Genomic DNA, 243793 nt, shown 5'->3' on the forward strand with positions numbered 1-243793 from the left:
CTCATCTCAGCATTTTCTTGCTGCCAAGGAGGAGTGGCAGCATTGGTGACAGCTAGTTCAGTGTCTCTTGTGCTAATGAACCCAGCATTAGCAGCCGCCCTCGTCCAAAATGGTATTTCAGCAAAGAGGGGTGAGGAGTGGACAGCCTGAGACAAAGGTGCCTTCTCCAGCACACCCCTGGTTGCTCCCACAGTCCTCTGCAACCCTCCACAGCCTTTCCTGGAATGCTTGCGTCTCTGTTCTTCACCACTCCTGACACCAGAACACCAGAAAACTGTTTTCATTTCAGAGTTTTGTAGCTCAGCTTGAAGTTGGGAAGAAATGAAAGACTTAGCTTTCTATTTATTTGTATTTGCAGAACCACAGAGAGCCAAGGTGATAATTAGAAATATATTTTAGAAAACCATATTTTCTATTGAATTTTATTTTTCCAGTACAGTGACAAGTTCTCATAAGTTTTCAATGGCTAAACATGTCAGAGTTTCCATGTTTTGAGCAAAAGGCCACTGATGTGAGTTTCCTTTGTTCTAGCTCTTTACAGGTAATCATGGGATAGGACAATGTCACGAGAATGAACACCGTCTTCTATGCTTTTTTCTATATTTAATTAGTAAATTATCTTCCTTATGTCGTAAGTGCATTTTATTTTGAGAGCATGATTGCAGACATAATACATGGCACTTCAAAGAGGGATAACCCCATAGTAATACTTCGACCAAAAGTAGATAGTCTACTAAAAGGCTATCATTGGTAGTTTCAATCAGGTAAAAGTGACCCTTGATAAATGTTGCTGAAAATATTCCAGCTTTGGACTTACCAGGTCATTAACTGAAGGGCAGGGGCTGCGACACAGGCCATCATTCCACAAATGTTAGTGGATAGTGGCTGCTCTGAAATTTTGTATAAAAAAGCTAAACAGCTTGCTGATATAAATTAGCATTTACTTTGGCAAATGGCATTTATTGTTTCACTATATTTATTTCTATTAGGTCTTTAATTTTCACATTTTTAGAACAATATTAGATTTTCCTTAGAGATGAGTTTTAGAAAGCTCTTCTTAAACCATAGAGGTAATCCTTGGAGGGAATGGTAAATCGATGTCGTATATTGAGACGATTACAAATCAGAGCTTTGTATTAAGTGAAAATTTTAATTCTAGATTTTGATTTTCAGTTTTCTAAATCTACATAATTTTCTTGCTAAATAGAATCGTGTTTGTCTAAGTACACAAAATAAGAAAATCAACCATTTCAGATGATACCAAAGCTCTTCCCAGTTTTAAAAGTGATGGAATTAAAGTCATGTGTATGCCATTCTGGTTTCCACAGGCACTAACTCCAGACGTTGTTTCTCAGAACTCAGCAAGCTGGCTTTCAAAATGCACTCAACATAGGCTTCTGATGACTTTCTGAAACCAGTAAAGAATGGCTCAGTATGTTAGAGCATGCTTATGTAAATTAATGTCCAAAAGTGATGGGTCTTAGTTTCTCATTTTTATTCTCATTTTAAAACCAATTTTCTTTGCTTTAGCATTTAATATTAAGCAATGTTCACCCAAATCTTGGAGAGATTTTTGTTTTGCCACATTTGCAGGCTACACGTGATTTTTTTTTTTTTTTTAAATAAAGAAAGCCATTATTTTACCACTGAAATTCTATTACTTTCTCCAGGAAATGATGATTTATATTATAACAGTTTAGAATACGGAGTTTTGTATCTTCAGCTCTTGGAATTCAATTAAACCATTTTCTGGCCTTTGCTTCCTCTTTAATACTCCTCCTCCTTCCTCCTCCTCGTCCACCTCCCTGACTGTCTCACATCCTTCCCCAGCCACACACAATCTCATCATTCTTCATTCTCTACAGCTTTCTCTCTCCCCAAGGTGGACCCTCCACTTTTGGTGATCCTGCCACATCAGCAGAGCCAGTCCTGAGCCTTAGACCTCCCCTGCCCCACCCCGCCCCACTCAGCAGCAGAAGATGCTCTCTCTTCCTCTCTCCCTTGCTGATGCCAAAGACGACTCCCCAAGTGGCTTGCCAGATAAACCCAGCTTCAGCAAAGAAAAGTGCTCACAGGGCAACGGGAGGAAGAGGGAGGTCTAATCAAGACTCACATTAACGTTAAAAACAAAGAAAAGAGTTGACATGCAGCTTTGAGTGTGTGCAGGACGCCTCCAGTTGTCTTTCTAAAGTCCTGCCTGCTACTCCCCCAACGCCCAAGGCACTCCCACGTAATTTGCTGTTACCAGCCAGGGAAAGATTTTCCTAATCCCAATTCAAACTCTGCCTCAAACAGGTGACTTTTAGTGCAATACACGTGTAACAATTATTCTGTTGCTTTGAAAAGGTGACGAAGGGCATACGGGACTATTGGGCCAGGCCATCCCTGGGTAATCTGCCATGTGCTTCTGTGTGGATGTGACCCTCCCTTTGTTTGAGGTCCACACATGATGCCTGCAGGTGACTGACAAGGGCAGACTTATAACAACATCATTTCAGCAGGATAATAACCAGCCATCATAAATTCCTTTTTCAATAGTTTATTGCAGGCTGTAGGCTATTGACAATGACTTTATTTTACAGCATGAGGGAACATAGTTCCTCGCTGCTGATCTCTAAAACCACTTTAAGACTTTCTAGTACCCTCAGAGAAAACCTAGCCTTTCATGACACGCATCAGAAACAGTTGAGTTAAGAAAACCACTGTTAAATAGGAAGACAGAGGAAGAGAAGAGAAAAAGAAATATCTGTCTGAAATACAAAAGAGATGCTCTGGGAGCCGCTTCCATGCAAATAAAATTTTCACCTAACTTTCGTAGCTGTTTCTCTATGTCTTATTTTCCTGGGTGATAAACGAAATTGAACAAAAATATGTAAAAGCCTTAACCATAACTGTGTAGAGAAATGAAAATGAGTTAGGAAGTAGCTCATTCTGAGATCTGAATGAAGAACTCGAGGTTTCAGACCATTTCTTGTTCTGTTGGGGGCACATCACTTTTAATTCCTTGCAGTGAAAAAGAGATGTTACAACTTTCATCAACAATCTCATATTTTGTTAGGATTTCTACATCTTGACTTCAAATTATGCTGCAAGAGATCTTTACCACTGTCAGTTCTCATAGTTTCAGACCACACACCAGAACCTATGCCGTTAATGGCCATCACGAAATAGAAAATAATTTTATGGATATTTACTTAGAAGAAAGAGTTTATAAGAACATGTGCCTATCTATTTTTCTGATCCTTTAACAATGTATTACCTTTTATTGGAAAAAAATATATAAGCCCTAAAATATCTTTTTAAAAAACCCAATTCTTATAAAACACACACAGAGTTAAAACCACGCAAGTCAGGTACATATGTGACTGATCATATTTTTGATATATCTCTCTGCCTAATCATTAACTTTAAATGCCATATAAGAATTTGTAATCCACAGTAAATTATTTCATAGAAATAATTTAAGAGGGCTGCTGACTAATGTGAAACATTCTAGTTTCCACCAGCAGTTGGCTGCCAAACATTGTAAAAAAAAAAAAGTCCCAGATATAAGTTGACATAAATTATAGTGAATATAAATCTCTAATGACCAAGTGGCGGTTGGAGATTATTCCTTTAGAAGATAGGGAAAAAACATATTAAACACCATGAAGTCTTTCCAGGTTCCATATTAGGGAACTGGAGCTTTAAAATCCCCACAAAACCTTTAACTTCTTTGTTTAATGCCTTGGACTCAATGTCTTGCATTTCCAAATATATTGTAATAGTTAGAGTTTATTGAGCACAGAATATAGAAGGGAAATCACAATTTAATTACCAGAGAGACTGCCGAGCCTCTATTTTTAAATGTAAGTTAGAAAATTTAGCTTGTAAACTAAAACTTTTAACTTTTCTCAAATGTTCTTCTCAGAGTATCCTTTTTGCAGCAAAAATCAGAATAACCCAAAGTGATAATTATTCAAATAATAGTTATGAGGGGTTCCCTCCCCCCTTTCAAATTCTTAGGTTTTCTGCAAAGCTGGAAACATTTGAGTGGAAATAATGTTCAGATTATAAAAAGCAGCAGCACATGAGCGAAATCAGGCAGAATTGGCCTCACAGGGAGTCAGAAACCAGCAACAGTGACATGGAGCCGCGCAAATGGCAGCATTATTCAGGTAGAAATCCATAATTAACTGAATTTGTTTGAATTTAAAGGATTACTATAAAGTGCAGGGAGAAAATAGTAAGTCTGGTTGAGAAAATTAATTCCCTTTCCAGATCTTCGTCCTTTCCTTCAAGATGTGACTCTAAAGAAAGACAATTATGTCAAAGAAGGTTAGGGGCCTAATTCTGAACACCGCCTTTTAAGCACATTCTGGAAGCCTATTAGACATCATGTAAACTGTAGACAGCAGCGTTTCTACCACCCCACTACTAAACATCTGCACACCAGCTTCTCGGGAGCAGAAATGCAGACATATGCATTTTAACATATTCCAAGAATATAGTCACAGGGGAAAATCACCTTTCACCATATATGGCCATTGTGAGACCCTATTCAAGAACTCAAGGCAGATATTTATGTGATCCCTGCCCGCCCCCCAGCTGGCAGAGGTTTACAGGACTACTTTGGGGAGGCCCCTGCAAAGCTAGTCTTCTGAGACATGAATGGTGCTAATGCAAAAGCCGGAATGCTTCTTTGAGCATGCGCTGGACGATCACCATGTGGGGTATGTCAGAGAACTTTCTGTCAGTCTTTCCAAAAATATCTATCCATATAAAAACTGGTAGTTATTATCTATGCTAAACATTTTATTTGTGCCAGAGGCTTTTGGGTAAGTCATGATCTGGACCCATTTCCTGGGGGGAGTATCTCAGTATGCACTCGGATGCTCGTGATGGAAAAGATCCGCAATACTGGGCAATAATTTATAAGTGAATTTAAGGGACTTTGGGAAATTGTCCAAAGGGGCTAGATTAACACCTTGCTGATTATTAAGGAGGAGAAATACCACTAATGGGCAGAAGTGCAATAATGGTATTCCAAAGGAGACATAGTGTTAAAAATGACACAAAATTTTTTCATGAATATAATTTGTATAATTAAACCAGTGTAAAATTAGCACGCTTGAGTGCAGTGGCCATTTAAAGAACATATAGCTGGCATGATAATGTAGTCCAATAAGAAACTGTGATGTTTAATTACAGAACTTGAATGGTATATGGTGGGGGCATCAGGAGGCCTAATTCCACTCTGCTCTTCCTGGCTTTCTGACTGTGGCTAAGTGTCCTCATCAGAAAGAAATGGAGATGATGATATTTGTCCCTCTTACCTCACATTTATCATGACGATCAAATAAAAGAACAAATATAAACTTGCTCTGAAAACTGTCAAATACTCCAGAAGCACCAGATACTATTATCATCATATTTTCAACCACCCTGCAGTAATCGATGCCACTTTCCTGTCAGCGTTAATGTAGGGCTCCCACTGGGAAGAGAACAACCAAAAGAAAGCCACGGCCTCCACTCCGTCTCTCTGGACGGAGCCCCCTGAGCATTGAGGAAGGGCCCTAACATCCCCACTGCTGCTGATGGTCCCCTGCAGCCAGAGTGCATGCCAGGAGGAGGCTGGCCCGCTCCTGCTCACAGAGAGGGTAGGGCTCGTGAATCGGCCCTCCACCTGCTGGTCTCCCACGCATGTGGATAAGAACAGCTCTTCTCAACCCTCCAGGATCAGAATACACCTTTGGAGAACAGAGAAGCTTCAAATCGCCAATGCTGCCTGGGCCGTTCCCTCTTAAGGCGACGGTAGTGCATTGACTGCTCTTCTACTCAGCTCACCCTTCCTACAAAATATATTATATGTAAAATATGTTCAATAAATTGCCACCTAGGAGTGATTTTAGCCCCAAGGCTGGAAAAAGGTCTTAAAAATGTTAATTATCTGGAGCATAGAGCTTAACATTCTGGACTCCAAGGTGGTATTTAAGCCTATTTAGATTTTCTCCAAATTCTTTAAGGCTAATGCAACTTCTGAATGTATCTAGTAATATCTGATTATTTGTGGAAATGGTCTATGTGGGAAGACCAGATTAAAGCCACAGTTAATCCCCAAATCTCATTTCAGCCAGCGGCGCACTCCTTTCCCACCAAGCCCAGCACTGGAAGGACCACTGAGAGGAGCAGGCCTGGCTGGAGCTGCAGGCTCCCTGGCCTCCTGTCCACACTTCGGTGGAGACGTCAACGGATCCGCCAAACTGCCAGAAAAAAAGCAGCAGAAAGGAAAGTGGAAAATCAGGGGACTGGGCCCCGCCACACCAGAAAGGCAGACGCTGAGGAGCTGGAAGGCAGCAGAGTCCCAGCACTAAGGAGCAACCCACCTGCCCACACCTCGCGAGTCCTGGGCTGCAGCGTCCAGAAGGAGCAGCCGGCCTGTCTGCCATGCAGCCTCACTCGGAGCACCGCACTCTGCTCACCGTGAGCAGCCCTGTTCATCAGGGTGAACAGGACCAGCAGCCTCCTCTCCTGGGCTCACAGCAGGAGGCTCACAGCAGGCTGATCCAGGCGCTCTCCTCCACTGAACACAGTTTACTCACCTGCGGAGGATGGGAAGACAGAGACTCTGTCTTCAGGACTCCTTTGTAAATCCCACTGGCCTTTACCTCAAGGTTTTTCCTCTTCCTGCTTTTCATGTTTTCTAACTTGACAGTTTGTTAATGTCACCACAGCAATGCATCACAATCCTTTTAAACCCAGGTCTAGTTTTACTGAACATAAAATTTTTACATCGTCTGTAAGGTTATTTGAAATTTCCAAATAAATATCATCAGTGAAACAAACCAACGCAAATCATTTTAGAATAAAGTTTTTCAAAAGACAAGAATAGGGCCGGCCCCGTGGCTTAGCAGTTGAGTGCATGTGCTCTGATGGTGGTGGCCCGGGGTTCAGATCCCAGGTGCACACCAACGCACTGCTTCTCCGGCCATGCTGAGGCCGCGTCCCTCATACAGCAACTAGAAGAATGTGCAGCTGTGGCATACAACTATCTACTGGAGCTTTGGGGGAAAATAAATAAATAAATAAAATTTAAAAAAAAAAAGACGAGAATATTTTATTAAACACTTGAATGTCTATTCTTGCTAAAAAAAACCCACGGAGATGCAATTTGATTCTTGAGGGGCTTCTTTCTCCCGTCCTCCTTCTCCTGGGCCGTATCCGTTTGCGCTGGAGCTCTCTGCCCTAGAACGGAGGGCTAGTGTTGGTTCAAGTGTGTCAGGAATTAAATTTGGAAGTGGGAAGAAAAAAGAGAAATGGAGACGATCTGAGGAAGGGAAGAGAAGCGGGTAACGTGACTTCTTGGTGGAATGATGGAGACGCGTGGAAGTCTGCGTGAGGAGATACGAGAGCTGGCGTGGAGGCCAAGGCCCGGGAACACAGGAAAATGATCGGGTCCCTCCAATCCCATGGGAAGCTGGCTCCTGGGATCCAGCTTTCTGAACCGTAGAGCTCAGGGGCAGCATAACAGACTGATGGTCTAAGCTCTGTCCTCAGGCTCAACACCTCCAGGCCCCGGGATGCGCAAAACGGGGGTAAAACCCGGCGCCAGACGTGGGAGGGTGGGTTCGGACTCCGGACAGAAGGGACGCAGGGAGCCGCGGGCCACCGTTCTTCGTCTCCGCGGCCCCGCGATTGTCCCCGCCCCGGGCCTTCGGCGGCACACCCCCCGCTCCGAGCGCCCCCGGACGTGCGGCCACTGCAGGGCTCCCTCCCGACTCGCCGCGGGGTCGCAGCCGGTGCCAGGGGCCGCCCGAGGGCTGTCCCCGCCCCCGGGACACCTGCCTCCGGGACCCCCGCCCCCGGGACGCCTGTTCCCCGGGACCCCCCGCCCCGGGCACCCCCGCCCCGGGGGCCCCTCCGCGCGGCCGGGGTCCTTGGGCCCGCTCTCCTGCCCCCCTGCGGCCGTCGCGGGAACACCCCGGGCCGCCGTCGCCGCCCCCGCGTGGGCCCCTGGGTCGCGCCTGGGCAGCGCAGGAAAGGCTGCTCTCCGAGGGGGTCGGCGGTGATCCCTGCGGACAGAGACCCCTGGGATCTTCGAGAAGGTTGGGGCAACTGCGCCCCCATCCGCCCATCCAAGGCCGTTTACCCAGAGCAGTGAGGACAAGCAGGGAAACCCTCTCCCGGCAGCTTGGTGGACAGTCACCTGATACCCATTGAGGGGCAATGGGTCTGAGCGTGGAGGCAGGAGATGGGGGTCGCAGCCTGGGGTGTAGGCAACATGAGTAATTACCGTCGCCCCCAGCCTTGCAGATCCGGGCTTAGGTGTTTCTTTCACCCCAAGTCCCCATTTCGCTGCTCTACTGGCCCAGAGGGAGGGAGAAATGACTTCCACATCCAGTAGTACGTGGGTGCGTGGCCTTTCCCTCAGCCAGCCCAGCCCGCGAGGTTTGGCTGCCAGAAAATGTGTTTCCCATCCAACATCTTTCGCACAGGACAAAATATAATGTGTCTAAACATGGTGGACTTCCTGTCTGCGCTTCCCTCACCCACCCTGTTCCCCGCGAGGAATAAGACCCCAGTAACAAGGATGAGTTGGAAACCTGTCTTCCTTTGTATATCCCAGATTTCTGCTGGTTCAGTGTCCTGTGTCAGGTGAAATTATTCATGAGGCTCTGAACGGAGTTGATAAGTCTTCCTCCTTCCCCCTCGAAATTCCGAGTGGATTTAAATCACTCCCCTGTTGCTGCAGAGGGCCTGTGTTTTATGGGAGTTCTCTGGTGTGCTTTGAAGTATTTGCTTACCAAATCTGTTTCTCGGCTTCCAGCTCCTGAATAAATTACACCCCCTGCCCCTGCTGCCACTCCCACGCCCCCTCGGGTGTCAACAGTGGAGACTTCTCTGGACAATAGCTGCAAAGCAGCGCTCTGGACCCATCAGTCAGTTGCCAGTCCTGGGACACCCATTTGCTGCAAGCTAGACTGAAAGATTTCGAATGTCTAATGGAATAGGCAGGGAATTGGGGCCCTTAGACCTTATTCTGTGTAGAGATTTATCCCTTGCTCACAGGATGACTTAACTAGCGTCGCCATTTACTATCTTGAGTCTGGTTGCCTTGTCAGGAAAACGGCCATTAGAATACTCACGTAGAGAACACATTAAAATCCTCGCGTTGAAAACATCTTGGAGCTTCTTCGAGGATTGCCACTTGCCAGAGGTTAGTGTTAATTGATGTCAGGCAGGTCTGTTTCGAAGACTGCAGACTTCTATTTATTTTGTTGTTTGTGTAAGGGCTAGAGCGGGTAAGGGAAATGGGCAACAAAGGCGCTATGGTGAACCAGGAGGCATTTTGCCTTATCTGCCAAGCTGCTTAAAAAAGCAGTGTCGTCCAGCCTCCTGGGTGATTGGGATGGTGCGTGGCTAAGTTTCCACGCCTGCTCTTCCTGTCCCCATGCCTAACGTGCCACTAAAGTCACCATTTCCTTCTTTCGTGCAGTGTTGAAGAGGTGATTGAAGACCCCTGGGAGATTCCAGAGCAGCCAGTTCAGGGGTTCAGATTGGTCACATTTCTGTGATTCACCTCTCCAGGGGCCTCAGCTGCACAAGGATTCCCGGATTCTCCGGCTGGGCCTCCCTAGGCAAAGACAAGGACTCTTTTCTTATTTAGAGTTTTACTAAAACAACATCATCAACGACAACAGAAAGTAAAACAAACAAGAAATCAAAATATACAAAAGCATTGACATCTGGCATGTTTACAAAGCACAGATTTCTTACCCTAAAATAATTAAAGCCTGTCAGACTTGGCTGATCCTGCGTCTGGCTGGGCTCTTGGCTTCAGATTCCTTGTCGCCCACATCACTACTGCTTCATCAGAGGAAGGAGTTCCTGCCACTCTTCTCCCTGCTCTTCCCCTTCAGGGGGCCTCAGGCTCAGCCAGACTACCACTTTTTTTTTCCTGTGAGGAAGATCAGCCCTGAGCTAACATCCATGCCATTCCTCCTCTTTTTGCTGAGGAAGACTGGCCCTGGGCTAACATCCGTGCCCATCTTCCTCCACTTTATATGGGATGCCGCCACAGCATGACCTGACAAGTGGTGCATCGGTGCACGCCGGGGATCTGAACCTGGGCGGCCAGCAGTGGAGCACGCGCACTTAACCACTGCGCCACCGGGCCAGCCCCCAGACTCCGACTTTTGTGCACCTCCAGCCCATGGCCTCTGAGCCTGAGAAAAGTATTTCCCAGGCCAGTGTCGAGGTTCCTCCCTGAGGCCCTTCGCCGTCCCAGGATTTCCCTGAGTGGCCTGCAGGGAGATTCAGAGCCCTCACCTGTCGCACTCTACTCAGACAGTCTGCCCAGGCTTCGGGCGCCGGCCCCACCCTTCCAGAAGCCTGCCTACTTTGTCTTCACCCCTCCCCTCCCCACCTCTCCCCTATCCAGCCAGCACCTGTTTTGTGTTTTGAAAGCCTGGAAGCACCCCCATCCTCCACCCTCGCAGACCTCCCACTGAGTTCCAGTTTCCTGTCCAAACTCCAGACTTGAGTTCTGGACTCATTTGAAGCACATGAGAGCTCACTGCATGTTCAAGCCTTTCCTTCCCGGCTCAGGTTGCCAGTGGTCCCCCACTCAGGGGAGGAGTGGTCTTGTGGCAGCCCCCATGGGTGGTCCTCAGACTTGTCAGAGGTCAGAGTGCCTGCCAAGTCATGGTCATCTCTGCAGGGCACCATGTCACTGCTTAGTCCCCTCAGTTACTCCGCTAGGAACAATTTTACAAGCAAAAACTATGACCCTGCTGTGGCACGTACTATGAAATCACAACCACCAGTAAACAGGTACACACACACACACACACACACACACACACGCAAAGAAACTCTTAAGGTCCCTGATTGGCAGTTTCTGTATGTTCTGGCAATGCTAATTTGTTCAATAATTTTTTTAGCCTTCTGCTAGTATTTGCTACCAGGTAAGTGGGAGCAGGTGCCAAAGGTTGGAGAACAACTTTTGGAAGATAAAACGTTTAAAATTGACCACGCTTTCCCCATGTAGTAGGCAGAATGATGGTCTTCCGAAAAGGTCCTCTTCCTAATCCTTGGAACCTGTGACTGTGTTACCTTATGTAGCAAAATGGACTTTGCCCATGTGGTTAAGTAAAGGTCCTGAGATGGGGAGATTGTTCTGGATCGTCCAGGTGGGCCCAAACTCATCACAAGGGTCCTCATAAGTGAAAGAGGGAGGCAGGACAGTCAGAGGCAGAGAAAGATTTGAAGATGCTAAACTGCTGACTTTGAAGATGGAGGAAGAGACCAAGAGCCACAGAGTGCTGGCAGCCTCCAGAAGATGGAAAAGGCAAGGGAATGGATCCTTCCCCAGAGCTTCCAGAGGAATCACAGCCCCGCCAACATCTTGATTTCAGTCCAGTGAACCCCATTTAAGACTTCTGACTTCCAGAACTGGAAGGTAATAAATTTGAATCATTTTAAGCCACTAAATTTGTGGTAATTTGTTACAATGGCAACAGGACATCAATAGTCTCCATTAACTTAATTGTTTATGTGACTTGAGCAAAGAATACCTTCTTTGGATTTGATGGGAACCGTCTGGTACGACACCAAGGATAAAGAAGCGTCCCCATTCATTTTTTCCAATAGCTGTCGTTTGTCATTTCCTCTCCACCAACACTAAGCCAGGGCTCACATCAGTCACAGATGTACTAGCACGAGCCTTTGCGGCAGGTGTTGTTATGCACTTTTACAGAGGGGAAACTGAGGCTCAGCATAGTTAAGTGACTTCCCCAGGGCCACACGTCTGCAGCTGACAGGTGGAGAGAGAAGGTGCAAATGCTCCTCAGCCAATTCCAACCCTTCTTTATGCCCCTTCTTGGAGAGGAGCTTGTGAGCCACTGTTCTGCCACCTGCCCTCCTCTGTCTACAGGAGTCTCACTCACACAGGCGGCGAACTGCCTTTTTCTGCCGTTGTGGGTGGCAAGCCACAGTCAAAACTGCTGCTTGGAAAGCTCCTTTCGGTTGCAAATAAGGTTTGTGTTGACTCTGGCTAGTGGTGTAATTGGGACTTCTTTATGTGAAACTGGACTTGGGGTCAGTTAATGTGCAGGTCCATGTGGCGGTGGATAGGAGAACATGTCCATTTCGAGTCCAGCAGGGAAATGCAGCGCTCCCCTCTCCTGACACGACCTCAGCCCCGCGCCACCGCCGTGGGGCCCACGCACCCTTGTGAGGGTTGAGGAAGGCCCCGGGGATGACCTGGCTTATGTCCCCTTTGCCCGGACTCAGTGGTTCTCCATCCTGGCTGCACATTCAAACCACCTCAGAAGCTACAGAAACGCCCCTCCAGTTAACCCACACTGTGGGTGGGGCCTGGGCCTCAGGGCGCAGGCCAGAGTCTCCCAGTGAGGCTAACGTGTGGTCAAGACCAGCAGGTCCCGAACCAGCTGGGTTATATCCTTCACCTGCGGTGTATAGAGGCTGCTGCCACTGTGAGGACTGGTCCAGATGTGTCAGCTCCGCCCAGTCAGTGACCACAGGGACCCTCTTGTAGAATCTCCTTTAAGGACGCTGCGTGGCTGAGGAAGAACATCGGGCCTCTCACTGAGCAGGTACATTTTAGGGTGACCAGCCATCCCAGTTCACCCAGGACTTGGGGGAGAGGGGTGTTCTCAGGCATGAGATTTTAAGGGCTAAAATCAGGAAAGTCTCAGACATTTTTCACAGGGAGCTAGAAGTCTGAAGCCCACAGGAGGAAACTCTCATGGTTGGGTGGTAGCACTCTGCATCAGAGGAGGGGTGTGTCTGTGTGGGAGTGTGAGAGAGTTGTGCATTAGTGTATGGGAGTGTGTGAAAGTGTGTGAGAGAATGTGTGTGCATGTGGATGAGAGTGTGTGTGGGGGTAGGTGTGTGTGTGTGAGAGTGTGGGCATTCTGGGGACAGTAGGCCTCACCAGCCCAGAATGGCCCCACTGCAGTGGCTTCTAAAACATCTGCAGGCTTGTGCCAACCGAGCTGGCCCTGCATCCTGCCAGAGAGCAGCCCGAGGAAAGCATGCCCTGTGTGGTTCAGTGAGCTCAGGGGTAGAAATTGTACATTTATTTTTCTCTGTGACAGTATAATTAGCTTTTCCTCTTGTGAGGAATGAAAGGGCAGTGTGCTTTCCGACAGCTGTGGGAGCTGCCTTCCTGCCTGGATAAATCTCATCTCCCCCGATATTGTTACACCTGTTTAAACAAGGAACAAAATAGGTATTTATTTGAAGTTCAAGAGGCCATATGAGCCATGGCCTAAATATAGGCCTGGATATAATTATAAAGATACTTAATTCTTTGTTCTGAAGGATTTTTGCAGCCCACTGTTCCCTCAGAGGCTCGGCAGTTCCTTAAACATGTGTACATCCCAGAATGAGTAAAGGCAGCAGTGAGCAGGCCTCACAGAGCAGAGTGTGTAAGGCTGGGGACCAGGGAAGAGAAACGACTCCCACACTTTGCTCATCATCAGAAGCCCCAGGGAGGAGGCTGGATAAAGATGCCCATCTCCAGGTCCTTGCTGGCCTTGGAACAGAGGACAGGCTCCTGTCCTTTTAAAGCTCCCCAGGTGATCCTGACGATGCCTCAAGCTCAAGGACCCCTGACCTAAGGCGTGGGGTGGGGGACTCCTTCCTGCGAGGCATTTCTGGGACTAGGTCACTTCAGGGATACTGATAATGGCCGTTTCCTGAGCACCCCTCACATGCAGGCACCTGCCATTATTCCCATTTTGCAGAAGAGGCAGCTGAGTTCTTTCATTCGTTTCTGTGCTGTGTACCAGAGCACATCAGGGCAATTCATCATGATCAAGGCTATGAACCCTCTCACCAGAAAACTGCACCTGCACAGAAGATTTTGCACAATTTTGGAGAGTTCATGGAGCCCTCTGAAACCCATCCAAGGACCTCTAGTTAAGAATGCCCATCCTAATAGTGACGTCAGCATCATGGTGGAGTGAACTGTTTCCTTAGTCTCTACCCCCTAAGATACAACCAAAAGGACATTCATTAACCAACAGAGGACACCCACACAGCACGAGAGGAAATCTGAGAGATCCACGCAGCCATATGTCTGAAGGTGGGGTACTGGATCCCCGGGAAGCAGTGGAAGGAGGTATGCAGATCTCCTCCTCCTCCCCAGGGGCAGCGATCTAGGGCACGAGACCTCACACAGTGGCTGATGTACAACTCTAAGAGGAGACGGGGAAACAGGCAGGCCTCCGTGCACGTGTTTTTGCTTTCGGAGTTGCATCCCAGCTCGCAGGAATGCTTCACGTTGGCCCCCACCAAGCCCAGCAGCCCAGGTGAACCGCCAGTGAGTGCAGAGTGAGCTCATGTGTGTGAAAGAAAGCAGCCCTCCCCTACTCTCCACCTGATGCACCAGCTTGGCTGGTCGGCCAGGGCAGTAGGGGTGTCTGTGCCTACATGTGGGACCCCCCAAGCAGTGGTGGACAGCAGGCAAATGCAGATGAGCCCTATCAGCACAACTTCCAGCAGACGTGGTGGGTTCAGAAAACACAGCTCCTGCCCCCCCTCAGTGGTGGCAGGTGGAATTTGTGACCACATACTGCCACTAGGCACTGGCAAAGGTCCACTCTATCAAACACCATGAAGAACTACATTAACACTCCAGGTCAGAAGGAAAATGACAAGACAGAAACCAATCCTGAAGTCATAGAAATTTACAATCTAATTACCGAGAATTCAAAATAGTTGTCATAAAGAAACTCAAGGAGCTACGAGAAAACCCAGAAAGACAGTTCAATGAACTCAGGAATAAAATTAATGAGCAGAAGGAATTCTTCACAAAAGAGATTGAAACTCTAAAAAAAACAAACAAACAGAAATGCTGGAGATGAAGAACACAATGAATGAGATAAAAAGCAATGTAGAAACATTAAAAAACAGAGCTGACATTATGGAGGACGGAATAGTAATTTAGACGACAGAAATATAGAAATGCTTCAGGTGGAGGAGGAGAGAGAACTAAGACTAAAAAAAATGAAGAAATTCTCTGAGAAATATCCGACTCAATTAGGAAATGCAACATAAGGATTATAGGTACTCCAGAGGGAGAAGGGAGGGAGAAAGGAGCAGAGAGCTTGTTCAAAGAAATAATAGCTGAGAACTTCCCAAACCTGGGGAAGGAACTGGAATTAGAAGTAAATGAAGCCAATAGAACTCCTAATTCCATCAATGCAAAAAGACCTGCTCCAAGGCATATACTAGTAAAACTGGCAAAAGTCAATGACAAAGAAAAAATATTAAGGGCAGTAAGGCAGAAGAGAATAATCTACAAAGGAGCCCCTATCAGGCTTTTAGTAGACTTCTCAGCAGATACCTTACAGGGTAGGAGAGAGTGGAATGATATATTCGAAATACTGAAAGATAAAAACTTTCAGCCAAAAATACTCTATCCAGCAAAACTATCCTTCAGATATGATGGAGAAATAAAAATTTTCCCAGATAAACAAAAGCTGAGGGAGTTCTTGCCACAAGACCTCCCCACAAGAAATGATCAAGAAAGCCCTTATATCTGAAACAAAAAGGAAAAGGTTTATAAAGCCTTGAACAAGGAGGTAAATAGACAGACAAAATCAGAAAATTGCATCTGTCTATCAGAACAGGTTAGCAAACACTTAATTACAACATTAAAGATAAAAGGAAGGAAAGCATAAAAAATAACTATAAACATTTCATTTTAATCACAAACTCACAACACAAAACAGAATAATTTATGACAACAATAACTTAGGTGGGGAAGAGGAAAGAGATGGAATCTGCTTAGGCTAATGGAGATAAGAGGCTATCAGAAAATGGACTATCACATCTATGAGATCTTTATACAAACCACATGGTAACCACTAAAAAAAAAAATCAGAACAGAGACACAAATGATAAATAAAGAGAAAACTGAGAAGACCATCATAGGAAACCAGCAAACTGAAATGGCAGCCAGAAATACATGGGAAGAGAAACAAGGGAAATATAGAACAACCAGAAAACAAGAGATAAAGTGGCAGTATTAAGCCCTCATATATCAATAATCACTCTAAATGTAAATGGATTGAATTCTCCAATGAAAATTGGAGAATATTCATTGTGGTGGGATCGATTAAAAAGCAAGACCCAACAATATGCTGCCTCCAGGAGACACATCTCAGCTCTAAAGACAAACACAGGCTCAGAGTGAAGGGATGGAAGGCAATACTCCAAGCAAACAGCAAACAAAAGAAAGCAGGTATTGTCATACTTATATCAGACAAAGCAGACTTCAAGATAAAAAAGACAATGAGAGACAAAGAGGGGCAGTATAAAATGATAAAAGGAACATTCCACCAAGAGGACATAACACTTATGAATATATATGCATCTAACACAGGAGCACCAAAGTACGTAAAGCAACTGTTAACAGAACTAAAGGGAGAAATTAACAGCAACATAATAATAGTAGGGGACCTCAACACCCCACTTACATCAATGGATAGATCATCCATACAGCAAGTCAACAATGAAATAATGGAATTAAACAGAAAACTAGACCAGATGGATTTAATAGATACACATAGAACATTCCATCCAAAAACAGCAGAATACACATTCTTCTCAAGTGCACATGGAACATTCTCAAAGATAGACCATATGTTGGGAAACATGGCAAGCCTCAATAAGTTTAAAAAGATTGAAATCATATCAAGCATCTTTTCCGACCATAATGCTATCAAACTAGAAATCAACTAAAAGAAAAAAGCTGGGAAAGTCACAAATATGTGGTGACTAAACAACATGCTATTGAACAACCATTGGATCAATGAAGAAATCAAAGGAGAAATCAAAAAATATCTGGAGACAAATGAAAATGAAAATATATCTTACCAACTCTTATGGGATGCAGCAAAAGTGGTTCTAAGAGGAAAATTCATAGCAATACATGCCCATCTCAACAAACAAGAAAAATCTCAAATAAGTAATCTTAAATTATACCTAACAGAACTAGAAAAAGAAGAACAAACATAGCCCAAAGTCAGAAGAAGAAGGGAAATAAAAATTAGAGCAGAAATAAATGAAATAGAAACCAAAATAACAGGAGAAAGGATTGATGAAACTAAGAGCTGTTTCTTTGAGAAGATAAACAAAATTGACAAATCCTTAACTAGATTCACTAAGAGAAAAAGAGAGAAGACTGAAATAAATAAAATTAGAAATGAAAGAGGAGAAATTATAACAGATACCACAGAAATACAAAGGATTATCAGAGAATACAATGAAAAACTATATGCCCACAAACTGGATAACCCAGAAGAAATGGATAAATTCTTAGACTCATACAACCTCCCAAAACTGAATCAACAAGAAATAGAGAATCTGGATAGACAAATCACAAGTAAAGAGATTGAAACAGTAATAAAAAACCTCCCAAAAAACAAAAGTCCAGGACCAGGTGGCTTCTCTGGAGAATTCTACCGAACATTCAAAGAAGATTTAATACCTATCCTTCTCAAACTATTCCAAAAAATTGAAGAAGATGGAACACTTCCTAATTCATTCTATGAGGCCAACATCACCGTGATAACAAAACTAGACAAAGGCAACACAAAAAAGGAAAATTAGAGGCCAATATCACTGATGAACCTAGATGCAAAAATCCTCAAGAAAATATTGGCAAACTGAATACAGCATACATTAAAAGCATCATACACCATGATCAAGTGGGATTTATACCAGGGACACAGGGATGGGTCAGCATCCGCCAATCAATCAATGTGATACACCACATTAATAAAATGAGGAATAAAAACCACATGATCATCTCAATAGATGCAGAGAAGGAATTTGACAAGATCCAACATCCATTTATGATAATAACTCTTAATAAAATGGGTATAGAAGGAAAGTACCTCAACATAATAAAGACCATATATGACAAATCCACAGCCAACATCATACTCGTCGGTGAAAAACTGAAAGCCATCCCTCTGAGAACAGGAACACAACAAGGGTGCCCACTCTTGCCACTCTTATTCAACACAGTACAGAGCCTTGGGCCAGAGCAATTAGGCAAGAAAAAGAAACAAAAGATGTCCAAACCAGAAAGGAAGAAGTGAAACTCTCACTGTTTGCAGATGACATGATTCTATATGTAGAAAACCCTAAAGAATCCATTGAAAACTATTAGAAATAATCAACAAATACAGCCAAGTGGCAGCGTACAAAATCAACTTACAAAAATCAGTTGCATGTCTATACTCTAATAACAAACTAACAGAAAGAGAACTCAAGAATACAGTCCCATTTATAATTGCAACAAAAAGAATAAAATATATAGGAATAAATTTAACCAAGGAAGTGAAAAACCTATACACTGAAAACTATAAGACATTATTGAAAGAAATTGAAGATGACATAAAGAAATGGACAGATATTCCATGCTCATGGATTGGAAGAATAAACATAGTTAAAATGTTCATATTACCTAAAGCAATCTACAGATTCAATGCAATCCCAATCAGAACCCCAAAGCCATTCTTCACAGAAGTAGAACAAAGAATCCTAAAACTTATATGGAATGACAAAAGACCCCAAATAGGAAAGGCAATCCTGAGAAAAAAGAACAAAGCCGGAGTCATCATAATCCCTGACTTCAAAATACACTGCAAAGCTATAGTAACCCAAACAGCATGGTACTGGTACAAAAACAGACACGCAGGTCAATGGAAGAGAATTGAAAGCCCAGAAATAAAACCACACTTCTGTGGACAGCTAACCTTCGACAAAGGAGCTAAGAACATACAATGGAGACAGGAAAGTCTCTTCAATAAATGATGTGGGGAAAACTGGACAGCCATATGTGAAAGAATGAAAGTAGACCATTATCTTTCACCACACACAAAAATTAACTCAAAATGGATTAAACACTTAAAGGTAAGACCTGAAACCATAAACCTCCTAGAAGAAAATATAGGCAGTACACTCTGACATTGGTCTTAGCAGCATCTTTTCCAATACCATGTCTACTCAGGCATGGGAAACAAAAGAAAAAATAAACAAATGGGACTATATCAGACTAAAAATCTTCTGCAAGGCAAAGGAAACCATGAACAAAATGAAAAGACAACCCACCAACTGGGAGAAAATATTTGCAAATCATATATCCGACAAGGCGTTAATCTCCAAAATATACAAAGAACTCATACAACTCAAAAACAAAAAGACAAATGAAACTTGATCGAAAAATGGGCAGAGGATATGAACAGACGTTTTTCCAAAGAAGATATACAGATGGCCAGCAGGCACATGAATAGATATTCAGCATCACAAATCATTAGGGAAATGCAAATCAAAACTACAATGAGATATCACCTTACACCCGTTAGAATGGCTATAATCACTAAGACAAAAACAGACAAATGTTGGAGAGGATGTGGAGAAAGGGGAACCCTCATACACTGCTGGTGGGAATGCAAACTGGTGGAGCCACTACCGAAAACAGTATGGAGATTCCTCAAAAAATTAAAAATAGAAATACTTTATGATCCAGCTATCCCACTACTGGGTATTTATCCAAAGAACTTGAAATCAACAATTCAGAGACTTGTGCACCCCTATGTTCATTGCAGCGTTACTCACAATAGCTAAGACATGGAAGCAACCCAAGTGCTCACCAACAGATGAATGGATAAAGAAGATGTGGTGTATATATACAATGGAATACTACTCAGCCATAAAAAATGACAATATCGTCCCATTTGCAACAACATGGATGGACCTGGAGGGTATTATGTTAAGTGAAATAAGCCAGACAGAGAAAAACAAACAGTGCATGATTTCACTCATACGTGGAAGACAAACACACGGACAAAGAGAACAGATTAGTGGTTACTAGAGGGGAAGAGGGTTGGGGGGTGGGCAAAAGAGGTGAAGGGGCACATATATATGTTGACAGATAAAAATTAGACTATTGGTGGTGAGCATGATGCAGTCTATACAGAATACTGACAAATAATAATGTACACCTGAAATTGCACAATATTATAAACCGTTACGACCTCAACAAAATAAAAAATAAATAAAAGTGCTAGAAAATAAAAAAGAACGCCTATCCTAAAGGACATTCCCTGTGGGAGGCCACAAACGGCCAGGGGCCGGATGCTCAGCAGCCTGAGGAATGGCTATGGGCACTTGCTGTGGGGTTTCTGAGAGTTCAGGGCGCGTTGAGGAAGCTGTGGACATGGGAAGTGAGGGCAGGACACAGTCCCTGCTTCCAGTGTAGTTGGAAAGACACAACTGCACAGGAAGAAAGATAATATGAGGTTCAATATCGGCCCGAGCCCACGTAAGGGCTGACACCTCGTGCTGAGGCTCAGTGAGGCACGTGGGCTGGGGGAGGGCAAGGGGTGGGCAGGTGAGGGCCCAGCCGTGGAGGAGCCTGGGCTGAGCTCGGCAGGAAGGAGAGAATTCAGGTAGGGCCGGGGCTTGTCTGATGCTTTTGGGGAGGAGGGGAGAAAGCCACACCCAGGGCAGTGATAAGGAGAGTCAGGCCATTAAAAAAGCAAAAGGATCCTGCATGCCAAGAAATGAATCCCGGTGGCTTAGCGGTTGAGTGCCCGCGCTCCGCTACTGGCGGCCCGGGTTCAGATCCCAGGCGCGCACCGACGCACCGCTTCTCCGGGCATGCTGAGGCCGCGTCCCACATACAGCAGCTAGAAGGATGTACAACCATGACATACAACTATCTACTGGGGCTTTGGGGAAGGAAAAAAAAAGGAGGAGGATTGGCAATAGATGTTAGCCCAGGGCCGGTCTTCCTCAGCAAAAAGAGGAGGATTGGCACAGATGTTAGCTCAGGGCTGATCTCCCTCACAAAAAAAAAAAAAAGAAAGAAATGAATCCACTCTGCTTGAAAAAAAAGGAAGGAAGAAAGAAGAGAATAAGAGAAAGAAATGCTCAAGAGAGTGATAACTTTTGCGGTCACTTTAAAATATGTTTACATTGAATGATTAAATTATTTTAACACAAAACATAATGCTAGATAATTGTGCTTTACAATTTCAGAAAAAATTACAATTACAATAATACAGAATTTTGAAAAAATATATTCATTTATAATTCCCCGGAGACAATGTGGTTCAGTAGCAGGACCTAAGATAAAGTTGCATGGGGGTATTTGTCAGTTTATCTCTGAGACTCTATGCATAACCTCATTTGCAGATTATGTATCTACATTTGAGGGGCCCGCGTGGTGCTGTAGTGGTTAAGTTCCTGTGCTCCACTTTGGCCGCCCAGAGTTCACAGGTTCGGATCCTGGGAGTGGACTTACACCACTGGTCAACCACGCTGTGGCAGGCGTCCCACATATAAAGTAGAGGACGATGGGCACGGATGTTAGCCCAGGGCCAGTCTTCCTCAGCAAAAAGAGGAGGATTAGCATGGATGTTAGCTCAGGGCTGATCTTCCTCACAAAAAAGAAAGAAAGACAGAAGAGAGGAAGAGAGAGAGAGAGAGGGAGGGAGGGAGGGAGGGAGGGAGAGAGGGAGAGAGGGAGGGAGAGAGAGAGGGGGAGGAGGAGAGAGAGAGAGGGAGAGAGAGGGAGAAAGAAAGAAAGAAAGAAAGGAAGGAAGGAAGGAAGGAAGGAAGGAAGGAAGGAAGGAAGGAAGAGAAAGGGAGGGAAGGGAGGGAAGGGAGGGAAGGGAGGAAGGAAAGAAAGATGACAAGAAAGAAAGAGAGAGAAAGAGAGGAAGGAAGGAAGGGAGGAAAGGAGGAAGGGAGAAAGAGAGAGAGAGAGAAAGAAAGAAAGAAGGAAGGAAGGAAGGAAGGAAGGAAGGAAGGAAGGAAGGAAGGAAGGAAGGAAGGAAGGAAAGAAAAGAAGGAAAGAAAGAGAAAGAAATCTACATTTGAGGTGGGGAAATGCGTAGGTGTGTGGGTTTGGATCCGATTGGAGAAGGCTCTGGGTGCCCTGAGCTTCCTCCTGTGACCTTTAGGGGGAGCCGTTGCAGTGTGGAGGGAAGCACTGAGTCCCAGCGGAGGAGGGCAGGGGACTGGGTGTGGGGGAACCTGGAGGCTGGGAGACTGGCCAAGAAACAATTGCAGAATGGCAGATGCTGGGAGGAGAGCCTGGACAAGCGCCAGCCAAGGGCAGACGCCAGGAAGGGACGGTTATCCAGCCCTAGGCCTGGAGAGGGGGACGAGGCAGAGAGGGACTCGGCGGGGCAATGGTTGCTCCACAGAGAGAACCAGAATTCCTGGGATCTGAAGGGTGAGGATGACCAGCTCAGTGTTGGCCAGTTGGTCTTCTGGCAGGAGGTAAGGAGGCTCACCTCACCTCTGCTTCCTCCCAGTAAAGGTGTCCTGATAGGTCCTTAAAAGACAGACGCCCTCTGCTCGCCTGGCACCGTGTTCCCTGGAGGGTGTTCAGATTCTGGGGGGCACTGCTTTCTCCAGCTGGAGAGGTCCCCTTGTTTGCTCTGTCCAGAACGTGGCACAGTAATGTAAGACCTGGGTTCTTTAAATAGACAAGGATTTCAGCAACTCCGGGTCAAGATACCTTGCAGATATACACAGAATGTTTTAATAGCAATTAAACATATGAAAATTAATCCGAAAAAACAAAGCCAAGAGTGAATCTGTACGGTGAGGCGGAGGCAGAGACAGGGAAATGTGCGGGCCAGGGTGCACTTTACTCCTTGGGAACAGCAGGAAGTTCACCGGAATGAGCTCAAGGGAGGGAGAGGGATGTGTGGAGTCAGACACCTATTTCCCACAGCTGCCAGCTCCCTGGGAGTTTCAGAAACGCACACTGCCACTGTCTGGCTCAGTGAGATGATTTCTTAGGCAAATAAAGTCATTTCCTGCTTCTGAATGTAACTTCTTTGCACAACAATGAACTTACTAAACAGACCCAGAAATTATTACGAGATCCTTTAACCCATCTTTAAAAATGATTGAAAACATGCTGTGAATCTGATTTTCCCATGGTTAGACAAAGCTGCACATGAACACTTTTAAAGAATAAGAGCACCATAAAGAAACATTTAGCTCTATTCTCATTGAAAAGGACTCCTTGCAGGAACATGTGACTAGTTCTGGCCAATCAAATGTGAAATGTCTGCTCTCATCAGATACCACATCTGCCAGCACCATGATCTGGGACTTCCCGGCCTCCAGACTGGGAGAAATAAATGTCTGTTGTTTAAGCCGCCCAGTTTAAGGTGTTTCTGTGATAGCAGCCCGAAGGGACCAGGACAGTGGACATTTGCATTGTCTCCAGTTTCTCACTCTCTTTACAATCGCATATCTCTTTGTGCTCATGCATGCGAGTTCTTCCAAGGACTTTAACAGGAAGTAGAATTGTTGAGTCCCAGGGAATATGGACTTTCAGTTCTGCTTGACATTTGCCCGATGGCTCTGGGAGGGGCTGGACCAGGTCGTACTGAGGGTGGCTATTTTTAGAGCTTACATTTTACACTCACATCATTGCCCTCTGTCCTAAAACAAGCAATATTATGCATTTCACCTTTAGAAAATCTAAACTAACCACGCTTACTCTAGATGGTAGTGTTATACAACATTTTTAAGCTTTACATTTTTTTAAAAAGATCTGTTCACTGTAAAAAAAATTGCAGCATTTCATAAAAGTACAAAGAGTAAGGTAACAATCACCTGAAACCCCGCCATCCAGAGAACACCGCCGTCAACACCTTGGTGAATGTCCTTCCAAACATTCCTGCTGGAAATGGGTGTGTGTGCAATGGTACATAATGGAACAGGCGACGCTAGTTTATCGCCTGCTTTTTCACTCAACAGTCTGTTATGAACACCTTGAGATAGTTTTTCAAATCTACAAAATGCCTCTGATTTCTTTTGGCTTAGAGTCGCTTCGAGGTTAGAAGATGACAGGAAGGGGAGGGAGAAGAGAGAGCTAACAGTGTTGAAGGACCCGGTATATTCTCCATCTGACTTCCTCATCAACTATTCTGGGAGGTGGGTGCTGCTGCCCATTGCACAGATGGGAAGTCAAGGTCACAGCAACAGAGGGCAATGGAGTCGGAATTCAGTGAGGTCTCTCATTTACTCCGCTTTGTTTACTCCACCTCCTCACCCACTGCCCATCTTCAGCGGGGCTCCCCCCAGTCCCCTGTGGGTGCAAAGGGTGAAGGGGATTTGAAGACCCAGAAGGTGTGAGGCCCAGGTCTCACCACAACCTTGGTGAAGCCAACGGGGTGAGAATCTCGAAAATCTACCCTGCTGAGGTAGGCCTCTGCTTTCCCTTCTTCCACCTCTGGAAAGAGGAAGCAGCAGTGTCTTCCTGAGGGGGGTTAATCTGGAAACTTCTTCGAGGGAGGTGAAGGGACATGCCTTGAGTGGGTAGAAGCAGCCCGATCCTGAGAGGGTTCTGACTCTCTCCATCTTGGAGAGGGGAAGGGAGGGTCAGGAACCTGGGGAGGCAGAGATTTGCTGGGTAGTGGCTGCCCAGTCTGTGGTCAGTGGAGAGGAGGGCTGTGAGGGCCTCTCTGAGCCCCCGGGGGTGCCCAAAAGACAAACGGTGGGGAAGGGGGTTAGCTGTGGCTTCGTGTAGCCGAAGGAACAAGGGTAAAGAGGGAGACCACCAGGGCCCAAGGAATGTGAGCAGCACAGAGGTCCGGGTTTCTTGTAGGGTCTAAGGATTGGGGGAGGGAGCACCCTAACTTTTTGGAGGCTAAATGGTATTTTGGAGAAATGAAGGAAAGTGACGTTCCTTGAACTTGATATTGTGGCCCCAAATGCAAGGCTGACTCCATGGGCATGAGACCGTGCATCACCCAGAGCCTGACACTTAGAAGAGCCCACACTGGTTTAATGCTCTGCTGTCGCCATCCTGAAACTCTCAATAATTTTTGAACAAGGAGCCGCGCATTTTCATTTTTCACTTATGTGCAAATTATGTAGCCAGTCCTGCAAAAATGCACGCCTGCTGCATCCCCCGGTGGCAGAAGTTTCAAGAGTCTTATGTCTTGAGGAGAGTCCTCCCTGAGAGAGCTGGAGCAGTTCACGAGGGCGCTAGCTCACTGCCAATCACTACCCCACTGCCTACATCGTGACCACCTCACGTCTGTTGACGCTGCTGTGTCTCTGTAATGCTCGTTCCCCAAAGGGGTCAGTTACATACGTCTTTTCCATGAAAATAGAGCTGAATATAAATTTAATATGTATTATTATGAAACTAAAAATGAAAACCATGGTGGTGCATAGAAGGAGTTATCAGGGATGAAAGCGAAGGTGCTCGGGGGCCGTTTTTGGGTGGATTTCAGTGGAGAGGGCTCCCAGGTGCCAGGGCACCCTGAGTGGGAACACGTGTGCTCCGGGTCCAGCCCGCTCCCAGTGGGGGCCCGGAGTGCTAGCAGTGGCAGCTTTTCTCCCAGCAGAGGCCCCTCTCTTCCCTGGCCTCTGGTTCACACAGATTTTCAGAAGTTATACAGCAATCTGGAGGCTTGTATATATTTGGAACTGAATAATCCGCTTTTGAAGCCGTCAGATGCTGACATTTATGATGTCTCTACAGTTGGCTCCCATGTTCTTGGGGCTTAAAATGACTCCTGTGTGGAGTGAGGACACTTTTTTTCAAGGTTCTGAAGTTCACACTGCTCCAGTCTGAGGCTTCCAGAAGCATCCTGTGGGTGTCTGAGTATATGTGGGCGCTGGGCGGAAATGCACCAGGGATGCGGGGTTTGGTGTGATGGGTGTGACCAGGAGCTAGGACACCGGGGCACAGCCTCCCTCTGTCATGGACTCGTCTATGCCCCGCCACGTTGCCCTCCCTCACTGCGGTCTTCTCTCTATAATGAACCCAGAAACCACTGCCTGTTTTCCTACAGGGCAGCCTCTGCAGGAGGAAAGTACCGTCACCTGAAAGAAAGACCAGGCCCAGTGCAAGACCTGCTGCACCGAAGCTTGAGGGAAACCGCGAGGAGAGCCTGCTCTGCTTTATGCCCTGGTGATGGAGTGTAAGGCCGTGGGAAGAGTCTGTCCTCCAGGGAATCGGAACAGCCATCAGAGCTAAACAGGGGAGGGGTCACATCCGATGCAGGAGAGCAAGTATTAGGGGGAACCTCATGAAACTGCCGGCGATGTAGCTCAAAAAACAGGAGGATATTGGCAATCTCATTTGCTCATTCCGATGCAACCCGCCAGCAGCAGAGCGTCGGCGTGGCCGGAGAGGGTAGGTTCACGCAGTGGTCAGGTAAGTGCGGGGAGCAGGAGACGCCACGCTGGGTCAGGGCAGAGGAGAGCTGGGGCACACGTGCATGAGGCCCCCAGAGAGCCCTTGACCCCGGAGGAAGTGACTTGCTGTGGCCGCAGCATTTCCCTGGGCAGGAGCTGGAGGCCGAGGCCAGTGTCCTGTGAATATTGTTCGGACCCTGTTCTGAGCTGGCGTGGCCCTGGAATGAGGGTTACACTGACACACAGGCAGAGGTGGCCAGGCTAGCAGTGTCAGCTGAGTGTCACAGGCCCCCTCGGGCTGCGTGATCAGGGCAGGCTTCTTGGAGGGGGTGGACTCTGAGCTAAGCCTTCAAGGATGGGTGGAAGTTAAAACAGGTGCAGAGAAGAGGAAAAGGGGAGGGCTGGAGAAATCTAAAATTCTATAGGTATTTTAAGGCAGAAAAAGTCACAAAATAGTATGGACACCATGTTTCCTTTTTTGTTAAAGACATGTATGAATATATACATATGCATACAGATACTTATATATATTCATAGAATGATTATGGAAGAATACTTATTAAAATGTTAACTACGTTGTCATGATAGAGTGGTTTGTACTTCTTTTTGCTTATCTGTATGTTCTAATTGTTTTACAGTAAGCGTGTGTTACTCGTGTAACAGTTTTTAAAGGTTGAGGAACAAAGGCAGCCCTGTGTCTTATCAATGTGTAAATGCTCCATGGACGAAGCTACTACCTGACCCTAAATTAGAATTCTTCCTAAGTTTTACTGAAATGGCGAACTCCACTAGACTTCCACAGTTCCTGGCATAAATAACGGAATGGTTTATGAGTGTGCACTCTGTAGGTTTGCTTCCATCTCCACAACTTGCCAGCTAGTAAAATGGAATAATGATAGCGCCCACCTCCTAGGCTCTTTATGAGCACTCAAAAAATGTTAGCTGTTATCATTGGCTCCTGTCTCTCTCTCTCACACACACACACACACCTCTGAGAATCTTATCTGAATACCGCTCTCAACCACCCACATGACGGTGGTGTGGACCTACAGGGGCCTCTCACACTTTAATACGCGTACGAACGGCCTGGGGATCTTGTTGAAATGCAGGTTCTGACTCAGGAGGTCTGGGCTGGAGCCTGAGAGTCTGCATCTCTAACAAGCGCCAGGTCATGTCCCACTGCTGGTTCGTGGACCCCACTCTGAGACATGAGGCTGAGGATGTCCTCTTAGGACTTCCAGGAACAAAATGCCCTTAAACGTATTCAGATAGTACCTGTCATATAGATTTCCTTCTCTCTTGGGCAGTATTACGTCAGCCTGTTCATCAGTATACATAAACACCTACTTCTATGCATGAGACCCCATGCTGGATTCTGGGAACTCGAGGTATCTGTTATCAGATGGGGCCCCGGCCCTTAAGGTGCTCCTATTCAACACCTAAACATAAAAATGTAGGCAGCCACAGAAAGAACCTTTCCTGGATGCAAGGAGGGCTACAGACGGTAGAGGAGAGCAGGACTCCAGGGTCTATTATGATTTGGTAGAGAACTCAAGTCCAAGTCCTTACTTTGAAGTGCCAAGGATGAACACGTGCTCCAGATGCCGAGATTGCACCAATAAGTCTCAATTTTTAATGTGCGAGTCATGTCTGTGTGGATACATGCTCCCATAGGACTTGTGAGGCTGTGTGTATTGTTTTCCTAGTTGCAAGTCCTCCTCGCTCCTGGTTAGTGGAGGAACCATGCTTTGGGATATGGAAGTCATCTGGAACACAAACAGGCCTGTGGCCACACCGCACCACTGTGTCCATTGTGTAAGGAACATGTTTGTCTCATTTGGCTGCATTTTGTAGGGCTTTCAGCTCCTGCTTTGTTCCATTTGAAGATTATTATTTGCTATGGAAACAGTGATGTCAAATTGATGTGGGTGGGGCTCAGGGCCACGCATAAACACAGAGTGGTTTACTGCACAGGGTGTAAGTCATTGTTAGATTCAGGAGTTGCCAGTCGGTGCAGGTCACCCCTCCCAAGCCCTGTGTCTTGGAGGGAGCGGTCTGGCACTTTGGGGAGAAAGCATCCATTTTAAATAGCACGAGTATCTTAGAACAGATGCGTCAGCCCTGCTGAAATAGGACGTGCCTGCCCACAGGAGCAAGGGGGAGAAGGGAGGGCTGACTTGATGGGCACACTGAGATAAGGGACCAAGTGTGGGACTGTTTCCTTGAGGGATTGTTGCTCTAGGAAGCAAAAACTCTTTTGGAGATAAGGAATTTCTATCAGGCGGGGACACTTTGGAATGAAAACTCCTGGAAAATGGGGCTGTCTGAGGGTCCTGGGAGTTGAGCAGACCTGAAGTTGGCAGAAGCTGCCAGGGGGAGCCCGGGGGCCAAGAGAGCCTTTAGGCCTGGCTCCTGGAGGGGGATACAAACAGGACTGCCCAATAATATCAGCTCCTTTTTATCAGGTGCTGGTTACATTCCAGGCTTTATATCCTTTGATTCTCCCAATAAATCTTACGGTAGGAATGATAATGTCACTTCCATCTCACAGATGTCAAAATGGAGACTTAGGGAGGACACCAACCTGCCAAAGATCAAAACAGAATGATGGACCAAGATGAGCCCATTCTGACTCCAGAAGCTACTTTCTTAAACACCATTTATGTCTTTAAGGAAAAAAATTGAACGAGAACCTTAGAGTTCAAATGTATTCTGCTAAAAGTGTTTGTTATCACCAGATTGGTGAAACACACATCATGGCCTGGTTACAGAGGGCCCATCAGATCGGGCCAGGGGAACCGGAGCGGGATCAGGCTCCCTCTGCCGGTTTTCACTGGTGGAGGCCGTGAGATTGGGCACCAGAGCCTGTGCAAGAACACCACTGCCACCGTCTACAGAACAGAGCCCTCCCAGGGCTCCAGGCCTGTGCGAAGAACCGAGCCTCACGGCAACGTGCAGAGGCCCAGACTCTGCCACCTGACACATACAGGAGACAGGGGCATAACAGTTTTCAGGGCCCTACTTAAGTCACTCAGCAGGTAAGGGGCCGAGTCCTTTGGCTACAGAAGTCGGCTCTTGCCTGCTGTGCTGTGCTGCATGCGGGCCAGAGATGGTGCCTGCAAGTGAGCGTGAGGCCCCTGAGGACCAGGACAGCAAGCTGGGCCTGCACGCTGGCTCACCAGGACTGTGGGGGAGGCCTGTTTGACTGTCACCTTTGACAAGGCTGAGAGCAGACTGAGGCCAGAAGGACCCTCAACCAAATTTACAACTATTTAAGCATAGCATGTTCCATCCTTCTCCAGGGCCACAGTCTCCCTCTCAGCACCCAGAACCTTCTCCTACCCTGTGGCCTCCCAGCGGGGTGTGCCCTGGCATCACACCCCTGTGCTCACGGTCCACTACATATCACTGTTTCCCTGGTGCCACACACTGGGCCTCTGTGGGGGAGAGGGGTGCGGGGAGGGGGGTCACAGGGTCATTTGACGTGGGGCCCCAGCTGGAGGGTGAAGTTTGGCCAGGATGAGGCTACACCCTAAACACTGATTTTACCCTTAAACTCCATTCTCCAAGTCTTTCCAGCGGAATTGGAAACTCAAAGAAGAGAACAAAAAGGAAAAAATTCCCAGCAAACACCGTGAATGGGAAACCTGTATGTAGAAGCTCCTGGAAAACCAATCCTCGGTTCTAATGGCATCAGGGTCTGAGAGGGAAAGAGGTTAGGACCCCACAGCCTGAGGTGGAGTCATTCTGAGTTGTGCAACCTGGTGAGTACGATGGGTGTGGAAAGTGCGGGCTGCTGTTTTAGTTACATAAAATACATGTCTTAGAAAACATCCAGGAAATGGAGCTCAGGAACTGGGGCAGATTAAAAGTGAAAGTTGGGATCATGTAAGCCTTTCAGGAACCCCAAATCATGCAGTGCCTTAATTCTTCACGCTGGTCACAGGCTGCTGGTTTGAAGCCCGATTTCCAGATTTCCTTTTGAGTTATTTTCTTTCTGGAAGGCACACTGTCCTCTGCCACCTCGTTGCTTCTCCGCTCCCCCAGGGCTGCGACACATGTCTGTGCACATAGTCCCCAGCACAGCTGCGGGGGCACTATTCACAGCAGAGTCTGCGTGAGTCAGACTGTTGGTTCCTAGACTTGGCTGCACGTAGGAATTAGTCGGGGGACTTGAAACATTATTGACGTCTTGGTGCCTCCTCCAGAGAGTCTGATTCAGTTGGTTTGAGGTGCAGCCTGGGCACTGGGATTTTTCAAGCTGCCCAGGTGATTCTAATATGCAGCCATGTTTGAGAACCACTGAGTTAGGCTCTGCTGCGAGTGGTGTCCACTGGGCATATGTGGGCATATACGACCTGCTAGCCCTTCAGATTGGCCCTGCTCCCCCAACACATGCTCTTCACAGAGCTGACTCGCTGGTAGGAGAGGACACAGACTAAATACGTACTTCTCTGCCTTCTGCGTCCTGTTTTCCCTGGGGCTGGGGCTGAGGTTGAGGAGAGTATGGGTACCGAGCCCTGAGCCTTTGAAGGCTCTCTTACACTTCCTGCATCCTTCTGAGGGGTGAGGGGGAGGAGGAGTCTAATCCTGCTGAAAATTGGGAATTTTTCAAGCCTGGTTTTTGGTGCTCTGCCCAAGGTGAGCATGCTGTTTTGATCGCCTGGCTGAGAGAGTGATTTAGGCCCTCAGAAGAATCTGGCTCATTTGCCCTGGTGCCTAGGTCATTCCCTGCTTATAAATCAGCTGCCGTTAGCAGCTGCATTTGACTCTCTCAAGCCGCTAGGGAACTGTGCAGTTTTTACTGAATTAGCAACTTAATTGCACTAAATATAGCTCTAATGCCCCCAAGAAGTTATGGCAGCTCCCAAAGGTGTCTGGCTTCCCACACTCTCCCCCACCCCCGCCCCAAACTCAGGGAGCAAGTTAAACTCTAAGCAATTGGAGCTGATTAAATCACAGCTTCTGGCATAAACTTACTTTGTTTCGCATATGTCAATATCATTACATCCTGCCATGTGAATTTAATGTCACCACTTCCATAACAACTAGTGTCCTTCAACTGGGAAGATGGAGGAGATCAAAAATCCCACAGAAACCCAGAGAAATGAGACAAATACGTGACACAAGCAAGTCCTTCATGTCGCTGTTCCGTCAGGAGCCGGCCTGCTTTACGGCTTGGATGCTCCGTAACTCATCGATGCTTCCCTGCTGATGAGTGCATCTGTCACGCTAAAATCACGAGACAAGCTTCTCTGGCTGAAACCTTGCATCTGGCATGTGTATTTATACTTGGCATTTCACAGTTAATATTTTTGGTTCCTTAGAGGGATTCAAAACAAACATTTTCCAAAAAGTTCCAAATTCTTGAGCAGATATTTGAATCTAGACTGGAGTAAGAGAGAGAACCAAGTATAGAAGAGGCTGCTAGTTGCTTACTCAATATCTCTTCTACGCTTTTCCCTTCAGAATAGAGCAACAGTAACGAAACACAACTACATTTCCCAGGCTCCTTTGCAGCTTGGTATGGCCACAGAACCAAATTCTGGTGGATAAGCTGGCAGTGGAAGTATAACATGGACCTTCCAGGAAGGCTTTCTTTAAAAGAGTTGAATCAGGGGTGAAGTGTGCCCTTTTTTATTTTCTTGTTCTCCTTCCTTCTACTTTTTAGGATGTAGTCACAGTGCTGGAGCTCCAGCAGCCGTCTTGGACCATGAGATGACTTTGAAGAGGAAAGCCAGGTGCTGAGTGAAGATGGCAGAGATATAGAAGTCTGGGTCACTGAAGGCAGAGGGATCAGCCCTGTGCTACCTGCCTCTGGACTTTTAAATGTGAGAGAGAAATAAACTTATCTTGTTTAAGTTGAAGTTATTTGGGGTTTTTAGTTGTATGAAAACAAATCTAATCCTAAATGACAGATTATGGTAGGGTAAAATTAATAGAAAAGTCATTTCTCAAACTATGTCAGCATATTTTTGGCTGTGTTAGTCCATGTGCTAGAAGGAGCAGCTTTATTTGAAGAAATGTGCATAACTATTTCTTGTGCTCAGCAAGGTTAAGCAACTTGCCTAAAGTCACCCAGCTAACAAGTGGCAGAGCCAGTGTTGTAATTCAGCCTACGCTTTTGCTTGGCTCTGCTTTCCCTGTCAGGAGAGCACGAGTTAATAACGACAGCTCTGCAGAGTTTGCAGTTCTTACGACAATCTTATCACATTTAATCCTCGGCAGGCTGTGCAGTGGTCAGGTCTGGCCTGAATCCATCCCAAATCCAAGGAGCCTGGGAGAGATATACTTACCCCGAAGACGCTGCCCCTTCTGGAGTCTGCCAGCCTTTGTGCAGCTCTCCTTCATCCAGCCCCCACCTATGGTGCCCCCAGTGAATGGTAATAGACTCTGTGTAATAGGAGGGAAGAGACTGCTGGCGTTCCCACAGAAAGTGACCGTGGCTGAGAGGATTTTAGTTACAGGTAGTTCCACGGTCAGGGTTTGTGGGTCTCCTTCAACTGTACTTTCGAATCCAGCCAGTTACTACATCGATAATGTAGCAGCAGAGAGCACGCAACAGCAGACACGCCTAAACGGGGAAATGAGGTATGTTAACGCATCAAAGCTACAAAGAGGGGAGAGGGAAGCCTCTTCGTTTATTTGGGCCATTCTGGTTCAATGAGCGTGGGTGACAATGAAATTTACTCAAGGGAATTTTAAGTCCTGCCCCAGAAATACCAATTAAGTGACGAGCCGTCTGCTTCTGTCCCCGTACTGAAAATAGTCTGTTATGCTAGGGTGGGGCCCACAGCAGAGCTGGGAAGGCAAGACTGGCCCTGGAGGGAGGCGAGTCCCTCCATGGACCACAAGGGCTCTGAAGGCACGTACACCCAGTGCCTGGCTCGCTGCCTGCCAATAGGATGGGCGTGCCTGTAAGGCCAGCCCTGAAGAAAAATGTTTTTCAATGTCACACATTAAGACAGTGGTTGACATGAGAATAAAACCCAATCTTAGAAATACGTATGAAATAATCATATAATCCACATGAAGCTGCATCTTTTGAGGCTGGTCTTGGCACGTTGTCACACTTAAAGGAAACAGAATTAGGTTCCACGACATAGTACAGAAAAATATCAATAAAATTGTGGCTTAAACAAGATTTAAAAGTTTATTTCTCTTTCATTTGGAAAAAATCTGGGGTAGACAGGCAGCATCCCAGTCACTGGGGACCCAGCCTTTTTCTTTCTTTCTGCTCCAACTTTGTGACAAGTAGCCTGCATCTTCACGGTCTCCTCATGGTCCAAGGCAGCTTCTGTGGCTTCTGCAATCACATACAAGTTGGACTCCTCAAGAATGAGGAACAGCAGAAAGTCAACCAAGGAAATCCCCCAGCTACCTGTTCTTCAGATAGTCTTTCAGAAAGCCCCTTCCAAAAACCTCTGCTTACATCCAATTAGCCAGAGCTTAATCACATGGCCAAACTTAGCTGTAAAAGAGTTGGGAAATGTAGAATTTTAACTGGGCACATTGCTTCCCACCCCCAATAATATAGGCCAGCACTTCTAACCTTTTGGGTCTTGGAAACCCTTTATACCCTTAAAATTTATTGAGGAAAAAAAGGGCTTTTGTTTATGTGAGTAATATCTATTAGTATTTGCCATATTAGTATTAAAACCAAAAAAAGATAACATATTAATTTTTTAAAATTACAGTATGTATATCAGACCATCATGTTGTACACTTTAAATATCTTACAATTTTTTTTGTCAATTACACCTCAATAAAGCTGGAAAAAATAAAACAGCTCCAAGACCTTCAAAAAATTTTTCTTTTTTTCTCTTTATTGTGAAATTTTTGTTATACATTATTGTTTGTCAGCCACCATATAAATGCATCTCTTCACCCCGCCCACCCCTCAACTCCCTTGCCCCTGGTAACCACCAAACAGTTCTATCTGTCCATGTGTTAGTTTATCTTCCACTTATGAGTGAAATCATGCACTGTCTGTCTTTCTCTTTCTGGCTTATTTCGCTTAACATAATACCCTCCAGGTCCATCCATGTTGTTGCAAATGGGACGATTTTGTCTCTTTTTATGGCTGAGGAGTATTCCATTGTATATATATACCACATCTTCTTTATCCATTCATCAGTTGAGGGACACTTGGGTTGCTTCCATGTCTTGGCTATTGTGAATAATGCTGCAATGAATATAGGGGTGCATAGGCCTCTTTGGATTGTTGATTTCAGGTTCGTTGGGTAGGTATCCAGTAGTGGGATAGGTGGATCATAAGGTATTTCTAATTTTTTGAGGAATCGCCACACTGTTTTCCATGGTGGCTGCACCAGTTTGCATTCCCACCAGCAGTGAATGAGGGTTCTCGTTTCTCCACAGCCTCTCCAGCATTTGTTGTTTTTCGTCTTGGTGATTATAGCCATTCTAATGGGTGTAAGGTGATATCTTAGTGTGGTTTTGATTTGCATTTCCCTGATGATTAGTGATGTTGAGCATCTTTTCATGTGCCTATCAGCCATCTGTATATCTTCTTTGAGAAGTGTCTGTTCATTTCCTTTGCCCACTTTTTGATCAGATTGTATTTTTTTTGTGGTTCAGTTGTGTGAGTTCTTTATACATTACGGAGATTAATCCCTTGTCAGATGTATGGTTCACAAATATTTTTTCCCAGCTGGTGGATTGCCTATTCATTTTGATCCTAGTTTCATTTGCCTTGTAGAAGCTCTTTAATCTGATCAAGTCCCACTTGTTTATTTTTTCTTTTGTTTCCCTTGTCTGAGTAGACACAGAATTCGAAAAGATCCCTTTATGACCAATGACAAATAGTGTACCGCCTATATTTTCTTCCAGGAGTTTTATAATTTCAGGTCTCACCTTCAGGTCTTTTATCCATTTTGAGTTAATTTTTGTGTATGGCAAAAGATAATGGTCTACTTTCATTCTTTTGCTTGTGGCTGTCCAGTTTTCCCACCACCATTTATTGAAGAGACTTTCCTTTCTCCATTGTATGTTATTAGTTCCTTTGTCAAAGATTAGCTGCCCGTACATATGAGGTTTTATTTCTGGGCTTTCAATTCTGTTCCATTGATCTGTGTGTCTGTTTTTGTACCGGTACCATGCCGTTTTGATTACTATCACTTTGTAGTATGTTTTGAAGTCAGGGATTGTGATGCCTCCAGCTTTGTTCTTTTTTCTCAGGATTGCTTTAGCTATTTAGGGTCTTTTGTTGCCGCATATGATTTTTAGTATTCTTTGTTCTATTTCTGTGAAGAATGTCCTTGGGATTCTGATTGGGATTGCATTGAATCTGTAGATTCTGTAGATTGCTTTAGGTGGTATGGACATTGTAACTAAGTTTATTCTTCCAATCCAAGTGCATGGAATATTTTTCCATTTCTTTATGTTATCATTGATTTCACTCAGTAACGTCTTATAGTTTTCATTGTATAGGTCTTTTACTTCCTTGGTTAAATTTATTCCTAGATATTTTATTCTTTTTGTTGCAATTGTAAATGGGATTGTCTTCTTGAGTTCTCTTTCTGTTAGTTTGTTTTTGGCATATAGAAATGCAACAGATTTCTGTAAGTTGATTTTGTACCCTGCAACTTTGCTGTAGTTGTTGATTATTTCTAATAGTTTTCCAATGGATTCTTTAGGGGTTCTATATATAAGATCATGTCATCTGCAAACAGCGAGAGTTTCACTTCTTCGTTGCCTATTTGGATTCCTTTTATTCCTTTTTCTTGCCTAATTGCTCTGGCCAGAACCTCCAGTACTACGTTGAATAAGAGTGATAAGAGTGGGCACCCTTGTCTTGTTCCTGTTCTCAGAGGCATGGCTTTCAGTTTTTCCCTGTTGGGTACGATGTTAGCTGTGGGCTTGTCATATATGGCCTGTATTATGTATTGTGTTTCCTTCTATACCCATTTTATTGAGAGTTTTTGTCATAAATGGATGTTGGATCTGTCAAATGCTTTCTCTGCATCTATTGAGATAATCGTATGGTTTTTATTTCTTGTTTTGTTAATGTGGTGTATCACATTGATTGATTTGCAGATGTTGAAGCATCCCTGTGTCCCTGGTATAAATCCCACTTGATCATGGTGTATGATCTTTTTAATGTATTGCTGTATTCGGTTTGCCAATATTTTGTTGAGGATTTTTGCATCTATGTTCATCAGGGATATTGGTCTGTAGTTTTCCTTCTTAGTATTTTCCTTGTCTGGCTTTGGTATCAGGGTGATGCTGGCCTTATAGAATGTGTTGGGAAGTGTTCCATCTTCCTCTATTTTCGGGGATAGTTTGAGAAGGATAGGTATTAAATCTTCTTTGAATGTTTGGTAAAATTCTCCAAAGAAGCCATCTGGTCCTGAACTTTTATCTTTGGGGAGGTTTTTGATTACTGTTTCAATCTCTTTACTTGTGATTGGTCTATTCAGGTTCTCTATTTCTTCTTGATTCAGTTTTGGGAGGTTGTATGAGTCTAAGAATTTATTTGTTTCTTCTAGATTGTCCAATTTGTTGGCATATAGTTTTTTATAGTATTCTCTTATAATCCTTTGCATTTCTGTGGTATCCATTGTAATTTCTCCTTTTTCAATTCTAATATTATTTATTTCAGTCTTCTCTCTTTTTTTCTTGGTGAGTCTGGCTAAGAGTTTGTCAGTTTTGTTTGCTCAAAGAACCGGCTCTTTGTTTCATCGATCTTTTGTACAGTTTTTTGTTTGTTTGTTTCCATTTCATGTATTTCTCATCTGATTTTTATTGTTTCCCTCCTTCTGCTGACTTTGGATTTTGTGTGTTCTTCTTTTTCTAATTCTGTTAGGTGTAGTTTGAGGTTGCTTATTTGAGCTTTTTCTTGTTTGTTAAGGTGGGCCTGTATTTCTATGAATTTCCCTTTCAGGATCACTTTTGCTGCATCCCATATGAGTTGGTATGGTGTATTTTCATTTTTATTTATCTCCAGATATTTTTTGATTTCTCCTTTAATTTCATCAATGACTCATTGGTTGTTCAGTAGCGTGTTGTTTAGTCTCCACATATTTGTGACTTTCCTAGCTTTTTTCTTGTAGTTGCTTTCTAGCTTCATGGCATTATGGTCAGAAAAGATGCTTGTTATGATTTCAATCTTCTTAAATTTATAGAGGCATGCCTTGTTTCCCAACATATGGTCTATTCTTGAGAATGTTCCATGCACGTTTGAGAAGAATGTGTAATCTGCTGTGTTTGGATGGAGTGCTCCATATATATGTATTAAGTCCATCTTGTCAAGGTTTTCGTTTAAGTCCATTATTTCCTTATTGACTTTCTGCCTGGATGATCTATCCATTGATGTAATTGAGGTGTTAAGATCCCCTACTATTATTGTGTTGTTGTTAATATCTCCTTTTAGCTTTGTTAATAGTTGCTTTATGTACTTTGGTACTTCTGTGTTGGGTGCATATATATTTATAAGTGTTATGTCTTCTTGGTGGAGTGTCCCTTTTATCATTATATATTGTCCCTGTTTGTGTCTCATTACCTGTTTTATCTTGAACTTTGCTTTGTCTGGTGTAAGTATGGAAACACCTGCTTTCTTTCGCTTGCCATTATCTTGGAGTATTGTCTTCCATCCTTTCACTCTGAGCCTGTGTTTGTCTTTAGAGCCGAGATGTGTTTCCTGGAAGCAGCATATTGTTGGGTCTTGTTTTTTAATCCATCCCACCACTCTGTGTCTTTTGATTGGAGAGTTCAGTCCATTTACATTTAGGGTAATTATTGATCTATGAGGGCTTAATGTTGCTATTTTATTGCTCATTTTCTGGTTCTTTTGTATTTCTTTTGTTTCTCGCCCTGTGTGTTTTGGACTACCAATTCAGTTTGGTAGTTCTGTATGGTGGTTCTCTTAGTTTTCTCTTTATTTATCATGTGTGACTCTGTTCTGATTATTTGGTTAGTGGTTACCATAAGGTTTGTATAAAAAATCTCATGGATGTGATAGTCGATTTTTAAAGGCCTCTTATTCCCTTAGACTAAGTCGATTCGATCCCTTTACTCTTCCCCTTCTAAGTTATTGTTGTCACAACTTATTCCATCCTGTGTTGTGAGTTTGTGTTTAAAGTTATGAGGTTATGTTTATTTTTAGTGTTTTCCTTCCCTTGATCTTTGGTTTTATAATTAAGTGTTTGCTAATCTATTCTTATAGAGAGCTGCGATTTTTCTGGTTTTGTCAACCTATTTTCCCACTTGTTCAAAACTTTGTATCCCCTTTCTCTTTTTATCCTCAGGCATGAGGGCCTTCTTGAGCACTTCTTGTAGTGGAGGTCTTGTGGCAATGAACTCCCTTAGCTTTTGCTTATCAGGGATAGTTATTATTTCTCCATCATATCTGAAGGATATTTTTGCTGGATAGAGTATTCTTGGCTGAAGTTTTTGTCTTTCAGAATTTTGAATACGTCATTCCACTCTCTCCTAGCCTGTAAAGTTTCTGTTGAGAAATTGGCTGACAGCCTGATAGGAATTCCTTTGTACGCTATTTTTTTTTTTTTTTTTTTTTTTGTCCAGCTGCCCTTAATATTTTTTCTTTGTTGTTGACTTTTGCCAGCTTTACTACTATATGCCTTGGAGAGGATTTTTTTCATGTTGATATATTTAGGAGATCTATTGGTTTCATTCACTAGTATTTCCAGCTCCTTCCCCAGGTTTAGGAAGTTCTCAGCTATTATTTCTTTGAACAAGTTATCTCCTCCTTTTTCCCTCTCTTCTCCCTCTGGAATACCTATAATCCTTATGTTGGATTTCCTAATTGAGTTGCATATTTCTCGGAGAGTTTCTTCATTTCTTTTTAGTCTTAGTTCTCTTTCCTCCTCCATCTGGAGCATTTCTGCATGGCTGTCCTCAATATTGCTAATTCTTTCCTCCGTATTATCAGCTCTGATGCTTAAGGCTTCCAGATTTGTCTCTATCTCCTCTATTGTGTTTTTTATCTCTAAAATTTCTGATTGGTTTTTCTTTATAGTTTCAATCTCTTTTGTGAAGAAATTCCTGATTTCATTGAACTGTCCATCTGTGTTTTCTTGTATTTTGTTGAGCTTTTTATGATAGCTATTTTGAATTCTCTGTCATTAAGGTTATACAGTCCTGTGCTTTCAGGGTTGACTTCTGGGTGCTTGTCATTTTCCTTTTGGTCTGGAGATTTAATATATTTGTGCATAGTGCCCATTGGTGTTGGCTTATTTTTCCTCTTAGTGAAAATATCTGATCACAGTTTCCTCTTGCCGCCCCTGGGTGGGGATCAAGAGCTGTGTATTCTGTGCCCACCTTGATCCACAGGTGCTCTGGTCGGCCCACAGCTGAGCTGAAGCACAGCTGAGTGGAGGCTGCTGGGGCTGGAGTGTGGGAACAGCTGAGACTGGCATATGGCTATGCCAAAGCAGCTGGGGCTCGGGTGCAGGTGGGCCGAAGAAGCTGGAGCTGGAATGCAGCCAAGCTTCAGTGTGGCTGAGCAGAAGCAGCTGGAGCTGGAGCATGGCTGGGTCAACGCAGCTGGAGCTGGAGTGCGGCTGGGTTGAAGTAGCTGGTGCCAAGTCAGCTGGAGCATGAGTGTGGCCAAGCCGGGGCGTGATGGAACTGAAGGAGCTATGGGCAGGGCGTGGTCAAGCCGATGCAGCTAGCGCCACGTGTGGTCAAGCCAGAGCAGCTGGGGTCAGGGCGTGACTGGGCCTGAGCCATTAGGGCTGGAGCACAGGCATGCTGCCACCATTAGTGCCGGGGCTCTGGGGAGCTGCCGCTGCTGGGGCTGGGGCCAGAGTGGAGCTGAAGTGTTGATGAACTGAGGCTGCAGGGCCGCTGTGCTACAGCCCCAGGTGGGCAGGTGGGGGGTGGGGGGGGCGCTTGTTTTTGCCTCCCTGAGCCCAGAGGTTTCTCACTTCACTGTCACTCTCTGCTCTCCTGAAGGGCTAGCTTGTCAAAAGTACCCTTGAAACAGTTCTGCTCCCTATGTAGGGGGACGCCCCCACAGTGGGTTGTGAGGGATCTGGGAGAGTGCCAGTTTTCCCACGGAGAGCCGCCCCTCCCCGCCCCCCACCAAGAGCCGCGAGGTCTCAGTCTCTGAGTCGCAGTCCTTGGGGAAGGAAGGGAGTACCTCTTACCTCCTTCCACTTACTCTGGGTATTCCAGCACCTCAGTCCTCGGGTATACAGCTGTGTGGTTGCCTCAGATGTCCTCTGTGTTGTGTGAATACCTTCTGTTGGAATATGAATGTCCTTTTTGTTGTGTCTTAGAGGGGAGAGTTCAATGCGAGAAGCTGCCTCTGCCATGATGCTGATGTCACTCCAAAAAATTGTAAAATAAAAATAAAAATTACAATTATAAACCCTTTACATGTTAAATAACATGTATTTTTCCAAAGCAAACAAAAAAAATGAGAAGAGTTGTATTGTTTTCCATTTGCAATTTCTTTAATATCCTGCTTAATAGAAGACAGCCAGATTCTCATATCTGCTTCTGCATTTAATCTGTTGCTTTGGTTGAATTATATGAACAGAATCTGGCCTCACACAGATATGTAGTTGGAAAATATAACGGTATTTTAAAAGCTTTTCAGATATTATTATATTATTCAGATATTACTCTTTGATACTACACCAACACTCACGCAGTAGTTTCTTAAAGGCTGGTTGCAATGTGGAATCTGAAATTGTATCAGTGAATATTTTGTACCAATGACATTAAAGTCCATTGGTCTATCTTTCACATTGAATGCATGATTTTGTAATATCATATAGTGGTCATGTGGGAAAGATTTGTTCCCTGAGTTACGCAGACCTTTCAAATGTTGACACATTTCATTATATAATATTTTAAAAACCACATTTTAAAAATTTAGATACAGTTGACATATAACATTACATTAGTTTCAGGTATATAAAAATCACATTTTTAATATCACTTCTGATCTCAAAAGTCCACTTTTGGAGAAATTGTCAAACTCACAATGACAAATACGAATTTTCACTTGAAAGGTTTTCAAAAATTCGAATTTTCACTTGAAAGGTTGAATATTATCATTGGTAACAGAGACTGTCAGTTATTTTCCTTGAAGTGACAAGCTTGCTTTATCCAGTTTTGAGAAAATGTCTGCCAAGTACCCAAGTCTGAATAACCCTGGTACCTCCCGCTACCGGCCTTCAGGACCACAGAGGGAGCTGGGAAGTCAGTCTACTGTCACTTGAGCACAGGGATCAGAAAGGTGGCCTGAAGGGCAGCCCTGTGGCCTCCGAGAGGCTCTGACGGGGCGCAGACACACTCAGTCTACACCTGATGGAGCTTTTCATTTCCCCTTCGCCATCTATTTGCCTTCTGGAAAATTCCAAGCATGTTTTTGCTTCTTCTGTGCAGACTGCTGAGGGATCAGAGTGTCCTCCCTGGCAGAAGTGGGATCCGACAGCCCCGAGGCCCAGGAGGAGGAGCCACAGCCGACAGCGGGTGGACTAGGAGGGAAAGGGGCAGGGGCTGATTCCGTCCCACACCCACCTGGAGTGAGAACCACACAGAGTCAATCCTGGAGCTCCTTCTGAGGAGGAGTCAGGTTACTTGGGTTACTCTCAGCTTCACCTCTGAAGGTAGAAAGTGGTGGCTCTTCAGTAAGTGAAGCTTTTCCAGGTGTGGAGGTGGAGGCTGGGTTGAGAAAACTATCCAAAAAAGAACCATGTGGGATCTGACTCGTAACTGTGCAGCTGTGACCTGGACATTGGTCAGTGTTTACCTAGCGTCGCACATTAGCCAGCAGAGGACTTGAGCAACAACATATATTGTATGTGAAAAATCTTTCACACACACGATGAAAGCTCCGTCCCCTGGAGACCTTGCATGTGTGTGTCTGTGTAAAAGTGTCACTCATATTACAGTGTATTTGCATCCACAGAGATGTCCATATACGTACATTTGTATCTATGTATCGTGTGTGTTTATCTGTTACATATACAAGCAGCAGCGACAATGAAAATCATTTACTCTAGGACTCAAGAAGATGATGTTAACAGTAAAAGTACAGAGAGAGAGACCATTTCCTTCTCTTCTTCCTCTATTCTAAAGATAACTTTATGAACAGGTAATATATGAACATGGTAAAAAAAAATTCATTAATTAGCATGGAGTAAAGTAAAGAAAAAGACTCCCATCCTCTGCCCTAGAAATGATTATTACCAATTCTTATGTATTCTTCAAGAGGTATTCTGCAAGAGGTATTCTTTTTATGTATTTTTTAAAAAGAGCACACACACAGATGTATCCCCTTTTTAAAAAATTTATTCTTTTAAACTAATAGATGGGAAAGTTTAAACAGGAAAAGCTCTATCTTCTTACATACACTTCGTTTTCAGCCCCTAGTGTGTAAGCACAGCTTCCAGCACACGGATTTACGTCTATGATTTACACACGTGTAGGTTTGGTGCCAGAGGACAACTTTTTTGTTATAAGAAAACTCCTGGAACCTAGAAAGCTGATTTCCTTCTCAGTTTATCTGGTTATTAATCTTCTTAAAAGCTCAAGACAAATACAGTTCCCCTATCTGAGACCTTCGTGGTGCCCCAGAGGCGGGGAGAAGCACTCCCATGGAGTTGTCCTCTCTCTCTGATTTGTCATCAATTCTTAAGAGCAGTCCAGCAAAGGTTTATTTAGTACAGCCCTCTGTTGATTTTATAACCGACTGCTGACTGCTGGGGATATAAAACTTTCAATGATTTACAAGTAGTAAGTGGGCAAGAAATCCGTAAATCACGTTCCATAATAAGAGAGTGTAGGTGAACACACGTGCGTGTGCACACACACACGTACACATCCACTTTTAAAAAGGAAGAATTGTAGGCATGTCCAGAAAATATATTCGTTTTTAATTTGAGGAGAATTGAGAACTCTCTGGTAAGAGGCCCACATCCATAACCTCTGAGGGATAAAGTGCACCAGGTCATATTTTGATGTAGAGCAAGACTTTGCCCCTTGTTTCTCAAAGAGGAGGCCCTGGTTCCCACTTCTGAAAAGTTCAAAGGAGTTTTTATGTTCTCTGAAGGAAAGAGCATTTTTTTCTAAAAAGTTTTGCTGACCAAGCCAAAAATGGTAAATGTTGTCAGTTTTCTGATACTCTTGAATCTATTCTGCAACAGAGATTTCTCAACTAAACACTCACTTAAAGATCTCTTTTTCCTTTCATGTATATTTTTTTCCTAGGCCTGTGTCTAGAAAATCTCTAATAATATGCTAAAAGTAGAAAAAATAAGTTTCTAATTCCAGGGGAGTACTAGAGTTTCAGGGAACTGACAGAGAAGGAGATATGAAGTGAAAAATCTTGAAAAACATTTTTGCTTGGAAAGTGAAATTTAATAAATACGAATCTGCTACCATGAAGAGTTTGCCAACTGTCTGCCAACCGAATATAGTTTAGCTAGAAATTTAGGATGCATTTAGCAAAAAGCTAATCTCATTTGGACCTTGATTCAAACAAAACAAAGAGGTAAAATAAATAGAGAAAATTGGGGAAACTTGAACACTGACGAAATATTTGATGACATTAAGGAAGTATTGTAAAATTTTTAGGTGTAATAATGGTGTTGTATTTTTTTAATCTTTATCTTTTAAAGATACACAATGAAATATTTTAGGATAAAATGATTTGATGGTTTGCATTTGCTTTTAAAAAATTCAGTTGAGTTATACAAATATCGAATCATTATGTTGTACACCTGAAACTAATATAATGTTGTATGTCAGTTATACTTGAGTACAAAAAAAACCTTTAAAAAATAAAAAGGTGAAAAACTCTGAAAAAATAACAAAAATCCAGTGGAGGGATTGTCGGTGGGAGTGTAAATGAAACAAGATAGGCTGTAAGATGCAGCTGGGTGATGGCTACGTGGGGTTTCATATACTATTCTCTCTACTCTTGTATTTGTTTGAAATTTTCATAACATAGAAAACAACAAAACAGCTCAGTTGAGCTAGAGTGGTCATTTGCTATCTGTTTGAGGAGTATTCATTTCACACTTGTTATTCAATGGGAACCGAGTGTGGGTCGTGCCGTGCAGAGGGCTCTGGATGGGGCCTGTGGGGATGCGGAGTGGTGGGGGCTGCCATCTCCGCAAACAGGCCCCGGCTGTGACAGGGGGACACTGCTGAGGACCAGGCCGTGCCGCTCTGTAGGATGTGCGGGAAGTCTCTTCGCTTGGCTGGTAAGAAGGCGTCTACCCCGTGATTACCGTGAGGAGCCTGTGTTTGGGGGAGAAACACCAGCCGTCCAGGGGTGTGGGTTCATCACGACCCTTCCCCAGAGATCCAACAGTGAACGAGGTGGATGATGAGCCCCAGAGGTCGAAGCTGGAAACAGACACCCACAGGGAGCTCTTCACAAACAAGAGGCTTTATTTTTATACTGTACCCCGCCCCCCAAAAGAGTGGGGAGGGCATCTAAAGGGCTGGTTTTGGAGCAGAGAGCCGCTTGGTGCATTTGAAACTTAGACCGGAGTCTGGCTCTGTGGAGCCAAAGGGAAAACGGTGCCATCTCTGGGCAGCGCTCCACCTCTCGGGAGCCTCCCGGGGGGAGTTCTGTGGAAGGGGGTAACGCAGAGCCACGGTGCAGAGAGCTCGGCCGCTCCGTCCACTCGAGGGGAGAAAGAAGTCATAAGAGCTTTGTGAAAGCTTCTTCCCCTTGGTGGCTGGGCCTCATTTCCCAAGCCTGGATGATTCCATTCCTGCCCCATCAGATCATCTTTGTCATCAGTCTCTCCAGTCAAGAGGCCCAGGCCGTATCAGCTCCGGGGAGATGTTTCCAGGTAACGTTAAGTTCTTAAGAAACCTGTCTCCTTTGATTAACAAGACCTTTTAGCCTTATTTTGAATTCTATCTAGCTGGCCAGAGCACACCCACCCACAGTGCCCCACCAAAGGCTGAGGGCGGAAGAGAGGGCTGTCTCCCAGTGTCCTGGTCACTTAGACCTGAGCTTTGCCAGCAAGGTCAATATTACACCTTGTGTAACTCTGGGTCTGGTCCTGCAGATAAGTATTCAGAATCAGATCGCAGCTGTCTCCTCATTAAAACTGTTCAGTGGCTTCCCAATTGCTCCGCAGATACAGACCAAAGTGTTTGCCGAGGCTGACAAGGCCCCTCGGGTTCCAGCCCAGACAGGGGATCTTTGAGCATGTGCCCAAAGCTAGGACCGCTTCTCACAGCGCTAATCTCAGGGTGGAGCGTGTGGCTGGGCCCGACTTCAGTGCACTATCCCCAGGTCACAGTCCTCCATTCACCCTGATAAGATACTGCAGAGAGGATGATGAAAGGCAAACAGCCACATGGCGACCAGCAACTTTGCTGGGAATGTGTCCTTGCTGGTCAAAGGGACCAAGCAAAGACCTGGTGTCAGAGTCCGAGAACCACTCAGGGGCTTCCCGCCATGCTGGGCCCTGCACCCCCCAAATAAAGAGAAATAGAGAGCATTGTGAGGTTGTCCCGAAGCGGGAGAGCAGGGGGTGTAATTTCTCGGGTGTGGAAGGCGGCTCTGTTTGAGGGCTGGAGCAGCAGTGATATAAGGTCTACACAGCCTGCGAGGTGCCTCCTGACACCACCTCCCACTCGGGGGGTTTGCCAGGCATCCCCTTCCTCCTCTTTATCTAGGTATCGGCTACTGTTCCTTCAGCTCCCAGGACAGTCCTCAGAGGTCCAGAGATGCCGGGCGCCTGGCCATCCATGTGAACAGTGCTCCCTGGGGTTACGCAGGCAAATGGCCCGGGGGACCCTCCTGACTCGTCCAAATCCCAGGTCCCTCATTGGTGTCAGAGAATAACTGATCAGGATCTGTCTCCCCCACTAGACTGAAGCTCCGAGAGGGCAGAGCCACACCCACTCTTCTGCTGGTTCGGTTTCTCACTGTTATATCCCCACCTATTGGCCAGGGTCCTCACACAGTAGGTGTTCAATATATGAAAGTTAATGAATGACCAAATTGCCATCTTGGGACCCCCCCGACTTGCAGGCCAGCCTCCCACCTTGAGCCGCTAGCTCTGATGCGTTGTCTTCAGAAGCATCAATTACCTCCATGTTAGCACTTTTTCTCTGTCTTGGAACAGGGGCCGTGGGCGCTGAAGGACTCTGCTGCCTGGAGCTGAGAACTGCCCACGGCCCCTCCCTGCCGACGGACTCCTGGCATCACCGGGACAAATCGGCTGTCCTACCCGCCCAGCTTCCACACACCCTGTCCTAACATCTCTTTCCAATTCGAGCGACGCCCGATGCTCGTGTAACCCCAGTCCAGGAGTGTAGGGCTGTGGGGTGGGTGAGGATGAGGAGGGGAGGGGCGAGGGAGGCAGGCATGCAGGCTCAGTGTCATTGCCTGTAGGCACGCTCAGCTGTGCCTGTCACAAAACTTCCTCCCCAGAACCCATGGTCCTCAGCTAGGAATCCAGTGTTTCCTGAATAAAGTTGAGTATAAAGCTAGTTTCTGAAAACTGAATCATATTTTTCCATCACCTTCTATCATCAAACATGAAAAAGAATTCTCATTTTAAAAGATTTTGTCCCTAAGATATAACACAAATCACAACAATAATATACCAAGTTTATTTAAATCATGTTCTTGGAAAACTAGATACTCTGATAAAAATTAGCAAAAATCACTCCATATGTAGACATGGTACCAAAACGTGGAAGACTGGCTCCATCCTGTCTCCCTTTGGAATGAGCCTCTCTTACCTTGAGCCACCTTACCTTTGTAGCCTAAGGAAAATATTTTCTTTTAAAACCCGATGGTTTTACCTGTCTCTCCTAAAGTCTGTGAGTCTGTTCTGGTTGTTTCTGACACAGTCCAGAAGCAGGCAGATTAAGGGCACCGAGATTTTTTTATAAAGAAGGTAAGCTTGTCTTGGCCACAAAGATTGTTTCCATGAGTCCTGATCTTCCAGGTGTCGACACGGCAGCTCTGTTTTGTCTAATTCAGCAGAACTCCTCCCCAGGTGGTAGGGAAAGCCTGTGTTGTGTCGGCTGCTGGGCCGGGTAGTTCACACCCAGCTCAGATCCCAGCCTGGGCCAGACACATCGAGCGTCAGCCTTGCCAAAGAGAACCTCAGCAGCCCAGAGCCGCTGTGATCCAGGGATAACTTAGGATTTATTGACATCCTTGTCCTGTTATTGTTTATTTTATGTAGTTTAGCCAGGTATCTAATACTATTCTAACAGGAGACATTCTTTATTTCATTTCTTTTTTTTTTTTTTGCAGCCTGTAGGATACCCAGAGTCCTCAGGGGACACAGGATGGCAACCAGGCTGTTTGGGACATGCCAATCCCCTCTGGGGGCTGAGAACATCTCCAGTTGAGGCTGTTTTCTCTTCCCTCCTTCCTTCCCACCCCCCACTCCCACTAGATGGAAACTCCCAAAGTCACAGCAGTGGTGATTCCTCCCTTGGCTGCGAGAGTTAAAACTGAGACACGAGTGCCTTCCGGTGGGGAAGGGGTGGATGGTGGGTAAACAGGTGAAATGCCTCCTCCCAGACCTTATGCAGGGGATTTCTAGCTGTACTGGAAGGGAATTTCTTCACCCCAGCCTAACTTTTACTAATCTGAGACATTTTACCTCCCCTTCCTCCTTCCCCCACCCCTTGAATGGTATCTGTCAGGCTGTCTGGGCTGCTCGGCTGTCTAACTTCTGAAGGTCAGAGCATAGCACACTTCAGTCTTCAGCAACAATGACTTCAGTGCCTTTCCCTGGGCATCATAGTCTCTGGCGAGAGAGGGAGTATATTTCCTCATAGGAGGGAGGAGAGAAGGTGGCAGAGTCCCCATCTCCCAGCTGTGTCTCTTCCAGCTGCTCAGCATCGGGGCTGGACCTGAAATGTGAGCAGAAGGCACAGATGCATTACAGCCCACAGCCCACTCTCAGAACCGATGCCGCCATCCTGGCAACAGGTGCACAGAGATTTACATTCTTCCCCCACCTTCCTTACAGAACAAACACAGCCATAGACCATCACTGTGACAGCTGGAAGGGGAGTGTCCCCACTACACACACCATACCTGTCATGTCCACCATCCACGAAGGAAGCGTAGTCCTGGTCGTCCACAAAGGCAGCGTTCTCTGGAGGGTAGATGGTGTAGTACTGAGGAGGGCTTGGCGTGGCGGCCACCACTCCTCCGGATGGTATGAGGCCACACGGGTTCACCACCGGCTGCAGGTAGGTGGTGTTCATCCCAACGGGATCTTGAGAGCTATAGGGAGGAGGGATATATTGCACCACAGTGGCCCCGTGGAAGGTGATGGGTTGGTTGATACCAGTGAAAACAAACGACTGTCCTCCAGCCATCTGCTCTGAGTCCAGGACCCTTTCCTCACTTTCTTTGCACAACTGGCAGGAGATCATTTTGAACTTGCACACGGCAATCAGGATGAATGTCACCCCAACTGACAGCAGGATGGGCCCAAGGAGCTGGGTCCATTCAAAGTGGGAGACGCCTTGGTATTTGATCCAGCCCATGACGGTGAACGTGATTCCCACCAGTCCCAGGAAGATGCCCGAGAAGAGTAGGGTGGCCCCTGCCTTGTCATCATCAGACACTTGGATGTCAGCGGTGCTGGGTGTGTAAGGAGTGACCGAAAACACGTTGAGAGGGAAGTCCTCCAAGCGTCTGCTTCCCTGCTCCATCATTCCTCACGCAATCGCCCGCTTCTTAGAGGGGAAAGGGAGTGAGAGCGCTCCTTGGAGCAGAGCAAAGGAATCAGCTTCAGATTAGTTATGGAAGAACTTTGGGCTGCTGTGGTTAACAGAGTATAACAGGCAAAGGGCTGAACTTTGTTTAGAAGAATAAAGGTCTAAGAAATGAGGCCTGAAGTTTTCTCATATATTGTCAATAATTGAAGGTCTCTGTTTTGAAATTCAGTGACAAGCTGTCTTCCTCACTCACGTTCATTCATTTACTCATTCAAAAAGGATTTACTGAACCCATCTTATGTGCTAGGAGGCAATTTTCTAGATACTCAAGGCCCTGTCTGCCTCCTACCAAAACCAAGATTGTAGAAATGGCAGAGTGACCTCCAGGGCCTCGAGCAGTGCAGGGGGCCTTGGTGTATCCACCACATGCTCAGGAACCTAACCCAGTGTTCCTACTGGATCAGCTCATTAGCAATAGGCAGACACCTATTTCATACTGTCTGTGTATTCCTTCCCACTTCAGGAATCGCTAGTTGCGATGCCACTTAAACTTTCATAACTCTCACAAAGCTCTGAGGTCCTGCTCTTTTCTGGCCAGCCCCAGGTTCCTCTTGCTGTCAGTATTTGGGGAATAATTCCAGCTGCAGGAGAGGAAAGACAGCAGAGGAAACCTTTCCATGCACCGCATCGTTGGCAGAGGTTGAATGAGGTTCAGTTATGACCTGACGTCCCTGGACCAGGCACTTCAGACCCTCCCTCCGTGGTGGCAGCACAGTCCCTGGTTTCCAAGGTGAAGTTAACAGCTGCATTTTCAAGCCTGCTGTGTTTTGCAACCAAGCCCAAGCTGATTTACAGAAGAACGCTTGATCCTCAATGACATTATCTATCACTCATAACTACAGAACTTCAACACAGCCCCACGGATGTCCTCCTCCACAGAATAGTAACTATAGCCTCTTCCTTTCCTAGACAGATCTTATCCAAACAGATTTGTCTCCCTTCAGTGGTTAAATATTATATCAGCGTCCTTTTGCAGCATTGAGCAGAAGGTCCAGGAAAGTAGTTGTCCTCCTTCCCTGGGCAGGGCTTCCCAAACTTCCCTGATGATAAAAATCACCTGGTCACTTTTTTAAAAGGCAAAATCTGAGTTCCCAACTCAACCAACAGAACCAAAATTTCCAAGGGAGATTAAATGCCAAGGTGGCTCTTATGCCAAGTTAACCCCAAGTGCTCCCAGGAGACCAGGGGACTTCTTTCCCCACCAAAATGCCTCTCCCTGCTACAGGAGAAGGCTTTTACTCTCCAACTTCACTGCCAAACAGATGCAGAAGCAAGCAGGTATCTTCCCGGGTGCGTTCTCGAGCAGCAAGGATGCAGTGCAGGTGCAATAGGAGTGGTCTGTCCTTTTCCCACTGAGCTAGACCAGTGGATCCAGTAGAGCCAGCCTTTCTCTTTCACCACAAAAATTCTGGTCAGCTGGCCTGACATTCTTTTCAGGCTCTTATCCCCTGAGTTAACAGTCAAAACCAGCCCTACCACTTAGAAAAAGCTAGGCTCTCAAAATTGTTCTAAATCACTCAGTTTACATTTCCCATTTGTCTCTAGCTACATCCACTTGCAATTAAGAGAATAACGGGGCACACTGAAAGACCAGGGGAGAGAGAGCAGTTTCCTGTAAACAGCCCATGAATGTAAAACTGGGATGGCTTTCAGAGCGGACAGGCCAGGAAATTCTCCAGTTATACTTTTAAGGTCACCTTGACTCAATCTCTCCCTCAGAAAACTTGACTCTATCTATATGGTAAACAGCAATTAAAAATAAAAGCTGACAAGGCAAATTCAACAGCATATTAAAAGAATTGTACATCGTGACCAAGTGGGATTCATTCCTAGAATGCAAGGATGGTTCAACATACAAAAATCCATCAATGTAATAAGCCACATTAACAGAATGAAGGAAAAAAACTCCACATGGCTCATCTCAATTATGTCAGAAAAAAGAGTTAAGATTTATTGAACACTTTCTAGGGACCAAGTACAATTCTAGATATTTAATATACATGGTATCATTTCATCCTTTTAACAACCAGTCAGAAAAACTTGAAAAATGCTGCTTATTAAGCTATTGTGACTCAGCTCCAAATCCACCCTTGACATTCCGCTTTGGCTGAGACTCTGCCAAGTACATTTGTCCTTTGCCAGGCGGCTCCATGTTAGGCTCTGCCAGTAGGGGGCACTAGAGGGAGCCTGCAAGGTGAGAGGAAGGAGAAAGCAATGACTATTTCCTGTTCTGCTTGCTGTTACTGTCAGTGTCACTCCAGCAGCAGTTCATCCTGGCAGAAACAGTTCCAATTTCCAGGTTTCCCACACACACACACCCAGAACCAGCCTGACTATGCCCATGGGGTCCCTTCTCCAAGCTTCTACATTCTAATATAACTCCTTCCCTTTGTCCCCCAACCTGCATTTACTATCTCTGAGTTACCTGTTTGTTCCCTTTTTGCCTTTTCAGTCCTCCAGTACCTGTTTAACTAATTTCCCATATTAAATCCTCTCTATTAAAACAACTGGGATGGTTTGTTTCCCTAATTGCGTCCTGACTGATATGTAGTATTAACAGTGGGGTTAGAAAACAGACCTTCAAAGATGGGATTCTGCGGTTGGTTTGGCCATATTCTTGGCCTCAAGAACAGTGCTGAGCTCCTTGTCAATTAAAAAAATGGGGTATTTTAACCCATGACACCCAGTAACATCAAAATTAATCAAAATGCCACCTGTGATAGGCTGTGGGGAAGTGCCCAGTGAAGCAAGTGCCCTGGGGACCAAGTGGCTGCTACATTTAACCAATATGATAGTAATGATGGACTATGAGGATCGTGGGGTGGGGATGAATACTTACAAAAAGAAAAATAACCAGCTCAAGTCTTTAAACTCTCAGCTCAAATGATGGTCAGAAAACCAAAGAGCTTCTATGGTGGCCCTAAAAGAATCTCTTCTAGTATCGGCAGGGCTCACCTCACTAAAAACCAAACACAAAATTTAAATATGCAGTTTAGATAATTACACCAAAAGCTTAATTCACAGCCTCATGAAGTATCTAATGTGAAAGTCAGGGGGTTGATTGTGAAGGATTGGGATCCTGAGACTTGGAATGGGGACACCCACGTAGACTCAGATGTAGTTGAGAATCTTGAGTCCCCAAGTCATTCGGAGCCATTCTTGTTAGCAGAAGCAACTCTCCCCACTTATTTTGCTTGAAGATACTATAATAACCTCACTTAAAGCAGCAAGAGATGCCTATTCTCAAAATTCATGCCAACCCCCGCTTGTTGCCTTTAGACATAATGAGTCAGATTTCAGCATACTCTAGGGAAATAATGCAAGGTTCTGACTCAGGAGAAAATAGCTTATTTTCCAAAAGAAATATAAGATTCTAAAAATTTGTATCAACAGAAACCTGGGGAATATGTGTAGAAATTAATCCTAAGGATGTTAGACCAAGGAGAATGGAATATAACATTGGATCAGCGAATTTTGATATAGGTGCACTTAACCAGATATTCTGGATTTAATGTGTTGATTTGTATAGCTGGAAGTGACCTTAATAGTGTACTTGATTGGCTGGTTGAAACTTGGGTTCTACAGTGGCCTCTATTCGATGAGGGTGAGATGCCAGACTTTCTCTGGTATAATGCAGAGGAATTCAAAGGCTTTGGGAGATAGAGATGTTGGAGTGGATTTTTCATGACTAACTTGCACCCCTATTTCCCACCCCTTGATCCCTTCACTAAGGCATTGAGAAACACACTAGTGCACAGAGCATCAGTATCCTTGAAAAGCTTTCTGATGGCTATCTTCTACAGGCCAGGTATGATATCAAGAGATTTTGTCAGTGAGGTGGGCTCCCTGATTTTAGTGGGGATGATGCAGGAATTTCAGACTCACAAGGCCAAGTGAAAGCACTTACTAGCCAGAGACAGGATGAGTGCATTTATCATAACGGGCAACAGGGATGAAGGATGGTAATCAGAATGTTTTGACCCACAAGAATCTTTGGTTGTGGCTAATTGATCATAGTGTCACTAGGAATGAAATAGATGAGCAGCCTACAAAAAATTTTACTTGATTTAAATAACAGGAAAAACTCCAGATCTAGTGACCAAAAACCTGACTGTGTTATCACAATGGAGAGTCAAGGCTTCTTATCAAGTTTTCAGACTTAAGCTGTTCACAGATCTGGAGCTCCTTGATTGAAGAGGAGGTTGGTTCTCCTTGAGAAAGAATCCTGCAACACTTCTACAAGAATATACTTTAAATCTTCCTCCAAGTAGTCCTCGAAGGACATACAGCCATTTGCCCAAACCTTTTGGGGATTGATATACATTGACTCTGAATTGACACTCATTTCTGGGGACCCAAAATGCCTCCGTGGTCTATAAGTCAAAGTGGGGGACTTATGGTGGTCAGGTGATAAACGGAATTTTGTCTTGTTTGAATGACAGCGGGGCCAGTAGGTCTATGAACCCACCCTGTATTTATTTCCCGAGGTCCGGAATGTTAAATCAGAATAGACATACTTGGCAACTGGCAGATGCCCACATTGGCTCTCTAACCTGTGGAGTGAGAGCTTCTATGGTAGGAAGAGCCAAGTAGAAGTCCTTCTTTATCAAGATAGAAAAACAAAAGCAATGCCACTTTCCTGGGGGAATTGCAGAGATTAGAGTCATCATCAAAGACTTGAAAGATACAGGGTGGTGATACCTGTCTCATCCCTAGTTAACTCACCTATTTGGCCTGTAAAGAAGGTAGATAAATCTCAAAGAAGACTGTTTATTATCATAAATTTATCAGCTGGTGATTTCAATTGTAGCTGATGTTCCAGATGTAGATCTTAACTGGAGCAAATCATCATGGCCCCGGCACCTGGCGTGTAGTGACTGATCTGACGAAGGATTTTTTTCTACATCAATTTATAAGAACCGATTCTTTCTCTACTCTCTTTTTGAAATTTTTATCAGTATAAATAAACTGTTCAAATGCCTTATACTCTCTGTAATCAAGTCTCTTCCTTCAATTTTCAAATTTCATTTGTATTATGGTGACATCATGTACAATAAAAACATCCAGTTTTCCCTGCATTTGTTGGTCAAGAAATTTCAGCATTGAAACTTGAACAGTATTTGTTAGCTAGGCCAACCTTGTGAACACTTTGTCATCAAGGTGAGCAATTCATTCATTCATGTTATCCAGACTTGGACCCTTTGTACTGGGGGGATATTTCTTCTTCAACGAATAAAAAAATAATTCAACTTTGAGTTCAGAAAGTCTGACTGTTAAGTTTTCACAGTTATTGGCCATTCACTTTAAATTTGTTGAAACCATGTATATTCAATACATTATGTCCTTTTTTGACAAAACTTACTTCTATTTAATTTCTGTAGATAAGAAAATGCAGAGACAAAAATTCTTTGAGGAGGTATTCTCAATGAATGCAGTGGCTGCTGGAGATTTCTCAGGACCCCACCCTATTGAAAATTTCTGTACCGGTTTTTATCCAATGAACTAGGCGTGTCCTCACAGACAACGTTATAATGGGGAGCTGTCTCCATTCAGGCTCTGTTCACTCAACCCATCCGTCTCCAGTTGTAGCAGATACTACAGGAACTAACAATCAGAGACAAATGACTTTCCTTAAGACGCAGTTACAACAACAAATGAAAGCTAGCTAACTAAAACTAAATACTTAAAGGAAACAACTAGGTTTGGTGAATTGGTCATTTAGGAAATTAGTTATTCAGCAAATCAACCTAGATCTATATAGATCCTAGATACTACATAGAACAAAGACCTGTTAAATCATTGATGGCCATGCTTTTATCAAAATGTAAAAAGGTAATCTCAGTCTCTCACTAGTTGTTCAAATATGGTTTTTTAGCACATTAAAATATATCTTTTGATAAGAACACCATTTCTATTTGGCTGCCTCTTTCAACCTAAATTTGTTTCAGCCGTGTCTAGAGAGCAGCGCTACCTCCTTCCTAAGCAATTGTGACGCTGACCCTGCAGGAAATTTCACTCAGTGTTTTATTTGCTGGTTTGATTGTGGTTTATAATCAAGATGGACTTCACTGCTTACTATTTTTGTATACATACTTCCAGACTTCTGTTTTTTTCTTAAAACATGCTTACACATTTCATAGAAACAGAATCACATTAAACTTTTTTATTCTTCAACTCTCTTTTTACCTAATAGATCGTGTCATCCTTCTCAAATGCATACAACTTATTTTTAATACTCTGACAAAAATGATTGTGTGATGTAATTATAGCTGGGAGTTTCTCAACCAAGATATACCAAGATATCAAATAGATATCAAGGGTTAAGCTCATTTTTTGCCACAATAATAAAATCCATAATCTGAATAAGAACCCAGGGTAAACAATTTTTTTAACTTTGGTAACACATTTTTGTAGCAAGAGTGTAGGAAAACAGACACCTTTAAATCTGATTGGTGAGAGTATAACTTGGCACGACTTGTTTTTCTGTTGGGGAGCAATGTGGCGATATCTATTAAAATTTAAAATGCACATACAACTGAATTGAAGAAAATACAAATATCTTCTTTTTTTTGTGTGTGTGAGGAAGATCAGCCCTGAGCTAACATCTGTTGCCAATCCTCCTCCTTTTTTTCTCTTTTTCTCCCCAAAGCCCCAGTAGATAGTTGTATGTCATAGTTGCACATCCTTCTAGTTGCTGTATGTGGGACGCAGCCTCAGCATGGCTGGAGAAGCGGTGCCTCGGTGCGCGCCTGGGATCCGAACCCAGGCCGCCAGTAGCAGAGCGCACGCACTTAACCGCTAAGCCACTGAGCCGGACCCCACAAATGTCTTCTTCTAGGAATGTAACCTACATTTTTACTTTAGACACATGCACAAAAGAGTATTTTAGCAGAATAGACAATAAATCACTGTCTATAGTAACAAAAAAACCCTAAACGTCCATCAGTAGTGGACTGGATAATAAGCTATGGTGATAAACGATGGAGTACTCTACCCCTGTTAAAGAGCAAGGCAGGTCTATACAGACAGGTGTGGGATAATCTCTAAGATGTGTGGTTGACTGAAAAAAAAAAACAGCATGAATAGCATGTTTACTCTGCTACCATTTGCAAGGGGAGAGAGCTATACTTGTCGTTGAATCTATGTGCATAAATATCAGAGAAAGGATACACAATAAATTGGGAAAGAGGTCTGGGAAGTGTTTCAGTTATCTTTTGCTGTATAACAAACCACCCCAAAACTTTGTGGCTTAAAACACAATTCTGTAGGTTGACTGAGTTTTGCCTGGCCGCCAGCTAGGGTTGCAGTCACCTGTAAGCCCAACTCCGCTGGACGTCTGAGATGCGTCGCTCACACGGCTGAGAGCAGTGCTGGCTGTTGCTGGGAGCCCGGCAGGGGGCGTCCACCAGAGCTCCTACCTGTGGTCTTCCCATGTGATGTCTCCCAGTGTGGCAATGAAACCGAGCAAGAAAAGGTTAAAAAACCTTCCCCGGGCTAGAAGAGAGAAAAAATTTGGATATAAGCTCTGCTAGCTGCAGCTGTGCATATTCAGCATAATCAACTGTTGTTTAAAACTAACCAGGTCTTTCTGTCCCTCCTCAGTAGATGAGTGAGCTGTCTTTCCCGGGAAGTCAAGGTCCAGACATCAAGATTCAGCCTCAGAAGGCCAAACGCAGGCTGAAGATGAAAACTAACCAAAAAAGTCCAGACAGTCAAGGGAAAGAATTCAGTCTTCAAGGCCAAATGCAGGCTGGTGGAAAGGTGCCAACCAGCACAGCCACATGCTCCCCTCCCCTACCTAAAACCCCAGCACGTGCTCTCCCTCACAACTTTTTTATATTATTATTGATGTTTTAATAGTTTATAACATTGTGAAATTTTTAGGTTGTACATTTTTGTTTGTCCATCACCATATACATGTCTCCCTTCACCCCTTGTGCCCACCCCCTACCCCCATTGCCCCTGGTAACCACACTACAGTTTTCTCTGTCCATGCGTTGGTTTATATTCCACATATGAGATCATATGGTGTTTGTCTTTCTCTTTCTGGCTTACTTCACTTAACATAATACCCTCCAGGTCCATCCATGTTGTTGCAAATGGGACGATTTTGTCTTTTTTTATGGCTGAGTAGTATTCCATTGTATATATACACCACATCTTCTTGATCCAGTCATCAGTCGAGGGACACTTAGGTTGCTTCCATGTCTTGGCTATAGTGAATAATGCTGCGATGAACATAGGGGTGCATAAGCCTCTTTGGATTGTTGATTTCATGTTCGTTGGATAGATTCCCAGTAGTGGGATGGCTGGATCATAGGGCATCTCTATTTTTAATTTTTTGAGGAATCTCCATACCGTTTTCCATAGAGGCTGCACCAGTTTGCATTCCCACCAGCTGTGTATGAGGGTTCCCGTTTCTCTACATCCTCTCCAACATTTGTTGTTTTTTGTCTTGGTGAGTCTAGCCATTCTAATGGGCACGAGGTGATATCTTAGTGTTGTTTTGATTTGCATTTCCCTGATGATTAGTGATGTTGAACATCTTTTCATGTGCCTATTGGCCATCTGTATATTTTCTTTGGAGAAGTGTCTGTTCATTTCCTCTGCCCATTTTTTGACCGGGTTGTTTGTTTTTTTGTTGTTCAGTTGTATGAGTTCTTAATATATTATGGAGATTAACCCCTTGTCAGATATATGTTTTGCAAATATTTCCCTCACAACTTTTAAAAGCCCTTGCCTCCCATCTTTCGGGGAGATGGGACAAATTCGAGAGCTCTCGTCTCCTGGCTGACGTCACCCGAAATAAAAACTCTTTCCTTGCCATAAGCCTGGCGTTCCAGTTATATTTGGCCCCTCTTGTGTGGCAGGTAAAGAACCTGGATGTGTGTCTGGTAACAGCAACTGGGCTTTGAGAGGGAGTGTCCTAAGAGCGAGTGACCCAAGAGGTGGCAGCTGCGCGTCACCCCATGACCAAGCTCTGGAAGTCTCAGCGTGTCGTTTCCATTTCGTTCTCTTGCTCAAGCAAGTCACTAAGCCAACCCAGAAGCAAAAGGGAGGGAATTAGACTCTTCTTCTCCATGGGAAGAATGCCACGGTCACAGTGCAGAAGAACATGTGGAATAGGAGACATTACTGCCACTCTCTGGAAAACACAATCTTCCACGGAGGGATGCTCACTTTTCCCGTTTAGCCTGTGACGCTGCTTGAATTTTTGTCCATGTGGACATCCAAGTGTGTCCCAAGATTGTAGATCAACCATGTTTGCATACTCATTCACTTATAGCTGGTTAGTAACCTCATCCTTATATACTGGCAAGTCCTTGATGGGCCCCACAGGGGACAACACTCTGTCACAGTCATCAATAATGTCGTCATGAATTTTCCTGAGTTTCTTGCATATTTTTACTGTTTTTCAGACTAACACATCAAACTTCCTGTTTTTAACCACCAACCCACATTCTTAGTTAAAAATTGTAATTTTGAAATGATTATAGTTCAAAGAGATAAATGAAAAGTGACACTAAAACCACAAAAATAGAGTTTTCAGAACTTATCAGGGAACTCTTGTGGGAAGTGCAACTAAGCACCATCACGTATTTGTTAGCAAAACATCTGATTGAACACATTGTGAGGGGAAGTCAATCTCTTTGTGGAAGCCATGTGTGCGTGTGTGTGTGTGTGTGTGTGGGATGTATGCAATCAAATGCCTTTTTAAAAAAGTTTGCTAAAGTGACAAATTCATCTTTCAAAAATCCAGTTGCTCAGGCCGTGATTCTGCCGCATAATCTGTTTTCACAGCAACGTGGGCCATATTCACTTTGATTTGACCACAGACAAAATACCACCAGGTTCTCTGATAGCAAAAAAGTACCAAATATTTCAGCCACTCACAGCACATAAAAAGCAAAATAAAACAAAACAAAGCCATGAGCTTGGACAACACGGAACAACAGGAATCTGCTAGTTTTGCTTTCAAATACGTGTCTCAAAACCCTTCAAGATTTCCAAAATTCAAAAAGAATTTCTTCCTAAACACTCGGGTAGAAATGACACTGTGTGGCCTTGCCTACCCCTAGAACTTTGTGGGAGGTGGGGGGTCAGGAGAGGGGGCTGGGGGAGAGAAAAGAGAGCAGCAGGAAGAGGTCTGGACCCTCTGCTCTGCGCAGTAGGACTCTGTCTGTGGCCACCATCACCCCACAATCAGGAGAAGGTCAACAAAATCAGAAAAGGTCTGGAGGGCATGATTGGGTTCTCAAGAAAACTATCCATGGGCTCAACTCTGCATCCAGTCTCTGTGAGAGGAAGACAGGGTCAGAACGCACAGCTCCTGACCCTGCTCAGAAATCCGGGAGCTAGACTGGTCCTGCCGTCCCACACAAGGCAGGCACTTCCTCCAAGTCGTGCCTGGTCGTTAGCGCTGGAGCAGCGAGAGCAGCCAGCTCTCATGGAGAGGGGCGGCTAGGATTCCAAAGCCAGGCCCTGTCGGCTCTGTGCCCTCGGAGGGCCAAGGTTGCAGACCTCCAGGGAACCCAGGGAACATGAGCAAGGCCACGTATGCTACTGGGCCGCACCCCACAAAGACTTGTGGCAAGAGGATCAGTGTATAGGAAGGGCCCAGGACGGAACAGGCGTGGAACCTCAAGCCTGAGAGATGAATCTGCACCTAGAGGAATGTCGGGGGTCTGTAAGGCAGTTGGGGGTGGAGATTTGAGGGAAATCTCCACCGAAGGAATTATCTACTGCAAACGTGCTTTACTGACTTGAATTGTGTCTGACTGTGGCGGCAGATAGTTGTATGCTCCTTTTACAACAAATAGAAGACAGGGTGGTTGAATCATAGCTACACTATCACAGCTGTTGATAATCAAAACGGGGCCCCACATGTTTTACTTTGTTACAAGAATCACAAGAATATTTCGGGCGGGGATCCTTGCTGTACGGATTCCGTGCAGTTTTCCATCCTCTTGCTTGCGCTTCCTAACGTCCTGGTGAGGGACGGTGCCTGGGTTTTAGAGATGGTTAATCTCAGAAACGGGTAAGCATGCTATCAGACCAAGTAGCAGCAAAACATTCTGTTTTCCTGAACTGTTTTTAAACCACTCTTCCATGAAGGGCACACGCTCGCTGACCAGTGACCTGCCCGTGTTCTCCAGCCCGCTGTGTGCCAGGGGTTGCCAGGGCGGCGGTTCTCAGGGTGTTCTCTCGGACAACCTTTAGAGTTCTTTTTTTCCAACAGAACTGAATGTTACTGTAATGGGGCTAGAATTTAGGTCACAGCCACCAGCATTTTCCGCAAACAATAAGGTGAGCCTCCCGGGGGCCCAGCTCGGGGTCTGAGGATCTGCTGGAGGGGTAGGTCTGCCGTGGGCAGCAGCTCCTGCACTCAGGAATTCCTGGACTTGTGTGTTCTCTTGCAGCACAGCCACAAACTTGGAGGCTGACAACCACACTCACGCGGTAGCTCACGGTTCTGCAAGTCAGACGTGCCTCTCATTCGGAGGCTCTGGGGAAGAATCTGTCCCCAGGCTCGCTCAGGCTGTGGGCAGAACTCAGCCTGCACGGGTGCAGGACTGAGTCCGTCTCCTTGCAGCCATTACCTGCTGCCTCTAGCAGCGCCTGTGTTCCTTCTTACACCTTTCTCTTCTGCTGCGACAGCCATAAAAAGTTCTCTGCTTTTAAGGACCCGTGTGATTAAATTATACTCACCCAGACAGTCCCTCTGTTAGGTCAACTGTGCCGTGTAACATAACACCGTCACAGGAATGATATCTTATCACAGATTCCAGGGGTGGATAAGGGAGGTGGGGGTAGCGCATTTTTTAGGGGGTAGGGCATTTTTAGAATTCTGCCTACCACATTCTGGTTCTCTTGCTGGGAGCCAAAGAGAGTTATTTAAGAACAAGTGACTCAGATAAGAACGACCCTACTGGGGATGTGTCTGTCCGGGCTTCAGCGACATTGCTGAGAAAGCTTAAGTACCACACTGCAGTGGGTCTTATGGGTCTTCACCGTCCGGTTTCCTCCCGTGCGGTGGTTCTCAGTGTGGTCGCAGGGCCCGCAGCAGCAGCAGCACGTGAGACCTCGTCAGAACTGCGGATCTGGGGCCCAGCCCAGACCTGCTGCAGTGGACGCTCTGGGGTGGGGTCCAGGGACCTGTGTTTTAACCAGGGGGTTCTGATGCTGCTCAGTTGGGAAATGTTTCTCTAAGCCAAGTCCGCAGTTTCCATTTTTGTGGAAATCAAAAGCAGGGGAGGGTCAGATAGGTCACCTCTAAGGTGACGTCCACTGCCAACAACCTCTGATTCTGTGACTATTTTAAAAATGATGACACTGTATAAGCCGAAGGGTACACGTGTCCACCATCTGCCTGTGTGTGCACGTATGTGAGCTCATGCACACCTAGTGGCTAAGAGCTTCTCTGAGATCAAATCCTGGCTCCACCAACTACCAGCGGTGTGACTGGGTCAGCTGCTCAGACTCTCTGAGGCTCAGTTTCCTCATTTATAAAGAGGCTAATAATAGTACCCACTTCTAGGGGGAGGAGGATCAAGTGAGGCGGCACAGAGGGGCGTAGCAAGCTCAGCGGCCATCAGCTATGATGGCCTTATCTGGCTGCACTTCTTTGCATTTCCCCAGAGGGACTTGAGGGGCTGGGTCCCTGGTGGGGCTGGAGCGCCAGGCCCTCCTCAGGAGGCCCTGCAGGCGTTGCCGGCTTCCGGGTTAGTGCTACTAGTCCTGAAGGCCAGGTGAACCTTCGCTAATTGTTAGGGTCAGCTTCAGTCCCATCACTGCAAGGAAGCCATTTAGGGGAAGCTGTGCCTGACCCTCTGACCGCATCTGCCTCCTCCTCCAGGAAGCTCCAAAAACACAAGGTGGGAACCACATATCTTAATGCAGAATCAGCCAAGATGGAGAACGTGGGGCTGGAAAGAGTAGGCCATTGCTCCGTGTGTGTGTGTGTGTGTGTGTGTGTGTGTGTGTGTTCATTTGTTTATTTTTGTTTTTTGCCTTTCATTGTTGTTTTTGTTTATTTTGCATCTTCAAAGGGACAGAAATCATTAGGGCCTGGAAGACAGTCAAGATTTGCCTCTGTGTAAAGCTTAGGTGAGAAAGTATGTCACTCAGGGGAACATAAAGCCCCCCTCCACTGCATGCCCACCCTGACTTTGCAGGCCTCACCAGTCAGGCTGCGAGAGGGCCTGCCAGAGCTCCCCGAGAGACTGAATGGAGATTAGGTCTTGCTGAGCCAGAAACCTGGGAGAGAAGAGAGGTGCTTCAGCAGGGCCCACCTCCTCTAAGGGGAGCTATGCTTTTCCCAACCTCTGGGCAGTTCTCGGTGCACGCTGACGTGGGAGGGAAGGCGGAGGCCACCCAGCGAGAATCTCTGCTGCCTGAAATGGAACCCACGCTCCCAGGCGCGGGCAGGCAGTGACATGAGGGCTGATCCCCACAGCTGCTCCCCATCCGCAGCCTGTTCCCAGGCACCACATGGCTCCTTTGGCCTCAATGCCATCAAGACAGCATCTCAGCCTGCGAGACACTGCTCTGCTAATGATCGCTAATAACCACAGGATCTCCGGGCGGCATGCTGGTGGGTCCTCTTCTACCAGGGAGGGAGTTAGAGCTTGCAGATATATGCACCATTTGAGGCCGCTCTCTGGCTCAGGTCTGAAGCAGCTGCCACACTTTCCCCGTGCCTGGTGAAATATGAGCCACAGTCCAGGAACCCTCCTTCCCGCCTCCCCTGGAAAATGGCCCCCAGCTTCATGCGGGAGGTGAGCTCCTCCAGGGAGCGCTCACGGACTGCAGTCCTGGTGGGTATTTGGAAAGCCTCACCATTCAGAGTTAGAGGCCCAAAGATGCACTCGCAGCCACTCTAACCACCCAACACTTCATTTATTCCCCATTACTGTGCTTGACATATTAATTCATTTGGTTGTAGAACTTTGGGCTGATTAAAGATACTTTCTTCTCCCCTCTGTCACTCTAGAAAGCCTACCAATAATTCGATTCCAGTTAACTAGAACTCTGGATGACAGAGCATTCAATACTAAACAATGTTCTAAAAATGCCACTATGGATGGAGCCGTAGAGACCAACACCAGCACCATGGAGATATTTTTTAAATGGTACTGAGAAAAAAAAGTTAGGAATAAAATGAAGTCTATAGCACAATATAACATATGTAAATTAAAAATACACACACCAGGGGCCAGCCCGGTGGTGCAAGTGGTTAAGTGCGCGCGCTCCGCTGTGGCAGCCCAGGGTTCGCCGGTTCAGATCCTGAGGGCACACTGACGCACTGCTTGGCAAGCCATGCTGTGGTGGCATCCCATATAAAGTGGAGGAAGATGGGCACGGATGTTAGCCCAGGGCCAGTCTTCCTCAGCAAAAAAAAAAAAAAAAAAAAAAGAGGAGGATTAGCGGATAGCACAGGGCTGATCTTCCTCACACACACACACAAAATACACACACCAAACAATACTGTCATCTTATAAAGCTACATGCTTACTCAAGGATAAATGTCTTTCACATTGATGTGGTAGCCTATTGGAGGAAAAGGGGTTAATTAGTGCTGGGAAAGGAGGAAGCAGGAAGGGAGGAAGCGAGAGGAGGGGAGGAGAGAAACTTGCTCTAATGATGATGATAGCAGACCACGTCTTGAGGAGTGCAAGTAACTCTACCCTCTAGAATGAAGTTCCAGAACAAAAGTAATAAAAAGAAGCAAGCCCTAGTCTAATCTTTTCATTTTAAAGACGGAGAAACTGAGGCTCAGAAAGATGACTTCTCTGGATCTGGGGTTTTGGTGCCACTCAATGGCAGAAGCCAGGTACGCCGGCTCTGACCTCACTGCTCCTTCTGCAACCAGCTGCTGCAAGGTACTTACAGCGCCCGAGTCCTTCCCTCTAATGAGTAGTTTGTCCGGTTACAGCTTTGACTAGAGAGGCTAATCATTGCTGGCCCGACTCATACGCCTCCTCAGAGAAGCCACCCCACCATGCCGGAAGACAGCGGCCCTGCTGGACCCAGGTGACCCGGCCCTCCTCCTCTTGAGGGGGGCATCTGATCCAAGGGCAGCCCTTCCACAGATAGGGCGAAGGGCTGACAACCATCATGGTTCGCTTGGTCCTGAGGGGGTTCTCGGGACATAGGACTCTCAGTGCTAAAACTGGAAAATTCCTGAGCCAATTAGGACAAGTTGGTCACCCTAGCTGGAAGTCACTTATGACCTGTGCGGCCAGGTTCTAAACTATAGCACGGGCAATCAGATTCTCAGTTGGGAACTAAAAGACTAAGGCCATTGGCTGAAACAGAAGTGCCATGATATAGATAGAGGGCAAGGAGAGTTGAGGAACCGTGATATTGGTCACATGAAACAAAACCTAAGAGCAGAAACTGGATACGTAGAGGACACCAATTATATTTTAGGAAAACTGACTTTCAGTAGCTTCTTCCCTAAAAACCACCATAGCCAATTTCAGATCTTTGCAGAGAGTCTTTCCAGATGCTTTTGTTGGCTGCCTCTGCTTTCATTGCCAAGGAGAGGGCTACAGCAGATGGCTTTTCCCTTCTGTGTTAAAGCTATTTCTCTCCAGACAATGCTGCTTGTCTCCCAAATTAAAAAGAAATAGGCAAAATCCAGCACACTTAGAAATTTCAAGTTGGCAAACACAAGAGTAGCTTCCTGATTCCCGCCTCATATCTTCTGGAGCTCATGAAGCTCTTAATCAGCCAAAGCTGGTGGAGTAGATTGTTTTTCCCGAAGAAAGCTGCCATAACATTTCCCAATTCTCATTTTCTTCTTGCATTGTAACTGTAACACTACTCTCCTTAAGAGGTGGGGTCTGTGTCCCCTGTCCTTGAAACGGGTGGGCTTTAGTGACTGTCTCATAGGGTATGGTGGACACAGCACTCACTATGTGACCTCCAAGGCGGAGTTGTCAAACACAGCCCCCACATTGTTCACTGGAGTACTTGCTGTTCCGTGTGAGCTGTCTGACGGCCCAGGACAGCCATGCTGCGAGGAAGCCCAGGCTGTTCCACACAGAGAAACCACATGGAGATGTCCTGAGACCACAGGAAGAGAGAGACCAATGCCTGGCCAGCCCTTAGCTGCTTCAGCCCTCCTCTTGAAACCCAGCACAAAGAAGTTAAAAAAATCTTGCCTAGAGCAAAAAAACCTTTGAGATAAGATTTGCTAACTGCTGCTGTGCGTATTCAGCATAATCAACTGTTGTTCAAAACTAACGAGGTCTTTCTGTCCCTCCTCAGTACATGAGTGAGCTGTCTTTCCCCGGAAGTTGAGGTCCAGACATCAAGATTCTGCCTCACAAGGCCAAACGCAGGCTGAAGACGAAAACTAGCCAGAAAAGTCTAGACAGTCAAGGGAAAGACATTCAGTCTTCAAGGACAAATGCAGGTTAGTGGGAGGGTGCCAACTAGCACGGCCACACGGTCCCCCTCCCCTACCTAAGACCCCAGCACATGCTCTCCCTCCCCTGCCTAAGACCCCAGCACATGCTCTCCCTCCCCTGCCTAAAACCCCATCACGTGCTCCCCCTCCCCCACCTAAAACCCCAGCACATGTTCCCTCCCCTACCTAAGACCCCTAAGATAAAAACCCCTACCTTTTTCCCTTTGAGGAGGTGGATCTGAGTTCTAACTCCCATCTCCTTGTCTGGCTGCCTTTCAATAACACTAACCTCTTTCCTTGCCACAAGCCTGGTGTTTCCACTTTTTCTCTATTAGCCCTACTATGTGGCAGGTAAATGACCCTGTGTTTGGGCTCGATAGGCTCTCTCCCAGCTCCACTCAGCATTGATTAAAACTGCACAAGCTACCCTGAGCTGGCCGTGACCAGCCAAGCCCTTCCTTAGTTCCTGACCCGTAGAAAGCAGCCCCACACCAAGCCAGGAACACGACTCCATATTTACATGAAAGACAGATTAAGGAGTGGCCAATCACTTAAAAATAATTATTTGTTTTTACCAAATGAATCACAAAACTATTCTTTTATATGTGCAAGTATTTCAAATAAGTTAAAGAAAGTTATTTTTACTTACAAGAATTGATCTAGACCCAACCTCGAAGGAACACATCAGCACGTGCTAAGGTCTCACCCACGGCCCACCACCAGCAATTTAAAGCAACTGCATTCTGCGTCTTCTCGGCACCAGAACCCCCGGCAGCCAGCGCTGATCCTGCAGACACATAAAAACCGTACAACCGTAGGCCAAACACAAGACTGTACGAACAGGCAACGGAGAAGAGCCTCTGAGAGGATGGAAGGCAGAGTGGGGCTAGTAGGGCTGCACGTTTTTCCTTTAACGTAGGATGTTTTCGATTTCAGCTGGGCATGTAATTGTCTGGGTAGAGAATACATTTAATCCCAATCTCCCTTCCAGCTAGGTGTGGCCGTGAGACTAATTTCTGCCTATCAGGAGGTGAGTGGAAGTGATACACGCCACTTCTGGATCATGCCCATAAAAGAGATGAGCAAAGCTCTGTGCTTGGATGGAGGTGATGGTGGCACTACAGTGTGAATGGACTTAATGCCACGGAACCGTACACTTAAAAATGGTTAAGTTTTATGTTATGTGGATTTTACTACAATATGAATGAATGAATGAATGAACGAACGAACAAATAAATTATACAAATGGCCCCTCTGGCCCTTTCCCCCTCCCCTGGCTGCAGTGCAGACATGCTGGCGAGAGCTGGGCAACCGTTGCAGACTGTGTAATAAAGTTGCAGATCGACGTCGGCAACACAACAATACAGCCTGGCTCTCTCGTTCCTGGTCCCTGGTGCCTGGACAACCTCATGGAGCAGAGCCACCTCTCCAGCCCTCAGCTGCCTGCCTCCAGGCCGTTTTGTGAGAGAAAAGTACACATCTGTCTTGCTCAATGACCACAGTGGAGTCTGTTATAACAATACACAACAAGTGTGCGCTATGGATGGAAATCCATGTGTGACTTTTTGCGATTGGTACTGGTGAGAGTGCGTTCTCTCTAGTAACGAGGTCTACTGGTACCAGCTTCCGGACCTTTCAGTGCACAGGGAAGGGCTTGTCCCGCATTCACTCGTTCACTCAGCCTTTCATCTCACATTTATTGACCACACGTGGTACGCAGAGAGTGTAGACTAAGACCTGGTTCCTGCGGTCAAGGAGTTTATACTGGAGTAGGGAGGACTCACGTGTCACCGCAAACTCGACTCCAAGACAGAATCGAATACGAACGACAACAAAGTTAAACACACTTTTAGAGCATAGAGAAAGGAGGGGTTGATTTTGACCGAGAGGATCAGGAAGGAAAGAGACACAGGGAGGTAGCATTTGGCAGCTAGAGGATGCAGGGAAGGGCATTCCAGCAGAGGGAACAACGTGTGAAAGGCACACACTCCTGGGGATGCGAGTTATGTTCTCCGGCACAGCTAGGAACCATCCTGTCTCCTTCGGTAAATTTGCTTATGTCTGCTCCATCCAATATGTGTTGGGTTCACTTTTTTTCAGCTTAACTCCCAGAAGGCAATATTATTACCCTTATTTGTGTATTTCTGGAAGGAGGTCCTGTCACAGCCCCAAATATTGAGAACAAAACCAGTAAGTGTGGCCTGCGGCAGCCATCACAGGGACCTGCTAATGGGGAATGGCTGCAGGCATGACCAGAGCCCTCGCCCACCTCTTTAGCCTTAGGTTGGCACCATCTTCAGGCAGGAGAAGCCCAGCCCAGTGTCTACTCTGAAGCACCTCCCTCCAGGTAATCCAATCTGAGCCCCAAGCCACGCAGCTTGGACAGCCGCCTTTGAGCCGCCAGCCACCCACTCCCCAGAGCAGGCTCCCTGCTGCGCCCACCGTGCAACCTGCGCCCCCACAGTTCTACCTCAGGACACAGCCTCTTCTATTCATTTTTATGTGTATGGGCACTAAGACGATGCTTTGCACACAGGAGGTGATAAAACAAAGTCTGATCTACCTGCTTTGCCAGTCTCTTCCCAACGAGAAGGGATATAAGTCAGGGTAAGGCAGACTTACAGGACTGAGGTATGTGGGTTGGCTGTAGGGCTACAGGCCATGTGGCTTTTCCCTACAGATGCAAGAAGGCAGCAGCAATAAACTAAAAAGACCCTAAAGTGGGGGTTGGCCTATGAAAGTCAATGATTCACCCAGGGGGACCCTCCGAGTCTGCTTTCCCACGGAGGGGTCAGCGTGCGTGACCTAACTGTCCATCTCCTGGTGGGTTTTTATGTGATTTCCTCTTTGTATCTTGCTCTGCTTTGCCACCTTTTCCATGCCTTTCAACCGCTCCATGGCTTGACTTTCCTCATCGTCTCAGACTCCCCGCACATCTGTCCGTTTCTTTATCCCCTCTCCCTTCTCACTTTCTTCCTGAATTAACTATGATTAGAAGTAGGCCTAGATCTACTTCTACACATAAAAGGAGGTTTATGTTTTCTGTTCTTATTTTTTTCTTTTTCTATTGAAGTATAATTGACATAGAACATCATATTAGTTTCGGGCATACAACGTAATGATTCGACATTTGTATATATTACAAAATGATCACCACAATAAGTCAACATCCATCACCACACATAGTTACAATTTTTTTTTCTTGTGATGAGAACTTTTAAGATCTACTTTCTTAGCAACTTTCAAATGTGCAGCACAGTATTACCAACCGCAGTCGTTCATTTCTAGAGATGTGAAAGTGGAATGGGTAGTGGATGGACGAGCTGGTGGTGCTGGCATCTTACCCAGGACTTCAAAACACCGCCGTTATCTCTACCCCTTCCGTCCTTCCCTCCATCTCAGAGAAGTCTCTTCTTGCTAACCCACTCCCCACGAGGGTTATGATCTTCCCGCCTCCTCTTTGCTCTCTGAACTATCCAGTCTCCTCCGCCCTAGCCTCTGGGCTCAGTCTCCGGCACACTCAGGTCTCCAGACACTAGAACCCTCCCCTCCTTTCCCTCCGTCACGCCCTCTTTCACAGCCACTACAGTATTGAACCAAACTTCTTAAAAACTCATTTGCACCCTGTGCCTCCATTTCCTCCTGTCCTGTAACCCCTAAGCCCTCCCATCTCCCCAGGAAATTGCTCTGGCCCTGATCCCCCAGTCCACCGAGCAGCCTGAACCCGTGAACCTTTCTCAGCCCCTAACCTCGGGACGCTTCTGTACTTGACCACCCTTCACTGCATCTCTCTCCTCCTCCCTCAGACTTCACATCTCCTTCCTTCATGGGCTCTGCCCCTACTCGCTAAAGGTGCACCTTCCTCAGGAAGCTCTTCCAGATTTCTGACCCTTCCCTCGTCATCTCCAAGACCTCATTGCTCAAGTTCTGGGCAGTGTCTTGAGATATCAGTGAGTTTGAGCTCTGAGAGGAGACCTTTTTATGCAAAAATGAAGCCTTTTGTAAGGTGTGTGTAACCTTGTGTGGGGTGCCCCATGGAAGCCTAGTTTTCCCGTTTAGCAAACAGGGCAGCCTGGGCCTTGTTTTTCCTGGCCCTTTGCTGTACGACTTTTAGCTTGGCTGGCAGAATTCAGCCAGGGAGCACCCTGTGCAGGCTCAGAGAGCGGTCAACAGGCAGGGGTGGGTAACTAGTTAACCATTCACCTCCCTCCCACCGGGGGCAGCAAAGAAGTGGCCCTGGTGTTCCTGACACAACATGTTTTGAGACCCTCCCTGCCCCAGCGAGCAGCCAAGGAAGCCTGACAGCCGGCGAGCTGCAGCCAGGAATGGGCGATGCTCTCCGTCCTGGGATTCTGTAAAAAGCCAAGCATGTAGGAGAGTTTGGAGAAAATTATGACTTTAGCCATGTCTTTATAAGTGTCCTCTTCTGAGGAAGAATTTGTAGCCTTTGGGGTAGGCCATAACACGTCAACATTAACTTTTCTTCCCTCAGTTAGTATCATTATTAATATGGAAATTTGGTGGGAAATGTTGAAAAGACAGAAAAGTTGAAAGTACGATGAAAGTCGACATACCTTCCATCTTCTTCAACAATTGTTACTATCTGCCAGATTTGTTTCAGCTCTCTCTCTGTGTATTTGTGTACCTATTTTTGTTCTTATTGAACCACTGAAAGTAAGTTGCAGACATTTCAATCCTAAATGTTCCAGCCTGCGTCTCCTAAGAATAGGGACCTGCTTCTACCCAACCACAGGTACATTATCACACAGAAGAGGCTTAGCAGTCATTCTATAATATTATGAAAATTTCCCAGTCATCCTAGGAATATCTTTTATAGCTTTGTTTTCACCAAATCAGGATCTAATTGGGACTCACACATTGCATTTGGTTATTATTTCTCTTTAGAGTATTAAAAAAAATTTTTTTTTACTGAAGCAAAACTAACATTCAATTTTTAATGCGTCTACTTTTAGTGTACAGTTTGGTTAGTTTTAAAAAACATATATACCCTTACAACATACACTCCAGTCAAAATACAGAATATGTTCCTTATGCCGTCTTTGCAAGCAATCGTGTCTCCACTCTCTGCCCCAGGCAAACACTGGTCTGGTTTTTACCACTGTAGATAGCTTTGCCTGGTCAAGAACTTCATAAATCCAGTAATATAGTTCATATTCTTTTGTGTCTGGCTTCTTTTGCTCAACATAATATTTTTGAGATTCATCCATGTTCTTGCATATATGAGTAGCTTGTTCCTTTTTATTGCTGAGTAATATTCCATTGTATGAATGTGCCAGTTTGTTTATCCATTCACCCCTTGAAGAACATCTGGATTGTTTCTAGTTTTAAGCTATTATGATTAAACCTACTACGAACATTCATGTACAACTCATTCTGTGGACATGTGTTTTCACTTCTCTTGGGTAAAAATCTGGAAGTAGAATTGCTGGGTCATACAGTAAGTGTATGTTTCACTTTATAAGAAACTGCCAAACTGTTTTCTAAAGTGTTTATAACATTTTACACACTTACCAGTGTGTAAAATATGAGAGTTCTAGTTTCTCCATCCTCACCAATGCTTAATATTATCAGTCTTTTTACTTTTTACCATTTTATGGGGTGTGTAGTGGTATCTCGTGTGGTTTTAATTTGCATGTCCCTGATAACTAGACATAACATGAAAGATAAATTTTCATGTGCTTATTGCTCTTATATACGTGCATATATTCTTTTTATGATGTGTCTGTTCAAATATTTGCCCTTTTAAAAATTGGGTTGTCTTTTAGGGGCCGGCCCGATGGCGTAAGCGGCTAAGTGCGCACGCTCTGCTGTGGCGGCCCAGGGTTCGCTGGTTCGGATCCCAGGCACGCACCGACACACAACTTGTGAAGCCATGCTGTGGCGGCGTCCCATATAAAGTGGAGGAAGATGGGCATGGATGTTAGCCGAGGGCCAGTCTTCCTCAGCAAAAAAAAAAGAGGAGGATTGGCACCAAAAAAAAAAAGTTATTAAAAAAAATTGGATTGTCTTTTTATTATTGACTTGTACATATGAGTCCTTTGCCAGGTTTATGTATCACAAATATTTTCTTCCAGTCAGTGACTTGACTTTTCATTTTCTTAATGAAGAGCAGAAGTTTTACATTTGATGAAGTCCAATTTATCAATATTTTCTTTTAAGATGGATGCTCTTTTGTATTCTGTCTAAGAAATCTTTTCCTACCCCAAGGTTAAAAAGATTTTCTTCTATGTTTTATTCTAGAAGTTTCATAGTTTTAGCTTTTACATGTAGGCCTATAATCCATTTAGAGTTAATTTTTATGTATAGCATGAGATAGGAGTTAAGGTTTTTTTTCATACATATATCCAGTTGTACCAGGACTGTTTGTTGAAAAGACTATTTTTGACATTGAATTACCTTGGCACCTTTGTAAAAAAAAAAGTCAGTTGACCATCTGTGTGGATCTTCTTCTGGCCCCTGTGCTAGTCCATCATCTATCCTGTGTCAATGGCACACTGTCACTACAGTTTTATAGTGGGTCTTGCCACCAGTATGCAGGTGCTCCAGATCTGTTCTTCCTTTCCAAAGCTATTTAGAGTCTTCTGATCCTTTACATTTTCGTATACATTTTATCATAAGCTTCCTATTTTCTATTTGTAAAAATGCCTGTTGAAATTTCGATTGGGATCTATAAATCTGTTGGGGAGAACTGACATTTTAACAACATTGATTCTTCCAATTCAGGAACGTGGTAAACCTGTCGGCTCATCTGGAGCTTCTTTAGTTTCTTTCAACAACGTTTTGTAGATTTGAACACACAGTTCATATATACATATTGACATATATATATAAATTTACCTGAAAACATCAATTTTTTGATATAGGAAATAGTGTTTAATTTTCCATTTGTTTGTGCTGAATATAGACGTACGATTGATTTCTGTATACTGATCTTCTGTTCTGCATCCTTGATAGATTCATGTTTTGGTTTTAGTAGCTGTTTTGTAGAACCCTTAGGATTTTCTATGGTCACAACCATGTTTTCTTCCTTTCCAACACGTACGGGTTTTTTTTCCTCGCCCCTGTTCACTGGCTAGGACCACAGCAAAATGTTGAATAGAAATGGTGAAAGAAAACTTCCTTCCTTGTCTCTGATCTTAAGGGGAAATATTCAGTCTTTTAGTAAAAAGTGTGGTGCTAGTTAACATCAATAGATGTAGAAAAGCATTTTACAAAATTCAAATTCCATTCAAGAAAAAAACTGGCAGTAGACTTGGCATCCAAAGTCAAAGGCGTCCACGTTGTCTTCCTCTAAAGATGATTGAGTTTTGCTGTCACAGGCAGTTCATTTATCATGGAGCAACTCGATTCTTTCAAGACTCACTTTCAAGCTTTGTTGAGGCAGATCCAGCGTCCTGGGTTGGTCCTGACGCTGAGGCGAGGACCTCCAGAGGCCATTTAAAGCCCTGGGTGTTCAGTGAGGCCCATCCACTCTGGCTGGTCTAACTCAAGCATCTCCCAGCTCCGCGTGAGCCCCGGAGTCATTTGGTTCAGCTCTCTGGCGACCTTTCTTTCCCAGAGAGTTGTTTTTTGACCAAACTTGTGGTATCTCCCCTACACACTCGCAACTGAGTATTTAGTCAACGACTCAAAGGAAACCTCATGGCCTGGAACTTTCTCTCCTGTAGTTTCTTCCTCTAAAATGTTTAGCCCTGCAAATGCCAGCTGGGTTGGGGATCTGGCAGACGCCTCTGGCAGAAAGTCCAGGTGATCGGAAGGCTCACCTTGTTGGTGTCCCTTCTCTCAGAGTCCAGCCCTGTGCTGCCAATTAGTTCCTGTCTGAGAACAATTATTTAACACATTTTGTCTGGTGTTCTAATTGTGTATGGCAGAATGGCTAGCCAGTGGTACTTACTCCACCATCGATGGAGGCAGAAGAGTCATTGGTCTCTCTTAACTTAGAGCAGGGGTCAGCAAACATTTTCTGAAAGGGCAAGATAATAAATATTTTAGGTTTGCAGGCCACACTGTTTCTGTTGTAATCACTCAACTATATCATTGTAGCACAAAAACAGCCCTGGACAATATGTAAGCTAATAAGCATGACTGTATTCCAGTAAAAACTTGTTACAAAAATAGACAACTGACCTGCAGGTCATAGTTTGACAAACCTGATCTAGAACACACTTCTGCCCTTTTCTCCCCCACGACAGAGACTCTTTCAGGAGTCCAAGCCAATCGTCTTATTGAACTCCCCAAATTCTGGATTTATCTAGTTACTTTCTCAAGGTATTGTGTAATGTATTCCTCCATCCCCTGTGTTTTCTATAAGCTATCAATTAGATCAAGAGGCTTCATGGGAGTCAGGTTAAATATTTTTTGGCAAGAATAATGTATTGTAATGTTGAGAATACTAACTTATGAAAAAGCATCATCAAAGTCAGTGCAACTGTGTTTCAATCGCTGCTGAATTTGTCCACACGCCCATCCATCATCCATCCCCCAGGGATCTGGGATCCGCTCATCCTCTGCCACTTGTGGTGCTGAGTGCTCTGAAGGATGCAGCGACGTGGTCCAGCCTGCCCCGGCATGGGGTGGGGCAGGACTGCTGGGGGACAGAAAAGCTCAGTGCCAACAAAGCCAGGGCCTCACTCTAGCTTTCTGGGCCAGGGCCCAAGGGCTCACTGTATCTGAAAGACTTATGAAAATACAGACTCACCAGCCCCTCAGGCCCAATGAAATAGAATCTGTTGGTGAGGTCCAGAAATCTGCATTTTAGCCAGTTCCACTGTTAAAATAGGTCGAAGGAAAGCAGGTGCAATAAAAGTAAATTCCTAAGGGGGAGGCCATTCACCTGGGAGGAGCCTGCGTCCTCCTCTGATTTACCATTCCGTCTACCAGAAAGTAAAGGCGCTTCCCAGCCCAGGGCTCAGACAGCCCTTCAGTTATAAGAGAAAAAGCATCCTGGCCTCAGGGGCTGTGGTGATTTTAAAATATGTCCACAAACTCTTTGAGACACCTCCCTTCAAAAAGTAGAAGTAATTCCTCTCCCCCCGAGTGTGGGCCCGGCTTCGTGACTGGCTTCTAACATATAGAATCTGGTGGAAGTGATGATGTGTGACTTCCAGACCAGATCCTGAGAAGCAGCATGGCTTCCACTCTCGTTCTTTTCGGTTTCTTGCTCTGAAGGAAGCCAGGTGTCATGTTGTGAAGACACTCAGCGGTCCTATGGCTGTCCCCGTGGAAAGGAACTGAGGCCTCCTGCCCACAGCCAGCATCAGCCAGCCAGCCCTGTGAGTGACCGTCTCGGGAGTGGGCTCTCCAGCGCCGTCAAGTGAAGCCGGAGGACGGCGGCCCTATCTGACCTCTTGACCACAACCTCACGAGAGACCGTAAGCCAGAACAACCCAGCTGAGCTGCTCCTGAGTTCCTGATCCACAGACACAGGAAATAATCTGTTTATTTTTGGTCTAAGCTCTTCATTTTTGGGTGGTTTGTTATGCAGCAGTAGGTAACGAATACGGGGTCTCCGCACGTGGTTTTAGGACCACCACCGGGATGGCGCAGTGGGCCCCATCTGCCACTCCATCTGAGGTGCCAGCTTAAGAACGATGCCGTGCGGGGCTCTGTGTGCTTTCTTGTTTGACACACAGCTGCTGACCTCACGGTGAAATGCCAGGCCGAAACCTACACTAGGCCTCCAAAGAATCAGGAGTTGGGGCATCTACCCCCTAGGGGACTATGTTGGGAGATGACGCCATTACCCCCTCCTTACCCACAGAGTGTTCTTCTGAGACTTCTGTCTGAATGTAGGGTGGCTGGGCAGCCCCACTTCTGGCTGGGGAACAGCTTTCTCAATGTAGAGCCAAGGGCGCATATGGTTATCGGAACTGCCACATTTGTTTCACTAACACACGTTTTCACAAAACCAGCCACTGGCCGTGATTTTGAAAAATAGTAAAAAAAAATGCTTTGGTGCCAAAATACTCCAGTCAACTCCATAGAGCCTGTGAAGAAACATTAAAATTTAAGGGATCACCAGTACTTTTGGTTTAGGGTGAGTTTGGGTGTGAGGGAGCAAGTGCAGTATCGTGGTGTTTCCTCGTCGGTTTGATCTTGTATTTTATATCTCTCCAGCAGGTACAAGTGAAAAGGACTTTGCTTGCAAGAGAAAGATTTGAGTTAATTTTTTAAAAAAATCAGACTACAACCCAGTAAATAATGGGCAATATAAATAGACAGATCACAAAAAAGGAGATTCAACAGGCTCTTAACATTTGAAACGATTCTCCGTCTCACCCAGAGTTAGAGAAACGTAGATTAAAACTGGCCTGAAATACGATCTCTCACCTGTCAGATGGGCAAAAATGCACAAGCTGGATTTGAGTAACACACTCTCTTGATGAAGCTGTAAGGAGATATGCACTCTTATGTGTTGCTAATGAGAGTGCAAAATGGCACACGCCTTATGGAGGAAAAAGTGGCAATATCTAACCAAGTTACACACACATTTACCTTTTAAAGAAGCGACGTCACTCAGAGACGTGCACTGAAGCTACACCTACTAGAATCAAAACCAACATAAGCACAAGGTTCTTCATTGCGACATTGTTTCTAATACTAAAAGATTAGAAACAACCTCAATGTCCATAATTAGAGGAACGGTTGAACAAACTGTGGTATATTCACACAATGGGGGACTATGTAGCTATACAAAAAGTGAGAAAGATCTCTACATATGGGGTGATTGCCAGGAGAGATTATTAGATGAAAAAAACAAGGAGCAGAGCAGCTTATATTAGTGTGTGTATACTTATACAATACTTATCTTAGTATTGGTATATATTAATATATTTATATACACATATTGCAAAAAAGAAACTCTGGAAGGATACATCTGAAACTAATCATGGTGGCCCAGAAGGGCGGGTGGAACAGGGGGGATGAGAAAGGGATGGAACCAAGGGCCCTCTACGGACATCTTTTCATATAGTGTATGTTTTATATGCTCAAAAATTAAATTAAAAAACAAAATTAACCTTAATATTGAATATAAATGGAAATAAATGACCTTAATTGTGTAACAGTAATAAAAAAGCAAAGAAAAATAATTATTTGAATGACTTTCAACATACTACTCTAAGTTTACATATGTGTTTACATATGTGCTTAGTGAGATATCTTCTAAGGATTTAAAAAAACTTCAAAAAATCTTTTACTCTACTCAGGAGTTTCATTAGTAGTAATAATGAATCGTAATTCAGAGAGAAAGAATTTCAAAGCCAGCAACCTGCTATGAAAAGAGGAGACCCTCAGAGGAGCTGGACCACAATTCGAGTTCCTTTCCAGAGCCGGAGGGCACCCAGAAATGGGCCGGGATGGGAGCCGGGCAGTGACCTGCCCGCGGCCACATCTAACTGGGCGCTCAGGTCCCTCCCCAGGCACAGCCGCGAAGGACACGGGCCTGGAGTCGGGCTCGGCCAGCTTCCCCCTGTGGGACCTGTGTTAACAGAGCGGCAGGCAGGAGGCCGCCAGCCTCGGGGAGCCGCCCAGCCGCGCCTGGCACCTGTCGGAGCTGTGCTTCCGCCCCCACCCTGCAGGTCCCAGGAGAACTCCAGCCCCACCAGAAGGGCTGAGAGAGCAGCAGGGCGGGCTCCCGGCAACTCTGCTCCCAGCGCCACGACGGAGGAGCCTAAGGAAGGAAATCTGGGAGGCAACGTAGCGCCTGAGGGTCTGAAAGAGAGCCGGGGCTCACAGCAAGTGTCTGGGGGGCCCAGGAGGCTTGGCTACTTCCTCCGTGGGGTCTGAGGAGGACCCTGAGCTTGAGGAAGAACCACAGCCTCTGCAGGGGCTGGCCCCGCACCTCCCCAAGCCTTTCCATCAGGCTGCGTCCTGGCCCCTGGACCCCGTGGAAAAGAGATAGTCCTTCTCCTTTGTGAAAACCCCAATAAATAAGCCATTTGGTCCCCTAGTACCGGTAGGCGGGATTCCCTCATCAGTACAAAGGCCTTTAAGGAAATGTCCTACGAATGGTTTGGCACAGATAGCAGCGGTGGTTCATCCACCCCCATCCTCGCCAACCCACCCTGCCCAACTTCCTGCCCCTTCAGGCCTCAGCAGCCTCGGGAGGACACGCGGAGTCGTTAAGTCACTGCCCACCTCCCTTCCTCACGGGGTTGCTGTCTATCACCCTCGGAGAGGGAGGGGATGAGGTCAGACTGCACTCCCACCACTGGCCCCATCCAGCCAGAGGCCCAGGGCGCCACCTGAGTGAGGGGAGGGGCAGACAGCTGTCAAGCAGTCATGTGCTTCACTCAGCTGGAATTCCCCCACGCCCAGAGCATTCGTTATTAGGGAAAGCCGAATCCACGTCCTCCCCTGTGTTCCTGCTGGGGTCCTGGGGTTGCCGGCAGCATGCATGATACTCCAGGAATCTCAGGCATGCAGGATCCCAAGAGGACTCCTGGCATGAGGCAGACCCACCACACCTGGTTCCCCACCAACACTCATCAGACATTTCACCGGCCCACCCACCACCCTGCAGAGTGCTCCCCAACTTCTCTCTCCTTTGCAGAAGCTCCTATACCAGAGGCTTAAGGATTGGGGTTTCCTGTGTCCAGGGTGGCAGCAGAGCCCAGCCCACCACACTGACCACGGGAACTCGAACTGGGTCATCAGGAGTTGGGAGACACTGAGAGGAAGGAGACTGGCTGGGGCAATTTCCTACTACTCCCTACCTGCACAATCTCAAGCACTTTCCCATTTCAACCCAACTAAGGTTCTCCTCTGCTCTGCCTCGTCTCGGCAAACGTCATTGATGCTCCCAGTCGTAGACACACAGCAGTCTTGATGCCTTCCAACACAAAGAGGAGAAGATAAAACCATGCCTTCCTTAGTAAAGAGTTCCAAGGTCCCCCAGTCTGGAAAGACAGGAGGATTCCCCATGTGAAAGAGGAAGGGGCAGGTGACACAACCCTGACTTTGTTTCCCCACTCCCTTGAGGCTCTCTCACAGATCACCGACAGAGCCACCTAGAAGGCTGGGGAGACTGTGTGAAGTCCCTATCAACACTGGGGGCCGACTGTGAACACACATCCTTCCCCTCAAGGACCCTTAGCACAGGCTGGGATATGTAGACAAGACTCTCCAGGAGGCCCAGAAGTCACAAGGAGCTCATAATTCCAGAGAATCTAGCCTGCAAGGTGTTGCCCTCTATTGTTTCCACAGGCAGTGAGGACATCACTCCCCTGGAGATTCGAGTCATTGGGCCCGTCTGGAATGAAACTCGGGAATTTAACTTTCAACGATTATCATGGTTCTTATCATGGTGCCTAGGGCCATTTTCCAAGGTTTACTTCCTATCTCTGGATCCATTCCTTTCCTACAACCCCCTGGAATGATGACCCCCTTCGGGGGAGACCCACCACCCACATGGCCTCAGTCCTCTGCACGGCAACCGCATCAGAAGGCCAGCAGGCACATCACATGAGGATGTCACAGAGGCCACCCTAGCTCCTCCTGCCCCTCTCCTCACCCAACTCCAGCCTCTCAGGTGGACATTGGGTGAACACATACTTGCCTTCCCCCTCACCCTCTGAAAACCTGCTTCCCTTCCCCTGCCCCATTCCTCCTTAGCTGTTACATGGAAGAAATACCAAAGGGACCTTATCTATAAAAAATTGCTTGGGTTTCAGAACTGGTTGATTGGGTTAGTCCCCTTAACTGATCCCAGGGGAGGACAAAGACCTCACAAGAAGGGGTTTTTACAGTGTAGAGGCCGCATGGCAGCACAACCCACCTTGCACAGGTAGTCGCACCAGAATTTGCCGGCCTCATCACTATTTTCTGAAAGGTGGGGCATCACACATCCCAACACTACAGGAGGAACATCTGGAGTAAGATTTCTGCTGCTACTGATGATAATGTTTGGTGTTCAAAAGCAAGTAACGCACATGAAAAGAGGCTCAACATTATTAGTCATTAAGGAAATTCAAATCAAAACCATAATGAGATACCACTTCATACTAACTAGGATGGCTATAGCAATAATAATAAAACCCAGGAAACAACAAGTGTAGGTGAGGATGTGGAAGAATTGGAACTCTCATACATTGCTGGGAGGAGTGTAAAAAGGCGCAGCCTCTGTGGAAAAGTTTTCAGTTCTCAAAAACTTAAACACAAAGTTAGCATATGACCCAGCAATTCTCTTCCTAGATCTATTTCCAAAAGAACTGAAAACAGGTAATCCAACAAACATTTGCACACAAATGTTCATGGCTGCACTATTCACAGCAGCTGAAGTGCAGACACAACCCAAGTGTCTATCACGGATGAATGAATAAACAAACTGTGGCATATACATTCAATGGAATATTACTCAGCTCTGAAGAGGAATGAAGTATGGATACATAGTACAACGTAGCTGAATCTCGAAAACATCACGCTAAATGAAAGAAGGCAGACACAAAAGGTCACATCTTGTATGATCCCACTTATGTGAAATACCCAGAAAAGGTAAACCTGTAGAGACAGAAGCAGATTGGTGGTTGTGGGGCAGGGCAGATGGGGCATGACTGCTTAATGGGATGGGGTTTTATTTGGGGGTGATGAAAATATTTTGGAATTAGAGGTAGTGGTTATACAACATTGCAAATGTACTAAATGCCACTGAATTGTTCACCTTAAAATGGTTAATTTATGTTATAAATTTAAAAAAAATGTTAGCACATATAAAGTAAAAGGCAAATAAAATCAAGTAAGTGCACCAGGTGGGTTTTCCAAAGCTGTCATCCTTTGCCAGACCTTAATAAGCAAAGGATGCATCTCCCTCCAACTAAAGGATTGGCCCAGCTCTCCCGCCTGGGGTTTCAGTCCTGCATAAACACCTGCACACTTAGGGGCCCCGTCAATGCCGTCGCTTCTTCTGTCCGCACTTTGCTGAACACGGCAGAGACTGATGGGGGAATCGACCTCCCTAACCAGAAGGTCAGACTGACACCTCAGCATTTCTCACTGCTTGTTTATTAGCTATAAAACTAAAATATCCAGTTACAAACCCCAACTTGAAGCCATTAAAAAGGCTCTTGATTATACACGACTATAAATGTTTAAAACTAATTCTACCTGGAAGGTTCAGCTTAATCGTTTTAAACAAATAACACAGAAGGAAGTGATGATAATCGACTCTTTGTTCTCATTTTAAAATGTGAATAATTAACCTTCCAGGAAAAAAAGTAGAATTTTAAGGGCAGTTCAGTCCAATAAAAGTCCACTGTAGAAGCAGATCAGTACGGCTGGTACAGACCGCCACCCTGATTTATCTCTGGGGCCTTCCCAGGAAATCAGTCATTACTTCAGTTAAACTATTGGAACATTAATGCCCTTAAGTTCTGCTTTCAGGCACTTAAATGCTGGATAATACTGATTTTTAAGGGGATTATGGCTTGTGTAAAACACATAAAAAGTTCACATTTTTGCTACATCAGTTGTGTTACCAAAAATGCTAGGTTACTACAGATTTCATATTCTAAAGATCACTTTCTCCCAGGTAGAACTCCTAATACTTGGTGATTATTTCTTAAGGTTTATATCCAGAATTAAATAAATATCGATTATTGTGCCTAACTGTACAAAAGCTCTCATCCGGCAGCAGCCTCACAAGAGTACACCTCGGTGGTCCAGACAGTTTGGCTCCGGTACATTATCAGACAGAGAGGCACGTCCTTCCTGGACCTCTGCAGAGGACTCCAGTTACAAAGTACCCAAAGACATGTCTTCTCCAGAAGTGTCACTTCCCCGTAAGGAGACTTCAGGACACCAGGATGCTGGTAGCTGCCCCAGTGTAAATTACCTGATTACCCTAAGCAGCTCCTTCAAACTGAAAGGAAGAGGAGAAAGGGGGAGGAGAGAGAGAGGGAAGAGAAGAAATTAGGAGAGTAATCTGGTCTCTGCCCCAGAAGCAATTAACACTGGAAACGGCACGGTCCAAGCTCCACATTAACAGCTGTTTCTAGCTGGCCTTCAACAGCCCGGGGAGAGACGCGCCCAGCGTTCAAGAACCATCTAGATGGGTTCAAAGCCCAACCTCACGTTTAGAAGCGGTGTGACCTTGAACAAGTTGATTAGCCTCCCGAGCCTTTGTTTCTTCATCCACAGACCTCCTGGAGCAGCAGGTCTCAATGAGACAACCAGCTCAAGTGCCTGCCGGCTGCAGGCTCTTCGCCTCTCCCGCGGTCTGAAGCACAAACAGCTTAACCGGGAGGGCCGGTTACTGATGCTGACACTGTACCAGGGAAGTCAGAACACAGCCAGTGCCATTGGATTTTTTATTAAAAAACAAGTTATATAAAAAAGTGAACAATTCTATATAAAATTGAGCTGGAGCCCACAGTTCACGGTGGGGAAGGCTCAGAGGATGGAGACAAAGATGCGGCTGCCGCGGTTTCTTTCTCTTCATATCTGGGCGGCGATTCAGAGGAGAGACATGGAGTGTGTGGGATCCCAGAGGAGGAGGTGGTCCCAGAAATCGTATAGACAGGTGCACAGTCTCCCTCCGAGGCCGCGCCTTGGCCCTCTGGAGCTGGGGTCCTGCTGAGAAGAAGGAGAATGTGACAGGGAGAGAGGGAGACAGTCACACGCCCCAGTACAGGGTTCTTTTCAAACATTTAATCCTACACATTTAGGAGCATTTGCAAGGCTCTAAGGATGATGTCCTCCATTTTCTGTTTCGTACAGACATCTATTCCTGACTCCTTACTCTCCTCACTAGCGATTGTAACGTGAAGATGGTCTCCCTCCTGTTGTCATTCCCCTCATAACTGAAAAGGCACAGACTGCAAACGCACAGATGCCATCCACAAAGCACACACAGGGACTGTTCTCTGCTAGGGTGTCCCTGAGACCGCTAATGTAAGGTAGACAAGCTTATGCAAATAGAAAATTAAACCATTAAGCCACAAACTGGAAGGGAAGCAGGAAGGTTGATGGAGCGGCTCTGGCACCAGGCAGACCTGCATCTGCATTTCCGCTCTGCTGCTTTCTAGCTGTGCGATCTTGGGCAAGTGGTTAACCTCTCTGAGCCTCCGTCTCCTTGTCTATAAAGGGGGATGATATGGTGCCTACTTCCTGAGTGTGTATGAGAATTGCACGAGGTGACGCAAGGAAAGCCAGGCTCTGGCACACAGAAGTCATAGTAGCAGCAGGAGTAGTTCTTTAAGTTAACAGACATTTGTTTTAGGGCTTGGGGCAGTTCATCATTGGAGAAAAGAATGCAAAATTCACTAACAGAATTCTACAAACGTCCAAAACCTAACCTCCCCTTCGTCCATGCAGGGCAATCCCTACATTCATCTTTGGTCGGATCTCCAGCTCACTAGCCCGTCTGAAGCACGAGAAGAAGAGCTGGATTAAACCATGAATGGCCAGGTAAGGCAGTGCCCCACCCCCCAAAGTGCTCCCTGAGTCTCTCAAGTCCTGCTGCCCTGCTTTCAAAAATGCACGTGGCTCTGGCCAGCCCTGGTGGCCTAGTGGTTAAGTTGGCATGCTCCACTTCAGCAGCCGGGGTTTGGTTCCCAGGCACGCACCTACACCACTCGTCTGTCAGTGACCATGCTGTGGTGGCGGCTCACGTACAAAAAGAGGAAGATTGGCAGCAGATGCTAGCTCAGGGCGAATCTTCCTCAGCAAAAAAAAAAAAAAAAAAAAACACATCTCAATGTCTCGAAAGTTGACTCTCGCTGAGCCATGCTCTCCCCCCACTCTGCACTGTGAAATTTTTCAGCAATCCTTCTTTTACTTTCTGCACCCTGGTTTCCCACTTGGGAAGGGACCAGAGCCTCTTCCAGCCTTGCTCCTCCCCAGCACTTCCTGAAGTCCTCCCATCACACCCTCCCCTCCCATGGATTTTCCACAGGTCTCTGACTCGCTGCCCTCCTGGTTACAGCAACCTCTCCGAAGTTCCATCTCCAGCACCTCATCTCTCTCCCAAGTCCCAGCCCACCCAGTCACCTCAAAGGCCCACATCTCGCCATCACTCCACGGCAAGCCAGCTCACCATCTTCTCCCCGCTTACACCCAGCCCGGGTCCCACCTCCTGCTCAGTCAGGGACATTCCACTGTCCCTGTCACTCAGCCTTGACCCATGACCTCTGCTCTTCCTCGCTGTCATCCTCCATGCCAGATTCCCTCCCACACTCCTCCCCTTGCTAACCACCACAGTTCCAGGCTCCTGTCGCCTCAGGCCTGTCCACCAGAGTCAGCCTCCTAACCAGTCTGGCCACCTTCAGCCTCTCCAGCACGAACTGTGCTAACCACTGCGTGACCCCACGGCTCTGCCTCCCAACCTTCAACGGCACCCCTACGCCAAAAGCGAAGGCACTGCGATTTCTGTTGTTTAATCCGACCCCGGGGATGCCTAAAAGAAGGATGTGCCCCCATGTGCGGCACATCGGGAATGGGGGTGTGACACTTGTATTTCTCTCCAACCAATCTGAGAAGGCTCTGAGGCCCAGGGAACAACTTAATTTTGAGGGGAGAAGCCCAGCTCGGGCAGGTCAGGGTGCAGGCTGATTTCAGCCAGTCACCTAAGTGCCTCCATGAGATCCTGAGTCCCTCTGCCCCTGTTGGAGGTCCCCGGGACCCGACTCCTCCCCACTACCTAAAGCAGCGAAGCCTCACACGGTGGGCCAGCCCCGCTCCAGCACTCCGGTGCCCGACGGGCTGTGGAACATCCCAAGGATTGCCCCTGCTCAGCTCCGTGCTAACTGCACAGCCACGTCCAGGATTTTCAGCTATGTGCTGCCCAAAGTCTCCCGAAAGGGACTGTGGATATTAAGGCCATAATTCTCACACAACAGCAGCAAAAAAGACACTCTCATGCTGATGCTTACTCTTGCACCACAGCCTTAAAGCCAACTTGTGCAGAATTCAGGCACAGGCCTGAAAAGGTTGAACACACCTACGCGCGAAGTTCAGACAGGAAGTCTTACCCATAGTTAAAAATACTGTCGTAGGAAGGTGGGTTTTCACTGGGAAGCAAACCGTTAGGCCTGGGACTTTGAGTTACTGCAGAGGCCGACGACTCAGGAAAGTAAGGTGGTGGAGGGGCCGGGAAGATTATCACAGCATCACCTGAGGAAACACAGATTTCAGTGAAGACAGATGAGGAATAAATGTAAGCAAATTAGCAAGAGCAAAATAAATTAGTTATATATTTGGCCCACCTGTATAAAAGGTCAAAACACCTGCGCTAACTCCAGAATTACAAAGTGGGCCTATCAAACTCGCAGAGACAGAGAGCAGAGGTTTGCAGGCGCTGGCACCGAAGCGAGCTGGAGCTGGTGTGTCGTGGGGGCACAGTTCTGTCTGGGACAGACATTTCACCCAAGCTTTACAAAAGAAAGTCCAATTCCAAGAAAAGTTTGTTTTTTGCACTTCTGTCGCTACTGTTCACTCCAGCACTCATCTCTGTGTTTGGGGGAGAACGTAGGGACCAGATGCAAACTCTAGTTTGGACTCCAATTCCAATACAAAAGGCACCAGGTGAGTTGCCCAGAACATTCCAGACCAGCAGCAGCACCTCTACGTAGAGGTCACAGCACCGAATGCCAGCTCAGGACAAATGCGGGAGGAGGGAGCCCTGGACCATGCTGCAGGGACGAGGCTGGCTTGCACCGGCGGCAGCTCTGACGCCGGCCAGGGCGGGTGCAGGAGTCTCTCAACCTACCAGGGTTCCACTTGCCAATTAGCAACCCAGCGTGGCCCTGAACAAGTTACTCAACTCCTAGGCCTCAGCAGCCACATCTGTAAACGGCAGGCCGTCAGTGTGCCTGCCTGGAGGACAGGCAGGAGGACTGTCCCAGCCGGGACACGCCTACAGAGGGGCGCTTGTGTGCACCAGCCGGTGGCACTTCCGCACATGTCTGAAGAAACACTCTCAGCTGGCAGTCCGGCCAGGGGCTCAGCTCGCCACCTCGGTGCCTCGTTCACTTCCCAGAGGTAACTCAGCCCCTCAGAAAATGCCTTAACCCCACTTCTCCTTCTGCAAGATGGTAATTAGAGCTGAAAACAGACACCAATAACGGAAACCTGATGGAGCCTAATGGCTGCCTTGGGACTCCATTTAATTTTTTCGAAGGTCTTGGTGGGTCAGAGGAAGGAGGCTGAGTGCTCACTCTAATTACACATTGTAGGACAGAGGATCTGGGCACCAGCCTCTAAAGCAGGCAGAGCACCTACCAGACAGAAGCAAGGAAGTGCTCCAAGTCGCCAGTGATCTCCGAGGCTTATCCCCGCCTCCGTCCAGCCAGCTCCACCCCCCCAAACCTTGCCACCTGCTCTCCCAGGAAGGAGGTCCCATTCCCCTGGGCTTCCCTTTCCCTGTGTCCTGCAGGAATGCATGTCTCTGTGATTGACAGCACGCACCCCTCACAGGAGGGCTGTCTCACGCACCTGCTTGTGTAGCCAGGGTCCCACACCAAGCCCACCACGGGACATCAAGTGCCTTGGGTTGTCTATTCTAGGGTGGGGGGTCTTCCATTCTGGAAACAGCTAAACTCTGGCCTTAGCCGAGAACTGCCTCTTATCGCCCCAATTCCCTCATGGGGCAGAACTGGCCAAAAGGCATGATTTCTAAATATTTAAACCCTATCCCATAATGTCAAAGGAGAGGAAAACAAGGAGTCAGGGTGCCAGGATTTCACAGCTTTGACGGGACCTAAAGGGTTCAGCAGAAACCATCAGGAAAACCGCGGTGCCAACATCAGGACAGAACCAGCAGGAGTCACAGTGCCCCAGCACCCCTGCTCCCTGCTGCCCCCCGATTCCAGCCACCAGGAGGGAGCCGGGCCCCGAAGATCCCCTGATGGTAAACCCAAAGGGCATGCTCGAAATGCTCCCCACTAACGGCAGACTACGAGCATCGCATGAGTGTATTTACTGGACCCCACTGTGTTCCCCGAAAAGACAGAGAACATCTATAATGTTGGGAGCCCTTCTGTCACATCACCACCCAGCACGCCTGGTGAAGGATGAAACCAGACACGGAATGACAGCCCCGTGCCCCGGGCAAGTGCTGTGCCAGGGCCATGGTGTGTGGTGCCCACCGCCTGGGTCTGGATCCTGGCTCTGCCACTCGCTAGTCTGTGACCTTGGGCAGGTGAGTTGATGTCCCTGTGCCTCTGTTTCTCCATCTTTAACACGGAGATACTAAGAGTGTCTGCCTCAGTGGGCTGTTGTAGGCGTGCAACAATTCACACACAGGCCCTCAGAGAGCACACGCTTCAGCACTTAGACGGGTGTTTGGTCCAAGGATAAGCCCTGTATATGTTAGCTATCACTAATGCATAACTAATACCAGTGTTGGCACCGTAAATATATAAGTGCACTAATAAGTAAGCTGGGGGCTTCAACCCTGGCTCAACGTGAGGACTGTCTAGAAATCCACCTGCCCTCCCTCTCTGTGACCGGTGCCACGCGAGCCCACAGCCCCCAGTGAGTACTGCGGCCCTGGCAGATAGCCCCAAACAGGAGAAGCGTCTCACTCGCCACACTCCTCTGTTCCCTCCACGGCTTCTGCTCTCTAATCCCCTTTGCCTAGTCTTTTAGATGTCAAGGCTGTGGCTTCTGAGTTTTATCCTTTCAAAAGTAAGAGACTGAAATAAAAACAGGGATTTGCAAAAATGAGCAGCAATGGGGTTTTTCCTTGGTTGTGTGACGCTGAGGCCAAAGCTACCGATGTTCTGTGGGGGCTGACTCTTGGAAATGGTAATCCGGCTCTTCTGCAGAACCCGGGGACCCAAAAGGAACCTGTAGGCATTCCATGTGGGAAAGAAGTGACAGGTGCTGTCACATATCATCTTCATCGCCTATGCCACTGCTCCTAAACTTTGCCCAACCCTGAAGCCAAGCATGGAGTTAGAGAAACTGAACAATGTGCAAAACAGTGCAGAAGGCCCTCTCAAAACAGAGAAGGCTGAGGGACCTGGGACAGACTCAGAATCCTAGGGGCAGTGCTGGAAGGAATCTCAGAAATGCAATGCTCGTTTTACAGATAGAGGAACTAAGGCCAGGAGAGGGTAAGGACCTTCCAAGGACAGCCGGCCCGTGACAGCCAGGGACAAGAAGCCACGTGTCCAGTACCAGGAGTTCTCAGTGTGAGGATAACTGGGGAAACAAAGTCACCGGGCAGGGCCCTTGGCTGACAGAACGCTCCCAAGCTAACCTCACGGCTCCTCTCCCTTTCCTCTTAATTTGCTCTGTGACCCCAGTCAAAGTCACAACTTCATGTCCCATGCTTTTGCTAAATAATACGGAATTGCTGGGGGGAAATGATGTATGCAAAGATTCCCGTGGGGCTTCCCACAGCAGCGGCACTGTGTGTGTGTATGCATGCGTGTGTGTGAGAGAGAGAGACAGAGACAGAGACACAGAGAGAAGAGACACAGAGAATCTAGACCAGATCTGAGGGCAGCACATTGAAGCCTTGATGCCACAGCCACTGTGATCTCAGCCAACACAGGAAGGACAGCCACCCACCTACAGTGACCTGGACGGGCTCTGTGTTCGGGGTCTGTCTCTCTTCACATTCGGAGGCATCCTGGCCCGCAGTCAAGTTGTTTCTCTTCTTAACATGGGCAATCACGAAGAAACACAATCCCACAAGTACAATCAGCGGTCCCATGATCTGCAGGGACAGGAACCCGCACATGGGGGGCTCCATGGCGGTGGTGTCCGTCTTGTTCAGTGGTTCTGGCGCCCAGTCTGAGCCACATCCAGGGACCCAAATGCCCAGGATGCTGACAAGCATGCCGCTCGTCAAGAACAGAAACCCAAAGATGACGTACTGGGCAAACTGGCGGCTCTGTCCACAGAGGAAGGCTCGGTTGGGGTCTGCCCTGTCACCTCGCCGCCGCCCCTCACGGAGCTGAAGTTGTGCCCGGGAGCGGGCCAGGATCACAGCCCCCAGGCCAACCGCGGCACACGCAGGCCCAGCGACCTTCAGCACCATGCTGCAGTCTCGGAGGGTGTTGTGCTGGCATGCCTGGAACCCAAAGATGGAGAGCAGGACTCCCACACACAAGAGGATGGCACCCAAGACAGAAAGGAAGAAAATGAGCTTGCTGATGTGCCTGTCTCGCTGGACCCCATCTGGCTCAGCAGCAGCTGCAGGAGACATGGCCAGGAGAGGCCCCTTCCCGAGGTGCAGTGGGATGTGTTTCCTTCCCTCCAATGGTTGCAACAGCTCTGCAAACACAACCAAACACCACATTAAAGCGCGCACAGGTGCTGCTGACCCACCCTGTTCTCCTGCTGGCCATCTCAGAAATCCCGCCAGGATGAAATCACAGGGATAGAATGCATGCGACTAACACTGGAGAGCAATGAGCTGGTTTGTGAGTCAGAAGAACTGGCATTCAGAAACTCCTCAATATGTAATTTTACCAAGATAGTCAAGAAGAGGAAATACAATTACCATGCACCTAAGAGTATCTTTTAAAAAACAAAACCCCTACAACAAAAGTAATTGGGTGTGTCTTTTCCTGTTATGAGTCTTAAAAACTCACTTCCCCTGGCAAAAAATCAATGGCGAGTGAGGGAAGAACCACAGGGATTATTTCTGATTTACCCACGTCCCCATTTCATCGCAGCTGCTCTGAGCATTTCCAAGTCGGTAAATCTCCGTTCAGTAACGAACGTTCCATTTCCTGTTTCAGACTGTGGCAACTTTCCATTCTGTGCTTTAATCTAAGGCTACCTCTGCAGGAGACCCAAGTTCAGCAGTTTCCACTGAATGGGAAGGTGATTCAGGAACGCAGTGGATTTGGTGGATTTTAAGTTAATTCTGCCAAAATGTGATTCTCGAGTTCTCACACAGGCACACTCTGGGGCTGCCTTGGCCTGAAATCCGGTGGCCCGGCTGCTGGGGCCTGGGATGACCCCAGTGAGTCTGGCACAGCAGGTCAGGTAGAGTCCTGTCCCCGCGGTGGGCAGGCGGCCTCTCACCCACCCTCCTCCGTGGAGCCACCACTTCCACAAAGAGGTTGAGGCTCAGTTAAAAACAAGCAGCAGATAAAATCGCCAGTGAACAACCCTAAACAGCAACAGAACTTGACGCTGAAAGAAAAGCCCGAGTGCAATCCGGTGGGAAAGCCCTTCCACACGCTCACCGGCCCGGTGCTCCAAGGGGACCGTGTATGATACCAGCCCCGAGCCCTCGGTAAACAACTGTCCAGTTGGCACAGGCCGACTTTATGATCCACCTACCTCCTCTCACTCTCACGGATGGGACATTTCCCCAGGACCCTTCCAGTCAGGACACTCAAAAAGACAACCCAAGTGTGAAGACCACTTTCACTTGCTCCGGGAAAGAAAATTTCTGAAATATTGTGTGCCACTCACATCCATGGTCACACGAAGGAGCTCAAGACTGAGGCTTTAAAGCCAAGGCCATCTTGACAAACCCAAATCATGACCACGTAGGGTCAGTCTAGGAAAGAAAGCCAACGGCTGGTCTTATACTAGGAAGTACTCTCCAGGAAAAAGCAGATAGAGGCAGGAGGAAGTTGGAGAAACAAGGAAATGTAGGAGGGAAATATGTTTTCATTTTAAATTTGCACAAACTGTATGTATGAAGATGCAACGAGCTGAGACAAAGACGTAAAGGAAGCACGGCACTAATCTGAAAGAACTGTTTGAATTGTGCAATGTCTTTTGCTGGTTCCGGAGATAAGGGTGGTTCTCTGCTACCAAGTCCCATCAGGAATTCATTGTACTCCTGGTACTTTCAACTTTGAAGTGAGTCACAAGGCTTCAGACGTCTTGAGGCAAATTCCCAGATACTAGTGCAGCAAACAGCAGCCTAAAGGTGGGTTTGCAGCTGCTTTTCCATGGACTAGTGGACGCAGCCTGTGTGCATGTGCCCATCCAAAGTGTGTGGGTAGTCGGTCAGTCTGTCTGTCTCTCACAGCTGCACTCACAAACGGACACACAAACATCTGCACTAATAGAAGATTAATTCTCCAAACACCAACCCACACTTAATCTCCCGGAAGCCGAATGCCCCTCCCCAACACCCTGTCGGTTTTCCAAAGGGCGTTTCGGCAGCATCTCACCACGTTCAACGCTCCGGTGGTTTCGGGGCTCTGGTGGTTTCGGGGCTCTGGTGGTTTCGGGGACCGAGGCAGAGGCAAACGTCTTTCACGGGAGGTAGCTTTGGGGGCTGTAGGGGGCCCGCGGGGCCCGCGAGCGCGGGGAGGGCGGCCGGCCGCTTACCTGAGCTCCGTCCTGCGCGCGCGCTGCTGCGCCGGGCGCGTCCGGGACCTGCCGCGGCCTCGGGGTCGGCTCGGCGGGCAGCGCTGGCCGGGGCACCGGGCTGGGCACCGCCTCCGCCTCCGCCTCCGCGCGCGGCCCCCGCGGCGCCGGCCCTCACCGCACACTCCCACCTGCGCGGCGGGGCCGGGGCGCGGCTCCGCCTGTATTTACAGAAGGGGCGGTGCCGCCAGGGTGGCGGCCGGGCCTGGCGGACCGGCGGGAGCTGGCCGCCGCCGGGGCTGCCCTTCGGGGGGATGGAGGGCGGGGGCGGCCTCGGGACGGAGGGCTGGCGGACCGGCCGCGTCCGCGCCGGGACCGTGCGCGCGAGGAATCGCGGGAGTGGGGCCCCGGGGGCGGCGGGTGGGGGGTCCTCCTCCGGCCGTGGGGACTGCATGCTGGCTGGCCGAGGCCCGGGCGGCGGGCAGGGAGCCTGTTCCCTTGGGCCTGGGGCCCAGAATTCGGGGCGGGGGCGGCGTGAGAAGGGGAAGCGCCCCCGCCGCTGCCGCCGCCGCACCTCGGCCGCCGCGCGGTCTGGGACGGGTCCACCCCTGGCCGGGCAGCCCTCCTGCCGCTCCGGAGCCCTCGCCCGGGGTCACTGGGGCAAGTCCCCCCAACGCACAGCTGAGGGAGCCGCCGGGCCACAGATCCGCGCGGCCCATCAGGACGTGGGACGGGGGCAGGAGGTCCTCGCCCCATGGCCGGGCGGGTCAGCTCAGTCCCTTGCGCACCCACACGGATGCTCGCAGCCCTCCTGTGCCGTAGAACCCCCGCCCGGTTCCCAGTTGCTAATGATGTGCCAAAATTAAACTGGTAACTTTCCCTGCCCTTGAACCCAGAGTTTCGGGATGAGTTTGCTAATCCCGTGCTATTGGTTACCTGCCCCGTGACCCGTGACTCGGATCCAGCTGTGCCAGTTTCCACGCCAGAGGTCATGGCGCTGTGGAAGGTGCGTCAAGGGCTCAGCCCAGGCACAGAGCGCTGTGAGCCCTGGGGACCTCCTGGTCCGTGCCACTTCTCCCTGGCTCCCTGTCCACTTTGCCTGAAACCCAGTCACGAGTTAACGCCAACTGCATAAACATTTCTTAAAGCGCGCACACTTTGCATGGGTAACACAGCAGTTGTTCCCAGGGCTTCTCACTGAGGCTGAACAGTGAGTTCGGCTCAGCTAAGGACCGGAGGTGGGAAGAAGACTCTTGAAGGGGTCAGAGGCAGGCAAAGAGGGAGGGGCGGGGGCCCTGGGCTCTGAGGGCTGGGGTGGATAAGAGGGAACTTCACCAGGGAGGCAGCCTGGACCAGTTCCAGCCGCTGGAATTTGCTGGGGGCACTGGCCCCAGTGGCCACATTGGCCTTTTTCACAGCCAGGGTGCCCTGGCCTCTGCGAATCTCTGCGGAACCTGAAGAAGGACCTCTGATTATTACTATAATGAATAAAACTCACAGCCTGAGCCCTTGCTCTGTGCCAAGTTCTGTTACCTGCTTTACCTCCAGCCTGTGGTTCTTCACTGTGTCTGCAGCAGCTCAGAGACGATTGGAGCCAGAAGGGAAGAGGGGAGCTAAAAATCAGTTGTTTTTCAGTTGAGGAAAGTGAGGCCCAAAGATGTCAAGTGACCTCCACAGCTGATTAATCTGGAGCAAAGGCCAGGACCAGATGTACTGTTTATTGTTCCTCCTGGGTACACTTGTCACCCAGAGAACACACAGCACCGTGAACTCAGAAAATGGTTTTTTATTACATGGCTTTTTAATTGTGATAACAAAACAGGCACTGTTATCCCGGGGGCATTGCCGCAATCTGCGTCCGGGTGGAGATATCCTGGTCAGAGTGTCAGGATATGTCACCTTCCCGACAGGCCTCCAAGTACACCTGGCGAACAAGCAGATAGCCAACAGTGGGGACTGCCCCACAGGAGCCGCACGGGGCTTTCTAAGAACGCAGGCCCTAACTGCAGGGTTTGCCCTCTCTACACAGGCCTGCTAGCAACTCCTTCTTGCACAAGAGGGTTTCCATCTCTTTTCTCTGCTCATTCTTTCCTTCTCCTTGCTTGAAACTCAGTCTCTGGCCACGTCGTGTGCAGACCTGCAAGGGGCCTGTTGATACAGCTGCCCCTCTGGTGCCACACGACTGCAGGCTGGCCACACATGACAGGCTTGAATGTCCTGGCACCAAGGACAATCAGATTAGCCTCCACTTGGGATATCTGCTGCTTGGGTTGTTTGTGTCTTTTGGAGTCCTTGGACTAAATTAGACGCCTTGGAAACTGATCATCGGTCAAGCATGAAAATCGTACCCACCAGCCTTCCAGGTGCTCGTCTTTGTAGCAGACCTGTTCTTAAGAAGGAGACTGGATGACCTCTTCGCTGTCTAAAACCAAGTGGCCTTTTCCAGCCTGTGTGGTAGTGAAAAAAGATCAGCCCAGACTAAATCCTTAGAAAAATAGCATCAGAACAAGCTTAAAAAAGGCAGGCACCTTGAATTCAGGAAGTGAACTCAGAGGGCAAAGCCGAGGAATGCACTCGTTTGTTCATTCGGCAAACATTTATTGGGAGCTGAACATGTGCCAACAAACAGAACACAACATCCTGTGCCCTCGGGGAACTTATATTTTAATGAGAAGGAGAAAGACGAAAGACACGTCCACCAGACAGGGTATTAGAAAGCAGTAAGTGCCGTGGAGAAGAAGAAATCACGGAAGGGGCCCGGGGAGTGCTGGGGAGATTCCAGCCTCAGCTGGGTGGTTCAGGAAGGCATCTCGGAGACGGTGACATTGCAGCAAAACTGGGAGGGAGTGAGGAAGCAAGTGTGGGGATTATCTGTTACTGCATAACAAATTACCTCACAGGGGTTTTTAGCTGAGTTTGATGTGATCTGACTTATTTTTAAAAAGAAAACGGTGGCTTCTTGGTAAAAAGAGCCTGAGGAGGAGGAAGGGTGAAGAAGGAGGCCGTTTAGGCAGCTGTTACAACCCAGGAGAGAGGTGACTGGCTCATCTTGGGAGATGATAAAAGCAACTGGATTCTGCGTGCATCTCCAAGACAGAGTCAACAGGGTTTTCCACAGATGGGATGTGGGTTTCGACTCCGAGGTTTTTGGCTGGAGGAACTGGAAGGAGGGTTCTGGCATTGACCGAGATGGGAAGGCTGAGGCAGGATAAGCTTGAGGGGAAGCTTTAGAGCTGAATTTGGGGCATGTACCTTTGAGAGGTCCAGTGGAATGTACAGGCCTAGAATTCAGGAATTCTGGAAGGAATACTTTCCTGTGGTCTGTCAGCGAGGTTTATTACAAAATCAAGAAGGTTGGCCCTCCTCTGGGAGAGTTCACACGTGTATATTTGGCTACACCTGCTCATGACAATCGGTGCCACCGAGGGCTCTGAGCAGGCACAAAGCAAGGGGAAGACAGGTGCCAACCGGGGTGGGGATTTCAGATGTTTCCAGGGGCAGAGGGCAGCCAGCGCGGCCAGAGGGATGGCTTCTGCTGCTCTGTTCTCAGAGCAGTGCCCTAGGTAGCTTGTATCCTGCGCTCTGGCGAGACAGGCCACACTGGCCACAGTGTTTCCAGGGCACTGCCAACCTGAAGCTCAGGGCAAGTGGCGTGGATTGGCTTGCGGAATTCAGTGTTGCCATTTCCCAGGATTCACAAGGTCACGGAAAGACAGTCAATCCGGTCTGCCAGCTTCTAGTTTCTCTTTTCTCTTTCAGTCTCTCTCTGGTTCTGCCCCAAATTAACTTCAGCACCCAGAAGCATGCATTCCTCTCTTCTACCTCCTGACATCTCCCGAGACCCCGTGGGGGCTGCTGTGCAGGAATTTGCTCTCGAGTGCGTGGTGTTGGGTCCGTGTTAAAGCTAATATTCCCAGGACTCCAGCGACGCCTCTGAACCTCGCTGGGCCCCGTGCAGCAGCCTAACCCTGCAGAGGGCACTGCGGTCAGGGGAGGCCAAGGCTCCTGGGGCATCTTCCTCCTCCCCTGTCCCTACGTTGGACTTAGACCCAGCAGCTGAGAGATATGCCTGGCGATAGGTTGATTTGGCAAACTTGAGATGAGGGCTTAGATTTGGCCCCTTAGCTGACCTCCAGTGCAAAGACTAATCTTTTACAGAGTTGTTTTATTGCCTGAGATGGTGCTGTTGATGTTGCTGGTTGATAACAGCTCAGCTGGGGCTGGCGCCGGGGGATGGAATGCAAGGAGGTGTTTCAGAGACAGCGAAAGTGAGTCTATCAGCAGAGGCCTTCACGGTGCCAAGGGAGAGAGACCACTTCAACAGTGGCCTCTGAGCAGCCAGTCAGAGGAGACCAGCGTGTTGGCAGTAAGAGTTTTATGGAAACGTCGTGGTCTCCTGGCATCTTGTGGTGGCTCTGCTAAACACCTACCGCCGACCAGGTCCCAAAGAATGAATTCTTTCTCCCCAGCGTGTAAAAAGGGGGGTAGTCCAATCTGAGTGTAGATGTTGGCTTTGCCGCTTACTAGCTGTGTGACCTTGGACAAGTAAACAACTTCTCTGTGCCTCCGTGTCCTCGTCTGTGATACGGGAATAAGCAGACCCATCTCAAGGCAGGTCTTGAAGAGTAAATGTCTGGCACACGGCGAGCCACCGGTAAATGTACTTCCAGCTAGCCACCTGGTCTTCCACCTGTGGCCCCTCCCCCACAGCTTCAGGAAGGCTGGTCCAACAAATCCACAGAGACGATAAAGAAGGAGGAAGAGACCAGGATGCTCAGGGAGGCCAAGTGAGTCACGGTGACTTAGATGCCCAGTTTGCAGTGGTCTGAGCCGCCGCAGCTCAGCCCCTACCTGCAGCATATGCCCACTTGTTTCTAGGAGTCCTCGCAGGTGTGCAGTGCACGATCTCAGAAACTAGCCGCCCAACGGGTCCCCCTGTGTCGTCTGCCCTGTTGTGCTGCCTCAGCTCCACCACCGTCTGCAGCCGCCAAAGCTTCTGGAAGGCGCTAGCTGCTGCTGCTCTCCCTGGAGGGGTACGTGGGGACCCTGCCAGGGTGCTCCCCCGCCAGTCAGCAGCCAGGGCTCTGGTTCCACCTGCCTGACCTCTCCTGGACCCACCTGTGTGTCTCAGCCCCATCAGCATGCCCCGGTTCTGGCCGTCCCCTTCCTGGTGGCCAGTGACGATTCCAGAAAGGATTGAAATCATCTTACACTGCTCCGAAAATATAGCCAGGTGAAATAAATATGAAAATAAGTGAGAAAAAGAGGGAAAACTTTGACTGTATTTCCTGCCTCGATCAAACGGCTTGTTGGTTGGGGCTGGCCCCGTGGCTTAGCGGTTAAGTGCACGCGCTCCCCTACTGGCCGCCCGGGTTCGGATCCTGGGCGCGCACGGACGCACCGCTTCTCCGGCCATGCTGAGGCCACGTCCCACATACAGCAGCTAGAAGGATGTGCAACTATGACACACAACTATCTACTGGGGCTTTGGGGGGGGGGCGGAAAGGAGGAGGATTGGCAATGGATGTTAGCTCAGAGCCGGTCTTCCTCAGCAGAAAAAAAAAAAAAGAGGAGGATTAGCACAGATGTTAGCTCAGGGCTGATCTTCCTCACACACACACACACACAAAAAATGGCTTGTTAGTAATGTCCGGGGGGATGCGAGTGGGGGTGGGGGTGGAATTCTTCAGCCATTGTCCTTTCAGGAAACTTACCTGTTTTAGGATCAGATGTAGAAACTTGTCTGAGGCACTTGGAGATGGTTCTCCAAATGGTCCAACCCAGACACCCGGGAGCGGGCCATCGGACTGCTGTGGTGCCGGACGTGGGGACCCCAGCACCCAGCTGGGCTTCCCACGGGCAGGGTGCGGCCTCCCCAAGTGGTGTTGGTCATCACCTAACGGTCACATTCATAAACCCTTGCCTTCTCCCGCAGCAACTGCTGGCCTAGAAAGTGAAGCAATAAGAACCTGAACACCTGAGAGCTGGGCATCTGATAAATTAAAGGCAGGTTGGCAGGAAGCCACCTCCTGAATGCCCCGGATTTTAACAAAGGCCCCTTGTCACAGCCACAGAGTGCAGGTAAAGCCAAAGCTTGAGGCGGTGTTGATTGAGAAAGAAGGAAAAGAAAACTGCTCTTTTGGGTTTTTTTTTTTTTTGCTAACCGACCTCACAGCTCTATTGAAAGGATTAAATGAATACAGAGAGAAAGACCTACTGTAATTTATGCTTGGACGCAATTCCAGGAGAAGTATTTTCTCCTAAATAATGATAACAGCTAACCCCTACCTAAAACCTCCTCTGTGTTTTTAGTGATGTGCACGTCACTCATTTGCATTTCACGGCAGGCCTCCGAGGTGATTCCTACTGAGCCCGTGTGACAGACACACAGGCAGGGAAGGTGGCTCCTGCCTCACCTTGTGGGAAGGGCACAGTGCTTGTCCCCTCTCCTGGGCGAGCCAGAAGCGCTGCCACAGCATCCTTTTTCCTTGCGCACGGGAGGTAGCTGTGGCTATTTTTCAGTGTCGGTTTTGAGTCATTCAAGGGCAAGCTAACAAACCCCCATTCATTCTTTAATTCTCCAATTAAATGTCATTTCCCCAGAGAGCCCCCTAATCTAGATCAGCCCGTCTCCCGCACCCCAGTTGTTTTCAGAGCACCTGGTGTCTCTCATTGGGGGCACTTATCACGAGTGTGGTGATTTACTGTCCCTTGAGACCACTTCTCCCGGACCCTTTGCTGTGCAAACCACTGTGTCACCCTCTGCCCTTCCTGTCACTGTCACCCCACCTCCCAGATCTCCATCGTCCATCTTGGGTTTTGGCAATCCTCAGGTCTTTGCCATTTCAAATCCTGCCTTCATCCTGGATGCTCTAACCTCACGTAGATGACCCCACCGACATCCGCCTTCTACTCTCCAAGGCCTCCCCACCCTCAGCTGACCCCTCCCACCAGCTCACGCTGGACCAGGGACGACCGGAAACAGCTCATCCTGCACAAGCAGGAATTGGAGCATCTCCTTCCATCTCGCTTGTCCAGCCAGTCCTGCTGCAGCTCTGCTTCACTCCCAGCAGACCCTCGATTGCTCCCGTCCACTCTCCTCTCCTTTCTCCACGTCTTTCTTGTGTTGTTTAGCTGCTGCCGTCTCAGTTCAGTAGCACTCTTTCTGATGCTCGCAATTTCCAAGCCTGTGTCTTTTCATCACGCCCATCTGGCAATACTGCCTTTGCTCACTTTTCTGAGCCTGCACCTCCGTAGCTGAGTGCTGCTGGTGAAAGACACAGCTCGAGGACCCACTGCTCTCTGTGTGAATCCGTGCCCCGACCTGAGGACCCTCAGCGGTGCCTGCCCACCCAACCCCGTTTTGCTCCTAGACTCACCTTCCACATGACTATTTCAGCAGCTGGTCCAAAGCACAGGGAGCCCTTTCCTCTGCTCTGGTGACACCCCTGATGGTCCAGATCCCTGCCTGGCCGGTGCGGTTCTTCAAGAGAAGACAACCAGGGGAGACCCTCGGCCAAGTGTACCCCACCTCTCATGCCCCTGGCTTGGGCTCCCAGGGTTACAGCACTTTAATTTGCTCTCGAGGGCTTGGTTCCTTAAGCTTCACGGCTTCTGGTCAGAGGCTTCAAGTCTTGGCCTCCTCTGTGGCAAAGCCAGTTCTCCCATCACGGTGACTTTGCCCTGACATTGGGCCCAAGTCCCTGTTCTACGCTCCCCTCCCTTGTGAGGAGTTCTTCCTTGAGTGCTGTAGAGATTTCTTGCTGGAGGCCTAACTCAGAACCACCTCCGTTCATCAGCAATGTGTAGGGGAGGGAAGATCATCTCCGTCCACCTTCTGAGTTCTTGGCTGAGGCCTTGGATTAAAAGACAGGTTAGCAAGAGAAAAACAAACAGAAGTCTACAAACGTGGATACCTCATGGATTCGTGGGAGATCCCCAGGGAAAATGAGAAACTCCCAGGGTGGCCTGGAATTAAGGCTTAAATACCATCTTAATAGGGAAGGGGAGGGCGGGTGGCAGCCTCTTAGGGGAGAGGAAATGATTTTTAGAAAAGATGAAGCGCCTTTAGAAGAACAGACGGAAGGTGTGATAGTTTGTAACAAAGTGTGTCTGGGGGTGGTGTCCACTCCTCTCCTGGGCTAAGAGTCAGTCTTCTCTGGGTGATGACACTCTGGGGAGGGGTGGATGACAGCTGAGTTCCTTTCCGTCGATCTGTCTCCAGGCAGATGGGAGTTCAGAGAGTGCTCTGTCTGCACTGGCTTTTTTAAAGTGCCTGCAGCTCAAAATAATCATTGTGCCGAAGTGGCACGTTTGGGGAGACATCTTCTGCCACTCTTCAAACGCTTAAAATACAGTTGGCAAACTTTCTGCGGAGGGCCCGGTGGAGAATACTCTGCTCTGCAGGCCATTCGGTCTGTGTTGCAGGTGTTGTGGCGGGAGAGCAGCCTCAGCCGCAGACGAGGTATAAACAGGTGGGCGTGGCTGTGCTTCAATGAAACTGCGCTCCGGTATAATTTTCACGTGTCACAAAATATTCTTCTTTTAAAAATGTTTTCAACCACTTAAAGTGTAAAAATCATTCTTAGTTCACTGGCCACATAAAAGCAGGAGGCAGCCAGGTTTGTCCCGAGGGCTGTGGTTTGCTCCCTCCAGCACTAACGTGCTGGCCCTGCCCGGTTTCCCCGGTGTGTCCCTGGACGGGGGTAAGGCTGACAGGGCTCCAGGCAGGAGGCTCCTTGAAGGCTTTGAGTTCAGATCATCCTCCTCCAGGCACTAGGAAAGGGAGTCACCCCTCCCCAGGCCCTGGTCCCTCAGGGGCCACAGCAGGGCCCTTCCGTATGTAGCACGAATTCTTTCCCTCTGGACCACCCCCCTACTTATTTGCAGCACAAACCCAACCCCCAAACTGTCAGACTCAACGTGGAGCTAAGAAAACCGCCAGTCTTCAGACTGGGATGTGTGGATGTGTGGATCCTGAGGACCTCCCCAGGGGCACGGGGCCTGAGTCCTTTCAAGGGAACCAATTTCCACACCCTCACCTCCCTGGGCTCTTTCCTAGGCGGATCTGCCCTGGAGCACCTCCTGGGGGCTGACTCCTCTCCCACTGACTGCTGGTTCCCTTCGCCGGACTAAAGGCTCAGAGCCTCAAACGAAGGAGCAATTCTGAATCGTGGGGTCGAGTCAGTGCTGAAGGGCTGGGCCACACATCCTGCCAGTCAGTCAACTTCTGATTCTCGGCTTTCAGCAGATGGAAGGAGGATAAGTGGTCAGCTGACAGAGCACTAGGAATAAATTATGAGAAAATCATTTTGCGATTTTTGGCAAAAAACTTGGAAGAAATTCAAGTTCCTCTATTTCCATCTACTTAGTCATGTGAACAAGGAGTATGAATATTTACATCCACAACAGTGAAAAATAGGAACAGAACTCTCATTCTAGTGATAAGTAATCTACTGATAGCCCTCATCCATTTCATTAACAGATGAATTTCTAATAACAGTTTGCTTTGCCTTTAGTGATTACCAATGTTTATTAATATATTCATGTTTGATCAATTAGTGCTAATAATAACTGTACTGATAATTCCATCCTAAACTATTTTAATAGTTATAGGGAACTAAAAAAGGTCGTGTATGTGCATATTTTTTTGCAAAGCAAAATATATTTATCTCAAAGAAATGTGATAAAGTGGTTACTAAGACAGGCTCTTGCATAAAAGTATTACATTAGGATAAAACTCTGTGGGAAGGAAGGATATGGAAATAAAAATTTACAGTAACAAAAAACACGTAAAATATATTACTATTAAGGAAAAGCTGGCTAATTCTTAAAACTAGATTACGGTTATGTCATGAACTAAGCTAGACCCACTTAATCACAGACACCTCTCAGATTGCTTCCAGAAGCTACCAAGACATCTGGAGTAACCGGAGGCCAGCGACTGCCCCACGGTCTCCTCACGGGTGAAAGAAAATGTCGCAAACGTCGCAGATCAAATTCTCCTGGACGTGCAGACACGTTAAACACTTACCAGCAAACAGGCACGAAGCAGGTTCCATACGGCCGCACTGTTCCAGGAGCTCGTGACATTGTCTTTACTCGAGAAGGCACCTAACATTCCAGAGCTGGGGTTCTCTAACACCCAGTAGCTTCAGGCCATCGGACGTCTTGTCAATCAACGGCTGCGGACTCTTCTGTGAGCCACAAGTGCCCTCCCTGGGGGTAAGTTGACCATGCCCCGGGTTCATACTAGGGTGAAGGATACCCCTAAAATCTTTTAGCCACACCTCTTGAATACCTCTAATTCCCAAAGAAAAAGCCCACTGTTGACATTCACTGCGCCAGTTTACAGGCCACTGCTCTCACCAAAAACCTACACTTCAGACCTTTAGGCTAATAGCAGAGCCCAGGTCTGGACTGAGATGAAGACAGCAGAAGGACCTGGGGAGGCCCCTGGCCGTGGCCTGTCTGATCTTAGCTGACCTCCCAGACTCTGTCGTCCCGATGTCTTAGCAGACCTGGCTATAGTTTAACCCAAGCAGCACACACACAATATCACACTCGGGCTGCAGAATTTCAGAGTAAATCACAGACATGTTAGAGTGAGCATCAAATCACTGGCATCTTTGTATCCCATTAGGCATCTTTAAAATTGAGATATGTTTTATTTTAAAATGTCTGTATTTACAACATGACATAAATACAAATCCTTTCCATTTAAATTTATGCTGGAAATTTTACATGCCAACTTTATTTATTTATTTATTTATTTTGTGAGGAGGACCAGCCCTGAGCTAACATCCAATGGCAATCCTCCTCTTTTTTGCTGAGGAAGACTGGCCCTGGGCTAACATCTGTGCCCATCTTCCTCTACTTTATATGGGACGCTGCCACAGCATGGCTTAATAAGCGATGCGTTGGTGCACACCCGGGATCTGAACCGGCAAACCCTAGGCTGCTGCAGCAGAGCACGAGCACTTAACCGCTTGTGCCACTGGGCCAGCCCCTACATGCCAACTTTAAATGAGTGAGGAGGTCCATGGATTTAAGAATCCTTTCAGAGGCCCCTCTTGGCAGGGTTGTCTGGTGATGGGCCAAGTTTGCTCACCTTTTCCCAGAACCCTCGGAGCTCTGCACCCACAGGATCGGGGGAGCAGCCTTCACCACACAGCCCCGTTCCTGTGACACCTTCTCCCAGGCAGAGGAGGCCTTCTAGCCTTACAGTTTACCGCTAAGAGAGGCTGCTCTGGAGATTCTTCCAGAAAAAAGGAGATCTGCTCCCAGGTGATGTGCTTACCTCACTTAAACGGAGAAGTGCTGGTAACTTAAATAGCAGCTTCTCTCTTTAAAAAAATTAAGTTTTACTTTACCAGCCTCACAATGCAATTCTATATTTTGTTTGTTTTGTTTTGTTTTAAGGATATTCGTGCCTTATCAGACTATATGTACCATGTGACCTGTGACTTACATAATAACTTCGTTTTACGGGTCCCCAGCTGCTCCTGCAGGGCCTCAACATTCCGCACGATGAGCCCCCACTTCTTTATGGCTCCACCAGCCCACCTGTCATTTCTGCTTCCTCACTGCCCTTACTTGACGCTTGCTTGCCTTCATTATGCTCTTGTTTTATGGAGGTAACTGCTTCATTAAATTTTTAATTCATAATTTTATATTTGGTCTCAATTTTCCTCTGTTCCATGAAAACATCTTTCTGGTGAGCATACTTCATCTACCATTTGTTTTCCCTGTCATGTCTCTCAGTCTTTAGTTCTCTCTCCTTTTTTTTTTTTAACTCTTACTATACAGATGTTTTAAATCATTACTCTTCTTTGTATAAGGTGAGTGCTGCATGGTTACGGTATTTTTAAGAGTTATGTGTGTGGGGAGGACAGGCCTGCATTCCAGGCCTTTGCAGGAATTCTCCTGTGACGTGAGGTCAGGTGCATGAATTAGTGTTTTAGACTCTTCTTCCCCCAAGCCCACCAAGATTGCACCCACAGAGTTCCTCCAATGGACCATGCAAACGTGGCTTGCCCATGCGATTCCACATTCCATCCTTCTGCCCCTGCCTTATCTTGGAGACTAATCAGGTCCAGAGAAACTCCTACTGCCAAGGCACTTGCTTGTTCTCATTGCTAAACAGTTTTTTAGTTGTGCCCTCAGAATGGTCACCTACTTTGGAGAAGTGCATATTATCGGTTTTGCTGGGACTTGCACCTACGTTCCCAGAGGCACCCTTCCCCCCGGGATGCTTGCTTTCACCTGTTGGGAGGGGATGGGGGCAGCCAGCCTTCCCTCCCTCCAGCTGCAGGAGAACTCACCAGATACTGTCATGTTCTGTTTGACTGTCATTGCAGACGGCTCCTCATTATGTTTTGTGATTTTGAGTTATAAATGTCCTCAAGCTTTGTCACGGGGGGGAGTTTGCATTTCTATTTCTCATTATTGTCACCATTTGGGGACAAATTTGGAGGGGAGAAGAGGGAGCATTATCTCTATTTTAAAGTAGGAATCTCCTTGGGTGGGTAGGATTTTGAATGTCTGTGGTGGAGGAGAGGGAGAGAGGCAGACATTCCAGGGGGAGTGGGAGGCCACGATGGGCAAAGGGCAGAAGTTGAAGAGTGCTTTGGCATTAACTATCAGACTGGTTTAGGCTGAAGTATGGGGTGATGCAGCAGAGGAAATGTAAGATAAATTTACTTGGAAAAGTCAGAGGGATGACACTTTGGAAATCCTTCAATGCCGGATTGTGAAGTTTTTACTCAATTCTGTAGGCAAAGGAGAATCGTTGAAAGTCTTTGAGCAGGAATTAGCAAGATCACAGCTTCTAGAATAGGTTGAAAGTGGAGGGGGCATCTGGCAGCAGAGAGAGCAGTGACGAGATGTTGCTGACCCTCAGAAGAGAGGTGCTGAGGGATGAAAATTAACCAACAGTTTTCTGCAGTCCAGGAAAATTCGGGAAAGCGCTAGCACCCGCCCCTGCAGCCTCCCAGGCAGTCAGCACCACCACCGTCTCCGTGCACAAGGTCTCTGGATGCTGGGCTGTGTCCAGGCTGAGACTGTCCACAGGCTCCCCGTGGCCTCCAGGGCACCTGGTCTCCCAGTCACCTTGCGCTGGCTCAGCTAGGAGACTTGACCCGGTGGAAACTATAAGGCTTCAGCTACGAACACACTCTGCTGACAGGCTGGCTGTGTGTCTGTCACACGTGGTCTGACACTTACTTACACTGGTCCGGAGACAGTCAACCTAGTCAGCTGGTGTTTCCCATGTTCCCACCTGGGCAACTGTGTGGTTCATGACTCCACCAGGAGGGCTGAAAGAGGGAAAAAGGCATTTTGAAGATAATTGTACAACTTCACAGATCATTAGCAAACTTGACACCAGACTCGTAACCTGAGTTTTACTTTCATCCAATCTTTGACTGTTATTCAAAAGAAAATTCTGGAGCCAGCCCTGATCGCCTAGTGGTTAAAGTTCAGTGCACTGTGCTTCAGCAGCCCGGGTTCATTTCCCAGTCTCAGAACCACAGCACCTGTCTGTCAGTAGCCATGCTGTGGCAGCGGCTCACATAGAAGAACTAGAAGGACTTACAACTAGGATATACAACCATGCACTGGGGCTTTGGGGAGAAAAACAAAAAGAGGAAGATTGGCAACAGATATTAGCTTAGGGTAAATCTTCCCCTGCAAAAAAACAAACAAACAAACAAAAAAAAACACTTGATGCCCTGTAGTTTAAAAAAAAAAGAAAAAGAAAAATCTACCCTCAGTTCTTGATACTCTTTATAATCAGACTTACTTCTCTCAACACCCAAGAGATGAAAGATACCATAGAAAAGTACCCATTTAAAACACAGATCATAAACTAATTAAATCCAGATATAGCTGCAGTAAAAGAGGATGTATGTGTATATGAGGTGGGTTCCTCATCAGGGAAATTCTTAGAGACACAGCAGCTGCCTTTAGGTCATAGGTTCAACTCTCCCATGTTCTGAAGGAGGCCAACGAATACAAACCAGAGTCCCCTGAGTGCAGCATAGCTGTCATCTCAGCTTTGTAAACAGAGTGAAGTCTCACAGTTGGAGACAGGAAAACCTGTTCCTGAGAAGGCTGACCTACAGGGTGCATTCATAAAGAATACAGTTTTCTTGTCTTCAGACAAGCAGTGTTTATTCATTCATTCATTCATTCATTCATTCACTTATTGACAAATATTTTTGATCACTATATGCCAGAGCTGTTCTAGGTGCCGAGGATACACAGGTGACAGAGATGGACAGAGGCCCTGCCATCAGGGAGCTGACAGCACAAATAAGCACATATATAAATACACAGTTTCCAGCAAAGATGAATACTGTGAAGAAAAAAAATTGAGCAGTTGAGGGTATAGCGAATAGCGTGGGGGACACTGTTTCAGACAGGGTGGTCTGGAAGGATTCCCTGAGGAGGCGGTATTTGGGCAGACAGCTCAACTAAGTGAGAGGGAGAGCTACGCAGAGCCGTGGAGGAGAGATCGAGCAGAGGGAAGACGGGTGCGGAGGCTGCAGAGTGGAGTGATTGTGGCAAGTTCAGGGCACACCAAGGAGGCTAGTGCAGCTGGAGTAGGGTAAGCAAGGGGGAGACTGAGGAGAAAGGGGAAGGCACGAAACCAGCACCCCATGAGAGCAAAAGGGGGCTTCAGCAGGAGCTCCAGGAGGAGGTGCCCAGACTGACGGTCTCATTGAGGCTGCGGCGTGGACTTAAGTGGAGCTGGTCAGCACTGTGTCTCTTTCTGTGGCAGTGGGAGCAGAACCAAGTGGTAGTAGAATAGGGTCCAACCAAGGTGGGTGTTTTTCCGCCCCAGTAAGGGGGACAAGGGAGTTGAGGGTGTTTGCAAGGCGTGGTCGTGACCACAGCGTTGGATCTGGTAGCAAGGGAATGGGGACTGTAGGGAACAGGGATCAGCAAATGGTGATGAGGTTGACAGGGTGAATAATTGTTGGAAGTGGTGTACTCAATGGAATGATCTGGAAAGACAGAAAGCAGTGGTTAGAGAATGGGATGCTTAAAACTGAGATTAGGGAGGGGCTGGAGTTGTCCTGACAAGATCTGGGGTGTGACATGGCAGTGGGTGGCTGATTGACGTGAGGTCAAGGAATTGAGAGGCTGGTGTGCTGGCGAGATTGTTGACACGGATGTTGAAATCAGCAAGACTGATGAGCGAGTATTTGAGGGAGAAAGGCAGCAATACAGGGGCTAAACCCGCCAAAGATGAGCAGAGTGATCAGGAAGTCAGTGAACAGCGGCAACAAGGAGAGGCCGAGGTGTGTACGCAGGGAGGTGGGGCTTGTGAGGGAAAGAGGAGAAAAGGTCTGAGCGTGGCCCTGGGGAGCACAGCACTCTGGTGGGATGCGGGGAAAAGCAGCCACCTCGTTCTTCGCATCCACCGCGTGAGCCCATTCCATGAGGACGAGATCTGCGGATTGCCCACTTCCCATCTGCGGATTGACTCCCGCTGTTGCTCCCCATCTTCCCTCAGGCAGGGCAAGTGCGCTCCTCCTGTCCCTCTGTCCTGGGACGGTCCCATGACGACCCTTGGAGATGTGTTGAGAAGTAGGACCAGGGACCTGAGAACAGGTCTGCTGGGTGGGAAAGGATGTCAGCCTGATGCTCTGGGGCTGCCCCACCTACAGACCTTGAGGAGCACGTGGCTAGGGCCACAACCAAGAGATTTGCCTTGATCACTGGGAACATTCCACACAGGGCAAGACAAAGAAGGAGCACAGAAGCAGTCACTGAGGAAGGCCTTTAAGTCCTTCCTGGGAGGGAGGTAAAAATAGGGCGATGGAGTCCTCACAACATCTCCAGGTCAGATCCCATAAGGACATCTCCTACACTCACGGAGGCTGCTCAGAGGTGTTTCCGAATTTAGAGGGAGGTGGGGCTTAGCAACCCTGAAAATTCTGCTCAGCACGGAGTAGCATATGTATGCTGAAGATGATGGGTTGGGAAAAGACCTCTCTTCCTGGCCCCCGCAGACAGATGAGCCATTTGTCTCTTTTCTACAAGCAGATGGGTTTCATTCCAGACATTGTCTCTCCACCCCAGCTGGTAGACGCCTCTCTCAGGGTGGCCTGCTCTCCTCAGCTGTGTCTTAACCTGCTTAGATCTTTCTGGCATTTTCGATTTAGGAGACATTTTCTTTTCCCACGTGAAAGGCCTTATGTGGGATGCGAGCTGAGGAGCATCAACTATGCTTGTTAGAGTTGGTTTTCTTTGGGGCCAATAAAGGAACATGGAGTGAACCAGAGACTCGAGTCTCATCCTGGCCCTGAGCAGGAACCAAGCAACTTACTTCATCTTTCTGTGCCTCAGTTTCCTCATCTGCAAAATGGGGCAATAATGATCACTTTCCCTGTCTGCCTCTTCCCACACACTGGCCAGGAGGCTTTGGACGGTGGGCCAGGCAGGTCCTACTTGGGCCTCGGTCCTGTCAGCTGACAGTCTGAACTCATGTTGGGGAAGGAGCAGAGGGTCGTGCAGACCATGAGCAGAAAGAAGCAGAGGCTCTGAGGAATCCTACCCCAGCTCTGCCGCTGACCCCAGGGAGCAGGGGCAGGAAGGGCCCTGGAGCTCAAGAGTGGCAAATGTTTTTCAGCCTAAAACCCTTTGCTCCACTCAGTCTTACCAGGAAAGCCCAGTGTGTCAAACAAATCTTGGGCCGGCCTCCCTCGGAGCCCAGCTTGACCGCATGGCTCCTGCGCGACCTGCCCCTTCTTCCTGCACACAGAGACCGAGGCCCCGAGACCTCAGTGCTCACGCAGGGTCACACAGCCAGTCTGCGACAAAGCCACAGCGAAATGTGGACGGTGCAGAGATCGTCTCCGACGCTGAAGAAGTTGGATGTCAGGACGAGCCAGAAGTGGGAAGGTGGGCCAGAGGTAAGCAAAAAGCATGAGGAACCCCCACCCGGGGAGGACAGACTCCTGAGAGAGAGAGGTGACTCCATCTGTCCCAAGGACAGGGAGAAGGGGACTGGGATGGGTCAAGCCCTCTGAACGGGGGTTGGCGGCAGGAAGCAGCTCACCTTTCCCCATGAAGCAGCGCTGTCGGCGGGGAGGAGTGCCGGGCCCCTTCCCAGTGAGGGTCTTGTGGGCCTAGGGCTCCTGTACGTGGTCAGGGCCTGGGACTTACTATGTGAGGGGCACGAGTTGGACGGGTCATTAAGTATTAATAGGTAAGTAAAGCTTGTCTGGTCGTGTGGATACGTCAGCTTGAATTAAAGCGATTGCGAATTCAAGAATAGTAAATTAGATCAAAATAATAAATGTGATAAAAGCCGTCGCAGGGCTAATGCTTCTTGAGGATCAAGTGGCTCTTCCGGGTAAGTGAACTGGTAGGTGGTCAGCGGTAGTGTTGGCTGTTAGTCGTGCGGCCACAGCGATTGGCTGAGTCAACAGACTCATGGGCTCAATAATTACGTTATAGGAATGAGTAAGATGGTGGCCCTTGGGGCCGGAAATGGGCTAACGATGCTTTTGTTTTCTGGCAGAAACCAGTAATTACTGTTCCTGCTAGTCCTAGATTTATCGAGCACCGAGCAGCAGGTGTAGATGAATGCGGCAGGAGGCCTTGCAGGTTGTTGAGCCAATAAATAAACTAAGTGACGTGAGTCCTGGGGAGCAGGCCTGTCCTCTATCTTTGTGAGGGGCTAGTAGTTCATTTTGATGGAAGTTGAATTAGTCATTGTTGGATGGAAATTAAGTAGTTATTAATTGGTCGGTTAGGTACAGGGAATAAATGCTTGGAAATATAATAATTAGAACGACAACAGGTAACCCTCTTATCGTTGGGGTAGTGAAAGAGGTGAGTACGTCTTCCTTCATTTTGTTTCTTAAGGGGCATAACGTTTTGATGTTTTAATTGTTTTTAGTTTTGAGTAGAAGGATAAGAATGTTTTGAAATTTTTAATTGAAATATAATGAATACTACTCTAATTATTGGTATAATAGTAATAAGTCACGTTAATGTATCCAGTTGCCGCATATCATTATGGGATGGTTGAAACTCTCAGTCTTTTTTTTTTTTCTTTTTGGGAGGAAGATCAGCCCTGGGCTAACATCTGTCGCCAATCCTCCTCTTTTTGCGGAGGAAGACTGGCCGTGGGCTAACATCCATGCCCATCTTCCTCCACTTTATATGGGACGCCGCCACAGCATGGCTTGACAAGAGGTGCGTTGGTGCACGCCCGGATCTGAACATGGCGAACCCCGGGCCACCGAAGCGGAGTGCGCACACTTACCCGCTGCGCCACTGGGCCGGCCCAGAAACTCTCAGTCTTTAACTTAAAAGGTTAATGCTATTTAGCTTCTTAATGATTTTATAATATAGATACAGATCATTTTTCGAAATATTTTCGTGGAAGTCACTTGAGGATGACAGGTGTGAAGCTGTGATTTGACCCGCAGATTTCTGAACCATTGTTCGTAGCATGAGCCTGGTCGTGTCAATGTTAGGGTTGACGAGAGCCCTGGAGTGGCATCTGTCCATAGGCCTAAGGAGGGGACAGCTCGTGACTGTAGGGCGTCTTCAGACGAAATCAGTGTTCAGATGGTTCCTTCCGTAGGTAGGACTGCCTGACTATCAGCTTCTAGTAGTCGAGGTTCTCCCTGCTACAGATCCGTTGTAGAAATTATATAGGAATGGAAATCTAGACCTTTGCAGTCCGTGTGTTCACAGCTTCAATATCATTGGTGACCTATAGTTTTTACAGTTAGGGAAGGATTCTTAATTTCCTCTATTATATAAAGAATTTGTAGTGAGGTAAAGAAATTAAAATCAGAATAATAGTGGGTAGAATATTTCAAACTGTTTCTGCTTCTTGTGTGTCTTGTACTTGTGCGAGTTAGTTTAGCTAATATTAATGAAATGATGTAAAGGACTAAAGGACTAATTAGGGAAACAATTATTAGTGTGTGATCATGAAAATGTAAAAGTTCTTCTGTAAGAGGTGCTGTGGCGTCGCGGAAGCCTAGTTGGAATGGATATGCCATAGAGAGGTTTGAACCTACAATTTAACTTCGACAACGTTATGTAATTTTTACTAATATCTCACTTACTGAGAAAGACATAGTGGTTGTGAGGTTGGTAGTTGCTATTCTGCTGGTACTTCTTGTTTAGAAGCAAATGCTTCTCAGACTATGAAAATTCTCAGTGTCACTGCTGTCGCTGAGATGAGTGAACCTGTGGATGAGACGGTGATGCACATGTGCAAGCATCTGGACAGTCAGAGTAATGTCGCAGGACTCCTGAAAGGCCAAGGAAATGTGGCAGAAACAGAGTTATGTCAACCTCTGCAAATACAACTGTCAAATCAGTTTCTGCTCAGGTTCAGTTGAGCAGCTAGCCTGAAAACAATGGAAATCAGTGGACAAATCCTCCTATAATGGCGAACACTGCTCCTATTAGTAAGACGTAGTGAGATGTGCTACTATGTAGAACATCTCGAAGGACAATGTCTACGAATGAATTAGCTAAGACAGTTCCTGTTAAACCTCCTACTGTAAATAAGAAAATAAAACCCAAGGCTCGTAGTACGGCTGATGATCATTTAATATTGCTTCCATGGAGGGTTGCTAGTCAACTGAATACTTTTCCTCCTGTGGGGATGACAATAATTACAGTAGGTGACGTGAAATATGCTTGTGTATCAGTTCCCTCTGTGAGTAGGTGGTGAGCTCATACGATAAAGCCTAGGAAGCCAATAGATAGTATGGCTCAGACTATTCCTATATACCAAAAGGTTCTTTTTTTCCTGAATAATGTGTGACAATATGTGAATTAACCCGAAGCAGGTAAAATACGGATATGAACTTCTGGGTGGCCAAAGAATGAGAATAAAGGTTGATATAAAATTGGATTACCTCCTCCTGCAGGATGAAAGTGGTATTTAGATTGTGGTCTGTTAATAAGATAGTGATTTCGGCTGCTAGAACTGGGAGTGACAACAGTAATAGTGCAGCCGTAATTAGGGTCGATCCAACTAGTAGTGGTGTTTGATATAAGATACAGCTGGGGGGGTTCTATTAATAACTGTGGTAATAAAATTAATAGCACCTAGAATTGAGCATATACCTGCTAAATGTCGGGGAAAAAATGGTCAGGTCAGTGGGGGCTCCCCGTGGGCTAGATTACCAGCTGGAGGTGGGTACACTGTTCACCTGTTCTAGCACTTCCTTCAACTCTTGACGACACAAGTAGGAGTAGAAATGATGGTGAAAGAAGTCCAAAACTGATAGTGTTTATTCGGGGGAATGCTATATCGGGCATCCAATTGTTAGTGGAACGAGTCAGTTTCCAAATCCTCCAATTATAACGGGTATAACTATGAAAAAAATTATGACGAGTGCATGGGCCGTTACAACTATGTTGTAACAGTGATCATATCCTAGTAATGCCCCAGGTTGACCTGGTTGAGCACGGATTAAAAGGTTTAAGGCAGTACCTATAAAAAACAGAGGTCAAGTGCCGGTATCTTTACGGTTTGTTGAGAATGATCAGCGGTTGACGAACATGGTTAAAATGGCAGAGCAGGTGTCAGCCTGTAAATCTAAAGACAGAAGGGGCGCCCCCTTTCTGCCGAGCCCTGTGGTGAATAACATATTAAATTGGAAATTCAACAAGGTAGCTTCTATTCTGCCTCGGCTCCTCCTGCCTTTGTCCCCACAGTGGAGGGAGAGTTACTTTGAAGCCAGTTGACTGGGGTATTTAACTATTAACTAAAATTTCACGGGATGAAATCCCACCAGTCTAGCAAGGAGGAAGCTTAATAAAAGTGTTTGATTTGCATTGAATTGATAGGATAAAGTCTTGCAATCTTTATCTTCAGGAATTAAATGAATAATATTTGCTTAGGGCTTTGAAGGCTCTTGGTCTGTGCTAACCTAAACTCCTAGTCCAGAACTGACAATATTGAGGTTAGGGAAGAAGTAATGTTGATATTACAATTAGCGGTGGTAAAAGTATTGTTCATTTCATGTTTTCGAGTTATCATTTTATTTTCATGTTATTTATTGATGGGAACATGGTTGGTGATGTGGAGTAGGTTAATTGTAGATAGAAATATAGATTGACTAGTGCTATAATAGTTATTAATGTTGGTAAAATAATGTTATTTTTTGAATAATTATTCATTTAGGTAAAAATCCTGAAAGTGGTGGGAGGCCTCCTAATGATGATATAATAGTGAGAATAAATATAGCAATTAACGGTGTTTTATTTCCTATACAGGAGAGGGAAGTGTGGTGGATGAATTATATATAAATAAGTGTAGCAAGTGGTGTCATGATATAAATAATAAGTGTAGGATTATTATAGTTGGATTATAAATTATAGCTGTTATTCAACCTATGTGATCAGTTGATGAATAGGATGATTTTTTGTGGTTGGGTGTGGTTGAGTCCTCCTCATCCTCCTCCTATGATTGATAAAATAGCTATAATTGTAGCATGTTTAGATTAAGGGAGGATGAAATTTGATATAAAATTGATAAGGGTGCGAGTTTGTGTCATGTTAATAGAATTAGGACAGTGTTAGTGGGATACTTTGTGTTAATGGAATACCTTTGGGAACTCAAAAGTGGAGTGGGGAAAGTCCCAGTTTTATGCTGAGGGCTATTGTTATAATGGATGCTGTTGGAGTAAACATTTTTGCAATCATTCATTGGCCAGAATACATTAGATTAACAACAACAGCTATTGTGAGGCGTGTAGACGCAGTGGCTCATGTGGATGCTTTTAGTGGATGCTTCCATGCCGCATGGGTGAATTCTTTTATTAAAACTGGCGTAAGAGCTAATATGTTTATTTTGATTATTAATCAGTGTGAGTTTATTATAACGATTATAATTCCTGAAATGATAGTAAGATGATAGTAAAAATACGTGGATTTATGAGCACAGGAAGGACATAAACCGACATTTTCAGGGCATGGGCCCAATAGTTTATTCAGCTGACCTTACTATAGAATATGGTGTAATGTGGTAGCATGGAGATTTTTGAATTCTTAGGAGTAGGTTCAATCCCTATAATTCTAGAAAAAGAGGATTTAAACCTCTATAATTTACTCAATCAAAGTAACTTTTTGTCAGATGTATTTCTTATGTTTGTGGTGGGATGCTTGATATAACGATGGGTAACGATACATGTCATATGCAAAGGGCTAGTGTTAGTGGTAGGAAATTTTTTCAGAGAAGATGTATAAGTTAGTCATATTGAAATCATGGATAGGATGCTCAAATTCATAGATAAGGGGCCGGCCCCGTGGCCCCGTGGCGTAGCAGTTAAGTGTGCGCGCTCCGCTGCCGGTGGCCTGGGTTCGGATCCCGGACACGCACTGATGCACTGCTTGTCAGGCCATGCTGTGGCGGCATCCCACATAAAGTAGAGGAAGATGGGCATGGATGTTAGCCCAGGGCCAGTCTTCCTCAGCAAAAAGAGGAAGATTGGCATGGATGTTAGATCAGAGCTGATCTTCCCCACAAAAAAACAAAACAAAACAAAAAATTCATAGGTAAAAAATGGTTAGGAAAAGCGTTTTGATAATAAAATTGATTGAGTATAGTTCTGGTATATAGGGGTTGTAAAATGCTCCTAGGAATAGAATTGTTGTAAAAAATATTTATTGTAATAGCGTTGGCACATTCTTCTAGGAAGAACAGGGCAGATGAGCCTGCTGCATACTCAATGGTGAAGCCAGAAAACGAGTTCTGATCCTCTTTCTGTTAGGTTGAGTGGAGCTCAGCTGGTTTCTGCTAGGGTTGAGATAAATCATATTATGGCTTGTGGTCAAGATGGAAAAATTAGTCATGGATATTCTTGAGTGGTTATTAATGTTGAGAGTACACGTAATCCATTTATTAATAGGACTGATAATAGAAAGATTGTTGTGTTACTTCCTATGAAATTCTTTGTGCTACTGCTCATAGAGCCCCGATCAATGCATATTTTGAATTTGAGGTTCAAATCTGACCAGAGAATAGAGTAATATGGTAAGCCTTGATCTGGCTAATGTAAACAGCATGCCTAGATTTATGTTGACTAGTGGATATGGTATGGGTAATGGAATTCATATTGTTAGGGCCAAAGTGAGGGCTAGGACTGGTGCAGTAATATAGATACTGATGGTGTTAATGGTTTTAATGGTTCTTTAATGAATAGCTTGACGGCATCATCAATGGGTTGGAACAGGCCATGAGGTCCAACGATGTCCGTTCCTGTACGGAGTTGTATTTAGCCTAGTACTTTTTGTTGGGTTAGTGTCAGGATTGCTACGGCGAGTAATCAGAGTCATCAATCCTGTGGTCGATATGGACTCCACAATAGGACTGCGCTGTTATCCCAGGGTAACTTGTTCCGTCGAGCAAGTTTTTGGATCAATAAGTGATAAAATCTTTTGACTAGCTGGTCTAGATTGTAATTACTTCTTTTATTCTCCAAGGTTACCCCGACCAAAATTGTAAGTCCATTTAAATTTTTGTTATCCTTTGATTTGGTCAATTTGGGGTTTCTTTTGGACTAATTAATTGAAGCTTCAGAGTCTTGTCTTATTCTGTCGTTCCTGCCTCTTCACGGGAAGGTCAATTTCTCTGACTAAAAGCAAGACAGTAAAACCCTGTGTGGCCATTCACACGAGTCCTTATTCAGAGGACCAAATGATCATGCTGCCTTCTCACGGTCAGGACACCACGGCTGGTAGATAGTGGTTGCTGGGCAGGCAGCACCTCCAGTGCTACAAATGCTGCAGGTGGTGCTTTCGGTCAATAGGCGGGGGTTGTGTTTGCAGAGTTCCTTTTACTTTGTAAAATCTTTCCTTAAGTGCATACCTGTGTTGGGTTAACAATTAATTTAATAGATAATTATTAGATTATTGTATTGTCAATGATCAGAGATTATCTGTTCTGATATAAGCTTGTGTGAGGAGAAATCAATCTTGTTACTCATATTAATAGTATTGCTTCTATGAATTAATAGATTGGTCCACTATGAAGTTAGGAGTTAGTTTTTATTGTTGGGATTAACATCAGTCTATTGTTGAGCTCAAATGCTTCCTTAATTGGTGGCTGCTTTTAGGCCAATTGATATTATTAATACTTACTCTCTGGGGACGGTTGTATCCTGTATCTAAAGGGCTGTCCCTCTTTAGATTAATATTTAATTTATGTTATAATTATTATTTTTAGATAAACTTCAAGTTGAGCTAAAATTCTGCTCTGGATACCAGCCACCACCAGCCTGGGTGGCTCTTCCCCTCTCCCTACAAACCCCGTCATTGTGCTGCATAGATGAGTTTGTTCCTTAGAAACTGTTCACAGGGAGCGCGTCTGGTTTCAGAGTATTTAACTTAAGTTCTCTTGGTTAAATTGTTCTAGGTAAGTCATTATGAAAAGGCAAAGGGGTAAACATTTCTGTTTAGTACTTTTAATACTTCTTACTGTACTTTATTGCACCAATTAAAATTTCTATCTCCTATACTTTTATTTGTAAGTGAATGTTTTATTTCATTTACATACTATGATTGAGCTTGATTAGTCTGGGCCAGCTTTGGTTCAGAGTGGTCACTGAAGATGAAATCTCCTGGGTGTAAACTAGGTGCTCTGTTGAAGCTGCACCTGGATGTGTCCAGTATGCTTACCTCGTTACGACTGGTCTCCTCTCATAGGTTAACTGGTTACGAGTGAGCTGTGTATCTAGGTTTTGATATTTGAAGAGGGTGACGGGTGGTGTGTTCGTGCTTCGTGGCCTAATTCAATTAGGCTCTGTATTCTTAATTTACTACTAAATTCTCCTTTAGTTTTTAATTTCACAAATACTTTAGTGTAAAATTTAATGTTCTTAAAGTAGAAAATGTAGCCCATTTCTCTCCACCTCACAGGCTACCCCTTGACCTGTTTTCATGTTGGTGTTTGTGCTGACGATGCTTCCTTCTTGGGCTTTGCTGGAGGGGGCGGTGTACAGGCTGTATTAGCTAGGGTTGGTGAGGTTTCCCGGGGTTTATCAATTACAGCACAGGCTCTTCTAGGATATAAAGCACTGCAAGTCCTTTGGGTTTTAGGCTATTGCCAGCAGTGCTCTGGTGAATAATGCTGTTGTAATAATGTTTGGGGTTTAGGGCTAAGCACAATGAGTGGGGTATCGAGTCCTAGTTTGACTCTTAGCTATTGTATAATCAGGAATATTAAAGTCACTTCCGTAGTTTATTTTTATTTCAGCTGTAGCTTTTTACAGCCTAATTAAAATTTAACTTTAGTATAAGAATATCTTTAATAACATGCTTTGCACCAGAAATTTTATTAATTGGGGTTACTTGTATGACCTCGGTGGCTGGCACAACACTTACCAACCCTAGTGAGTTGATATAACGTTAAACTTTCGTTTATGGCTTCATTTTTGTCACTGCTGTTCCCCACGGGGCGTGGTGCAGCAAGGCGCCCTGAGCTCCTTGTAAGTGTCAGTGACCCAGAGAGCATGCTCGCTGGGGCGTGGATCCTGGCGAACGCAGCCTTATTAATAGGAAGGCTGGGACCAAACCTACGTGTTTATGGAGTGGGTAAACTCATCTGGACATTTTCAGGCCTTGCTTTAATTATTAAGCTATATTAACAAGTCAGATCTAGGCAGCTCCCTGTCCACGGAAATTTTGTGAATTTAAGGGGCATGCTAGTATTAGTGGAAGCATTTTTAACTACTGGGGTGTAAGTTTTTCTAGTCCATAGACTTAAAAAGTTAAATTTTTGGTGTTTGAAATTTTCATTTATTTAAAGATCTTGGCTAAAATATGTCTTAATTTGCGATTTAGATATTACAGAATGGGGGAAAGCAGGCTTTTATGTACTGTTATATTTTAATCTTGTTTTGGGGGTTTGGCAAGATTGTTAGTAAATACATACAGTTTAAGGTCTACAGGAGATGGTGGGGGTTGCTAAGCTAATTTTTATTTGATAAACACATGTACATGTAAAATTCTCATATGTCCCATAAGCATTGACTAAATAACACCTTACGGTTGTTTTTTATTTTTTTTGTGAGGAAGACTAGCCCTGAGCTAACATCCGTTGCCAATCCTCCTTTTTTTGCTGAGGAAAATTGGCCCTGGGCTATTTATATGGGACACCGCCATGTGATGGCTTGACAAGCACTGAGCCAGTCCGTGCCCGGGGTCTGAACCTGCAAACCCTGGGCCGCGAAAGTGGAGCACACAAACTCAACCGCTACGCCACCGGGCTGGGCCCAACTCCTTATGGTTGTTGATGTTGGTAAATAATATTCAATATAAGCTCACCTACAAGTTACTTGACTGTGTTAAGGCCTCAGATGGCCACAGCTGAGTCACAACAGCCCCCCCACATTAAAAAAAAATACCAAATGTCTGACACCGCAGGTGTGTGTGAGCACGGGCTGACAGTCATTAGTCCATCAAGACGTCTTATTTAAGAGGGGAGAACGTGCGAACTTTAGGTGAGATGGTCCTAAAGTAAGAATCAGATACCAGATATCGGTCAGTTCTAACAAGCCCCACGTTATGGGCCCAGAGCAAGAAGAGGGGCATGTTTGTGGACAGGTTGCTGGTTTTCTGAAGCTTGGTGATCAAGGAAAGTTGTCAGTTGTGATAAGCATGGTGACTAGAGTCGATGTGACTTAATGGGATATGTACAATCAATAATATTCTATATATCAATCATATGTTTATGAATATCCATTTGGAAGAGAACTTTATGTATGATAAACCAGTCTATGTATTATGTAATAACCATAGTTTGATGTACTTGCTTATATTCACTTGGTAAATAATTAACGTACGATGTATACATAGTATGTATCATGTACAATAAGGATGTAGATAATAATACATTGTAAAGGGGTAGGTCATTTAATGCACGAAGTACATAGCAATGGAATAGTCTAGAATTTGTTTCTAATACTGACACAGCACATGACAATCATGTTTCACTGTTCGTGTGCAGCTTTCAGGGAATACTTTAAGTAGAATTTCAGCTTTGGGTGCTGATGGCGGAGCTGAGGGCTTCTTCCTTGATGTCCTAGGGAGTGGGTTTTTCTCCTTTTCTGGTTTACAAGACCAGAGTAATAAATATACTACAAAGACTTCATTTTAGAAGATTATTTTATAAAAATAAATAAACTAATATAAAATAATTTTATTATAAAAATAATCCCTTGTTAAACAATTTCTACATTTTTGAGTTATACTCCAAATGAAGTTTTCCTATATGATCAATTAAAACTAAATAACGGATCAATCTGTACGCCTGTCCAGATGGTGATGCAAAATTCAAAATCACTCACTCACTCCCCCACCAGCTTACCTTGTCCTAACATCTGTGACACAGAGGAGTAAAAAGACACATAAGCCAACTGATAAATTATATATTACATGTTTATTAAGGGCACAACTTTTATGTAAAATTTACATTTTATGAAAAAATCAAAAATATTTACAAAATTTTGTAAGATAGATTTGCATTGTTCTAATTACAACTCAAAGTAGTAAATAACAATTCTTAAAAACTCACATTTGTTAGAGTTCTGTGTTTACAAATTCTTGGTTAAAGAGGCAGCTACAAAGTTGATCACTGTACATAAGCAAGAACCAGCTTGCTAAATACATTTCCCACTGAAAATCTACTGGTCTTTTTTACACCATTAGTGGATTTTAAATGAAAAAAAAAAAAAAAACATCAATATAAACTCATATGGCTTCAAAATTGTAACCTGCACCCAATACAAATTTATGTATCAACACCTGGTATAAAGACTGGGGTCATTAAGAAAGTGCAGAAGTTTAACCATTTCACTAATTTGTCCATTTTTAGGTAATACTTGATTAAAACAAATGGTGAGTATAACAGTGTCTGAATTCCAATAATAAAGTATCAACTGCCCAATAAAAGCAGTTTGACTGCAAAGCAGTTACAGTTAAGATTCCAGTAAGGGACTGTAATTCCATTTAAAAGAACACAATGTAAAAGTTAGAAATTCTAATTTTGCTCACTATCTAGTAAAGATGAACATTTTAGCAAATTGTCTTATGTGCTGCATTTGTCAAATTTAAATTTAGAATTGGGCTAACAGTGAATATATTAAAAAAAGCACATATCGTGTTATATATATTGCTGACGAGTAGATTTTCTGCTGTATTTAGTATAGCAGGATGTTACATAAATGTCTAGTAGTAGGGGTTTTATTTTCTGTAAAGCTTAACAGAACAATTAGTGGTTTTATATAAATTATCATATATAACACAATTTATCACTTCTATGCAAAATCCAGGACACTGGTACTTATCCTTATAAATAAAATTACCATTTGTAAATTATGAAACTTTGTCCAAAATATTTAATACCTTCAATTAATCAGGATTTGCTATAAAGTTAGATTTTTTACTATTTAATATTAGTAGTTTAAGAAATGCTTAACCCAATTGCATCACTTCAAATTTCCCTATTTTTAGCAGGTGGCAATTAAATCAGAATAAAAACATACAGGTTGCTAATTTTTCCAATCGCTGAAATGAAAACAAATGGCAGTACTTCTAACGCCAAAACTAATCTTTTCTAAATTGTGTTCCTCACAGAATACCACAAAATTCATGCTCACAACACAATCAGTAAATAGATGTGTAAATTTCCAATGATAAACAGAGTGAAGGGAAATGTTACATTGAGAGTTAAAATACCAGTTATCAACTTACCCTTATAGTTTTTCAGAATTTAAGATTTCCATACTTTTGATGAGGTCAAGGTGGAATATCTGAAGGTAACTTTTTCCTTGTAAACATATGCCATTAGGTATATTTCTCTTTCTAGTGGCTACAGTGTATCACTAAAGAAGTGAGCCAGGGTTCTTAAATATAAATTATCCTGAATTATTCTGAACTTCCTTCCCAAGTGCAGCCAAAGGTATTTACAAAAATTGCCATGTATTTTGTAAAAATGCTTGACCACCATAAGATTCTGAATAGAAGATCCAGACTGTGAGAAAAAAAGTGAGGCACATTAATGCACACAAACTGGATAGGCACATTTCTGGTTTTTGTTATTGTTTTAAAAGGCACACATTATGCAATCCATATAAAAATAAATTAAATCTACAGCATTAATTCATCAAAACAATCACAACTTCTATAAAGTTAACTAACTGCAGAAGTAAATTTCTCTGCTGTCTTTTGCAAGCTTATTTTAAAACACATTGCACTTGAGGATTAAAAAATCATATAAAACACCATTTATACTTTATTAATATGTTTCTACAAGAATCAATTTATAGATCTTCTGCATATACCTCGACTCTGGTCTGATTACTGTATGGCACATCACTCAATTTGATTGAGTGTTCTAAATTAACATTATCCAAAACTTGGAATTCACGTTCTGTTTGTATCCACTCAATACCAAACTTATGAAATTTCAAAGCTATCTCTGACTCTAAAATTTATGGAAAGCTAAATTATTTTGTGCTTGCTCTCCTGACATTTTAGGCCTGACATTACACTATAACCCCTTTTTTCAACATAGACAACACAGACACTGAAGATAATTTAAAATTTCAGCCTATGAAAACTTCATTTTACTGAGAATCTGAACAAATGTGCTTCCTGAATATTGCAGTTGATCACTGACAGGGTTGAAAATCGTTTCAGTGCTATTTCTTTCAATGACTCACTTCAAAAGTGCAATTTAATGTGTGTGGTCAGTTCTCAAATATGTCTAAGTTTCAAAGACATAATACAAGTTAGAATAGTGTTTAGAAAGAATAGATAATGCAGAATGGCAGGTTTGTCCTACTCCCTCGAGCCAACAGCTTTCCCAGGTCCGTCAACAATCCGCCAGGTAGCGCCCTGAAAAACACCAAGCAGACCTCTGCAATTACGATTCAATGAACTCCCAGGAGGACGTCCTCACTGTGGTCACAGATCAGACCCCAGTGCCCACCTGCTGTTCACCACACACTAGCATCAGGTCCCAGGTGGTCAGCTATCTGACCATGGGTCCTCTCACTCCCAAGCACCTTGTCCCAAAGGTCAAAGAAAAAATCTCCATGCCTTTAGATTATAAATGGCTTGACAGTCAGTCGTTCAGTAACCAACTGTTAGAATACAAATGTTTCCCGTGTACATTAAAATGCCTGCAATCTCCCAACTTACCAGTGGCAAACCGCTTCTTTACTAAGGAAAGCCTATAGCCAGTGCCTACAAGTTCAATGTCTACTCCCGAGAGGGTACTTCCCTCGCTGAGGAACTGCACCGCAAGTGTTGTGGGTTTACTGGGCCCTTCTGAAAGATCAAATTTTGCTCTGAGGGACCCAGAACCTACAAGGAAAAGAATAAAGCACTTATACAGGGTAACATACATTTCACACCAAAAAATCAAATCAGCAAGTAAGCTGAACTATATCAGTCCTATGCCAAATTCATGAAATGTGTACAGTAAATGAACACTGTCCTTTTCCCAAATCAGACTTTATTCAGGAATCTGAATATTCATTAAGTAAATAATCTTTATCCATGCTTCTCTTTGACAATACAAATCTTCAGAGGTGTTTATACTGAGATTCCTATGTTATTTGCATGTTGAAGTGCGTCAAAAGAGAAGGAGGTCACTGAGGGCACTCGGAGGGAAGCGGGAAGGAGATGAGTAGGACTAAGTCAGAAGGAAATGCTGCCAGCGTCACATCACGGGGAGGAGAGGTAAGCAGGAGAGACCGCTGAGGTTGGGAAGACCTGTATCAACAGTACTATTTTCTATTCCCTTGTTAAAATCTGACTGGTCTAACATCATGCCCAACAGACATTTCTGAGGTGCTTTCTTTTCATATAACAACTTATTCAGCAAACCTCAGTCTAACAGCATGGCAGAAACAGTGAACCAAATAATTACGACGAATATGACAAATGCTGTAAAAGAGCCCTCAGGAGCTATGGGCACAAAAGCACATAAAATGGTGGTGGGGCTGAGGGTGTGTGTTTCAGGCAGAGGGAACTGAGGTACAGGACAGGAGAGCTGAGAGCATGATGCATTAAGGGAACAGCATCTACACCAGAAGAACTTGAGAGTGGGACACGAGTGGAGGAGAGTGGTGGCAAGGAGGAAGCTCTACATATCTTTACCTGCCATGGAAAGACATAGCCCCAGGGAGCCACCAAAAATAAGGAAGACAGAAACATTTCAGATTAGTGTCTCAGAAGGGGAAGGAGGCACAGGATGCAAGGTCGGGAAACCAGCTGAACTTCAATAACACAGTCCAGGACTCCAGTGACAGGACAAGGGGATCCGGATGAGGCTAAGGGAAAGGAAAGATGGAGATGCACCTGAAAGATATTTAGGCGTTGGAATCAAGAGGAGAGAGAGAAGGAGGAGTCTAAGACATTCCCAGGTTTCCAGCTGGGGAAAGTAGACAGAAATGCTGGGTAGCAGGAGTGGCAATCTATGATTCCCTGCACAGAAGTTAACACTACAGAGAGACATCTGGAAGAAGGTACCGTAACACTGATGCATCTTAGACTACTGTGCCTGCGGGCGCAGATCAGCTGGGAAGACGAACTGCTGCTTAATTCTTAACCGCTGTCCAAGCCCTCCTTAAACTTTTACAATTCTTGACATGCAATGCAACTGTGTCAAAGTTCCACCACAGGCCAAGAACAGCCACCCTGGCAATCCTTAACTTTAGAATTATTTCCTGTCCCTCTGCTGGGCATAAAGCCAGAACAGAAACATTTCTACTCTACAGTATTCTAATTTGGATATGTCTCCTTAAAGGCTAACTAACCAGTCAGAACCACATTTATACGATTCTTCCGTTTCCTCACACAGACACTCTGACAGAACGGCAGAGGGAAACCATTAAAATATCTGATCAGAAAATCTGAGTCTCATTCTTGCGAGAACAAATTCTCCTCTTGATAAGTATTTATAATAGTACAGTTTCATTAAATGGGGGAAAAATACATCCTTTCTTCCTTGCTAACTGGTTGTAAGCCCTCAACTCAAGTAGGATTTCTGGTTTACTTCCAGTTTCACCTAAGAATTTCAGTTTTGTCTCCCCAAAAGCCATACAGCTGATGTAAAAGTCAGTCCAGCTGGCCACCTGAAAAGAGGCAACTGCTAAGTGCCAAAGAGCAACCAAGGGACTACTGGTTAGCCTGCCTGTTTCCCCCAACGTGTGGTTCTCGAGTAAAAGTGTGACTCGGCAGGGCAGGTCTAAGTGAACAGATAACACAGATGTGTCTCTGGTCCTTATGCAGAAATTCCCATGAGAAAAACTGCTGACGTATTTTATGTTTTGATCCCATTATGTTTAAAATGTTCAAACAGAAAAAGCTGACCAAAACTGAAAAAGCCAAAAAACCTACTTAATAGGAAAAGTTACTAAAGGTTAATTAGGCATTCAAAAGAGGGCAGAAGAATTCTCCTTTGATTAAGAGAAACTGCAAATAATTGAGGTTAAAGACTTGCTTGTCCCGGGAGTTATATTCTAAGTTAGGAGCAACAGGAGTGGTGGTCTGCTAGCACGGCACTGTGAACACAAACAGACGCAGACCCGGTGGGAGGAGGCAATGAACTTGCTTCTTCTTAAAACTGTCATCACAGAATCGAAGGCTGGAGATGGTTCGTTTTAATAAAGGGAAATGGCCAGGAAAGGTTTTCTTAGGAAGATGGAGTAGACAACAAGGCTTTTTAAAGCTTGGAAGCTTCTACATGATTTCTGGGCAGCCAGGAGTACCCCCTTAACAGAATGAGCTCGAGTATGTTACATCAGTTTCAATTAGTTATCAGGTTATCTACCTGGGACAGATGGTTCTGCTTCTTTAAATTATTTTATTAGATCTTTTCTATTAATGTTAGCATGTGAACATGAGAAGCATTTACATAGTATTTGTAAAGTTACAACAAAACAAATTCTTTTTCTTAAGAGAAAGCATGTTCAATTCAGAGGGAAAAAAATGTGTTCTCAATCTCAACTGGTCCACTCTGATTTAAGGTATTAACTTCCACCTAGTGGTCAATTCTAGAACTGAAGGCATGAATTCTAGGAGAAAATTTTCCAAAAACATGCCTAAGAAATCCACTTTCAGTGACATCACATCATAAACAAAAAAGCATGAACACACTTACCTCCATTGTCTGATTTTTCTGAAATACCAGACAGTTTCCAAAAGGCTTTCATCTGTTCTGCATTCCTATAAAAAAAAAGTATCTTCAGATTAAGTGTCCAGTGTAGTACCTTATATATGGATGCGCACTCCATAAATAAATGCATTTTACATATTTCACTAGAACAACTACCGTGCTAAATTTACTTCCAATAGCATCATCTGGTGAAAATGTGTTTGTGATAAAATATAAATAAATATAATGCTCTTTCTCAATTAATGGAAGTTTACCAAATTATGTAATTCTCATTTCTACTGGTCAGAGAAAGGAAAACAATGTCTAGGTGGCTCAGTACCTTCATTACTCAAGGAAAACACATTTTTATTATTAAATGGTGAAGCAAATGTAGACAGTGGTTAGAGTCTACACTAATATCAACAGAGGGAACAAGAGAGGTAGTTAAGAGATGGGAGTAATTAATACTACTAAATACTAATCAGATAGGTGTTCCTATAGATATACTAGATGCTATATTTAACCTGTAAAATAATTATCTTTATTTTTAAATTGAAAAAAATAAAGTTTAGAGAGCTTATGCAATTTGCCTAAGGGTAAAGTTGTACTGAATCATTCAAGTCTGGGTGGTGAGAGCAAAACTAGTCTTCTTTATTTTGGATTTAGGCTACTGTGGCTTGACTAGTAAAATGAACAGCTTCTTTTATAGCATGGTTTCTACAGGAAAAACGCACTAAAACTTTTCAAATTTATAAGACAACTCTCAGAACTTAGGTTCTAAAAGTTGCGAGTTGCAACAGAAATTTAGCAGGAATTAACAAATCTACTTAATTTACCATATTGCAGGAGGAAGGGACTGCATGTGAGTGACTCCTCCATCCACTGGTACCACCACCTGTATGTTGGAAAGCACACTTGGTGCCACCATAGCTTCTGGGTTGTACTTATAATCCACTCTAAGATCTGTGGTGCCAGCACTACATTTCCAATATGTTGCAAGATTTAGAGGAGTGGACTGAATACCATTTGATGATACCTTTAAAGAGAAAAAAAAACAATTGTCTTTGGCCTGAAAAGTAAACAAGTCATGTTAATTACATGTATACTTGAACACAAGAGCTCAACAGAATCAAAACTAAATGAGGGAGCTGTCTGTTGCTAGGCAGAATAAAGCAGGTTCATCTCAAAGGAGTTAAGAGTCACTCTCAAAGTGTGGACCTGGGACCATCTACATCAAAACTCCTGTGGTGTTTAAAATGTGCATTCCCCTGGCTCCAAATGCAGAAAATCTGTTTCAACATCTCAGGTACAGGGCCCAGAAATCAGCCCATCAGGGGATTCTTATTTATGCATGTAACATTTGAATGCCTCTCAGCATTCAACACAGAATTCTAAGATTCTTTATGGATTATAAGAATTTAGATTTAAATCAGAAAAAGATGGGTCACCATGCAGTTCTGCAAGCCTGGAATTAGAATACTTCCAACTTCAAATACTTAATTTTAATCACATGACCCATAGTAAATGATGCAATTCCTTCCAATTCTTCAGTTCCTTGATCAAACGATTCTTTTTCAATGAGAACTACCCTGATCACCCTGTTTAAATTTACTTTGAAAATCACATTTTCAATCTTCCTTACCTTACTCTACACACTTTTTCCTTTCTCCATACCACAACAAACAATATTATTTATTTATTATGTTATGTTTACTGTTTATCTCCCCATGCTACTCCCAGCAATTAGCAAGCACTGAATAATAAATGTTTGTTGAATGAATGGTAAATAAATACTTGGAATAAACTTTAAGCCAACTTAAGTGGCAGTAGCTTTTTACTCTTCAAAGTATTTATTTCCTAGAGACATAAGCCATTTTAATACAATTACCCTACTAAAAATTTAAACAGTACAGAACTATATGAAATAAGAAATTTATCCTTTGGCATTCTTACTCCCCACCGTTAACATCATGGTAGATATCCTTCCAGACGTTTTAGCCATGCAGACATGACGCCTCCTCCTCCTTTTTAATGGCTATAATGATTCATTTAATCAATCTCTCCTCTGTGGAAGTGTACTCAGGTGGTTTCCAAATAAGGCTGCAGTGAACATCGTTTGTACCTGACCTTTTCTTTGCCCATTTGTGTGATTTCTGAAGAACAGATTTCTGGAAGTGAAATTGCTGAATTAAAGGTTACCTCTATTCAACAATCTAATAGAATAGCCTTCTAAGAGGTTCCATTAATTTGTACTATTAACAAGTGGTCACACCTCTCTTAACAGCGCAATCTTTTTCATGTTTGCCAATCTGATAGGTTAAAACTGATACCTCAATGTTGTCTTAATAGTCACTGCTCTGATTACTACTGACTTACAGCATCTTTCCATAAGTCATCTTTCTCTTGAGTTATTCACCTTGTACTTACGAACTTATAAGGGCTCTTTGTAGTAACCCTTTCGGACCATCTTATGTACAGTTGTCCTTCGGTATCCGCAGGGTATTGGTTCCAGGAACCCCCACGGATACCAAAATCTGCAGATGCTCAAGTCTCTTATATAAAATGGCGTGGTATTTGCATATAACCTATGCACATCCTCCTGTATACTTTAAATCATCTCTAGATTACTTATAATACCTAATACAGTGTAGATGCTATGTAAATAGTCAGATTGTACTGTTTAAGGAATACTGACAACAGAAGTCCGTACATGTTCGGTACAGTTGCAACCATCACAGGCCTTACAGTTCATGGTTGGTTGAATCTAAGGATGAGGAACCTGTGGATACTGAGAGCTGACTGCATTACAAATACTTTTCCCTCCAATACTGATTCTGTTTAAAGGTTGCTTTAGCCAAATATTTTATACACACACACACACACACATTTATTTATATTTTTGCATCAAATATGTCACTCTTTTTTGTGTGTGTGAGGAAGATCAGTCCTGAGCTAACATCTGCCAGTCCTCCTCTTTTTGCTTGAAGACTGGCCCTGAGCTAACATCCGTGCTAATCTTCCTCCACTTTATGTGGGATGCCACCATAGCATGGCCTGACAAGCAGTGCGTTGGTGCGTGCCCGGGATCCGAACCTGGGCCGCCAGCAGCGGAGCGTGCGCACTTAACCACTACGCCACGGGGCCAGCCTCTCAAATATGTCACTCTTATTGCATGGCATGTAGGTTTTGTATAATACTTAGGTCTTTCACGTTTCAAGATTAAATTATGTAGTAAATAAATATTCTACACATATATACACACACATATACATATATACCCACAGATATACATATATTCACCCATGATTTATTTTAGTATCTTTATGGTTTCATTTATTATTATTAAACCTTTGATACATGCAGATTTTATTTTGGTTACAGATATGAGTTAGAGATTCAGCTTAATTTTTTCCCAAATCTCTAGCCTGCTGCCCCAATACTTATTGAAAAATTCATCATTCCCACATTGCCTTGAATGCTACTTTTTTATCACAAAATTTTGTTTAATTTTTTCCAATGCTTTTTCTGCATCTATTGAGATGATCATATAATTTTTATCCTTCATTTTGTTAATGCGACGTACCACATTGATTGATTTGCAGATATTGAACCATCCTGGTATCCCTGGAGTAAATTTCACTTGATCATGGTGTGTGATTCTTTTAATGTATTGTTGAATCTCATTTGCTAATACTTTGTTGAGGATTTTTGCATCTATGTTCATCAGGGATATCGGCCTGTAATTTTCCTGTGGTCTCTTTGCCTGGTTTTGGCATCAGGGTAATGCAGGCCTAGTAAAATGAATTTGGAGTGTTCCCTCCTCTTCTATTTTTTGGAAGAGTTTGAGAAGGATTATATTAATTCTTCTTTGAATGTATGGTAGATTCACAAGTGAAGCCATCTAGTCCCAGACTTTTATTTGTTGGGAGGTTTCTGATTACTGATTCAATCTCCTTACGAGTAATCAGTCTATTAAGATTTTCTGTTTCTTCATGATTCAGTCTTGGAAGGCCATATATGTCTAGGAATTTATCCATTTCTTTTAGGTTGTCCAATTTGTTGGCATATAATTATTCATAGTAGTCTCTTATGATCCACTATATTTTTGTGGTATCAGTTGTAATGTCCTCTTTCATTTCTGATTTCATTGATTTGAGCCCTCTTTTTTTCTTGGTGAGTCTAGCTAAAGGTTTATCAATTTGGTTTATCTTTTCAAAGAACCATCTCTTAGTTCCATTGATCTTTTCTAGTCTTTTTCCATTTCTTTATTTCTACTCTGATCTTTGTTATTTCCTATCTTCTATTAACTTGGGCTTCGTTTGTTCTTCGCTTGTTCCCTGAAGGTGTAGAGTTAGGCTGTTTATTTGAGATTTCTGTTTCTTGAGGTAGGCATTTATCACTATGAACGTCCCTCTGAGAACTACTTTTGCTGCATTCCATAAATTTTGGTATGTTGTATTTCCATTTTTATTTGTCTCAAGGTATTTTTTATTCCTCTTTTGATGTGTTGACCCATTTGTTGTTCAGTAGCATGTTGTTCAATCTCCACATATTTGTGAATTCTCCAGAATTACTGTAGTTGATTTCTAGTTTCATACTCATTGTGGTCAGAAAAGATGCTTGATATGATTTCAATCTTATATTTATTAAGACTTGTTTTGAGGACTGAAGTCAAGATGGCGGTGTAGGCGGACTCTGAACTCAACTCCTCCCGCGGACACAGCCAATTTACAACTACTCTTGGAAAAATTACCCCTGAGAGAGAACTGAAAACTAGATATGAGGACCTCCTGCAACAAACAACAATCCTAAGTGAGGTGGAAGAGACAGAAATTCCCTTCTGGAGAGAAAAAATTCCACCTTCACAAGCCGCCAGCTTCACGGCCGCTCGGTACCCAGCCCTCCCTGGAGGAGTGGGGCCCTGAGCCGGGGAGCATTTCTGCTATAGGCATTTTTTGGACCCAGCACAATCGAGACGAGTGGCATAATATCTGACTTTGCTTGCTACTAAAACATTGGGGAGTACCCCCAGAAGAGCTGGTTCACAAAGAAATTAAAACCAGCTCTTAAAGGGCCCACGCACAAACTCACCTGTTTCAGAAAGCAACCTAAAATCAGCAGAAAGAAAGATACACAGCCCTTTAGGGAAAAGAGACTCACCTGATAGGCTCTGAGTGCATCTCGGTGAGAAGTGAGACCTCTCCAGGGACTGGGACATTGGTGGTGGCCATTGTTGTGACCTGGTGTGGGCATGCTGACACAGACACCAGCAGACGCCATTGGAGTTCTCCCTGGGGCCTGCTAGCCCAGGGTCTGTCCCACCCACTAGAGCACTGATTTAACCCAGCTCAGCCAGGGCAAGCAGCCCGCCCTAGGGACTGGCCCCACCTAACAACAAGCCCTCTGGCAACTTGTGGGGCTGCTAAGGGAGCTGCCACAGCCTGGTATTCTCCACAGCCTGGTGACTGTGTCCGCCTCTGCAGGGCAGGGAATGTGCAACAAAGGGGTGGAGAGTGTGGGGCAGTGGTGGAGAGCGTGGGGCTCCCGCCTTGGAGATACTGGGTCCACTTCAGGAGGTCGAGGCGCATGCACGGGGCAGGACTGTGTTGACTGTGTGTGTAGACCTGTAGGCGGTGGGGCTTTTCAGCTGCAGAAGACTTGTGCTTCTCAAAGAGCGACATAGGGGGTTGGCCGCACCTTCCAAAGCCTGAAACAATTGGGTGCTCCCATGCCTGAGGCCAGCTCCAGCCAGCTGCAATCCTCAAGAGCTGATAAGAGACCTAAAGGCTGAAGGCTTATAGCAATTGTAAACCCCTGAGCCTAACAACCTGCCACGCTGGGGGCCTACTCACTTAATAGAAATAGGGCAACAGGATTGTGCTATCCAACCTTGCAGCCAACTGTGTTGGGACACCCCACACTCGATAAAGAGACTGAAGGGCCCACAACAACTACACGCAGCTGAGCATTACAACAGCTGGCCAGGGGCATATCTTGGGCACCTACGGGAAGAACAACCCCACCACAACAGAAGGACACATGTAGCCCACACAGGGGTCACTCCTGGAACATTTGCAACTGGAGAGGAGAGGGAAGCACACTGCCAGGCCTCCTAAGGCATCACTTATATAAGGTCACCTCTCCAAGAGCAGGAGACGTAGCCGACCTACCTAATACACAGACACAAGCACAGGGAAAGAGGCAGAATGAGGAGGCAAAGGAATACGTTCCAAGTAAGGGAACAGGACAAAACTCCAGAAAAGGAACTAAGTGAAACAGAAATGAGCAACCTACCCGACAGAGAGTTCAAACAAAGAGTGTTAAGGATGCTCACTGATCTGGGGAGAAGAACAGATGAACTCAGTCAGAATGTCAACAAAGAAATGGAAGATATAAAATAGAACCAGTCAGAAATGAAGAATACAGTGCTGGAAATGAAAAATTCAGCAGAGGGACTCAAAAGCAGAGTAGAGGATACAGAAGAATGGATCTGCAAGCTGGACAAAGACTAGAAGAAATCACCCAAGCTGAACAGGTAAAAGAGAAAAGAATTAAAAAGAGTGAAGACAGTCTAAGGGACCTCTGGGACAACATCAAGCACACTAACATCCATGTTATAGGTGTCCCGGAAGGAGAAGAGCAAGACAAAGGGGGAGAGAATCTATTTCAAGAAATAATAGCTGAAAACTTCCCTAACCTAAGGAAGGAAACAGACATCCAGGTACAGGAAGCACAGAGAGCCCCAAACAAGATAAACCCAAAGAGGCCCACACCAAGACACATCATAATCAAAATGTCCAGAATTAAAGATAAAGAGAGAATCCTAAAAGCCGCAAGAGAAAGACAAGTTACATACAAAGGAAACCCCATAAGGCTATCAGCTGACTTCTCAGCAGAAACCTTACAGGCTAGAAGAGAGTGGCACGATATATTTAAAGTGCTAAAAGGAAAAAACCTACAGCCAAGAATACTCTAGCCAGCAAGGTTTTCATTCAAAATGGAAGGAGAGATAAAAAGTTTCCCAGACAAGCAAAAATTAAAGGAGTTTGTCACCAAGAAACCAGTACTACAAGAAATGCTAAGGGAACTTATTTAAGGGGAAAGGAGAAGACCACAAATAGGATAAATTATCTATTTCCATGGTAAGAGGGTAATGGATACAAATGCACAAAAAAGAGGTTAGATATGATATCAAAAACATAAAATGTGGGAGGAGGGGAGTTAAAGAGTAGAGCTTTCAGACAGAGGTCAAATTAAGGAGACTATCAACTTAATATAGACCGCTATAGACGTAGGTTACTGTATGTGGACCCCATGGTAATCACAAACCAGAAACCTATAATAAATACACAAAAAAGTAAGAGAAAGGAACCCAAACATAATACTAAAGAAAGCCATCAAACCACAAGGGAAGAGAGCAAGAGAAGAAGAAAGGAACAGAGAAGAACTACTAAAACACCAAGAAAAAAAAATTTTTTAAATGGCAGTGAGCACATACTTGTCAACAGCTACTTTACACGTCAATGGACTAAATGCTCCAATCAAAAGGCACAGGGGGGCTGACTGGATAAAAAAACAAGACCCACATATATGCTGCATACAAGAGACACACTTCAGCCCTAAAGACACAAACTGAAAGTGAAGGGATGGAAAATGATACTCCATGCAAATGGCAATGAAAAGAAAGCTGGCGTAGCAATACTCATATCAGACAAAATAGGCTTTAAAACAAAAACCGTAACAAGAGACAAAGAAGGGAACAATCCAACAAGAGGATATAACACTTGTAAATATCTATGCACCCAACGCAGGAGCACCTAAACATATAAAGCAATTATTAACAGACATAAAAAGAGAAATAGTAACACAATAATAGTAGGGGACTTTAACACTCCACTTACACCAACGGATAGATCATCCAAACAGGTCAATAAGGAAACACTGGCCTTAAATGACACATTAGAAGAGATGGACCTAGTAGATATATACAGACCATTCCATCCAAAAACTGAAGAATACACATTTTCAAATGCACAAGGAACATTCTCCAGGATTGATCACACATTAGGCCACAAAACAAGTCTCCATGAATTTAAGAAGACTGAAATAATACCAAGCATCTTTTCTGACACAACGGTATGAAACTAGAAATCAACTATAGGAAGAAAATCAGAAAAGCCACAAATGTGTGGAGATTAAACAAAATGCTGAGCAACGACTGGGTCAATGAAGAAATCAAAGGAGAAATCAAAAAATACTTGGAGACAAATGAAAATGAAAATATGACATGCCAGAATTTATGGGATACAGCAAAAGTGGTTCTAAGAGGGAAGTTTATAGCAATACAGGCCTATCTCAACAAACAAGAAAAATCTCAAATAAATAATCTAACAATGCACCTAAAGGAACTGGAAAAAGAAGAACAAACAAAGCCCAAAATCAGTAGAAGAAGGGAAATAATAAAAATCAGAGCAGAAATAAATGAAATAGAGACCAAAAAACAATAGAAAAAATTAACAAAACCAAGAGCTGGTTCTTTGAAAAGATAAACAAAATTGACAAACATTTAGCTAGACTCACCAAGAAAAAAAGAGGGAAGGCTCAAATAAGTAAAATCAGAAATGAAAGAGGAGAAATTACAACACACACCTCAGAAATACAAAAGATTATAAGAGAATACTATGAAAAGCTATATGCCAACCAATTTGACAATCTGGAAGAAATGGATAAATTCTTAGAATCATACAACCTTCCAAAACTGGATCAAGAAGAAACAGAGAATTTGAATAGACCAATCACCAGTAAGGAGATCAAAACGGTAATCAAAAACCTCCCCAAAAATAAAAGTCCAGGACCAGACAGCTTCCCTACCAAACATTCAAAGAAGACTTAATACCTATCCTTCTCAAACTCTCCCAAAAAATTGAGGAGTGGGGGAAGCTCCCTAACTCATTCTACAAAGCCGACATTACCCTGATACCAAAACCAGACAAGGACAACACAAAAAAAAGAAAACTACAGGCCAATATCACTGATGAACATCAGTGCAAAAATCCTCAACAAAATACTAGCAAATCACATACAACAATATATTAAAAAGATTATACACCATGATCAGGTGGGATTTACTCCAGGGATGCAGGGATGGTTCAACATTCGCAAATCAATCAACATGATACACCACATTAATAAAATGAAGAATAAAAATCACATGATCATCTCAATAGATGCAGAGAAAGCATTTGACAAGATACAGCATCCATTTATGATAAAATAAACTCTGAATAAAATGGGTATAGAAGGAAAGTACCTCAACATAATAAGGCCATATATGACAAACCCACAGCTAATATCATCCTCAATGGTGAAAAACTGAAAGCTATCCCTCTAAGAACAGGAACCAGACAAGGATGCCCACTGTCACCACTCCTATTTAACATAGTACTGGAAGTCCTAGCCAGAGCAATCAGGCAAGAGAAAGAAATAAAAGGGATCCAAGTTGGAAAGGAAGAAGTGAAACTGTCACTATTTGCAGATGACATGATTTTATATATAGAAAACCCTAAACAATCCACCAAAAAACTTTTAGAAGTAAAAAACAAATATGGTAAAGTTGCAGGATACAAAATCAACATACAAAAATCAGTTGCATTTCCATACGCTAACAACAAAGTAGCAGAAAGAGAAATTAAGAATACAATCTCGGGACGGCCCCGTGGCTTAGCGGTTAAGTGCGTGCGCTCCGATGCAGGCTGCCCGGGTTCGGATCCCGGGCGCGCACAGACGCACTGCTTCTCCGGCCATGCTGAGGCTGCGTCCCACATACAGCAACTAGAAGAATGTGCAACTATGACTTACAACTATCCCTTGGGGCTTTAGGGGAAAAATAAATAAATTAAGAATACAATCTCATTTACAATTGCAACAAAAAGAATAAAATATCTGGGAATAAACTTAACCAAAGAGGTGAGAGATCTGTACACTGAAAACGATAAAACATTGCTGAAAGAAATGAAGACGACACAAAGAAATGGAAAGATATTCTGTACTCTTGGATTGGAAGAATTAACATAATTAAGATGTCTATACTTCCTAAAGCAATCTATTGATTCAATGCAATCCCTATCAAAGTTCCAACAACATTTTTCACAGAAATAGAACAAAGAATCCTAAAATTTATATGGAACAACAAAAGACCCCAAATAGCTAAAGGAATCCTGAGAAAAAAGAACAAAGCTGGAGGTATCACACTGCCTGATTTCAAAATATACTACAAAGCTATAGTAACCAAAACAGCATGGTACTGGCACAAAAACAGACACACAGATCAATGGAATAGAATCGAAAGCCCAGAAATAAACCCACACATCTATGGACAGCTAATCTTCGACAAAGGAGCCAAGAACATACAATGGAGAAAGGCAAGTCTCTTCAACAAATGGTGTTGGGAAAACTGGACAGCCACATGCAAAAAAATGAAAATAGACCATTACCTTACACCATACACAAAAATTAACTCCAAATGGATTAAAGACTTGAATGTAAGAGCTGAAACTATGAAACTTCTAGAAGAAAACACAGGCAGTACACTCTTCGACATCGGTCTTAGCAACATATTTTCAAGCACCATGTCTGACTGGGAAAGAGAAATGATAGAAAAATTAAACAAATGGGACTACATCAAACTAAAAAGCTTCTGCACAGCAAAGGAAATCATCAACAAAACGAAAAGACAACCTAACAATTGGGGGAAGATATTTGCAAACCATACATCTGATAAGGGGTTAATCTCCAAAATATGTGAAGAACTCATGCATCTCAACAAGAAAAAACAACCCAATTAAAAAATGGGCAAAAGACCTGAACAGACATTTCTCCAAAGAAGATATACAGTGGCCAACAGACACATGAACAGATGTTCAGCATCATTAATTATCAGGGAAATGCAAATCAAAACTACAATGAGATATCACCTCACACCTGTCAGAATGGCTATAATTAACAAGACAGGAAACAAGTGTTGGAGAGGATGTGGAGAGAAGGGAACTCTCACACACTGCTGGTGGGAGTGCAAACTGGTGCAGCCACTACGGAAAACAGTATGGAGATTCCTCAAAAAATTAAGGATAAAATAGAAATACCTTATGATCCAGCTATCCCACTACTGGGTATCTACCCAACGAACCTGAAATCAACAATCCAAAGAGGCTTATGCACCCCTATGTTCATCGCAGCATTATTCACTATAGCCAAGACATAGAAGCAACCCAAGTGTCCCTTGACTGATGAATGGATAAAGAAGATGTGGTATATATATACCATGGAATACTACTCAGCCATAAAGAAACACAAAATCGTCCCATTTGCAACAACATGGATGGACCTGGAGGGTATTATGTTAAGTGAAATAAGCCAGAAAGAGAAAGACAAACAGGGCATGATTTCACTCATACGTGGAAGATAAACCAACACATGCACAGATAGAACTGTTTGGTGGTTACCAGGGGCTAGGGGGGTGGGGGGTGGGCACAAGGGGTGGAGGGATGCACTTATATGGTGACTGAGAAACAATAATGTACAATAAAAATTTCACAATTAAAAAAAAATAGAAAAAAAAATTAAGGATAGAACTACCATACGATCCAGCTATTCCACTGCTGGGTATTTATCCAAAGAATGTGAAAACACCAATGCATAAAGATACATGCACCCCTGTGTTCAGTGCAGCGTTATTCACAATAGCCAAGACGTGGAAGCAACCTAGGTGCCCATCAAAGGAAGAATGGATAAAGAAGAGGTGGTATTTATACACAATGGAATACTACTCAGCCATAAGAAATGATGAAATTTCAGCCATTTGTGACAACATGGATGGACATTGAGGGTATTATGCAAAGTGAAATAAGTCAGAGGGAGAAGGTCAAATACCGTATGATCTCACTCATTAAGTAGTAGATAATAACAACAAACAAACATAGAGACAGAGACTGGACTGGTGGTTACCAGAAGGGACGAGGGGGAGGGAGGAGGGCGAAAGGGATAATTAGGCACATGTGTGTCGTGATGGATTGTAATTAGTATTTGGGTGGTGAACATGAGAACATGATGTAATCCATGCAGAAATAGAAATATAATGATGTACACCTGAAATTTATACAATGTTATAAACCAATGTTACCATAATAAACCAAAAAAAAAATAGTTATAGAAATAAATAAATAAATAAAAGCAGCATGTGGTAAAAAAAAAAAAAAAAAAAATGTCCTCCACCAGCCTAGCAATGGTACAATCCCAGCATTTAGAATTCCTACACTTTCATCCACATTGTAGTAAAATAACTATATAATCATCACTCGGTCACACTGCATATTAGGAAGGCAGAGAGAACACCTGAAGCCATGGTGCTCTTCATAGAACACCGTGGAACATTGATGTATTTATCTCTATTAAATGATCTAAGAACCATTTTATGGGTGGAAAGTATGACTCTGTAATATATGTAGCAATCTAAAATTACCACTAACTGTCCGTGAAAAAAAAATCAGCCTGTCGCACCAAGAAAAAAAAAAAGACTTGTTTTGTGGCCTAACATATGATCTCTCCTGGATGATGTTTCATGTGCACTTGAGAAGAATGTGTATTCTGCTGCTTTTGGATGGAATATTCTGATATATCTGTTAAGTCCATCTGGCCTAATGTGTTGTTTAAGGCCAATATTTCCTTATTGATTTTTGTCTAGATGATCTATCCATTGATAAAAGTGGGTTATTAAAGCCCCTTACTATTGTATTGTTGCCTATTTCCCCCTGTAGGTCTTTTAATATTTGCTTTATATATTTAGGTGCTCTTATGTTGGGTACGTAAATATTTACAAATGTTATATCCTCTTGTTGGATTGACCCCTTTATCATTATGTAATGCCCTTCTTTGTCTCTTATTACAGCTCTTTGTTTTAAAGTCTATTTTGCCTGATGTAAGTAAAGCTATCCCAGCTTTCTTTTGGTTTCCATTTGCAGGGAACATCTTTTTCCATCCCTTCACTTTCAGTCTGTGTCCTTACATCTGAAGTGAATCTCTTGTAGGCACCACATATTGGTTTTTTAATTCATTTAGCCACTCTAAGTCTTGTGATTGGAGAATTTAGTCCATTTACATTTAAAGTAATTATTGATAGGTATGTACTTACTGCCATTTTGTTAATTGTTTTCTGGCAGTTTTGTAGTTCCTCTCTGTTTCTTTTTTCTTCTCTTGCTCTCTTCCTTTGTGGTTGGATGACTTTCTTTAACAGTATGCTTAGATTCCTTTCTCATTATCTTTTGTGTATCTACTACAGGTTTTTTCTTTGTGGTTACCATGAGGCTTACATATAACACCCTATATTTATAACAGTCTATATTAAGTTGATGATAACTTAAGTTTGCATGCATTCTAAAGCTCTACATTTTTTCTCCTCCCATCACATTTTATGTTTTTGATGTCACATTTCATATCTTTTTATCTATGTAGTCCTTAATTATTGTAGCTTTAGTTCTTTTTACTATTTTTGTCATTTGACCTTCATAATACCTTTATAAGTGATTAATCCACTACCTTTATTATATGTTTACCTTTTAAACCAGTGAGATTTATACTTTCATTTGCTTTCTTATTCCTAATTAGTGCCCATTTTTTCAGCTTAAAGAAGTCCCTTTAACATTTCTTGTAAGGCTGGTTTAGTGGTCATGAACTCCTTTAGCTTTTGCTTTTCTGGAAAATTCTCTCTCTCCTTCAATTCTGAATGATAACTTTGCTGGGTAGAGTATCCTTGGCTGGAAGTTTTTTCTTTCAGCACTTTGAATATATCATGCCACTCCCTTCTGGCCTGTGAAATTTCTGCTGAAAAATCTGCTGATAGTCTTATGGGGGTTCCCACGTATGTAACAATTTGTTTTTCTCTCACTGCTTTTAGGATTCTGTCTTTTTAACTTTTGACATTTTAATTATAACGTGTCTTAATGTGGGTCTCTTTGAGTTCATCTTATTTGGAACTCGCTAGGGTTCTTGGATCTGGATGTCTGTTTCCTTTCCTGGGTTAGAGAACTTCTCAGCCCTTATTTCTTCCAATAAGTTTTCTCCCCCTTTCTCTCTCTCTCTTCTCCCTCTGGGACCCCTCTCATGTGAATGTTAGTCTATGTGATGTTGTCCCATAAATCCCTTAAGCTATCTTCACTTTTTAAAATTTCTTTTTCTTTTTGCTGCTGATTAGATGAGTTCCTCTGCCCTCTCTCTGAGTTCACTGATTCTTTCCTCTGCTTCATCCAGCCTGCTGATGAAACCCTCAGCATAGTGTATTTTTCAGTTCAGTTATTGTATTCTTCAGATCTGTGACTTCTATTTCGTACTTTCTTATATTTTTTATTTCTTTGTTGAAGTTCTGTGTTCATTCATTCTTCTCCCAAGTCCAGTGAACATCTTTATGACTATTATTTTGAACTCTTTATCAGATAAATCATTTGTCTCTGTTGTCACTAAGGTTTTTTCCTAAGGTTTTCTCTTTGTTCTTTTGTTTAGAACATATTCTTGTTTCATTTTGCTTGATTCTGTGTGTTGATTTCTATGCTTTGTATGAAATAGCCACCCCTCCCAGCCTTGAAGGAGTGGCCTTGTGTAGGCGATGAACCTATCATTCAACTCTGCCCTAGCTCTTGGTTGTCTCTCAAACCCTCTTGATTGTCCAAGCAGCCTATTTTATTTTTAGTGGCTCCCAGTTGTTGAGGGTGTTCCAAGACCTGTCAGTGTCCCAAAGGGGAGGATCTCAGTCAGCACCTAGATTCGGGCTGATTGGAAGCCAGACCCTCAGGCCACAGCTTTTAAAGTATACTAACATATACAGTCTTGTGGGAGCCCAAGTGTAAGCCCCGCTGGCTGCCAGAGCCAGGCAATCTAGGGGTCCCCTGGCAGCAGTTAGAAAAATCAGGGCTCCAGACAAGTATATAAGCTCCTTTCTGGGAGATACCAGTGAGCTAGCCTGAGGCAGAGGGACAGCACAAAGATGGTGTCCCCCAACCTCAGTTCTCTGCAAGCACCTCCATAGCCCCTAGATGTGGGCTGAGCCTGAAGCCTGCCCCTCAGGCTGATGCCCCAGGACAAGTAAACAGAGGGTGTTTCAGTCTCTGTCCCATGCCCTGGGGGTGGTCACCTGCCAAGATCTCTCTCCCATTGTTACAGCCCCGTGGGACCCAGGAACGCAAGCCCCTCTGGCCTCCAGAGCCAGGTGATCAAGGGGTGTCCCGTGGGCTGCAGGGGCAAAAACCAGGGCCCCAACTGTGTGTGAAAGCTGGGAGATCCTGGTGCTGGGAGTGAGGCAGCGGGAGAAGACGACAGCACCACTGAGGTAAAGAAACGTGGCGCCACGGCTTCAGCAAGGTGGGGGGAGAGCGCAAATGGCACTGCCAGTCCTCTGTCCCTGGAGAGAATCCCAACAGGTCCCTGCCCCTCACGCTGATGCTTTAAGGTTAGCAAATGATTCTGTTTCACATAAAGTCTGGCGCTTTTCAAGCAGATACTTCTGTGCTGGGCCCTGGGGTGAGTGTGTGCGCAAGCCCTTTAAGAACCCTAACTCAGACCACTCAGCCCTTTGAATCTCATAGACGTGAGCCCTGTTGGTTTTCAAAGCCAGACATTTTTGGGGCTCATCTCTCAGGTGCAGGTCTTAAAAGCTGGGGTGCCTGACGTGGGGTATGAACACTCTGCACCTCAGGGAGAAACTCTGGGTTTGTGAGTTTCCTCCCAAATGTGGGTCACCACACCAGGGGTGGGGTTTATGGTGAGACCATGTCTCAGCCACTCCTACCTGCCTTCATGTGGCCCTTTTCTCATTTACCAATGTGAAGGAGCTGTTCAGCAAGTTCTCAGGTCTTTTCAGAAGGAATCGTCCCATACGTTGCTGCAGACGTGGCACATCCGTGGGAGGAGGTGAGTTCAGGACCTTCTTACTCAGCATCCTGGACTACCTCTCCAGTTCTCATTAGTTATTTTATTGTAAATATTTTTTTCCATTAGTTTTCCTAACTAGTTGTTTTGAAAGCTATTAATTTTTGCATTAGTTTTTAAACTGACCACTTTACTAAATTCTCCTATATCAAATAGTTCTTCAATTGAGTCCCTTGAGTTTTCCAGGAATATAAATATCACCTGTAAATAATGATAATTTTGGTCCCTCCTTGCCAATATTTATTACTTCTTATTCTCTTGTCTAACTGTACTAACACATACAGAAAAATCTTATACACTAACAGAAATAATGGGCGTCTTTGCCATTCCTGACTTTAACTGATTGCTTTAGGAATTTCATTATTAAGACAGATGCTGCCGGTCTTCTCAGGTTAAGGACACATTCATTTATTCAGTATTTTAATCAGGAATAGATGATGAATTTGATCAAAATTGGTCAAAATCTCCATAGACTTATTAACAGATTTTCTGATTTTGAAATATCCCTGCATTCCTGGAATGAACCTCATTTGGCCATGACATATTACTCATTTAATGATCTGTAAGATTCTATTTGTTACTATTTTAATTTAGGATTTTTACAATGATATGACACTCACCTGATACTTTAATACATCTACATTATAATAAGAAGCAGCTGGATTTTGCTCTGATAGCTTCTTGAGGTAGACAGTAACAGCTTGCATGTTCATCCAAAAATCTTTTGTGTTAGAATCACACTGTGATGGATCACTGTATGTATAAGAAATATTTTTGTTATTTTATTTAACTTATCTTTATCGTTTGCCTCTGGGTAGTAATTTGGTGACCTGAGAAAGACTAGTAGAAATGAACCAAAAGGTGGGATGCGGGAAAACCAAAGTTAGGGGATAAAGAATGGAACCGTAGCAGAACCTGCCTGCAAGATGAGAGGATGACAGCAGAGAAGGATATAACAAAAACTACCACCACTACCACCAAAAACAAAACAAGACAGCAGAAGGCTGTTTAATCATAATAATTTGGGTATTATCTTCAAACTGAAATTATTGCTTCCAAGAAGGAAAAATTTCTTAAAAAGTTTCACCTTCCAAACAAAAGTACACAAACCTGAACACAAGTTGTCCATTTGGAAGAATCTGCTCTAGTCTGTTGATATTTTTCACCCTGAAGCACAGCACAGCTGGAGACGGATTGCTAGTGAAGACTTTAATAATTCCACTTGGAAATGATATTGTCATGTCACCAGTGATCTTCACAATACACCTGAAATTGGGGATTTGGAAAAATTTAAATGGTTTAAATAAGGTACTTTAATCTCCATTAAAGCCTATTTGGTTTAAAAAGGACTTTATACACACACACACAAAAAGCCTTTTATCATAATTATGGATGCATTATTTTTCCAATTCAATTATAAAACATGATTCTATGTGAAATGGCATCCTCATCTAGCATCATCTTTTCCTAGAATTAAACTCCCAACACAAATGCGAGCACACCAACAAAGTTCCTCCACTTGTTTGCTGCAACCATCCCCTGCTTGTGCTGTAAGGTCACTGCTTCCTTGGTAACACTATCCCCAGGTGTAGATATTTTTCCCTCCAAACTGCCCACAGCACTGGGCCTGACAGTGGCCGTGTAGATGTCTTCTTTGCTCCTCATTGTCTCTTCCAATTCTACATTCCTTCTTCCGTCCTAAAAAACCACCCTCTTCTTTTGAAACTTGTACCATCAGACTGTACTACTCGCTACCCCATCCCTGTCAAGTCATCTTCAACACTGCCTTTCATTTTCCGAAAATCTCAGTCACTGTCAGTCTCTGCACCACTACTCCTGTCACAATTTTCAGTGATTTCAATATCCACACCTTTCAACAATAATCCTTTCAGTACTCTGATCACCTAGTTCTTCAGCCCCTTCAGCCCCAATGGTCCTGTCTTCTAGCCCACCTCAGCCATGCTGTAGCCTCCACAATCTCAATTGCAGACTCCCCACTCCTCTAACCTCATCTAATCGCCACTTCCTATTTTTCCAACTTCTTCTGTCTAGTGCTGCACCTCCAACAACCCCCAACCTCAGGAAAACCTCCACGATTCATTCTTCCCACCACTTTCTTCTCTAAGCGTCACTCCTTTCTCCGCATCCTCACTTCCCCCTCTGGGGCTTTCTCGGCCCCTCACGACACACAGCCCTCTGCATAAACCCTCCCTCACTCCTCTTTCACTTGCCTGTGCTTGGCTGGCAGAACACAGTCTTGGCTGAACCCAGCTCCTCACCTGCATCTCCACAGCTGAACGTGACCAGAGAGGAACATACAACCATCCCGCCAAAGCTCTCCACTGGGCCCCTTCGTGTTACCTGGCAATTCTGTTCCATTCCCAAACTCTTTTCATACCTTCTCCTTTCTCCTCTAACCTGCAATATTCCCTCCCCCCACTCACAGCCCATGACTTGACTTTAAATTTTACCGAGGATATAAAACCAAAAAAGAACTTCCTCATACTCTCACTACTAAACTCCTAATCTGCCTGACTCTGTGCCCATTCCTTCTGCCTTCCCTCCTTTTGGAACAGATGATCAGTCTATGAACCTAAGGCCAATCCTGTCGCTTCTGCACTGATGCTCATCTCCTCTTACATACTGAAGGACTTCACTCATGCAACTGTCCCCTCTTTCCTGCAGGTTCAATATTTTCCACAAACATTGGATCTTTTTCCCATTAGCATACAGACATGCTGAAATGTGTATTATCCTTAAAAAACACAAAAACTAAAATAAAACTCTCCTCTCATTCTACCACCTCTCTCCTGCTGCCACTCCATTTCTCTGCTTCCACTTAGAGCAAAACATCCTCAAAGAGTTGTCTACATCTGCCCTCTCCAGACACGCCTGTCTATACCTGCATCATCTCCTGCTCCTGAACTCCCTCCAGTCAGGCTTTCCTCTCCACCACTCCACTAAAACCACTCTTGTGAAGGTCACCAATGACCTCCACATTTGTCAATGGTCAATTTTTCTTCACCTGCCAGCAGTTTCACACCTTCCTTCATGAAAGGGTTTATTCACTTAGTTTCTGGGACACTGCTCTACTGGTTCTCTCCTCACCTCCTGTTGCTTGCTGTCTCAAACTCCTCTGCTGGATCATTCTCGTCTTCCTGTTTTCTAGACACTGGCGTGGGGGGGGCATGGGACTTAGTTCTCAGCAGGTCTCTTCTCTACTCCCTACAGCCTCTGGCTTTAAGTATTATATACAAATTAATAACTTCTAAATATTTTCTCTCTTGCCTGTACCTATGCCCCACACTCCAGAATCATGTATTCAACTATCAACTCAACATTTCCACTAAGTTGTCTTACAAGTACTTCAAACTTAGCAATCTACTCTCTCAGCAAATCTTGACAATGCTGCATCTACTTTGGCTCCTTCCAGTTTATTCTCCATACAGTAGCCAGAGTGCTTCTTCAAAAATATAAGTAACCTCATCACTCCTCTGCTCACAAGCCTCCACTGGCTTCTCATCTCACTCAAAATAAATTCCAAATTCCTTATCCTGGTCTCCAGTGTCCGACTGACCTAGCCCCTCCAGGGATTTATCTCTGACAGCTCCCTCCTTGCTCACTCCTACTCGGTGACGCGCTTCTCTCTGCTTTTTCTTGCATATGCCAAGCATGCTTCTACCTCAGGCCCTTACTCTCGTTGGAATGCTCTTCCCTCAGAGATCTGCATGGCTTACCCCTCAATGTCTTTCAAGCATCTGTTTCAATTAACTTCAAAAAGGTTTTCTCTGATGATTCAATCTAAAATAGTAGCCCTCTATTGTAATTCTCTATCCACTTACCCTGGTTTATTTTCCTTCACAGCATTATCAATACCCCTACTCTTCATGCATAATATTATTCATTCAATATACATTCATTCATCAAATATTTGAGCATATACTATGTGTAAGACTCTGTTATAAGTGCTGAGGATACTTTAGTAAACAAAACAAAGTTCTCTCCAGAGCTTGCATTAACATGAGAGAAAACTAATAAACTGTTTCTCTCACAATAACACAAGCTTCTAACAGTCCTACACATAGTAAGTGCTCAAATATTTGATGAATGAATGTATGTTGAATGAATAATGTTATGTATGAAAAGTAGGAGTGGTCATTCACCCAAATATCATTTTCTTAAAAGAAGGAGGTTAAACTAATCCTCCAAGAGTCTTGTATTTTAACATGCATTCTAAGTCTCCATTGCAAACGTCACACTTTCACCAAAATATACATTAGGCCAAGATTCAGAGTTCTATCCCCATCTAGGTCAGCTGCCATCATCCTGCTCTACAGATATGTCAACCAACAGATGTGTCATACTGGTCATAAAGGCTAAACAAGAAAGTAAATAAAATGGGGAAAAGCCATCACTACTGCTGATTATAGTGATTTTTTTAATTTGAAAGACAATTCCTAAATGACTATATTTGATAGCAAAAAGCAGGTAAACAAATAATAGAAAACCCTAATCTATACGGAATCAAACTCTTAAAATTTACCACCAAGCTCCCTCTCCCCACAACACACACACACACATGCATGTACATACACACATACGTGTATCTTTTTCAAACTAACTTGGTGGGGTCTGCTCCTTTAAAGTAGGCATTAACAGATTCTGTAAGGGCGACTGCCACAGGTAAGGTGTCCTGATTTCCAAGGCTGACAGGGCTGGGACCTCGTGACACACCTAGAATACATACAATTCATTTGTTAAATCCTACAGAAAGACATTTATTTAATACCAAGACAGGTAGATTCACAATGTTAGCTTGTCACAAATGACTCTATTACTGGTTTCAATGATGCCCCAAGTATAAATCTGGAGGTTAAGAAATATAGTATAAGTCAAATTGAAACATAATACACAGGACAAAAAAAAAAAAAAAAATCAGGAAAACATGTCACATTGACTTTTCTTTAAAATGGAATGCTACAAAGGGTTGAGTTAAGGAATGTCAGAAGGAAAAAGCCTTTCAGCTGAAGAGCTAAAATTACCAAAACATGGCTTCAAAACCATTCAGATACAAAATTCTTTCAGGTTCTACCAATCACATACTTCAGGGCATTAAACTGGGTTTTTGTACTTAAGCTATTTCTATCCATTAGCCATTTCTAACTGAGTAGTGTCATGTTTCATACACTACCATTATAATTCTCTTTTACCTCTTCTTTGTCCAATGTGTATATTACATTCCCATATTCCCTTGCTTCAATAAATATGACTAATAACATTTTTTATAACACATTCCTGACATAAAGTTCACTTAGATAAGACAACTTTAGAGTCAAATCATATAAATTTCAGTGTTTTTTTTTTAAGAAGTTTGGCATTCCTTTTTTTTTTTTTAAACTATTTTTTTTTTTGAGGAAAATTGCCCCTGCACTAACATCCATTGCCAATCTTCCTCTTTTTCCTTTTTTTCTCCCCACAGCCCCAGTATAGCTGTGTATCATAGTTGTAGAGTTGTAGCTCTTCTACATGGGACGCTGCCTCAGCATGACTTGATGAGCGGTGAGTAGGTCCATGCCCAGGATCCAAACCAATGAACCCTGGGCCGCCAAAGTGGAATGTGAGAACTTAACTGCTATGCCACAGCCATCGGGCCAGCCCCAAGTTCAGTGCTTTTAAATTAAAAAAATGAATAACCTAGGTTAACATGTATATATGTCTGAAATTTGAATGTATGCTTGTGTTATATAAATGCTACACAATGTTCATAGCCATCAATATTTTTATTTCAGATGTGATTACCTACAGTGAAAGACTGAGTTCCTTTTGAGGTACCTGGAGTATTAATTCTGACAAGAATCAGTACTGGCTTTCTCTGCCTCACAACTAAACTGAGATCCTACGAATAGTGAGAAAGACCTCTTGTTAGCCTTTAGAGGCCAGGAAGATTTTGTGGTATTTGAGATTTGGAAGGAATTTTGCTTTAGAAAGTTCTTCATACTTAGAAAAATAGCTCAGTGATTAAAAATACATGGAAATAAGAAATGCTACTTCATGGGGCCGGCCCTGTGGCTTGGTGGTTAAGTGCGCGCGCTGCGATGCTGGCGGCCCGGGTTCGGATCCCGGGTGCGCATCGAGGCACCACTTCTCTGTCCATCCTGAGGCTGAGTCCCACATACAGCAACTAGAAGGGTGTGCAGCTGTAACATACAACTATCTAGTGGGGCTTTGGGGGCAAAAAATAAAAAATAAATAAATAAATAAACTTTAAAAAAAGAAAAAAAGAAATGCTACTTCAAAGCCAGTGAGAAAAGTAACCCCCAAAATAAGACAATTTAAAATTTCACATGAAAATAAAAAACTCAATAATATAAAAATTTATTCACAAAATCATAATAGCTACCATTTACTAACCACTAATATGTGCCAGACACTTTGCTAAGGAGCCATAAAAAACGGTGCCTTTTTTGAACCACAAATAGTTCTGCAAAGCGAGAGCATACTTTGTGGTGAGGTATGGGCTGGAATGATGAAAGGACATGAAGATGTGTCTGGAGAAGTGTTTATGACCCAGATCAGGCACGGAGGACCTTTAATTTTATCCTTTTGGCACTAAAAACTGCTGAAAATGTTTAAGAGAAACATGATTACATTTTTCATTTAGTTATATCATTCTGAACACAGAGTGGATCCTGGATTGAAGAGAAACACGACTGTTGGCAGGGATTCAAGTTTGGATTAGGTAAGAGAAGTGAAAGATAAGGGCGTGATCAAGAGGCAGTAGTTTCAGGGATGTGAATAAGGAAACGTTAAGTGAAAAAAGCAGACTGAGTATAAGTTCACTGATTACAACTGTGCAAATATATGTTTGTGCACTGGGAAAATTTCACTGTAACTCTAAATTAGTTCAATCAGCTCTTTAAAAAATATATTGTTCTAAACTAGAGGGTCACTAGAAATTCAGGAAAGTTTTCAGAGAAAGATGAAGGCTATAATAATCTTTTTATTAAAGGAAATTATATTCTCTTAAATATGACTAATCTTTTCTCTTATGTAACCTACACAAATGGGTAAATACACAGTGTCTGCTACTGATTTGACGTTAAAAAATCAAAAGAAACCTACAAAGCTATTCTTTTCAATTATCCAATTTGAGTAAATAAAATGACAATTCTTGAAAGTTTCCCTGTAAATTGTTATGCCCATTATTGAAGTATTGGCAAATAAAGTATTGGAAAGTAGGGAAAAAACTCAAAAGCCACTCAACATTTTGGCATTTCCCCTTTTGTATTTTCTATTTTTGTTTTCAAGATCATATTGCACATGCATTCTTCAAAAAGTGTTTGACATAAGAAATATGTACTTAAGTCTCTAACTAAATTTATACTGTACAGAATAAATCACTTTTTAAAAATAAAAAATTTCTTGTATTCTTTATAAGGATAGTATGCGTTCCAATTTTGGTTTAATTGTTCCACATTTAAACAACTGTATGTTTTGAAAATGCAGAAAGCTTATAAAGTTAAAGTAAGTAAGAGGTACCTTCCTATAACAATCAATGGATATTTCTGTGGAATTCCTTTCAGCTCAGGAGCAAAAACAGAGGCTCACTCCCAACTGTTTCCTACCTCTGTGCCTCTAATTTCAGCTCACCAGATGTATGGTTTTCATATGACAGACTTTGCTCTGGTAGTTTAGATATTACAATTTTTTTGAACTGACATTCTTTCTGCTTCTTCTCTAATCACTTTTTCTCTGGTTCTGATAGCTTTAGAGGTACTGATATTTCTTAAAGTTGAGAAGAGAAGAGTAGGGAGATAGAAGATAATGCAAATATTGTATGTTTTTATAATTGGTGATTTGATATCAATGGATCCTATATACTGGACATAATTAGTACAAAATTGAGACAGTTAAACCTTAGAGTTATTCTTGATTTCTGAGACACCGTACATTGCTGGAAAAGGAAAAATTAGATCAAGTATTTTAGATATGCTTTAGGATCATTAGTCAACACATACATTTGCTTTTGATACAATACCTTGTGAAGTCTCACAGTGCTTTTCAATTTCAGAGAGTGTCCCAATCAAATTATCATCTTCTATTATATTTAAATAAAACAAAATATTGCAGGAAAAGAAAATATTTTCAAGAAACAAGAAGAACCAAAAACTTAAATCTAAACAGCTGAATAAACATCATAATAAAGAAAGATCTTTTTAGGTGAATTTAAAGAACCTTCGCTGAACAAAATCCACATAACATCCTGCCTGTATCGTCACTGTCACCTACCTGTGGTTCTCCTATTGCCAGCATTGGCTCAAACCAAAAACAAATATGTAGCAACTCAATCCAAATTAGAGTTTCCATCACAAGAGAATGGAAAAGAACTGAAGCTAACTTTGGTTACCCAGACCACCTGCCTGATTTCTAATAGGACGCATCTATGTTTTTTATGACTAACATACAGATTCTGTGGAAACAAAAATTAACAAAACCACATATACAGTACAAACAAAAATATAAGAATAAAGTGCTCATTACAGCAAACAAAAAGACAAACTTATTAGATATATTCTGTTTACATAAAGTTAAAAGGTGGGAAAAATGCTTTGTTCACGAAGGTATATAAACTAAGAGGGTAACATCATGTTTGGACATTTAGAAATCAAATCATTTTTTATCTCATTTTAGCATATATCACTTACGCCATTTTTACAACGGCCACACACACACAGGATGTATTTCTCCTGTGTGAGTTTTAACAAATCAAATTGGACATAATCAAATCAGCTTAATTAAGGCTGTGATTCTCAAACCTAGCGTGCATCCGAATCACCTGGAAGGCCTGTTCAACGACTGTCAGCCCCACTCCCAGAGTTTCTGATTTAAAAGCTTTGATTTCTATTAAGTTCTTAAATGACACAGACAGATGCTGCAGGTCCGAGGACCCCACCTGAGCACTACTGAATTAGGCTCAGTTAGTGTAAAGCAGTGACTGGCACTGCCAAGAATAAACTCCGTGCCACTCAGAAGCAGCAGCAATGAGGACAGCTATAATTCTGATGAGAAGCTGTTGCTCCCAAAACACAGATGCTTTGCTTAAGTAAGTGGCTTTTGCTTTGCTTATGACACTAACAGTGGGTTAGAAAAGTAACAAGAATTCGTAGGAAGAACTGGATAAAGGTGATGACAGAAAAAACTCTTGAGCAGAATCTAGATGTAATAAAATACTGGATTTTTTTGCTGAGGTTTAGGTTTATACAGCTATGCCCTAATATCTACCTTTAAATCTTTATGATTTAAATATTTGCATAAAAAAATAATATATTGCAAGCACAAAAACCCTTTCTTTCTGTGAAATTAATTGTTTTCAAAACAAACTTTCTTTGGAATGAAAGTATCAGTTCACAGTAGAAAGAACTGCATTATATTTTGGTCAACTATTTACACTGTAAATATAAATATTTTATTTAATTTTTATATGATATAATATTTTATATATTATATAATATTTTATAATACATAATATTATAATAATATTTTATTTAATAAATAAATAGCATTGTTCTTAACAATGCTAACCATGGTTAAAATTCTCCTATTCAGATAATATAAACTGTGAAAAAGAAAAGGGAAATGTGGCTAGTTTGATAATGCCAGATGTGTTTCCAAAAAACCAAAATTTCTACAGTTTAAATTCTTCACCAGTCCATTAAAAACTAAACAAAACAAGAACATTCAGCCTGACCATACTTTCACATGTAATCGATGACAATCACTCACCTACTGTTGGAGTGTTGGCAGCGCTTAATGAAGCAGAAGATGAGATGGAGGAAGAACTTTCTGCCCGGGCTAGAGGAGCAGCAGGAGGTGGGCTGGTACTGGAAGTTATAGGTGGGCTGAATGGCCTAGGCTTAAAAACAAAAAGTTATTATCAAAATGCTAAAACAACTCCTCCTCCTCAGAAAAGATTTTTAGGTATCAGCTAAGATTAATTTTAACATACTAAACCAAATTTATTGTGTTTCTTATAACTCACAATTAGATGCCATAGGTCAAATCATTTTCAAGAATATATTAAGAGCTGAAAATGCTATTTTAAAATAATGCTGTCAAGAGAATCTTTGTAAAACACTTTCTGTATTTCAGAAAGTATGCCTAAGACAGACTCTCAGAAGTTAAATTATTAAATAGCATGAAGGCTCTTCATACATACTGCCAAACTGCTTCTCAAAAGGGTTATTCACCTCACCCTGTCCCTGTAAGTGTAAGAGAATATTTCTCTGCACCCTTGCCAGCAACGAACGGATGAGCCTTAGAAGAAGGAAGAATAGTAAGTTTTAAAACCGTTTAGCTAATTTGATAGATAAAAATAAAAGTGGCATTTTCCCTTTTATGAGTTGTCTGAATTAGCTTTGTCTGATTTAGTTCTGGGAGGTCTGCACTACACGAGCTTTCACTAAGCCTTTGCTTTATTTGCTGCAAATATTTTCTCTCTAAATATTGCAGGCCCTTTACTTTTGGTGTTTACAAATCTGTCCACATTTTCCTTTACAATCCCTTATAACGCTTCCTCATTCAGAAAGTTCACCCCATACAGAGGTTTGAGAAAATCTTAATTTTACTGTCTTCACCCTTTTCTAGTTAAACATAAAAATAAATATGAAAAACAGAACTCCAATTCAGTCATCTTTGACCCTGGTGAATGGATTTTTTTCCTTCCACATTCCTAACTGTTCTAATACTACGTCAGCAACCCTTCCTGAGGTGCTTCACTTTCTAAAATAGGGCATATTGAGCTTAACTAAAAATAACCTTTTCCTGCTTATTAAAGTATTAAGTGAATACGAGGCTGATTTGGCACCTACTATGTGTCGGGCCATGGGTTAGGGACTAGATACACAGCAGCAAACAAGAAAGACACTGCTCCTGTCCTCAGTTATCTGAGAGACGTGAAAAGCAAAAGGCAAAAACAAAATCCTATAAGCATTTGTCCACTAAAATTAGTCAACTCTCCACTGCAGGAATATAAATATACAGAGATATACTTTTATAAAAATTATACTGCCCAGGGTGTTTTACAATTAGTAAACCCCTGCCTCCCACCCCAATTAACTATTTTTAAACTATTAGGTCCAGAGAACGGCTTTTTGATGACTCATTATTCCGGACAGTAAGTTGAAAAAATATAGCAAGATATAAAAATGCAGCTGTGAATGTATACAGACGGAGGTGGTGCAGAACACGAGGCCAAACAAATATTAAATAGCTGATCTGCAACTTACCAGCTTGAAAAAAGTCTTGATCAACTACTGGAGGGGACACTTCTGTGGCAACATGGCCTTATGATCAATATCATGCAGCCATTTTTACAATTTAGAATGTAAATTTTACAATTTTTGAGGAAAAGGCAAAAACAGCTCTTTTCTCAAGTGATTTTCTTTTATTTTAGAATGGCACTGTCCAGTACAGTAGCCACTAGCAATTCAAATGTGGCTAGTTCAAATTTGAGAAGAGCTGTGTCAAATACACAGTGGATTTTGAAGACTTAGCATACACACAAAAAGAACACAAACTCTCAAAAATGTTTATATTGATGACATGTTAAAATGACAGTATTTTTATATACTGAGTAAAATAAAATATATTAATTTTGCTGTTTTTACTTTTTTAATGTGGCTGCCAGAAAATTTAAAATTATATATGTTGCTTGCACTATATTTCTATTAGACAGCACTGCATAAAAACATTGGTTCTCAAACACTAGCACGTGTCAGAATCCCTTGGAGAGCCTGTCAAAACACAAGTGCTGGGCCACTCTCCAGAATTTCTGGTTTGTCTGGGTTGGAGCCAGAGAAATGGCATTTCTACCAAGTTCCCAGGTGATGCTAACGCTGCTAGTCTGGGGACCACACTTCAAGAACCACTGCTCTCGAACAATAAGGGGTTCTCTGTAGGAGTTGGGGAGGATGTGGTTATAGACCCTCAGAAGTGAAAGGTATGAGCCCTCTCTCCAGAAAAATGCACATACAAGCATGCAAGGAAAAGGGCACTCCAATGTACAGCTGGAGAAAATTCAAATCAGCACAACCTTTCTGATGGGCAATACAGCAATAATCATCAAGAGTCTTAAAAATGTGCACGCCATTTAGTTCATGGATTTCACTTTTAAAATGTTTACTAAGGAAATAATGTCTGCAAAGAAGTAAACATAAGGATATTCATTAAGACATGGTTTACAATGAAAACTTGGAAATAAACTAAATGTCAATCAAATTTCTAAAAACTTTTGGAAATTTAATGTTGACAATGGCATAGAAGATAGAGTATTTATGCTCTACAGCCACTTCAAATGGTACTCCCTAAAGCCCTCAGAGAATGGTTTCTAGAAACATCTCAAGGCTACGGCAGACGGTGAAAGGTGATGCCAAGGACTCAACTACAGAAGTCCCCACTTTTACTTAGCAGACTTACAACTTAAGATTATTTGACAAAGGATTCTTTAAAGAAGTTTTAAAACTATGGAATAATTCATGATATAAAAAGACATTTCCCCAAATATTTCCAAGTGAAGAATAAAAAATACGGAAGGTATGACCTTTTATTTAAAAACACACAGATACCATTCATAGTAACTTTTTTGAGCAATTACTTGCACTTGACACTATTCTAAGTGTTTTACATATATTAACTCACTTAAGTCTCACAACAACCTATTATCATTAAACCCATTTTACCCATAAGGAAACTGAGACTCTAAATAAATAACTTGCCTATGCTGCTCAGGTAATTACTGGCTAATAAGCTTGTGCTTTTAACAACCATATTTTACTACCTCTGGATAAATATTTACATGTTCAAAAAATAATGAAAGGCTATGTATAAAAATATTAACAGTGGTTATCTCTGGGTGGTGAAATATAGAAGGAATTTTTATTTTCTGTTTTCTCTATTTTCCAAATTTTACAACATGATCATGCCTTGCTTTTGTAATCAGGAAAAAATTCATGTTATTAAGATACAGAAATTTTTATATTACTTAAATAATAACCACGTCCTTGGCAGCTTGTTAGTCTTTCATTTCACTTCTACTAAGTCTGTTCATTCGGATAGGGGGTAAAAGAAAGACATCACTATTTCAACACTTGGTGCTCAAGCCTTTTCATTTATTCATGACACATTTTCTAACTGTGTACCGTGTGGCAGGCATTATGCAAAGTATTAAGGATATGAAATTGGCTAAAGCATAGTCTGGTAAGGGAAACACACACAAAGAAAATATGTAGAATATGATTTGTGCACTAAGAGAAATACGAGCAGAGTATATGGGTGTACGGAAGAGAATGATTAAATCCACTAGCGGAGCAATGATCAAAGAGGGCTTTACCACAGCAGTGATATTTAGCTGGGTGGTAAACAAAGAGGGCAGTTTCCTACACAGAAAACTGAGGGAGCACAAGAAGAAGACACGGGTGAAAGAGCACGACGTGTGTGGGGAAGAGTGGACAGTTTCGAGTGGCCGGAAACTAGGTTGCAAAGAGGAGAAAGGTGGACAGTCAGTCTGGTAACGCAGGTTGCTGAGGCAACTTCATGAAGAGCCTTGTCCGTTCGGCTAAGAAGTTGAACCACACGGATTATGGAGAACCACTGGAGATGTATATCAGGGGAAAAAGAGGATTAAACTTGACTTCTAGAAATTTAATTCTGGCAATTAGTATAAAAGATGAGGCAAAGAAGAACAGATTGGAGGCAAGAAGACTGGTTTGGGAAAGCCTCATTCTGAATAGCACCCATGGATTTTCTTTCATTATCTGACAACTTTTGAAGACCAATGTTTTTTTCTTTTTTTTTCCAAAAGCAATATGTACTTTTACATGTCAACTAAGTGATGTAAATGCCAGTTTCCTTATGTATAACATAAGAAAGCTGGGCTAGATGCCCTCCAGGACTCCCCTGGCAGTATACTTCTAAGGCTGAAGAACAGGCCACCACTTCTTCCTTAATATTGATTTTAGGCAGAATTACATGAAAATTGCTTCGTAATATCAAACAATGGGTATTGAAGGGTATTTTTATAATGTGCCAACTTTCTCAGGAAGCCTCTTTCCTCCTGAATGATGTCTTGCTCCACAGGTGTGACCAGTGAGGTAATAAGGGGGAGTGAAGGACGTATTGTCAGGAAACTTTTCTATACTCTGAAGACTAGAGTAGAAAACAGCAATAATTAACTGTAAAGGGGCATAGAGAAAAATACCATTTGCATCTTAAATCAAAACAGTTATAATTAAAAAAAAAAAACACAACACCTGAGTACATACTATTTCATTAATCCCACTGAGTTTGCCTGAAGTAAGCTTTGGTCTGGAAGCTGGCCTTGGAGGTGGGACAATGGTGCCTACAGAAAGAGGAGTTGTGGGCCTGGCTGGTGAGGGAAAAGAGAATTTGAAGAAAATCATTAGTATGTAGCAATCCTTACATAAAGACATTCTATTATAGAGGAACTGTTAGGATTCAAAGGATTCAAAACTCATTTTTCAGGAGGTTTTTTTTTTTTTTAATGTAATTATAGATATTTGTTGAAATACTGCGAATCTATCAAGTAGGCTTTTTTCAAAGCTACCAATAATGTTCCTGAAAAAAAAAAGCACTAACTTTTCAATAAAACTGACACACACAATATAAATTGTATTCCTGTTTTAATTATTCATACATATAATTATATCTATATATTTATATAATAATATAAATATATTTATATAATAATTATAGTATACATATAAATATTTACACATATAAAAATTAAATCTGACAAATTATCCAGTGTGAATAAGCAATTTAAGGCCATGGTTTTTAGTTTATTGCCAATATGTCTACTTTACAGACAGAAATGCAAGACCAAGCCTTTGAAGCAACACCTTCAGAATAATAACATGAACTCTAAACACTTACCTTAAACTTGTAATTTAACTTTTAAGTTGAACCACACTGTAACATTTTTTGTGATGATAATTAAAAGTATTAAAAATATCGTATTAGTTTACTAAAAAAATTTCCCCAAATCACTATAATTAATTTTTGGTGCATATAGAAAATAGTATGTTAACTTTTCATAAATCCTATAAAAATTTAGCATTCACTGTTTTTCAACACCATTTGCAAATTTTACAATTTTTAAAATCAGAACATACTAACCTCAGTATTCCTAATAAAAATAATTCTCTTCATGGTAGAAATTAATGAATGAAATTCAAGTGTACATCATCAAAAGTTACAAATGTATTAGCATAATCAAAGCAAGCATGAAGAATGGAAGCAAATATGTTTAAATCATCTTTAAATTAACTAATTAAAATGACTTCCAAATCCCTCTGGTCCATTCTAAAGATAGGGCTACAATTCAGACTGATATAACATGGATGGGAAGAAATATATTTCAGTAAGTTCCATACATTACAGATACGCAAAGTTAAAAATATATGAATGGGCCTAAGTATATACATGGGGAAACAAACACTAAAGCTGAGGACCGTTGGTCAGCGATGGAGGAATGGAGGCATGACAGGAAGGAGCGTGGAGGTGGCAGGGAGAGACCTACAGGAAAAGGTAGTCACACAGGCGTGAAAACAAACGTGTGGGGGTTTAGAACCATTTAGAACTCGTGTCCTATGAAAGGATAAAAGATGCAAGCACAGTTCAGGTTGCTTCAAGAAAACTGTAAAGAGCTGTTAAGAAATCAAGTTTCGATTGTAAGCCTGCTGCCGTCTTCTGGTCAGCGCCAGCTCTGCCATGCTGCGCTCCTACTTTAAGCTGTACATGGGAAGAAACGTGCACCAACTGGAGGACCATAACACTTCCCTGTGCTATGACATATTTATGTTAAAGATACGTCCATTACCAAAGAAACCAGCACTGACCAATACTCAAGTTATTTCAAGCTTGTAAGAGAGTTTAACATAGCAGAGACATTTACACCTGAAGCTTCATTACTGATCAAGTGGCTTGTCCAAATGGCATTCAGACTGACTCAAACCAACCCTGCTAAAAGGGGTGAGTTCAGCTCCTTCAAATAATCAGAAGTCGCTTTTTGAGGAAATCTAATAATGATACTTATTAATACCCCTGCTTATAAAAGAATGTACTAATTATAAATTAACCATAAACTTATAAATTATCAATGAATCTATCTGCATAGATCTAGAAGCCTCTGAAGGAGACTACTGCAACAGTTGACATGTTTAAGTGTCTTGATTGTGTTTTGTTTTGTGGTGATGGTAGAGGTGGAGCTCACTTCTAAGAAATGTCTATTAGCTGCAGTATTTCAAGAAATATGAAGTGACCTGTGAAGTACAAAAGCGAAGAAGTTAAGAGCTAATCTAGATCTGCCCTCTGACATTAACTAAGGGGAACAGACAACGCGTGTTTCCCATACCATTCTTTATCTGAACAAAGGCAGAGACTATTCTAGCAACCAGAAGCAATGACGAAGATGCAGAAGAAAATCAGCAGCACTGTTAGCTTCTTCTGTCAGTAATTTTTCAGGACAGGTAATATGGCAAAGGTCACTTTGATCCTCCGAGATACAGCTGTTGGGAGATCTCTCATCCAAAGCATCAGGGAACCCGAAGGTATTTTCAGCTTTACAATGCTATCTCTGGAATGCCTTCTGAGCTCCACTGGTATGAGTAATTCTAACAAGTTCCTCAGTAAAGGAAATCCACTGACTTTGCAACCATGAAGCAAAAGGAGACTTTATCTGTACTCTCTGGTGGTGTGGTTATAGCAGGACAGCATAGGGGGTAGTGGAAGAGTCTGGTGACAGGCTTTCTAGACCCAGACTCTGACCTGGTTTCAAGGCAAGATTCAATTATACATCCAGACAAATCAGTGGGAGAGAAAGGAGAGTCCCTGTTCTGCTCTTCAAGGTCAGCTGAAGGACAGGAAAGCAACTGAAAACTAGAAGCAACAGGACAAGTCTAGAACTAAAATATAAATCTATGCAGCCAAATAGTTATCTTGTTTTAGTTTAATGTTAATTTAATTACTCAAAACTAGAAAACTTTAATAATACATGGAACAAGAGCGTGAGCTCAAACTTTATATTAAATGAGGAAAATAAGTATGAGCATACGAAACTTAAAATACATGAGTAAAATTGAAGGTCCAAAAATATATAAAGTCAGAATTATTCCTGTTTGCCCAGAAGAGCAAAAAGCAACTCTAACAGTTGTTAAAAGTCTAAAAAGATTTGACAAAGTGTCAAAGTGACAGAGCTGTGTGCATGTGTTACTCAACAAAGTGCCTGACTGGCTAGTGACAAAACTTATAACTGTCATAGGAAGTAGAAGAGACCAAATCAGTGCTGGAGTTAATATAAAAAACCAGCCTAATATTTTTCAAAAGTTAACTTCATGGAATTTTTGCAGAGCACAAGTGCTCAATTAATCCATGGGCAGAGAAAAAATGGTCTATACTAGCACTTATCAAAGGGGACGTAGGTATGAGATATTTATATTAAAATTTAAATATATATATATAAATGTTTATTTACAGTCTACATGGTACAAGAGGCAACTGAACCTATTTCTGTACCAAGTTCTAAGCATGCTTTTTAAACATACAACCACACTGGAAGGTTTAACATATCAGTTATTAACTGAATGGCTGGAATTATTTTCTTAGACTGCTTTAGCTGAAAGGTCACTAATGGATTAGGATTTTCAAAGGGACAAATGAGAGCAGGGAATAATCTGACAACCTGGACCTTGATAAAATGTGAAAATGGGTACTTGAGTAAGATGTTAAGATGAGGGAGAAGTGCATTGCACAAAGAGATGGAAGAAAATTTAAGACAAAATGCCTATTTCACAATTTCACAAAACAAGAGAATCACAATAATGTATTCATCAGTTTGATCAATAATTATATTCTGTTCAAGTGAAGACAATAATTACTGTATAACAGAATAATTATCTCTTTTCAACGTCACTAACATGTTTTGAAGGGCAAAATAATTTATGACATTATTTTTCAAACTAGATAGAAAGGTTTAAAAATGCATACCAAAAGAATTTAAAAAATAGCAAAATGTTAATAAATGTCTTATCATTTCCTAGCTATTAAACATCAAATGACCACTGAATGAAAATACCACATTTTTTACCTAAAGTTGAAAGTGATATGGGCAAAACATTCCTTAGACAGGTAGCAAGAGGAAAAGCAAACATTTTTTGAAAAGAAAGAGATTGTGCTAAAGAAAATAGCGAGCAACAAAGGGCAGAGTCACGGAGAAACTTCTATACAACTAAAGCCTCTGTGATGTAATGTGAAAATTTTTATTAAAGATTTAAAAAAATAATTCATAAAAGACTATTAACAACATAACAAACACTGCTCAGGACCCTCTTCATTCTAAAAGCAAAACACCATTCTGACTTTTTTACTAAACAAAAAAGAGACCTTAACAACGACTTCAGTTTTTCTGATACAATTACTCTCCTTATTTTCTATTAGTAAGGTTAGTTTTATTAAACTAAATAGCAGGAAATGCCCATTGAGAAAGGCTATAATGCCTTCAGAATAGCTCAACTATCTACTGACTGTTTCTCACTGTTTTATAAGTATTAGGGACAGATTACCTTCCTTTCAAAATTCCAAATTGTTTTGGGTTAAGGTTGCTGAAAATCCACTTATAGTTTTTTAAAATACTAGTTTCTAAACAGTCTAATTTTAAATACTAGTGTTTATTTTATTATTAATAGTAAAATGTTCCAACATGGCTTGTTTTGTTAATCTGCCAGAGTATGATGAATGGAACAAAGATTTTAGAATTAGTAAAATACAGGTTTGAACCTATGCTTCATTTCCCAGTTATGAGATCTCAGAGAAATTTTTGATCATCTCTGAGCTCTTCTTTTTTCATCAATAAAATAGGGACAATAAAAAGGACTTCATGCAGCAGTTAATCAGGTGAAGTTAAATGAATGTGCGTAGCTCCTAGCAGAGTGCGATGGCAGGAACTTGATCAGTTCAAGTTTCGCCCCACCATTCCAGTACTCCCTTAACCCCAAACACTGGACGGCATTTCTGAAACCCCAGAGGAGGGAGGGTGACGATCAACGTAAAGTGATTTTATTTTCTTGCTTTAAAAAGCAGTTGTTTTATTAAATATGCATTTTTGATGCCTGCTTTGATTGTTGGCTAATGGGATTTTATATTTTGAAGAAAAGAGAAACTTAACATATTCTTGCCAAAACAACTAAAAAGCATTCATCAAGTTCTCTCACATATTGCTTGGGAAGTGCTGAAGCCTTTCTGGAAAGCAGTTTGGCAATAAGTATCAATGGGCATATCTTGTGACTCATAAATCTTGCACTGATAACTTATTATAAGGATATTATGAGACATGTGCACAAACTTTGTTATATCCATGGATGTTCATAATACTAGAAAGTTAGACGTAACTAGAAGGTTCATCAAGAAAGGACTGGTTACATTAATGCACATCTATGCAGTTGAATTATCTATAAACAATAAGAATTATTTGGGCATTGATATGAAAATGATGCCAAGAAATAAATATATAAATTTAAAAAAATTAGTGTTTGATAAATTTTTACCATAGGGTCTTTAAGCTAAGTTAACGAAACCAGTATAAAATCACTTTTTTTTTGGTGAGGAAGATCAGCCCTGAGCTAACATCCCATGCCAATCCTCCTCTTTTTTGCTGAGGAAGATTGGCCCTGGGCTAACATCCGTGCCCATCTTCCTCTACTTTATAGGGGATGTTGCCACAGCATGGCTTGACAAGTGGTGTGTTGGGGCGAGCCTGGGATCCGAAGCTGTGAACCCCGGGCAGCCGAAGTGGAGCATGCACACTTAACCACTGTGCCAACAGGCCGGCCCCTAAAATCACTTTTATCTAGCAATATAATCAAGAGGACAAGTTAAAAATTTTTTTGATCATTAAGTACCACACACAAGTGACGAATAAATCAATTAGAAAAAAAGTACTGCATTTCTCAGTTTAAAAATAAGAAAAAATATATATATTTTTTTTACCTGATGATGATGAAGTTAGGGAAGCTGAAGAAGATGAATCAAGAGATGGTCCAAACAGGGGGTCCCAAGCCAGTAAATCACTGGTCCCTTTCCTACCATAACATTTAAAAAAAAGGATTTTAACAAAGAAATATTTTATTAGTATAAAATCCAGTCACTTATTTTTATCTCATAGAATTATAACAGCTCAATATATGATTAAAAAGTTGGATATTCTACCAACGGACTATGTTAAGAGACTTAACAGATTTAATAAACCAATATTTGTTAACTGCTATAAGAAGAACCTACAGTAACATTACATGAAGCTGGCAAGGGAGAGTAGGGAAACTTAATCCCCACTGACGGCACCGTGTTATACTCGAGCAATCTCGGGGCTGTGAGAACGGAAACGACGATTCCAGCTCTACAAACGAAGCCCAGCAGCAGAGAGTCTAAGGAGCTGCCTGAGGACCACAGCTACTTAATTCCACACAGCGTCAGGCCTGCTGACCCACACTTCACACCCAGTTTTGCAGAGAAAATTTCTTAAGTAATACGAAACCAGGTAGGAATTTTATAAGGCCACACTTACTTTCAAAGACGAAGAAAAACGGTAAAGGATCTTTTTTTTCAAGTACTTCTCAAGTACAGAATGGTGGTTCTAGCCCAAGGACTTGACTGAAACTTTAAAGGCCTGATCACTACAGTCTACCACCCATGGGCGAGATTTCTCCCTGGGCAATCCACTGCCTGGGTCTCTGAGGGGGTCTGGAGAAACGTTTGGATCATACATGCCTTTTGATGAGAGAGAACCAAGACTACGGACAAAATCATCAAGAGCATCAACATTCTAGTTTCAAAAAACTCAACATGCTACATAACCAAAGATTTCCCTCCACTCACCTCTTGGAATCCACCGGACTAGTTACTTTCAGGATTCAACTCTTGGCTCTTTAATACAAACTTTTATGGGACTTTCTTTTTCATTTTAGTCATACCCCTTTTAAGATGCCTAATCTCTAGGATCCTGAAGCACCTCTGACCTTTGCCACCACCTATTTTTTTTTAATTATTTTTTTCAGCTTTATTAAGGTATGACTGACAAATAAAAACTGAATACATTTAAGGTGTGGAAAAAAAAAAGAAAATACCCATTAAAATGATATTTTAATGTATAAAGCTGCCATTATTTTTTTAAAATCTTAGGAAACAGGCCCACTATGATGAAAATGTTACAATAAACACACATCTAGTATCTCAACAAGCACCTACGTGGAAGCACACTACACCTTGTATGATAAAGCCCAGAATCACATCTGGATAAATTCCTAAAAGCAAAGTTTTAAAACACTAAACAATGTATCTTTAAAAATACTAAATCAAATGAATACCACCACTGTGCTCAATTAGTGCCTAGCTTCAAAAGTATCAAATAATTTTAAACAATCCATTTAATTAAGCCTACTTTTACTTATGCAAAAAAAAAACATTAAAAGAAAGTATTCTTATTGATAGATACACCAGTGAAGAAGAACCCATGCAACACTGGCTTAAAACACTTTTTTCTATTTAAGAAGAACTGGCAACATGTCCTCTAGCCCTCTCCTTTTTCAACTGTGAAAATAAAGGGAAACCTCATTAAAAATGGAGTCAAGAGGCCAGAAGGGGGAGCTCCCACACAGCACCACTCAAGGTCAATTACAGGAAAGATAATCAATTACAGACTCCAACAGAAAGAAGTCATCAACAGGAAGACAGCCGTTACAGATCTCAACAGAAGCCATCAATAGGAAAGAATCATTAATTATAGGAAGAAAGTACACTGTATCCCAAACAGAGACCAACAACCCGTAACTCAGCCAATGAGAAACCATCAGAACCTTGAACTCTTGCTTTTCTCCAATGGACTTCCGTTCAAAACAACCCCTCCCAATTTCCTTGCCATATTCACACCCTGTTTTCCCTGCATAAGCAATCAGAAGCCTCTCGCCTCTCATTGGCCAGTTCCACTAAATTCCTCAAACTGCCTCAAACAAGAACTTCCAGGAGGCATGTGTGATTCTGGGTTTGCCTCCGCAAGGGAGAGCTTTCTTTCCATGGATCAGAGTAAGTGCAATGAACAAATGATTAGGAATCTCTCCCTAACACAAAAAGAGATGGCCAATTCCACAGCCAAAGCAGTTGTGACCCAACAACAGTCACTTAACTCGTTGGCCAGGGTAGTTTTAGGCAGCTACAGTAACAAACACCTCATGTTGCACGTGGATAGACACCTCTGGGGAAGCAGAGATCCAATTACATAGAATTAGAGCGCAAGCACACTGGTTAACACAAATTTCACCCAATAACCCACTGTCTTTTGATTTCTTCAGCTGGTTACCCCAAGGTCTGGGTTCCTCATTTAGAACTATCATACAAATTGGGCTTGTTGTATTGTTCTTCATCTTGCTTTGTGTACTTGTTTTTAAACTCTGTACCAACTGCCTGTCAAACCTTTATAAATATAACATACCTAATAAGGTGATGTAAACACAACCATTTGAAATGATTTCTGATGCTTACGACCTCCAACAACTATAGACTTTGAATATGAGGTGCCTGCAAGTTCTCCTTCCTTGCCTTCCTTGTCACTCAAATATGGCCTAAATGGTTTCCAACCACTATAGATTTTCCCTCCAACATGGTACATGACAACAAGGAAAGGTCCTTCCTGGCACCAAGGGACAAAACCACTATGCACAGAGAACCTAACTCTTGATCAGCGATGCTTTAGGAGAAAGATCTTGATCAAGAGGGAAAAATGTGAAAAATTAATAAAGGGAAACCTCATTTAAAATGGAGTTAGGAAGCCAGAAGGGGGTGCTCCCATGCAGCACTACTGGAGGTCAGCTAAAGGAAAGACAGTCAATTACAGACCCTGACAGAAGTGGTCAATAGGAAAAAATCGTCAATTACAGGAAGCAATGTACATTGTATCCCAAACAGAAAGTGACAATGCCAGCAACTCAGCCAATGAGAAACCATCACCACCCTGAACTCTTGCTTTTCTCCAATGGACTTTCATTCAAAACAAACCCTCCTAGTTTCCTCTTTCTTCTTTATAAAACAGTCCTCTCTTTGTTGGATTTGCCTGTGGTCTGCCATAGCATGCACTTCCTCGATTGCAATTCCTTGGCTATTTCCAAATAAACTCGTTTTGCTGGTAAAATAACTGGCTGTTTTATTTTTAAGGTTGACACAACTTAATTGAGAGACTTCCTCATCTTGAAGCTCATGAAGTATACAGTTTATCTCACAAGGTCCTAGCAAAAATTGAAGGAAAAAGTGAGAAAATTTCCATGAAAATAACTAGTTGAAATACAGACATGTATGTATTTGGATACTATCATTTATTTAGAAGTAGTGAGGCTACCGAGGCCAAATACAGTTAAATGGATTTTTTTTAAAAACTATTATAAAAAGATATTTTGTCAAATGAGAAATAATTTAAAACAACCAAAAACTCCACATGGTGTTTCACAGCTTAGAAAACAGGACGATTAACAACACTCTACTGAAATTGAAACCGCAGAGATAATAAAACTCTCTAGAAAAAAGGACAAAAGAAGGATACTTAAAATTTAAATGCAGTGGGGAGGAAAGGATGAATAGACAGAGGACATAGGATTTTTTAGGGGCAGTGAAACTATGATATTGGTGAACACATGTCATTATCCATCTGTCAAAACTTATAGTATGTACAACACCAAGAGTGAACCCTAATATAAGCCATGGACTTTGGGTGATACTGATGTGTCAATGTAGGTTCATCAATTGTAACAAGTGGGGGACTCTGATGGTGTGGGACTCTGACAGTGGAGGAGGCTGGGCATATGTGGAGGCAGAGAGTATAGGCAAAAACTCTGTACTTTCCACTCAATTTTTGCTTTGAACCTAAAATGGCTCTAAAAAATAAAGTCTATTTAAAAACAAAATTTTAACATGAAACTTACTCATTGGATGCAGCAGATGGCTTTGATTTTGTTAACTCTTCACCTAATTAAAAAATTGAAATATTATGAAAAAATTCATAATCTGAGTAATTTTTTAATATAAAGAGAAACATGACCCACATCTCATCACTATGAATAATTTAAAAATCCTGCACTAACATAAATGTAATTTAAACAATTATGAAGAAAAAGAAAATAAGCCTTTAACAAGTTTTCTATCATGCTTAAGAATTTAAAATAGCTGAATTTCTGCTAAATCTTTATATTTTTTTCCTAACACTTTTGGTAAAAAATGACTTAAGTCAACTAAACTATCATATTCAGTAAAATAAAATTGTTGTTCAGAAGAGAAAAATATGGACTACAACTTTAAAACTTAGAAAAACGTGTTTAAATACTTATGAAAGTTATTACTCAAGAATTTAAATTGATGAATCATGAAAGTATTTTTCAAGTTCTAAAAATATTAATAGTGATGATTATATTGACCAAAAGTAGTTATTAACTCTTGAAGGATGTCCTATTTTGAAAAGTTAAAACTTTTACAACAACCTGGAGCAACAGCCTTTTTATAAGATAGTCTGTTTTGCTGCCTTTTGCATTGTAATGTGAATCATTTCGTAAGCAACTAACAGGCAAATAGCATCAGTCACGCAAAAGTCATGTTGCTTCATCAGCAATTTTCCCTGTACTTTAATGTTTTGCATCACCAAGCAATAGCTGACAAATGCAAAAGACATCAACACGGGTGACTGCTGCAAACTATGAGGAATACCACACCGTACAGGATGCCCCTTCACACCACATTCTCCCATTTGGCTCAGTTTGGCCATTTGTTTTGCCTCAAAGTGCTTATTGTGCTGTTCTCCATCCTTCTGCATTTTGCCCTCATCTCCATAATTTTTGAGCTCTCTTTATCCTTGTTTTCTTCACATCCCCTATCACCAAGCTACTCACCATTTCTTTTTTAAAAGTAAAGTCCTACTTTTAGTTTGGTATTTATTATGAAATTAATAGGTCTTTTTAATCGTGTTAGAATCGTACTAGGATTCATGTTACAGTTTTTATTAAGCGTTGTGTTTATAAAACTGCACAGCTTTTGAGTGGACTGCCTCACTCTTTTACCCACAACCCTTGTTATTTCTAATGCATGATTCTACAAAAGATGTTAGCACTCCAAAAACATTTTTAGTATAATTAAGTTACTACACTAAAAACCACATAACAGAAACTGCAACTGTGATGTGACTTACAAATAGGTAAAGCTCAAGCTTACTCATCTTATAAACGCCTTCCAGCTCTGCCTTCCAGCTCAGGAGGCAGAGCTATGCCAGTTCAATAGCTGAACATTCTTAATCAGAAGCTACTCTTTGGCTTTGTTGATCTCTGAAAAATGTTGTAGCCATGTATTAAAGTTTAAGGCATATCTCAACACTTTTAAAAGAAATAACATAGATAAGTTGTCTTCTGTTTAAAATAAGCATCCTTCTAGTCTATTGTTAAGACTCATGATGAGAAAAGACCAGTTATTTCTATAACTACATACATAAGGCTACAAGCTTAGCAAATTGCCTGATAAATTTTAATAGACATAAAATAACCAATTTAAATGTCAAACTTACTAGACGAATTCCGATTCATCTGTACCTAAAACAGAAACGCAAAAACTAAGTGCAATTAAACCAATAAATTTGTTAATGAAATATTTGGTAAAATGCTAATACTGGGAACCTAATTTTAAGTTGTTTTTAGTATATCTGCTCAATTCTAAACTGTATTTACATAAAAAAATATACATAAAAAGCTTTCAGTAATTTTTGTTTTATAGTAAAAAATAACAATACATGTACCTTTAACATTCAATAATAATATCTACAGCAAGATACTATGACTGGCTAATTTTAAAAATTTAACATAAATATTTTGAAAATCAATGTTCAAACATTACAATGATTTTATAAAGTCAATAGGTAAAAATATAAAATCTTGCACTTACTGGGCTGTGTCTCTAGTAGTACATGGAAGGAAAAAGAAAGACATAGTGTTCATTTTAGAATTCAAAATATCATATTTTCCTGCTCTAATAATTTGTCTATTCCCTTCTGAATCATACCTAAAATCTATACACCTTAAAACATATACATCGCTGAGGGAAAAGACACTTAAGCTAGATAAGCAAACTGGGCAATGAAATATACTCACAATGTCCTCTTTCCAAACCCAATATTAACTACTAAAAATTTTCAATTTATTATTTGAGTATGAAAGTAATACATGTTCACTGTTTTTTAAAAATAGAAAAGAGAGAAGAACACAAAGAAGAAAATTTAAAAGCATCAATGATCTCACTACCCAGAGATAGATATTTAACATTTCAGTATATATTCCTCTAGGCTTTTATTTATTTACATATATATTTTAACTTAGCTTTGTTCTTACAAAATAAACATTTTTAATGGTTTCACAACTTCCTACTTCATATATATACCATAATTTAATCTTGGCATTAATCTTAATGTTAAATAGTAATGGAAGAATAAAATCTCACTTCGAAAATCTTTTTGGTGGAAAAAACAGTTCTAAAATTAAATTGTAAAAGCATATGACTGGGATAAAAACACTTTTTTCCAAACAATTAAATACAGAGTACTTAAAATATATAATTAAATAACAATACAAAATGATCAGAACTTTTTTTCTCCATTATTAAGGAGAACAGGTTTAATATCAATTATGATGAGCACGTACAGATATACTACACTTATTCTAAGATGTCCTTTTTCCCACAGTTGAACACTTCTGGATTTAGAATATGACATCAATGGAAAGACCTAATATGGTGATGTTTTTCCCCCTCAAAAGTTATTTAGTATGGTATCTTAGAACTGAGGAATTAACCACTATCACTAAAAACTCTTATCTTTGCCTTTCCTTGTATGAAAAGTATGGAAAAACAAACATGTAGTGACAGACAAAAAAATGTAAAGATATAATTTAATCTTTAAATTCATCATTTTATGGAATTTCCTTTTACATAAGGGTCACAAAACACGGACGAAAAACTTTAAAATTAGATGAGGAAAAGATTAACAATGTCAGTTCACAAAACTCTGCCTGAGACATAAAATACAACAAATGGCAGAAATAGTGGATATTCTACATTTTTGGTTCCTTGTAAAACACTTTCAAAAGGAAGCAAAACTAAGCAAAACTCACAAGTTCATTTGCCTGTATAAACATTATAAACTATATACTTCAATAAAGCTGAAAAAAAAAGAATTATTATAAACTAAATATTTCCTCATCCAACGTGCTTAACTACTGCTAAATGATGTTTCATTTTTCATTATTCCTAAAATTAACCAGACGGAGGCAAATGAGCTAAGGAAAAAAAAAAGGCTTCTAAGGAGTACGAACTTGCTCATTTTCTTACTTACAGATATTGCAGGGGAGAGCGTTATATTTCCTATAGATACTTTCAATTCATCCAAGGAAGCCATTGCATGATGTGAGTTATTTGGATGCATAGGTTTGATTTCTATCCGATACTTCTTTGGTTCTTCATCATCAGAATCAGAATCACTAGATGAGTAGAAATGGTTCTCTTTGGTATGTGAGTATCAGTTAAAGAATTGTTTCTAAATTACCTTAACGCATAACCAGTTTTTCACATTTATAAAAAGGAACAAAAACGTTTAAGAGAGAAGATGGACGTCAGAGAAATATAACTACTAACTTTTACTAATAAAAACATGTCAAATGATGAACATAAAGTCATTTTATTATAAATAATTAACAATTTGATGAGTCTTTATTAAATAATAGATTATGTTGTTATAACTATCTACTTATATGCCAACACAATCTATAAGAATATCCAGATGATGAAGGATATCATTCTGATTTGCTTCTGGTTTTATACTATAGCCTTCTTCATCTACATCAGGAATGTTCTATGGGAAAAAAGAAAAAAAACTTTAATGATGGCTCCAACTACGAAAATATTAAAGATTAGCAAAATAGCCTTAACTATTACTGAGGGGCCATATCATTTACCAAGTATCAACAAGTTAACAAAATTATTAACATTGTGGGAAAATTATATCTTTTTAGCTAATTAGCTTCAAATCACACTCCATGCTTCAGACGTCTGAAAGAGAAAAGCACTGCAAAATCAAACAGGAGAAACACTGAAAGGAAGAGAACAGGTATTTGGGTAGGAATGCCAGCAATTCTGTGGATAACCAGATCTTCACCCAAATCTTCAAAGTGAAGAAATAAAAGCATAAGACTATGTGTGTCCGGGGAAGAGAGGTGGTGAAATCAGAGGACTGACAGTTTAAGTAAATGGAAATATATATCAGAAATACAGAAAATAGAAATAAAAGACTACCAAGAAAATTAAAACTCCACTGAAATACCATCTGTTACCCATGAGACTGGCAAAAATTCAAAAGCTTGAAAATACACTGGTGGCAAAGCAGTGAGGAAAACTCTGACGCTTTGCTGGTATAAATACAAAATAATACAATCCCTACAGACAGAAGTTCAGCAATATCTAACCAAGAGACACGTGTTTACTCTTCCACCCAGAAATTGTACTTCTAGGAATTTACCCCAAAGATACACCCCCAATAATTTAAAAATACATATGCAACAAGGTTATTCATCAAAGATTATTTATAACTCAAAATTACTGGAAAGTACCTAACTGTTAAAGCAGAGTTGAATAAATTATGGCACATACACAAAATGGAGTTCTATGCAGCTATTAATAAAAAAGATGAGAAAGGGTTCTATGAACTGATAATGGAGTAACTTCCAGGAACTACTGCTAACTGAAAAAAAACCAAGTATAAAAGAACACATATATATATTTTGTGTGTGTGTGTGTGTGTGTGTGTGGAGGAGATCAGCCCTGTGCTAACATCTGCCAATCTTCCCCTTTTTTTGCTGAGGAAGACTGGCCCCGGGCTAACATCCATGCCCATCTTCCTCCACTTTATATGGGATCCTGCCACAGCATGCCTCGCCAAGCAGCGCGTCAGTGCGCGCCCAGGATCGGAAGCGGCGAACCCCGGGCTGCTGCAGTGGAGCGCGCACTAACTACTTGCACCACCGGGCCGGCCCCTATATATGTCTTTTAAGTGAAAAAGAAGGGAAAACTTAAAAACATATAGATATCTGCTTATCTTTATGAAAACAAAAACACTGGAAGGATAAATCGGAACACAATAAAGTTGGGGACCTACAAGGGAGGACAACGGAACAGAAGGGATACAGGAGGAAGGGACACTTCTCTGAGTATGCTTTTGTGTTAGGTAAGAGAATATTCCTACTTTTAGGAAATACATACTCAACTATTTAGAGATAAAGGGCCATAATGTATATAATTTATGCTCGAATCAATCAGAAAAAATTATACATACATACATAAACACATGCACATGCGTAGGGAGAACACAACTGTTAAAGCAAATGTAGTAAGAAGTTAAGGGTACACAAGCGTTCTTCGTACAATTTTATTCTTGCATTTGTTTGTAAGTTAGAAGTTGTTTCCAAACAAAAAGTTTTAAAAATTAAAAGAAAAAAAGACTACCAAGAAATGCTAGGGTATCAGTTGTAAGTGGGCAGACAATATCCTTCTGCTGGTAAAGTCTGTTGTTCTTCCTCCAATCACTTGCTAAAGCTCAGCAAGAGAAATATGAAGGATTGCTAATCTGACAGGCACAGCACAAGGTCAAGGAGAACTAAGGGCAGAATTTACATGGCTAAAGCTTCCAAGGGGAATAAACAGTCTAATGTAGCCAGCAGTGAACTAACAAATGGATTAAAATCTACAGGTGAAAAATCTAATATAGGGTAAAAAGCAGATAGATGCCACAGATAAAAAGACGACAAGTGATGTAGTCACGACTCTAGAAGTAGAGCACTTTCTTCGAATTCTACATATTGCTTGCTAACATGCAAAGAAACTTTGCCAAATGTGGATTCATTAAAAATTAGAATGAAAAGTTTTCTCAGAATACTTTATTCCTATTCCCAGTACTGTAGAAACACACATACCAGATATTTAATCTCCTAGAAGTTGTAGCTGGGATTTGCTAACTGACACTACTGTTAAATTTGTTTACAATATGCTATACAGGATGATGTAATAATTTAAAATACTGAGCTGTTCTCTATAGCACTGAGTAAGCTGTTTTCCGATCAACCTCCTGCAGATTACAACTATAAACTCTGGTCAAAATACAGAAACAACTATCTGAAAGTACTGGAGAATGAACTAGAGCAACCATTTAAAAAGCTATACAAAGTGATATGCTCAAAAACTCTAAAAATAAATCAAAATGGAATTCTAAAAAAGGTTCACATAATCCACAGGAAGGCAGGAAAATGAAAACAAAAAACAGAGGAACAAACAAAACAAAAAACACAATGGCAGACTTAAGCCCTGACATGTCAATAATTACATTAAATATAAATGATACAAACATAAGAAAAGAAAGAGATTGGCAGAATGGATTAAAAAAAACATGACCAAACTATATGCTATCTACAAGAAATTTACTTCAAATATAACATAGGTAGACTAAAACTAAAAGAATGGAAAAAATATACCATGCAAACATTAATTAAAAAAAAAAGTTGGAGTGGACTGTCTTTACTATTAGACTTCAGAAAAACAGAGTTCAGAAAGAAAATTACCAGGGTCAGAGAAGGGCATTATGTCCACACAAAAACCTGTACATGATTGTTCAAAGTAACTTACTTCTAAAGCCAAAAACTGGAAACAACTAAATGTCCTACAACAGGTGGATGGTTAAATAAACTCTGATATATCTATAGCATGCAATACTATTCAGATATAGAAAAGAATGAACTATTCATATATGCAACAACTCTCCAGAGAACTGTGCTGAGTGAAAAAAGCCAATCTCAAAACGTTACATACAGAGGTATGAGTCCACTTAAAAAACATTCTTGAAATGTCAAAATTACAGAAATGGAGAAAAGATTAGTGGTTGCTAGAGGTTAAGGAGGGGGTGAGGATGGAACAGAAGTGGCTATAAAAGGGCAATCAACATGAAGGATCCTTGTGGTAATGGAAATGTTCTATTTGGACTGTATTAGTGTCAATATCCTAGTTGTCAATATGTAACAGTGTCAAGATCCTATACTACAGCTTTGCAAGATAGTACCATCAGGAGAAACGGGGTGAAAGGTACACGGGACTGCTCTGTACCATCTTGGCAACTTTGCGTACATTGATAATTACTGCAAAATAAGTTTTATTTTAAAAAAAGCAATGATTTTCAGTGTACTAGGTTTTCAATGCTAGAACTATTCATAGAAACCTGATATTAATAAAAACTTATACATTACCTGTTTACACCTTTGTCCATTCAATCCATGGTTTCTATATTAGGGCCCCACACAGCTGGAGCAAAGAGTTAAGTTAAAAGTAGTATGAAGAAGAAAAGAGCAAGTTACTTCGCCCACCAATCTTAAACGTGGTTTTGGTGGATAGTGATGGCAGTGATTTAAAAAAATATATTAAGATAGAGCTCACGAGTCAGTGGAATAAGTTTCTCAATCTCTCTGTTTGGAATGGGGAAATTGGCCAAAAGTGAAAGAAAAGACCAATTCATACTTCCTTGGTTAATCCTCAAAAGATGTAGTCCCTCAAAATAATTTTTTAAATTACATAGACCTTTTTAAAAAGGAACACAAAATGAATAATAATTTCCCTACCAAGGTAGATTACTGATTTTTTTAAGTAATTAGTAAGACTAGCCATAAATAAAAGGTCATATAAATAGGCCATAAATAAATAATAATAGGCCATAAATAAAGAAATGGAAAGATATCCCATGCACATGGATTGGAAGAATAAACATAGTTAAAATGTCCATATTACCTAAAGCAATATACAGATTCAATGCAATTTCAAAGAGAATTCCAATGATGTTCTTCACAGAAATAGAACAAAGAATCCTTAAATTCATATGGGGCAACAAAAGACCCCGAATAGCTAAAGCAATCCTGAGAAAAAAGAACAAAGCTGGGCCGGCCCTGTGGCTTAGCGGTTAAGTGCGTGCTCTCTGATGCTGGCGGCCCGGGTTCGGATCCCGGGCACACACCGACGCACCGCTTCTCCGGCCACGCTGAGGCCGCGTCCCACATACGGCAACTAGAAGGCTGTGCAACTATGACATACAACTATCTACTGGGGCTTTGGGGAGAAAATAAATAAATAAATCTTAAAAAAAAAAAAAAAAAGAACAAAGCTGGAGGCATCACCATCCCTGACTTCAAAACATACTACAAAGCTATGATAATCAAAACAGCATGGTACTGGTACAAAAACAGACACACAGATCAATGGAACAGAATTGAAAGCCCGGAAATAAAACCACACATGTACAGACAGCTAATCTTCAACAAAAAAGCTAAGAACATACAATGGAAAAAGGAAAGTCTCTTCAATAAACGGTGCTGGGAAAACTAGGCAGCCACACGCAAAAGAATGAAAGTAGACCATTATCTTTTGCCATAGACAAAAATTAACTCAAAATGGATCAAAAACTTGAAGGTAAGACCTGAAACTATAAAACTCCTGGAAGAAAACATAGGCAGTACACTCTTTAGAGTGTTCTAGAGGGATCGTTTCGAATTCCATGTCTACTGAGACAAGGGAAACAGAAAAAATAAACAAGTGGGACTTCATCAGACTAAAGAGCTTCTGCAAGGCAAATGAACCCAAGATCAAAACGAAAAGACAACCCACCAGCTGGGAGAAAATATCTGCAAATCATATACCCAACAAGGGGTTATATATAACGAACTCACACAACTGAACAACAAAAAAACAAATAACCTGATCAAAAAATGGGCAGAGGATATGAACAGACATTTTTCCAAGGAAGATATACAGATGGCCAATAGGCACATGCAAAGATGTTCAACATCACTAATCATCAGGGAAATGCAAATCAAAACTACACTAAGATATCACCTTATAACCACCAGAATGGCTATAATGACCAAGACAAAAAAAACACAAATGTTGGAGAGGATGTAGACAAAACGGAACCCTCATACATTGCTGGTGGGAATGCAAACTGGTGCAGCCTCTAAGGAAAACAGTATGGAGATTCCTCAAAAAATTAAAAATAGAAATACTTTATGACCCAGCCATCCCACTTCTGGGTATTTATCCAAAGAACTTGAAATCAACAATCCAAAGAGGTTTATGCTCCCCTATGTTCATCGCAGAATTATTCACTATAGCCAAGCAGTGGAAACAACCTAAATGCCCCCTCAAGTGATAATTGGATAAAGAAGATGTGGTATTTATATACAATGGAATACTACTCAGCCATAAAAAAGACAAAATAGTCCCATTTGCAATAACATGGATGGAGCTGGAGGGTATTATGTTAAGCAAAATAAGCCAGACAGAGAAAGACAAACACCGTATGACTTCACTCATATGTGGAAGATAAACTAACAAAGAGACAGAGAGAACAGTTTGGTGGTACCTGGGGGAAAGGGGTAGGGGGTGGGCACAAGGGGTGAAGGGGCACATGTCTATGGTGACTGACAATAATGTACAACTGAAATTTCACAACGTTATAAACTATTATGACATCAACAAAAAGAAAACAAAACAAAATGAAAGCCTCCTATCCCTGCTAACCACCACTGTAATCCTCTGTAATCCCCAAAGGTGACCACAATTAAGTGTCTTGTAAATCATTCTTTTTAAAAAAGGGAATACACATACCCACACGTTTTCAAAACACCATTACTTAAAAGATCATACTTGCTTTTATTTAGTAAGCTCTTTCCATACCAGCAGACACAGAGCAACTTAATTCTACAATATCTGATTATTACTTTACTAAGTGAATGTTTACTAATGTATTTAACCAATCCCCCTTTTGATGTATACTTTAGTGTTTTCAGTTTTTTGCTAATATAAACAATGTGGAAATAAACATCTATCTCTACCTCTCCCTCCCTTCCCCTCTATATACGCATATATCTTGATCAAGCACATATATATATATGTAAAGTTTGTGACTACAGCCATAACAGGAAACTCCTAGCAATAGGATTACAGGGTCAAAAAGAATACGCATTTCTTATTTGGGGAGATAGTGCCAAACTATCCACAAGACAGATAGTACCAATTTATATTCCTACCAAGAGTGTGAGTGTATCAAAACTTTTGCCAACATGATAAGTGTAATAGTAATTCCATCAGAATTAGACTACTATTTTGAACAATATTTCTTTTTTTTTTTTTTTTGTGAGGACGACTAGCCCTGAGCTAACATCCAATGCCAATCCTCCCCCCTCTTTTTTTTTCTTGAGGAAGATTGGCCCTGGGCTAACATCTGTGCCCATCTTCCTCTACTTTATATGGGACGCCGCCACAGCATGGTTTAACAAGCGGTACGTTAGTGCGCACCGGGGATCCAAACCTGCGAACTCCGGGCCACCACAGCAGAGCGCGTGCACTTAACCACTGCGCCACTGGGCTGTCCCCTGAACAATATTTCTTATCTTTATTCACAACTTTTATTTATTTTTATGAAAATTGCCTGTTTTTATCCTAATGCCCTTTTCCTACTGAGGCACTTGTTTAGCTTTTATACTGATTTGTATAAAAACTTTACAAAGGAAAGTAATTAGCCCCTTGTTAAATGTCTTGCTAATAAACTCTGCCAATTTATTTTTAGTGATTCAAAATCCTCTATGGTGTATTTTTTCTAATTTTATAAGTTTTTCATTTCTACACAAATTTATCAATCATTTCTTATATGGCATTAGAATTTTGCATCCTCTTTAAAAACCCTTTTCTAATTCCAGATAAGTACTGACTAAAAATTGGCTAATACTGATCATTAAAGAACAGTATCAATGAGCTGAGAAAATTAAAAATGTTTTATTTAAGAGAGTATATATAAAATAAAACATGAAGTATTAAGGATTTTATTGAATGTTGCAATCATCAAACAAATGCTATAAATAATTAATTTAGAAGTAAAATGCATTTTGAGTACTAAAGTAAACACCAAACATATGCTGACTTTTTCATTCAGTCCTAAACCAATGGTATCCAGACAGGCAAGTGGTAAGGTACATGTTATAGCTCCAAAAACACTCTGACAATTTCAACTCTAGAGCTCATCAGAAGTCTATTTTATTTTCACCATAAATTTAATGACAAATCATAATTTTCTATTTTAAAGCTGAAATATAAAACAAAAATACTAGTTTTATTTTAGTTTAACATAAAACACAATGTTTCACAAAATATCTAGTCCTTTATTTTGGTACATTATTATGCTGTAAAAGACTAAAATGTTTTGAGGCCAGAAGAAACAATAACTATGCAAGCAAGAACAATAAGCAAAGGAGACAGACAGCTGGACTCCACTCCACTGCTCAACATGACAAGTGTCTAATAAACAATCTGAAAGAGGTGTCTTCTACACATTACTTACACCACGTGGTCAACCTACTATTGCACTGTAGCCACAGGGAGCTCCATCTGATGTCTTCCTTAATTATATATAAAGAAATAAATTCCAACGAAAAATATAAAAAACTTTCTTGAAAGCAAAACAAAAAAAGCACAGAAAAGTACTGACCATGGTTGTTGCTTCTAAAATGATAATCTCTTAAACAAAACTCAAATACATGACAAATAAAGTAGAATTTTAATAGATCTAAGAATAAATTAGTAAGAGCCCCACATTTTAAAAGAAAGTATGCAGATTTGAGATCTGGCATATTTCCCAGGAAAAACAATATGCTATGGCACCATTCCAATTTTAAAAGTAAAATGTCCACTTTTCAAAGGTAGGTAGAACTACTTTCTATTTAATACAATTGCATCTGGCAATATAAAGCCAAAAATGCATCTGTAAAATAAGTTTAATAGTGAATTTACAATAACCTGGTTAGTATTTCTCTTGGAAAGATTTGTAAACAACTCAACCCAAAGACACGGGGTATTTCTAATGAAAATAGCTAATTTAAATTGTTTATATCAAAGTAAAATGTACTTACAAGTGAATCTGCATCAGGGCATTCCCTATTAAAACAAACAAAATATTAGAAATATTCAACTATTAGAACTATCTCATAAATATACTATATTGAAAGTATTTACCTTGGTTTAAACATAACTTTTATTTAAACTCTATAAAAATATTTAGAGAAATCAAATTATGAAGATTAAAATATATCAAATGATTTTAAAATTCAAAAGGCATTCCTATACCCATAATCCATGACAAAATAAAACACAAATAGCTCACAAGTATTTTAAAAACTACTTTCAAAAGTACTTTTTTCCCATGAATATACACATATCATGCAATATACACACATCATATAAAGGAAACTGTCAGTCCTACAAGGATTTCTAGTGGTTTTTAATTCTTCGGGGAGAGAAAATTAAAAAAAAAAAAAAAAAAATCCCTCAAAGAAGAAAGCTTGGCTTAAAAAAAAGGCTATATTTATATTTATTGGTAAATAATGGTAAATAACATTTTTAAATAAAATTTTTTTAAAACTTCAGTTTCATTTGAAGTACTTCCCATAAGCTAGTATATACAGAAGTCAAAAACACTTTTCTCCAAATATGTTCAATGAGTAGTCAGGCTTCCAGTTGGAATAGCTTTCTAGTATAATGTAATATGTAGCTGAGAACTGGTATTTTATCTTTTAACTGATAAATAAATATGAATTTGGATATAAACTAGAAAAAAACTACTATTTTAAATGTAAAACTAAAACATAAAGAAGACCAACCTTCTCAATTAACCAAATATAGACCTAAATATGTAAAATTAAAGACACTGAGGTCATGAGGAATAAGGTTAGAAGAATTTCTACGTACACATTCCAAAATAAATTCACAAACAAAAATTAGAGTGCACATTTAAAAGGCATTTGGATGAGCTACATATTCTTTGGCTTGAGACAGTTAATGTATATGCTATCAGAATCTGCCACTCTGACTGGAAACACAGGCAGTAGGCACACCTGAAGAGCCAAATGAACTAATAATAAAAAGTACTAAATAATATATAGGACAAACAGGTAATCCCTATCTACTCGAAGACTAGCACAAACCAGAAAAAGCTACAGACTGAAGAATTTTGTTAAAGGAAGACTAGATGCAACAGACTGAAAAAATGAAACGAGAGGGAGAGGACTACACTGCTCTGCATCCAAACTGAAGCACCAAAGAGACAGGGTCAATGCAAACCTCGTGTGTCTTTATATCCACTCAGAAGTCACTTAAAATCGCAAATTCTGAGAAACAGCTTCCTTATTATTGGTAAATGAGGAATATTACATCAAAAAACCTATGCATACTCTGAGGAAATGTTCCAGAAAAGGCACTATAATAACAAATTCAATCCCTCTACAGAATCAAATCAAATAAGATGTCAGAACACCTCTTCGTTCTGTTTTAAAAAGATATAGTTCAAATATAAAAGTAAGTGTAGAAGTTCCAAACAGCGTATTCTCTGGCTTTAAGCCGGATCTGCAGTCTTTGTGGTAAAGCGCTCATCTGTGCGCCTTCACAGTGGGCTGTAGAGACTGCGGAAGAAGCCCCAGGAAGAGCAAGCTCCAGCAGGACCCCTCTTCCACGACTGCTGGCATTTCCAAAGCCTTCGGGCTATGAGAAGAAGCATGCCAGGAGCCTCGGGCAGTTCAAGCAAAGTGAATTCTAACATTCTTCCTGCCAGGAAGCGCTGAAGGGAGGCGATCATGGTGCAGAGGGTGACGCACTGGTTTTCTGCCTTCTCTTTGGTAAAAAATATTCCAACATCCAAGTGGCCTAATGATCATATTTGAAAATTACTGATCATGGAAAACTATTTTAAAAACATGGAACATACAAAATATATTATAAACTCCCTGAATAAACAGCTGTGAAAACCATACATTATAAAAATATTTTAATTTTAGGTCATTACTCTTTACAATATAAGTCACTAACAGATGAACTGGCTATATTTAAAAATTTTACTTCCAAATCAATCATTTTGACTTCAATACATATTTCCAATGTTATAAAAAGAGATTAGGTTCCGTCCCCTTTATAAATGCTCAAAAAAGAAATTTGCAGAAGAGATGGTTAACTATAGATATAAATCACTTTGCAATTGGTCTTAATTTGTTAACCAAATAAAACTTGGAAGGCGGGAGGAAACAGACATTTGGAATGGTAGAAACTCTGAGAAACTCAGAAGATAAGAATGTTAACGAGGTAGGAGGCAAGAGCACCCACAGAGCACATTATTCTCTTCCCGTATTGAAAATGTGAGTGCCCACCAAAACACTACATCTCCTGAGAGTTCTGCTGATCATGCTAGAGAAGCAGAGATTTTAAATGAATTTTCAGCCACTGTTACTGGGTCGATAAATCACTCAAGACTTTTGATTAGTGTCTCTTCAGTCTAAATGGGCTGAGTAATTACGGAAAGAAAGATTCCTTTAATTCCAGTTTCTCTCTGGTTAATCACAGCTCAATGATTCTCAACCCTGGGTGGATACCAAGAGTTACATACGCTGCTCAAAACAAACAGAAACTATGCTGGGGCCTCATGCCCCAAGAATCTGGTTTAATTGGTCTGAGGTGGGGCCTGGCATAGATACATTTATTTTAATTTCCTAGGTAGTTCTAATGTGTAGCCAAGGTAGAAAACTTCACTTTAGCTAACATTATTTGAATTTCTTGTATGCTAATTATATATTCTTTGTATACTAATTTCTTATTTTTAAAAAAAGGTAAATTGGATTTATATTCCACCCTCCATCTAAAAATAATGACCTGGTATAAATGTTTAAAACACGTTAGAGCTTTTTTTCTCCCCATTTAACATTTTCCATTTATGTATCCATATACGCTATATGCCTATATGCTGAGCCGTCTAGGATGTTCATCAAATTGCTGATCACGGGTTTTTTTCTTAGGCATTAAAACATAGAAGAGGGCCGGCCCCGTGGCTTAGCGGTTAAGTGCGCGCACTCCACTACTGGCGGCCTGGGTTCGGATCCCGGGCATGCACCGACGAACCGCTTCTCCCGCCATGCAGATGCTGCGTACCACATGCAGCAACTAGAAGGATGTGCAACTATGACATACAACTCTACTGGGGCTTTGGGGAAAAAAAAGGAGGAGGATTGGCAATAGATGTTAACTCAGAGCCGGTTTTCCTCAGCTAAAAGAGGAGGATTAGCATGGATGTTAGCTCAGGGCTGATCTTCCTCACAAAAAAAAAAAAAAGACGACTGTTTAGTTTTCTCTGCACTTTTAATTTTTCAAAAATATGCATGTATCATTTTATAAAATAACAGTATCTTTAAACTTTCAATTTCAAGACACTAAAGCTTTCAAATCTTAAAATTTTAAAATAATATGAAAAGTTAATATTTTTTAACTAAAACCAGAAGAGCTGGCAAATGTATTTAGAAAAGTTTGTTTTTCACACCTTAGACATCTACACTGAGTTATTTCCAAAAGAATTTTTTCTTTTCAAATTCAAAACAACGGTCTTATTCTTAATTACTTATAACAACAGAAAAGATTTTAACAAAATTTAATATACTTACACGGACTCTGCATCCTTTTCCTTTTTAATTATTCCTGGCAAACCAAAAGTCTTTCTTTTCCTTGGTTTTATACCTTAAAATAAATGCATATTATAGAAATGTAACTGTTCCTGATGAATGTATTCAGCTTATGAATGTATCTTGTATCTTGACACATAATTTGCTAATAACTGTTGATACTAAACTTGGATGCAAGAAATAAAAGTATGAATGCTAAACCCTAATATTTAAATCACATAGTCTGTTTAGACTTTTCTCATATTAATATAATATAGCCTATTATTCACCAAAAGGTTATAGAACATTCACTTGATGGATTAAATTCTCCTTTCTTCTCCTAAGTCTTCCCTAAATCACCTCAAGCAAAAAGCATTTGCAGATATCTTAAAACTTCAAAGAAAGTACATTATTCACTATATGAGATTTTGTTATAAATGTCGGTCAAATCATGTTTCCTGTCTAGAGGGTCACAAAATATAAATGTGCTGTTTTAAATAAAAAGATGACACCACAGATCCATTAGCAATATAATATGCCTAAAATGGCAGTTCTTCCTCCTCTTCTTACATGACAAATTGTTTTTTAAAGGTCATTCATGCTGTTAATTGTTGATGGAATTCAGGACTTAAAGCTTAGCTGCTTACTCTTTGAGAACTCACGTACATCGAAGCTAACTTCTCATCTTATAGATGAGGAAACTCAAGGGTATTTTTTGTTTTTTTAATTCAGTGTTATACAACTAGTAAATGCTACCCCCAGGATTAGAATCCAGGTTATCTTAGAATAACATACTTGCTTTCATGCAAAACTAGCTCCCTGAACCATACATCTGTATAGCATGTCATAATAGTTAAAAAATCAAATACATTTTCATTCTCACAAAGCAGGTATTATTATTCACATTTTACTTAAATAATTATTGTTCTCAGTCAAACAGCTAGTATCCATAAAAAGTCTAGGCCCCAGAGCTCCTAACTGCTCCAATAATAACCTTATACACAACAGCAAACCATTTCTCCAAATTCTTACACATGTCTTGGGAAAAATAGAAGATTGCTTTCAAATTATTTCTGGTAGCTTGCAAAGTGAGATATATGAAACATGACAAAAATAGCAGGCATCTCTTGGGAAGGGTTGTGGACCCTTTCTCCAAGTCAAATTTTGAATGATGGTAATATTAATATTCCTGAAATGTTATCAACTGTAGAATAAGAATTATAGATTAATGTGTAGTGATAAGTTTCGTTAAATTTAACAAAAAACATTAAACAGTAAAACAGTAAAATGTTTAAAAGTGGATGTCAATGGAGAAAACAATCTCAATATATATTTGAAAACAAATATATGTTATATTTAATCTTTTAAAATATATATTCTGACACACTAATATTCCTTTGGGCAAACCTACTGTTTATTTCTTAGGTAAAAACTAGTATCTGCAGGGCTTCAAACCACATTCAGATTTTTTACATCACTCCATAGACATGCCAGCACCAATGGAGAGCAGCCCCTCTTTATTTGTTCAATAAACGCAAGACATTAGCTAGTCACCACACATTACAACTAGTCAACTTACCTTCAACTGCACTAGCAGGGTCACATTCTTCAAATTCAATAAGGCCTAAAAAATACATATGTATCAACAACTGCTATTAAAAAACAAAAAAGCTGGTAGAAAACAGTCAGATCAGATCACATTACAATACATCTTTTTAATTGTTTTGAACTGTGTTCTATTGTTACCTGATAGTGTTAATTAAAATAGCGGCACTAATAATTTAAAAAATCAAATAATCCCAACAGTGAAAAAAACTGAGACTAGCCTATTATTATGATCACAATTTAGTGAAAACCCTTTATATATGATACCACAAACCCGGAGACACAGAGACCTAACATGTAGTTTCTGCTTCCAAGGAGCCTGCAGTACAGGTGAGAGAAAACAAGCATAGTAAAAGACAGTTGCTGAATCCTTGGTTGTGCTCACAGAAAGGACGGGGACCAACACAGTAAATACTACTAGAATGTAAGCGTGGGACCTTGTCTGTCTCATCCATCACTGTGAACTGGCAAATAATAGGTCTTCAGCACATATGTGCTGAACAAATAAATGAACTAATTACACATTAGCTAAGTGATGATGCTGGGATTACAATCTGGATCTCTCCAACTGTGTAGTAGATCTGCAGGCAATGGGAACAGTTTTCATGTGAGGTGACACATACACACCCCTGCAAAGGGTCTTACAGGAAAATTAATTTAGCACTGGTATCAGGGATAGACTGTACAGAGGGAGATGATAAAAGGGACATCAGTTGGAAAACAATTAAAATAGCCCTGAAATAACAGGTCTGCTGAGACTAGCCTTAAATGTCATAAAATATAGTATATTCCATTTATGTGAAATACCAAATTATTTAGGTAGTGAAGAGAGTAGCAAAAGCACGAATTACTCTTCTATTGAAATATACCCAAAGCTAAATATCAGACCAAAAAATGATCTTTCATTTTAGCCCTGTTTTATAATATATAAATTTATGCAAGTCCAGCATTTCTGTGAAACAATTTTTAATGCATTTAATGTAATTGGTACAACTGCTATATCAAGAAACACATAAAAACGGAGCTTGAAGTAAAGAGTAGATAACAGGATTTCATTACTGGTTCTTCTGAGACATTGAGCTTAACTATAACTATATGCAAATTCATCATCATTCCATTATGAAAGAAAACCACTGATTAACAAGGCAGATTTCTTTACAAATAGGAGCATTGAAAAATTTTGGCTAAAATGTCCTTCTTGACCTCAAATCTAAGATTTACTTCTTCAGTTCCAGTTTCTATTCAAATAGAGTAGATTGACATTTAGTGATAAGCAGAATACAATAGTCAAAAAAGTGAGTTGATACAAGGTCCTAATCAATTATTTAGCAACATCTTCCTTACTTACTAGGGCATTCTTCGAATATATAACATATGACTAAAAATTATACATATATTCATCACTTTCACCGAAAAAAGCATTAAGGAGTCAGAAAACGGCCCAATTAAAAGTTTAAGAACTTCAAGTCCACTGTGCAAATCCAGAAGCTAAGAATTCATTAAACAAAGGGTAATGAACTTGTTCTTAGAATCCTTTAGATGCCAACGTTAACACATGACAAAGAGATGAGAAATAAAAGAGCAATAAAGGTAAAGAATTTTAGTATGTATATCTGATAATTAGCAACTTTTTACATGGTGCAAAAAATTATGAAGAATGAAACTCTCTACCTAAATTACCAATGGTTTATTATGCATTATCAGCTTTATCACTTACTAATAAAGCTTGAGAGACGACAGCCACCTGTCAAATAAATCTGAGCGTTTACCAAAAAAAAAAGACAACCAGAAATGTGGTTAATCAAAAATTCTCCCCTAGCTAACAGCACATAATTTGCGCCCAGTAACTATTTACAGAATCTCCAATCCTCAGACTATGGGCTTATTCTAGAGAGGGAAAAAAAAAACACCAATGCCAAAAAAAAGCATTATTTACAAATATTTAAAAATATGGTATCTAGAAAGATTCTTACAACATCACCTTAGCAAATATGGTATATACGGTTTTAAGATCTTTGGATGCCTTCATACATGTGAAAATAGTAAAGGCATCCCTCAACTCTATGAAAATCATTCTCTCAAACAGAAGTCTACATTTCTTTCTCACAAAACCTTTTTCCTATCCTATACCAGACATATCTTGATTGCTTTTCTCTTTATCTTTTCTAAACATCCTCTTAAAATTCATTTGAAATGGGAAAATGTCCAATAAAAATATTTAAAATGACATTTTTCAAGTATAAGATGCCAAGTCCTTTCAAATTGTTAACTATATATTAAATATTTTAAACTGAGTACCATCTGCACATAAGCTTTTCTATTAAAGATAGAAATACTAACAGTTTCTGGTATAATAAAACTAAACATACCCTTTTTTAAAAAAAAACATTAAATCATGCATGAAAAAGATTCTCTTTTTCAAGTGGCATATACGCTCCACATGCTGCTTCACATGGTAAGGCGTTGCGTGCCTGGCTCAGTGCCAGTTGACAGCTCAGCTGGATACTGATGCACATTCCGAACCCTCTTTGCAGCATGTCACTTCTGAACTGTTTCACAAGTAGAAAGTTTATTCAGCATCTCCCTCCAGTGCAGTCCAGTGCCCATCGTTCTGCTATTTAATCATAAGACAAGTTACTTTTTTTGACAGTACCAAAGCCAGAGTGAGAGTCAGAAAGAATAGTTTGCTACAACTGGAATTTCAACTGTTTTAGGCTCAATTAATTCTGTTGTCAAAATAAATAACTGCTCTTAGCGCTCAGATTTTATGCTGGGCAACAAGGGCAACTTAGTTTGTATAAAAGCAGATAAGACCATTCTGGCTCTGTCTCGCGATGCTCTTTCACACAGTGTCTAAAAACGCCATCATGAGTTCAACTAAAGGCAGAAGAAATTAAAGGCAGACCCCCATGAGGCCAATGATCCAAAGCAAAACAGTTCTTACATATGATGCTTTAACCATCAGTAGGAATAAATTATTGCACACACAAAAAAAGAAAGTCAACAACCTAAAGAATTCATCCAAATCTAATTTGGATCAAAACTTTTAAGAAATGTTACAGGAGGAAAGACGATTTATTTAACTGTAATCTTCAATCACTATAAGTATTTTGTGGAATGAGGTAGAGTATTAAATACTCTAATATTTAATATTTAATAGTCCCCATTGTTTTGGAATCAATTCTAAATCTCAGGCCACCAACAGGGCAAATCTACAACTTTGTCTAATTAAAAACTGGCCTCAATGGCCCCATTGCATAGTGGTTAGGTTCAGCACACTCCGCTTCAACGGCCCGGGTTCGCAGGTTCGAATCCTGGGCGGCGGACCTAAACCATTTATCAGCCACACTGTGGCTGCAACCCACGTACAAAACAGAGGAAGACTGCCACAGATGTAAGCTCAGAGCAAAGCTTCCTCAGCAAATAAAAAAAAAAGGAGGAAGATTGGCAATGGATGTTAGCTCAGGGCGAGTCTTTCTCATCAAAAAAAAAAAAAAAACTGCCCTCAAAACTCAAATAAGAAGTCTGGGCTACCCGAATTGAGCATATTTCTGCATATGCCCAACTGAAACCACGTGGTTCTAATTAGAAGCCAAAGTAAAACATACAAACATGCCCAGACCCCAAAGTCTAATAAAAAGAATGATGATGATGGGGGCTGGGGGTAGAGGCAGGAGGGAGGAAGAGAGAGAGGTGCGTGTGTGACTCATAACACTGGGAGTCAATGACTACATTTTCCAGCTTGCTCCTGGGCCTCTGGAACGCAACACAGCCACATTCCTAGGGGCCTGGGACAATGAACTAGGCAAGCTGGCATGAAAAAGAGCACCAAACTCCAGCTCATGGTGGCGTGCAAAGGGCATGGAGGCTCCAGCTCTGCTGTTGCCACTTGCTGGCTGATTATCTTGGACTAGTTACTTACTTTTTTTGAACCTAGGTCATATCATTTTTATGAATGATGTGGAAGATAACAATAATACCTTCTGCCATACTTGCTTTCTCTTTCTCTCTGTACACATACGCATACATACACATGGTCTTTTTCTTTTTTTGCTTGCTAAATCATTTGAAAGTAAGCTGCAACATCAATGCCACTTCACTTCAGGAGTATTTCTTTTGATAAAGGGCTTGCAGAATTGCCTCAATCCAGTGGTTCCAAATCCCAACTCCTAGTTGAATGTCCTAGTGCAAAGCCTCATGCATCAGAATCGCCTGGAGCGCTTGTTAAACCACAAATTGCTGGGCCCCACTCCCAGAGTATCCTACTGGGGAGGTGTGGGTTGGTGCTCAGGAATTTGCATTTTCTTGGGTAGCAAGGACCCACCCTAGACCAATGAAATCAGAATTTCTGGGATAGTACACTGTCTGTACACTGAAAAAAAAAAAAGAAAAGAAGAGAAATGAAATGAAAAGGAAAGGGAAAACAACTTCCAGGAATGATTCCCACATGTACCCAAGGCTTAGAACCAGTGATGAGGCAAACTTAGGAACCATGGTCTTAAATGAAAGGAACAAGATTTTAACCATGAAACTTCAGCACTATAAAACCTTCCAAATTTTCATCTAGTTCTCCAAACACAGAAGCTTAGCACTGAAATATAATCTCCTCCTGTATCCAAAATCTGACACTGCCTCCATCCCCCTAGACTGAGTCATGTCTTCACCCTCTGTGATCCTGACAAAACTTGGGCAACTATACCCAGCTCACAATAACCTCTCCTCTCTGGAACTCCCCCCTCTCCACAAGTGGTGCAGAAGACATGTTTATACCACATGACCGGGTCTCCCTGACCCAATTACCCGGACCAGATTCTTTCTCCTAGAAATTTGGAAAGGGACAAAAACCTGGGTTACTTCTGAGCTGTAGCTGCAATTAAAAAACAAGCAAAAATACATACAAATTACTTGGAGGTCACCTATGTCACGTGCCAGGAAAAGCAAAGAAAGCCATTCTACATGGAAAAAAATAAAGCTGTAGAAATGCAGAGCTCGAAGGAAGGAAAAGTGATTCCTAGTGTTCCTCAGGTTTGAGTTTCCTTCTGCAGCCCAGCCAGAGTCCTGATTTTGGATCCTTGGGATACCTCAGTTTCTTTCTAATAAATTTCCTTTTAAGTTCAAATTGCCTTCAGTTAGCTTCTTTCACATACTGCAAAAATAACTAAAACCCTGTCCTTGTAATTATGCACACACAGAAACTGTAATCAGCTTACTTTATTTTTTCACTTCTATTTTATTGCCAGTGTTTATACATTTAACATTTTTAATGGCTAATTCAAATTAATGAACTAAGCTTTCCTTAAACAGTCTGCTCAAAACAGTTTAATTTGTACTTCACAATTCAGAACTATAATTATGGGGATCAGTTACCGTGCTGTGATATGACTGCACACGTAGCTGGTGCAGGACGCAGATTAAATGATTTCTGAACCCAAGAAGAGCAGCAGAATCAGCATTTGAAAAAGCTTATGTGGTGTTACAAGTTAACAATTCTAATGGATTGGGACATACATGCTACTATATTACACAAGAAATGTATTCTCTAACACGAGGTAGGCAAGCGTTTTCTGTAGAGTCAGACAGGAAATATTTTCGACTCTGGGGGCCATAGGTCTGTCACAACTACTGACCTCTGCTGTCGCAGTGCAAAGCAGCCACAGATGATACATAAACAAGGAAGTGCGCTCTGTTCAAAATAACTTTTATGGACACTGAAATCTGAAGTTTATAATTTTATGTATCACAAAATACTACACTTCTTTTGATTTTTTTCTCTGATCATTTAAAAATGTAAATCCATTCTTTGCTTGTAGGCCTCACAAAAATAGGCAGAGCTAAATTTGGCTCAATGGCCACAGTTTGCTGACTCCTGCTCTAAAAGATATAAAAGAGAATCATTACCAGGTGGCGTCTACATGCCACAGGGCAGAGTTCAGGGCCTCCGCCCTAGGTGGGTGGGACAAAACAGGTGAGGTGTCCTCCCTCACAGAGCAGAGCTTTTCTCTTTAATTTTCTTTAAGGGCTCTCCTCTTCTCCTCCCCTATTTGTGCTAATCCACCTTATCCTCTTGCCTACTCACTGTCCATTCTTCTTTCCTCTTTCTCTGGTCATTCTCCCTTGCTATCCAATAGAAAAACCAGGTAATCTCGGTGCATCTGGTGTGATCTGTGGATCTTTGGCTCTTCTTAGCTATTTTTAGTTTTGTTGTCTACATGAGGGTTCGTTTCTCTGACTTAAAAAAACCCTTCAGTGGGGAGTGGCAGAAGGCTCTGTTTATAGGTTTGACATTATTCCAAATCCTTGAGGGGTCTGGAAAGATTATCACTAGCTTTTATTTTTTTCAATTGTTTGCTTTACCCTATACTTGAAAATAATACACCTAATGTAGAAGCTAAAATACTCTAAATATCTAAACTAATCAATTAATTTCATTTAGGCAGTGTGACCACAAGAATCTCATTTTTGTCCTTTTCTTTGTGGCTGATTGTTTATGTTCACGTTTCTCAGGCTTTTTCTATTTGTATCTTTAAATACAGTCCCTGGAAGTCCTCAAATGGAAGCTATAAACCTATATTATTATATAATGAAATACAGATAAGCTTTCCAACAAAATCTTTTATTTAAACATATTACACACTAGCCTACCAACTTAAGTTATTTATCCTTTTGTTTCTTATAAATGGAAACTTGCTTTACTTTCATGAATTATAAATAGCATACAGTAAAATTAGCAGCATGACTGTAAAACAGAAAACTTCAAAAATATGGATTTTAATCTCCTTCGGCAACTGAAGTATATGAGAATGGGTAGGAATACTAGGATAATGTCATTAGAACATAAAAAGATACTCAAAATTAGAAAACACCTGTTTATTCATGATCCTTTCAGACCACAGGTGCTTTGATATTCAAAGCATCCACTTACAGTGACTCAAATTCCAGAAGAGCCAGGCAGTACTACGCTTAAAAAGCACTGACAAAAACAATATGAAGTTTCTCAAAAAAATAAAAATAGAACTACCATATGATCCAGCAATCCCACTTCTGGGTACTTATCTGAAGGAAATGAAATCACTCTCTCGAAAAGATATCTGCATCCCCATGTTCTTTGCAGCATTATTTACAAAAGTCAAGACATGAAAACAACCTAAGTGTCTACTGACAGATGAATGGATAAAGAAAATGTGGTGGGGGCCGGCCCGGTGGCATAGTGGTTAAGTTCGGGCGCTCTGCTTTGGCGGCCCAGGGTTTGAGGGTTTGAATCCTGGGCACAGACCTATGCACCGCTCATCAAGCCATGCTGTGGTGGCATCCCACATACAAAATAAAGGAAGATGGGCACAGATGTTAGCTCAGGGCTAATCTTCTTCAGCAAAAAAAAAAAAAAAAAAAAAGAGGAAGATTGGCAACAGATGTTAGCTCAGGGTCAATCTTCCTCACACACACACAAAATGTGGTGTGTATATACATATGTGCATATATATACACACACAACAAAATATTATTCAGCCATAAAAAAGAAGGAAATCCTGCCATTTGAGACAACACAGATGGACTCTGAGGTTATTATGCTAAGTGAAATAACTTAGAGAAAGACAAATACTGTATGATCTCACTCATATGTAGAATCTAAAAAAAACCAAACTCACAGATACAGAGAGCAGATTGGTGGTTGCCAGAGGCAAGGGGGTGGGAGTAGGGTGAGTGAAATAGGTGAAGGTGGTCAAAACCCACAATCTTCCCGTTATAAGATAAACAAGTCCTGGAGATGCAATGTACAGCCTGCTGACTATAGTTAACAACACTGTATGATATATTTGAGAGCTGCTAAGAGAATAGTTCTTAAAAGTTCTCATCACAAGAAAAAAAACTGTAACTATGTATGGGGATGGAGGTTAACTAAACTTACTTTGGTAATCATTTTGCAATATAAACATATATGAAATCATTACATTGCACACCCGAAACTGGTACACTGTTGTATGTTAATCATATCTCAGTAAAAAAAGTAATGACGAAAAAAGTCACTACATATAATAAGTAGTATAAAATAGTCTCAATCAATAGGGAAAAAATGTTAATACTCTCAAAGTGTTTGATTTACACAGAAGAATTGGAGACATAAAGTTAGAGGTTCTATCTTCCAACAGATAACTGACTAAAGAAAACAGTCATTTTTCAGCACAAGAGACATAAACTTTTAGGTATACAAAGTTTTTAAAGAACTGGGCCTCCTGTTTTCTTTTTGAAATGTATAGCCCATAGAACTGAAACTAGTTGGGGAAAGAACTCATCCACCAGAGGGGGCCCTTACAAAACAGGAATAAAAAATGTTACCAGCAATCAATAGTATACACAATTGAGGGTTAGAATACATGTTACAAAACAAAATCCTTTGAGTCCAGGAATTCCATACAATCACACACAAAATTTTCATCATTGCAATGAGCCCCCAAACTCATTTGTTCAGGTACCCATAAGCTGGACAAATATATATAAAAGAACTGTAGCTAGCCAGCCACAGCAAGTCAACTAGAGAAGCACTATTGATCCCTTCCATTCCACCCACACTTCACTCCTTTTTTGTTGTGAGGAAGACTGGCTCTGAGCTAACATCCATTGCCAATCCTGTTCTTTTTGCTGAGGAAGATTATCCCTGAGCTAACATCTGTGCCCATCTTCCTCTATTTTGTATGTAGGATGCCGCCACAGCATGGCTTGATGAGTGGTGCACAGGTCCACACCCAGGATCCGAACCTGTGAATCCTGGGCTACCAAAGCGGAGCGCACAAACTCAACCACTATGCCACCAGGCCAGCCTCCTTTTTTTTTAAAATTAGTTCTAGGACCACTTTCTTTTGAAAGTCAGTCGCCTATATACACAATGTCAACAGTCATCCTGAAACAATCACCTAATTCTGAGTTTAGTGACGCTAGGAAAGCCCACGTCATCACCATTCTTGGCCCCCTCTTACCACGTAGCTACAGGAATTTCTACATGTCTTAGTACATCTTGAGGCCAGTAAATTTAAATTTATAAAGAAACAATATCCAGTAATAGCTACCTATTAATCAGGAATGTATTGATTTTTGAAAATAACATTTACCAAGTACTCAGTAAATGCTACATTATCTCACGCAAACTTCACAACAACCCCATGAGGTAGGTACTATTATTATCCCCACTTTACAGAGGACAGCATTGAGGCTTAAAGGTCTCACTGCTGGTGAAGAGTACACCACAAACTACAGGGCTAACTACTGTGCTGTACCACAGGTAAGAAAATAATGGAAATTTTTGTTGAGAAAATTGTAGATTCACATACAGTTGTAAAAAAAAAAAAAAAAAAATACAGGGAGATTCATTGTACACTTTGCCCAGTTTCCTACAATGATAACATTTTACAAAACTACAACATAATGTCACAAACAGGATACTGTTAATGATATAATCTCCCAATCTTATTCAGAGTTCTGTCTAAGGCATTTTTAACCAGCCAATACATCTTTGCTTTTATTCTATCAACACTTCTAAATGGTCTACATAAAATTCTATTTGTTCCCCAATTGTTTTTACCTCTCTTAACTGGTCTTCACTTACAATTTAATCTCTGCACAAGGAGTTTTAGGGTTTCACACTATTCTGTAGTTATGTATCTCATATACAGTTATCTCATATACAGTCCATATCTCATATATAGTCATACATATATGTATCTCATATATATTATATATGTCATTCTCCCTCTATATATAAACTTACTTAGTTCTATTCTAATTTCTCCAAAGCACAGGCCTTGAGGTCAAGAATCCTAGAATTTAATCCCAGCTCTGCCATGTACTACGCTTAGGCAAATCATTTAACCTCTCGACACTTCCCTCCTCTGTAAAATGGGAATAATAGTACCTATTTCAAAGAGTTGCTGAAGGTCAAAGTTTGCTTGCAAAGTGGTTGGCACAGTACATGACACAGAGTAAGGGCTCACTAAACTTTAACGATAATTATTTACTATTTCCCCACCAAGACTCTTCTAACAGCAAATCCATCCATTCCAACCTCCTTAAACATTCTAACCTTACCATTGTATGCCCATTTGCTCATTCATTCAACAAAAACGTGCTGTTTACACATAAAGAAGATAGATGAATCAAATACAGAACTGTTCTTCCCAAGTGTACAATTATTAAAATTTAAGGTAGACAGCAAGAGTGCCAAACAAAAGTACAGTTAAAGTTCTCCAGCACTTTTGATGGAGGAAGTAACACATGACCTGGTCTTTCAGAGTTTAGTCATTCAACAAATAAATAGGAAGCTGTGGGGTTGGAAAGGAGTGGGATATAGCATTTTCTAGAGTAAGGACATAAGGGCGACTAAGGTACCAAGGGAAAAAGGGGCACGTATGGGAAAGAGCAAGCAGTTCAGGTTGGCTGCAGTGAAGGGTACTAGAAAAGGAATAATGGGGAGTAAGGCTGAAGACTGGTCAGGGCCAGATGCTGAAAGGCCAGCATCTAAATGTCATTCTGTCTATAATGAAAAGTCAAGAATTTATGAGTAGAGCAGTTGTAAGTTCATAATTGTATAGTCAAAACACGAACATGCTTTAAACACGTAAAATGGATGAGAGAAGAAATGCCTATTACACCAGGATTTAGAAACCTCTGCTGCAATTAGTTAGGTAGGCAGAGAAAGCATGGAAAAAAGGTGTGAAGGGAAAAACACTAACATAATTGAATCAGTACAATTTGAAATTTAATGAAATGTGGGAAGAAGGAAGAGAAGGTGACTGAGGTTTCAAGCCTTAGTTCTGTGAACTGCACTGAAGAAAAACGGTTCCCAGACTTTTCTACAAGTCACTTATCCATTTGCTCAATTCCAAACCATATTTTAACTTCTTTACTGGACTGAATTAATTTACAGAGTGAAACAAATATCTTGCAAGAACAAGGTATAGTAACTAATAAATAGAGTTAAGAAATCTGGAAGACTCTAAGAATGCTGAGCAGGAGAAGGGAACAGGCTACTTTAACATCTGACATATCATGACATGCTTATCAAAAATGAGATTCAGGGGCAGGCCCCGTGGCTTAGCGGTTAAGTGTGCGCGCTCCGCTGCTGGCGGCCCGGGTTGGGATCCCAGACGCGCACCGACGCACCGCTTCTCCGGCCATGCTGAGGCCGCGTCCCACATACAGCAACTAGAAGGATGTGCAACTATGACATACAACTATCTACTGGGGCTTTGGGGGGAAAAAAAAAAGGAGGAGGATTGGCAATAGATGTTAGCTCAGAGCCGGTCTTCCTCAGCAAAAAGAGGAGGATTAGCATGGATGTGAGCTCAGGGCTATCTTCCTCACAAAAAAATAAATAAATAAAACTTAAAAAAAAAAAAAAAGAGAGAGACATTCAGGACACCTATCAGCATTTGTTCATAAAACAGGAATCAGGACTCCTGTATTCATCTGCTCACTGGTATATCCCGTGTCTAAAACAGTGCCTGGAATACTGTTAGCACTCAATAAATGTATCTGTTGAATACATATCTGAATGAGAAAAGGAAAAGGTTACTGAATTTTAAGAAAGGTTCTCCATTGGCCTCAATGCTCCAAACGCTCAACATTCTCTCCCACTCTTTCTCTTATTAAAATGGCCTTCTGTTGCTAACTCTACTTTCAAAAATATAAAGAAACTGTGATATATGAATTTAGTAAAAGTTATAATAATCATTTTAAGAACTACTAAATTATTAACCACTAAAGGTCAAAACAAAAATCTTAATTTAATACATCATCAGACACTAAGTAAATGATACCTGAGATTTTACACAGATTTTTAAGTATCTCCCAAGTTCCATTCTGCAGTTCTGGGATTTAAAGGCAAACACATTTGCCACGGGAGTGAAACGTGAACAAGTTCCCGTGCAGAGTTTATCATCTTACCAGGTCTTTCCTTCCCAGTGCCTTTTGACTCAGCAAATTTTTGTATCAAGCTTTCAACTGTAGTGTTAGTCATGTTATTTATAAATTCTTCATGGACCTATTAAAATGAGATAAAGATAAATTTTTTTCTTTTCCCATAAATATTCTTACTGTATTTTGGACAACACCTCCACAAAGCAATTAAAATTCATTACACAAAAATATGTATTTTTTGACCCAGAGCCTTTGAGAACTTTCATTTACCTAAGATGCTCTGTTACCTAACTTACAGTGTTAGCAGACGTGTGGGTACCAACCACTGCTTACACGAACCCCTTAAGATATGGCCTCACAGCCTTAGAAATCAAGGCAGTTTCCTGTTACCATCTTTGAGTGTTTTAGAGACATAATTCTTATGATAAATAAAACTCATATGGACAATGACAATAGTTTTAGATCTTTAATAATAAAGAATAACTGACTTCATCTTACTCTACTGTATTTCTTTTTTTTTTTGCTGCTGAGGAAGATTCACCCTGAGCTAACATCTGCTGCCAATCTTCCTCTTATTGTATGTGAGCCGCCACCACAGCATGGCCACAGATTAGTGGTGTAGGTCCGCGCCCGGGGAACTGAACCCAGGCTGCCAAAGCCGAGGGCACCGAACTTAACCACTAGGTCACCAGGGCTGGCCCTCTACCGTATTTCAATATACTCCAAATTGTCACCATTAAACATTTTTCATATTTTTGCAAAATTTCTAAGCACAAGTTCCATAACTTACTGAAGCTGCTGTTCTAAATTTTAAGATAGTAAAACTTCAAAAAAAAAATTCAAAAATTGGTAACCAGAATTTTAATGTAAAGAGGACTGAGCATAGTTAATTTTAAAAATTAATTTGAATTATCATCCTTGGTGGTCAAACAAACAAAAATCCAGTCTATTTTATATTTAACACATGTAAATACATATTCTTTATCCAAAATAATTCAGTATCATGTTATGAGTTTTGGATTTTTAAAGAGTCACAAATTAACATAAAATTTTCATGAATCAGTTCAACAAAAGTAAACACTCACCTGACCTATTTGCAAATGAATTTCCTTTATAGCATTTGACAGGGATCCTATAATTTCCTTTATGTGAATGAGATGAGTTTGTTCAATATCTTGAAATTTCTGGGTAGCAAATATAGAAAGTTACATATATATAAAAATATATATATCTACACACAATATACAACATATATTCTGAAATCAAAAGACCTTTTATAAGTCATCTCAAAACAGCTCACCAAATTTACAAGTTATCATTATTATGTAATGTTTAACACTGCTTCTAGACACATGAGTCTAGTAAATATACTGAAACATATAGCATTGAGAAAAGCTAACTTTTTGTTATGCCATTTCTCAGGCGAATATGCACTTTTTCAGACTCTGAAGATACCACAAATTAAAATCTGTAATCATGGTCAGAAAACTACAAGGAGACCCAGAAGAGAATAGTGCCACAAAAGCCAAAGGAGAAGTGTTTCCAAAACTGAAGAACAATTAGTTGGCAGAGCAAAAATTACAGTTTACTTCTGAGGACTTATCGAGCCCATAGACTCTCAAAATGTCTTTCCAATTCTTGAACTGTTAATACACAGTCTCCAAAAGAGGTAGTCTGTGGTCAAAGAAGTTTAGGAAAGCCTGCACACTCTCTTTAGCAGTTCTCAACTGCAGGCAGGGTGCACCAGATCCCTGGGGGTGTTTTCAAACCACAGAATACAGAGACCCTCCACTACTACCTGGGGGAAGGGGTAGGAGGAGGTGAGAATGTTGTTTGGAAAAAAAGTCCCAGGTTATTTTGATATTTATCCCCAGGAAGAAAACCACTGATAGACTTGGCTTCACAATAAACATATTAACAACTCTCAGAAATATGGAAATAACAAAACTTGTCTCACTCCGCATAACTCAATGTTTTCCAAATTTCTTCTAACGCACAACCCTTTTGGTTTTTCTTCTTCTCTGAGTATCTATGAATATCTCACAGAACAAAAATATTCCTCAAAACAGGATTTGGGAAATGCTGAACTAGCCATTTTCAAACAAAATACATTTGTCATTTCCACTGCACAAACCTGATTACCCATTTTGTTGCCAAACTAAATCAGTTCTAAGGAATAGGCCTAAACGCCTTGTTATTTTTCTCTGGTTAATTTATCAAACTAAATTCCTTCATGCCATATTTAAAGTTATTTATTTATTTATTTATTTTGTGTGTGTGTGTGTGTGTGTGTGTGTGTGTGTGTGTGTGTGTGTGTGTGTGTGTGTAGAAGATCAGCCCTGAGCTAACATCTGCCAATCTTCCTCTTCTTGCTGAGGAAGACTGGCCCTGGGCTAACATCCGTGCCCATCTTCCTCTACTTTATATGGGACGCCGCCACAGCATGGCCTGACAAGCGAAGCAGCACATTGGTGTGCACCCGGGATCCGAACCCGGGCCGCCGGCAGCGGAGCGCACACACTTAACCGCTAAGCCACGGGGCCGGCCCCCTTCATGCCATATTTAATGTACAACTTTCTTCAGCACTGAGTTACATGATCAGAAATCACCAAGCCAAATGATCATATCCACATTTGTGTAACATGTCTGAACTTTTTAAAAAAAAAAACCAATAATGGCAAAATTACAGTTTTGGTAGTAATGCAACAATAATCCAAAAACTTAAATCAATTTTACTCATGAGGAATGGCCTATTTTACTCAATTTTACTAATGAGTTAAAACAGACTGCTTGTCTTGACTAATTCTGACCAAGTCAATGAGAATACTAATACTGTAAGATCCTGAATTACTCTTAAGAACTGAGGAATATTCAGCAGGAGCATAATTCCATTTTATCTTCATATTATAAGAAGTCGCCCTCATCTTAAATTTCTGCAATTTAATGAACAAGATATTTTCTCACAGACAGGTACACCCAAATCCAGGGAAGTTTGGTCAGACAGCCACTAATTTCATATGGATGACCCCTAATTCCAAGAAAACTACGCCGCCTTCTCATTCTCCTTGGAAACAGCTACACTGAACAAGGCAGATCCTTCATTATTAAGAAATATCTTGAAGCATGAAGCCACACTGAAACTCAAAGCACGATTCAAACGCAATTTTGAAAGTGTACTGTTTTCTTTTTTGGTGAAGGAACACTGCTAAATATCACAATTCCTGAAAATCAGTGACTACTAACTCAGAGCAATTCAGCAATGTAAATATAGTCTCAAGTGTCTGAATATAAATGAACTATCTTGAACACGTAAGATAGATTTTTCCTCCTTGCAATTTCACATTCACTGTGTTCCTATGTATTGTTACATTAGTAGAAAAAAAAAAAAATACAATTTTGTCAGCCACTAGAGATATATAAAAGCACTCTAACCCTAAAAATCCTTAATCTGAGGGCACCCCTTAAGCAAATCTCAAAGTTTCCTCAAACTAGCCATCTAACTGTTCAAAGTAAACAAGAGTCCACTTGTTTCAAGGTTTTCAAGTGTCGTTAACTGACAGTGGTGAAAAGCATGAGCACAGAGGAAAGTCACAATGTTAATCACGCTTACTCTCAACCCAAATGAAAAAACTTACAAACACTCCAAGTAAATTCTAAACTTTTTCACCCCAGGGACTCAGTTTCTTTTCCCACTAGTAAATATAGGTCCTGCCACCCGAATTTGATTCTCACTAGACTGACAGACCCCTTTTCCCACTGGGGTTAGGTCAACCTGCTTGGCCTGGAACAAAAGGAAAGTGGAGATGTAAAAGAATTCTTTTCCTTTCTAAATAACCCAAATTAAAGTCTACTGTCTATTAAGAAACAAGTTAACCTGTTCTGCATTCATGTGTGTGTGACAGAGAGACACAGACAGAGAAGGAACACAAATGAGAACATGCACACACTACCATGGTATACTATCACTTTTATCTAAAAGCAGCATGGTTGTACATCTGCTCAAATAAATTAACGTTCCCATCTTGGAAATGGCAGGATAAACAAAACACCAATTTGAAAAAAAAAAAATGTAATGAGGAAGCAGAAAGAGATAAGGAGAGGGAAAGATAAGTGCTGAAAATTCTTAAAGAATATTTTTAAAGGGCCGGCCCGGTGGCTTAGCGGTTAAGTGCACGCGCTCCGCTGCTGGCGGCCCGGGTTCGGATCCCGGGCGTGCACCAACGCACCGCTTCTCCGGCCATGCTGAGGCCGCGTCCCGCATACAGCAACTGGAGGGATGTGCAGCTATGACATACAACTATCTGCTGGGGCTTTGGGGGAAAAAATAAATAAATAAAATCTTAAAAAAAAAGAATATTTTTAAAAAGTAATATAAACAAACAAAAAACCCTGACACTAGCAAATTCTAATTCCTGTTTTTTCAATTAAGTAATTGAAAGGCAAACATTTTCATTGATAGAAACTAATCATTTAGATGAAAAATTAACAAATCAACAATAAGTGCCTTACAAACAAGGGTTTCTAATGATTTAAAAGACAAAAGGGCACTTGCTGAAGTCTACAATGACTTCAGTTACTATAAAAGCTGCAACTTTTGATCTCACTAGAGTTGGAGCCTCATTTCACACAACTAAGGAAACACTTCTTGAAACATCATCATTTCCCAGTTGCCATGACACCATACTTCCCAGGTTTCTTCCTTCTCTGGTGTCTCCTCCTTGGGTTCCAGTGTCTCTTCTTTAACCAAACTGTCAATGCTGAGTCTCTCGGAGCTTGGCCCTTTCTTCCCCACACTCCACCCAAAGACGATGCCATTCTGGCTCTGTGTGCTGACAAACGCCCATTTTATACAGGCTCGTAATCCTTTATTCAAAACATTTAGGACCAGGTGTTTTGGAATTCAAACACTTTGGATTTTTTAAATAAAGATAATATGGTGTTGTTACCATATACTTCATAATACTATCAGCAGGACTGCAGTGGCATCTGTTTATCGAACACATTAATACTTCTAAAGGAAAACAGTATATTCAGCACTAGCAGGATGAAGAAAGACTATAAACAGCCACATATCAATTCAAGTTTTGTGGCCAAATGAGTTATAGAAAAGATCTTGGTTTTCAGAGCTTTTGGAATTCAGAACTGTGGATAAGGGATGGTGAACATTATGTCCAGCCCAGATTACTTGGATCCTCCAAAACTACCCATCTGATGTCTCCACTTAGGTAAGGCAGCTCAAAATTAACAGGTTCAAAACTGAACATCGGATCTCCTTCCAACCGCTCAAACTAACAGTTCTTCATCTAGTCTTTCCCATTCATCTCTATCCACACAGACTTACAAGCCAAAGCCCGGAGGAGATCTTCATCTCCCTTAGAATTCCCCTACCCACCCCACCTCTGCCATCTCCAGATGCATTCACTTCTCTCCTTTCCAAGACCATCACACCGGCCCTCATCCTTCTCACCTACTACAGTGCCTTCCAAACTGGACTCTTGATTCTCCTTTGGCCTCACGATTATCCATTCTTCACAAAACTGCCAGAATTATGCTTTAAAATGCAAATCAGATCATGTCACATCCCTGCACACAACCCTTCAGCATCTTCCAACTGCTCTTAGAAGAAAACCTAAACCCTTACTAAAGCCTGGTTCATGCCTATCTGTTTAACCTCGTTTCTCACCATCACCTCTCCTTACTCAGTTTTAGTGAGCGTTTGTTACTTTCTAGAAGGTGACAACTCTTTTACACCTCTGGATCTTCATACCCATGATCCCCAGTACCTAGAACAGTCTTGTCCCAGAATAAGTCTCTTACTCATTCTTCAAGTCTCAGTTTTAAACATCACTTCTCCAAAAAGGCCTTTCCTAACTCCCTAATCCAAGTTAGGTCACCCCTATTGTCTTATCTCATGGAACCCTGTTCTCCCTTGTAACACTTATAATAATTTATAACTTTGTATCGAAGCATGCACTTACTGTCTGCCATCCTCCTCTGTATTGAACACTCCACCTAGAGCAGGGAGCTTCTGTCTTATTTACATATATCCCGTATACACTCAGCATCTAGCACAGTGCTGACAACATGGTAAGAAAAGACGGATGCATGTGTACCTGCACACAAGCATGCAAGCCTTTTGGTTTCTGAGAGGTGAATCATTCACCACTCCAAGTGAGAAGACTCGCTCGAGTCCAAAGAGTCAGACTCCTAAAGTTCTTCTTCACGGTTACTGAGTGCCTACCAGGAGCTGTGAGCTGTTTTAAGTGCTGAGAAACAGCAGTAAACAAATCAATTCCTGCTCTCATAGAACTTACATTTTAGTAGGAGAAGACAGGCAACAAAAAATATGGGTAGAAGAGCCGGTGTGCTTTACCACGTTTCTAGCCCCTCAGAAGTGATGACTAAGAATAACGTTCTAAGAGGAGTTTCTTCCGCCAGCCTCAGTACCAGAGTGATGACAAGGCAGAAGAGCTGTAGCCGACTCATGATGAACAAGTACTACGATAACTAATAAACCCTTGCTACTGTAAGCCACTGAGGTTTGGGGGTTCTTTGTCAACTCAGCATACCTAGCCTATCCTGACTGATACACTAAATAAAATTCATGGTATGTCAGATGATCACAGGTGCTAAGGAGAAAAACAAAACAAGAAAAGAGAAGAGGGTGGAGGTGGAAGTTCTAGGTATGATTCATAAAGGTACCCATCTTAAACCTAGGCCTTTAATTAAGGCTCTAAGAACAAGAAATTGGATATAACTTAACCCCAAGCTTCCGGGAGACAGACATCTTTTTATTGTCTGACTTCCCTCACCAAAATGGAAGTTCTGCAAGAGTAGGGACTTTTTTTGTGTGTGTGTGAGGAAGATTAGCCCTGAGCTAACGTCCATTGCCAATCCTCCTCTTTTTGCTGAAGAAGATTGACCCTGGGCTAACATCTGTGCCTATCTTCCTCTACTTTATACATGGGAGGCCTGCCACGGCATGGCTTGATAAGTAGCATGCAGGTCCACGCCCAGGATCCAAACCTGCGAACCCCAGACCGCCAAAGCAGAGCACGCGAACCCAACCACCACACCACCGGGCTGGCCCCCAGGGATTTTTCACTGCTTTGTTAACTGCTGTATCCCCAGCACTGAGTCACTTCCAGGTTTCTCCTTAAGCAGAAGTTAATTTTAAAATCCATACATAAGGCTAACAATCAGCACTGTCTTCATCATCTACCAATGTCCTCATTCTCCCAATTCTCTTTAAGTAGCCTCTTCTGATCTATCTGAATAATCCCTTACAATATTATAATTATTGCATATTGGTCCTCAATCTCCAAAACAAGATGTGTATTTTTAAAACAGCATTATTAAAACACTAAGATTGTGCATTTTAACATTTCTAACACTGAAAAATTATATTTATATCAGCAAACACAAATACCCTATTTTAGATTTAAAGCCTTAAAAATACCAACCTGAGCTGTTTCTGTCATTTTCTGTTCAAAATCAGCTTTTGCTAATGCATATTTTTCCACATAGAGTTTATAAGTATCTGTAGCTTTCTTAGATTTAACAGCTGCCTGTAACAAAACAAAAACATTTTGAACTACATGATCTTTTTTCTTTCCTGATATAAGTTAATATGAAATAATAATTTAAATGCATTTTAAGGGATGAGGCCTATGCTGAGTTCCATACGACATAAACTAATTTTAATACCTTTTTTCAAGTCCTCCTTAGTAATATTTTTTGTTACAGTCACACAATAACACAGAAATTACACGCTGGGTCTCCTTTCTGTCTGATGGAATATGCTTTGAAAAGTTAAAATATTCTCATTTTATAACCCAGAGTAAGATCATATAACCACATTATAATGGTACAATGTTAGTAAGAATTCAATGAACAAAAATGTGACAATACCATCAGAATATGCTTGACACTCCTCTCTACACCTGTGTCTTCCTTCCTCCCACCACAAAGTATACGTATTCCATGTCTGATCAATGTCTGATTAATGACTATAAAGCTAGTTCAATAGTCGAGAAGATTAGTTTTCCTTGATATTCCTCAGTTTCGATTATACTCCAGCAAATCTATAAATTTTATTTTAATCACTGCATATTTTTTCAAGATTTCTATTTTTACAAAATTGTTACTGCATTATTATAGTTCTAGTTTTATCAAAATTACTTATTCAATAAAAAATTAATAATATATTAAATATTAGGCAGTGATGAATATGAAGATAAATTATATTATATAGGGATCTCTTCTTCAAAGTCTTCATAGAAGAACTGGAATCTATATATAAACAGCTAGAAATTGGTAGAAAGTTAACAAAGCCACAAAAGTAAAGATAAATTCTACAGAAGATAGACATTCAGGAAAATGAAAGATGATGTGTAACTTGTAGGTTGGGGCAGACACATGGCTATCAAGAAACAACTATTCTCTTGGGCCGGCTCCGTGGCTTAGCGGTTAAGTGCGTGCGCTCTGATGCTGGCGGCCCGGGTTCGGATCCCGGGAGCGCCCCGAGGCACCACTTCTCCGTCCAACGCGAGGCCGAGTCCCACGTACAGCAACTAGAAGGATGTGAACCTATGACATGCAACTATCTACTGGAGCTTTGGGGGGAAAAAATGAATAAATAAAATCTTTAAAAAAAAAAAAAAAAAAAAAGAAACAACTATTCTCAAACAACTGATCAATTTGGACACAGGAAGTTGGCGGGAGGGGTGTTGAAGTAAATAAGAGTTCAAAGAAGATCAAAAAGAGAGAAGTATAGGATTTCAAGATACATCAAGAGCTCCATTTTCTTGATGGACGGTCTGCCAAGAGTGAAGAAGAGCAGGGTGGGACTGAGAGCTTCAGGAGAAGGAAAAAACTTTCAAACCATGGTTGTGGAGGATGCAACAAATAAGAACTAGACGAGTACAAGTATTGCTAAGAGCTACTGAGGACTAAGGAAAGCTGGAAAACATGGAATTTATGTAGAGCCAATCAGAACCAATATGTAATTACCTCCAGCTATGTTCAGGAGTCTAAGAACAAGAATTAGAAGCAGAAAGTTGGTTTTACCTGGAGGTTTGGGATTGGCAAGAGATGCATACAGTCCTAGTCTCTAAAAAGGCAACTCTGTACTCTCTCTAATATATAACTGCATATATTATATTAAACATATTCACTCAATGCTTTCCTGCTTTCTTAAATAAAAAATATAGAATGCCACTTTATCCTGTAGTGTAAAGAAAACTGGTTTCGGAGCCAGAAGAAACTGGATTCAAATTCTGGCTCTTCCATTTACCACCCGTTTGAGCTGGTCTTTCAGCTTTACAGAGCTCTCTCATTCCTAAAACGGGAATAATGCCACCTATTTTTTAGAGATTTGCCGGTGATGAAATGTAATTTATGTAAAATGCTTGCGACAGGTTCTGGCATATACTTAAATCTACAAAATAAATGAAATCTGCCATTATTACGGTTTCTAAAAGGAACACCATCAGGAACATACATCATTATACTTTGCTGTTATTATATCTAAGAATTGTACTGAGCTCTCCATCCCTAGAGTAAGTGGGATTTTTCCAGTTTGCTCCTATGAATATTTTTTTTATTCTTTTCCCATTGTCTGCCCCTTTGACATTATTTTATACTACTGTTACTAATACTTCCTCTAACATCATAGCCCTATTCAAACACATAACAATTAGATGAGATGGATATTTAGAGTTTACTAACTACCTTCATAGGAAGTTTGCTAAAATTTATTTTAAAAACGATTTCAATGGCATGGTTATCTGGGTTTCCTTTTGGATTTTTTTTATGCCAAGAGACTTTAGTTTCTTCTTCCAACTACCTAAATCTTCAGTCTGTACAAGAGTAATCAGCAACCTAGAGTCCATGGAGTGATTTTCAATGACAGAGCCTACCAAAATGATGGTGTCCCAACTGGTAACCCCTTCTTTGCTTGTTCCTCATCCTAACACCTACTCTTTTTCTCTGCTGCCTAATAATTTATGTGTCAGCTACTGATAAAGACAATAGGTTGTGATCACTCCTAGAGATGTTTGCAATTTGAAAGCAAATTCATAAAAATGTAAAACTCCCAAAAATTACAACTATACTGATTGTGCCCATACTTCTAAAAGTTATTTATTTCATGGGATCTTTCCTGTTTTCTTTTTACAGGTTCTGTACAAAATAAGATACCTCTCCTTCTAAACTCACCATTAAAACCTCTCTCTAACCCTCTTGTTCTGCACTATTCAATACTTCTTGGCTCCTCAAAAAAGAAGGAAACTTCTTAAAGACAAAAGAGGATAGTATGTATTTAGCCTTTAATAACCTTCATCACATCTGGCATGGTGACAGGCATATGGTAGAAACTAAAACATTAATTTACTATTGCCCACAAATTATCACTTCATAATCCAAGTCAATCAGAAAAATATTTGAATAAACCATTTAAAAAGGCAAGAATTTAGTCTATAGCCTATATATAAAATAAACTATTAATTTTTATTATATTAATGAACAAGAAAAATTCAAATAATATTTCATTATGATGATTATTTTTCTAAGTAAACACATATGCTGTGCTGTGGACAATACAATGATGGTTTCTCACTCAAAAGCAATTTATAACCTAACAGAAATACAAGATGACTGTCTGGAGGACCATTACTTCTTATAGAAAACCTGTGATATATTTCTAGAATGTAAACAAGTTATTTCACATTATTCATTACACTTAAAATTATAGGACCTTAAAAGACGGAAAGAAGTTCCCGAAGCATCATTTCCTCTTCCTATACTCAGTCTCTAGAATTCTAACTAGTTTTGGTACTCAAATCTTTACTGAGTCAAGTGGGGTAGAAATACTCATTTTAAAATGTTAAACCAGCATATTTTCATAACTTTCTTTTTTTCTCACAAAATATTCTCACCATAAATCTTGGTCTAGCCATTCAACCCGGTATATAAACTTATTTGTTCATTATTTCTGACCATAAAATTATTGTCTTCATCTCAAAGTTGAAGAGCTGGATCTAACTCGGAATTGTGAACAGATAAGTCTTTTGGAGTATACTTTCTGCTCCAGGAAACTGTAAAATTTCATTTCTTATTTGGAAGCATGACAGAAGAAGAAAGAAGATACCCTTTATAAGTTCTAACTTATATTTTTTACATCAGCTTTCACTCTTCAAAGGTAAAAATAACATGCCAGAATCTTAAGGAAATTACATAGCAACTTAAAGAAGCATCTTGGAAAACTGACAAAAGAAGTGCTTAGTAATAAAGGAATAAAATTTTAAAAAAAGAATTTGTTGACTCACAAGGTGTTCTAAGTAATGACAAAAACAAATTTGAAGAAAACTAAGGGTATCATATAAAAGGAAGTAGAGGCAATTTTAGAATGTAATTGTATCAGGAATATCTGTATTTTCTGAAAGCAAGAAACCTCTCTCATAGGAAACAACTATACAGCAATACTCAGTTAAGTCAAAACAGCTTTCTAATAGTATATATTCTTAGTAATACTGTAAACTCTTGGAGTAGAACTATAGAAACTAGATATCCTAGTAGTAACAAACTTGACCACTTTTGTAAAGTCATTATTAAAAGGGAAGTTGGAGCATTTGTTCTTAAATGAGGAAATTAAGCTCTAAAAGCAAAAACTACATTTCCTCTCATAAATAAAAGATTGGTTTTCTGTTTTGTCTACTGATAATGAAATAAATCCTACATGTTATTCATTTCCTTAGCATTATAATTTTAAACTTAATGATATACTACCAGAAGTATTTCTGTTTAAGTCCCTACAATTTTTATAGTAAAATCCTATGAAGTAAATATATATATATATAAAATAAGTACTTAGTCCACAAACATGAGTGACTTCTAAATGGTGTTTTATAAAACTAAGGGTTTGTGAGTGAAGATGAGAAGCATACTATGTCATAATATCCATAAGTATTTAGGATTTCAAGTTTACCAAAAAAAAAAAAACGGTTCAAAGATCTATGTTTTAAAAAAAAATTTACATTCATGTTAATAAAAAGCATCTTATTATAGGCCAAGATTGGCTTGATTCCCAGTCAGAACTGCATCCCTAAGCCCCCAACTTCCAATAAAACTTTAGCCTTAGCCAGCAGCCCAAGAGCTTTCTTTTTTCCCTACCTAGAGCTTCACGCAGTGAGAGGGGCTCCTTGTGCCTCATCTCAGTGGGGAACATTTAGTCCCCTTTCTCACACAAGAGCCAAGGTCCCCTGCCTGAGGGCTCTGAGTCCAACAAGCCCGCATGGTCCACTCTACAGGCCACTTTCGGATTCTGTTCCATTTCTGGTTCACAGGATAATATTCTTCTTTTCAGACTCTGTTATTTTGTTTGTTTTCCCTTTTTATATTTTATTCATAATTGCTGTGTCTGGAACAGAGGGTGTTTTAAAATCATGAACTTACTGTGCCTCATGTTTCCCCCACTCCCAATTTTTATTTATTGCACAAACATTTTAGGAAATATATTACTCCAAATTCAATCAAATGTTTTGATTCTTTCATATGCATTCTTCCAAAAACTAGAAGAGTCTAGTTTTTGCCCATGTATGTACACTTTTATAATTATTATAATTGTAATATGGTTACAATTTGGTTTTCTTTTTTTACTGGATGTTTCAAATACTTTACAAAGGTTTCAAAATTATCACTCCCTATGGCTCATTCCTAAATGAAATATACCACATCAAACAAGTGAATGGTTAAACTGTTTTGAAAGGGGAAAAAAACCTACTTTCAATTAAAATGCAAGTGGGGGAAAGGGTTGTGGTTTACCACAATACTACACAAATGTGTTCAAAGTCAGCAATAAATCACCCACAACATATATTTAAAGCTTATCTTCAAGTATCTATACCTTTCTAAATATACCAAAGTCTTGCTTCAAAAAACTTTTACCTCATTGTTAAATCTTATACCAAGCAGTGTCTTGTCAATTAATTCTTATTATAAAAATATCTTGCAGGGCCGGCCCTGTGGCTTGGTGGTTAAGTGCGCGCGCTGCGATGCTGGTGGCCCGGGTTCGGATCCCGGGTGCGCATCGAGGCACCACTTCTCCGTTCATCCTGAGGCCGAGTCCCGCATACAGCAGCTAGAAGGATGTGCAGCTACGACATACAACTATCCACTGGGGCTTTGGGGGGAAAAAATAAAATTAAAAAAAAAAAAAAAAAAAAAATCTTGCAAATGTGTCACTGACATAAAGAAATCATTCCTTTTTATAATTTGCTAATCTAGTTACCATACACAACATATTTTACAAGGCTGCTTCTGTTTCTCTTAGGTAAATCACTAACACTCAGAGACACAGCGTCTTCACTCTTTTTTTTCCTTTTTGCTAGAGGAAGATTGTCCCTGAGCTAACATCTGTGCCAGTCTTCCTCTATTTTTTGTATTCAGGATGCCTCCACAGCAGGGCTAACAAGTGGTGTGGGTCTTCGCCCAGGATCCGACCCTGTGAAGCCCGGGCCGCCCAACTGGAGAGCGCACGCTTAACCACTATGCCACTGGGCTGACCCCCAGTGTCTTCATTTTTAACATGAGATCATTCTTGAGCGTTTGAAGATTAAGTGCAATCTTGTGTGTGAAAGTGCTTTGAAACCACAGAGGTGTTATTTTTATTACAATTACCTTTTCTATTTCCCTTTGTGTAGCTCCTTCCTTCTTCAAACGTTCCTGTTCTACACACTTGGCGTTGTAATTTTCCTTGGATTTCTGGAGGGCCTGAGTTATACTCTGAATGGTTTGAACAGCTTCCAAAGTTCCCGCAACTTCTTCTTTAGTCTGTTTGGTATGAAATGATTCATCAAAAGGACCAAACTGGAAAGCACTCAATATCTGATCAATCAATCCTTTAGCAAGAAAAAACTGATACCTTTTTATGAGATTTCACTTGTTCTTCTCCATACTTCTGAACTTCCTTTATTAATTCTTGTAATTTTCTAACAAGATCCAAGTGACAATTTGCTAATTTCTCTGTAGATGTTTTGAACACATCCCACACTGGTGCAAATGTTCTAAGGAAAAGAAAACATGAGAAGAGTTTACTAAAAGAAAAAAAAAGTTGAAGACTCTAAGACAGAACCAATGGAAACAATAATGTTATATTCAGCAATTTTAATTAGGCAAAAGATGAAATTAAAATAAATCATAAATGAAATGACTGACAGAGTGACCTTGATTTTTTAATCCTTGGTTAATTATTTAAAATATTTTTGGACTTCAGGTACAGAGAAATGAGTTAACTACTTATCACAGGTCTGGCCATGGCTCTTAATTATACTGTATTATTTTCTGAGTTGATTTGGTTATTTAGACTTGTCTCACAAGCCTTTCTAATCATTGACTATTGTTAAAAATTAACTTATTATCAAATCTCAATCTTAGACTACTTAGTGCTCCATTTAAAATGCTTTACCAAAAATAAAAGTTCCCCTGAACTTAAATATACAAAAGTCAACTTTGCACATTATTTTTTAAGTACCTTCATCATAAATAATTATATAAGAATTATTTTAGAGAGAGCTGTCATCTGAAACCTCTGTTTCAGCATTATAATTTTATCTATCAGTGTATTTCCACAAACACTAAGAGAGTCCCTTTCTACTACATGGTAAAGGAGGTAGGACATACTTTCTACCACATTTCTCAATATGGAGGATTTAATATCTTCAGCAGGCTCAAGTACTTCCAGGAATTACTACACTATTACATCTCGGATAGTTCTTAGGATGCCAATGGTCAGCTTAAACTAATGTGGTCAGCAGAGAATGACCTAAGGATAATTGTATTCTATACTCTCCTCAGTTACTTCCTCAGATATTTTCACCAGCACTGTTTTGCTCTATGATAAAACTACTAGAAAACAAAACAAATAGCAGCAATGATCCCTAAAACATGAGGGTAAAGAACGAAATTACTTATCCTAATATGTACTCTGTGCCAATTATTACATTTCCTGCCCAGAGGAAAGCTGTCAACAATCATTTTACGCAATAATAAAGAAGTTCAAAGATCACTAAAACACTTAGAATAGGACTGTTCTGATTAGATCTTACCTAACACTTGAAATCTAATCAGCACTAAATCTGGCAAGTAGTTAGATGGAAATTTTCAAGATAAAAAAAAGACACCTGAAAAGTATCTATTCACTACAGCAGCAAAATACATGTACATTACTTCATGTACACCTGATCCGTGGAAGTCTACACTTCACAAGGCAGATAAGATAAAAGTCTCCTTTTACTTTATTTACCAAAGGATTGTTGACACTGCGAAGGCATTCAACATAGATTTCTTAAATGTAAGTTTCTTTAAGGAACTTCAAATATCATTCCATTTTTTAAAGTTTGATACACACAACTTTTTTTTAGTCAAGTAATACCCATTAATGTATATTAAGCACTAAGAAAGAAAACTGAAAAATCCAAAATATATTTAAATGCAACTAAATACAGAAAGATAAAATTCAATTTCTTGCTAAAATACGTGCCAGTAAACAAAACATTAATACTTAAAATCTTTATGATCTTAATAGATGACACTAACACAAAAAATAACATATCACCTATTATTTATGAGACAGATTTTATTTCTGTCCAAAGACAGACATGCTGTCAGCAACTTTATTATCAGGAAACACAGTTGAAGTCAAGCCATGCTTTTCTATCTCCCACCTGGTAACTAAGAATAGGGGAGAATTTCCTACTATAACACCATAGCCAATTGGTTAAAGCTAGCTTCTGTTATTCCAGTTACGTTCTGGCCCTTCTACCATGTGAATGAATGTGAATACGGTGAATAAAGAAGAAATTATGTTTTAGAAGAGCCATGTCTACATGGAAGCTTTAGAAATAGGAGGCTGCGGGCCGGCCCCGTGGCTTGGTGGTTAAGTGCGCGCGCTCTGATGCTGGCGGCCCGGGTTCGGATCCCAGGCGCGCACCGAGGCACCACTTCTCCGTCCATCCTGAGGCTGGGTCCCACATACAGCAACTAGAAGGATGTGCAGCTATGACATACGACTATCTACTGGGGCTTTGGGGGAAAAAATAAATAAATAAAATCTAAAAAAAAAAAAAAAAGAAATAGGAGGCTGCCAGAAAAGTGAGGAGAGAGATGGAAAAAAGAAAGAATGAAGCTGTAACAAGGAGGGGAGGGGAGGGATTGGAGGACAACTGGGAGAAAAAACACAGAAACAGCTATCAACTGCCAGTGCCCACTCTCCTCTGGGTGAAAAGGTGGCAGCTCCCCAGCCAGGGTACAGGGCTGCAGAAAGTCCTCGTAGCTGTGGCTGTCAGCACATACACAATGGACAGTGTCACTGCCCTGAGGATGAACTGAGAATCCAACTCCTCTTTATCCAGGCCACAAAGTAGCAAGACTTTTGTTTAAACTCACTCAACCACACCAGAGAATACTTTTTCATAAAATAGTCATTCGTAACCAGTTTTTTGGATCACAGAACCATATGTGAATCTGGTAATTGGTATAGACCCTCTTCACCAGATATATGAATTAATACCTACACAAAATTTTACATGATATTTCAGGGGATTCACAGATTCTTCAGAATCCCTGATACAGAGGAATCTTTTACTAAATATCACTGTAAAAATCTTTATAAATGTTAGACTAATTATTTTAACATCTTAGCTAAAATATAACCTTTTCCCAAATTTTAGATAATTAAATCAGATTAAGTATTCTTTCCAGGGTTGTTATGGTTCAAATTATACAATTATTCTTTCCAGAGTTGTTATGGCTATGAGCACATTTCATTTTAAATATATTCTTATTATTAATTTTCATTTTTTGAAGAACATATTTGTTCAACACAAATTTTTAAGAGAAAGATTTAATGATAGTCTATAAAACCCTAAGAAACATCTTTAAGTGAGTTTTTAAAAATCACCATTCAACAGAAGTTAAATAAACTTACAGAAAACTAGAATAATGTGCGTAACACATAACATTTATAATCTCAAAATTACACTACTGAATGACTATATAGTTTAATACAGGGGAAAAAGTAAGTTTCAATTGCTTTGACTGCATTAACTAATTAAGCAAGTTCAATTACATTTTCTATCAAGAATATAATTCCTATACAGACAAATTTTAAATAAGTACATTATATATTATTATATTTATGAACTATTATATCCTCAATGGGATATAATGGGACTTGCCTAAATATTAAAAAAGAGTTCTTTGAAGAAATTAACTCACCCAAGTTGTGAATAATTGCTTGCAGATTTTGCTAGTTTTGTCATCGATCTGGAGTACGCCTCTTCTATTGTAGCTCTGTCAAATCAAATTTCAGTATTATAATATCTCTTGCTTAATGACCAAACACATAGCAAAGTTATCAAAATACAGTTAAAAATGTAGAAACAAAAAGATAACTCAATTTATGTTAAAAATAAGTAGGTATACGGTCATGAATTTCTGGCCTATCTTTAAATGCCCTTTGTGCACATCTACTCAAAGAACTAGTCTGGTATAGAACTAAAATACTTTTATCTTTAGTATTAATGGTTATCTGAACAGGAAGTACAGAAGTGCTGCTTCTGCATGCTCTCTCTCGCTCTTTAAACTGATTCAGTGTGAAAGTCATCTGTATTTAATACTTTCTTGGTGTACTTAATATAGTTTTACTATTCTTCAACATTGTAATTTCATTATTATGCACATTTAATATAACAAGAGATTGATGACAGTCAAAACTAAAAACTAAATATGAATTATTAGCAAGTCTGAGATCCTGAACTTCAGGGTGTAATTTATTTTGTGATTAGATCTAAAATACTAACAAATAAGTCATTCACTCTAAAAAAACTGTGTTTTATATAACTACCATTTAGCATATAGGATTTTAGGCTTAAAAAAAAAATTCAACCAAGGCCATTAAATATAGAAGAAAAAAAATTTACCCCATAGAAACATAACCTACAAATACAAAATATGAGGCTATCTAGACCTTCTTAACACTACAAAATCTAAGTTTTATCTTACTGCTCCCATAATTACCCTGTCCCTTCTCAATCTATGCTAGCCTTAACAGTGGAACAGTCGACAACCACCACTGCCCTTCCATTTACTACGACAACTTCAACTAGCTTTCTGCTTTTAATGTCCAAATCCAGGTCCCCACACTGCCCTTACATCAAACCATCTGTTTAATATCTAACTGCCTTAAGCAAAACTATACTTAGATACCTTAATCACCTCAAACTCAGTATACCCAAACTAAGTGTATCTCCAAACTCTTCCACAACCCATCCCCACAAAAATTAGCTCTCTAACAAAAAGGAACTATTAACAGTAACTGCCTCTCACTGATGGCATGGTGACTTTTTTCAGCTCCTTTAAACTTTTCTGTATCTTTTTAATACACTATATTATAAGGGTATTATTTTGATAACCTAAAAAAAGTTAATACAGAAAGAAATATTAGCATCTCAATGGATAAGTCTAACAGCAAGAAAAAAGTGAGTCAATTTCCAGTAATAGTAAATTGATAGACCTCTCAATGAGGAAAACTAGAAATAATAAATTGATACACCTCTCAATGAGGAAAACTAGAAAAATGTGGTGGTGGGGGGTGTGACTAAAAGGCATCAGAGAACTAAAGAGGCAGTTAAGAATCAGTAGGCTGGGCCGGCCCCATGGCTTAGTGGTTAAGTGCGCGTGCTCCGCTGCTGGCGGCCGGGGTTCGGATCCTGGGCGCGCACCGACGCACCGCTTCTCCAGCCATGCTGAGGCCGCGTCCCACATACAGCAACTAGAAGGATGTGCAACTGTGACATACAACTATCTACTGGGGCTTTGGGAAGAAAAAAAAAAAAAAGGATGAGGATTGGCAATAGATGTTAGCACAGAGCTGGTCTTCCTCAGCAAAAAGGAGGAGGATTAGCACGGATGTTAGCTCAGGGCTGATCTTCCTCAAAAAAAAAAAAGAATCAGCAGGCCAAGATCCAAGAGAAGGACATCCAGAGAGGTGAGTCAGATATGTAGGGCAGCTTGTCCCTTGGGGCATCTAGAAGAGACACCTGAAACTAAGAGGCAGAGCAGAGCTTTTCACAGCCTCACAGGGTAAAACAAAACTAGAGTCTAGACCTGCCGATGGTGGGAAGCATGGGAAATCCCATGCCCTCTTAGTTGAGACTCAAAGAGCAAGGACATAAGGAGTAAGGATGAACCATAAATAGGAAAGCCCTCAAAGAGAACTCAAGTCTATCTTTTCAAAACCTGATACTGGATCCTGAATGGACGTCTTATACACACTCATAAAACCATCAGGCACATCAGGAAACAAGACAAGATGAACAAAAACCAGTGGGAACAAAGTTTAGACTTTATATGAGTTTATGTATTATGTTCAAGGAGATATTAGATTAAATAAACAATTTCAGTAGAGAGCTGGAAATCATTTTTAAAAAATGGAGGAAAACACAGCAAATCTGAAAAAAAATGCAAATCCTGTATCTAAAAAATACAATAACCAAAATTAATATCTCAATGGATGGGGTTTAACAACAGATTCGATCCACTGTAGTGAGAATTAGTAAACTAGGAGACAGGTGAGAAGAATCCATCCTGGAATAAAACTCAGAGACAAAAGAATGGAAAACAGAGAAGATATATGAAGGACAAAGGACAAAGCAAAAAAGTCTAACAAGTATAAGGAGAGAAAGAATGGGTCAGAAGAAATACGTGCAGAGATGATGGAGAATTTTTAAAACTGATAAAACCACAGATCCAAGTAGCCCAGCAAACACTAAGAGGATAAATAAAAAGATACATACACCTAGTCACAGCACAGTAAAACTGTTGAAAATCAAAGACAAAAAGAAAATGTTAAAAGCAACTAAACCCTTCCCACCATCGAATGTGACCTTCAACAGCAGGTAATGGAGTGATCTTTAAAGAATTTTTTTAAATCTAGTAAAACACACAACTATAAAACTCCTAGAAGATAACACAGGAGGAAATCTAGATGACCTTGAGTATGGTGATGCCTTTTCGATCCATGAAAGAAATAACTATAAGCTGCATTTCACTAAAATTAAAGACATGTCTGCTCTGTGAAAGACAATGTCAAGAGAATGAGAAGACAAGCCACAAACTGGGGGAAACTATTTGCAAAAGACACATATGAAAAAGGATTGTTATTCAAAATATACAAAGAACTCTTAAAACTCAACACTAAGAAAACAAACAACCTGGTTAAAAAATGGGCCAAAGACCTTAATAGACACCTCACCAAAGAAGATATACAGACAGCAAATAAGCATATGAAAACATGTTCCACATCATATGTCATCAGGGAAATGTAAATTAAAACAACAAGAGGGGCCAGCCCGGTGGCACAAGTGGTGAAGTGCATGCGCTCTGCTTCAGCAGCCTGGGGTTCGCAGGTTCGGATCCCGGGCGCACACCAACGCACCCCTTGTCAAGTCATGCTGTGGTGGCATCCCATATAAAATAGAGGAAGATGGGCACGGATGTTAGCTCAGGGCTAATCTTCCTCTCACACACACACACACACACACACACACACACACACACAAACAACAAGATACCCCTACATACCTATCAGAATGGCTAGAGTCTGGAAAACTGACAACACCAAATGCTGGTGAGGATGTGGAGCAACAGGAATTCTCATTCATTGCTGGTGGGAACACAAAATGATACAGCCACTTTGGAAGACAGCTGGCAGTTTCTTATAAAACTAAACATATTCTTACCATACGATCCAGCAATCACATTCCTTGGTATCTACTCAAAGGAATTGAAAACTTAACAAAAACCTGCACACAGCTGTTTATAATTGCCAAAACTTGGAAGCAACCAAGATGTCCTTCAGTAGATAAATGGATAAATAAACTGGTACACCCAGACAATATTATTCAGCGCTAAAAAGAAATGAGCTATCAAGCTATGAAAAGACATGGAGGAAACAAATACATATTACTAAGGGAAAGAAGTCAATCTGAAAAGGCTATTACATACTATATGATTCCAACTCTACGACATTCTGGAAAAGGCAAAGCCAAGGGGAGGGTGGACAGGTGGATAAACAGGCAGAGCACAGAGGATTCCCAGGGCAGTGAAAATACTCTACATGATATTACAATGTTGGATACATATATGATATTACAATGTTGGATACGTGTCATTATACATTTATCCAACCCATAGAACGTACAACACCAAGAGTGAATCCCAAGGTAAACCATGGACTTTGGGTGATTATGATGTGTCAATGTAGGTTCATCTTTAATTTAAAGAAATACCATTCTGGTGAGTGATGTTGATAATGGGGGAGGCTACGCATGTGTGGGAGCAGGGGGCATACGGGAAATCTTTGTACCTTCCTCTCAATTTTGTTGTAAATCTAAAACTGCTCTAAAAGAATAGTCTTAAAAAAAAACCTACCAACTAGAATTCCATACCCAGCAAACATATAAATGAAAGTAAACCTCCAATGAAATAATGGATCTAGGTGATAATCATCAATTGCTACTAAGACCACAAAACAGATATAACCAGATATTATACGCCTCCAATGGAAGTACACAACACCAACTATGAAGTATTCTTGTCAAAATATTGAACTGAATTTGATCAAGCTACCAGATTTAGATGTCAATTTATAGGAAATATAAAGGTGAAGGAAAATGTTAAATAAAACTATGGATGTGCAATTAGCATATTCCAGGATGTGGGACACTCTACAGGACAAATAATCTGGTTTCTTCTACAAAAACAAAAGGAGAGGGTAGGGAGATCCACAGATTAAGAGACTCAAAAATTATATCAACCAAATGTCATGTATAAATCTTGCTGGGATCCTAATGGGAGGAAATCAATTGCGTGCGTGTGTGTGTGCACACGCGCATACACGCAAGTGTGACAATCGAGGAAAACTGAGCACTGACTGGATATTTGGTGATATCAAGGAATCAGAACTCTATTTTTAGATAACATATTGTGGTTATGTTTTCTTAAAAGCCCTCATCTTCTGCAGTGACATCTGCAATGCTAACGGAGGAAACGCCATGTTTCTGAAGCTGAGACGTGCTTCGTAACAACTCAGCCATCGTAGCATGGAGTAGATAGAACAAGACGGCCACGATTTGATAACTGCTGGAGCTCAACGACTGCAACACGGAAGTTCTTTACATTAAGCTCATAACTTCTGTATAACTTTTATATATGTTTGAAATTGTCCATAATAAAAAGCTTTTTAAATAAAGATAAATTAAAAATATGATCGGACTAACAAAAATTGAGAATTTATCAGCAGCAAATCTACATCAAAAGAAATATTAAAAAGATGTTTTTAAAACAGAATAAAAACGATCCAGGGCAGAATACCAGAAAAAAAGTAAATAATTTTAATAAATCTAAATAATGACTACACAAAAAATACCAAGAATATGGATGAATAAAATATGTAACAACCTGACTTGAACAAATCAACTGGATTAGATATTAGAAAACATTTTTTAAATTATTATTAATTTTGTTAGATGATTAATAATATTGCTATTCTTTTTTTTTTTTTTTTTTTTTTAAAGATTTTATTTATTTATTTTTCCCCCAAAGCCCCAGTACATAGTTGTCTGTCATAGCTGCACATCCTTCTAGTTGCTGTATGTGGGACGCGGCCTCAGCATGGCTGGAGGAGTGGTGCCTCGGTGCGCACCCGGGATCCGAACCCGGGCCGCCGGCAGCGGAGCGCACGCACTTAACCGCTAAGCCACGGGGCCGGCCAATATTGCTATTCTTTAAGTCCTTAGCTGTCAGAGATACATACATAAGTATCTATGGTAATTCGATACCAGGGAACTGCTTTAAACAACACTGGCAAAATACTAAAAACTGTTCAAACTGTATTACAGTTCCTTACTTGGTGGTTTATAATATTTTCCCTATTTTTTGACTAAGTTTGAAATTTCCCATAATAAAAAGTTAACGAAATACACAACAAACATGGCATAAGTGTATATTTCCATAATAAAGTTTTTTAAAAATGGAAAACTTTTAATTTCCATAGTAATAAGTTAAACACACACACAAATGGTACCTAAGGCATATAACTCAGGAAGAGGGTGAAAGTACCAACTATTATTAGAAGTTAATAGGTTAAGGAAGTTATGTTATAATCTCTAGGATAAGCACTAAAAGAATAGTAAAAGATGTTACTACTTCCAAGCTAATAGAACAAAATGGATTTAAAAAGAAAGTAGTCCAAAAGGCAAGAAAGAGGAGAAAAAAATATAAACAATTACTAAAATGGTACAGGGGTTGGCAAACTATAGCACTATCAGCAAAATTTGGCCTGTTGCTTGTTTTTGTTAATAAAGTTTTATTAGAACACAGACATGCCCATTTATTTATGTGTTGGCTATGGCTGCTTTTGTGCTAAAACAGCAGAGATGAATAGCTACAACACCAAGAAAATGGCACACAAAGCCTAAAATATTCACTTTCTAGACTTTTATAGAAAAAGTTTGACAACCTCTGAGACTACAGATTTGAACCCAAATATATCTGCAATTACACTGAATGCTAAACTAAATGCTTCAATTAAAAGACAGACGGTCTAAATGGCCTCAAAAGTAAGAGAGAAGCAAATCTACACCACAAGGAGACAGCAAAGAAAAGAAAAAACGCATTTGTGCAAACACTAACCAAAAGCAAACTGATGACACTATAATAACCACAAAGTAGACTTTAAGACAAAAACACTGCTGGAGATAAAAAGACACACACTTCATAATGATAAAAAGCTCAACTCACCTGAAGATGTAAATTTGTATCTACCTACTAACATGGCTTCAAATGTATAAAGCAAAAATTGACAAACTACATGGCTAAATAGACAAAAATCACAATCAAAATGAGAGATTTTCAATAAAACTCTCTCAGGAACTGATAAAAAGAGCAAGATGAAAAAAAAAAAACAAAGCAGGGGCTGGCTGGCCCAGTGGCGCAGCCGTTAAGCGCGCCCGCTCCGCTTCGGCGGCCCAGGGTTCACAGGTTCGGATCCTGGGCACGCGCCAACTCACTGCTTGTCAAGCCATGCTGTGGCAGCGTCCCATGTAAAGTAGAGGAAGATGGGCACAGATGCCAGCCCAGGGCCACTTTCCTCAGCAAAAAGAGGAGGATTGGCATCAGATGTTAGCTCAGGGCTAATCTTCCTCACAAAAAGTAAATAAATAAATAAAGGGGGCTGGCTCAGTGGCGTAGTGGTTAAGTTCACCCGCTCTGCTTCAGTGGCCAGAGGTTTGAGGGTTCGGATCCCAGGCATGGACCTAGACACCGCTCATCAAGCCATGCTGTGGTGGCGTCCCACATACAAAACAGAGGAGGACTGGCACAGATGTTAGCTCAGCGACAATCTTTCTCAAGCAAAAAGAGGAAGACTGGCAACAGATGCTAGCTCAGGGCCAATCTTACTCACCAAAAAAAAAAAAAAAGAAAAGAAAACCCAGTGAGGGGCTGGCCCAGTGGCATAGCAGTTGAGTTTGCATGCTCTGCTTCGGCAGCCCCGGGTTTGCCAGTTCGGATCCTGGGCGTGGACCTACACACCACTCATCAAGCCATGCTGAGGCTGCGTCCCACATAGAGAAACTAGAAGGATGTACAACCATGACATACAACTATCTACTGAGGCTTTGGGGAGAAAAAAGGAAAAAAGGAGGAAGATTGGCAAGAGATGTTATTAGCTCAGGGCCAATCTTCCTCAAAAAAAAAAACAGTGAGGATACATCAGAGTTGAACAACAGAATTCACAAACTTACCACCAATACATATAGAACACTATATCTAACAAATGCAAAATAAAGTATTTTCAGGCACATGCAGATATTTACCAAAATTGACTCTATCCTGGTCCACAAACCAAGTGTCAACAAATTTCAAAACACTGAAATCATACAAAGTATGTTCTCTAACCACAATGCAATTAAGCTTGAAATCAATAGCAAAAATATACCTTAAAAATCAACATGTATTTGGAAATTAAGAAATACACTTCTAAATAACCCAGTGAGGCAAGGAAGAAAGCACAATGAAACTTAAAATATATTTAAAGTAAATATAATGAAAATCCTATTTCTCAAAATTAGTGGGTTGCAAAAAAAAGCAATTCTTGAGGGAGATTTATAGACTTGAATGTATCAGAAAAGAAAAAAGGTTGAAAATCATTAGGTGAAGCATCCGTCTCAAAAAGTTAGAAAAAGAACAGCAAAGTGAAGACAAGTCAAAGGCAATAAGGATCAGAAGCTAGCGAAACAGAAAATCAATATATGAAAAGAGAGGATCGATAAAGCCAATAATAGTTGGTTCTTTGCAAAAACTATTAAAACCAACAAGTGCCAAATGAAACTGATCATGAAAAAAAGAGAGAAGGCACAAATAACCAATGTCAGGAATGAAAAGTGGGACATGAGCACAGATCCTGCAGACATTAAATAAGTTCATAAAAGGATACTGAGAGTAACTTTTTGCCAATAAATCTGAAAATTTAGATAAAATGGAAAAATTCCTTAAAAATCTAACAAACTCACAGAAGAAATGAAATATATGAATAATTTGTAGCTATTAAAGAATTAAGTAATTTAAAACCTTCCTACAAAGACAATTCCAAGCCCAGGTGGCTTTACCAGCAAATTCTAGGAAACACATAAGGAAGAAACTATAATCATCCACAAATTTTTCCAGAGAATACAAAAAGAGTATAGTCCCCAACTAATTTTATGAGGCCAACAAACCTTGATACCAAAACCTAACAAGGACATTTGGAGACAGGAAAATTTCAGACCAATCTCATTCACAAATATAGATGCAAAAATCCTAACTACAACAGCAGCAAATTGATCCACCAATATATAAAAAGGATAATACATCTCCACCAAGTTGAGTTTATACCAGGAATGGGCAGTTAGTTTAACATTCAAAATTCACTGTAATTCAGATTAACAAGGGGAAAAAAAAGAAAGAAAACCACATCTCACTAGAGGCAGGAAAAGTATTTGACCAAATTCAACATTCATTCATGATTGGGGAAAAAAAAAAAACTTACCATAATAGTATATAAAAGGGAATTTTCATAATTTGATGAATAGTAGGGAAAAAAAACTAGAATAAATGTATCACATGTAAGAGTGAAATGTGAGACTGGGAACAAGACAAGGACGCCTGCCATCACCACTTCTACTCAGCACTACGGTGGAGGTATTAGCCAGTACAACAAGTCAAGAAAAAGAAATAAAAGGTATAAGGATTGGAAAGGGAGATAAAACTGTCATTCACAGAAGATTATTGTACAGATAGAAAATCCAAAAGAAGCTACAGATAAATTATCAGACTAAGCAAGAATTGCCAGGCTGCTGGACACAAAGTCAACATATAAAAATCAAGTGCATTTACTTAAATTTGCAAAACTTAACTGACAAAGTGATTTTACCCAGAATACATAAAGAATTCCTTCTATTATTTTCAAAGGAGGGGGAACCAGAAAAACAGATAAAAGATGAAAATGCAAATGACCAATAAACATATGAAAGGATGCTCAACCTCATTATTCATCAGGGAAATGCAAATTAAAACCACAATGCACTACTATCAGAATGGCTCAAATTAAAAGCCTGACTACACCAAGTGTCGATGAGGACATGGAGCAACTGGAGCTCTCAAACAAGGCTGCTGGTGGTGTATACCAGTACAACCACCTTGGAAAATTCTTTAGCATCATATACTAGAGTCAAACATATACATACTCAATGACCTGGCAATTCTACTCCACGGTAATCACCTTATATAAATAAGTTTAGGTGTGTACCGAGACACATGTGCAGGAATATCCAAAGCTAAATTATTTGTAACAGCAAAAAACTGGAAGCAATCCAAATGTCCATCAACAGTAGTAGATAAATACATTTTGGTATATTTAGACAATTTAACATGAAATAGTGTTGTAAATGACCTATACTAAACTCAATACAAATGAATCTCACAAGCAGTGCTGAGTAACAGGAGCCAGACAAAAGAATATCTACTATATGATTAAACTGATATACTTAATACAAAGTTCAAAAAATAGGTACAACTTCCTTTGACAGATGAATGGACAAATTGTGATATATCCATAAATGGAATACTACTCAATAGTAAAAAGGAATGAATTATTGATACACGCAACAACATGGGTCAATCTCAAAATAATTATAATGAGTGAAAGCACCAGACAACAGAGTACATCCTGTATGATTCCATTTATATAAAACTCTAGGAAATGCAAACTAACTTAAGAGTCAGAGCACACGACTGGTTGTTTAGGGTTGGGGGCATAGGGGAGGGACAGGAGGGAGAAATTACAAAGAGGATAATGAATATGTTCACTATGTTGATTGTGGTCATGTCCTGAGTGTATGCACACGTCAAACGATTCAAATTGTACACTTTAAATATGTGCAGTATACTGTATGTATTATTACTCAATAAGGCTGTTGGAAGGAAGGGAGGAGGGAGGAAGGGAGCAGAGAAGCTGGGAGGAGGGGAGAAGAGAAAGAAAGTCTGAAGGACTGACTTAGGAAGTTATTTAACCTTTCTGGGCCCCAATTTTCTCATCTATAAAATGGGACTTAAGATTTGATAATTAAATGAGATAATGTATGCAAAGTCCTTAGTGCACAGTACATGTTCATGTGTTGATCTTTTCTTCCTTTCTTTCTCAATCATTCCTTCAAGAAACAGGAGTATCTAATTGTGCCAGGCTCTGTGCTAGGCACTGGGATACAACAGAATACTGTATACCGTTCCCTTTATAGGGGAACATAGAAACAAATAAAAAAATGAATAATTACAAACTTTTATAAATACAACAAAGACAGGGGCCGGCCCAGTAGCACAGCGGTCAAGATCACAAGTTCCACTTCGGTGGCCCGGGGTTTGCTGGTTCAGATCCTGGGCACGGACCTACTCACCACTCATCAAGCCATGCTGAGGCAGTGTTCCACATAGAAGAACTAGAAGGACCTATAACTAGGATATACAACTATGTACTGGGGCCTTGGGGGCGGAAAAAACAAGGAAAAGAAAAAAAAATAAAACAAAGAGATGTATGATGTGGAGAGAGATTATAATAGGTGTTTTTGACCTAGTCAGAGAGATGAAAAATGTATCCCTGGAGAAGTGACCACGTTGCTGAGCTCTAAAGGATAAGTGGCCATTAACTAGGTGATGACAGGAATAAGCATTGACCAAGCCTAGACTAGAAGAAGCCTGTCAAAAAAACGGCCAATGTCTCTGGAGAGGAAAGAGTAAGGAGTATGGTGTGAGCTAAAGCTTGAAAGGTGGTTTGGGGTCAGAGCACACTGGCCCACCTTAAGGGCAACGGGAAGCCTTTTGAAATGGTTTAAACACAGGAGGTGACAAACTGATGTGAAGTTTTAAAAAAGCACTCCAATTACAGCGCAGAAAATAAGCTGCAGGGGAACAAGAATGCATGTAGATAAACCAGTTAGGAGCTACAGGTGTAGTTCAGGCAACACTAATACTAGCTCAGATCAGGGTAGTGAAGTTAGAGCTCATTCTATCAAACAATCTTTACTAAGGGCCTACTAAGAGCCAAGCACCATCCCAAGTGCAGGAGATAGAGCCATAAGCAAAAAAGACAAAAAATCCCTGCTCTGTGGGGCTTATATTCTAGTGGGAAGAGACAGACAGATAAATAAATAAGTAAAATATCACTCCTATCAGATGGTTGTCAGTGCCATGAAGAAAAATAAAGTAGGGAAGGGGGAGTAGAAGGAAGGTTGTCTCACTGCCCACAGAACCATAAAGGGCTTAGATTCCTGGCAAAGAAGGGGTGACCCAGGAGTCCTGGACTTTTTATGGTGACTGACCCAAACAGGCGAACAAGCACCATGACAACTGCCCTGATGGCCTCCAGGTAGACAGTGACAGCAGTCACAAAGGCATTGGGGGAGAAGGAAGGCTAGGAGCCATGCCAGGAGATGCAGAGTTTCTGGGGTCTCTCCTTTACTCCGGCCAATGACCATGCAGAAGCCAGTGAGTGACCACTTCATCCACAGCACTTAGAGCTCTAAACTCCATTAGAGAGGTGAAAGCCAGAAGAGGATGGTCTCACAGGAAACAGTTTGTTCCCCAATTCCTACCAGCCTGTAAACCCAAGGAAGGCAGAGGCTATATCTTTATCACTACATTCCCAGAACCCAGATAAGTGTCTGGCACATAGCAGACATGGGATATATAATGTGGAAAGAATAAATGAACAGAGTATTGTATCCAGAGGCAGTCTCCCTATATTATCAAGGTAAAGATTTTAAATGTGTTCATATAAAAATTACCAAGTGGGGTTAGGCACAAAACAGCATTAATCAAATCAAATTACATTGATTTTTAATAGTTTTTCAATTGACTATTATATTCTAAGAGTCTTAAAGACAATCACATTCTATAAATTTGTAGAATTTAAAAATATATACTTAAGACTTTTTTTAAAATAAAAGTTATAATAATACATTTATTAAACTACAAGTTCAGAAAACTTAGTCTTTTCAAATTATTTTAGTATGTTTATTTAATGACGTGTGTTTCCAGACATGGTAGTATTTTATCCTACATAATTCCTCAATTTTTCTATTGTATCACCTTGCTAGCACATTCAATGAAAACTATGTAGATAATACTTTCAAGTAGTGATTTGTAAACCAGGAGTTTACCACACCACTTGGAGCCACTATTTAGCCCTCAGTGTGTAGATGACAGATAAATAACCACTACTTTCTAGTATACTTGTAAAAAGTGTACTTGATTACTTCAATCCAAATCTAACTAGTAAAACCATCATTTTATTGTTAAAATAATTCATAAAAAAAGAAAAATACATACCTTTCTCTTACAAAATCTGCCAGTTCTTTTGTTGATATCTGTCCATGTTTCATATTATGGTAAAGGACATCAAAGCCACTATTTTTTTCCCCCTAAAATTTAAAAATATTTTTAGTTTAACAAAAAAAGAGATCAAAATGATTTAAGAATATCCCTACATTAACTAATATGCAATTCTAATGCTCAGGTGAACTGTCTTTCCTTAATTTAACCATTGTTGCTCATTGCATGCCTTTAAACTGTATCAAACGAATATTATATGCTTTGATAAAGTTTACTATTTATATACACACACATTCACACACATATGCACACACTCTGTAATCACTCATAAGGGTATATTAATGAAATTAAGTCTGAAATTTTAAGGAATAATATGCAGTATAAGTTAGAAAAGATAAACATCACCTTTTAAAACACATTACCCAATTCCATTTCAATTCCTTTAACATATATTAAGGGATTCCTGATTATTTAACTCAGAGTCTGTGCTTTAAAATAACTAAATCTTGATTTCTGAGTCAAGACAGCTTATTACTAATTATATAAGCACTGAATACCACAAAATACTTTATAACCAGTAATACAAGTCTTTCAATAAACTTAAACAACTTGAGAAGTAAGAAAGGAGATAAAATTTTAACACAAGAGCAGCGTCAGTCTATTAACTAGTCCTCAAGTAATGGGAAAGGAACAGAACCAGGCCACTACACAATTCCTAGAAAACCTTTCCTATCGTCTAATCCAATAAATGCTAAATGAGCAAGGCATAGCAAAGAAACATTAAAAGTATCAATTTATAGGTGAAATAAGACTACCAATAAACTAAGCTTAACAAATCTCTTTATAGTTAGCAGTTTTCCTTTTTCTCAGTGAAAATAAAATAATGAAGAACTGAACATATTTGCTGGAAATAGAAAGCAATACCGTAAGCAAGAGTTATGTAATCTGGGGAAAAAAACTTATTTTTCCACAGTTCACCAAAAACAGGAAACATATTATAGGAACTTCCAGTTATGTTGAAGTGATCCCTAATAAACTCATCAGCTAGTACGGCAAGTACGTAATTAGTCTGCTATACATACAACTAAATTAAAACGTCATATTTGTAATGAGATAATATAAACAATATCCTTAGTATTCTGAACATCCATTTCCATTTATCAAGAAGAATATAACATAAAACCATAGTTTCTTATGAATCCAAACATTTCCATTTGGCTTCTACACTTTCTCACATTTGAGATAAAGAAAAATTTATTATCCAACTTTCGTTTTTTACTTTCCATGGGTTTTTCACCCAAATTCATTCCAGCCAAAATAATGGTTACTTATCACTCACCTATAGCAAGCAAAAATAACATCATCATGCATATTAGTAAATAAAATTACAAACAAAATCATCAAGGGCCGAAATCCTCTGAGAGATTCACTCAACTTGAATATAACACAGAAACTACACAGAATTAGACTATCCACCAACTGCCACAATATAGTCATGAACCCTGAAACAAGCAAGCAAACAAAAACCAAACCTGAAATGTAAAACCATAAAACCCAAAGCCCCACAGTTCTCACCTGACACCTACTAGCTCTCATCTGCACATAATTCTAACAGGTCAGGTTATTGAGCTCCCACGTGCATTATGCGCATTTAAAGTACAAATTAGAAAATAGTCGGGAGTAAAGGGCTATTCAAACGGGCACACAGACCAATAGAAGAAAATATTTATCAAGCTTACAAGGGCAAGAACAAAAATCGCTCTTTTTTTAAAAGGAGCTAGAACTTTTTAAAAGGAGACTAGAACTTGGAGATCATCTAGCAACGGGGGCAACAAAGTCCTGAGCATTTTCTTTCACTGTTATTGTTCTATAAACATTAAGCAATCAAGAAAAGGCTAAACTGGGCCGGTCCCGTGGCTTAACGGTTAAGTGCTCGCGCTCCACTACTGGCGGCCCGGGTTCGGATCACGGGCGCGCACCGACGCACCGCTTCTCCGGCCATGCTGAGGCTGCGTCCCACATACAGCAACTAGAAGGATGTGCAACTATGACATACAACTATCTACTGGGGCTTTGGGGAAAAAAAGGAGGAGGATTGGCAACAGATGTTAGCTCAGAGCCAGTCTTCCTCAGCAAAAAGAGGAGGATTAGCATGGATGTTAGCTCAGGGCTGATCTTCCTCACAAAAAAAGAAAAGAAAAGGCTAAATTACATTCAGAAATCTGGGTTCTTATTAAGAAGTCCTTGAAGGAGTAAGTTATTTACTTGGAAAATGCAGATATCCAAACCCAGCACATAACTTAAAATTCCCAATAGAGGGAATGAGGTTTATTTGTTTACTACACAATATAGTAACAGTAATATAATATGCCTTAGGAAACAGTACTAGCTACTCCATCCCTCAGGTCTTCACTTGGAAAGATAAAGAAAACTCATCCTATTAAGGACGTGATGCAGAAGAAGCCTGCCTCAAATGGCACCTACAGCTAGACATGAACACTCTGCACGACTACAGATCCATTTGTCATTTCGTCCTATTCTAGGGATTCATCTATTTACTGAGGTTAAAAAACATGTCTAACTCTAGGCACCATATTCTCTTTAGCAATTTCACAAACCTATTAGCACAAATACTTATTGACCATGAACTTGGACATGAACTAAGCAAAACTTTTAATACGTCAAACGGCTCGCTCACTCCACACACACACACACACATATATACTTACATACGCATACACCATTTAAAAAAAAATTTGAAAAGTCAAGATGTCTAACAAAGAACCTAGGTTTTACTGTCACCTTGTCAAAAACTTACTATATAGCCTTGATAAGAGCTGGCAGTATATTAAAAACACACATATTTCATGTATATGTGAAAAAATACAGCAGGAGGTGGAGCACTAGAGCTCAGGTCTAGACTCACTTGGCCTCAGTGTCTTCACCTGCACAAAACATTGAAAATTCTGGGGAAATGGGGAGACACCACTCTTGAAACTGACAATCATAACTCATTACAATTCTGTCACCATTGAGATTACCCAGTACTTTTTTCTCACTAAAAGTACTCCATGCAGGTTCTATAACTTTTGTAGTAGCCACCAACATTTTTAGTAGACACTTCTAATTCAAAGAAAGGTAAAATAACAAGAAATACTTCTGAATCATATATTCATTTTATCACCCTAGACCTTGAGGTGGATATGTTCCTGTTATTTTCAACCAAAAAAATTTTTTTTCTATTATTTTCAACCAAAAAAAAATTTTTTGCTTAACATATTCTGGTATCTCAACCAAGGAGAACTTGCTTTTCCTTGGTTAACTAAAAATACACGAACATACAAGTAACTTGACAAAAGAGCTTCATTATCAAATATAGTTATGACTGAAAATGTCTTGTGGCCTTCAGTATTTTACTAAAACTGTAAACGTTCATGCCCTTCAATCCAGCAATACCACTTTTAGAAATCTGTACCACAAAACACACATACAAAGATAAATGTGGAAGAATATTCACTGCACTACTGCTGATAAAAGTGAAAAATCAGATTCAACTCAAAAACATCCATTAACATTACTGGTTACATAAATGACAGTATATCCTACAATGAAATACTTTCATTGTTTTTTAAAAGACTGCAGAAAAAAAAATGCAGTAGGTTTTTAAGTACTCATTTTAAAAATCTGCCCAAATATATTATCAGTGGAAAAAAGCAAGATGCAATTATTCACGATAGCCAAAAATAACCTAATGCTGGGGACAACCTAAATGTCCACCAACTGGTGAATGGACAGACAAAATGAGGTCTATCCATACAATGGATAATTCAGCAATAAAAAGGAACAAACACTGACTCGTGCTACTTCACGGATGAACCTCAAACATTTTGCTAAGTGAAGGAAGCCACACATAAGAGACCACATATAGTATGATTCCATTTATTTGCAATGTCCAAAATAGGCAAATCCGTACAGCAAGAAAGTGGATTAGTGGCTGCCGAGAGCTGAGGGTGGAAAAGAGCATTAACTATCAATGAACATGAGGGATCTAATTATTGGGAGAACAAAAATGTTCTGAAACTGATTTATGTTGATGGTTGCACCACTCGCTAAAGTTACTAAAAACATCAATGAACTGTACACTTAAAATGGGTAGATTTTATGATATATAAAATATGCTTCCATAAGGTTGTTTTTTAAAAAACCAAGGTGCAAAATAGTATACATAGTAAGATTTCATTTTCACTGAAAAAAATAACATGTTGCATATTTATACAAAAGGAATCTGAAGGCATCTACAGCAAACTATCAACAGCAAATTATCTCCAGGAAGTGGAATAATGAGCATAGAGTAACTTTCTAATAAAAAAATTAATAATAATAAGCCAAGTCTTTAATATAGAAGTAATAGAGTTAAGAGCTATCATAACGAGCAGTTTTAAAATGCAATTCTCTCTCAAGTATACTATAATCGCTTATATAAAATTTTGATTATCAATGGATAGGTTGTTTTTCCTCCTCAAATTTTCAGACTATTCCTTTTTTATAAAAGTTTTATTGAGATATAATTCACACACCACACAATTTGCTCATTTAAAGTGTACAATGCAATAATTTTTAGGATATTTACAAAGTAGTGCAACCATCACCACAATCACCTTTAGAACATTACTGCCACTCCAAAAAAGAAACCCATACAGAAATAGCTACATTTTTTGAGAAGGTATGTACTCATCAGTGACAAGCCTACTTTCAGCTAGCTTATTCAATAGTTTAATCAACACTTATGAATTAAGTAAATACAAAGAAATTTGTACACAAATGTTCATAGCAGCATTATTCATAATAGCCAAAAAGCGAAAACAACCCAAATGTCCATCAACTGACAAACAGATAAACAAAATGTGATACAGCCATGCACTGGAATATCATTCCATTACAAAAGGAATGAAGCACTGACACAGGCTACCACACAGACGAACCTTGAAAACATTATGCTAAGAGAAAGAAGCCAGTCACAAAAGACCACATACCATATGACTCCATTCGTAATCAAGTCCAGAACAGGTAGAAAGTAGATTAGTGGGTTGCTTGGGGGAATGAGGGGGTGAGGGAGGAAGTGATAAAAGGTATGGGGTTTCTTTCTGAGGTAATGAAAATGTTATAAAATCGACTGTGATGATGTTGCACATATCTGTGAATATTACCAAAACCCACTGAACTGTACACTTTAAATGAGTGAATTGTATGGTATGTAAAATATATCTCAATAAAGTCAAAGTTAACTAAATAATATTTTTATCTTTTTTAATCAATAAATTCTTGCAGAGAAATTTTCACTATTAACTGACAAAAACAGCTATTAACACCACTGCTGGTCCAAGGAGGACAATTACAATGAAGGTTTGCACTAGATGGATCTTGACCTGCTGATCTCAATGCACGCTCCAGAGACATAGAACGCACTTTCACAGAACGCGCACTGACTGTGACCGGGGCCAAATAAAATCTCATTATAATCCAACATAAACAAGTGTTAAAAATCTTTGTAATAATTCCTGATATGAAATAGAAGAAAAGAAGTTTGGAAGATCATACAGATCCTCTAAGGGAACACAAACTTCCTGGTTCCTCTTCACACTTTACCTTTAAGAGGACTTGGGCAAACAGTTTGGTGTGTATCAGTCCAGATTACTTTTCCCATACATATAGTAGCACGTTACTTTTTAATATGAAAATGAGATCATATTATGCATATTGTTTTGTACCTAAATTATCAATTAAATTGAAATTTAGCTGAAAAGATAATTAAGTTATAAGTAAGGTCACCAAGTCGCTGAAAATGTTCAGATGTCTTTCTAGTCTAATGTAGTGTCTACAAGAGAGACATCCCTGAAATTTCAAATTAAAAAGTTCAGGGGGGCTGGCCTCATGGCGTAGTGGTTAAGTTCGGCGCACTCCACTTCAGCGGCCCAGGTTCGCCAGGTTCAGATCGCGGGCGTGGACCTACACCACTTGTCAGCCATGCTGTGCCGGCGAGCCACATACAAAATAGAGAAAGACTGGCACAGATGTTAGCTCAGGGCTAACCTTCCTCAAGCAAAAAAGGAGGAAGATTAGCTCAGGGCTAGGGCTAATCTTCCTCAGAAAAGGGGGAAAAAAAAGTTTAACTAAGTCATCACACCTATTTTGGAAACCCAAAGGTATCTTTTTCTGGTTGATTTTATAACATAACTTGATACTTAAAAAAATTTTTAAATGTAGATATAAAATACAATCTAACGTATTTCCACTTGAAGAAAAAATGTATGTCTCTATTAACAATGCATTGAAATACCTAATTAACAAAAATGGAACTGTTAACATACCTGGGTCTTTAACAGCCACGAAAAGTAATAGTGGAAAAGTACAAAGCTATAAACTCCCGAGATTTTAGTTAATGGTTTGAAACTTCTCCTTCAAAGAACCTTTAGAGCACAACAGTAAATTAAACACCAAAAATAAAAAACCTGGATAGTCTTCACTTTTGATGAGTCCAAGAGTTGGAAAATAGGCAGAAGATAGAGTGTATACCGGATAATTAGAATATGAATTAAAAAGCTGACTTAGTTTCCTTCTTAATTTTTAAAAAAAATGTTGGCGGGACAGAGAAGAGTCAGGAGGTGCTGTGGCACGAAGAGCAGGGACATGCCTGACCTTCCTCTCGACCCCAAGCCGCCTCAACAACAAATCTCCCGACAGTGTCACCCCACCTCCCCACCGTCCTTTCACCCTCGGTCTTGCCAACACTCATGAGAGTGCTTTGCACAAGTCACTGCAAACACATTACTGTGTCTGATAGTCTCACTTTACCCTGCCCTCTCTGAAAAACACTATTTAAAACATTACACTAATTCTGAAGATATCTTTTTTCTTTGAAGAATGGCCCCTCTAGTGAAGAATCTTCTAGACACTTTTGATGGCAATTGAACAAATATGCACAGACAGCCCTCCACTGCCATTCTGGCCTTGAAAACTGCCAGAAAGAACAGGATAAAATAAATGCAAGCAGTTTTCCTATAAGTAAACAGGATACTCAACCACAAGTTACAATCTCTTCTAGTCAATGTTCTATTTATACATTGAAACTTCCACACATGATCACTAAAACTATTCTGCAGAGCTATTGGCAAGATATTGCTACAGCAGAAAACAGTGATTAAAAGATGCAGAACAGCACTGCTCAGCATTCAGAACCACTTGGTGCAGGAACAAAAGTCACTAAAACACGTTTGTTGGTTGATTGAAGGAAATAACTCTAATTAAATTTAAAAAATTTTTTCTCGCCTCTCAGATACTCTTCTCTTTTAAATTACAACTTTCATCTTTTAAATTATAACTCACCTCTTCCAGTTAGTTAAATCCTTAAAGCCATCTAAATAGATATTATATGAATTCAACAAAAACAGCAGACGCAAACAGTTGTGAGATCATTTTGTTTTCGTATCTTTCAAATTTTCTGTAATATTCTATAAATAAATGTAATTTTCATTACTTTCCAAATAAAAAAAAAAAACAATTTCAGCTTTCTCAAAAACTCTTCACTCTATGCTTGCAAAGACATAGAAGACTACCTTCTTGGTGGGGCCGGCCCCGTGGCTTAGCAGTTAAGTGAGCGCACTCTGCTGCTGGCGGCCCGGGGTTCGGATCCCGGGCGCGCACCGACACACCGCTTCTCTGGCCATGCTGAGGCCGTGTCCCACATACAGCAACTAGAAGGATGTGCAACTATGACATACAACTATCTACTGGGGCTTTGGGGGAAGAAAAATAAATAAATAAAATTATTAAAAAAAAAAGAAGACTACCTTCTTAAACTGGCATCTTGTTCACATTAATATTTAAATCTCCAGTCCTCATAATTCATAAATGGAAAAAACAAAAACTGGAAGTAACCTAAATGTCCAAGAGGGGAGTGGTCAAAAACATTACAGCCTATCCATTCCATGGAAACCTATAGTCACTGAAAATATTTTCTTCTTCTTTTTTTTTTTTTTTTTTTTTTTTGGTGAGGAACATTGGTCCTGAGCTAACATCTATGCCTATCCTTCTCCATTTTGTATACGGGACGCCACCACAGCATGGCTTGATGAGAAGTGAGTAGGTCTGCACCCAGGATCCAAACCCACAAACCCCAGGCCGCCGAAGCAGAGCGTGCAAACTTAACTACTATACCACTGGGCCAGCCCCTGAAAATATTTTCAAAGATTACTTAATTGCATGAGAAAAATGCTTGCTAGTAATATCATTTGAAAACACCAAGATACAGAACAATATAGTAGAACCCATTTTGAATTTTGTGTTTCTAAAGAAAATCTTAGGGGATAGAGGAAAAGGCTATAGGTAATTTTTATTTCTTCTGTATTCTTCTGTGTTTTACCTCTCACAAAATAATGGTTCTAATTAAAAAGGAAAACTATCTTCACTGGCTGTTGTTACAACCAACTAAAAACTAACACTTATTAGTTTTAAGGCCCCAGCACCACCAACTTACTTTACTTATATTGTACCTTCCTGTCTCTTCCCTAAAGTTAAGGAAACACACTTGTCACATCTTCCATAAACCTGACTCCCGAAGTTCCATCAAGGAGTATGTGCCTGATAGAAGGGATGGAACTGTGTGCATCAAATTCGTCACCCAGTTCACTAATCACTTCTCGATTTAATCCTCTCTGACTCTGGTCATTCCAGCAACATTCTCTAGCATCTTTACCAATAAATGTAAGTCTCAGCTGCTGTTGTGCTGTTTTGTTTCTCCCCACATCTGACCAATTTATGCTTATCTCTGTGGACCAGACTGCTACTAAAAATGTCCAACTCTAATATTCTTTAATTTTTCCACACTAGGTAAATTGAAAGCGAAGCCCTCATTCCCTTTCCTTTTATAAGTCTCCATAGCACCATATTTCTATATGGATTTATTAGGGTGCTTCTGTTAACTGTTCTAGAATTATGAAATCAGACAGGATAATCTCAGGAGATACCCCAGGACTTAAAAAACTACCTCCAAGGGGCTTATGCTAACCAAATGTGCAGGAGGATACAAGCACACCTGTTCGATACAAGCACACCTGTTCTCCCACGCCTCTGCCAAAACAATTTAAATAGTTCTGGAAGGCTTAGACCATTTAGGATTCAGTGCGTAGGGCTAGAAAGGAACCCAGACAGCGAATTTTTATCCTTTCCATATCAATGTTACTAAAATCCTTCCCCTGAACTGAACTTATGCAGACTAAAACAGCGTCAATTTCTCACTTTCAAATTTCTCCTACAATTAAGGCAAAAACACAAAACAAACCACCCCTCCACCCCCTACAAAAATAAAAGGGCCTCACATTAAAATTTAGTGCCATCTAAAATACTATAATTTTATAGTATCTACCTGTCAAGTCTACCTGAACCAAGTTAGATAAACCTGTAGTTTGCATTGTCACAGCTTGCTGCAGGTGAAAACAATCTGGGTATGGTTAACTGGCTAACAGTTATCCATTTTGATTTAGTGTGTGTTATTCGTGTGTATATGCTTAGGTTATCTCTGGAAAGCTACATAAAAAATTGGTAACAGTGACTGACTCTGGGGAGATCTTGATGGCTGGAGAAAAGGAGGGAGATTTCTACTGTATTCCCTTTCGTAACTTTTGAATGATGAACCATGTAAATTTTGCAAAATATACATACATATATACTTTTTAAATCCAAAGGTATCGTATCTTAAGCAGGTACCCCAAACTACAATATATGGAAATTCGAATATAAAGAAAGTCTATATTCTGGGTTTCTATGGTCACCTCAACTAGTTTTCTCAAGATACATATTTTTAAATTTTCATATGGATAAATAACCCCAAAGAATATATGTGTGGGGGGGTGTAGGTGTGGGTATGGTTGTTAGTCTCTCATCTAGGATATTAAATTTATTTATTTTTTTTTTTCCCCTAAAGCCCCAGTCGATAGTTGTAAGTCATAGTTGCACATTCTTCTAGTTGCTGTATGTGGGACGCGGCCTCAGCATGGCCAGAGAAGCAGTGCGTCTGTGCGCGCCCGGGATCCGAACCCGGGCCGCCTGCATCAGAGCGCACGCACTTAACCGCTAAGCCACAGGGCCAGCCCCATAGGATATTAAATTTAGATTAAATAATCACACTAAAATATAATCATGTTTTGCATTCCAAAGTCCCATTAATAGCCATTCCAGATTTAAAAAAAAAAATCATTTTAATCCTCCCAGTTTATGCATGTAATGATAGATCAAATTTTGAATATATAACCAAGTGCTCCAATTTTATTTAAAAGTAAAGTATGACAATACCAGTGAAATCAATAGACAAATGAAATGAGACTTCTGTACTGGTTAAACAGTAAAAGAAATAAGGAAAAACTTGATAAAAATACCTAAGATAATTGTTGTTCATTCATTCTTGATGTGCTGACTGGAGATAATCTTTGGAAAAAGTCACCTAACTAAAAATGCCAGTTCATTAGCATGTGATGGACACTAAAGTATACTCGGTGTGCTTGGGAGAATGCTTCATATCTTATATAGATTGGGATTATTATGTAAAATGATATTTATAAGGTATTTAAATCAAGTATGTTGTACTTTCTTATTTTTCCCCCTTAAATAATTATCCCCTATGAATTTTTTTTAACTCCTCAATTAAATAATCTGGGCTTATATAAAAATATAAAGCTAATTTAAATCTTATAGTGCAATGCTGACATAGATAATCTCGAGTATTATAAACTAGTACTCAACTCTTTGAGAAAGCAGCAGCATATAGACACTTCCTCACTGTAATATTTGTCAATATCGTTTTAAAGTTACATAATCTAGGGCCGGCTCCGTGGCTTAGCGGTTAAGTGCGCGCGCTCTGATGCTGGCGGCCCGGGTTCGGATCCCAGGCACGCCCCAAGGCACCACTTCTCCGTCCAACCCGAGGCCGAGTCCCACGTACAGCAACTAGAGGGATGTGAACCTATGACATACAACTGTCTACTGGGGCTTTGGGGGGAAAAAATGAATAAATAAAATCTTTAAAGTTACATAATCTTTTAAAGGGCTAACAGCTGTTTTTATACACTAAACTAATGGTGTGGATTTCTGCTATCAAAATGATTTTTGCTGTCCAATTTTAATAAGAAAGAAAAGCATTTTCTACTTTATTATCAATGGCATTATACTTTGTGGCAAAAACTGACTTATCAGCAACAAAACACCTGTTGCGTAGGAAGTTTTGAATAGTTTTTCTCTTCAAAGTATAGTTATTAAGTAAAGGAATTTGTAACGTAGCATATAGTTTTAGTTAAGAAAAACCATACTTTAAAGAAAAAGGCAGGATGTGCTGCTTTCAAAAGAGCTTGAAGACAGTTTGAATGATTCAAATTTTCCTCTAACAAAATGCCACAACAAAAACGTTTGTCTTTTTATATGTAGGGGACAAAAACAATAAATAGGTTGTTTGGTTAGAAACCTAGAACTTTAAAGGTTCCCATTACCTGACTTTGACAAGTTTAACTTTGTTTTGACAGTGCCACTTTAAATATCAGGGAAGAAAAGTGAAACTAATATTGTAAGTTCTCTATTTTAAAAATTATTTTACAGGGGCCAGCCTGGTGGCGTAGTGAAGTTCACGCGCTCTGCTTCAGCAGCCAGGGGTTCGCAGGTTCGGATCCCAGGCGCAGACCTATGCATGGCTCATCAAGCCATGCTGTGGTGGCATGCCACATATAAAATAGAGAAGATGGTCATAGATGTTAGCTCAGGGCCAATCTTTCTCACAAAAAAATATATATATATATTTTATAAATGATCCTGAAATATGTAAATTTCAAGTTGTTTTAAACAGACAGCTATCAAATTCTCAAAAATTATTTAGTTGTTAGACTTTCCTAGTTCATTTAGCCCTCCTTTGGAGATTTTTAAGCTCCAATTTAGAGCTTTCAGCCTAAATTCCAGGCTGGGAAGTAAAATAAAATGTATCCTTGTACTCAGTAATGGAAGTTAAGGCAAAGACTGAAACCTAAACGAGACTTTAAGATTCTCTCTAGATTTCAGATATCCAAATGTATTCTCCCTCCTCTCTTAAGAGGGACACACAAGGGGTACACAAAAACTTGTACAAAAACGTTCATATAACGAACACATGGATAAGGAGAACAGATTAGCGGTTACCAGAGGGGAAGGGGTGGTGGGGGGAGGGCAAAAGGGGTAAAGGGGCACATAGGTATGGTGATGGATAAAAACTAGACTACAGGGAGTGAGCATGATGCAGTCTGTACAGAAAATGATATATAATAAAGCATACCTGAAATCACACAATGTAATAAACCAATATGACCTCAATAAAATAACTAAATTTAAAAAAATGTTCATATAAGCATTACTCATAATAGCCAAAAACATCAAACGAGGCTATGTTCAAAACTCAATTAGCAGAAAACAAATAACTCTGAAGCGTTAATGTGCAATTTGGAATTAAGTTAGCAAACTTCAAAAACACATTCATGCATCAAAAAATACGCAAAACATTTTAAGAATGTCAATTTTTAAACCATCCTTATAAAAAGTTTCACAAATTGCCATTGTAAAGCCTCAAGTCTAAAACTGATAGGCTAAACCTAAAATTCACATGGAAATGCAAGGGACCCAGAATAGCCAAAACTATATTGAAAAAGGACAACAAAGTGGGAAGGCTCACACTTCTCCATTCCAAACTCACTACAAAGCTACTGTAATCAAAACAGTGTGGTTCTAGCACAATGAAAGATAATGGAATACAAACGAAAATCCAGAAATAAGCCCATGTATCTACAGTCAAATGACTTTCGACAAGGGTGCTAAGACAACTCAATGGAGAAAGCAGAGCCTTTTCAACAAACAGTGCTGGAGCAACTAGATACACACATGCAAAAGAATGAAGGTGTACCTCTTCACTGCACCACACACAAAAATTAACTTCAAATGGCTCACAGAAGGCCTAGATGTAAGAGCTAAAACTATAAAACTTGTAGAAGAAAACACAGGAGTAAATCTTTGTGATTTTGGCTTAGGAGAGATTTCTTAGATACGACAACAGAAACATAAGTGATAGAAAAATTAGAGACATGGGACTTAATCAAGACTTCAAAATTAAAAACTTCTGTGAATCAAGACTTCAAAATTAAAAACTTCTGTGCTTCAAAGGACACCATCAAGAAAGTGAAAAAGACAACCTACAGAGCGGGAGAAAATATTTACAGAATCGCATATCTGATAAAAGACACGCAGCAACAATATAAAAAGAACTCTTATAATTCAATAATAAAAAGATAACCCAATTTACAAATGGGCATGTATCTAAGCAGATGTTTTTCCAAGGAAAATATATCAATGGTCATAAGAACATGAAAAGAGGCTCCACATCATTAGCATGAGAGAAATGCAAATCAGAACCACAATGAGATACCACTTCACACCCAACCACGGCAATAAAGAAGACAAGTGCTGCACAGGCGGAGAAGCTGGAACTCGCAGACATCGCTGGCGAGACTGTAAACGGCACAGCCACTGTGGAAAACAGGTGGGCAGTTCCTCAAAATGCTACACGGAGTTATCATTCGACCCAGCAATTACATTCCCAAAAGAAATGAAAACATACGTCCACACAATTTGCACAAAAACGTTCATAGCAGCACTATTCATAATTGCCAAAAAGCAAACAACCAAATGTCCACGACTGAGGAATGGATAAATAAAACGTGGTATATCCATAAAACGGAATACTATTTGGCCATAAAATGGAATCAAGTACTGACACATGGTCCACCACGGATGAACCCTGGAAACAAGCTAAGTGAAAGCCAGTCACGAAGGACGACAGATACGACCCCACTCACACGCCATGCCCAGAACAGACAAATCCTTAGAGGCAACAATCTACAGATCAGTTGCCCAGGGCTCAGGCAGGGGAAGCGGGGAGTGCCTGCTAATGGATACAGGATTCCCGGAGCAGAAGACACCGCTCCAAAACTGACCGTGGTGACGTCTGCACAACGCGAAGAACGCATGAAAAAGCCTTAGTCGTAACACTTCCAGGGGCGTATCGTATGGTACGTGACTTGTACCTCGATAAAGCTGTTTTTCAAGCCTAAGGTTCAGTACACGTGCAGCTTGTGGAAAACAAGGGGCATTCAAGACAAACTGTGAAGTGCTGCGATTACTAAGCAAGTCCATCCGTGAGGCGCTCGGAAACCGGAGTCCGAGACGCACCCCCTACTCACTGCCACACCACTCCCTTCAACACCCTCAACGGGACTAACGTGGAACCGCGGGGTCCGCCGCCGCCAGGACGCACAGGGCACGCCCGGCGACACCGGCGGGCCAGCTCCCCCCGCTCGGGTGACCGCACTGCCCAGGAGCCGACGGCGCCGCGGACAGACGCGCCGGCCGGGGCCGCGCCGAGTGCCGCCCGGCCGGGGGAGGACGCGGGGCCCGGGGCCGCCCGCGCTGTGCACAGGCCCCGCGGCCGTCCGGGGCAGCGGGCTCGAGGCCGCGGGGGCTCCGGGGGGCGGGGGCCGGGCCGGGGGCCGGGCGGGGGCCGCTCGCCGGCGCGGGGGCGCGGGCCCGGGGCGTCCTCGCCCGAGCGCCGGCAACCCGGCCCTGGGCCGCGTCCCGCCCGGCGCTTTGTCCCGGCGGCGCCGCGCTGACAGGGCCGCGCGGCCGGCGCCACCCCGCCGCCGGGTCCCGCGGCCCCGCTCCGCTCCGCTCCCAGCGGGCGGGGCCCGGAGCCCGAGCCCGCGCAGCCGCCGAGGGCAGCGCAGGACCCGCGCCGGCGCCCCCGCCCTCCGCTTACCCAGAAACTCTCGACGAAATGCGCCATGACCATCGCGCCGCCGCCGCTCGCCGGGTTCCGCGCCGCCCGCCGCCGCCGTGTAAACACGGGCCCGGCCCCCGCCCCGCGCCCCGCCGCGCCGCCGCCGCCGCCGCCGCCGCCGCCGCCGCCGCCCGGAGACCGGCCCGCACCCTCCAGCGCGCATGCGCCACCTAGCGGCCGCGGGGCTCCGGGAGCGGCGCCCGACCGCGCATGCGCCGCGGGCCCCTCCCCGGCGCCGACGCTTCCTCCGTCGCGGGCGCGGGCGCGGGGCGTTCTGTCGGGAGTGCGGCCGCGCGTCCCTGAGGAGGCGCGGGGACTGCCCGCACCGCGCAGCGCGCGCCCGCGCCCCGCTGCCCGGGGCGGGCGGGGAGAGGGCCGGCCCGCAGGGGGGCCGGGAGCCTGTTCGCTGCCGCCTCTCGGGGATCCGAGGGACCCAGGCCGGGCCAGCTGGCCTCGAGCCACCGGAGGGGACGCCGAGGCCGTGGTCCACAGTGTGCGCTTCCTCGACGGGGACTGGACCAAGGCGGCTTCCCGCGGCGGGAAGGGCGGGCACGCCCAGGCCCCCGCGGCCGGCACAGGGCAGCCTGACAGCCGCAGGGACCGACCGAAACCCCCCCGACCCCTGAGCTGCCCCGGCCCGGCCGTGTGACCACAAAGTCTCTTCCAGGACTTGTTCACATACGTCCGTGGTTCTCTTAGCAACTCGTACATTTTGGAAAAAGAAACAAGTTTAAACACGCCTCGTCATAACAGAAACTAAATCCCTTCCCACGCCTAGCTTTCCAAAGGTTAAGGGAAAAAATTACACCCTTAAAGAGAGGTCTCACGTTCACGGTCACTGGGTCAGCAAGGCCCAAAACCTGCAGTTCTTGAAGCCAAGCCCCCAAATAGATTTAGTGTCACGTTTTTTTTGGTTTTTTTTGGTGAGGAAGACCAGCCCTGAGCTAAGATCTGCCAATCCCCCTCTTTTTGCTGAGGAAAAGTGGCCCTGGGCTAATATCTGTGCCCATCTTCCTCCACTTCATATGGGACACCGCCACAGCACGACCAGGATATGAACCCGCAAACCTCAGGCCGCGGCAGCGGAGCACACGCACTTAACTGCTTGTGCCACCAGACCGGCCCCTAGTGTTGCTTTAACTACACGTACACATCACACTCCTCCCATGTTGTGACTTCCAACATAAAGCACAACACTGCTTCTTCATGGGAAATTATCCTCATCCTAGAAGTAATGTGCCTTTCACATGGGTGAAACTGTAAAATGTTGATTTGGGAATGATCGGACAACGGGATTGTGAATACATCTTCTGAAGGGTATCTTTTAGAAATATGTAGGATGTAATGATAAGACATCTAGGATTTGCTTTAAAATAATTTATTGAGGGAGGGGGATGAGTAGAGGTACAGACGAGACCGTACTGACGGTAGGTTGATCATTGTTGGCGCTAGGTAATGGAAACGTGGTGGTTCTCTATACTATCCTCTTTTTGTATACGTTTGCTCTTTCCTTTCTTTAAAAAGTCTTCCTAACAGTCATGTACACCTAGTTTTGGAGAAAGTCAGACTTAGAAATTTGCTACAATTCTCTAAGCCATTAGTCTAGTGCTAGCTTTCCTGATGCTGAAGAAATTCTAAAAAAATACAGTCATCTCGATCACCCTGCAAATGAGCTTGGCATTAAATGCCCAGTATCACTAGGCACTACCTGCTCAGCCCTGGGCAGGAGAGGCCCGTATCCTGGACGCCATGCTTTGAAGGACCTTACATACCACAAACACATTAATTTGTTAACAAACACATGGGTGCCTCTACCACTCCTGATCTGATGCTGAACACTGGACCATAGCCATAAATACTATCTCCCTTGACCAACACTATTCAGGCCCCTGGGAAACACTTCATATCTCTTGCTCTTTATCTTCAAAACAAACGGTGGAACTCCAAATGTAGTGAAGATCTGTGGGTGGTACAGCTGCCCTTGTCAGAGATAGACTGCCTTGGAGTTCCAGCAGAATTTGAGCAGCAAAGTGCTTAGGTAAGAGAGAAATACAGGTAAGTTAACTTGTCATCCTTCCTCTCAGCTTGAATGCAGTAGCTTCTTGCATAACGAAGTGTGGGTTTGTATAACAGAGTGGTGTCAGGCCCAGATTTTCCTTGTCTTCCTGTTTCAGTCTGTGGTTCTGACACTGACCACTGAGCATAGTATTCAAATAGTTGCACGTGGTACACTGGCCTCTTTTTGTACTCTTATTGCCTGTGGTCTCATAAATAGTAGAGGCAAGCCTGCTGTGAAGATAAATATTCTGTGTGTTCCAGGTATTTACAAGGTTCATTAGGGTCAAAACACCATATGCTGTAATTGCCTGGTATTTAAATTGTGGGACTTTATAGTAAATAGTGATTAAGGTAACTAAATTTCAGACAAGATGGTGTAGTAGGAAAAGAATGTGGGTGGTATCAGTCTCCTTCTGTCCTCTCACGTACGGTTTCCAGGGATGCATGTGCACTCTGGCAGAGCGGAGATAAGGCCCCGAGCAGGTCGCTCCCTCATATGCCTTAAAGTACTTGTGCCCCACACACTTAGCCCTTGCTTATCCGAACACATTCTGAAATTATGAAAAACTGACATAGATAACAACAGTGTTCCACCACTGCCTGTAATACCTGGCACTTAATAGTCACTTGGTAAATGTTCAGTGAAAGAATGGAGGAATGATTGAGCCCATCACAAAAATGCCAGGGTGATTGAGACTCTTGCTATGCAATAACTCCACTTTCTTTTACTCATGCTCTTCATTGGTGCTAGATCTTAGAGCTTATAAACTGTCATCATTTAAGTTCTACTTGATTTAATTTTCTCACATTACTTTTTAAACATTTTCAAAAGAATTCTTTTGGGCTTGAGTATACTTCTTAAAGGATAAGCTACTTTTTGTAATAAAAATTAAATTAAATTAAAATAATAAGATTTAAGATTGGCTCTCACAGGAGATCTATTGGGGAGGGGCCCATAAATAATTTGGCCTTCATTTTTGGATGCCTCCACCACCAGATTCATCTTCCTCTTTAGGATCTCTCTCTATTTATACCCACCATCAACATGTTGGTTTCCAGGGGATGCTGTTGGGTCCCCATTAACTCTGGCCCAAGCAGGCACGTTATAGCCCAAAGCATACCTGGACTGCTAAAACATAATTTGATAAGTGGTAGCAAATAAGAGAGGAAATTCACACAGAATAACCTAAGTCTAAATTCTCTGGTTTACAAAATATGGCTTGTTTCCAAGATTTGCAGGCAAGGCACCCAGAGAACTTCCCCCTTTTCATTCCGTAGTTTGATCTCCTGTTTCCAAGCCTGGGTTCACAGCTCACAGCGCATTAGTCAACGTTTAGTGACAAAGGCCATTTCCTCATTACTTCATTTAACACTAGTTCTATTCCAAAAGAGTTGGCTATAAAGTGAAGCACATTTTCTCGTTTATTTTCAATATAATTTTGCAAATATACTTCCACTTGTTTCCAGGATGAGAGCGGCAGAGGAGAAGCTCCTGTAAACCTCTCCTGTTTCCTGCTAATTTCTTCAAGGGGCAGCGTCCTGTGTCGGAGGCAGTGCTCCTTCTCTGTACGTATCTTACACTGGACCATAAGAAGGGGCAAAAGAGCTAAGCTCTATTCAAAGGCAGAAGAGAAACAGGCAGATCCCTGGAGTCGACTGTTCTATTATTTTTCCCTACTCAATAGCAGCATATTAAAAGCAAAAGCTTCAAGCATAACAGAAAGAAAAGCAAAGGCTTAGCAGATGGTATCCAGGCAGAGGGCCAGGAGGTAGAAACATGTTAATCAAACTGCAGAATGGAGCTCCATATCGCCCCCACACACTCCCAGTTCAGATGAAGGGGCACCCCTTCATTCTCTCCTGAGGGCACCTGGGACTGACTGCCTGCTCCTTGACATGGCATCCTCGCTTCCTCCAGAATGAGATGTGCTCACCCAGGGACTCACACACCTTGCTGTCTGTGAAAGAGGCAGAGAAACACCCGGTGGGTTGTTCAGGGGTTTACAGTGCTAGTGACCACAGGGAACCCAACAGGGGGTTCAGAAATAAGAAAAGAGAAATCCCTACATTACAGAAAGGCATAAAGGTAATGATAATTTAAAAACATACAAAAATGTTGGACACTAATGTTAAGTGGAAAGGCAGAAGATGACATGGAAAATACATTAAAATTACAAATATGTAAAAATATGCATGTAAATGGACAAAAATCAAAAGAAAACATGGGAAAATGTATATGCGTTAGGGTGGTGAGATTATGACAAGTGTTAAACATTTAAAACTTATTTTAATGTAATAACATTGTACGATTTAAGCAATCACTGCTCCTTGTTTTTGTTTGAATATAAATGTAACTGAGCCAAATCTTCCTTCAGCTTTCACTCTCTCTCTCCTCCTCCATTTATTCAGGCAATAGACAATCATTGAGCACTTGATACAAGGAAAAGCCTGTCTCTGCACTTAAGAAATTCACAATCTAATGCAGACTCGTGATGAAGAGGACAATAGAGATGATGACAATTACAAAATAATGTGCCTAGAAGAGCACCTGGCATAGACTTGGTGACCAATAAACATTAAATGAAAAAATAAGTGAATCACTGTTCTGAAGGATAACCTCAAAGAAATTCAGTTTGTGCTTTTTCTTTTCATTCTTTCTTTCTTTTTTTTTTATTTACAAGGAAAGTGACAGGAAATTGCCCTGGGTTCACTGGGGGCATCCTCCACTAGCACAGTGGTCTAGGGGTCCACGGCAACTTCTGAAACTCAGTGTTTCTAGGGCCAGCTCACTCCCAGGAGGAGGCTATGTGTGGGCCCTGGAAGAACAGAGCACTAGGAACTGTAACCACAGGAGCCCAAGTGAAGAGGCACCCTTGGCCGAGCTAAGAATGGGGGAGAGGGCTTGGTCTCCCTTGAAGACTCATTGAAGCCTGGTCAGGGATCTGAGTCCCCAGAGGACCAGCACCTTCTGCACTCTGTGTGGCGCCAGATTTCAGCAGTAACACAGTGTGCCAGGAAGAAGCATAGTCCCTGAGTTTCTTGGACAACTGAAGGGAAGAAGGGAGCCCCATTATCCATTTACGTACAAACGTTTGTTGACCACCTGTGTTAAGCTGGGCCCTCTTACAAACACGGGACACAGGAGTGAGCGAGACAAGGAACTTTGCTGCGTTCACGGCACTTGGTGTGGGAAGACAGACGAGAAGGATGCAAATCCATGAGAGCCTTCTGGATAGTGAGACATGCTATGAAGTATAACTGGGATGGTTGTACTGGGGAGAGTGGGCTTCTTCTTTACCCAGAGTGGTCATAAAGCCCTCTCTGAGGAAGTGACATTTGGGCAGAGGCCTGAATGAACCGAAAGAAGCAGCCAGGCAAACATCTGCAGAGAGGTCCATGTTGAAGGGTCAACCAGTACAAAAAGGCCCCGAGGTAGCAATGAGCTTGGTTTTCCAAATAAACGGAAAGGCGGCCAGCGTAGCTGCAGTGCAGGGACAAATAAGAGAAGATCAGAGATGAGGCCCGAGAAGGAGGCAGAGTCGAGTCAAGGGGAGAGGCTGGCTTGTACTCTAAGGGGCAGAGGAAGACAATGGACGTTGCGAAGCAGCAGAGAGATGATCTGATTTATGTTTAAAATGATCACATTGACTGCTCTGTGCAAAGGGAATGGAGGGAGGACAGTAATTGGGGGACCACTGAAGAGACAGATAGTTCTGGCAAGAGAATGGTGGCAGGGACCAGGTGACAACAGTGGAAGTGGTAAAAAGTGATCAGGCTCATGATCTATTTTGAATATAAAGCTGACAGAATTCGCTATTGGATGGGGCGTGGGGTGTGAAGGGAAGAAAGAAATCAAGGACGATCCTAGGAGTTGTGTGTGATGTGTGTGTATCATGGTGCCACAGAGATAGAAAAGATGAGGAGAGCATCTGTTTGGAGAA

The 243793-nt window shown here is 41.8% G+C and overlaps 3 protein-coding genes across 9 annotated transcripts; all 3 read right to left on the minus strand.

Moving 5' to 3' along the window:
- Positions 1-47939: 47939 nt before the first annotated feature.
- TMEM174 (transmembrane protein 174) lies at positions 47940-48867 on the minus strand. The gene is made up of 2 exons (XM_004420540.3): positions 48242-48867; positions 47940-48054 (listed from the first exon to the last, which is right to left on the minus strand). Exons 1-2 carry the CDS (start codon positions 48865-48867, stop codon positions 47940-47942), a joined length of 741 nt encoding a protein of 246 aa, XP_004420597.2.
- Positions 48868-81661: 32794 nt separating this feature from the next.
- TMEM171 (transmembrane protein 171) lies at positions 81662-92202 on the minus strand. 5 transcript variants are annotated; one of them, XM_087430198.1, is made up of 4 exons: positions 92132-92202; positions 87884-88591; positions 84337-84478; positions 81662-81940 (listed from the first exon to the last, which is right to left on the minus strand). In XM_087430198.1, the coding sequence occupies exons 2-4, from the start codon at positions 88521-88523 to the stop codon at positions 81742-81744; spliced, it is 981 nt and encodes a 326-aa protein (XP_087286324.1). In that variant the 5' UTR covers positions 88524-88591; positions 92132-92202; the 3' UTR covers positions 81662-81741. The 5 variants fall into 5 exon arrangements, with proteins under 5 accessions (XP_087286324.1, XP_087286322.1, XP_087286321.1 ...); XM_087430196.1 differs by lacking the exon at positions 92132-92202 and adding an exon at positions 91535-92085; XM_087430195.1 differs by lacking the exon at positions 92132-92202 and adding an exon at positions 90620-90764 and having other exon boundaries at positions 81662-81937.
- Positions 92203-118012: 25810 nt separating this feature from the next.
- FCHO2 (FCH and mu domain containing endocytic adaptor 2) lies at positions 118013-237854 on the minus strand. 3 transcript variants are annotated; one of them, XM_087430200.1, is made up of 26 exons: positions 237774-237854; positions 222902-222993; positions 210197-210271; positions 206844-206985; positions 206600-206752; positions 200386-200490; positions 194008-194106; positions 192950-193046; positions 180990-181034; positions 179414-179486; positions 175850-175874; positions 167655-167715; positions 167200-167372; positions 165759-165770; positions 165385-165409; positions 163763-163805; positions 159789-159880; positions 154049-154152; positions 149514-149643; positions 144353-144464; positions 140841-140996; positions 140351-140483; positions 124595-124794; positions 123765-123829; positions 120797-120961; positions 118013-120490 (listed from the first exon to the last, which is right to left on the minus strand). In XM_087430200.1, exons 1-26 carry the CDS (start codon positions 237804-237806, stop codon positions 120468-120470), a joined length of 2433 nt encoding a protein of 810 aa, XP_087286326.1. In that variant the 5' UTR covers positions 237807-237854; the 3' UTR covers positions 118013-120467. The 3 variants fall into 3 exon arrangements, 2 of the variants coding, with proteins under 2 accessions (XP_087286326.1, XP_087286327.1); XM_087430201.1 differs by lacking the exons at positions 222902-222993; positions 237774-237854 and adding an exon at positions 213563-213709; XR_015552045.1 differs by lacking the exons at positions 118013-120490; positions 120797-120961; positions 123765-123829 and adding an exon at positions 125719-125926 and having other exon boundaries at positions 124709-124794.
- Between the last annotated feature and the right edge of the window lie 5939 nt (positions 237855-243793).

The sequence above is a fragment of the Ceratotherium simum genome, chromosome 4 (genome assembly GCF_057802395.1).
Source record: "Ceratotherium simum simum isolate JZ-2026a chromosome 4, ASM5780239v1, whole genome shotgun sequence".
Lineage (NCBI taxonomy): Eukaryota > Metazoa > Chordata > Mammalia > Perissodactyla > Rhinocerotidae > Ceratotherium > Ceratotherium simum.

What these genes read in the sequence shown, in the direction of transcription:
- TMEM174 (XM_004420540.3), bottom strand. Translation starts at nt 48,867, where the DNA reads ATGGAGCAGGGAAGCAGACGCTTGGAGGACTTCCCTCTCAACGTGTTT. An exon ending in GTGGATGGTGGACATGACAG is followed by an intron (nt 48,055 to 48,241) that starts GTATGGTGTGTG and finishes CTCACATTTCAG; the next exon opens with GTCCAGCCCCGATGCTGAGC.
- TMEM171 (XM_087430198.1), bottom strand. Translation starts at nt 88,523, where the DNA reads ATGTCTCCTGCAGCTGCTGCTGAGCCAGATGGGGTCCAGCGAGACAGG. An exon ending in GCCCGTCCAGGTCACTGTAG is followed by an intron (nt 84,479 to 87,883) that starts GTGGGTGGCTGT and finishes GTGTTTCCTCAG; the next exon opens with GTGATGCTGTGATAATCTTC. An exon ending in GACAGTATTTTTAACTATGG is followed by an intron (nt 81,941 to 84,336) that starts GTAAGACTTCCT and finishes CCTTCTTCTCAG; the next exon opens with CAGGACCCCAGCTCCAGAGG.
- FCHO2 (XM_087430200.1), bottom strand. Translation starts at nt 237,806, where the DNA reads ATGGTCATGGCGCATTTCGTCGAGAGTTTCTGG. An exon ending in AGCAATTATTCACAACTTGG is followed by an intron (nt 206,986 to 210,196) that starts GTGAGTTAATTT and finishes TCTTTTCCTTAG; the next exon opens with AACATTTGCACCAGTGTGGG. An exon ending in AGAAAAATCAGACAATGGAG is followed by an intron (nt 120,962 to 123,764) that starts GTAAGTGTGTTC and finishes TTTTCCTTGTAG; the next exon opens with GTTCTGGGTCCCTCAGAGCA.